General features: G+C 39.0%; 1 protein-coding gene across 4 annotated transcripts; it reads left to right on the plus strand.

Annotated features, from left to right (window-relative positions):
* The first annotated feature begins 79,847 nt into the window (after positions 1–79,847).
* On the plus strand, positions 79,848–230,033 carry EML4 (EMAP like 4). 4 transcript variants are annotated; one of them, XM_032682655.1, is made up of 24 exons: positions 79,963–80,135; positions 159,016–159,198; positions 170,055–170,184; positions 175,150–175,323; positions 177,383–177,511; positions 180,598–180,623; positions 181,070–181,102; positions 192,998–193,121; positions 197,777–197,926; positions 199,392–199,461; positions 200,780–200,890; positions 203,151–203,246; positions 204,868–205,002; positions 205,224–205,359; positions 207,111–207,262; positions 208,765–208,890; positions 209,009–209,140; positions 209,468–209,535; positions 215,303–215,391; positions 216,568–216,665; positions 220,902–220,989; positions 222,189–222,287; positions 226,583–226,713; positions 227,197–230,033. In XM_032682655.1, the coding sequence occupies exons 1-24, from the start codon at positions 80,111–80,113 to the stop codon at positions 227,659–227,661; spliced, it is 2,970 nt and encodes a 989-aa protein (XP_032538546.1). In that variant the 5' UTR covers positions 79,963–80,110; the 3' UTR covers positions 227,662–230,033. The 4 variants fall into 4 exon arrangements, with proteins under 4 accessions (XP_032538548.1, XP_032538546.1, XP_032538547.1 ...); XM_032682657.1 differs by lacking the exon at positions 175,150–175,323 and having other exon boundaries at positions 79,848–80,135; XM_032682656.1 differs by lacking the exon at positions 181,070–181,102.
* Positions 230,034–288,358: the final 58,325 nt, after the last annotated feature.

Genomic DNA, 288,358 nt, shown 5'->3' on the forward strand with positions numbered 1-288,358 from the left:
TCTAGCGGCAGCCAATGGAAACTCTGCAGGAATTGCTCACTGTGTGATCCTGTGCACCTCGAAGCAAATTTGAGTATTGCCTTTTGCTATGTGGAAGAACTGGAACATTCAACCTTATTAATCATTCTGTAAAATAAATTTCTAGTGCCAGAAGGTCTTATGGTGGATAGCAAGGAATTCGTACTGAATAAAATTTAGATGTTTCCAAGAAGAATGAAAACATAGTTTCAAACAGGACAAGAAGCGTTTGGAAGGATGAGAAGTAGTATGATATTTTTTTACTCCCCCCTAGAAAATAATTCAGTGAGAGAACTCTTTAAATGTACGTGAAACTTTTAGTCCCTTACAACTAATCACCATATCAGGAGACGCTGTTTCCTGTTGCAGGATGTCACTGTGCTAGAAAATAAACTCCGTTTTTCGCTACTAATGAATGTAGGATATGTTGTGCCATATTTCAATTATTCATTCTCTCTGAACATTATTATTATAGTTAATCTTTTTACCCAATTTCTCTTTGTAAAATAAGAGTTATCCACCAGACTTTGATATTGATTGTTTGTAGGATTGGATTAATGGTGGAAGAACAAGTTCTTCGCTTAAAATGCCAACATTTGAAGAAGGCTCCAGAGATAAATGAACTCTTGCTATTTCTCTGGAGCAATGTGGGACCTCTCCTTTCTCAATTCTTTTCTCACTGTTTTCAGAAAGGATGTAAATTTGGCATTGGTTTTCACCACCTTATTGCAGCAGACCCTTGAGGAAGAGGAGGGCTATTATGACATGTGGCTGCAAGGATGTGCTTGCTGGATCCTGAGGTTCAGACTCACAGAGGTTCAAACATCTGCAGGCTGGATGATGCTTTGGTCTCCAGCAAGCTGCTCTGATGTAACCTTGAACTGCAAAAGGAGAGATCTTGCCTTGCTCTCATCTGTCAGAGTGAGTTCATGCACAAACAGAGATGGGAATTGGACTGTAACATTTCAGAAATCCTTAATAGTGGTTGATCATTCATTTTCTCATCTAGTGCAATAAATATTCTTGAGCATATGGGCCAGTCCTATTGCAAATGTTAACTCTTAAAAATTGAAAGTTTTACTTAAGCAAATTCTTTGTATAGACAGCTTATGGTACTAATACTTGTGCTATTCTTTCAACATGACTGGCCACACACCCTGCACAAAACATTGTCGTACTGTTTTTATAAGCTTTCTTTTTCACAGCCAAAAACATTGGCCCTGGTTTGTACTCATAGATGCATAGGGCAGAGTGAAGAAAAACCCTGCCAGGAATCTGTCTGTATTAGTTCCAAATCATTTTCATGCCTTGAAAAGCTAAGGATCATTTGAAGACTATCTCCAGACTCTCAGGAGAGAGGAAAGTGCCTGGTGGCTTGTAAATATAGCCTTAGTAAAATGGATAGATTTTATTTTACACTCTGTAAACATGTGCATATTGTGCTCGGTTTGCAAACACACAGTTTCCTACACTCAGTTGGGTTTTTTTAAACAGTGGTATTGGTTTAAACTGAAATAAGTCTAAGCAATCAGAAAATTTTCTGGGCTAAATGTTCTCACAGACTCTGCTTTAAACCACACGATACAATTCCAGTGTCTGACAGAATGATGTGGCTGCAACACTGTGAGAATAGGAAAAACCTAATTCAAGACCATTGTGATGATAACAGGGATAAAACTTTATAACAATAACCATGAGAGCCACTGGATAAAGTGTAACTGGCTGTAACCTCAGCCCATGTCACATTACTATGGCCAGAAAATAAAGATAATTTTGTTCCCAGTACTTTTGTGTGTCATAACATTATTGAAGACAGATTGCCTTATTTTAAAAGCACAGGATCCCTAAAAATTGAGCAAAAGGCAAATCTTTTACAGCGGGGTATTTATTAGTCACATAAGGGCTGTTTCTGCTTCCAGTGGAAAGTTCTGGAGCAGAGGTGTCCTTGCCAGGCAATCACAAAATAGTTGCTTCAGAGTCTAAACACTTTTACTAAAAAATTTTCTTGTCTTACAGCAGCGTTGTTACTCATAAAACCCAGGTACTGCCAACAAACTAACACAAAAGTCACCTCTGTGTCTCAGGTGGGCTTTTTGGACAAAGTGCTCTACATGTCCTGTGCCAAATTGGTCAACTGAAAAATGAACAAGCCTCACGCCTTTCAAATCTCAATGCTAAAGAAGACTTTTTCTGTGGACAAACTCTATCTTTTCTATTAGATATTTACCATCCTGCCTTTCTATTACCACACCACCTCCTAGATCAGAGGCAGCAATGTAATCAGGGGCAACCTCTCCTGAGTAACAACTGGAGAGATTTGTTTCTTTATGACTCTCTGCAGGGTTATATCACATTAACTGCATCAGAAAACTTAGCATCTTAAAAAAACTGCACCAACCACATACACAATGGCCTTTCAAGGCTGCTTTATGTTTCTTCTTAAGGAGTATTGCTATATTCCTACAGAAGGAAGTCTCCACACGCTGCAACTCTGTTATTTTTCTATAAGTAAGACACACTGATAGCCTCAATTAAGACAACTTCATCTAACCTTAATGAGACAGCCCGGTTTTGTGAGTGCCAACATTCTTACTTCATTCATACTGTCTCATTAGTTCATGTCATTGTGCTTTGCTTGGCATGTTAGAAGATCTGAAGGGCAGACTCCAAGTTAACTCTTATTAATCTACTCTTGTACACCTTTTTCCTCTCTCTGAACTGCCAAAATGGAGATCTGGAAAGTGAATTGTTATTTCTATGCATTTGAAAACAAAGCACACACAGGAAACAATTTCCGGGGAATTAGTAGTAGGCAAAAAGTATCTGAAAGAATGCACTGGAGACCCTCCTGCTTTAACTTTTTCCAGACATTGGCCAGGTGTCCTTACCCATACATCACTGAGTGGATTAAAGCTCTATTCTTCATACTAGATATCAAATCACTTGCAGATATCCTTTATACAAGTGCAGTGCTTCGACATCCATCTGGAAATTCCTCCCAGGAATGGATTGGAGTGCTGTTCACTTCAAGTCCAGACCAGATTCTCACCCTCTTGTCTTTCATCACTTTGTTCTTTCTTTAAGAAAAACATAATGAAAATTGTGAAGCATTTTCCAAATGTGTGTTTTCATTTCTCTTTCTCTGCCCTTCTCCAGAAGTTATTCCTTTTGTCTTCAGACAAAATTCTTATTGGAAGAAATGGGAGGAAAAAAAACTTCTGCCAACATCTTCAGAAGGGTGATTGGCCTCACTAGTATTGAAAGTGGCATGAGGATAAAGCAGAGCAGAGCAATGCTGTACAGAAGTCAAAGCTTTCTTGCTTTTCTGCCCTTTTGCCATCATTGTCATCAGCTACAGTGGGAGCAGCTCCAAAAAGAGAATCGGGGCATTTGACGGGAGTGTTTCAACACCTCACGATTGTCTCTGCTTTCAGAGTTTGTTTCCTTACTTATTCTGATCTCTATAATAGCAAATGATTGCAAATAGGCATCTCACTAACTTCACCAAAGTTCACCCATCACCACCAGGTCATTGTTTATCCCTTGCCTTGAACTTGGCTGTTTGCTGCAGTCACTGCTCCACCTGGTTGAATCTAAGTGTTGATGAAACCTCCCTAAAGGTGTTTTGATTTCATACCTGTTACACATCACAGAGCACTCCCCAAATACCTTCAGTTTGCAAAAACTGTTGCCTTGCTTATTTTATCTCCAGGTTTGAATTAGCTGATGAACCATATGCTGTTCAGTGACTTCTGCAAGTGTCCTACAGCAGAATGCATGTAGCTTTAACAAAACTGAGGGACAAAAACCTTCAAAAATCTTTCAGGGTTGCAGTTTCAACTTTTGCCAAAACTTGAGTGGCAAGTTGTGAAAAGGGGCTTTTCTTTCTGAGGAGAGAGCACAGATTCAGAGAGGCTAGAAATGAACTGCCTTCAATGAATTCAGATTAGCTGGGGAAAAGTGGAATTTAGTTGCCAATGAACAGCTAAGGACAAAACCAGAAAAGAATTGATTCAAAGAGCATTTTTTTAAATGATCTCATCAAAAAGACAAAAGCATCATTAAAAACTTGGAACTTGTCATGTTTTTCACAGATAGACCACATCCCTATCAAACATGTATTTCTGGTTTGGCCATCATTGTGATGAAACTGCCAGACTTTTCAGATGGGTTCTGTCACCCATATAATAGTTTCCAGGTCATTACAGGGTAATGCGTGGGTACCCTATCATGTGGTCTTAGAAGTACATGACAATTGCTTTGGCTTCATTTGCAAGACAAAAAAAGGTGCAAAAATCTATGTGCATTGAAGCTAAAACTCAGGAAGTTACTGATTTCTTCATGCACAAAGAAACACCATGTGCTTTCACTCCAAATGACTTATTTTAGATAAAATGGAAGCATATGAGAAAGGACAAATGTCAAAGGCCCCCAAAGGGAGTCAATGTCACACATTTCTTTGGAACAGGTTATCTCAGCTCTGTCACACAGCATTCCAAACAAGCAGACTCCATATTTCATTAAAAGGCTCAATGTAGAAAAAGAAAAGATGACAAATGATGAACAAAGCCACACTGTGTAGGGTATATCTTGCACATTGAAAGAGATAAAAGACCTTGCCCCAGTGAGTTCACAGTCACAAAAGATGTACAGCTACAGAAGTCTCCATGTAGCATAAAACATCAAATGTTTTTCCAACAAAAATAAGCATTTTTTCTCAAAAACCATCTTGTCAATAACAAAATTTTCTACCCAGATTTTGTGCTAAAAAAAAAAAAAAAAGAAGAAGAAGATTGTAACCCAGATTTGGTAGAAGAAAATTCTGTAAGATGTTCATCAGGCAAAAAAGAAATCTCTTACAGTAGTGTTCTGGTATTTGTAAATCATCTCCGGTGTGTTATCCTCCTTGTTCTTTATGTAGTTATACTATATTCAGCAGTAATGCCCTTACTGTGCCATTTTGTGACATATGTTATTCCTTTCACAGCTTTGAACAATATATTCTCATATGAAATGTCCTTATAGCTGTACTGAATAGGTCATGTGATATCTTAACTGTCTCTTTTCAGATCAAGGGTTTGTGTACTTGATTTACCAATTGTGATAGATAGATAAACATGATCTTTATAGACATCACTAAAAAAGCAACGTTAGAACACTAACCTTGAAGTCGGGAAATGAAAAGCTAAGGCTTGAAGATCAACACTAATCCGTGTTTTTCATTATTATCTTATTTTATTCTCCTACTCTCTGGGATTGTATGACATGTTTCAACATACTCCTCACTACAGAAGCAGTAATTCAAAATGCTACCATAAGAGAATTCTGCAGAAGTCACAGACATTTTATTCTCTGGATTAGAATTCAAAGAGAATATGTTGTACATTCCATAAACATTGGTTAAGACTTGAGGTCTCTCAGGTAAAACAGCTTGCTTTAAAAAAAGTATTTGGCACTACTTTAGACTTTATAAAAAAGTCCATCAAGTATTTAATGCAAGAATTCTACATGAATTTGCCTTCAGATAGTGGAAAATTTTCTAATATGTGTGAGGTATCTGAAAATAAGTTTCATGTACAACATGGCCTCAGTAGTTCCTAAGTGGCCTATATTTCCTTCAGGTTTTACATCCTGGAAGAGTCCAGAATAATTTTAGAGATTATGAGATATTCTTGACTCTTTGTCCTGAGGACAGTGTTATCTAGCATTTAGTCTGGTTGCATGTCTAGAGGAACCCCATGTGAAGCCTGCCCAATTGTGTGGTGACACACATAGGAAAACTCCTCAAGATAATACAAGAATACCACTCTTGTTGAATAACTGAGAAGAACACAATACTCAAAATACAATGGCCCCTATGGAAATTTTGATAACACAATAAACAAACTAATGCTGACAATGGAATGTCTTCTATTAAATTAAATTAAACTGATCTAAATGGATAGAACCTGGAGACGTTGGCACTCCCTTTGCAGAGTGTAGAGTCTGGAAGACTGATCTGATAATGTAGAGGTGGCTCTTAGGTCTCTCTTCAATATTTCCAAGCCCTGGTAGACTAGTTTATTCAGGTCAACTGAAAAACAATACCCAAAGAAGCTGCAAATCAGCTCAAATAGTTCAAGTTGTGGTACAGCCAGCTGCCAATGCTGAGTGCAGAGATTCTGTACGAGATCATTAACCAAGAAGTTTACAACACTTTTATTAATCCAGAAAAAAAAATTTACTTTGAGCTTATTAAAATGTTTCTTGGAGAAGTTGCTGTTTTGAGCATAGTTTTGTGATGACTGGATCATGAAAATTACTTTGAATGACAGCAGTACTGCATCCATCAGTATCATGACAAAAAAGCCGTCAACAATTGCATTGGTCATGAGACAGTTCACTGCAAATAAACCAAAGCACAACCTGAACTTGATTAAATTTTTAAATGCAAAACATCAATTTGAAATTTTACACAACAGCAGAGGTGATCACTCTTGGATGACTATTGCCAACAGAATCTCATGGAAAGCCTGTTTTCCTGTACTCTCAAACATGAATACTTAAAAAGAAAGAAAAAAAAAGTCAAAGCATGTTCTCAGTTGGAAGGTTGGTTTTCTGACTTAAGACTTTTCCAAAGCAGTCTTCCCAAGGCTAGTGCCAGCCACCCTGAATCACAGCCTCAGCCTAAGGCTCTGTTAGGCTCCAGCTACAAAATGTCTTGGAAACTGCTTCTCTTTAACACCTCCTAGACAAAGTGCTGTGAAGGCCAGACCTCCTTCCCCCCACAACCCCCTTTTCTTTCTCTTTCTCGATCTTTTCACTAGAGAATATATATGTTTAACCACCTGATGAATCATAGTTTTTATCCCACTATCAGATCCAGAGGTTATTGGGATCCTGCCTGCAACTAATGACTAAAAGGGTATTTTCTAAAAATGAAGAGTGCCCCATGTGGCAGTCACAGTCTGGAGCAGAAGCAGGTACTGGAGCACAAGGGCTATCTTTCTCTGCTCAAAAGATTCTGACCCATGCATATAAACACCAGTACTTTACATATTATTTTGTTGCTTTTCCTTTGTTTATGAAACTTCTTTCACTTTACATTCATGCAAGCTGCAACAGAGCTCTGCTCACATAATAATCCAGCTGCATCCCACTATGACAGTAATCCAAAAACCTAAGACCTCAAAACTTCAACAGCCCTTGCCAGATTTTCCCTCGCCCTTCCTGGGTTAGTACTGCAGCCAGTTAAAACCACATTGAAATTACCTTTTAAACATGCCTTTAGGCAAAGAGCTAAAGCAAAGATTTGGCAAAGCTCATCCTGTTCTTAATGCTCTAATGCCATATTATTACTACTCACTGAAATGCTTAATGCATTTAAACTCAACCACCATGCCAAAATATACTGAGTGTATTTGAGAGTTTGAACATATAATTTGAACTGATTGCATATTTATTGTTGAAGCAGTCTCAGACCGTAAAGCCTTCTGGTTTCCTCAGAAGCACTTATACCTCTTATGCTTTGATAGTGTCTTCCTACACAATTGTTATTCACAGCAGGCTTCAGGGAAATCTTTATTTAATGTAGAATATTTATATTTCTTCTGCCTTCCATCACTAAAGTTTTAAATCTGGGGCTCAGCTGAAAAAAAACAACCACATACTGCAGCAAAAGATCTCAGATACTCCTGTGGCAACACATTTCACCCCCAACATGCCCTGAGGAGCAAAAGTGCCCGTACAACTGCATTTTGGTTGTGTCTATAGACAATAAGAGATGATCCCATTTCCTTGTGAAAGCTCTTAAAACCAATGTTAGCTGCAACAAATACATTCTGGAGATACTTCTTTAATTCCTGATGCCATTTTAAATTTGAAAGATAGATACTGAGAAACTGTTAATGGTCAGCCGTTCTTTAAAAAAGAAATCCACAACCTAGTTACCTGAAATAGAAAGGTACATGCTTACTCAAGATGAGAACATAAAAGTCTCAATGTCTGTGTGAATAATTTTTTTTTTACCATTTCACTTAAATTTCTCCTTGTCCTCATTCCAATGGCAAATTCAGAATTGGTAGCAGAGTGCATACACAGAAAAATATACTTCTTGCAGCAATTATAATACATTGAATACCAATAAATAGCAGCTACATCCTCAAATTACACTTGGGTGGTTTCCAGTAACAGTAGATCCCTGCACAGCATTCAGTAGCATCTTCCCAGTTGACTCCATCTCTCATCTCCCCTAGTTTTTCCCTTTACTTTCTAATATCCACACATATATTCCGAAACATCCAAGAATTGCTAACTACTGGATGTCTTTTCCCCATCTACACTCAGAAAATGTTTCCTCTCACTAAATTACTCTACTAGCTCATCTACTTGAAATACCCCAAAGTAACCTAATTTGAAATAAAGTAACCTAACTTGATATAACATCCAAACACAACAGTGCCTTGTATCAGGGACATGAAAATAACTCTACTACGGCAAAGAGAGCCATGTTCAATAATACATCTTCTTCACTCGCTCAGAAAAGCCTTCATTTGGCAGTGTGTTGAAGGAGAGAAATAGTCTGCAGTCAGAGAGAACAGATCGGGTCTCAAGTGCCCACTGTCAGTTCATGCAGAGGTGAATGGCAGAAGGGAGAAGTGTGCTTTGTTACACTAAAGCTCTCCAGCTGGCCTCCGTGAAGGAAGACCAAGAGAAGTATTTGACCCTCTGTGTATTTAACAGGATCTGTGCCAGGAAAAGAAGAAAAAAGCCCACACACAGCCAGCAAATTTATCAAATAAGTATCTTTCAAGAAGTTAGAAACAGTGAGTCTTTCTTGAGTCTTTCTTGGGTGACAACTGTGTCTGTGCTTCCTTTCATTTTTCCTTTCCTTCCAGACTTGTAGTTCTGTTTGTGACCTGCAAATGGCCAGTTCACAAGCAGCCACAAAGTCACCAAATCAGGCTTTGCTGAGTTTATTTTTCTCCGATACCATCCATTAAGCAGACTATACTATGCAAGTGAAGCTCTTTATGATGTGCCTTGTGCAGAAGTGAGATTATGAAAGGGCTAAACACCAAGGCCTTTAATTTCTCTCGATGTCCTACTAACGGTAGAGTAAAATACATCTGCAGGCTAAATGGGAGGTACTTTCAGATTTGAAGAGAATAGCACTACTGAGGATATGGGAGGCACGAAAAGAAACAAGACAGAAACCAAAACATACTGAATCATGCTGGTCAATTAGAGAGTACAGCACTGTCACCCAAATGGAGGGGAACAGGAATCCACAAAACTCTCAGCTTTCACCACATCCAAACAGGCATATTTCACAATGAATGCTTCTGTAGGGATCTGCAGTGAATCTGGAGCCACCCACATATCAAGTATTTTGTTTGTTTTAAACTGACATGCTCCTTTCCTGGACTGATAAATGAAAGGAAGATAGAAGTGAAAGGGAATAAATAAATCTCACATGTAGAAATAAATACATTTTCCCTCTTCATAACATCAGGAAGAGAGCCCTCGCCAAGCTCTGTGTCATTTTATCATCTCAAGCTGATGGAGATGACTTTCATTGGAAAAATAAATCAACTTTGTCAGAAAGTCTCTTTCAGCTTGACTTCTTGGCACTATACCAGCCAATGCAAATCAGCTTATGGAACAGTGCTTCAAAGTCAGAGGCCAAGAGGTACAAGAACAGCCAAGAGATGGTATTTCTTTAACATCTGGAAGCAAGGAACCACACATTTTCTTAAATGGTTTTTATCAAACAGAATTGTGAAAATAGACTTGTGTCCCTCTTCCCACCCAGATACCTAGCTCTGCTGAATGCCTCCACTATGACACAGCTTTCTAATCACCTTCTTCCTATTCACAAAGGATTCATAGCTTCCCACTCTCAAAAAGGCAAGAGGCAGCCTATACCCCTTAAAAGAGCCAGAGAACAGGCAGGGTTAAATCCAAACATTGGTATGCAGTCTAGGGGAGAAAAGACAGGGTATAGCTAGCTGGGAATCTCAGTGTCTCTCCTGCCTGGGAGGGATTTTCACTGACTCCTCAGTGAGGCAGCTCTGAGCATAGTGAAAAGATGTCATTCAAACAGCAACAGCACTTTGTGGATGAGTCCTTTTGCATGGGAACAGAGCCTATCTCCCTTACAGCAGAAGCTGCTGCTGCCTGAGCTGCCTAACTCAGTCTTGGTGAATCTTCTGCTGTGAGCTCAAGAAATTCTGTATTTTTCTCAACAGAGAGAGAAAATTACATTGGACAAGCATGTTAATACATTTGCTTTCTGAATGGTTCATCTAGGCAAGGACTGAAGAAAACACTGTGTAATGGGTCCATTTTCACGAGATACTGTGATCATGGCCTTATTATCAGACTGTTTACTAGTCTATTTTCTGCACTAAATGTGATTAATAAGTTCTTCCCTCAGTTATTATCAATCCATATCCTATTTTTAAAGTTTCTTTTCCTTTGACAGATTTTTCATGAAAAGTAAGGCATACCAACCTTTCCCTGAGGTGATTTTCATTCTTATTTCTTTACCTCTGGAATACTCTACACAGTGTTTTGAGTTTCAGCAAATAGTAAGAAAAGGAAGGATGGGATCTGCCATCTGGAAATTATTATGAAAACCTATTGTACTGCATAAATACGCTTCTTTTTCTCCTTGCTAATTCTAACACAAAGCAGTGATACTGAAACAGATGCCAGACTAAACAGCGGAGAAAACAATGCAAACACGAACTTTGCCACCAGAAACTTAAGTAAGTATTCAGCTTGATCATAAGAGAAAGCACGAGCTGGAGCTCATGAATATTCTGAAGTGGGTGAAATGGTCTGGTAGGGAAGTAAAGTGAGGTTTAGGTAGAGTTGGGGGTTTTTGTTAACATAAGCAAAATTTGATATCACTGAAAACGAGCTGGACTTAAGCTGCTGAAGTGCGAAATCACAGAAGAAAGATTTAGTTTCTCAAAAAACTCTAGGAAAACATGCACCTCTAGCACAGAGGAAGTCAGAAGGAAATCAGCTACAAAGAATGTCTGCTCTATTTCCTCTGAGACAAAGGTATTTCTATCTCCAGAAAAGGCGAAACAATTGCAGCTTGCCTTGGGCCCCAGCTCCTTCAGCTCTTCTTTGAGTTTTGTAATATTCCTTTTTCATGTTGTTCTTGGGTTTTGAGCAATCTGGCACTACTATCTGTCTTCTTTTAAAAGTACTTTTTTGGTTCAAAGCATCACTGATTCTACATTTAGCTGGGAATATGGTTTTTGATTGCTTGACTTTCTTGAAAAATTTTCTTGTGTCCTGAAAATTCAAGTAACATTTTGCATATATTTATCTGGCTCATTTATTCTTGATTTAATCAAAAGCAAGTTACCAAAAATATCAGCAACTTTCTAATGCCAAGGACATAGAGGTCTGAAGCACAGACCAGAATTCACAGTATTCCATATAAACAGGTGCTCATCCCAAAAACTTTATAGTCATTGTTTGCAGGTGAGAGTGAATTGAGAGGGTGGGGAGATAAAAGCTAATGATCTACTCTGGGTACAATCTATAAGCAGTTAAAAGCACAAGGCTTTTGAACACTCCTCCCATTTGACATCTGTTTTTTGATCACACTAAGTAAACCTTCATCTTACTCTTCCTCTTAAAGGTACAGAGGTGTAGGCATGGCTGGTAAGCAGAAGGCTGGATCCACAATTCTGATTTTCCCTTCAACCTCTTTCTTCTCAGCCTCCTTCTCCATCTCCAGACTCCACTGCCCAGTACTGCCCTCACCTGTAACCCAATGGGATTTGATGCTACCCTAAAACTGTGAAGAGCCCTAGTAGAATAAATTTGCTGTTAATTTTTAACTGGATTTGTGCTTCTAGATGTGGCACACCTCATTTGTAATGCTGGCATACTTCCATCACAATACCCATCTCCTTGGTGACAAAGCAGGGCAAAAGGAGGAAGACGAAGCAACAGGGTTCTGTCCTGATCAGTATCTGATCCCCAGCATCAGGATGCAGTCATTGTGTAACCAGCAAACACAAGACTCTCTCCTACCCATCTCTGTGTGACTGGTACACAGCAGCCCTCTAAAATCTCCTCTGCCTGTGCCCCACTGGAGAGCCCACATACATAAGATCTTTACATTTTTTCTAAAGCTTTTCACATAATGAGAAGCTGGACCTGAAATTCTACCCATTATCTTTACTTCTAAGCAGAGACTGAGGAGATAATAAAGGCTGGTAGGTGTAGAGTTCTTTAAGTCAGCTGGCATAAGAGCAACCTATGGATCATATGTATTAGGGTATAGGCTATCTGGATATTCAAAGTATTGACGTTAATCACATGCATGTTACAAATATCGGGTGGCTACTGACCTTATAGATCACCAACCAGTCGGAGAGGGCACACAGCCCAGGGCCCTGCTGCTAAGCCCGTATCTGGGGGCTGTGAGGGTCTGCAGCCGCTAGCCCACATCACCAAGGAGGCTCAGCTTGTTTATCATCCCAAATCCCCAGATTGTGATGTTATTCAATTTGACCTTATATGTTTCACTGAAATGTCAGAATGAGAAAATTCTCTGAAATGGTACAAAAACTAGCAGATTATGAAAGCATAAGATGACCACGGAAGTACAACTTTTCTCTCTTGCTCCACTGCATTTTTCCAGTGTAGAAGGGAGCAACTACTTTGGAAGGTCTTGTGGAAAGAGGTGACACTGGTAAATGAAAAGAAACAGCTTGGGAAATTGCACAAGCTATATCCCAGACTGTCTTCATTAGCCATGGCCAAGTGTGGTCTCAAATCAACAGCCCAAACTGCCTTGAGATCCTAGTGCTTGGCAGGGCATGGTTCAAGGTCAAGCTAGTCCCCATGTGGGGCTTGATTTTTCCTGCCTGAGAAAACACAGTTGATTTGCCTGCGGCCAAGCCGAAACACGAGCCAATAACAGGAAACAAGGATGGTGGGAGAGCTTGGACTCAAGCCACGAGCCAACATGTAATTAGACACAAATATAATCATGTCAGAAAGCACTGCTGAAACCAACAAGTCAGCTCTGGCTGAAACCACCAGCCAGTCAGGTGTTATCAGGTAGTTATCTAGGCAGGTATTTTAACTGGAATCACATTATCATCTGACTTTTATACTGCATAAGGGGGGGGTGATTGATTGCTTTTCTTTACGAATCTTTGGATATGACTGAATAAGACCCAGAAATTAGCAGATTCTCAGATGTTTCACCCTTAACATACAGACCCAAACCAGTAGAAACCACTTGGAGACAAATCGCTTAGTCTGGTTGGCCTGAGTGCTGCTTTCATTGATCTGATCATAGAGAGGAGTTCAAGTGAGAATTTTCAACAGTAGAGTGCTTGAAAAATATGTGTTGAAATTGCTACTCAGCCTCTTCAGATTTCCATCAAAGTCCTGCAACAAGTCAACTGCCAAAACTTTTGCATACATGCTTTTCTGTTCCTGATGGCTTGTGGGTATCAATTCTGCTATTGGCATCCAGGTGCTCAAATGGCTCCCTCTTTGGTTAATGTCTTGCAGCTAGGGATTATCTGGATCTTCTGCCTCAAAGGGATGAGTGAACTTTCAAGCAAGAGCAAGCTGAGTACATGACCCTGAAAGACGGATGAATTGGCTTGGACAGACACCTCAGGCTCAGCCCAAGAAGCGCCACAGCTGAATAGGAAATAGGTTGGTAAGGAGGGAGAAAGAACAACATAATCTGAACAACGTGTGAAACCTGAGGAACACACACGCGTGAGTAGAGAGAGCAAAAAACAGAAAGCATAAAATACAGAAGGAAATTAAATCGGGACAAGAGGTGGCAGATACATTCCCAGAACACCTCTGACAAGACAAAACCTAACCCCAGAAAGAGCAGGGAAAATCTGCAGGAAAATGTTGGTCGGCAGGAGTGGGGTAAAGCAAGCAAATAAAGTTTTTAACACTTATACAGTAAATTGTGGTCTTGTACTCCTATGAACTGTAAGACAAATCTTGTCCCTGAATGCCGCTAGCACTTGAAGCAAATTTTAAACACTATCCCACAGAGCAGCTCCCCTAGATCAGACAGCAATGGAGATCTCCTCCTGACTCTGAGACCGTGGTTGGCTGGTTCTGTTCAGTCCTGAAAAGCTCTTACTGAGCATATGAAACAGATCCTTTCAGCTATTTTAGGCACAAGTAGTAGGTCTGAAGTGTAGTCCAAAGTCTGTGGTCCCTTAGGAACAACTCTTTATCTGCAAGCCTCTTGATCAGACACCTGCAGTGCTCTCTGACATAGGCAGTCCAAGCCTGGGCAGGAAGCTTTTATCCTACATAAAGGCTTTTAAACATGCAAGCTTTATAATTCAATGCCAAAACAAATACTACCAGCCTAGTGTAGCTGATGCTACTACAAAATGCAGCATCTGGTAAACAAATTCCAGCCTCTTAAGGGTATTTCACAACAGTAGTGGCACCACATATTCCTGTCTATATATTCACTGTTTAGCAGAGGCAATTTCAAAAGCATGTTGATAAAATGGAGAGACTACAAATGTGATTTGAGTGCTGAGGAAAGCACAACACAGTGAGAGACAGAAAGTTCAATCTATGAAGGTTATAAAAAAAGTGAAAGACGAGTTGATTATCACACAAAAACCGTCAGAAAAGACAAAAACAGGGATTCAAGAGCTCTTCACTTTAAAAGACAGAATGAGACCTGTATACAGCCACAAGAGCCGGACAAAAAATCAAATTATATTGCAGTAGCATATTTTAATTGTGACAGTGATTAACTACTGTGGCAAAACTTCAAATAGCATGGTGAATTCCCCACCTCTTGCTATTTGTCATACCAAGAGTAGATGCTTTTCTTGGGAAGATGATTTTAGTAAGGAAATTAGATGCTCAATGCAGATCTGAGCAAAACTCTGCAGCCTGTGTCATAGAAAAGATGAGACTAGATGGTCTAACAATCCTTTTTGGTCTAACAATCCTTGAGTCTGTCTGTGGATCTATGAATCCCTTTGCTCAACTCCAGTCGCTCTGTGCACGGACAGGAGAGAAACTCCAGCTCCTGACGTCAACAGTCTCAATCTTGCACAGCGGTGGCAGCACCACTGACCCGTCGTTCACATCCTGCATCCAGGGCAGGTGTCAGCCGCTTCAGCTCTGCCTGCAGCCCCCTTTCCCACACCAACCAGTCGGAGAGGGCACACAGCACAGGGCCCTGCTGCTAAGCCCGTATCTGGGGGCTGTGAGGCTCTGCAGCCGCTAGCCCACGTCACCAAGGAAGCTCAGTGGATGCAGGCTGCGATAAACGCATAGGTAAATCCTCCAAACTGACCTGAAAGCAACGCAAGGCCGGGGGGACACGGGACACGGGGTGAAAAATGCGGAGAGGTGGTTCTGAGCTCACTGGCTCGGTGGTTCTCTTTCCCGGTTTGTAAAAAGCGACTCTTTACACCCCAAAATCCCGCCCGCCGTGGGGCCGGGCGCGGAGCGCGGCGGGAGGAGCGGGAGCCGCCAGGGGGCAGCGCCGCGCCGCGCGGGAAAGCGGGGCCTCGGGTCCGACGGAGGGGCCGGCATGCGGGATGGCTCGCTGAAACCGGGAGCAGGGGGCAGGATGGCTCGCTGAAACCGGGAGCAGGGGGCGGGATGGCTCGCTGAAACCGGGAGCAGGGGGCAGGATGGCTCGCTGAAACCGGGAGCAGGGGGCAGGATGGCTCGCTGAAACCGGGAGCAGGGGGCAGGAGTCAGCGAGGTGTCCCCGATTAAACCCCGCCCGTGGCCCTTTGAGCCGATACCAGGTGCGAGCGCGCTGAGCCCGCGGAGCGTTCGCTGTCGCTCCGTGTTCGCGCGGGCGAGGAAAGGCTCCCGCCGGCGGAGCAGCCGCCCGCGTTTGTGTTCGCGGGGAACATCCGCGGGGAAACAGAAGTTGTAAATGCCTAATGCCTCGGCTTAGTAACTGGTGTGTTCTAGGAATTTACTATCCTTGTAAACTGGGAGGATTTGGAGCTTTCGTAGAACAAACTGTGCGGTGAGCCAAACCTGCTGTCTGCGTCACGCCGAATTTACGTGCTAAGCGTCATTTCTGATCCCATAAATGCCCGTTTCAAAGTGCTTGCAAAACTCTGCAACATGACAGTGGTTTTGCTCCGCTTGCTCTGAACTCAGAAAATGTGCTTCTTTAGTGTAACATTAAATTTGGCCTTTATGTTTAGCACACGCTGATAATTATGGCAGACATACTGTGGCAATCAAAGTTTACAGCAGAAACATCCATCATCTTCCAAAGCATTCAGTTGATTTCCAGAATTTGTACTTGATATATGGCAACACTTCAAGACACAAGTGGCACGACACAGTAGGGATGGAAACATCTTAGTTGCTCAGAAGATGAGGTTTGGCCTATCTTTCTTTTCCTCATGCTATGACTTTTTTATTTGTTAAGAACAAACTACCAGAAATTAATTTCAAATTTAAAATTACTATGCACTCAATACCTATTGCAGCAAAACCTAATCATTAGGACTTCTCACTGTTCCAAGTCAGGGAAAGTGAGCTCTCTTTGCCATTGTCACTTTTCTGGTACAGTCATATCCACACCTTCCTCTCAAATCCTGCCTGGCTCTACTTCCTACAATGATAAAAAGCAGCAGAACTGACTCTATTCTTGTATTTTTGGGTGCCTTATTTTCTTCAGATGGGTATTTTTCTTCACCCCCACAAACAAACAAACAAACAAACAAGCTACCCCCCCCCCCAAACAAAACAAAATGAAACAAAAAACCCCCCACACAAGCCCACAAAATTTGGACCCAGATCTTGAGGGGATAAGGATCAAGAAGAGGTTTTGCTTCTTACTCCATTTTCTTGTATTAGAAATACTTGTTAGTAGATAGAGAGACTCGTTAGTATCTTTTCTGGCAGGATTATAGTCAACAAAATAATTCCTTTTAGTGAATAGTTTTTGATAGCTGACAAGTTACATTCCCTGTTGCTTGAAAGGGAAATGACAACAAATAATTATTTTTAGAAGATAAATCAATTCAACGGGAAAGAGCTATATTTCAACATCATATGTAATTTTTTCTTAGTTTTTTGGTTATTATTTCCTCTGACTACAGTTTTTGTTGAATAAAAGGTTACATACAATCTTCTCTAAATGAGGGTCTTTGGTTTTTCTAACGAACTAGCGCCCTTCAGATTGTTTCAAATTAGTGGGTTTTTGTTTTCCTAATGTTAGGAAGGAGCAAAACAAAAACCCACTCATTTGAAACAGTCTGAAGGGCGCTTCAGACTCCATCTATTGCTTCTACCTACTAACTGCCCCTTTGATACTGAAACAATTAAAAATGTCTGAAATAGCTTGACTGGGCCAAATTGCTCCCTGGTGCAATTCTATAGAGTATATCAGGGATGAATTTAGCACCATTTAGTCAGCATTATAAAAGCTACATTCAGTCATTAGCCAACTGATAAATTATTCAGGAGATTTTCTTCCATGTGGCTCATTAGGGACAAAGAAAATTCTTTTCCGATCAGTCATTGTCTCATCTTTATTTTTGGTTACTAATTTAAGAAAATACACCACATTAGCAAGTGATTAATAACACAGGCAGGCAGTCGATGGACCATTGCTCCTCTGTGTCCATGTGTAGGTGCAGCTGGAGCCCATCCCACATCCCACATGGAGCACCAGCAGCTTGGTGCTGGCAGTCAGATAGCTTAGTGTGTGCTCACTTACAAGCCTGCCTCCCAGGAAAGTTTTGCTCCACAAAAGCCATGGGATAGTCTCACATAAGCCACACAGGATAGCCCCCAACTTCTCATGCAGCACTGGTGTCCTCTTTGGAACTGCCAAAGTCCTAATTAATCCCGCTCCTGATGGGGAGCTCTGATGAACACAGAAATCTGCAGCAGCAAATCCACACAGGCCCAAAGCGATAACTTTCTGATACTGCTGAGAGGCCAGGGCTAAAGATGTGCAATGAAAGCAGAAATGAAGCTTACATCATTGTGCATCCACCCACTCAGCTACCCCCCAGGCTGTCATTATTTTTTTAATTGGCACTTGTGAGAAGCTTTTTCTATTGCAAAGTTTGAGAAGTGGTTGGGCACTGGACACTGAGCACAGCACACATGGTTTTGTTGATGATGAGGAGTGTGAAATTGCCACAGAATAGCTGCACTTGTCGCTATGGGCCCTATCTGTTAAAAGCATTCAGACAGGCACCTCTGAGTTCAGGTGCCAAAGTCCCACCTTGCTGATTCTCCTGCTTCCAGAATTCTACAAATATCCGTATTCTCTCAGCATCAGTTTCTGGCTGTAGTGTCCAACATAAGGTACACAAGACCTGAGTCCTTAACTAGTTTAAGCCCTGTTGCAGATGCTTTGCAGATTGCACTCCAGGACGACGATGATGCCTTTCCTTGCTATGCATGTTCTGAGAGTAGTCAGTGAAGAGGGGGAGAGAAGGACAGGGTGTTTTCCCCATTCCTCCCTCTCCAACCATAAGATCTTGAATGACTACAGCAATTAGGTAAATTGTGGGAGATCTCAGCTAAATTCTCTCTCCCAGGGAGCTCTTTAAGAACAGGACATTCAACTTCCGTATCTGTGGTTAGCCAGTGTTAGACTCTCTGCTGAATATTTCTGTTTGTAGACATTTTTGAGATACAAATCAGAAGGTGGGCAGGGATTGAAGTCTCCCAGCTGAATGTCCTGGACATGGGGCTATGGACTCATTGCCCTTCAAGGTAAATAGTTAACTGTCCTGAGGATCTACCATCAGTCACTACCACGAGCATCTGGGACACGCAAGCAGCTGAGAGGGACAGAATTTTTCATCATAACCCAAGAACAATGGAATTAAGGTGATTAAAGGTATTTCTAATATTGAATACTAAAAAATGGAAAATTACACTTAACTATAATCACAGAGTTTTATTTGGATCATTTAAAAGCAGGTCTGCCATGTAAATTAATATTGAATTGGTAAAATAAAAATTTATCTTTTTCTTAGTTTTATTTTTTCATGGTGTCTTTAAAAAGGAATGGAAAGTTTTCCATATGCCTAGCGGGAATGTTGCGAAATTGTTCTGCAGAAAATGGAAAAGAATTAAAACTATTCCCGAGTTCAGAAGTTCAGCAACCTGTAGGTGGAACATTCACATCCACCTGACATTTCAAGAGAATTCTTATAAAATGTGGGGAAGAATTACAGAAGTTTCTATCAGTCATAGAGGGAAGTATGAATTGTGCTAAAATTGTCTTCATAAAATGTCATTAGTTCTATCCCTGCTTGAATTGTGTAATTCTTTTCATATAGTCTCACCACAAGATAAATACCTGGCCCATTCTCTCCTGTGGGGAAGGAAGAAGCAAATCTGACAGTTAGGATATGTCTGTCATACCAGTTTGGGCTCACTGCACCAGGGCCCAAAAGATAACGCCCAGCTCTGCAGCACAATATTCACTGCTCTGTCACGCACGTGAAACTAATTCACATTAGGGGATAGAGTTACACTCTCATCAAGCCAATAACCGTGCCAAAGCTTCGATGCATTATATAAAAACTCAGTATGACTTTTCACTCCCTTTCAGTTCTGCCTCACTTAAAAAATTCCCCACTCGGATCTGTTATTTCCAATCCAATCCAACACAAATTCTTTGCAATATAAGCACAGAGCACAGTCCTCTCTGAAACCATATGATATTTAAATTAGCTTCATCTATTTGCTTATTTAAAGCAGCATGACAGCAGGGATAGCTGAACTCCACCTTGATGGTATAATAAACTTGAACTTAGTGATATGTGCAGGGGATTGATTTATGCTGTTGACAGATTCTAGGCTTCAACAATGAATGTGTTAGAGGGGATGTAAATGCAAATGGCCACATGGTTTCCTGAAGACATGAATGCTCCTCATGGTCTTATACTAATCACTTCCACATTTAGCTATCATTTTTCTCTGTTATAAGCTCCCTGTTTTTCACAGGAAGGTTACGACCATCCAAGCTGAATGCATTTTTTCACCAGATTGAAGTTTTTGGAATAATAAGCATTGATTCTAAAAAAGACCAAAGACACAAACAAAAATCCCCCAGACAAGCAAAAAAATAATTTCACTTTCAGAGGTGTTCCTTGAAGACACCTTCTAATATGTGTTAGATCACAACCCTGCCTAAATAAAAATCAACACAGGGTAAAAATCAGTATAAGAAGTGTCAACCTGCATTTCCTGTGTTGATGTAGATAAATTTATACTCTGTTTTCATCAGCTCCAAAAAACTTCAATCAGAAACACACACCTGTGATGACAACCTCACTTTTTGCCAGAAGGTAGTGTTGGTTTTCCCCGGTTTTAACAGCCTTTGTCTCTCTCCCATTCTTGAGAATGACAGAGGAGCACCCTTTAGTGCCTGCTGTCAGACTGACTTTCAGAGTGTGGGTGTTTTGCTGGTGGCTTGCAATTAGACAAAAATGTTCCTGAGGTGCTGTTACCTCTCCCCAAAATTTATACCTTGCTCAAACATAAATTTTGAGCTATAGAAAACCTATTAAAAGAAGTAGGAAAAGGAGAAATCCTGATGTCGTTGCCCATTGAGAAATGACTCAGTCCTTATCAAGATAACGCAGGTATGGCCATGGTGACCTCGTGGCTGGAAACACTCAGCACCTGGAGCTTCTGAGCAGAGCCTAACCCAGTCACGTCACAGAGCTGCCCGCTGCAGCACACAGCTCCTTCCAGAAGCCTGTCTGGGGCATGGAGGCATTGGTGTGGTTTGCCTTTTGAGGAAGGAAATGACCTTCCCTGGGAGGGGGCACAGTCACAGACAAACCAGCAGCTGCAGCTTTGCAGAGGAACTACCGAGTCCTCAACTGACTGTTATCTTTTGTCTTCTTGATTCCTGCACTAAAGGAAACAGAAGTCAGACAAATTTAGAGGAATAGCTTGACCAGCAATGAAGTAATTCTTAAGAGTTCAAGCCTCTGACGTAGTTCCAACAACCTAAATGAAATTATAAACCCAAAAAGCTTGACCCTGCATGTAACCCATATACAATATTGTGAGGAAAAAGAATTAATGGAAGGACAGATAGAGCTGACAGACGGAGATGTCCATCCAATTCCAGCTTGACAGGTAGCAAGTACACACACTTTGGCAGGCAGCAAGTACCTGATACCAGCCAGCAAGAGGTGCCCACAGTTTCCAACTTAAAATTATTTCCTTGGCTGTTTGTATACTGGCAACCTCACAGCTCAACCCACCCTCTTCCCTTGTACTCGCAAGGAAGCAAATGCAAATGCAAGACTTTTCCCAGTTTCTTTGTGGAATCAATAGTCAAATCAGCATTACAAATTTGTGGCTTGTCCAGGAGCGTTTTGTCAAAATATAAAATACATTCTGGGCTCTGTTTGCCCTTTATCTTGAAACTGTTGGTCTTATTTTCAGATTTAAAGAGATTTAATGCCAGGATTCCAGAAAATGGAGCCTTAAACTAAAAACAAAAAGGTCACAACTTTCACAATACTCTCAAGAGCCCTGGGAGCACAGCATATCGTGCAATAACTTCATAGTCTACTGAATTATCACGTAAAGACTCACAGAAGATTTGGTTTAGCAACACCCAGATTACAAAAAGCCAAACTTTCAAAGCAAAACAGGAACCCAGCTTTTTGTGCCAACTACCTGACTCATGGCAATGGAACCATTGGTAAAGTGCTGTTCAACACCCAGTTAGTGAAGGCCTTCTCACAAAAAGAAAGTATTGGTGACGCAAAAAGAACACTACTGCTTTTTTTAATTATTATTCTTTTTGCATTATATCTTGTTTTTATTATTTGGGACAGATTTACTAGCAAAGATTTTTACAGGCTATGGGGAAGTCCATTAAATTATTACACTGCTCTTCCTAGTTCTTACGTATATCCTTTTATAAACCTGAAACTTTATGGCATTCTCTAAGCAGGCTTTATCTCTACATTTTAGAGAGAGAGGTCACTACAGTCGAGGCCAAGGGTTGATGTCTGAGTCATGATTAGGACCCTGGACCCCTCAGCATGTCGTTCAGCCCAAGGCAAGGATGGTCGGAGTTGGGCAGGAGTTCATTGTGGCAGGGCAGCATTTTGAGCTTGAGCCCGAGGCTGCTGGGAAGGTCCAGTTCTCTATGCAATATGCAGAGGGGTTTTAGGTTACCAACAGTTAAACTGAAGTCAAAGTTATGGCCAAAACAGAGAGTAAAATTGCAATTTTATTATTCTCGGCTGTTCTTGAAAAAAACTACATCAACCTGATGCTGGTGTATAACACAAGTTTAATCACCTAAATAATGCCCAAGGAATTCATAGCTTGGCCAGCTTCAGGATTTAAGGGATTGTTGTTTGTGCAAAAACTCTGCTCAGAAGTCTTTTCCTGTCAAGAGTTGGAAAGCATCCTACAGATCGAAACCTCAGACACTGTGTTCATTTGCCCAGAGCGCAGTCTTGGATACTCTTTGTGTGACCCATCTTTTTGAAGCAGCATATGCATCATTCTGCCTGGAAAGCAAAGCAGAGTCACAGAGGGCTTGGAGCTGGACAGTATCAGAAGGGCAAGAAGTCAGTATCTGAACAACTGAATCACATGGACTGTGCTGCGGTAATTGAATTGAAGGAGCCAGTGGGGCTGCTGTCCTACTGGGAGCTCTTCATAACGGGCAAGAGAGATTAATAAAATGCTTAATTTTAGATTTCTTTTGACTCTAGCATTTCTTATTCTTACTCCAGCACTCAAAACTGGGCCTTCAGCTGTTGTCACTATTGCAAAGTATCTCAAAGTAGTGAATGCTTTGTATTAAGATATTTCATATAGTCTAATAATTCTTTGGCTAGGAAAAAAAAAAATCTGCATTTTTAGCATACAGTATTCAGCTTAAATGACATTCCTCTCAACTCTCTTTCTCTGTATCATGGCGTAATGGTGGAAAAGGCCGTCAAGCACCTCTTGCTATTTCAACTTCTCACCATCTCTGCTGTAAATTTTCATGTAGACAGCCTGGATGACAGCACACTGACTACGGTGCTTTTAAAAATACCATATATGCTCAAAGAAGAAGTTGCACATGCTCTTGAAGGAAGAAATGAGTGAATGTCCATGCCTACAGGGACACCACTTTCTAAAATTTTTTATTTATGGCAATATCATCCACCTTCAGCAATTAATTACCTTGCTCTTAGCAACTGTTTTGTGTTTTGGTCACAAGGTAGAAACCTGAAACAGGTACCCCGGAAAAGACCGAGATTCCTGACCTTAACTGTAGGTGGCATTCTTTATCTGTTCACATGAGTTAGTGCTGAAGAAACAGAAACAAATGAGTAATTTTCATGTACCCTTGATAACATTAGTTATCAGCCTTCTCCTGTGTTTAATTAAATTGTCCTTTTAGTTGGAAGGAATGCAGGTTCATAAAATCTGAAGTTGCATAACTATGTTACCTGGAAAGATTAAAACAACTTTCTGCTGTTCTTACCATAGAAGCTGAGGAAATGACATGTCTGTGAGTGATTTGGAGTGATTCCAGATAAATTCTTCCACCATGTGCTATGAAGAAGAAAAGGCTGTAATGCCTAAAGGTTTATCCATGGTCTAGAGACCATTTTTAATTACCTTGCAGCAATAGTGAGTAAATCCAACCACAGTTTAAATTTTCAGTGTTATCTCTAGAGAAATCTCAAATAATTTCCTTAGGTAGATGGATTTTGGCATGCCCAAAATTTCTTGTGTGTACTTGGTTATCCAAGACAACTCTGCAATCTTCCAGGAGCTTTAGAAAGGTTACAAGTAAAAAAGAGGGGAAATTTTCTTCTCAAACTTAGCAAAAAAATGCAGTGAGCTTGAGAAAGGGAACCAATCATGCTTGGTTAGAGCCAGACCAAACTACAAGCAAGGAAGTTATCTCTGAGTATCCCATGCAGCTCTGAGCACATTTTGCTCTCCGAGCTTTTCCATCCCTGATCCTTCTTCTGATGTAATGCCATCAGTGGTATCAGATTATGGACATCCTTCACGATGCAGGCAAACATCCACTAGGAGTAGACTTAAGGACATGAGGTTCATCTGCTCTTGTGACATGGGAGAGTAGACAGCTTCTAATCCTGGGAATAAATCTTCCAAATAGAAATGCAATTCAATTAAATTATTCTTTTCCCTTCTCATCTTAATCAAAGATTAAGCTATGAGAAATACTTACTTGTGCCAGATAACTGAAAACAGATGGCTAAGATTCATTTAGTTCGTCAGAGAAAATTGTAGGTCAATGAAATCAAGTCCCCTATATAGGCTTCCGTTTTTAAAAAAGAACTCAGTTTGGGGGTGACTCTATTTTAACATTTTTGTTTCTGTTGTGACAGTGAGGTGCAATCAAAATTGTTAAATGATCTATTTATCCTCAGAGGATTGCAGAAAATATTTCATGGGGATGTATTAATTTTTCCACATTTTTTTCTGTGTGAAATGTGTTATCAAAATATTAATTTCAGCCCTCTATATGACCAAGTCAAAACCAAATATTTTAGTCTTATCCAAGGGGAAACACTCAGATAAAGCCTAAATCACAGAATATGCCGAGTTGGAAGGGACCCACAAGGATCATTGAGTCCAACCCTTAGCCGTGCACAGACCATCTCCAAGAGTCCCACCATGTGCTCTAAAATATCGTCCAAACACTTCTTGAACTCTGTCAGGCTTGGTGCTGTGACTCTTTCCTGGGGAGCCCGTTCTAGTGCCCACCTACCCTCTGGGTGAAGAATCATTTCTAATATCCAGTGCCTCCCCTGATGCAACTTCAGGCCATCCCCTTGGCTCCTGTCACTGGTCACCACAGTGTCTGCCCCTCCTCTTCCCCACACAAGGAAGTAGTAACTGCAGTGAGGTCTCCCCTCAATCTCCTCCAGGCTGAACAGACCAAGTGACCTCAACCACTCCTCATACGGCATCCCCTCAAGGCCCTTCACCATCTTTGTTGCCCTCCTTTGGATGCTCTCTAAGAGCTTAATATCTTTCTTACATTATGGTGCCCAAAACTGCACACAATATTCAAGGTGAGGACGTCCCAGTGCAGAGCAGAGCAGGACAATCCCCTCCCTTGACTGGCTGGCGATGCTTTGCCTGATGCCCCCCCGGACACGGTTGCTCCTCCTGGCTGCCAGGGCACTAATGACTCATATTGAACTTGCCATCTACCAGGACCCCTAGGTCCCTTTCCGTGGCACTGCTTTCCAGCATCTCATTCCCCAATTTGCACCAGCGTTACTCTGTCCCAGGTTCAGAATCTGGCACTTTCCCTTGTTGAACTTCATATGGTTGGTGCTTGCCCTGAACTCTGATTTGTCATAGTCTCTTTACAGGGCCTCCCTGCCTTTGAGAGAGTCAACAGCTCCTTCCAGTTTTATGCCATAAAATATTCTGGAAAGTTTAATTTTTTTAATGGCAGTTTGGGGCCCAATGGAAACAAAATAAAATACTGAATTTGGCTGCTGAACTGATACTAGTTTTGATCAGTTCTATATATTATCACTTTCTATTTTTACAGTGCTTACCAGCAAAAAACATGAAAGTATATGAATTCTTTGGCTCTTTCAAAAGTTTAGCTGAATGGAAGCGATGTTGTGTTTCTTTTGTAGAAAAATTAGTGACTGAAAGATAACAATGGTTTAGCAAAGCCCTTTTCAGGAGTTATGCTTAGATTTTATTTTACCTTGTATGAATTTTCTGAAGATAGCGCAGGGAGACAAAGCGAACTGTACTTATCTCTTTCTCCCGTGTCCCATTTTCACAGCTTGGGTCAGTGTGCCTTCACTGATAAGTGACGCTGAAGAGAAGGTGTGATGAGTCTTGTCTCTCCCATTCACAGTGTTGCTGACTTCAGCCTTTAGCCAATAGGAACAGAAATAGAGATCAATCACCACTAGAAAACTATGAAAGCTGTGAAAATCCTGTATTATGTTGGATAATACACTTAAATACACATTTTTCTTCATGATAGAGAATAACTGACAAGGTAGCACTGTTCTTGTTTATGGTTTATTATTATGAGAAATGCACAGAATGGTCTCAGAATCACAGAACCACAGAATGTGCTGAGTTGGAAGGTGTATTAGAATTTAGGAAAAGGGCATTAATTTCTTGGTTTTCCTGTTTGTTCATCTGCTAAGTAATTATATAAAAACTTAAGACATCTGCCTATCAGGACCCAGCCTCAGTGGATGTTACAAAAGGAATCATGTCCCCTGGCACCAGGTGAAGAGCTGGGCTGCTGCCCATGGGAAATACTGTGGAAATGCAGTGTAAGTGTAATGACTAATGAAGCCAGTCTTAGATTCGCTGCTGATTACCATAAAATGGCAAAATATTTCACAGAGTTCACTAATATCAACAGGATTTTAGAACACTTAGTTGTAATAGGTGGATAGAAAATGCATTACTAAAGCTGGCTTTGTACACCTGTGAATATACTACAGTGCAAAATCCTGACCAGGTTCAAAACTCCAAATTACAACATGATTCCTAAAGAAGTAAAACATAAATTAGAATTGTGCAGCCCACTCTGCCTAAGCTTGTGGATGATTTAAATCTCAGTCTTTCTTACCTGGGTTTTGTAAAGGGTCGGTATGACAAGTTCTTGAATTAGGGGCTTTTCTTTTTCAAATTAGACCAATGTTAATGAGGTCTTTGGTAGCACAGTCGATAAAGATGAACAGCCATATTCTGTGAGGAAACAGACTGAGGTTATATAAAGTCATCCTCTAGTATGTTTTACAGTTCCCTTTATGTTCTCAGGTCTGGAAAATATGTTTCACAGTGACAGTTTGACTAGAGTACCATGAGCTGAATCATGCAGCAGGTTTCTAGGTTTCATTTCAGGCAGAGACAAAAAAATAAAACAGCTTTGGTTTTTCTAAATATGAGCCATTTGGGTATTAACTCAATCCTACAACTCAGTCTATTTCAGATAGCTGTGGCTTTGCACAGATCTCTGTCAAGCAGCATGTCAGTGACTCCCTCATCTGCACACTGCCATGCAGAGACAACAAATTTTAACATATGCATTCATAAAGTAGCATTCTATAGGGCAATATTTTTATCATTTCAGTGAGGATACACCTGATGCGATGTGTAATGTAGATGATGTCATCTACATTACAACTCTGCAGCAAAGCTGAGGTTAGCAGCATTGCAGCAATGTTGGCTGCCTGGGATCATAAGCACAAACATCTTTAATTAATGGGCAACTCTGCAGCGATTTAGATAGACAGATTTTAAACTGCCCCAGTGTCTTTCCTGTGAACTTCTACAGGGTCAAGCATGAACAAGACCAAGGCAAAATCCATCCCTACTAGGTATTGTTAAATCCCACTTCAGTCATATCCCTTGACTATGGTGATAGATTCCCCAGGCTCAAATGGTTGCAAAACCTCTCCATTCTGTACTCTGTAAAATGGAGATGAGATAGTCATGGATCCTCTACAGCAGCCCAGGGACTGAGCTAACACATCAGGGCAGCACAGAACTTCATGTTTTGTGCCATGGCATCTGATTCTGAGAGATGACTCTGGGAACTAGTTTTGCAAGTCCCTTTTCTCAAGTTTAATAAAGGGATTTGTTAAACTAAGGATCACCATATAATCTGGAGACAAACATTCAGCGAAGTAATAGACATCACTTTGTGGATTTAATAATGAGAAGTTTCAGGTGACCCACTTGGACCACTCTGCAAACCTTGCAGTGACTTTTTCCAAATCAAATTCATTCAGTGTTTTGAAAGAGTGCCTTGGAAAAGGAATTCCATGATTCTTCTTGTATCATGTGGACTCTTTGTAGGCATATTTTCCAACAAAATAAGAACAGATAGCACATTTTCCCACTCCCCTAGAAATTGAGTTAATGCAGGATGACTAATATATCTGTTTGGACTGTCAAAATACTTGTTGTAAACTTGATGCATCATTTAGCCTAAGTACATCACAGCAAAGGATATAGTCCAAGGAACACAGTTTCTTTTCCCTTGATTAATAAAGGCTTGGAAATCATGCTTAAGAGCATTCTGCTCTCCATCAAGGTCAAGAGAAAGATGCAATACTTAGAAGTGGTTCACTCTGAGGCATTAGGCAGTACTTTAGCTCACCCCACATTGCTCAATAATTTACTTTAAAAACTTCCATGTGTCTTCATCTACTCTTTCCCCCTCTCTCTACAATGTTTTGTTTCCCTATCAGAATGGATAGTACAAACCCTAGGGCTGCCCAGTTGTCTTCATGCCATGGTTAACGATAATTTGACAGAGCTGTTGGAGTGAAACACGCACTTCAGTCTTCTATAAAGTGTCTGCTTCACGGAAAATATTGTGCAGACTCTTGACAGACACTAGGGCAAACCCCCAAATTTATTTGCCTTTGTATGATTTTTGGAGTTTGAAATTTGACACCAGATAATGCAAGCTGACTTTACAAGGTTGCTATAAAACAGAGGGAAAGGTCAGGTTTTGCAGGAACTACAAGGTCAGGTTTTGTAGGAGCCATATGCAGCATCAGCAAACATTTTCCTTACAGCCTTCTTCCCAGCAATTTATTTCCAAAATATAGTGCAGTATTGTGTCAGTAATTAAACAATAATTCCCCAGTGCTAACAAACTTTCTGATACACAAGGAACTGGGTATGTTCAGGCAAAACCAGGTTTCTGTCATAACACTGATGAGTAACAGTAAAGGGAAAGGAAATACATGTGAAGAAACATTACCAAACCGATGAGCATCATTGGGACCAACCCAACTGATTTTGGAGACAAAAGCTGGAGCAAGATACAATACACACGGCTTGTGGGGACACAATACCAATACCCAACAGCCCTGCCTGGAAGGTGAACGCCCACTTGGAGCCCTTGAAAACTTACCCCTATGACATGGCTCAATGGTGAACTAGGACACTTCCAGAATTCAGAATTTTATACCTCCCTTATACTGTTCTAGGGTTTTAGCCATTTTACAGAAAGATAGTGATAGCATGGTTCAACAGCCTCTCCCTTATGTCTGTTTTCCACAGCATCTTATATACAACTTAGTAGTATAGTAAGTCTGAAGAACTTGGCTATAAATGCTTTTTCTCCAAACAACAGCACACTGGAAGGACCATTTTCTCTCTGGCATCAAAAAAACAAAAAAAAAAGAAGTCTTTGAATGTCTTATATAATATACAGCATGGAATATCTTGATTAATGAAACCCCAAAGGATATGGAATAGACCTTGTGTCACAGGAGCAATTCAAAGGCCCAGAAGCCTATTATTTTGTAATAATTACTATGGAATTACAAGCACTCATTGCAACATGTTCATTAGGAACATTTCTATTTTATCATTGCTGGAATACTCTAATTTTGGCTAGTCAACTCAGAGATGTGATATTGCTACAGGATGGAAATTGTACTTTGAAAGAATGGAAGATGGTCACTGATATATATCAGGAGTCAATCTGAACATATTGGGATAATATTGCTGTCTAGAAAGAAAACAATTTGAAGTAAAAAGGTGAATGTCAGGTTCAGGTTTGTCAACATGGCACCATAAAATCAAGTATTTCAAGTACTCTGAACGGACAAAAGGCCTGTGTATCTCAGTTGCCTTCTATTCATCAATAAAAGGTTAAAAAAAATAAAAATTGGGGAAGTGTTTTCATTGCAGTTATGAATTTGAAATACCAACTGATAACAGCTCCAGTATCTTTTTACTGTTCCTTCAGTAATTATCAATCGGCTTAAAAAGAAATTATAACCACAGCTCTGTGGTTAGAATAACAAATAGATGCAACTGAGAAATAGTAAAAACAGACATGTCAATAAATATATTAATTTCATGTTATAGCCGTTCACTTTTATTTAGAATATTCCTCTATTCAAGCCCACAGTTATCTAATTATATACAACTAAATAAAAAATAAACTAGAGGCAGATAGTTATTGTGTGAACAAAAGTTACAGCTAATTCTCTCAAAAAAATATTTAAGGATTGACAACAGCAAAATACCATGACCAAGGTAAGAATAACAAATTAAAATCCTTGAAAGTAAATGAAGCTTTAGTGAAAGTATGCAGTAGAAAAGCATATGAGAAAGAAAAATTCAGGAAAAATGCAGTAAAAGGATATGGCTAAAACAAACGGGAAAGAAAAAATAAACAAGGAAAATTCAGTTCAAAAAAACAGAGCATGAAATATCATATTCCACCTTCATTGAAAACAAATCTAGTGTCTACTTCTTTTATGCCCAGAAAGGTAAACACTGGCTGAAACACACTGGCTTCCAAAAGGCATTGCCAACATAAATACTGCCAGGAAGCGCAAGCTGTGCATTGCCTTTGCCCTGTAGTTAATTCTGTTGTTCAGACTTCTACAGGCACAAAACACCATGCATGCTGTTGGTTAACACTATACCTGAACAATGAGCATTAAACTAAATTCTGCTGGGTCAGTCTCGGTGTGTGTGCAGGGCTGCTCAGCAGAGAGAGGCACTCAAGCTGTGAGCTCCTCCGTGGTGCTTTGGGGGGCAGTGCCTGCAAACCCACCGGCTCCCTCATTGCCGCTCATTAAGCTATTCAAATAGTGTGTATTTCAAATCTGGCATTTCATCCTGAAATGCAGACAACCCATACTGCATCATATTTTACAACTTTGTCCCTCTACAGCTAAGAATAATCTCATAGCTGCACGCTCAACAGCCGGAATCTGTGCTCAGATCTGCACTAGCCTTGCTTCCCCAGCATCCATCCATCCACACATGGCTAAAACAAACTGTCTTTGATGAAGCTTCCCTACTGATTTTAATGGTAATGGGAAATGTGAGGAATTTCAGCGTATCTTTCTCAAGTCAGTTAAAAGTGACAGGGTTGCCAAAGGTGGTGGACTACATGGAAAACTGGGGCATAGCTACAAGCATCTGCTGGCAGCGAACATAGAATCACAGAATTCTTCAGATTCGAAAAGATCTTTAAGATCGAGCCCAACCGTTAATCCAGCACTGCCAGGTCCACCACTAAACCATGTCCCTAAGTACCCACCTACATGTCATTTAAATACCTCCAGAGATGGTTACTCAACCTCTTCCCTGGGCAGCCTGCTCCAATGCCTGATCATTTTGGTGAAGAAATTTTTCCCAATATCCAATCTATATCTCTCCTTGTGCAATTTGAGTCTGTTTCCTCCTGTCCTGTTGCTTGTCACTCGGGAAAAGAGACCACATCACCTTTCTGAGGGCTTTTCTGACTCAGTATCCTTTGTTTGGTGACTTCAGTGATTTGGTAAGGAGGCAGGGTGGTGAAAAAGTGTTTCTTATGGTTCATAGTTTCTGCATAGGGTCCACAACGTATGCCTGGCATACCACATACCTGTTCTTCCTAGGGCTGGATTTCTTTGTTGCTGACATCAGTTTATTTGCCCTCAACTTGTCCTATGAGTGAGATCATGTTTTTGTAGCCAAAGAAAACTCAGGTTGAGATGGTCCTCCAGCAAACCTTCTTTAGGTTGGGATGTGCTCGATGCCAATAGTCTGTCCAGCAGCACCCATGAACCAGTCCATGACTACCAGTACTGTTGGGACAAAATTAGGTAAATGCAGGGTTGTTTTAGGTTTAGAATATCGCTGAGCCTGGATAAAACTCACATTCCTTTTTCTTTCTAAAAAATTGCTGTGGCTCCTCCATACCCTTAAGAGATTCAGAATTATAATTATTTGGGGAGGAAAATATGAAATGCTTTTATATCATGTCTTCATTGACTTAAACTTTACATGACTTTACCTTGAATATTCTTTCTTTGATGTAGGAAAGAAAGATAACATCATACTTTTTTTTTTTTCATGGATGAATGTAATATATACTGAATTTGTGTCAGGAACAAACATTTCACCCCTTCTTTCTTGCCTCACCAATTAATTTTGCCTTATTAAAATTTCTGTGCTTGTGGCATAGGCTTTTTTATAACTAAACGTGTGAACTAAAATAAAGAAACCTTGATTTGATTGCTGTCTCCTATACATATTTCAAAAGGTAGTGTAAGAAGATACTGAACCAAATATATGCAGTATATCCATGGATCACTATCCATGGATCTCTCAGAATTATTTTTCCCATAGTCTGAAATTTGGAGATTAGTCCAAACTAGGAAACACTTAGATACAGCACATATATAGGTAGTAAGCACAACTCTGTAATGACCTGTTAAGGTTCATATATTGCTCAGTATTTTCTTGTTCAAGAACCCATATTCAGCCATCTCAGCTCTTGCAATGAGGTAGCAAATTTCTGTTGACAACTGTGAATGCACTTGCAAATCAGATTTCCCTAAAGTCCAACTTTTGACCACACAAGACTGATTTCCTATGTCACAAGTAAGTCAAGTTATTATTTGATATTAAATGTCTAAAGGCAGGTGTTAGAATTTTTTTTTTAAATGCAATTAGGTAACATAAAAGTATCAATAAAAACAGAAAACCTATCTCAAGTATCTCAGGTTACTAAGTAAAAATACTGACAAAGTGTTTCCCAGCATGGTAGAATTACTTTATTGTTTTTCCTATAGCCTATCTTCAGAATGAACAACAGGCAACAAGAATGACATTTGAAAAATTATCCAGTGCTAATATTTTGAACATACCAAACTTCTGATTGTTCCAATTAAAATGCATGCCTGCATACATACATAAATGTTCTTAAGTGTAAAAATAGAGAGCAAAATTAATGCATGACACGCTGTGCAGCCTGTAAGCAATTTTAGAAGGGACATCAACATCTCTTGCCTTTTTTCCATTTATTCTAAAGTATTTGAACAACATTTCATGAATTTTTGCTCTGCTTAGTTGGCTATCGATGATTTCTTTTATTACTTCTGTTTTCTTTGACTACATTCTCATTTATTTTGTTGATAGGTAAGCATTCTACATTTCTTTCCTTTTTTTTAAGGCTAGGCAAGATCATAATAAAAATAAGACTTATTGGAAAAGAAATACAGGCTGTTTTAAGTCGGAAACTCAAGAAAGTTAAAATTATGGTCTCCATATAAAAAATTCCAAATCTTTCTGCCCACCTTCCCTGAAAAGTTAGTTGTTGCTTCTTTCTCCTTTCCAAGCAGTTTGACAAAAGGAACTTACAATAGTGAAAATGCAGAGTAAATACTCCTGGGATTGCTTGACAGAAAAACAAGATATGTCTTGAATGGAAAGCTTAAAAACATATTTTTTAATGGCAGAGATTTTGCAAAAAAATTTGTTCCTATACGCCAGTGATTCAGTAGCATTTTCAAAATCAGGAAATCCTTTCTCTACAATGGATACTTTGTCATGCCAACAGACAGATCCAAAATTGCGTTGTGACTCATTCATAAGGCATTCAAACATTTTTATTTTCTTCAAATGTCTGGAGTTTGAATCATCCAAATCTCCATCAAAAAAAAAAAAAAAAAAGGCAGCAAGAAAGCAAGCACTTTCTCCTTTTGAGAAGAGGTCACACCTTTTACTGGCCTGCATGGCCATGTGTGGCACCCAAAGGTTGTTTGCAATATCCCAGGGGCTAAGGGGATGCTCACCAACTTGTCTCTACACATTTTTACCTCTAATAGAGCCTTTCAAAGAACAAAAGTACTTTGGCTGTGGTAAGGTATGTGTACACCATAATGACTTTGTACAAGCTATGTACTGTTGAAATTAATCTGTTTAGACAAGTTCCTCATCTGATTCACATCTTAAGTAATATACCCTGAAAAGATTTTCACGGGGTTTTATTAATTTCCTGTTTTGCTTCTATTCAAGTAGTGCTGATGTAAAATTTTTTAGATGAACACAGGAACAGCAAAGATATTCATTGCCGACATTCATAAAACTCCACAAATTGCTCTCAAAAGAGATTTTGTTCTCTGGTGCCCTGTGTACCCATGAAAGCACCAATAATGAGTTCACTGGTGGTTGAAAGAATAAGTGCACAGGTATTTTAAGCCAATGTACACTTGTGAAATCTGACTAGTAGTCTGTGAGGATTTTTTTTTAATTCCTGAGAAAAATCTATCACGATAGTTTTGTTTCTCATTTTGGTTGTCTGCTGCACTGTTCACTACTCAACACTTTCTGCCTGCGAGTGGTGGAAAATGAAGCCACACGTGGAGAAAGTTAGTTTTGGTATCTTATGCTTTTTTCTGCTCTCTGAGAGTGATCAGGTTTTGATCACAAATTTAAGAATTACTGCATATAGCTAATTTAACATGTACATGAGAAGTACTACAGGGTAAAGGATCAAAAACCTTCCCTTTTCAATCAAGTGCAAACCGTACTATGCCATTTGCTGATCAGGAGCAAGTGCATCACATCATCTGGAACAACTAGTCAGCTCACACAGTTTAAACCAAATGAATATAGAAGTGGTTGGTAGAGTTATTAATGGTGTGTAGTTAACTGGTGATTACTAAACTGTAGATTCAGAATCAGTATTATTAATGCAACAGATACATCACAGTATCAGGAATTTATGAAATATTAATAAACACCTGAATATTTCTAAACACTTTGCTGGCATGGTTGTGGTTACTGCTGTTTCCAAACCAATGCCTCACCACCAGATCTTCATGCTTGTTTTTAGACCATTTATCTCCCCCAAAACTTACAGTAACTATTAGTAATAAATAACTGTGAAATATCTAGGTTCTTTCTTACAAGTCAAGAAAATTAACTAAGTTTTTACACTTTATTCACTTACCTGTCACTTAAACAAAAGAAAACACCTCAAATCTAAGACACTGATCCTACAGGCTCCTACAAGGCCCTGTAGGACTGTCTAACTTTACCACAAGGAGAAGTTCCATTTGGTCACTGACATATAGAGAATAATAAGAATAAAGCAGACTTATATATGTATGCTAAATTGGTACTTCATGTCTGAAAAGTTGGTACATTGAAACAAACGTATTCAATTGTTTATTTACATGTGTGGATTACCTCGACTTTATTTTAATGGCAATTTAATTTTTAGTCTCTTCATTGCAATAGTGATTCAGCAGCTACTTACCACAAGATTTGCAAACTCTTTAAAAGTATCTAGAATCACACCATGGGGTTTTATTTTTATTGAAAAAAAATACAGTGAATATTTGATTAGTCAGTTCACAAAGTTTCATGCACACACAAAGTTTAATTTGTAATTAGGAAATTTAAAAAAAATCCCAACTGCTTGCACAGCCTGGGAGCTCATAGTTTCACATTCACCAGTGGCACAAAAAGACATACCTGAGATTCCAAGCCTTGTCTTTTCAAGATTTCCAAGCACTCAACCTAAAAAAGCCTTATGAATAGAAAATACAAGCTCTCTGCATCCTCAGTACCTGCTCCTGACTTTTGCAAAGCAGATGGTCAAATGATGTGAAGATTGGCTTACACAATTGTCAGTTAATTGAACACATATACCATGGCCTATATGCCATGCACCAACCTGGGCACTTCCACAGATGTATCTGTCTGGAGCACAATTTTGGAGATGCCAAATAGGTAACTCCATATTTTGCAATCTAAAATTAGAAACAATTTTTTTTCAATTTTTGTCAATTATAATAGGCCTTAAAAAAATTCAATTTTCACAGAGCAGTTCTACCACATTTGCCATCAGCTAGAATATTACAGAAAAAACACCATACCTTTTTTACATCAGGCTATTAACGCAGCAGAATTACCTTTTCAGATTTAGAGATGTACGTGCAATATACTATTTTCAATCTTAGTTCACCTCTGTTCAGAGCTGGAACAAATCTAGTTAAGAACAGCCAACTGGAAAAATACTGGTAGGGCAACAGATTTGCCAAGGGCTAGATTACACCATGCTACCATAAAACCCCCAGGAGCATGTTTTTATCACTCTTTCTGGAATAATTTGTCCATTTCTGTTGTAGCAAGTCTTGTTAAATATAGAGATAGTTCAATGACAGCCTTTACTGACACTCATCAGGAACAGCAAGTGACATTTCCAGGTAGATCATGACAAAACCCCAATCTCAGTCGCTCTCTCTGGAATTCCATTGACTTCAGCGGACAGAGGTCAGAAGACAATTTGAATTTATTTGCTTTTTAAGGGGAGAATAATTACATTTTAGAATAATAAATGGCAGCTTAGATTGGCACTTTTGACAGGCAGCATTTTAACTTTCAAAGGAAAGTTACAGTCAGTGAAAGTCACTACTACCTGCCACTAACTTGCAGAGAGAACCGGCCATTTCCACAATATTGTCTATTCAGCTGCCATTAGATTAGGTAGATGTTTTCCTTGTGTGCATTTGCAGTCTGTACTGTTATGAAAACTCATGCAATAGTGGATTGAAGCTTGACTCATTGAATTGAACTGTAAAGCACAAACTTCCCTGGAACAGGTTATCCATTAACATACCAATCCATCTTAGACAGCTTATGAATGGCTGTCACGGCACAATAAAATTACTTAGAATAAAACCCGATTAACCTCCAAACGGCTACTCCAGTGGAAACAAACCATGAAGTCTACATAATAGTAAAGCAAACAGAGAACCTACTGGGAAGGAGCTTAGGCTATCACAGTAAGCCATGTCACATATTTTCCTCTCTATCAGCCTTGTGGACCCGTGAAAAAGAAGCAAAACATGATTAATTTCTCTCTGCAGTCCACCAAGTCTCTAGGTACTGGATTGTTCTTCTGTGCCTGTAGCTTGCTAGCACAGATCGAAACGGAAGTCTGGATTATCTCAGCTGTAGCAAAAGAAAAGGACTATCCCTCTGGAGGAAGGAAAACTACAGTCTGCACTATCTCTGCTCACTCTCCCCTGGTCCTGCCAGCTTAGTCAAGGAAAGTTCAATACAAACAGAATATGCAATGCAGAACAATAATTTTGTATTTGAAGCAAAATGTGTGATGAATATACCCGCAAATAATTCAAGATTAACAAAGAGCCTGAGAATATTACTGCTAAAATGCTCCTCCAAGATGGCCATGGGATTCTGCTGTTCTAAAATGATTTATACATAGTATGAAGAACCCCACGGTGATGACCAGGAAGCTAAGTAAGAAACTAACTTTGCCATGTCTTTGCACTACAACACATTTACGTTTATTGTTTTGCTGCCAATAAGAGTGAGTTCTCTCCTGGGAGAGGGCATTGTTTGTTTCTTTGGCAGAAATTTCCTTCAAATATTGCAGATGGTAGAGTGGCCCCCACCGACCTACCATTCCTCCCAGGTAAAGTGTTACACAAAGCAGACTTCTCTAGGGATGACAGGGAGTGAGTGTCCATGTGGATCCAGCACAAAGCATGTTTTCTGAGTTCTGATACCAGTAGACGCAACTGGCAAGAGGATTCCTGGTTTAGAGAGAGTAAGAAGTTAACCAGAGGACAAAGAAAAATTACAAGCAATTACTCATAAATCTGTATTTAGTCATTTATGGAATGAGATGATCATGGAAAAAAGTTACCTTTTGCTATGCTTCGATCATGCATTTTGACCAAACTCTTATTTTAGAAGTCCTGTCAGACTATTTCAGAAGTAGACATGACATGAAGAGCAGCTCTGGTTCCCACCAGCTCCATGCACTCTGCATGGTAATTCAGTGGTGTCAGAAACATCCCAAGGTTGCTGACACCTTTGTACCTGTGCACACATCCATGTCCGTTACAACGACCAGGAGTCTTTCCCTTTAAGGACAGCAAAAATACTTAGGTGAACATGCTCAAGCCAGGAGAGAGAAAGTAGAACATTTCAAACCTCAGTAACTTTCCAGGTGACAACTGCTAGTTCCTGGGGACTTCAGGTCATCCCAAACCAACATGTAGTTTCAAATGGAGTCATCTCATTCTCAGATGCAAGGCAACAGGTTAACAAGGAACATATGAAGAGCATTGATGGCAGTTCAGAAAGATCTACTTAGACAAAAATGTGCTTTTTCACGCATTCTTTCTTTGCACCTTATTATGAGTGCTAAAACTCTTCGTACCTTGAGTATCAGTAATTGCAAAGCAAACATGTCATGCAATCTTATTCTATGACCTCTGTTTCCTCCATGAATCTTAAAGTTCTTTAGAAAGGAAGGGAAATATTGCTATTCCTATTTAAAGTGGATGGTTCCTATTTCACAGATGAAGTTACTATACCACAGGTTTCCCTGAGACAGCAGTAATGCTTCCTCAGTGCAGCTCAGGCTATAAAGACAATCAGTCCAGTGATGCATTTGGACCAACACGCACAAGGGAGATGAACACGTGGCTTGAAGTATTTTATTTCACAGTCTGTATCTCTAGAGGACATATGACGATTAGAGAAGATCTTTCTCACAGACACACAAGTGCAAACACCTGTATGTTCTTTGGGGTTTATTGCATATAATGACTTTTTTTTTCCGTTCTGTTTAACCAGCACATCTTCCCTACAACTGGAAATTGTTAGAAAACAGCAGGAAAGTGAAGTTGGGAGGGAAGCAGGGGAAAAAGAGAGTATTTACATACTGCTCTAAATATTTTCCAGATTTGAGGTTTCAGGGTGGGGGGAGGAAAAAGAGGGGCCTGTTTTACTAAAAAGCATGGGAATTCAAAAGTTGAAATCTTTAAATTTCTAAATTCAAATTTAGAAAAAAATTCAGTGACATTAAGTCAAAACAGATGTTTCATTTCAGTTTTGCATTTTTTAAATAGATGTAAGTTTGAATGGACTTCATAACAAGAATTTCTGTTTAAAAAGTGGTATAAGGAATTTAATTTTCCTATTCCTCGAGTTTTTTGAAAGAGTTGTACCCAGAGATGTTTCAGCAGGAAAAAGAAGGGGCGTTCCTACCTCCTCTACCTCCAAGCTTGACTTTAATCTTCAATGAAAACAGCTCATCTCAGGGTCTTTATTGTGCTGTGCTCAGAAAAAGACGAACAAAGAAGGTGTTAGAATATTCCCTACTGGACAGTATGTGATGACATAATGAATTATGGGCATTGCAGACAGTACCTTTTACCACTTATAATTTATGGAGGAACAGTAGGATATAAAACTGAAGAACAGGAGATTAAATTTTTCTTTTTGCCATGAAGAAATGGTATATTTCTTACAAATTTATAGGTCTGGGTTTTATTTACGTCTTTATTTTTATTGATATGGTTGTTATAATTTTTAATAAACTTTTTATGATAAATACTTGACATTTTGCATTTTAGTTGAAATTTTTTGAAAGATGGTGTTATACTCACTTAAAAGAACCTTAGAGCAGCTGATGTAAACATATATGCAAATGTACATGCCTCTGTATTTTAATTTTTAATTGATTTTAATACAGCATGCCTGCAACACAAAGGGTAGAAAATAAGTCTAAAAACTGATTTTCTTTGGCTTAACTGTTTGCTATATTGAAAATGCTGCTTTGTGAATGATATAGTTGCCGTATTTGCAAGGAAATGCGAAATCTCTTATAAATTTTGAAACTAATCACCTGGCATCTGCAGTCCAATTCCCTTGAAAGAATTCCTGCACCACCAGAGTGACATTTATGCAAATATGCCCACTGAGAGGAGCCTGAAAGACTGGAGAGCAGTTTAAGGGATTTTTTTGTACAATGGATAAGAATAATCTGAGAGGAAGAAAATGCAGTTACAAACCACAGAGTTAATGGTGTGGATCCTGTGCAGAGGCAGGCAACAGGGAAGGAGAGAAGGGAACACATCTGAAGATTCAAGCTAAGAAATACCAGAATTGCTTTGTGAAAGACAGAAATAGCTCTTGTGTGTTATTTTTGTATTTTGCAAAGTAAGTCTAAGTAAATAGCACACTAGAGGCCAGGGTCAGATTTTTTAAGATGCAAAGGATGTAGTTAAGATACTTTGGGTGCAGAAAGGAAAAGCATGTTATCTGTCCTCTAATTCCACAGTACAGCAGGACGTCACTTTTTTCACTATTAAATCTCCACCCTTGGCTGCGCTTTTACAATTCAGTGCAAGAAAATACATCCATTATGTTGGGTGCCTTCATATGGGCTGAACCTGTGATTTCATGGACAAGAAAGAAGCCCGCAGTTTTCTGAAAGAGTGATTTTTGCTCCCTGGATTTTTGCATCTGGACCTCAGTCCCGCACTGTCTGCAGAGCTGGGGCAACTGCATGTTCTTCCATGAATTACCAAGAATCAGACTTCAAAGTCTAGTGGGGTTCATTTACCCAGAACAGCATTTCCTGGGGGTGATGAGGTGGCTCTGGGAACAGCTGAGCTGTAAAACCCATCTCCTCCAAGTAGCCGATGCTCACTTCTTTGTTCTGGAGAAGCAGAGATAGGTCGCCCATGGCAGGGAGGGGGACACAGCATGTGTGGGAGCTCCCTGTGCTCTGGGTTGGCTCCAACCCAGGCTCTCATCATCAAGGCCTGCTGCAGAATGATGTTGTGTCTACAATTAAATGTATTAGCACCACTGTCCCTGTGGTGACTCTTGACTCAGCTTGCTGTCTATGGGACAAATAAATCCCATTTTGTATTGGGAGCATTGCAGTTAATGTGTGCAAGGTGGCTTTTGGTCTGAGACAAGGTAAAACACTTCTGTGCTTGGAAAAGGGTCGAAGCAGAACAGCAGCTCTGGCCCAAAAAGCTCTCTCCTTTTGTTTCCATTGGGATATTTTCTGTTATTATATAATTTTAAGAGTAATCAAAACCAAATTATTCCAAGCAGCAGCTAAATGAAGTTAAGGAAGAGGTTAATATAAACTACATGGAAAGATACACACAGAAGAGTTTTCAGTGTAAACAAACGAGGGTGAGACTGTGAAACAAAGGAGAGCACATATCTCATTCAGCAGGGAGCTGGTGGGAGTGGTACAGCTTTCTGAAGTCAAACTTCAATGTCACTCCATTTCCCTCTTTATAAAACCATATGTCACAGTCTCCTGTGCTACTCTTCAGTGGCTCAGGAGTGAGTCTTCAGTTCACAAATTGCAGTTTTTCAACTTAGTTTTTTCTGTTTGAGTCAAACTTTGCCCTCCTTAAATGTATGGTAAGATAGGTATTTTTGATTCTCTAAACACAATATGTTTATATGATTGTGTTCTTAATCACTGGAGCCTTATTTCATTTTACTAATATATACAGAATACTATTTACACTTTTCTTAACAATCACAAAATTGTTGTTACTCAGAATGGTTGCCTTTTCCCTCAGAGCCAGCATTCTAAGTTCTTTTGTTCCTTTCTTCTTGGCTTGCTTGCATTCCCTTTACTTTCCAAACCCACCCTATTTTCTCTCAGGTGATTTACAAAGAAAGTCAGTGACCTTTCACAGTTCAACTCTCATAGAAACTGGATTGGCAGTTTTGTGGGATATAAGGAAGGGGGTAGGTAGAGGGATCTGCCTGCTTGGCTGAAGGTGCAGCTTTCCCGGAGCTCTGGCTTGTCCCATGCATTGTTTGCAGGGCTAAATGACATTGTTACACATCACTAACTACCCAAAAATTAAGCTGAGTGATTGAAATATTTCTTGTAGTATTTCATCATTACTCAGAGCTGAACAAGTGCAGCCTATGACTAATAGCACATTCACTGTGGGTCTTGGATACCTGGTGATCTGCATTGTGGTGCTTATTTCCCAACATCCACTATGCTCAGAAAACACTGTGAATAATGGGGCCTTTGTAATGTTGCTCTGAGGTTTTTAAGCATGTTTGTTTGCAGTGTGTTTACCGTAATCATGTCTATTATTCCTATGCTTCTGAAATTTGTAAGCCTTGAGCTATGTCTTGGCACCTGCAAGCAGACATTGTATAAATTATCTATCTATCTATCTATCAGATTTTTAGGCTGCTTAGGACTGGACTAAATGTTGCTTCCTGGAAATATCTGAACAAGCAAATTTATTGGCATAAATAGTCATTAATTAAAACAGTCTGAAGTGGCTCTTTTAGAAGTCTATTTTAAATTGGTATAGTGCAAAATCTCAGTAGAAGCCCAGTTCCCTGAGGTATAGACATCTGATCAAGGAATGGGCTGGAACACTGGCATCCAATAAACACACACTCAGCTTCACGTTTGTATGAAATGCTGAATACTTGCAGAGAATTGATATTTTGTACTGCCACTCCCCTCCTGAAATTCCTTGTACTCCCGCTATAACACTCTACCTAGTGGGCTTTCCATCAGCCAACAGAAGGAACAATCTCCCCCAAAATATCTCACAAGGAGAATGGATGCTGGTGTCTCTGTTGTTGGGAATGTCCAGAAAGGAACTGATGGATTGTAGCCCCAATAAACAGCTTCTCTCCATTCCTGCTGGGTGAGCAGGCAGGCTCAGCCACAGTCTGCTCCACATCTGTTTGTCTGCTCCAGCTTTTGGCACTGGGTCTGCATGGATATTTGCAGTCCGTTGAGAGGTTTGATGAACATGTCAATACGATGGTCAAGCATGTCAGTTTTCATTTCATGTACCATTGCCAAAGTATGGTTTTATTTAAAGTAAGGCTATTTTGAAACTCCCTTTCATTCTTCCGTGATGTCTCACAGATTATTGAAACTCATTTTTGGAAGGATGAAGTGGCCTTTAGAACTTAACCTCCATTTTGCACAGGCTGCTCAGGGAGTTTGCCACTCCCCCCCCGTGCTGAACTCTAACACAAGCAGGTAGAATGGCTTTCAGTGTTAATCTTTGCACGCAAAAAGAGAAATTCCAGCAATGTTCACATTTACACTGTTTATATGTAACTGCAGAACAGGCTTTCTCCCTGTTGGAAGGGGCTGGATCCAAACAGCATAAGAGCTGTCCCACCACAGGAGAGTATTCTTCAAGCAAAGACAGTAAACAACAAGGAAGAAAAAAATAAATCCGTTTCAATGAGCCTTTCTTGATACAAGTCTTAAAATCTGCTCCCTTTCTTCCTTGCTCCTGTCAAATTCGCCCCCGAAGTATACTTCTGCAAAAAATTCCCCAGGAATGAGCTCTGCTGCTTTTCTACTCCTGAACCCTTACAATTGGCCTTATTTCCCCCTTATCAGTAGTTAGAACAAGGCTTATTTGAAGAGATAAGCAAAGTAAGTATAACAGGTCACGAAGCCTTCAAAAGGGAGGGGCTTTAAGGGGTGATGACAGCTGAGCCGTGGTAGGGGGGAAAGGTTCTTCAGAAAAATGTAGAAGAGCTGTTCACAGGACCATGTCCCCCACCACTTCCTTGCCTACTCCACCCTTCTCCTTAGAGGCAGCTGGTGAGGGTGCCTGTACAGTCACTGCCCCGACAAGCATCACCGACTGCTATACCATGCACCCCAATCAAACCTGATTTGAATCTGCCCCTTCCTCCCTCTATTTGAAGGGGGGAGGGGAAATCTCACTTAGAGAGAAGCAGAGAATCAGCCCAAATAAACCCAGCAGTTGCTACAAGAGAAATGTCCCAACATTGATTAAGTTCAGGCTAACCTCTGTGAGGGATACGTTCTCGTAGAAATGAGGACACTCAGGAAAGTTAATTCTTATGTTTCTTTAAAGTGGATTGGTTAAACTAAATTAAAGTGCCACACAGATGCTTTTACTTTTCCAAATGGATTAAGCACTGGCAGCCACAGAGGTGTGTTTAATAGTATCCACAAGACAGTTTAATTCAATTTAATTAATTCATTTAGGAATTCAGTACTTTAATTAAATTCAAGCTCACTTTCTAAATGTATGATTTGTTGACAAGTCCTAAACGAACAATCCTTCTAACAAGGTTGTCTTTTTTGCCTACTTGAAAATGGGAGAAATAATTCTCAAACACTAGTATTGCTTATGGGGAAGGAGTTGCAAGAGGAACTGTTACAAGAGAGTACATGGCTTTCTTTTAAATTATAGGACTTTCTATGACTTTTCATATAATTTTTCTATTGCTGCTCCAGGTTTCTAAGGAAGAGTTCAAGATGCAATTAAGTGATAAGAATGGTTTGGTAAGGACTCATTCAGTTTCTGTAGATCTATAATGACTTGAAACTTATCAAAAGCAAGAACAAGCACATTCTCTCAGAGAAATGTGTTTCAAATGGAGCCTGCTTGTCCCAAGGCTCCATCCCAGGGATCAAAAATGTACAGAAAATGTTAGATTCATTTTTACATGGAGAAACTCCAGTGTTTTTGATTCAGTGAGCTGAAAACTCAGGGTTTTGATCCAGTGTCTGTTGGCTGACTGGATGACTACAGCTTTTAGGGAAAAAATAAACAGATAAAACAGAGTGAATAATGACTAGTGCATTTATTGGTACAGTTGCTTATGGTCTGAACCCCCAACCTGTGGTATTTGCAGGAAGCATGAATACATTGGTGCATAGCAACCTTCCAAAGTCTTGTTAAAAGGCAGATGTTGAGTGGAAATCTTCACATTCTTGAATTGCTGTTTATTATCTGAGAAACTTTGGGCAGCTAAGATATGATTCTCCAAGGGGTTATTAGACATTATCTTAATCCAATGATACACTTTAGCACTGAACTTCAGAGTTCTGCTGGATCTTTAAGCCAGAGGGTTCTGCAGCACCTTGGTTATGAAATTCCATGTGAAAGCTGCTGGGTGAGGAACAGGAAAATAAAGTGCTTCCAGTCCACTAACAGTTAAAAGCACAGCTGCAGCATTCCAGTAACAACATCCCGGAAACATCAACTCCCCTAAGAACACATTGACCACAAAATCTCTCAAGCTTAAATGCTCAGCAAATTGATTACTGTTACTTTTTAAAAAAACCCTGTGTGGTGACAACACATTTATGAAGCAGATTTGTAGCTACAGTTATGACCAGGATCAAGTGGATTTCCTCTCTGCCCAGGGAGAAGGATAGCAGCAGACACTGTTCTCCAAAGGTCTTGTTCAAAGACTTTTCTTTCAAGTCCTCAGGAAGAGGGAAGGTGGGCATCAGCAGTCATCATCTTCCACAGTTATCCAAGCTTCAGTTCACAAAAATCCCCACAACATTAAGCCAGTTTTCAGAATGGTTTACCAACCCAGCAGCACTGCAACTGTGTCTCATTCAACATCCAAGCACTTAATTCAGTCAGACAGACGGTTCATCAGTTTGCTTAGTAATGACAGGATATAGATGTGTATGTGTACTGGAAGTGTTAAGTACAGATTGGTTGCTGTCCCATATGGATGGAACGCATTAATCAGCTCTGTGTGTATTTTGGAAGTTATCTGTATAGAGGCTGATGAGTTTTGGTGTATACACCCACAGTGGCATGGGTTTGATTGACCTTTGCTGAACGTCTGGGTGCTGCCTCAGCTTTCCCTCTCTGAAAATATATTCCATGGGGTTGATTTGCCCTGAATTCTCCTGTATTGGGTCTGGCTTTCAAAGAAAGGAAGAGTCTGAGAACACAGTTTAGGTCAAACATCTTGCCTTACACACAAATTTTCTGTGGGTTGCCCTACTGGTCTTCAGGGACTCAACCAAGGGCCTTCCAGCCTGGAGGGCAATGAAGTGCTGACTCTTGCCAGAGTTTTACCTCATTGATCAGGGTCTCTCCCTGATCACACCACAATTTTCTTATGGCCCTGTATGGTCAGCTCTTTTCCACTTCTATGGAAACAGCTTATGAGCCAACACCACCTCCTTCTCCTCCAGTTTCTACTTCAAAGGAGCACATTGATCAGAAGGCTGTATGTTTGACCCCATTCTGCCCAGCTCTTAGATACACCACTTCATCTTTTCTGCAGGCCTTTGTATCAGCCATCTTACACTTTCCTTAGCTTTTCCTTTTATTAAAAAGTAGAGGATGTGTTCCTTGCTGCCTTTCTGACACCACTATCCCTCTGCGATCCTATCCAAGGCACTAGAGAGCTATTTGCCCAGCTGCTGACCTCCCCCCATGTGGCAGGACATTCTGAGTTCCCATCACAACCCTTTTCCCTGGGGATTTCCCTTCCCAGTGAAGCCCAGTATACATGAGCCTTGTCCCACTGCAGCGCTCTTCATCCAGCCTACAAACCTGCCTTTGCTGCAGGCAAGATCACGGAGGAAAAACACACTGACACTAAGTCTGTCCAAGCCTTGATTTCTGTCCTAGGCTAGTGCTTTCCCCCTCAGGCAGGCAGAGAGAAACCTTGGGTGAGTGCTGACCAAGCTGACAGCCCCACTGCAGTAAGGGGGGAGCTGAACTGCCAGATGAGAACCAGGCTCATCCAGGAGACTGAACAAGGTGGAATGGCTCCTGCAGCCAAAGTTTACACGACACCTGATCCAGGCTAATAATGGAACATAAATCGGTAGATCAGAGCCCAGTTATAAGCATCAGAGCACCAAAACCCACAATCTTAGACAATTCTGTAGCACTTGTAGACTAACCAGAAATTCCTTTTTCTTTTCCAGGATTTTTATTTGGGTTGATTGTCCTCAGCAGGAGGTGACTTGTGTACCAATGCAGAGATATGCAGGGTGGAGAACTCGACGTGCCTTGGTAGGTATCTGTGAGGTGGAAACTGTCTCTTCCTGGGTGGTATTGGTTTTCAGCCTTACCAATTCTTTCATGGCATCTTGACAAAATTCAGAGTTATCCAGATTCTGTCTGACATTAAGTACTTCAAAAACACATACATATGCCAAGACCTGAGAAAAACTGTGTGTGATCTGAAGACTACAGGTATTTCTCCTACTTTTGAGAATAGCTTAGCTCCATTTTTAATGATTACAGACTCCAATGGCCATGACACTAACAGAGCACAGAACATGATATTTAGAGAGCAGCAATAATTCGGCAGTTGAAGTAAGGTCTGTAAGCAGAAGCAACAAATTTTATTAGTCTTGCTGCTGTTACAGGAAGAAATATAAACTCTGGTCTTGTGTGCACTGAATATCTTCTAAATATCTTTTGTTTATTTTTTCCTTCTCTACAAACCACGCCTTTCTAACATCTTATGTAATAGAGGTAGGTTAAGCAAACATAGATAAAAATGAGAAGACAAAGTTAGTTCCATCAAAAATTATATATATATATATGTCTATATCCACATATATATATAATTTTTCAAATGTTAGGATGTTAAATAAAAAGCTACATTAAAGCATGGTCTGTTTACTCCACCTTAGCTCTTAACATTTGAAATATGGCCCAGCTCATATTTCTGATTTATTGCTTTAATTTTTATCAAGACTAAGTAGCCTAGAAGCTGCTCGCCAGCCCACCTGTTTGTGCCAGACATGGAGAAAGCACATCCTTTTTTGCTAGTTCTATTTTATCCAAACACATCTTCTGCTACTGTTTAAATCTTGGTAAAGATCTATTCTCCAGAGCATTATAACTGTAGAAAATCATAATTGCAATCACAAATGTGAAATATTTAGATTCTTGGTTTGGATCAATCAGTATTTTTGAATTTCTGAAACATATGCCAGCACAGACGTAAAAGGAAAGGAATTATTTAAAGGTACCAAAACTCAGTGGTAACTGAATCTCACATCACTTCTTTCAGCTTTGGCCAAAATCTCTCCTTCGGCTAATACCAAGGAAACCTGAAGGATGCAGCAAAATAATAGATGGAAATTCTTGCCTGGCAATTGTTTATTTAAAAGCCAGTTCAACCATAACGTGTGGTCAGTAGAGACAAATAAAATGATCACTGAACTGTAATTTTCAACTTGATCCGAAACTTTCCACAAACAAAACCACAGCGGGTGAATCAGAGCTTTTGCCAGAATACCAGCATTAGCACCACTATTCATACAGGGAAATGTCTTAACCTGGCTGCGAGCCAGAGCCTCGCACCCTTACTGGCACCAGAGACCCAGACACAGAAAATGGTGTCCACCAGCATTGTTGGTGACCCAGATCCTGGTCACTCTGCTGAGAGGAGGCCAAGTTTTGAGTCAGCACTGAGTGAAAGACAGGGCTGTCTGCAATGCCTCCAGATTTTCTGGAGGTATGATCGAGGGCTGACTCAGGGGGAAACATGCCCGGGATTTTCCCTGAAAACTTCTATTCAGAAATTCAGATAGAGCCTTACCAATTTACGGGTAAGGGATCAAGAAAGAAAAGTGTCACCACACAGAATGAGCAATGGGATGCTTACTGGACTTTCTCTCTTTGCTTTAGACTTCAGATTTTACTCAGCTAAGCTACTGCAGTTGTCAGAGAAAATTTTGACTGCAAGTAGTCTGGCACTGGTCTGCAGTACTGTGCAAAACAAACTGCGATTTTCCAGTGAAATAATATTCATTTCAGGTTTATGGGATCATTCTGCTAATGGCCATTCCCACAAATAGAGCTTCTGTGATATGCATACATTAGCTTCAGTGGACTTCTTCCCAAGATTTGTAGTTGCCTAGAGTTAGCTTCCTTCCATACATACTGTAGAAGCTTTACCTCACTAAATAGCCATTAGTGATGAATAGTGAAAGAGTTCTAGAAACCTTTATTTTTTATGGTGCCGTTCTCTTACCTCTTTGTCTGTGGGGGAAACTACTATATTACTTTTTTTGGTGCATGATTCTGCTCTTGTTTACATTAGCATTAATTTTTATCAACTCTATTTATTTTGTTTATCTGTATTACTACTTGTGGTGCTTGCAACAGAAATTGGAAGCCTTTTTTTGACAGCTCATGGGACAAATTGTACTTTCTTACATGACCATGCACTTAAAATCAACCCTTGCAAAATTCATTGCATTTATCAGAGGGAGTATTCTCTCTCATAATTTTCATTAGTGATTCCAAAGTCTTATTTCCCTTTTCATGAGATAACAAATTTCATTTAGATCAACTTGAAAGAGTCTTTCCTTGAGTGTCAGAGCCCTTGTACACATTTACAAGCTAATCAAGCTGCACAGTGGTCCGACTCTTGCTCTTTCTGCAGGTGTGTGAAAAAGGGGTTTTTTTTTGCTGAGTGTGGTCCCAGATATTTCCAGGATGCTTTTGTGTGTGTTTTATTACAAATAGATAGGGGGGTAAAAGGCTGTGCATATGTTGCCTGGCCTGGCTTTCTGACAAGATACCAACTATTTTTTCCATAAAAGACAGAAATACTCAGAATACATCTCTGTGCAAGCCCATGCTGTGGAGAAAGTGAGTGCACTAGATTGAGATTTAATCACATTCTGGTGCATGCTCACTCATGTAGCAATTTGTCTTTTTGCATTAAGAATAAAATATACAAGCTGTCAGTTTAAAACATTGATTTTCCCATCTGCTTCTGTTATTCTTTCACTGGCAGGCCCCAAAGTCCATACTCTGAAATGAATTTTCAGAGTTAGGGTATGTTTTCTTTCAGCAGATCAGATTTCAAAGCTTTTCTCCTACACATGTGACATCTGAGGTTAGCTAAGCCTCCTTCCCTTAAAAAGGGGACTACGAAGGGGGCATAAGAGAAACTGAAGTAGTCTGCCAGAAGAAAGGAGTCAAGTACCCAGAAAGAGCATGGTATCTATTTAAAAGAGTTTTCATGGTATCACATATTCAGACTCTATTTTTAGTTACAAAAATGATCGGCAGTGCAATTTTTTTTGTTGTCGCGAGCAAAATGTCTTTCAACTTCCTTTCACTTTCAGGTGTCTCTGACTGTCTTCTGCCAAAACCATTAAAAGTCAAATGATCAGAAAGACAGCTTGCTATTGTTGTAGGGTTTAGCGGTACCAAGATCCTTGGTATTGGCTGCAGGGTTCATGGCTATCCAACTTCTAGAAGAGTTGAGAAGACCAAGGGACAGGACAGACAGAGGAACCGGTGCAGCTTATCTTTCCCCAGTTTCTGGGCAACTGTGCTCCTTCCTCAGCCTGTCCCTTCATTGGGTATGAAAAGGTTGACAGATTACGAAGTTGATTTTAGAGAAACATCAAAGACACACAGAGGAGATGAGGTGGAGGAGAAGACCACCCTCTGAGTAATTGTCTCAGTCTCCTGATAACACCCAGCATCTCCCTTATGCAATGCAATCTCTCCTCACCCTGTAATTCTTCACTCCTGCTCTTTTGTGCTAATGTGCTATGTGCTCCTGCTCCAGCAATTTGGAGTCATCTCCCCTCACAGCCTGTTGAACAACTAAACTTCCCTTAAAGGAACTAACACCACTTCTAGCTGCACTGAAAGCTACTAAATTAATTCTTCAAACATCTGCCTGTACATGGGGTTACTTCCCATTTTTGTCAGCATTCTCGGCTGCTCAGTCTCTATCCTTCTCCCCTGCAGCCTGCTTTTCATTTCCTGCCACTCAAATCCAGTCTCCCCAGCCCCCTTCCCGAGAAGGAAAAAGAAATAATAAAACTGTTATAATATGCATTCACAAATTTACAAAGAATAAACTTATCTACCCAATGTCAGGCACCAAAACTACCACATCTAAGATGTATTTTTATTTGTACACTGAGCAGCAATGTATACTATCTCAGAGAAATTCAGAAAGAAGAGAGCGTTTTGAAACATCTGCATTTCCAGCTATATATTTATTCTTTCTTTTTTTTTGTCCTGCAGGGAAATTTGTATATAAAAATTATTTTATATATTTGTATTGAAGTAATTTCTAAAAATATATTTCATATATATATAAATTTATATATATATAAAATAATACCATTCTTCTTTCATCTATAACTATATCCATACTTTAGTAGAAAAAAAAAAGACGAAAATTTCCTAATAGTCACAGGAAAATTAAAGAAAAAAAAAAAGATTGCCTATTAAACAGCACCAGTGTTGGTGAAAACAAATTCCCAGTAGTTGACGTTTGTATTGTCTGTTGCTCATTACAGCAGTGCCACATTATTCATTGCAATAGTATCTCTCAATAGCAGATGTTTATCACCATGGCTGTATACAAGGCAAGGCTTCTAGGGGTAGACAAATTATTTTATTAGACTAGTTGGCATACTTGGAAGACATGAACAAGCTTTGAGCAAAACAAACTTTTCTTCTGAAAACCCTTGCAGATCCATCTTTCCCCAGCTACTCCATCTTTCCCCAGCTACTCCTCAATCCTCAAAGAGGATTTTTTGTTGTTTAAGGAAGTTGAGAAGGTCATTAAAAAAGTCACCCTCTCACTGGATTATGTTCTGGCAGACTGAGTTTTCACCATAAATGTTATTTGTGTCATGTAGCCATGATCTCTGCTGGTTCAGGAACCACAGGATCTGTGTAAAAGGGCATAAGTCCTGAGGAAACCACTGGTGAAAGTTTTGATACAAAAAGACATCAACTTGTTGGCTTTAGAGGTGTTTTAAAGATTATTATTGTGTTAGCTGTTCACATTAGGATGCACGCTGTAGGTTAAAAGGTCAGTGGCTGTGAGGGAGGCCTGCAGCACAGCGTGTTGCTCAGGGCAGGATCCCAACCGAGCTATTGCCACACAAATATCCCCAGCTATGGCTGCTGGGACTGTGGCCTTGCCATAGCAGTGAGGCACTCAGAGACTGCAGCAGGAAGGGAGCATCCATGGGGACAGGATATGGGCGATGCTGGTATGATAAAGGAGTCCCCTGGCTCAGGAGCTCACAGGAGTTCCTGTGGCTTTCCCTTGCTGTTACCTTCAGGTTTTCCTCTAGGTCTCTGGGGGGACAATGGTCCAGCACAGGTAAAAACTGGGGACTTTCCTGTGTGCCTCCCACTTGCAGCCTCTCAAACCAGAGACAGAGAGAGCACCATCCTCCTCCTGCTCCCAGGGAAACCCACCTGTCAACCTGCCCTAGCCCTACGGGACCGTTCTGTCCTGGCCATGCCATAACTATCCCAAGGTGCAACTCCTTCAGGGCCCTGCAGGTAGTAGCACTTCAAGTCTCCATCACACACCTGAAGAGGGGAATTTTTCTGTACAGCTGCAGGGGGACAATGCATCTCAGGAAATCTAGGTGGGCTGTGCTGGCTTACTGCTGCTAGAGCCATGGTGGGGAAAAGTGCTTCCTCAAGGATAAAATCTCAACTGCTTATAGCAGTGGAAGAGCTCCCATCATTGCAGCAATGCACACAGCTTGATTTTGAGGAGAGGAGTAGAGGATGTGTGCATGAGGATGGCCTTGGGTGACAGCCTGGGGCAGGTGCTACAGTGGCAGAAGGACCCAGCCTCACTCCCAGCCTGGCTCCCAGGGAGGGATGCAGTTCACAGTGAACAAAGCTGCTGCTTGCCCAGCATGGTGGGGAAGAGGCCGCTCTGGTGTGTGAGCTCTCACACCACCGTCTGCAGGAGGTTTTCTCGTTGGGGAGCTGGCAGCTGCCTCCAGCAGCCCATGCACTGCTCTGCCTATGTCTTTGACAATCATCACCTTCTCTTAAATACCTCCTTGGCTGAAATGCAAAGCTCGTGTTGCAACCACCTCCCAAAGCCTTTCAGGTGCTCTTTTCCTGCATGCTGAATCTCCTCAAATGAAGCTTGTCCCAGCTTGCATGCATCCTTCTCAATGTGCTTTCCATCCTGAGCTCTAACTTTACAGACAGGTTACATAATGCATAATGTTATCAGAAGCTTGTAAGTTTGTAATTTTCCCAAGATCCCAGCTCTTGGCACTCAGCAAGGTTTTGGCTTTCTGTTTTATTAAGTACAATTCTAGCTCTTATGGAAGTGGAAGGAAAATGAAATGCTGTCAGTTCAGAAAATAAAGGGCAACCAAAGTCAGAATCCATAGTTATTATTTTAAAAAATACATGATGTCAGACGGTCTCGAGATTTTTGAAGGCTTGGGGTTGGCAATAAAAAAAACCAACCTGCTTCTAATTCCTTGAGTCTGGAGAGAGATGTATGTGCATTGCCAAAGCACAGCAATAGAGATTTCATTCTCATCCTGTTATCATCCATCATCACTCTGCCAGGCACAGACACACACACACAATTTCAAGCAGTCTGGGCCACATCCTTATTTAGAAAATAGTCTCAGTTTCCTTGTACTTTTGCTCGATGCCCGTTCTTGCCATGCAGCACATTAACATAACAGCTGACAGAATTAATCAGCAGTAATAAAAGCACTTGCATGACTTGACCCGTATAATCTATTTGAGGACATCTCTCTCTTGCCTGTTCTTTCACTCACTCTCTGCATTTATGTCTAGCTCACTTATTTTTACCCATCATCTGCAGAGCAATTTAAAAGCACTGCAGCACTTGTGTGATTACTGAGCCGCACAGCAGAAGTTACTTTTGGCAGTGGCTATTGTACAAAGCAGGTCAAAGATAGCTGCAAAGCTCTTCTTTTTTCCCCCCTTTCTCTTAATGAAGACCTGTATTGGAAAAATGTCCCCAAAAAATGTCCCCACAAAATGTCTCCTCCCAAAAAAACCAATTAAGTTTTGAAAAAATATCAAAGGCAAGGCAGAAAACAAGCAAACAAACAAACAAACAAACAAAAACAAAAAGAAAGAAAGGAAAGAAAAAACTGCTACTTGGAAATGATCACAAGAGTTATTATGCATGACAGTAGACATCACTCTTACGTCCTGGTGTATTATTGTTGTTAATGAAGTATATTTAATCTCATCAAAGGACACAAAAGGGAAATGTTCAGACTAGGGCAATGAAATTCTTTACAGACCTATGGGCCTTCCTTATGAGAAGAGGTGAAAATACCTGATTTTATTCCATGTGCAATGAAGTAAATGATGAGGACATGAGTAATTCAACAAAGCCAGTGTAAAGGATCACTCAGGAAGAAATAAGGGCAGATCAGCTACAATCCAGGTAGAGAGATGGCTCTCCGCCTGGACTGCTGGTAGAGACAAGGCAAGTCAAGCAACAGAAAATTCCTTCTCATGAAGCTACACATATGCATGTTTTTCCCTGAGAATACTGATTTGTGTTACTATTTCCTGAGGGCTTACCACAGGAGGCTTGTTTTGGTGGGATCATCTGAGGAGAGATACTGCATGGCATCTCAGTTGACAAGCTGTGCAAACAAGTCTCCAGCACCGGGCTGGCTCTTCCTGCTCCACTGGATCAGGTGTCATTCAGGATGTGCTAGGAGAATCTGATAGTGTGACTGAGGTGGAAAAGGATTGCTTTCTGCCCCTAACTTCTCTTACACGGTGTGACCGTCTAACCTTTATGAAGAAAGTAAAAGTACAGGCAATTCCTGCTATTTCCTGTGCTACTTTTAAATTTGAAAGCATGCAAATACACATGGAAGCAAGGCATGGCCCAGGAGACCTGGTCTGCTGCCAGGGTACAGATGCATATTTGAGGGGGTTCCTTGATTAGGCAATTACATGACTGGTCTCCTTAAATAAGCTAATGATTATAAGATACATTCTCCATCTGAGTCAGAAATGTATTTGCCTTCCTTCTCTCCATGCTGTTGTGATAGACCCCACTTGCACGATTTTTGTCTATAAAGGTATTCCAGGTGAAGATGAATAAATTAAACCCTACCTTATTAAATGCCCTTTCTACTTGTTTTGCCTATATACTATCAATTTCCAGATGCCAGTTTTTCCATCTGTATTTTATTAATACATTTGTTCAGTATACCTCTTATTTCGTACCTGATGCATTGCCTCTGGAGCTGCCCAGATAGAGTTGTGTGAGGCAGTGCAGAAGGCATCATTTCTGTTTTACTGGTTCTAGGAGATGGTTAAGCTTCCAAAGAAGATGAGCATGATAAGGTCAGGTTCTAGAAACAAGCTAGTCCTTTGAAAAGTGTATATCTTAACACTGGTAAATCTTCACTGCTAGTGTGTTGCAAAAAGGAAATCTGAAAACAGAATTTCTTGGTTTTTTTCTGGTCTCAGCCAAAATAAAGTGAAAGGATTTTTGGTGCAGGTAAACAAATTTTGAATGGATGAGAAAGGGTGGGGTTTACTTTTGATTTTTCCCGTGTATACCCTCCTGACAATCCTTAATGACAACTCTCCCCTGAGACTTACAGTTGTTGATCCTAATTACATTTGTTAGAAATACCAGCTTTTTGGATAGGCACTCTGGTGTCTCGTTTAATGTTTGAACCATTCACCAGTTGAAGAGTTTCTGCAGGTATTTTAATTTGCTTTACATTTCCCAAGTGGCTTCTACAGGCAGTCACACAGGGGTCAGTAACAGTGCTTTTGGCCTATTGTATTTTCTTCCCTGAAGCCAGTTCTGTTGGTTCAGCTGAGTTTGCTGGGCCTGGATCCGTTGAAAAGCTCCAATACTACCTGAGGCCAAGGGAGAAACTGAGGGAGTCTTGAGCAAACATATTCAGAAAGCAACACTTGTTTCAGCTCGATGTGAAAAGAACTGGCCAACAAGAAATTGGCTGGGAGGCTCAATCATTTACAGCTAGTACCTGGAAGAGGACAAGACTACTCCTCATAGGGTGGAAGGCAGAAAATGGTCAGGAAACCATGATCATGAAAGGGAAAAGAACTGTGTACTGTGTAAAATTCAGCATAGCTGGAACACTCTAGTAGTGTCAGTATTAACAGAGTACATAGAAAGAAGCCTTGAAATTTTAAAAATAGCAAGGGTAAGAAAAAAAGGAAGTTTATTATAAAAACATGCATCAGAAATGTATCTTATGAAGCATTGTAAAAACTTGAAAAGGCGAACACAAAAAATTAAGACCAGCACAGTTAAGAACGTTGAGAAGAGATCCTTTAATAGACTAGGAGTAAAAGGACTAAGGCAGTGCATATGTTGGAACAAATGGTCAACTTTGAGAAAATGGCCACATTTTCAACAGTAATAAACAAGAGAGAATGTACAATATTACTGGGAAACTTTGGACAATTTCTGTTTCAAAAATTTTACAAGAAAAGGTTGAGAACTTTTCTGAACTCCCTTCTTAAGTCACTTTGGTTGTGGTTTTTTGTTTTTCTTCAGCAGCCGTTGGAATGTAGGGGAAAACCTGGGAGGAAAGATGAAAATCATTTAGGATTGTGCCAATATTTAACACAGGTAGGTAAGGTGAAAGCTATTACATGGGTGCTTGTCTCTGTATCTTGAAGAACATGTCCATGTATCTCTCACCAGCCTTAAAAGAGTGTATCTGTATTGCACAGTGCAGGTCTTTGACAAGATAATATCTTGGTTTCAGGAACAACATAGCTGTATCAGTGCAGCCTCTGCCCTATTTTAATTAGTCTGGGCATACCACTGTGCTGATGCAGCTAAACTGTTCCCAGTTCTGGAGCTGGTTCAGTTGGAGTTAGGTCAGGTATTGTAGCATATTTTGGTATTGCACCACAAAGACAGAAAGGCTGGACTGTATATGTCTGGCCATGTAGTATATTGTTCAGGGAAGGGGTCATACTTGCACCAGTAAAGAAAACTTCCAGTTGGAAGAACAGGCAACAATACAACATAAATCTCACCAGCCATCCTTCCAGCAGGGTAATTTGTACTTGTCTTCAGCAATCATGAGCTTGCAGTGTTACAAACAATGATATATGAGCATTCACATGAAATATGGTTCAGATGTTGCCACTATATCATGAACTACTTTGCACGAGATTTCTTAGTGCAGATGAGGTCAATAAGACAGTGCCAGCCTTGATGATTTATGCACACGGGACTAAAAAGGGGAAAAAAAAAAGTGGAGAGAAAAGTCTTGATTAGAAGGAGAAAGAAAAATACTGAAGACATAAAAAATCATCACATATTCTAGAGCATAGTCTGTTGAACAATACAGAATGGGATCTCTCATCTGTGTATCATTTTGTTTTTCTTTTCTGTAGTTGAGTCTCTGTTGAGTCTCTTGGAGTCTTATGGTATTTCTTCTACAGTAACTACCCTGGAAGCTATTATCCTAATTGCCCACATAATTCATGCAACCCACAGGCTAGTACTTGGATTTGGCTTTTCCCACTGCCAAATTTTCTATTTCCCCCATCAGATTTTCTTCCTTGTTTAGTGCCACACTCCTGATCTCTCTCTTTTCCTCCCTGCTGCGAAAGTATGTTTCTTTGCTGCTCTCTCTAAAGTTCCTCTTGCTTGAGAAGGACTTCTGGGATCCTGTGGAGCCATCCCCCTGCTGCTTGTAAACAGGAAAACAGTAACTGCAGTGGCCTGTTGCAGGTTTTGCTGGCTGCCTGAGGCAGTATTTCCCCAAGTTACCTCCAGCAAAGCCCTGCTAGCTGAGAAGAATCACTGGTTATTCTTGGAGGAGTGAATATATGGCTACCCACTCCTCAGAGCCAGCATTTCCTGCTCCTGCATACTCTTATGATGCCTGGTGAGTAATGCTTGGTAGATCAGCTCGCTGTGTCGTGGCTCTGGCATCACTGGTGCAGGTATGTGTGCTGTGCTGAAGTGTCTGCTGGCACAGGGGAACCCCCCAGCTCTGTATGTGTATGGTCCTTTTGTTTCAAAGTACATCAGAGCCCTCACTTGAATGTATTTAATTGCTTTTGTTATTAAAAGGACAAGTAGATAAGATTCCCACCAGCATCTCTCCTGATGTTGCTTGGCCTCTGTCCTCAACATTCAACAGCCTTCACCCCTAGTTACAAAACATACCTTCACCATCCCTGAATGTGCATGTAAAATCTGAAGAACAAAGCCATTGAAGAAAGAATGAGAAAGAAAAAAATATTTTCTGTATCTCTGGCTGCTTCAGTGAAAGGGGAAGAGTGAGGTAAAGTACTAAGGGAAGCCCAAGACTATTTCATGGTGGCAGTAAGGCTTTCCTTCCCAAGCTGACACCCAATCTGCTTCACCATGAGATTAAGGAAGAAAGAAATACAGTCCCCATGATTAGTTCCAGAATTTGCAGAGAGATGCTTAGCTCTGCTCTCATAGAAGGGCTTTTGTGTGTTTGCGTACGCTTTTTAAAGTCTTTGGCAACCTCCCATCACTACAATATATTCACTGCAAACATATGTGTCATATTAGTAAGTTATATTGTCCTTTACCTTCCCTCGTCATGTCAGCGGTATCAAGTTCTGGAATTAATTTGATGTCCTCTTTCTTCATTCTAATTGTAATAAAGCAATCCTTCTCAGCTACTCTTGTAATATTTTGAGTGCAATATTTCTAACTCTTGCCATTTGACGGCTTGGTGTTTTGGTTTTAGCTTTTTTGTGTTTGTTTTATTTTGTTGGTTTTGTTTTGTTTGTTTGTTTGTTTTTAAATTCTGGTTTCTAGAGTACTGTAGGCTTCATTTGAAAATTAATTTGCCCTCAGGATAGCAGAGAAAAGTTGAAATGAAATTGAAAACTTCTTACAATCCAAAGCAAACAAAGAATTGCACAGCTGGTATTTTTCAATCTCATGATTTTTAGACCAGTCTAATGAATTTTCTGATCTGCCTTTGGACTTTTGAATGCATAGGGCTGGTGCATCAGCTTCAGTACCTGTTGTGCTGAGGGGACAGGCTCTTCACATGCTGAAGTTCTGGCACTTCCTAGGGAAAAAACTTTTTCTCCAGAGGTAACTCTGCTGAGTAGTTCAGGGTGCTGCTTGTGCAAAGAAAGGAACAAATGCTGAAGGAAGAGAGGTGTTCTCTTTTCCATCAGTAATTATAGGCGGATTTTTGTTTATCAATTTTCTGTCTGTGCTTTTCATGCTGACTTAAGCATTACCTCCCTGCCTTGTTCTGCAGAAAGTTTGCACAGAGCAGATATGACTTTTCAATTATCAGACAAAGATAGCCCATTTCTTCAGTTTAGATCTTAATTTCACTGGATCAAAAAAAACCTTAGTCCCAACTTAAATCTTTATGAAGTAGGAACAAATTGGGTGTATGACATCCTATGTTTCTCCAGAGTTTTTTTTGACAAGTGAGGTCTTGTTACAGCTCTGTAGCAGAGATCAGGGTCTGTCAACGTAAACTGCTGTTTTATCTGTCCTGTGGACACCCGCGTACTGCCAAGTCTCAGCTCTAAGCCAGTTCCCAATACACAGGCTGTACTATGCAGCCCAGTATATATGCATAGTTGAAGCAAAATAAGTATTTTCCTGCATTCTCTGCACGTATTATGTATCTTTGTTTCGTACAGCTATGGTAGAAGTTATTCCAAAAATGAAGGCGCTAAAAATACCAAGGCTTCAGAGCTGAAATAGCATCCACACGCTTCAGCTTTTTTTCCCTTTAGGGATATGTCCCTCTTATCAAGAAATGTTAATAAGACTCTGTGCACAACCACATTAGAAACAAAACAGTTGTCTTTTTTATAATATATATATATTTTTTTAACAGCATATACACAGACATTTGGCTAATAAGTATTGGAAGACATGGCAAAATATTACCCCATTTCTTGCATTTATAAAAAATGCTGAACCAAAAAGAATCTACTAAGACTCTTCCTCTCTTCTTTACTTTCATAAATTAAATACACACTGTGTCTCTTCTGGAAAATGCACACCACATTTCCAACATTTAGTCATAATGAAAACCAGAAGGCCATAGTCTGGCTGCTCTGGAGCATGTGTGCACTGCGAAAAGGAGGAATAAGGAACATTTCCTCTCTTTGTGTGTCTCTTGTGAAGGAGATGATGTCTCTGCAAGATGGTGGGGTCAAGAGGCTGCAGCTTCCATGTCCTGAAATCCAGCCCTGTGAGCCCAGCAACTGTTCAGGGTCTCTGCTTGTGCTTCAGCTTTGATGGATATCAGGGTCAGGGGGGAAGAAAAAACAGTGAAAAAACCCCTCAGCTTTCAGATGACTAAAATCAGATGCTAAAAGCTCTGGGTTGGACAAGTAGAAAGTGTCTCATCTCAGCTTTATGTTGATGTCAGGATCCTCAGGGGCACGTTTTGGCCCCAGAGTCAAGGGCTCCAGAGGCAATGGGCCTGATGGAGACACTGCTGGCAGAGACTTGGGGTGGCCTCACCGCAGCTAAGCAGTGCGGGGCCCTCCAGCAGAGGGGCTCCCCACCAACCTCCCATCTCCCCAGGTGTCTGAGGACTACCTGCTGCCAGCATCACCTCCAGGGGTAGCAATGGGAATGTGGACCTTCTGCCTGCAGCACAACTCACCCATGAAATGGCAAGTAGGTGGCAGTTAGGGGCGACAGAAGTCTTTTATAATATTTTTTAGAAATTGGATAAGAATATAGCATACTCTCAGGTAATATACCTAAGAGTCAGCTGAAGGCACTGGAGACAGCCAAATCCTTTCCTCCCTCTGCAAAAACATACGATTTCCCTCTGTCTCTGCACGGCACTGCTGGATAAGAACAGCTATGAACTGTACCAAAATGTACTTTCCAAACAGGAATCAAATTTGCTTAATTCATAATCACTTCCTTTTTGGATTGTCTTGCTGAAAAAAATCCCTCCAAAAAGTCTCTTTTTGAGACTGCTCATCTTGAAAGAGAAAATGTAGAAAGTCATAAAGGGATTATGTGGGGGGTTGCAATCAAAGATTCACAGAGACTAAGGGGTAGGCTGAGAAAAAATGGAGCCAGATGCCAGGCTGGCACTGCTAAAAAGATACCACCAGGACCTGGTGCTCAGATGTCCCTCTTTGACTGGGGGTCTGCCTATGCAGAAGTCCACCTCCTGCACCTGCAGCAAACTGAGGGGGATGACTGTGTGGAAAAGGAAGAGTGGCTGAGCCAAACGTAAACTCTGTTGCCTCTCAGGGAGACCAATAGCCTTTTTAGACACCATTAAAGTAACACCATTAAAGACCATGACTGACAAGAGAAGAATTTCGTGGTGAAGGAAGATTTGCTACCTCCTCCACAGAACGAATGGAAAACTCTAAAGAAGGGAGAGCACTATATTACTTGAGGAATCTGCTAGAGGAACAGTTTGGAGACATGGAAAGTCCAAGGTAATGTACAGTTGACAAGCACAGCACAGGAAAAAGAAAACACTCTATTGTGCTAAACACATTATGTCTCTTTCCAAGGGCTTGCAGGAGAGAACAGCGAAAACTCCAAAGGATGCCAGCAGGGAAGTGAGCAGGACTGAAGTTTGTTTTTTAGGAAGCTCCTCAAATCTAAACATTAGAATTTAAAAAACAGTAAAGGGACAAATTAAAAGACCACAGAAATAAAAAATAATTCCAAGAATTTTATCCAATGAATCATGAAACAGAAATTAATGGTGTGACTGGTGCATCCAGATCAAAACTCCAGATAGCATTGTTTAAACAATAACTGTGGTTACTTTGCTAGCATATAAATAGTTCTTGCAAAATAAGTTCTTTATAAATAAATAGAACAATCCATACATTCACAGTCTATGAGGAAAATGAGAATTACATTGGAAGTACAAATAAACACATAGCTTTGGTTTGGCACTATGTGCAGTTGAAATACACTTAGGTTTGTGTGCACCAGAGGTGGATCCAGATTCCCGTAATTTTTAATGCTACTTAAAGCTAACTGGTGAGGCAGATCTGATGGTGGTGTTCCCATCTATTTGCCCATTTGGAGCAAGCACAAGGGATCTATTGTTCAGCCACACTTCCTGCAGTGGGTTAGGAATAAAGCTCAGGTTGCTGTCAGGGTGGCTGTTGCAGGGAATCCATTGACATGATTAAGGCATTACAATAGCTAAAGAGGAAGAGAGATTTTTATCTAATAATTATCTCCCTAGCTTTTTCTGCCAGGTAGCATTTTTGTATGATATGGCCAAGCAAATAGCTGTTATTACATCTAGAGAGAAGACTTTGTAATGAAAAATGTTTATGGAGATTTCATACTTATTACTTCACTACAAAGGGAAGACATGGTGCAGTAATGGAGTGTGTGAATTTACAGAGCACCAATTATCCAGTACGAGCTTTCTGCCCAGACATCCCTAACGCATAATAGATATGAGGTACCTTATTCCACTTTTTAAAGATAAAGCAGTAGCTTTCCTATGAGTACATAAATCCTGGACTTTGTCTTCCATGACAGAATGATGGGGGGGAGGGAAGATACAGTTTGCAGAGAAATGCCTGTTCTAAACTGTTATCTCACACTGTGTCCTAGGTCACATCAAGTCCTGAGGAGGGTTCAGTACAATGCCGTGTAACTGTGCTTGACCTCTCTTCCGTTGTTCAGCAGCAGATGCACAGTGCTTTATCTGTGTTTTATCATCAAAATGAGACAACTGATATGCAATAAAAAGAAGCCAATGCTTCATTCTTATGTTAGAAATGCAACATGCTTCTACCGTGTGCTTCATTTTCCTTGCATAACCTTTGTGAGCAAAAAGCACTGAAGATATACTGGAGAGGTTAAAGAGGTAAGGTTAGCCATCAGTAGATATTGTGCTGGCCTGCTTCTGTCTTAAAAAAAGAAAAAAGACAGCAAAAGCAGTTAGTGCCTTTTCTTCACTGGTATTTTACTGTATTATAACAATCCCTTTAGCACAGGTTGCCCTGTTGTAGAAACCATCCTTGGTGCAGTGAAGAGAAAGGGCCTGGTAATGTGAACTAGTAGGAACACCAAACTCTATGATATGAAAGGGCCAATGTTTCCAGAGAGTAGTAAAACTTCAAAACTCTTTAATTCAATGTAGGATTAGCGCAGCAGCATCTTTCAGCAGTCATACATGTGTCTTCTTTATGCAACTCCTGTTCTAATCCAACACTATTACAAATAAAAAATTGTCCCACTAAAACAAACTCTATGTGATTTAAAAATATATCTAAGATTTTTGGTAAAGAATAAATTCCTCTTTTGAAAGAATATAGGAAATACTGATTTGACAGCCAGCACAGAAAGAGGTGCATTCTTCGTCCCAGAATAATATCACTAAAAGGACTTTAAGGATTACTGTGAATATTAATATAAACAAACAGGCACTGGATATTTATACCTGATATTTATTTGTGAATTCAATCATGGCTGCTTAAAAGGAAGGAAGAACAAGAAACTTTGAGGTTCCATGGTATCATTTTAATCCCATATTACACATCCCCCCAACTATGGGTAGAACTGTAATTAGATAAAAGAGTTTGGAAGTTCGGAAACAGCAAAGGAGTATCTTCTACCGAGTCATTTATTCAAACAGTGAAAGGACATAGGCTGAGTCACAGTGGTTTTCTAGCAGGTAAACACCTAGAGAAATAAATTAAGAAAACACAGATTAGGAAGTAGATATTAAAATCTTTCCCTGGCATTTTTTTTCATGTTCACAACACTCAGTGTTCAAAATGTGAAACTTCAACTGTGTTTACCAGACTCCGACTCAAACCATCTTGCCAACTGATGGCCATCTCAGCATTGTGTTGGCAGACTGAAGAAAAAAAAATAATATCTTTTAAACAATAATGGAGAAACATTATGTACACAAAGATATAATTATATAAATTGAATTAAATTCAATTCCTGGTGGAAGGTTTTCTTTGCAATCACTGGCATTAACACTTAAATAAAATTGAAGCTTTGTCATTGACTTCAAAGAAATCAGGATTTCATCCTTAATTATATTTTTCAAGTGCAATTACAGGGCCTAATGCAGAGCCTTCTGAAGCTTCTGAAGCTAATCAGTGGATTTAGTGGGAGGTAGCTGGTAATTTAACAATGTAGAAAGGAGCTGCTGAAATCATGTAAGAATATTTCCCAAATCTTCTAGAATGCCTGTTTCAAATTCTGCACCTTATACTGGTTATTCAGACATATGTCACTAAGTTGGGGTTAAATGAAAGGAGTGATCTAAAATTTGAGCCTTCTGCTTCTGGAGTAAGTAAAGTTTTGCCTCCCACTTTTATTAGAAGTAGTCCTAGTCTTTTTCAGATCAGCAAAGCAGAGAACTTCATGAAATAACTGGTGGCACAGCAGTGCTACATCAAGTTTTTTCATGAAAATTATTCTCGTGTCCTTACTTCTTTTTTATGTAGTTTATTGCAGAGTCTGCTTATCTCTGAAACAATTCTTGTAAAAATATATTAAGCTACATTTCATTAAATTCTCACCTGATTATTTTGATTGGTTCAAGAAAGGTTTGAAAAGCACGTTCATGGGTCGACGGTGTGGTACCAGATTTGGTGTTTTTGGTTTCCTTCCTCTTACTATGCAAATTTTATCATCCTTTTCAAAGAGGTGATGAAGAGCCACATGTATTTATTTCAAATAAGATCCAAACCCAAGGGCTACACTCCGTAGCCAGCCTGTAGTCCTTTCTTACACCAGATGTCCCTGACTTCCTTAGGAGTCCCTCAGGCAAGGCCATGAGCTGGGGATAGTGTCCATATCAATCACAGCCAATTCTTCCTCATAAGGCAATGTTGGTGTGGTGCAACTGATAAATAACAGGTGGTCAGCACAGAGGAATGTAGGCACATAACAAAGGCTGTATAGGGTTAAAACATTGGGATTTTGCCTGCAGCTGTCCACAATAAATATGCATAAGTTCATTTTTTGCTTAGTTATGGATTCATCCACCTGTTTTCCTAAGAGTGCCAGACATTTTGTACTCTAATTATTACCAGGTCCTACCCGAAGCCCATTTCAGTTAACACAAAAGAAGTTGTCAGTGATCTCAGGGAACTGGGATCAAGCCATATGGAGCAGTTTCACTGCCATATTTATATTACAGGTTCTTGTTTTTGACCTTACATTTGTTCTTTCTTCAAGGGACTTATGAATTCCGTGCTGTTCTTACTTCTAGGTAGTTTTAAAATAAACCCTGTGCTCCTGTTAAATTATTCCAATAGATATTGTTGTAGGACCACAAAGTCAGCGGAGCGTTCAGAGCTGTGGCCCCACTCAGCTGAGATGGATGTTGCTCTGCTGACGGCTCCCACCTCAATTCAGACTCCAGACCTTCCCAGGTCACCTTTCACTCTCTCCAGAGCTGCCTCAGCTGCAGCACAACATTGGCCATAAAGCAGATGAAGTGTTGCTGCCACAGAAGTGAACACATTTTCTTCTCCAGACCACCACTTTGCTTCCCATTGACACTCCTGATGCTTCTTGTTTCCTACCTGTTCTCTTTGACTATGATCTTACCAGTTTATGCCTGATAATTTTATCTGTATTGCCTTTGTACCCAAATAAGGTCATAGGGTATCCTACAGGCATAGTTCAGCAGTGAATCCAATAATAGCCCTCAGAAATATAACCTTATCAGCGAAATACCTATAATCTACAAATGCTCCAGAGAACTTCACAACAGGCATCAAGACTTAACAAATAAAAAAAACAAACCAAAAACCAGCAACAGCAAAGGAATACCTAGAGGCAAATTCCCATAGGCATAATTGAACATCTCTGTGAATAACCAGATGTACAAGTTATCGACATTTACCAGTTTCCAGTGAGTTTCAGGATCCAGAACTGTATCACATAATATGCTATATAATATAACTGTATCACATAATATGCTATATAATATAACTGCATCACATAATATGCTATATATATTTAATTATGTAAGTCACTATATCGTGCAACCTGGCCTTCCCTGTACTCCATTTTGCCTCTTAGTGAAACAATCAGTGAAGAAATTTCTGAACATGGCTACTCAGAATCATTAAAACCTCTAGTTAATCAACATCAGACTTATCTCTTTTTATTACTGTCTGGAATTTACGTTGAAGTTTGCTAGTCTTGAAACTGAGGCAGTAGAAACATGGTTTGCATTTAAAAAATGCACCCATGTTCACTGACACCTCTCTGCACAATTATGTTCTGGTGTGAGTCACTTGGGAGGGAGATGCTTGTCAGCCAGGTGATACAGATATGATTAGGTGATGGTGTCCCAAGAGGCTAATGCTCACAAAACAAACAAACAAAAAAAATCAGTCTTTCAGTCTTGGCAAGTACATAGAGGAAGAGTTGGCCTGGACTTTTTTCTTTAATATGTTTTTTAGTTATTTAAATTTCTTCATTCCTACTTTATACTTGTGTTAGCAGACTAAGTTAAAATTTCATGGGTAGTTTTCCTCTCTGCAATATTTTATTTTACATTAGCTGTTACTTAGACCTAATTATGTGACCTGTCAGTAACAGTCAATGGTTTGGAGATGGAAAAAACCCAATCAGCTTTCTAAAGGCTGGAACACAAATTTTGAAATATCTGCTCTTTAATAATACACTGGTGAGTCAAGATGTATTTTCTTGCTGCTGGCCACTTTTCATGCAGTCCCATCGTGGCTATTTGGATCAGAAGAGATGGAATCCCTCCATCAGATCTGAATGCAGAGTAGGGCTGCTTGCTGAGGGTACCACAAGGAGAGGAGAGTTGAGCTCTCTGTGGTCCAGTTTAGTGTCTAGTCAACTTATCCATGCTCCCGCTTTCTAAATGCTGTGCAATCAAATATTAGATCAGATCTATTGTCTTGATAGATGCATTTTTCAAAAATATAAATTGCTATAATTCCAGCATAAAAACACTTAGAGGCAATTTCAGCTTCTGAGAGTTGCTGCAGTTCTGTGAGTGTCTAATTATTTACTCACCCTTTTTTTTTGAGACAGACATCAGCATTTTAGAAAAGACTATAAACCCTAATTATAAATTTTATTGCAATATATTTTATTAAAATACAATGTATGTAATAGAATATTAAATATTAAATAAAAAAATGCAAGGCTCAATGCATTTTATGTACATCTCATATAAATATTCTTGTAATAACCTATTAACATTGTAGAATTGATTACAAAATTATAAGTATTTTCCGAAGTCCTGAAAATATGAAATCTGATTACAAGAGAATTTCATGTGTCAGTTAAAGCAATTTTCATATTCCCTTGTGTAAAGAAAGCTCAAAAACCTAAGCTGAATTCAAACTGAACAGACAAAAGGAGAAGAAAAATACATGTATTTGTTAAAGCTTTCCGTAAGCTGATTTCATTCTATGAACAGAAGCCTGGTAAAAGTTGATGGGACACTTGATTAAAAATAATAAAAATTGCTAGTAAACGAAAATTGAAATAATTCTTTACACAAGTATGGAGGCTGTTACTGTACTCTGGGCCTGAATGCCTTTAGCTTTCTCTGGTATGGCTGAGAAATTTAAAGAGCCATATTTTCCACTTAAACTAATACTCAAAAATAAAAATACAATAGGACTTCCAGAAAAGAATCTCCTGGGACTTGAACAATGCTTTTTACTGGCGTTTGCTGCCGCAAGTCAGACTGTACTCACTACCACTGGGAATTAAAAAGGTAATTAGCAAAAAAGCAAGGAGAGATGCTTAACCGGGTGAACCGGATTGCACCAGTACAGCTCCAATGCAATCCACAAAGACTGCCAAGATGCAGACAGAGTTAAAACTTTGCTTTGTGTTTTCCTTTGATATACAAATACATGCACACAGGATTAATGCTACATTTTTTGTAAAATCAGAAAACTATAATACCTGACGCAAAATTACAGTCGACTTTAGAAGCCTGGCCCCCATCATAAACCTTATGGATGAGAAGTTAGTGATTGATTTGGCTCTGTATTCAAGACAAAGCCTTATTTCTCAGAAGCATCAGCATAAGCTGTAAAGGGAATTGAAGTTTATGGGAAAAACATGCATTGTAGAAGCATGCTGATTTTACCGTAAGTGATCTACTTTAGGAAAAAAGTTCTGCAAAGAAATTTCCCCTGAACTTAATAAAAATATAAAGCAGTTATTCCTATTAAGCCTGAACTTTTTTGTTGGGATTATTCCATATAAGAAATTTGAAAAGATTCACCCCTTAAAAATTACCTGGTCTAACTAAGCATTACTAATAATATATTTTAAAATCTAAGACATATATGCAAAGAGAATTTAACTTAGCAGAAGATTTCTGAATCTTGCAGCAAATAATTTTCTGTGCAGACAAGCATCCAGAATAATGGGATAAGTGGATATCAACAACAGAAGACTACAAAGGTACTAAGCCAGAATTTACCATTGTTTTTCAGAATTTCAAAAGTAATGAACTTTAGAAGCTGGAATAGAATAAACTATATAGTACTAATGCTAGAAAAACTAGCATTGTTCTATCTGGTTAATGGTGGTAACTTGGCTGCAAATGTGAATGTTAGTATTTTAATGATACATATCTTTGGAATACTTTTATAATTTAACTATTCTTTTAATAGTATCTTCAAAGAGCTTTAAATAAATTGAATGGGGTAAATCTAGTTTAACAATGACAATCTTGACAGACTCTTTTAGCATTTTGTTTGATATTTCTGTGTGTCCTGAGACATTATGAAATTATTTTGATATTAAGAATATGAAGAAGTAAATAATTAAACATAATTTTGCTAGCAGATGAATTCAATGTTCACTGGTGCTTATTCTTCATTGATTTGCATCTAGTGTAGTCTTTTAGAGATGTGCAGAGTCAGTGCAAAACATTACAAAATTAGAATCAGATTGTTCCAAATCCCTTTATGAAGGTGCACAAAATGTAAGGCAGGAAACTGGAAAGTCACTCCCAGTGTCCTGTGGATTTCCTACGGATACTGGGCTGGATTCTAGTTTTATTCAAGTAAATGCTTCAAATCTGATCCTTTTTATGGTTAATTCACAGTCCAAGATGAGATTTATGGACCTGAACACGAGTTCAGCCACGTACACGTTTTCTTTGAAGGAAAGGTAACCAGCGGTAAACAGGGGCAAACCTTCAATTGTTCTTCATGGGTTTTTTTCTTAGGCATTTGCTAGAATTCTTCAGCAAGAGCCTGCTCTGTGTGTTTGGCTGGACAGAATACACACAAAAATATTTTCAAACCAAATGCAGCTGGTTCTAATCCTCTGATAATTCAATCTACATGCATCCCTAGCTTTAACATGAACCAAACCATCTGTAAAATGTTAGTTACATTAGAAGACACAAATCTAGTTTTTGACCAGATCTGAGCCAATCAATACATCTTTCTTTCTTTGATCTTTGTATTTTCTGGAATAATGGCAAGAAACCAAACAAAAATCACCACAAAATCAGTCCAAGCCATAATGCAGACTTAAAACTACTAGGAGCTCTTTTTGATGAGGGGCTTCACTGCTGGTAGAGTTTCTCTGCTTATGCATTCCAGTGGTGATTCAAATTCTTCTGCTGCAATGAACTTAGAGGATAAACTGTACTTGCAATCATATAGCAAGCAGCAGGAATACTAAAAAGGTAATTCTATCTTAAAAGGCATATATGGTCCTCATTGTTTTTTTCAGATGAAAACCACATCAAATTTATTTAAATAAGCAGTATAGACAATACAGGAACTGCACACAGGAAGAATGCTGAGAAAAAAATAAAACACAGGCAACTCTAAGTACACTAAAAGCATTTAATTCATCCATATGCTCACATTACATTCAAACTGTGCTTATTCCATAATCTCACATTCCCGCTATAATGTGGTTCTAATAAACTTTACAGATAACAGTTTGTATTTAAAAAACCCCATGGTTGTTTTATTAAATGGGAATGAGTTTGCATGAGAAATGGCAATTTGTTGGTGAAAGTCCTTTTGTGCATCATGCAGTTTTCCTCCAGTTGTGAGACACATACTATTGAGTCAGGATTTTCTCTATCCTACATTTATATAGTTGAGTAGGAATGGGCATAAAGCACTGCTGCTGGAGTAGGACAGTGTTTTGATTTTGCTAGATGCAGTTGTCCATGCAATGGACAGACGAGAAGAGTGAGAAACTGGTATCTGCCCATCAACTCCCCTCTGGACTTTGAGGAAAGATAGTAGCACTTGAAATGCTTGCAAGTAATTTTTTTGGCTACACACAGATGATTCAAATGCAGCTTTTCACTTGTCCTCAGAATTACACAGCATGTTTTCAGCAGTATTCCTCCTGTGAACATAAACTCATAAGGCACAGAAAACAAAAAAAAATATGACTAACTTGACTCCATGTCTGTTAAAGAAAGGTTGCTGTACTCCAGTTGTCAGGCATAATTAATACATTTTCCTCCATGTTTTCCTTCTCCCAGTTGCTGCAGTCCTGTATTTTTCTTGCTGGTTTATTAACTTTTATACATTTTTTGCAGTCCTCAAAATCAATCCCTTTTTTACTGAGGTAGAACCAGCTAGAACAGTTTAAAACTCCTTCCAAACACCTGTCATCACAACCAAGCTTCCACTGCTTCATTTATCTACCTTCATTTACATATAGCCTATGTAGTGATATTTTCATTGAACTACTAACTAAGGTCTACTAGTGCCTGATGCTTTTTGCCTTTTCCACTCTTCTGTTATCTTTACAATCTCCTCTTAAACCAGAGGACTGGATGCTCATCTGCTTCTTCCATGTTGGTAAAAGACTTGGGCAGACTCCATCCTTTCATCCACTCCACTGGTGTGGTGTGCCATGGTAGAATGAGTGGAGTTTATGCACTGTACCAGTTTTATGGTCAGTACAGGTAACTGGCAGTCCCCACTCTAAAGGATGCTGGAAGGCTGACATAGGTAGGGAGGGACATGACTAAAAGAGCATTCAGTTCAGACCTCCTGGGCTTCAGAACAGTACCTGAAGTACAAAATATAATTGCAATCATATTGAAACAAGAAAAATAGAGAATTCTCCCTTTCCTATGCTGTCATCCATCCTCTCCCAGCCAGATTCGGGCTTGACAGACTGTGTAGAAAGTACACTTAAAGTAGATTTTGATCTTCATAAATTGTAACGGTTGGAACAGCTCACAAGGTTTTCCACATGAAAAAATGCTGGAGACATCTCTAAATCCTTTGATTTGGCAGACAAAGATAGTATTTATAGTCAATGTAATCTGTCTGATGCATCTTTTATTCAGAAAGAAAATGTCATTCGTTGTCATGCATACCTCAACCAAAGCATGCAGAGATACAGAACAAGAGAGGAAAACTTACACAGAAACTTATGCAGGACTGGAACTTCAAAGTCACTATGAGGACATTAGAAATTTTCTTTTTTAAATTTGAAACAAATAACCTTCAGAAAATCACCACCAGTTGTGACTGGAACAGGAAGTCAAGCTGGCAGGGCTGTCTGAGCTAAACAACCTCTTAAATCTCATAGTAGAAAAGAACATAGTGAAAGAATTAGCAGAGTACAGAGAAAAATCCCCCAACATTTAGAAATGTCCTCTGAAGAGGACTGGGTTGCTTGATCTGAAATGTGGTAAAGGAATGTACAGAGCATGACACACCATTCCATAATGTTACAGGAGTTATTAACTTGAGATATTTTTGCTAAATTTGACTCTACTGTCACAATGCACTTGCTTTCCTTGACTACGAAGTCCTAAAGGAAACTTGCCATTCACAGTTCAAGTTTTACATCCTTGAAACACATTATACCTCTGAAAACATGGAGCTACAGAACCTAATGTCAATGCCCTGAACAACCTGTGGAAATCTACCCTTCACTGGTTGCTACTTAAAGGATGAATTTATGAGCACCTGGATATTAAATGAAACTTTTATTTTCAATGCCTGTCTCACAACTTTGGCAATATTAGTTTTCGAATGGCATTTTTCTTCATCTTTTGAGAAGGACTGCCTTTGCCTGTGACTCCATTTATTCATCACATGATGCTCATGCAGCAATGTTCTTGTATCTTGTCTCCAGCCTAATGCATTCCCTGTATCCAGCAGAAAACTCTGGCAGTTGTGGCCCTGTCACACAAAGGATTTTGTCTGAGAAGCATGTTTTTGAGGAAGAAATGTCCTTATTCACCAATATTACATTTAAAACAAAATAAAAAGACCAAGTTGCTCTGGGCGTTGGCTTTAAGCACAATTTCTCAAGCATTATAAAGCACAAAAGATAAAGGACAAAGGATACTTCAGTGCCAGTCCAGAGAGACTTAAGCCAAGAAATACCTTTCCACGGTGAAGATCACAGACATTGAGATCATATGCCTAAAATAAAATTTTTTATTTTTGTACATTTTCAGGACCAACTAGAAGAAATGTTAGCCAAAAAATGATTCAAAGCCTACCCACTGAAGTGAGGAAGACAAACACTGGGTTTTGATGCACACTGTCTCTATTGCTGCCATCTGCTGTTTTCATGTGGCAGCATGGAAAATTTCAAATTACTTTCTCTTTCTACCACATTTTTTCAATTTTTAAATGCAGTCATATAAGCAAAATGAAAAGGAAAGCTTTCCTTTCCCCAATTCTTTTTTTAAGAATGCTAATTCACTAATTTGACCTGAGAAGTTTTCCTTTAATTTACTTTTGCTGCCTATTTCAGGGTTGGGTTTGGTTTTTTCACCTTTTTTTTTTTTTCCCATGAATTTCCATTTGGGGTAAAGGGAAAGGTTGTTCACTTCTGCTGAAAAGCAAAGAAAGCAGATGAATAGGGGAAATAATGTATTCATTTGGGTGTATTATATACTTTCTATGAGTACATTTTAATTGGGTGACTTGCATAAATGGAATGTAAATGTGTCTACAGCACAGCATGGGTTTGGTGCTTTAAAAGCCAAAGTTCAACTCTTGATGTCATTAATTAGGAACTATAATTACTAAATGTAGGATAGGTAAAGGAAATTAAAAAAATGTGCTTCATTAACTATTCTTCAGGCACAGGTAATCTATTTGAAAATGAGTTCATTCACCCCAACTACACACTGCATGCCCGAGACAGCCTTATTATGAAGTAATAATCAACAGCCTTTGACTACAGAAAATCTAACTCCCCTGGCTACATTTGTTAGGGACCCATGTCTAGGAATCATGGTGCAAGACTCATCTTTGAGTCTTTAGAATTTTGGTCCAAAGAAAGGTCAATTATCACTGCCCCAGTTCTACTACCAGTGCCTAATTGACCTTGAAGGTCTTCTCAAAGCAGGAGATACTAAGGTGAGATATACGCTTTGATGACTATTAAGAAACCAAGATTAGAATTTTTATTTTCTTGATTGTGATGGTTCTGATATTAATTCACAAACACACCTCCTTAGACTTTACATGTGATACACTGTTTCTGTATGACCCATCCTGCAAATGCAGTAATGGTGTGTGCCCAAGAGCCTGGCAGAATCATAGAATCAACCGCGTTGGAAAAGACCTCTGAGATCATGAAGTCCAACCCTTGATCCAACACTGCTGTGATTACTAGACCACGGCAGAAGCTCCTTCCTAGATCTACGTTTTCTCATGGAGCAGTAAACTAAATGTCTGATATGGCAGATACAGAAGATACCAATGCCTAAAAGCTCAGTTGTGCACTGCTGGTATTCAGAGAGCAGCCTTACTCTTAAACCAAGCTATCTATACATAGATATTATTGCAAGATTAATATTTTTTAATGGCAATAGAGTTTCTTTCCACTTTATTTCAGTTGCTGACCTGGTTTTGGTCTTCATTCTCCAGCCTCTTATCTTACACTAACATCTTTGTTGATGTTTGCAGTTTGTAGAACAGAGAATTATCACTGTGCTGCTCACTGAATTAGGGTGCTAGCATTACCCTTTCTAAAAGAAAACATTGCACACCTGCTCTGCTAGCTAATAACTAGGCAATAGGATCGCTGTCACAGCTTAAAAACGTAGAAATGGAAACGGGAAAGAATCCTGAGCTCTCAGAGGGGAAAAAGCCAAACATAAGGGATGAATCCATTGCTGAGTATGGTGTAGTTGAAAGACAATAAAAGATTCCATAAACCAGGCATAACAACAAGACAAAAGAAAACCAAAACCTCCTAAACCACGTCTGTTCATTTTTTACTAGGGAGTCAGCTGCAAACTGCCAGCTCGTTTTAAAATCAACACTTCACAGCAAGAAACTATAGAGTAATGTATCACTTCTCTACAGGCACTTCCTTCCATTGACAAATGGTTCCAGAGGAGTAATAGCTTAAACAGAACTGCACAGAGGGGTGACCGGCACTGATGAAGAAGGATCTATACGAGTGTATTTATTTACAGATACATACACATGCACATGGCTTCTTGTGTAGACCAGCTTCTTATTGTGGATAATGATCTGTATAAAATGCAAAGCTACAGGAGATGTTTTAACAGTCAGGGGAAAAAATATAAATCCCACATGTAATGCTAATTTATTCTGTCCCTAAGGGGGATCTCCATTAACTTCTCAGTCTAAAAATCAGCTTGTCTTCCACCAGTTTTAACACTTACTAGTTAGCACTCTTTGTTAACACTGCTGACCTGCTAGCTTTACCTTTTCCTAATTTTTCTAAGGAGAACAGAAAAGGGATTGTTCCAGAGCTCATCATAGTGCTCCTGCGTACAAGCTGAAGCACATTTTTTCCTGAGGCAGAGAATAAAATGCGCCCTAATGTAAATGGCTGATACAAAGCCAATACACCAATTTATGCCTCAGCTAAATCCTTAACTTAGCACTTAAGTAAGACATTAAACTTTTACAGTGCTTGGACCAAGGTATAAATTCATGAGGAGCTCACTAATTTGAGAAAACAACTGAGTGTGCTTTTCAGTATGACAAACCAGACCACTTATCCAATTAGGGAGAGATGAAGGAAGATAAGATTTTAGTTTTCCAGCTTTCTGAAATGTTTTTCAGATCTTCTCACTTAATAAGATCAATACAAAGTTGCAGTATGAAATTTTTAACCTGCTCTCTAATTAAAATGCTAAGCCTTTTCCCTCATGAGAAAAAGAAACACTGTGCACACAGGGTTTCAACTATCTCTGCTCAAATTCTGCCAATTTTTAAATGCTTAGGAATCACACTGAATATGCTCATTTCAGACCAGGGCTGGGGAATGAATTAGCACTAGAGCTCTGCTATTTTTCTCTTACTCAGTAGTCATATTTGTAGGAGACTGCCATTTTTAAACACATTAATGTAACAATGCCATATTTAGCTTAAGCTAACAGATATTTGTAGGTTCTACATCTGAAGCAAAACGTGCTTTTAATGAGGACTCCAGGAAATGATGCAGTTCTTGACAAAGTTTAACTAATGGTTTGGAATTGCAATTTTGGGATAATCAATACAAAGCTGCAACCTGTAAGATGGATTTTTCAGGAAGTGGATGCTCAACACATCCTCAAAAGCTGTCTCTATTGAGTCTCAATTACAAAGACCCTCACAAATCATTAGTATCTTTTAAAAATTTTTTGTTTTTTTGCCTGTCAGTAAATTGTATTTGTACTATTAAATGAAGACATTTCTCAACATTTGAGAACAACTTTGCATACGGTGATCAAAATCCGTTTGCAATAAGCTGAAAAACCAAAATGTGCAGAAGGAAACAAAGATCAGCTATATATAGCTGCAAATTCAACCTCCTCACAAGTTTTTATGTTAATCAGCAATTAAGTAGTAGCACTACAGAAATAAGACTATGATCTATCCTACTACTACAAAAAAGTTCATCTAAACAGAATTTAGCTCCTTGAAATCTTTTGGCAAACTTTATGCTTTTGTTTTGAAAGAAAACTTCTGTTTCTACTTTATAAGGCAATGGGGGAAGTCCAGGACATACTTAGGCACACCATAACCTCTAGGAATAGGTTATAAAAACTGCATGAAGCAGGTACAGAGCAATATCCAGAAGTCTGGCTTCTAACATCTATAATACAGTAGCAGCTAGGTGTCTTTATCAAAATTAATGAAGATAGCGGTTAATTTGTCCCCATTTTAAAAACCCTATGCCATATTTTAGTTAAACACATAATTAAAACCCTTAACAGAAGCTCTCTTAGATCTCCTCAAGTCCCTGGCAAGACTTAATGCCTTCCAGCCCATTCAGCATTACAGGTGCTGATTCATTCCCCTGGGTAATTTAGAGGAACTGAACCTTAGGCTGCTTCTTGGGGGAGGCAAAATCCCAGCCCAGAAAAAAAAAATCCAGAGACTCTGTGTTGGAGGTAAGAGAAGTACCCTCTATAAATCAGGGAGGAGTAATTTAATTTTCCTCTAGGTCAGGCAGCAAATTTTTCCCCTTACATCAGTAACGCCTGGGAACTTCTTATAAACCTGAGACTCGCTTAGGAGATTTAACAATATCCCGTGCAACAAAGTTGCTCTTCTTCAAAATAACGTGCCAGAAAGACCACCACATATCTGTAAAGGAACATCTCAAACGAGCATGGGGAGAGATCCTACATTGATTACACCACCAGCTGTGGGGCACAGCTCATTACAAATAGCATCACCTCTTTCCCCCTTCCCAGGTCTGCAGGTGAGAGCAGGAGAGAGGCAGGATCAGACACGTGGGGCTGGGGCTTTCTGGCTGCTCCTTGCCATGCACTTGGGCTCTTGCTACTGGCCCTAAGGAGGTGCACCAGAAAAACTGCAGGAGTGAGAAGAGAATTACTGCGGGAAGCACATTTGTCTAACTGCTAAGACAAAGTGGCTCAGGTTCAGGCTCCCAACTTCACGTACAAGAATCTCAGCAATTTCATTGTCAGTTGTTAATATTTTTTATGTGTCCTCAGTGGAAAAATGCTTAAATGTAATTTATATTGAAGCCAGAAAAAAGTTACAAACAATTCCCAGGCTGAAGGTTGCCAAGCTATGTCAATTGAAAAAACCACCAAGACAAACACAGGTATTCTTGCAAGAAGTACTGTTCAAAAACCTGCAGTTCAAGGAAAATGTGCCAAAGAAATGAAACAATGGGGGAAAAACAGACTATTTCCTTCAAGGGCTGGGTAAATATTTCTGGAACGTGTATAGCCTCCACTGCGCATTTCAGGGTGACCTCTTTCTGGGGTTTGTATTTTCCATAACTTCCTTCTAGTAAGAGGGACATTGTGTGTATGTCCAGGTTCTCAACTAGGGTATGTCAGCCCTGTCCGGTGAAGTCAGCAACACCAAACTGACTTACTGCAGTTGAAGCACCAGCTCATTGCTCACCAGCTATTCTGAGAAGCAGAGCTCAGGCTTTGCCTGCCTCAGCATCAGTCCAGATGCCTCCTGAATCAGTGGGAGTCACAAAGGGTCGGGGTGCAATGCAGAGAGAGGGAAGGATGCAGACAAGAATTTAGATTTCCTAAACTGTGAATCTGTCAAACTGATGTAAAATTCCTGCCCTGTGGTATCACATTTGTCTTTCTCTGGCCTCCAACCAGGAGGTCTGGAGACACAGTATCTATAACACTGCTGCTTCTTTTGAGAACGCCCGCAGGATCACTCTTGAGGAGAAAAGACAACGCAGAAAGAACCGTGTCTTGTCGATACCATCCAAGGAGTCTTTCTGCTGTGCCTTTTGCAACCAGACTTGTCAATCTCGCATTGGCCTCTTCAGCCACCAGCGTGCTTGTAGCAAATGTGGGATAGAGTCCTTCCCAAATCTTCGTCTGTGAAGCCTAGCCATGATTTACTATCTATATGTGCAAAGCACTGGATGTTTAGCTGATTTGGAAGCTGAGGTGGGATCACTCCAATCTTGAATAGCTTAATCTTTCCTTAGCATCAAAATATAAACTAGAAGGATACAATTGCTGAGATTGTTAAAACTTTGTAACAACTCTCTGCTTGGTGTTTTTGAATCACTGTCAACAAAGAAACAGAAGTTAAATCCCTTAAAGCACTAAACAGCTCCTCCCTCCTCCAAGTTAAGCACTAGGTACTATACTGGAGGTAAGAAATCACCCTTTCTGTAGGGTTTGCACCTGGAACAGTCAAATTTTTATCAGTTTACAGGCTATGTTAAGTAATTTGCCAGTATCTGTCTGAAACCTACACAAAGAAGACTATTTTTTCTTTAATCTTAAATTCTTCTCCTCATCAGCCAAGTAATATTGTTAAAGATTACACCTGGCCATATATGTATTCACTGCAGGTTTCTTTTGTTAAAGCTCCTGTCTGTAGCACAATTACATCTGTTGTGTACACAATAAACACAGCCAATAAATAAATTAATGCTCCAGTCAAAGCCCCATGAAATTTATGTAGCATGCAGAAGTTGTCTTAGACTGAAGAAATAAACATAAGAACTTAAAAGCTGGAGTTTGCCATACTTTGTAAAGTTCTGCACAGTGTTTGCTCTTCAGAAATTCCTAATTAACAAGTCACACAAAGGTAAACTTCCTTGCTTTTAAAATTCTTTAGTTCTGTTCAGTTCCTTAACTCTGCAGTGATACAGCTTTACTCTAAAAATATTGGAACCGAAGTTTCAGATTTCAACAGTACTCCAGTACTCATGTTTAATATAACACTATAAATAAATAGTTTTCTCTGCAGCTCTTTAACCTTTTTATATACTTCCATGCAAGGTCTGCATGACACAGATAATCAAAGGTATTTGTTCATGCTTCTAACCAAATTCAGTAAGAATGAAACATCTAGATAAGGATCCATGATGCCATCTTCACTTCTGAGCCTCAGTTTTCAGTCTATAAATAGAGGCAAAACTTCTTCACTTACAAACCTAAGGATGTTTGCAATATCTCACTCACGGGTAGGTCTTGAAGGATGGTTCTACTGAAAGCTGAAGAAAGTAGCTGGGCTTGCTTTTTGTTTGGTTGGGTTTTTTTGTTTAACAAAACAGCACACCTGATGCACACAAGTCCCACCTGAAGAATTTATACAAGGCTCTGCTTCAGAGGAAGGGGCCCTTTTCTGAAGGTAACTGTGCATAGGTTCTGAATTCCCAGAGCACTTTTCCTTTCTTAGCTTGAGGAGGTTTCTTTCTCTGTACTCCTAATGCTTTGAATATCTTGCAAACCTGCCCTTAGGCAAGAAAGAGCTGGGGGCTGGCTGGGGAGTTAGGACTGGAGCTGTAGTGCCCTGTTCTTCTTGCTTTTGTTTGTAAAATGAAGCATTTTAAAGGGAATTTTGGCTGGACCAGACTGACTGCAGCACCCATTCGTCATAGCTAAAAGATCATGGAAGGAGTCTATATACAGCTGTTCTACAGCATGCATAAGTAGGAAGTATAATACCTGTTAATAATTAAGACCAGACCTTAGTGGCTAATGATGGCTCATTTATAGCAGACCGGTTGCAAGCCATCTTTTTTGACAGGACTACAGGATGTACAATCATGGATTATTAATGTAGTTTGCAAGCAGCTGCACTCAAATTCATTGCTGTGGCAGCTGTTCAGTAAAATTTGCTGGAAAATCCAGTGGAGATTAGGTTTTGATGAAAAATTTCAAGGCGCTTTTCTCTAATGTGAGCAAGCATAAACCTCTTGGATTTATTTTATATTGCAGATAAGTGAGATAACGATGCTTTTGCCTAAGCGGATGGAATGTACTGGGGAAGTGTGGGCTGTTACCAGCAGGTCTGTGCTGTTCTCCAGCACCGCGTTCTCCCCAGTCCTGTTCAACAACATCCATAGCCTGTCATTAGAGGGCACGGCTGCAAATGCCACGGACGTGCTCATGAGGCAATGATCCCCGTCTCTGTATGACTGCGGCGCTAGCGCTTGAATACATTACAGGAAAATACTTATAGCAAAACAGGATATTGCAATGGGTACGTAGCTTTTCCTGACCAAGGAGAAAATGCGTCACGCAATTTGATGATGTTGCTTAACATACGAAACGCTCTCGGCTGGGCGATTAGATGGTACGCAGCATGGCTGACTTGAATTTCTGGTCCTATTTTCTATTTTCCCTCGACATCTAGCACATGGCTGGAAGTCACAGGAGACGGTCAGGAACTCTGCCAGCTGAAGTGGAAGGAGTGATTCCTTAAGCACAGTTATAAGAAATATAAGGGTAGAGAAGTGACAGTTCCTCTGGCTTAATATCGAGGAAAAACTTCCCCGAAGTAGCGTGAACAAACATTTCGAGACTCACGTATGAAAAAATCTCTGGTTTGATTGCTAGGATCATTACATTAAGTCGCCCAATTAACTCACACAAACCGCTTATGAGTACAAGCTTATGAAGGCAAACTCAGCTGTTGCTCCTCGCCGGCCCATCCCGGAGAAGGCGTGCTGATCCCAGCACCGCCGCTGCCCCCGGCCGAGAGCTGCGACCCGCAGCCCGTCCTCTCCCCCGTTCCCGGGAGTCCCTGAGCCGCGGGAGCTCTCGCGGGAGCCGCAGCCGGAGGCGGCCCCGAGCCGCCTGCCCGCCGGCGGGGGCTGCGGCGGGGCCGGCCCGCCCGCAGGGGAAGCGGCGGCTGCCAGGGCGGGCGGAGTCGGAAGCACGACAGCACGGGGCGCTGGGGCGGCGCTGGCGGCGGCGGGAGGAGCTCGGCACTCGCTGCCGTGCTGGGGTCGCGGCGCAGGGAGGGAGCCGGGCAGCTCTGGCCCCGCAGCAGCAGCAGAGCAGCAGCAGAAGGAGGAGGAGGAGGAGCCGGAACCGCCTCCCGCCGCCGAGCGCGGGGAGCCGCCGGAGCCGCTGTCCCGGGCGGCTTATGAGCCCTGGGCTGCGGCGCCGCCGCTGCCTGCCGCCGCTCCGCGGGTGAATGAACCTGCCCCGGCCGACGACGACGGCGGCGGCTTCGCCTCGGGCTACGGCACCACTGTCTCCCCGCACAAAATGGACGGTTTCGCCGGGAGTTTGGGTGAGCGGCGGCGGGACGGGACGAGCGTGCCGACAGCCGCCCGGCAGCCCTGCGGCGGGGCCGGGGGCGCGCACCTGCGGGCGGCGGCGATGCGGGACCCGCGGGCTGGGGCTGCTCGGGGCTGGGCGGGCGACGGGAGTCGTGGTGCGGGGGCGATGCGGTGCCGGCCGGGCCGGTGCGTGCGAACACTGCCCGCCGCGGGAGGGTGGGGAGGGGATGCCAGCGCGAAATCTGGTCAGCTTCAAACCATCTGTTGCGAGAGCTCCGGCTGCACTTGCCTCCTTTGTTCTTCCCTCCTGCGCTTCCCCAGAGTTAGTTGCTTGGCTTTGGGCTGTTGGTTTATTTAATTGGGTTTTTTTGTTTGGTTTTTTTTTTCTTTTTTTTTTTTTTTTTACGTTACTTTGTTTTTCGTATCTCCCTGTTGCTCCGGGGCGGGAGAGACCCCGGCCGGGCGGGCGCCGCGGCCTCGGGTGTCGCAGGAGGAGCCCCAGGAGCGCGGACAGCTCTGCCCTGGCCCCGGCTCCACGGGGCTCCCTCGCACCCCTGGAAAGCTGGGGGCGCTGGCGGCGTCCGCGGAGATGTTAGTGGGGAAATGGGCGCCTTCCCGCAGTCCGAGCATCCGTCCGTGCGCCCGAGGAGCCCTCCTGGCTCCCTGGGTGTCAGGTTCCTCTGCCTGGAGCCGTGGCGTGATCGAAAATATTTGCTGCTTGCTCATATAAATATTGCAGAAAACTGACAGGCTGCGTTCCCTTCAGTTTTATTAAGGCTGTGGCAAATGGTCAGCAGTTTCTTGCAGAAAAAAAACCAACTCCATCAGCCTACTTTCTGACTGGTTTGAAGGACACGGCATGGGGTACCAAGTTGTCCTGGCTACAAGTGCGAGCTGAAAACTTATCCAGGTGTAAGAGTTGTAAACTGTGTGAGTTCTTATTTCTGCAAATTGCAATACCATTGTCTTTGCAGTGCTGCTTACCTGCCGCTCTCATCGTATGCCTTCTATTTGTTTTCAGCACTCCTGCATCTGTTGCAGGCACTTCGTGATCAAACTCACTCCAACTTTTGTAGAAGAATAAATCTGTGCCTCTTAAAAATCAGATTAATTTATTTTTATGTCACTCCTGTGAAATCTGTAGCAATAGTGAATAGTTCTCAATTCTCTGGAAAAATTGACTCATTTAAATACTTCTGAGTGTGATCCTAACCTTTCAGGTTTTTGAAATGTCAACTCCAGCATTTTGGGCACCTGTCCAAACCAAACTGGTGCACCATAATTAACAGTATGCTTTGGTAGTTTGGCGCTTTGCCTGATATACTGTCCTTGCTCAAGTAACTACCATGGCCATTTTATATCTGGCGATCAAAAAGCGACACGCGGAGGAATTGTACGAGTTCTATTCCCGGTTTTCTGAGGGAAGATTGTGCTTGTGGGTGACATATGCAAATGTGCCATGTTTAATATTTATGAACCTCTTTACCCAGCAGAGGAGCTGATCACCATATCAAAGCACACCGATATTGCTTTTAACTCATAGAGTATTGGCCCCGTGAGGTTGATATTTAGAAATAATTGTTTTCTGCTGAAAGTGGAAAAAAACAATTATTATGAAATAATAAAGCGTCATTTGATTGCACAGAGGTTTCTCACCGAGCGGTGGCACGGGATTGTCAGATTGCCCAGCGCCGTGTGTTGGGGTGGCGATGGGCTCTTTGGGGTATCCCATGTGCCTTATTAAGGGCCACTCCATCTGGACCTTTAATTTGTTTCACTGTTTGGTCAGGAAGGTACTGTGATTTTGTTAGAATTTAATGAGGATTAAGCTCAGCTCAACCTTTTAAACTGTGTATTATGATATTCACTGCTAGTTGGCCTTTTGATTTTGCTTTTGTGGCAAGCAGTGATGCACAGTGGTTTTCTGGGCTTGGGCTGTGGAGAGGGCATTCCCAGAATCTTTAGCTTTGAAGTATGAAAGTTTGTGTGACTTTCTTGTTTTCATGTTTGAATCATGCTGCTTAGTCCTCCTCTGTGTTTATAATCACTTGTTGGCTGTTCTAGCTGCTAACGAGCACATAATGTTCATAAAGACGTGTGAATTGTTCTGAGACCTTTTTTTTTTTAAGCATCTCTAATTAAAATCTAATGGCTTGGATTTAATTAGATGTCTGCTGAATGTCTTTTAGGAAGGCCATAAATTAATGTACTTTAGAATGAAATGTAAAAATTAATTAAAATTATTGTTGGCAAAACTGTGCTATCTCTGTATGTGCATGCTCAACCAGTCAAGCGAGCTTATTAGAGAGCAAGTTGTCCTTCTAATGCCTCTTGTCATTATCTGGAAGGCAGAATGTTATTACAGATTGTGCCCTCCAGCACAGGCAGAAATACCTTCTTACATGTCTCTTTGTAGTTGAAAATACTTTATGCAGCTGTTTTCTTTTGGCTTCACATTGAAATTTTTATGAGAATAAACAGATGAAAGAAACCATTTTATATGTAATTTAGAAAATTGTTTTGATTATTAGTTTAGTAAATGCTTATGTAGCACTCAACATGAGTGTACCATTACTGTATACAGTAAAAAAAGCCTACGTGTTATGAGTTAATTTGCACAGTTTAAATACGCATTGATTGACTCTTTGTAAAGCACTGAGTTATTTCATGTTTTCTGGGACTTCGATACCTTTTGAATATTGCCAGTAGCAAAGTAGTTATTGAATCCCATTTATTGTCTCAAGTAGGACAGTCATACCTTACATTTGAGCATTTCCAACATGATGGTTGTCAGAAAGCTCAATGGATTTTGGTCATCTGGTTTTTCAAATGCATCCCTCAAAGTAAAAGAGTATGCTGCTGAATGGGAACAAGAAGCGTGGAGACTTGGACCGAGTGCTTGGGCTCTTGCCTTGTGTGCTCACTGAGACAGGAGCACAGCATGGGTGTCTGGCTCTCAGTCTGCCAAGTTCCCTCGCATCTTAGGGTCCTCATCAAAGCAGCCTGAAGACATACATCTTCAGGGGAAAGAAAACTCTGTTAATTCCACCAAAAGAATCAAGCAGAGAGTTCTATCAAAAGCAAAAAAAAAAAAAAAAAGGCAAATAAACAAAAAGCCCATGAGGGAAATAGTACAGCCAAGGCTTTCTATAAGTGTTGTTGTGCTTCATCTCTCTTTCCTGTTTGGTCTGTACTACTGCCCTGTATCTCTTCCAGTCTTATTACTGGTGCCTGTGAGCCCATGGTGAACTGGTTCAGATATGCCCATCAGAGGTCTGCAGGATTGTAGAAGGCTGACAGTTTTGCCAGTGGTAATTTTGATTTTTAGGTACCGTCACGGATTATGTTAGTTTACAGCCTTCCTGCCTGCCTCTGTGTTTTGGTGGGTTTCTGCCTAAATTGGCCTGTTATGGGAGTAGGAGAAGCATGACAGATGGTGGGAGGGAAGCAATAGGAGCCTTCAGCTGAGGGTAGGTGGGACCTGGTGGCACTGTGCCACCTAGTTGTCAGCTCTTAGGTTGGCTCTGCCGTGTTGTGAACCTGCTGCAGTGAGGAGGGCAATGCCTTTCTTAGGCTTAAAATGTAACTTTCTGATGCAACTAAAGTCCACTTTCAGCTGAAAGGTATCTCAGAGTTCTGTCTTAATATGAAGCATTTGTCACTCTGTCACTTCCCCGTGGCATTCTTAAGCTGTTCATTTATCTTACTTTCTGTAAGGTTAATTGTCAAAGGTATGAGATTTACTAGATTTGGAGTTATGAAGAGTCAACCGTGACAGGCTGCCTGGGGCTGGTGAGGAGTGCTCTTTGGTGGACAGTTTTCCATTGCTTTTAGCTATCGCATTGTTTTCTCATCTGAGAAAGCTTCTGTTAATTGAACTGTGTAACAATAACTCATTGTAAACAAAGATATGGAAGCATTCATCAGATTATGTTAAAAAAATGACTACAGCCTTTTCCAAGTTTGTCACCAGTGTATGATAACAATGTGGAAGAAAGCATTTCAACAAGACTCTCTCCAGTGATGAGATCTATGGCAGAATAGTAACTCATAAAAAAAAGAAGTGAAAAAGTCTCAACTTCTGAATACTGACCATGGTTTTTGTGCAGCTGTGCCGAATGCCTTGAAGCTTAGAAGCAGTCTTTACTGAAGGATTCTCTATGGTTGAAAACATTTTCACAGAGAAATTAAAATCACTCTTGAAGTCTCAGGCAGGCAGAAAAATGTAGGAATTTTTTTTAAAGATTATTTGAGTTTATGCGCTTTTTTCAGAGAAATAGAAAGTAAGGGAGAGCTGAAATGACTTAAGTGCAGACCAGTGTTTGCTCTGCTGTTAGTGTTAGTGGAGGGAGAACTGGAGACATAAGAAAGACTATTTTTTTTGTCATTTTATGTAATATCTACATATTGTTCCGTCACTGTATACATACCACAACTAACTACAGTTTATATGCTAACTACTTACTGGAGGGGTGAAATGTAGGTAAGTAAGTTCATATTCCCCCCCCCCCCATTTCTTTTACTGGGTATTGTATAGAAGCTTTTGAAAAAGATTCCTGTTTCATAGGTATTTCAGATCAGTGTTGGGGTAGGTACTGAGGCAATGTTGTGAGTATGTGCTGCTCCTCTGCACTGGAAGAGCCAGTCTTTTGAACCCATGGCTTTGTGAAAACCCAATAAGCCTTCTCCAAAGGCCCCAGAATGTGTGGGCAGGTCTGCCAGAGGGCTCAGGGGAGCTCAAGCGGAGAGGATCTTGTGGTCACTAGTGCTGTGAGCCTGGGAAGTGTGTGTGGATCATGATTCATCTCTGGCTGGGCTTACTACCGAGAAAAATGAGTGTGTGGGGTATTTGTCATTTATTTGGGCTAGAATATTAGGTTTTATTGTTGCCCGTCTAGACTGCAGAAGTGGCCGTGGTGCTGCAATGCAATTGCTCATAGCAACGGCGAGTTCAGCCTAACTGTTCGTGGGATTGCTGTGTGCTATTGTCAGTGTGCTAGTCTTCTTAAAAATAAAAGCTTTGGCAGGACGTCAGTCTACTCTGCCTGAGAAGGATGGCCTTGGTTGGTGCCAAGGGTGATTAAACTACAGCAGCAAGGAGGACAGGCTGTTGAGTTCAGAAACTCGGGGGTGGCCCACCTTTTGCTAAAGGGGTCTTTAGTTTATGGGCAGTGAGAAGGAACCCTTTGCTCTCTAGCCAGCAGAGAAGCAAAGGATTATGTATTTAAAAAACAATCCTATTTTTGCACAAAGCAATTGGCAATATTTGCCCTAGTTGTGAGTAATACTCTCACTTTTACAAACAAACAAACAAAAAGAAGCAGTATCCCAAACATAGGAGTCTCTAAGAGAAAGACTCTTTTCTCTCCTTTAGGAAGGCTTTTAATGCCTGGGATGCTGAGAGTAATTTTTGACCTTACAGTATATTTTTCATACTCTAACTGAATATTTTTGATATGGGAGTAGAGTTATCTGACAAGATTGTCTCTTGCCTGAAAAACCTACTGTGAAAGGATTTTTTTCCTTCTGTGCTTTATATCATGAAATGTATAAGAGGGAAAAAGTTAGTCAAGAACAGTGCTATTAGAAATTCTCTGAAGCATCATTTTGTTTTTTAAGCAGCATTATGTTGCTAACTGTGTTGCTAGTAAGTACAGGATGATTTGTATGTTACTGCTTGCTCTTCAAAGGAACTGCTTCTCTTCTTCGTGTGGTTAGTATCAATTACTGAGGTTTATTTTTCTTTCTCTCTTTAGGTCCTTGCTAAATCTAATCTTTAATGAATGCGATCTTAAGGCCAAGAACGTTGTTCTTGTTTTACCCACACATATTGTAATAGGAAGGGTGTTAGAGGACAATTAATTTTATAGCACATGGCATGTATGATGATCTCTGCTCTTGCTGGTACTGAGCATTTCTAGTACGGACAGTCTTCTGTTTAGGACATGAAAATCACCTGATAAACAACTTTCACAAGCCTCACTAACTTCCTTTTCAAGAAGTCTGTCTACAGTTACTTACGGTCTCAGGTGGAACCACTGCTCGCCTTGCTTTTCCTTTCTGTAAACAAGTGAGCACAAGAACCAGCAGTTTAAAGAGAAATTGCTTGCCTTGTTTTCATCATCTGCTTGTTTAAATTGATGCAGAATTCTAGTTTTCTGGGCATTTCTTTCATGGAATGCTGAAGGATGGGTACCTGGGCTTTCTGCCCTAAGACTTCTTACAGGGTTGGATTAACTAGGGGCTTTTTTTTAATTAGCTTTTTGATTGTTTTACCTCTCAGTGGGTTGCCTCTTTTGCTCATCCTCAATAGTTTCAGCCTAACTTGTTTACTAAATATAGCTGTGTCTTGTTCTTTAACTGCTGGTTTCTCAGACTCCTTTCCTGACTCATTGATGGCTGCACTGCTGCACTTTGTGTGACAGTGCTGGTCATTGTGAAGGACAACTGTTTTAGCAAGGGTTTGGAGAATCCGGTTTCTTTCTTTGGTTGGTGGTGTACACTGCCTTTCTGCCCCATCTAGTGATGTGTGTTGCATGCTCTTTCAGCTTTTAAGCAAGATATTTTTGAGTGCAAATATGTCTTATTGTAGTGAAGCCTAAAATCAGCTCTTAAAAGAAACCTCTGAGACTCAATTTGTGAGTATTAACAGACAGCAGTAGAAGTAGGCTTACTTTTTATATTTAAATACGTTTTCTTAACTTTCTGGAGCTGCTTGCACTTGTGAATGACTCTTATGCATAATAGAAGTGCAGTGTAAGGGGCAAGAGAGGGAACAACATAGCTATGCACTATAAATGGATATATTTTGGAGAGGTACAGTTTCATTGAATTTCAGATGTTGTATTAAATTAAACAAAAATACTTTCTGTTGCCTCTTGCCTGATTCTCTTGTTTCATTGGAACTCCACTCATAGCTGTGAATGCAGTGCTCCAGCCTGGAGTTGGTTCCCATTTCTTCTACCAGTTTCTCTGGACTTGAAAAATAGGCAGGGGGTGGGGGGAGTTGGAGGGGAGGCTGAAACCAACCTGTTTTATGTTTGAATATATTTTGGATTTGTGTAAGCAGTTTTAATGCATCAAGCTAAATTGGCAGGCTTTCATAATCCTCTGGGAAAACTGGGAGTTTGAAACCCAGTGGATAAATTAAAGTAAAAAAATCGGTTCTAAGCCCCAGATTTGGCTCCCTAAAGGGATGCTGTAAATTAGTTACATCTAGAAATGTGGGTTTAGTTAAAGTAAATGAGAATGTGTTTCTATGAGAACTTTATAATTTTAAAGACAAAAGAGCTGGATTTCTTTATTCTGAGTGGAGGACTCAAAAGCAAGTAAATGGCTATTGACAAGAGAAATTTATATTTGCTGTCCAAACACAGAGGTAATGATTTCACCACTCTTTATGGTCTTTAATGAAATTATGACATAAGGGTACTAGAAATTGTTTTAAAATGCTTAAATTCAGTCAGCGGCTGAGGTAAGCAAGCCTGCCCATACATAACTAATTTAGCAATCCCAAATATACATAAGATGGTAGAACTATTAGTTTCCTTATAGTTTACTATATGTTACTTTTTACTCTTTTGAGAACAAAAGAAAAATGTTGCTTTTGTGTCAGAGTTCTGATGAGTTTTGTGCCCATCACTGTATGAAACAACAGCAGTAGGGTGGGCTCCAGTTTCCTTCCCCCTTACTCGTGGTCACAAGCAGACCATGCCATTTTCTTAAGACATTTCCTGTTGTGTGCATTATATGGATCTTTTCTTAATTAGAACTCTGGATTTCATTGGCAAGCTCTGTTTAAAAATGGCAGAGTAGAGACCAGTCTTACAGGTTTAGTTTTTGAGGAAAGACATCACCTCCCCAAACTAACTTTTTTTTAGTCTTTATTATGCATCTCACAGTACCTTTGGCTTCTATAACTAACAGGCAAACTTTGGAGTGGCTTTGAATTGTAGACGTAATCTTTTAGGTAGGGTATGACAGACTGAATTCTTTTCCAGGAGCAGAAGATATTGGAAACCTGACCACGTGGAATGGAAGGAAAAGGGTTGTTGTTAAAGATTTTCTCACACATCTCTGTTTTGATGTAACTGTGGTGAAGTCGTGCTTTGCGTTGGAGCAGTTCTGACATGATTGCTGTATGTGTATGTCTGGGCTCCTCTGGGAGCAAAGTCCACTTCAGATATGTTAACATGCATTGCAACTGTTAAGATTTCGGGATTTTCAGAAGCAGCTTGATTGAAAGGAATTTCAGAAGAAATGTGCTTTTCGGTATTTCCAAAGAGAGGTGTGGAAAGGAGGAACCTTCAGCAGTAGGAACGACAAATTAAACTCTTTCAGCTGCAAGATTCAGAGACGTGGAAATACTCATGTCTGCCTGCGTAGTATCACTTAGCTTTTTTAAACAAGAACTCTAACAAGGAGATAATTACAACTTTGTTTAGCTATGACATTCTGCATCGAACTGCTATCTCCTCGTCTCCCAGCATGTACTGTGCAAATGCCATCAGAGAGACCTAGCAGGAAATCACTGGTTTGTGTGGCTGTGTTGCTTGTTTTCTGAACTCTAAACATGTCCATTACAGTGATGAGGCAAGGGGGACAACAACAGACAGTCCAAACTCTTTTTGCCTTTTTTTTTCTTTTCTTTCATAGGATAAGCATGAAACAGCACCCAGTCCCTATGGAGAGGTTTGTGGTAGCTGTAATAAGCACTGCTTTGAGATCGTTTTGGACTCACTTGCATTGAGGTTGGTGATGGGGAAGATGTCCTCATGTCTATTTCCTAAGCATTTAACATAGGAGATGGCTTTTTTCCATGAAAATTATATGACGTATTTAAGAAAGACGACATGTTGGCAGTGCTGTTCTCCGGATTTGGTTTTTTTTCATATTTTCTGTAATTTTTGACTGTAATATTTTCTGAAGGATGCTTGGAGGGGTGAAGGGTTGGTTATAAAGAAAGAGGTGAGTGATTGGAGATATTTTCAAAGTAGGTTTAAAAATGGAAATTGCTTGTCTTCCTCTTAAACATAGAGGAGTGTGGGTATTAGACATAGTTGTAGAAAGCAGTAAGCAATTCAGAGTCTTGGAAAACACAGGTTTTTTTCTGAACACTCAATCTGACTTACTAGTGTTTCATTAGAAGTGATGCTTCAGTGTGGCACTGTTCCCATGCTGTTTGCTTGAATAGCTAACCTGAATGGTTAGGTACAAGCCTAAGTTGGTGTGAATACATATCCATTGCTCCTTATGTGCCTTTTCAGTTCTGGACATGAACATGCTCAGTAATTGGGACTTGTACAGCTGTGTGACTGGGATGTTCTATGGATCATAAGCTAAGGGATGTCAGTGATATGCCTTTTCCAGGGGACTTCAGTACCATGGAGTAATACAAATACAGAAATGAATCATCTCAGATGTCCTGGTTCTGTGTGAGAGACTTGGGAGCTGCAGTGTCAGGAGCTCTGTCCTCATCCTGTGATTGAGTTTGGGAAGAAATGAGTGCTGGCCCCTGAGTGCCATAGAGCCTTGGGTGGTGCATCTCCAAAGTCTACCCAGCATATAAGTATGTAATGGCATTACAAACTGATATACATTTTTATGATTTGATTGGAAAATTGTTGAAGTGCGGAGAATACAAATAATTTCTGTGTGAGATTAACATCATGCCTCAAGTTTTTCCAGGCTAGCTGGTTTAGCTGCAAAGAAAATAGGTAGAAGCTATCAATCTGTGAATTTGTAAACTCTGAAGTTTAGAACCACTGCAGGATTGGAAAACAATCCCACTTTATTCATGATGTGGACAAATACAGACTAGAAGTTATTGTTTAATCACAGAATGGTTTGGTTTGGAAGGGACCTTAAAGATCTAGTTCCTACCTCCCTGTTGTGGGCAGGGACATCTTCCACTAGACCAGGTTGCTCAAAGCCTCATCTGATGAAAAATCTAATTCTAAAACAGACTTCCATGTTTCATTTTTAAATGCCAAACCTGTTAATAGTTATTAGTTATTTAAATATTAGTTAAATATTCCAGGTCATATGCATCAATTACTTACTTAGAACTGTTAGGTATATAGAGTGTATGGCACAGGAGGGAGAAGAACCCTCCTGTCCCAATCTTTTGAGTGTGACAATTTCATACATTTACATTTAAAATTTGCAAGAATCTGTTCGGGGCTTGTAGGCCTAACAGCTTTATCACTGTGGGTCTTGCATTTATTTGGGGTGTGTTTTGGAGAATTTTTTTGATGATAACTTGGCATATCATTCTATTTTCCACTTTGCTGTTTAAGTAGACAAATGTGCTTTGGTTCGTTAGTAAATATCCTACTAGAAGTTCCATTTTAAAAAAATATTTCCAACTACCTGGCTTTTTGTTTCTTTTTCTGTGCCAGCAATGTTTTTTATGATCTCAAGATGCCAGTTTCTGCTTACCCAGTTTTGTGAGCCCTTTCAGACTAAGACTGCTGACCCTTTGTCAAGTGAGAGCTCAGGGCTATGGTCCAGGTGGCTGTGTTGCTTTGTGCTTCAGTGGGAACCTGAATTCCAGCCCAAAGAGAGGCAGGACAGAGCCTGACTCAGATTTTTAGAGGATGCTGTGATCCTTCTGCAGTGGAACCCACAGAAAGCGTTTGTGAACCTTTAAGAAGTGCTTAGAACTCTAGTAGGGGAAATTACATGTACATGCAGGATCTGTTCTGTGTAAATGCAGTGATAAGGTGACTTTGGAGGGATTCAAACTGTGGGCATCCAGATTGGTGGTTGTTACCAATCTCTGATCTTCGTGTACTGTGGAATGGTTTCTTATGAGTTAAATATTGTGGTGTGTATTAGCAAATGCAGGAAACGTGATTAGTTTGGAGGAACCTTACATTGCTTTTTCACTGGGATAATTTGTCAGTGAGTTGGTGTAGTATTGTGTGGGACTCTAATCTCACATCCTGTTTACTGAACTGGGATGGGAGACAGTTTTCTTTATATCAAGTCATCTGAATTTTGAACAGATTTTTGATCATTCATTTCATATGTGTGTGCTGAGCTCGTGGTTCTGCTACAAGAGTGTTTGTATGTGTGTAGTATTCTGCTTGTAGAGGAATATGGAATCATGAGAATATTTAATTTGAATTTTATTAGTCAAATGCCAAAGTGGTCATCCATCTCAAAAATGAAGAGTGTAAGCTGTTTACTACTGTGTTAAGGTATTTCAAAACACATGGATGTGAAGATTGCAAGCTTTACAAGGAGTGTCAGTCACTTTGTCTGTGCCTGCAGAAAGCCTTAAAGCTTAATGTGAGACCTATCTCTTAAGATGGTTGGACCTGTGGGAGGGAGAGTGGGTATTCTGAGCTGCTGGGTGAGCACTGCTTTACCTGTGTGTTCTGAACCTGGGGTGCTTGCCTGGGACCAGCAGGGAGTTGTTTTGTGAGAGGGAGGAAGTTACTTGGTGTGTTGAGTAAGAGCATCTCGAAGTGAGAATGTGCAGCTTCCACTCCCACAGGGATCACACACAAAGCATTTTTTGCTGTTGCTTTTACAGAGGGCTTGGGTCTCTGATGCCTCTGTATTCAGTCTCTTTACTCCCATTTATTTGTCAGGTGTTCCTACTTTAAGTGGTACTGAAAGTGTGGACCACCAAAGAGTTAAATGTCTGTCCTCTAACTCAGATGTTTTTGGGTTGCCTTTATTCTGGATATACTGAAGTCAATGATAAAAGAAAATAGTCCTGTTAGTGTTGACAGAGCAGAGAGTTTACCTTTTGTTTCTCTCTCAGCCTATCAGTTCAGTTATTGACTCTTCCACTTTCCTGGGCAGTCGATTCCTGTGCCTGACCACCCTTTCAGTGAAGAAACTTTTCTTAATATCTAATCTGAACCTGTCCTGGTGCAACTCGAGGCTATTTCCTTTTGTCCTACCACTTGTTTCCTGGGAGAAGAAACTGACTCCCACCATATATATAACATATCTGTTGTGTAATATAGCCCTATTTGGACATACTTTTTTATATGTGTGATTAAAGCATATTTTAATTTCCCGTCAATATTATTGGGTCTTCATTGTCTTATGCATTGCAGTGAGTATTTTGGTTTGCAAAACTTTAAGCTCACTTTGAAGTAGCTTTTTTCATATTGCTATTTACATAGTCTTTTGCATACAGTATATGGATTAAAACTCAAGATACCTTCTTCTAATCTGTGCCATCCTCAGACGCTGACTTTTAGTGGTTTCAGCATTATAGAAACAATTTTCTGCCTCCTGGAAGCAGCTGTTAGAATGGGTTTTAGCCATTGACCTTTTGTGCTATGTTAACCATTAGTATTCTCAAAATGGAAAACTGAATCACATTGATGCTCTGAGAACTTGATGTGTTGCTGGACCACTTCCAGGGGTCTTAGAGCATGAGGCTGCTGCTGCTGCACTATACTGGCTGTTCAGTCCAGCAAAGTTCTTCTCTTCAGTTCTCTTCCAACAAGAAGCATCCTTCTTATTTAATAAGATGATGGGTGCCATATGGCTTTCTTCATTACCCTCTTCTCTTCTTTTAATTTTTCCTGTGTACTTATGTACTAAAAGCATCAGGAGGACCATCTTCCGTACTAGTAAGACACTGAAAGTAGGTAAGTTTCTACTTTTTTTTTTTAGGGACAGTTTACTTACAGTTTTATGAATTAAGTAAATGTTTTGTTGACATTAGTAAAATAGACTCCTAGAATTCATGAAGACTCTTACATTTGTGGGGTTGTTTTGATGTTTGGATTTTTTTATTGTTTTTCTTTTGCTTGCAGAATGGTTAATGCATTGAACTATGGAAATGGGAAACAACTTTGTTTTTACAAAATAGAGCTACACTTTTTTAATGTATAACAAATAATTTTATTTTAAAGGCCTTTTTATTAGAGTTTTTTATACTCTGAGGTACATTCCACTTCTTTGTTAATCATTATGGTTTGATTATTTTATTTGATGTAACTCGTTTTTCAAAGGACTTTTATTGCCGCAATTACACACACAACACAAAACATAGAAGGAAGTGCAACATCAGATCACTGGAGATTCTCTGCTGCTTTTACAGCAATTTTTATGTTTTGTGGTGTTAATGATTTCTTGCTGTGCACATTGTGTTCCGCATATGTGGTGTCTATTGTATCTGCTTCATTACTGAGAATATTTTTTGAACCCACATACGTCAATGTAATTAGTAGGAAACCTATCTTTTAGTTTTTAATTGAACACACAGTTGTATTTAAGTGCTTGCCAGTGCTGCTTCTTTTATTGATCTAGCAAATGACTTATAACAGTCATATAAAATAGTTATCATTACCAAGAGGTAGTGCAGCTCTTCTGTTACATATTGTGGTCTTTTTATTGCCATATGTGGTGTTCTGCCATCATTTTGCATTTTCTTTCTACTTCCTTTTGAGTAAGCTGCATATTGAGCAGTTCAGCTACTTTCTACCTACCAAAGAACACTGTTTTAGTTTTGAGGCAGTAATTTATAGTCCTTTGGTAGGTCAGCGTTCCTGTTTGTATGAAAACATCTCTAGAAGTGTCAGCAAGAGCAAATTAGATGGATTCACGTTCTGGTTGTGTTTTCACTACATTCTCTCCTTGGATGATGGACAAGACACTGCTGCCTTTGGGACCGTGCTTTGCTCTGTGTGTGTAAGCTCAGCTGTGTGGTACTGTGCTGTCCTGGACTCAGGAGGAGCTGAACCCAGTCTGGAGGTGTTCCCTGAAACTCATGACTCAAACCATGTGGTGCATGAAGCTGTGTTGGAGGACCACAGAGGGCTGGTGAGAGACAGCTCTGGAACTAGAGGACAGCGAGCTACCCTGGGGGATTCCAGGAGAGAGCTCCTGAGCATGGCTCTTCTGCCTTGGGGAAGATAAGGAATTTTTTTTTTCCTAATCCACTTTTATAACCTCTCTTTAGGTGAATACTGAGTACTGACTGTATTTAACAGCAGGAGGGTGAGAGTAATGAAAGGTGAGCACTTGAAGCCCAAATAAGATTTTGTACAAAATGTTTAGGATTAGCACTGTGTCCATCAGCATGATAATGGGTATGTTTCTGCAGAAAATTAGCTAGTTCCTGATTTGAGTTGCCAGGCTAGGTGGTTTATCTCATAGTAACTACTTCCTTGTGCATGACAAGCAGTAACTCTTCTATTGTCTCTTGTTGGAGAAGCCTTTCAGTCTTTCTAAGGAGTTTTAAGGCACTGAATGTTGTAGGCTCAGCTTTACCCTCCCCAAGAAGCCGAGGTGCGGGAGGCCGCATAGTGTTACCTTTGCCTTTGACTTTGGTGGATCACTGTTGGTGTCTATGTAGGAGGTACTGAGAGGATCAATTTGTCATTGTATCTCTGGGGGACAGAAGATGTGGGTCTTGGAAGTGAGCAGGCAGACAGTGGTCTGAAACCGTAGTGGTAACACTGTACCTCTACTCTTTTGAAGAGCTCTTGAATTGAGGGGGAAGAAATTAAAGAAGGTGCCTAGCTGTTCTGTGCTGCCTGGTATGGCCAGCCTGTAGTCCGGTTTCCCTTTGCAAAGACCCGTCTGTCTCTGTTGTGGAGCTCCTGTCTGCCAGCATGGTGGAGTCTGTGCACTTCCCACCCCACAGATGAAGGTATCTCCTTGAGGCATGGCTGCAGAGCTGATGCTGTGAGGGGGGGAAAAATGACTTGATATGGTAGTAGAGCACTTGGGGAGCCATTTGGATACTGTTGAACTTCCCTGTTCTTTCCAAAACTCAACAGTTTTCTTTTCCCTCTGTTCTTTTTCCTCTACTTCTTCCTTTCCTTCTGCCATCCTCAAAAAGGGTGTGTGAGTAGACAAAATGTATTTTCCTTTCCAAAACCATCTGAAAAAGGTGGATGTGTAGCATTAGGCTATGTCATTGTGTAATCTCAAAAATCATATTTAAACAAACATAATACCTTTTTTTGAACCAAACCAACCCCAGCCTTGAAATTTGCTAATGATATAATTATCCCGTTTTACTATCATTATTTGTCTAGATGGCCTTGTTAAGGCAGTTACGCATTCATTCCAGATGAGAAAATGTGTTTTAATTGGTTTTACTGTAGCTGTATGGTGAAAGAAAAAAGAAGCCAACCTAATTCTGTCTCTTAGAAGGTATGCATTTTATGGAAATAGCCTGATATTAATGAATTAATAACTTTAACGTAATATTTCGTTTACAAGACCAGGTTTTGAGCTTCATATTCTAGAGCTGGTATGTTGTGGAGCAGCTAATCATAGGAAAGGCAAATAAGTATCAGATTGCAGAATTTTTCTACGTTAAAAATGTGACCATATGTGCCTCTGAATAATTCCAGATGGAAGGCTACTGCTTTATAATTTGCTTTCTATTTAATTTCTTTGGAGTTCTTTACTTCTCTCTCTCTCTTTTTTTTTTTTTTTTTTTTTTTGTGTGTGAACAGGTCAATCCATAGATATATTACAAGCAGAAAGAAATAAAGGAATGCAAAATGATAGTTTATATCAGCAGAGGTTCAGGTTGGAGATTAGGAAAAATTTATTCACAGAAAGAGTTGTAAGGCATTGCCTAGGGAAGTGGTGGAGTCACCATCCCTGAAGTGTTAAAAAAACTTGTGAATATGGCACTTGAGGACATAGTTTGGTGGTGGACATGGTGGTGTGATGGGTTGACGCTTAGACTTGATGATCTGAAATGTCTTTTCCAACCCTAACGATTCTATGATTCTTTTTAGTTTGCTAGGTGTGTAAATCCCACTCCCCAACATTTTGGTTGCATACCTGAGCTAACAGGAATGTGTCAGGTTTAGATTGGTCATATAGGCCTTTACATATATCATTATTATGTAGTCCCTAAGTGATCACAGTTTACAGCACAATTCTTTTTTAATATGTATTTTTAAGAAGAATGTATCAAGAGAGTTCCCAGAGTGAATGTGAAACCTTTCAAATAAAAAGGGCAATATTTGAGAAAGTTATAAACCTCTGAAAACAGTATTATAATGGAAATTGTTTTGCAGCCTTGGCTCTGGCTGCCCACAGTAGTGCACCCTGCAACTGCTTTTGAAAGAAACATACTCTTGAGAGCTTGTCAGTTTATTCTGAATCCCCTCTAAAAAAAAGAAAGAATAGAGTACTTTGTGTTTATCAGGTAATTTTATGGACTCTTGTGTTACAAAAAGAACCTTAGAGATAGATATAAGCTAGGTCCATGTTATCAAAGGCAGTGGTTAAATATTTCATCTCAGTAATTGCAGCTGCATTCTCATGGTAAGGTGAGAAAAATGTAATGTTATATGTTATAATGTAATAATATACATATGTTATATGTAAATGTTATATGTAAAAATGTTATGTTATAGTTAAAGAAGTCTTAATTGTTCCTGTGTCTGAGGTCACTTGGGACTCCCTTGCTTCAGGAGTGGGTTGTAGTAATGCTCTTACCCTCCTACCCTGGATAGCTTGATCATTCTTGATCCCCACATGGAATGCCTGAATCGCATTTCTGGCCCTTCTTAGTCCTACTTTCTTTATTCTTTATGATAGGGCAGTACAATATCCCAAGCTAGTTCAGGATTTTGTAAGTCAGTATGTAGGAAATAACAACTGTACCTGTGTCATTAGATTCTTTATTTTTAATTTCATTCAACACATCACATGGGGTCTGTGTGAAACTTATTAATAACACAGATCAAAAGTGCCTCTTCCAAGTTGGTTTTTCGTCTCCACAGTCAAATTTCAGGGGTTTAAGAAAGGCTATGTACTAGTGTACTAATGAAGTAAAATGTAACTATTTACTTCATGGCAGAGGAAAGATTTGGTTCTGACCATGACAATTACTAAGTCAAAATATCTAGAAAACTCATTTCCATATCTGAGAACTTCATCCTTCTTTTACTACTTCTTGGGATTAAATATTGATTAAATTATTGCTTATTTGGGAGCTGTGTGAAATATAAAATACTTTAGAGCCTTTTTGCTTTTAAGCCTTTAGAAGCTTGCCACACTGACTTTCAGCGGGTCGTTTAAGTAAAGAGGTTCTTCATGTGCTTTGGTGAGGTATTAACTCTTTGTGTCTGCAAAATACAGTTCTTCTTTATGTAATATAAGAAAACAGAGTTCTGTGATATACCCTCTTTACAGTAAGTGTAAACGTGAGTAAATTTTTTTAAAATCCCATCAGTTTCAACCGATGTTACAAATATGTGCAATTTAAGAGAAATCGTCTTGATTTTTCAAGAAGCAGCATCTTTGTGGAAAAGTGCAACTTGAGTAAAATAGTTTCTGGAGTACAGAACCTACTGTACAGTGCTATTTCTGAAATACTGCTAGGAAAGAGGCCAGGATTAGAAGGGGAGCAAAATTTAGCAGTAGGGGGACTGGGGTTGCTAACGGTAAGCTTTTTCTCATGCTTGTGACTGTACCACTTTTATGCAGGAGTCTTTTAAAGAAGGATATCATGATATTTCTCTTTGTGCTCAAGTACTTCTGTGGCCATTTTTATCTCTGGTTTATACTTTTTTTTGTTCGAATTCTGTATTTTAAAGCATTTAGTCACTTTTCTGTGAAACCTTTGCCCTGGCCCTTCAACATATTAGATAAAAACAGTCCTTTGCAGCTAGATATTCCTGTTGACTGGCTTGTCTCTTATACAGTGTGTAAGTTTAAATATATTCACAAGCCCTTGTGTATAAGGAGGAAAGTATTTCCTTGCAGTTGTTTTGAGAAACCAAGGAATGAATAAGCTTTTGCAATATTACACTTATTTGCTCCATCGCTTTATAAGAACCCCCTCAGAAATGCTGCTTTGTAAATGAAATCCTGTCTACAGTTCATTTTAGAATTAAAAATAATTTGTCTGGTGAGCAGTTAACCTGGAAAACTTGCCTTGACAAGTAAGGCTGGTTAGCATGCATGATTGAGGTGTTCTTTGCCTGCATTTTTTTATTTTTAATAGCTGATGTAGCAGCAGTGAGGCACCATCTGGCATTTTTTAAGGTTTGTGATCATTCCTCTGCATCAGGGTTTCAGGAAGACACTGTCACCACACCCACCAGCAGCTCCTTCTTCTCTGGGGACTCCTTTTCCTGGTATTTCTTACGGTGCCTGTGGGATTCAGCTGTTCAGAAGCATTTTGTTTGACTTGTTCCAGGTAACTGGATTTTGCTCGAGAGTCAGAAGCCCACGAGAAAAACCACTGCAAACTGGCAAAACCTGCCCACATGTGCCCTTGCAAGGGATGGGAGGCTGGTGGGGGGTGTACACGCGTCTAAGATCTTGTAGTTTCTTATGACAGAAACTGTGTTTTGCAGCAGAAGTGTGTAGGTCACTCAGTTATGCCAACACCAATTTTCTGTGCAGAGCACAAGGAAAATGGTGTGGGGTGGATGCATAATCAGCTTAACGAATGGCTGAATAGGTTACGTTCAATCTTTCTGCTGGAATTACCTTTGGGTAGAAATCAGGCATGAAGAGCACGGGCCCATATGGAAGTAATTTGCTGCAAATGTGAAGAATTAAGATTTGAAAAAAGGAAAGGGATGCTATAATGGGAGGTATGGTTGCCTCCCCCAGCATATCCTTCCACACAAGCTAATGGTATTTCCTGAGGTGAAATGTGGGCTACCAGGAGACAAGAGACAGTATTAAATCTTGAAGTAAACACTTGAATGTTTAATTAATGTACTACATTAGACTACAGAAACCTGAATATGTGGGGAGGAGAGGGTGCTTTAGGAGCACAGATGATTGCAATAACCAAAATGTATTGAAAGATAAGGTGATGCATTGCATAAAAATCTGGAGTATTGTTGAGTGTCATAACTTAGCGATACAATTAATTTCTAAATAGAGAAATTAATCTGTGTTAGTCAAAAATCTCTCATGCTATGGCTTTTGGCATGGATATGTTTATAAATGGATGATATTTGGTTTGAAAGGTACCTTTTGATTACTTTGCTCTTTCTATGTGGGTATGTTTGAGGTTTTTATTGTGAGATATCTGAAGAAGAAAACAGTAGGCGTGTTCTTGATTCTGCAAAACATTGATGCACCTCCTGAGTAAAACTGCTAAAGAGGAATTGTAGCTGTTCAAAAACTACTTGTAGCAGGTGTTCTCTGGTTAAAATGCTTAAATATAAATGCTTCAGGTTTGTGTATCCCTAACTGCACAGACAGTGATTTCTCCAGCTCTTTTTGGTGGTCTAATATGATTACCGTAATTATCCAAATAAGCAAATCTGAAGTGACGTGGACGTCAAAAAAGTGCAATTATACAATGAAGTTTTCTGGATATTTTTAGTAGACACGTCTAAACCTCCAATTTGTATAACCTTCCGTGGTACCAATATTAGCTGCACTACATACTTTCGTCAAATGTCTAAGTGGTTATTCAGCTTTTCTCTATTTTATAAATGGATTTACCAGATGTGTCTATTTAAATCATGTATTTCTGATGCTGCACTATCTTGAGTCATGAAGTCTCATTTGCTCAGACTGCATTTTTGTAAATGACACTTTTGTAAATGACAAGCCAGCAGACAGGAATTCAGAAACTGGTAAGAGTTGGCATCTTTAGTCACTGATCACATTCTGCCACACGTGCTCTCTCTCAAAGATGTTCTGAGGTATGTTTTGGGGTTTTTTTTCCCTCCCCTTGCATCTGTTCATGTAGGGCTTATTCTTTGCTTGTTAGCTAATTTGCAGATGCTTTAGTTGGGCTATTTTTGTGTTTTATTTCTTTGCAATCAGGGAGCTAACAAAAACTGTTGAATTTATTTCATGTGTATTTGTATGTACCTTATAGTACTGGTGTAGGTGGTTTTGCTTTGCAACAATGTAATGCATGCTCAAAGTGTTAATTTGCATCTTGGCAAGAATGGTAGGATTTAGCATTTAACATCTTTCCTGTGTTTTTGACAGCATTCCTGCAATACCTATTCAACATGTTTGGATGTACTCCTTTCATCAGAAGTCTCAGAAGACTTAATGTTTTGGCCAGCAAAACAGTGAATCTTCTACTGAAATAATTTCTTCCCTGTTTTCCATTCTCTTTGTGATAATTTTTTTCTTTTCCTTTTTTTCACATGTATGCTTGTATAAATTGGCAGTTCAATAACTATTTGTACAGCTCATGCAGAAACTCTTACAATAGAGGCTATGTTTTCTAAATGTCAGAATTGCGTTCTCAGTAAGGGGTGAATGCTTGCAACGTCTCAACCTTTATTTTTAATTACATATTAGTGCATAAATTCTCCAGTATTTTAACTTCTGCAGTTACTTTCACCCAAGTCTGGTCACCTTGGTCTTCCTGATTTGCTTGTGGGCTTGTTTGTAAATGCCCACAACTTTAAGCAACATGGAGTGAGTGAATTTTTTTTTTTTTGTTAGTGTAGTGCTGGATGAGCCTGTTCTCTTTTGTCTCCCTTCATTCTTCCCCACAGGCCATCAGTGTAAACAAAATCCTTCAAATTAGGAGTTTGCAAACGAAAATAGAATTTTCAGTACAGTAGATGAGATATGTCCTTGTAATTACAGGAAGGGGGAAGGTCAGTGTGTGTCTAAGAGACAGCTTATCTCGTCTTTTGGTTCTGCTGGCACCTATGTTTTTCATCAGTTTATGTTCCTCTTGTTTCACCTTGCCAGGAAATATAAATTATGGCTGGATTCCAGTCTTTGCAGTAAATTTCAGTTAAGACTTCTGAAGCTAACTTGGACTTCAGACACACAATGTCTTAGTTATATTTATTAGCAAAAAATAATAATTACTTCTGTATTCCATAGGTAGAATAGACTGGTTTCACATTCTCCAAAGAGGTGGAATACTTCTGTCCACTCTGGGCTTAAACTATCAGATATCAAACAACCAATCCCTTACTCTCTTCTCTTTAACAGGCTTTCTGTCGTGAGGACTATCCACCAACATAAATCAAAGTTACCACAACAGACTTTCCTGAAGTTTTTCAACACATGCAACAAAAGCACAGACCCACTCTCCTTGATGGGGTTATGTTGATTAACATAAGCTGAATTTCTGGCCCAGCATGTCCAGTGCTCTCAATTCCCAAACATAGCCATACTGGCTCTCTGAGACACCAATGCAACATTTATATTGGAGGAAAGTTTGTTGTATCAGCTGTGTTACAGAAAATCTGTTTTCCCTAGGCTGTTTGTTACAGACTTTTCATTGTGACTTTGGCTGCCTATCAGATGCTTCTATTTAAACAAACAAGTTTTCTTCCCCAAGTTTTCCTGAAGATGTCCTGCAGTGAAGTATCTCTGACTGAGACAAAATCAGTGACACATATGTATTTTATAAGTGACATCAGGATGTGTTCAAACACATCAATAAATCAGTCACTGAGTTGTGTTTTCAGAGGAGGTTCTAGTGGGAGTAAACCAGCAAGCGGAATTGTAAAAATTTCCATTTCGAGAAACGTAACCTTTTGTCCCAGATGCTTGATCCCCTTCAACCCAAATCTATGCTACCAGCATCTGTGCTGCCTGTGTTTTTGCTCAGAGGTGAGCCACAGAAAAGTATGATCTGCCATATTTAAGGTAGAAGTCCTTATGTACAGATATGTCAGAACAACTGTGTGTTTGCATTTCTGGTTTGTTTTTTTTTTCTTCCCCTTTCCCATGAGTTCTGACCCAGCATTTTGGAGCATCTGCTGACAAGGGTATGTCAAAAGCCTGTAGAGTAGTATCTTCTATTCTTGCATTTTGGCTGGCAGTGCCTTTTGGCTTGCTGGTACATTACATTTGTAATCCTATACCATGCATACTCTCCTAGAATAGATCATAGAATCACTGAAAAATGTAGGTTGGAACTGCTGGAGGTCATCTGGTCCAACACCCTCCAGCTCCAGCATGATGGCCTCAAAGACGGATAGTGTTACTCAGGTCTTGCTCCAGTTGAGTTTTGAATATCTACAAGGGAAAGGCTACAACTCTGGGTACAAAGGGAAAAAAAACCAGATTGAGGGTGTTTAAGAGCTAAAACAGATTGCTGAGCTGGAGTTTCCCTTGTTGACTCTTCTTTTTGCTCCTCTGAAGAGAGTTTGGTGCATTTTTTTCCTGTTGTCCCTGCCCTCCAATATAGTGAAGAGTTGAATTGGATCCTGCTTTTAGGCTGAACGAATGTAGTTCTCACAGCCTCTGGTCTTACATGGTGTGCTGTAGCCTTCTTACCATTGGCTCTCTCCAATTAAGTCAATCTCCTCTGTACTGGGAGTTACTAACCTGGACGTGTGTCTGGGTACCACCCAGAGGGGAATAATAATTTCTGCCAGAGTGTTGGCTGTGATTCTGCTCAGACAGCCCAGTGCATGGTCAGCTTTGGTTGCTGCAGGAATACCCTGCCTGACCCCTTTCAGTTCATCCACCTGGATCTTCAGCTTCTTTGTGCTGATCACCCCAGCCTGCACTGCTGCGGGGGATTTTCCTGCACTGCTGCAATACTCTGTGTTTGGTTTGACAGCAGTCTCACAATATTCAGCAAAGACAGTCTTCCAGTCTGTCCTGATGCTGGGGAGTAGCTGTTCTATACCCCACCACTTCAGTCCTCTCCAAGCTTGATATCATAGATTAATAGAATTGTTTAGGTTGGAAAAGACCTTTAAGATGATCAAGTCCACCCATTAACACAGCACTACCAGGTCCACCACTAAACTACGTCCCTAGGCCGCATCTCCATGGCTTTTAAATACCTCCAGGGGTGGTGATGCAACACAAAAGTTATTTATTTAATGTGACCTGAATTTTTCCCTTAAACTACATTAGGAGTGGGGTATTGATTACTATTAAATAGTATGAGGGTGTGTCCATCCCATTGACCAGATGAAGTACTATTGACCTGGGTAACGACCCATGAGGGTCACCACTTGAAATCAACTGCCAGTAGGACCATTAGACCACAACCATTGCTTAAAGCCTGGTGACCCAGCTAGTTTTTCATCCCATTTCTAAAACTAATCATGTATCTTCTTCTCTCACCCAATCCTTACATTTCAGCAATGCAGATTTAGTAAACAGATTAGTGGAAAGCTTAACAGTGGAACAGAAATTGTTCATATTGCAGACTTCTAAAAATGCATCATCACGTTTAAGGAGGAATTGGGAATTGTTTATGAAAAAAACCAGAATGCAGCAGAGGAATTTTTTTTGTTCATTTGTTTTTAACCAGTCTATATTTGTGAAAGTGGCAAATTCAAAGTGATTTGAACTGAAAAGAAATTAAAGGGAGAATTGCAATTGGCTTGAGTTAATTTTTTTTTGGTACTAATTTACATTGTTTAAGCTTAATTGCACTGGTTGTGTGTAGAAGCCTTTATAGGAAAAGCAGTTGAGGAAGAGGGGTTTTAAAGGAAATGCATGACAGTAAAACCACAACGTATCATGAGGGTTCAGCATATTGGAACTATTTTTAGATAATTTTTGCTTTAAAGTCACTGAAGTTTTAAAGCTGTTAAATATATGACTTTTTTCTTTTTTCTTCTTTAAGATTTGTGAGAGTCTTTTCTGGATGTGATGGCAAATTATTGTTTACTAGTCAGAATTTGTTTTGTAAATTATTCTTTGTCTGAAAATGAATTTGTGTTTGGTTTGGATAACCCCAAGGTCTATAGGCATAATTGTCCTGAAACACTTGGGCTCATCCCAGCTGTGAGATGTGGTTCTGGACAGGGTTTGACTGAGGCAGGGTGCAGGGGTCCTGTTTCACTGGATAGTGAGACAATTTGAGTGTTGGGAAGTCACAGCTGAACACTATGGAACTTGGTAAGGAGAAAATGGGGATGGGAGAGCATGTTTCCAGCATGTGTGTTTTGTGGAGCATTTTTCCACCATGTAAATGTGAAGAATGGAGTTTCAAATAGAGGAAAACATTTTTTGGGAGGAGGCAGGGTTTCCAGTGTTGCACAGCGCCTTAATGCTGGAATACTTCAGTCCAGCAGTCTTGTCTTAAGGGAGGATTAGTGGAATACTTCAGTCCAGCAGTCTTGTCTTAAGGCAGGATTAGTATGATAGTCCTGTGTTGCATTGGTTGCAGGGATTTTATACCTCTTTTCCTGCTCTTCCTACCTCACACATCCCTCTCCATCCCCTTCTCTTTCCTCCTCAGCAAAGTCGCCAGTGCCCACCATGATCTGCTGCATTGGCAGGCATGTGTGTGCAAACGGGTATATTGTACCTCAAATATATACATGTAGCTGTGCATTATGCAGGTGAATCTTGCATCATACCTTAGTACATTCATTTTGCCAACCATTATTACTTATGTGTTCTTTTCTTTTATTGTTTGGTTTGGAGTTGAAAAAGTTTGCCCAACCAAAGGTATATTTGCCAACCACCCTTGATTGTAAAAAGATACACAAGTATGTTGGCTTTGCAAGTGGACAAGTGTTTGGTAGATGAACTAAATGGATCTATGGAAAGAAAAATCTCATCTCCATTGCACCTTAATGAATGAACATATACTTTCAGTATACCATAACTGACTTGTATTAGCAAATGTAATGGTCAGAGTATCACCCGCAAAAGAAAAACCGTTGGCAGAGATCAGAACTAGTGTTCTGGAAATGAGCAAAAAATTGTTCTTGAAAATCTGCATATGATTGTTTTTGTCCTAATTGTTAATACAATTTGTTTGAAGGTTATGTAAAACTGTGCAATGCTTTCTCTCCAAATAGATTTTTTTTTTTTTTTTTTTTTACAAACCAAAATAAAAGCCTAAGAACTCTTGGAATATATTTGGAAAAAATTCCAGGTGTGAATTTATACAGCTGTGCATGGTACTAGAGATATTGATTTGTCAAATATAAAGGAATACAAATATAAATGGAGATGCATTGACCTTTTATTAACTCTAGAGTTTGCTGGAAGCAGAGAATAAAATAATGATCTATTGCTTAAGGTGCTGGATGTATAGATTGATGCCAGCAGCAATAAAGAGAACACCTTCAGTTTTCAGTAGAAGCCTGTTCACTGTACCCTGAGGAGTAGTCACTCTTCTGAAAATAATTTGCTGTCAAATACAGGGAAAAAGTGACAGCTGTCAACTCGCAGCCTAGTAAGTGGGTGGCTTTTTTTTTTTTGTGCTTTTTTTTGCTCTCTACATGTTGTCTGAAACTTGTTTTGCTGTGGTTGAATATGGAATTGGGCAGCGATGTGTATCAGTGACAGAAGACTTTGGTGTTGGGGAAGATTGGGGCAGGGTTTTGAGAGGGAAAAGCTCATGTGCAGTTGGAAATTTCACTTATAGTGCCACAGGGAGAAATCATGTATTCTGGTTTTTATTTTATTGACAGAATCAGTCTTTAATGACAACTCAATTTATATGTGAAAATATACCTGTAGCTTGTGGATATGATACTCTGTAGAGCACATTATCAGGTAAAGATGTTAAAAGTTGTGCCCTTTCACTAATCTTTTTGATATTTTTTCCCTTGATGCGATAAACAACATGGTATAAATATTGTACTCTTTTTTCCATTTCCATATGTTTAAATCTTATTAGCAATTCTGAGAAAGGTAATTAACAGAACCTTTTATTGTGATCCTCCAGAAACACCCTAGTATCTCACAGGACACTGAATCTTAAATGCATGGTTCTGATTACATATGACTTTCTTTTCTTTTGAGGCTGTGATGTAACTTTCTCTTTCGTGTTTTTTTTTTCGTAGCTGGTATTGTTCTTGTAGATAAGACTTTTTTTTTTTTTTAAGTCAAAACTTTTTCAGTGGATTATGTAGTTTCAACTGTAATGAGGCAGTGGACTCTGAGCTCTGAAAACATGAGATTTTAATAGTGTATCAGGAAGAAAGCTGGTGATAAATTTAATACAAATTTTGAATTTGTCTTTGTTATGAGTTGCTGAAATAGAAAGCTAGTGTATTGTTTTGATACACAGATTTGCTATGTTTCTGTATGTAGAGATCTTGCCTGAGATTACCTAAAGCCAGTTCTGTCATGCAGGAGCTCTTAGGCTTTTCTGTTGTATCGATTGAGCAGGTCCGGAGCTGGTGTTCAGTCCATAACAGCATCACATTTTGCATTCAGTGAACACTGGAGTAGAACATGAAGAAGAAACTTCATTTCTGCAAGAGGCAGAAAGTCTGCAGTGGACAAATATTGTTTTCTTTGTTTCTGTGGTTTACATCAAGGGATATCCAGAAACTGTCAGAAGAAATGGGAGTATAGCTAGAGTTAAAATGAAAGAATAAATAGAATTAAAACCAAGGTTGGAGCTGAAATTAAAAGACAGTTTAAGAAATCTGCCCACTGACTTCTGTATGATCAGTCCCCAAGATTCATCCAATTGACAGTTCAATAACTTTTACCACAAAACAAAGGAGAAATGCAGAATTTCCCACTACTTTCCTCAATGTTTTTTTCCCCCTTGCAGATTTAAAGTTCTAACTGAAGTTTTAGCTGTTCTCTGTGAGTGCATATGCGTTCTACATAGGAATAAGGTTCAAACTGCAACTAATACTTAGTAGCATCAGACCTGAAGAACTGGAAATCTCCCTTGGTGATGTGCTGGCCTTTTATCCACCACCATCTCTTGCTCTACTCCATCCCTCTGCTCCTCTGGCTTGGCTGCTGCATTTTTTTGTTTCCCTAGGTGCAGGCAGGTGCTTAAAACAAGTTCTTGTCAGGGATTAGCAGTTTTTTCCTCTTTGTTGGTGGAATTTGGCGAGATCCTGAGGGCGCTTGCTCTGGGAGCTGGAAAATTGTGTTGCAGTGTGTTCCAGTTCGGCTTTTGTGAGTAATCACAAGCTTCCCTTATCTGTATTGTCTTAAGGGTTTCTATTGTTAATTTGGCTGCCTGAAGCTGTGACAGCTGTGATAAGCCTTACCATTTTTACTTCCAGTTAAATATTTATAAAACATGAATTTCACTGTATGTGGCTTGAAAGTCAGATGGAGAGCCTCTGAATGTATTTGTTTAATCATCTGTAGCCATGTACAATGTCCTGTAAGGGCAGTGGTAATTGTCCTGCCTAGTAAACGTGCAGAATTCTTCCTTACTGGAAGATTATTTTATTATTCCCTTGGTGTAGTGTAGGGCAGCAGTTGGATCCCCATGCTTAAAATAAGAAAGGAAGATGTGCATTTTTTGTGTTGCATCAGCTTTCAGCAAGCTTAAAATAATGTATTGTGCAAGAACTTGTCTCCTTCAACTGATTCTCTAGAGTATATTGACAAGTTTAACTTCTTTGAACAACACACACACACACAGCCATGTATGGGCACAGAAGTAGCTCATATGGGGAAAACTGTGTTCACCATTCCAGTTATAAAATAACTCATCCATTTTTATGCAGTGGTCTAAATTCAGGAGGAAGTTCGGTTTTTTATGTGGAAGAGAAGAGGTAACTTTAGTTTTAACTAAAATATAGTACTTTGAATGTGATTGATTTGGCATGAGCGCTGGTCTAATTAAATTAGTGCTTTCTGAAAGGTTGTATAGGTGTCCATGTACTTTCTTGGGTTTCTTTGTTTTCCAGGAAAGACTTGGAGAATGGGTGTGTAATGTGAAACATTTTTTTGAATGGATGTGGGGACCGTGAAGAGTAGAAATGATACCATACCTAACTGGGTGTTGATATTCTGATGCACTTTACTAGTCTACAGGTAATCAAATGTTGATTCATATTTATTTAAATTTTTTGTAGTTTGAGTTTTACATCAAGTTATATTACAAAAGGCTTAATCACAAGTCCATTGCTCTTTACCTCTTTTTTTAATGTATGGTGGAGGGTCTTTCAAAAATAAATAAATAACCTCTTTTTATGCAATGAATGTTCCCAGCCTTAACTAATTACTGATACAGATAGTATCAGAGGTATAGTTAGAGTTGTGTACCTTTAAGTTTGTGTGGGGTTTTATATTTTTTTTGCTTATGGTAAATAGAACATTTCCTCATACTTAATTCTGGATAGCCATAGGATTTTAAAACTCTTAATTTGGTATTTTTGTGTTCTGCTGTTCTGTGTTTCTTAGCGTGCTGAGTATGAAGGAGGAGTATTTTTTTGTCTGTGTAAGAACTGTCTTACACAATTCTGTATTTAAAAGTATTTACTGAATTTCAGCAATACATACTGATCTGGAAAGATGAGTTAAGCAGTTCCTGCAGTTTTGAATACCTGTCTTTCTTATGCATAAAATACAGAGGCAGCTGATTGGGGTTGACCAAGTTATGCTACATCAGTTGTAATTATTTCAACTTACACATGCCAGCTGTGATTTAAAAAAAAAACAAAAAACTCCAAAACTAAGCAAACCCATTTTTGGAAAGGTCTTCCTCTTCTATCTTCTATCCCTTTACTTACTTAAACTAAAAGAAGATTAGCTCTGAGTCGAAAATCTTTTAAAGTCTTTGTCATAGAGGAACCTTAGCCGTGATATTTGTCTGTTTTTCATCTGAAAGGTTATTCTAGATATTTTCCTAAATATAAGATAAAAGAGTACAGCTGAAGTGATAACCCTGAACTGATAACTAATGCCCTGCCCAAACAAGACCAGTGAATTTGTGGAGGAAGGGACTTAATTCCTGTCTTCCTACCCCTTTAGACAGAAGTGTGCCATCAATAATTTGACTCGGGAAGCAAAGAATCTTGAATAATTAAATTTAGGTCATAACAGTTTAAGTAACATCCGGTCTCAGAAAGGATACATATATCTGGAGCAGGGGGAGAACACAAAAGGGAAGCAGGAAGACAGAACAGTACACCAAGGCTGAGTCAACAGAGGCCCTTCAGAAAAGATGATTTTATCCTAGTGAAACCAATGCAGAAAGCCATAAAAACACATCAGGCAAATGTATGGGAAGGAAATCAGAAGAGTGATAAGTCTGTGAAGCAGGTGGTTTACTTTGTAATGTGTCCCCTTACAAAAATAGAAAGTGAAATGGTTCTTTCTCCAGTAGATAGTCAAAGGAAAAAATTAGATGGGACTGTGGTGATAAGTACTCTAAATCTGTGGGGTTGGTGTTTTTTTGGTTTGTTGTTTTGTGTTTTGTTTTGGGTATTTTTGGTCTTGTTAATAAGAAGGAATTACTGTCAGACTTTAAGATGTTGAATAAAATGATACTCAAGGTGGTGCATTGAAAAACAGCAAAGTGTTGTGACCAGTTGGATATGCTGAAGAATTCTAGTAGAATTTAGGGATGACAAGGTTGCTTTGTTCCAAATGTGCATTTTACTGTCAGTGTGAGCAACATGGTGAAATGACAAAAAGAATAAGAAAAGTTAGTTATTTGGCTAAGACTAGACAAGTTTATGAGAAAAAAAAGAGTAATCTGGTGAACAGCATGAGTGAGCAGCAAGGAGACAAGGACAGCACATTGAACTAAGAGGATTTACAGAGGCTTAATTACTGTCTTAATTTGTGAAGGAAGGGGGCAGAACAAACATGAGTTTACAGATAAAAGAGGACCTTGATGTAGATTCTAAAGCCAGAATTGGGCAACCACATTTCAATTACATGGAAGAAAATAGAATACTTTATCTAAATGCTTGTCTCCAAGGGATCAAAAAAAATGGGTGGGGGAAATGTATGAGACAATGGAAAGGTAGAACATCTCCTGTGAACAATGAACACTCAGCGAAACTAAATCCAAGGAAAAGGAAATACTCCCACCCACTCTTTTTTCCTTATCCTTGTTCTCACAGAATTAGTGTTTACATTAAAAAACACATCTCTTTCAGAGGCCACTGAAGCTGAGAGCTCTTCTGAGAATTGAGAAGATTTAGACATTTGTATGAATAACAAGTAGGAGGTGTTACAGTAAACATTATCTATTTTCAGACAGGTGTAGAATTATCATTGTTTTGGCCATTGGCCAGTTTCAGAGGTGTGTTTTTTTAATTTTCGTGGTCCCTCCCCTTCTCTTCCTCCCCCCCCCCCCCCCCCAAAAAGAAGTATGTCTGAATGTATTATTAACATTAATTGGAAGCAAATGCATTCCCTTTTTCTAATACTTGGTGCAGGTTAGATTCAGCAGTAGTCTCACCAGATTGAATGTTTTTGCTGAAGTACAGCCCCACCATATGGGCAACTTGTGACCTCAGTGTGTGTCAGGGGTGATGGGAGGAACATTCTTTTAAAGAAGCAACCAACTCCCCTCCCCTCCCACCCCAAACAATCAAACAAGACCCCAAAATCAAATGCTTTGATTTGTATATTGTTTGGCTTTTGCTTGGGAAAATCATTAGGAACAATTTATCTTATGAACATACAAGTATCTGCTCTCCAGTATTTAAGAAGCTCATATGAGGCTACAGCATCAGTGGAGATGTTGTGGGCTCTTATCTCTGTGAATATAAACAGAATTAAAGAGGAATTGCTCTGGCTGAAAACTGAACTGCCTTAGCAGTTCAAGTGTTTCCAAGCACCTAGTGACTGTTGGAGCCATGTTGCCTTCATCCACCCAATTCCACATACTTTGCAGCCACTGCTCTCACCAGGGAAAAGACTTGTGAGGAGTTGAGATGTGTCCCGTAGCACATGAATTTCCATCTCAAATATGCAAATAAAAATCTGGTGTAATAGAGTCAGTTCTGGAGTTGTCAAATACAACTGTTGACTTATTTCTTCTCTTACTGAAGAAATATAAGTTAGTTGAAATCAGGTTGGGCATGTTGGATCTCCGTCACTCCTTGAGATTTCCATCTAATTTAGTGCAGACAGTGGCTGGTGGTCGTGTCTCCCTCCAGTGACAAAGGGAGCTATGTAGTTGGTGATTATGAAATAAACTTTTTTTTTTTTTTGATGGTCAGGCTAAATCCTACCAGTTACTGCTAGTAAGCATCAAATGCAATGAAATACTTTTCAGAGTGGCTTTAAACTTTATAATGCACTTAACAAGTATTCTTCTCTCATTCACTATGTGGTACAAAACATCTGCAGAGCAGTTTACATGCCGGTTGCATTTATGCTGGATTAGGTACATTTTTTTTTACCTATGGGGGTGTGTGTAAATCCTTGATTGTGCAGATGTGTTCCAGTAGAAACCCCTCACTTTAAAGTCTGCAAGTTAAGGATTAAAGTACTTTCTTGGGCAAGAGGATGTCTCATGTCAAAGTGTTATCTCAATACATATTTCTGAGGCTTGCGAAAGGAAGGTAATTTAACTTGGACTTTTCTGCTTGGCTGAAGAAACCCATCTTTTATTACTGTTTGCATTGAACTATGGGAGTTAATCATTGTTCATGTGTGTGTGTGCAGTGAGAGAGAATGTGTTCACTGAAGGCAGTAAATCTAACAGTCAAGATGTTTTTCTTCTGTTCTGTGCACTCACTGAGATATTCAATAATGATTTTCCTGTGTTAGGAGCTTTCAAAGCATTTTTGAATACAGTAACCACTGGTGAACAGTGTCTCACAAAAAGTGCTCTTGTAATGTTTGGGTAGTGATGTATAGTCTGAAGCACAGTAAAGCTGATGTGTAGTTGTACATCCTGAAATATAGTTAGATCTATCAAAGCATTAGACATGACAACTCACACATTTGTCAAAGGCAAAAAAACCCCCAACAGTCACATAATTTTCTTCATTACCACTTATTATTCAGTTGACAATATTCAGTTTATCATAACTGAAGGATGAAAACGCAGGTGAATTAAAAGAAACCGCTGTTTTTAACAATTATGTTGGAAAGGCTATAGTAATAGCTTTCACAGACCTAGTGACCTTCAGAATGAGAGAACATTCTGTTGTTTGTCTAGTCCAATGTCTTGTATTTAACTTCAGGCATCATCAGCCTATTTCAAGAGGGGTGTAAAACCTCCCTGCCAGATAAATGTGGGATGATCTCCCTCCTCATTCTTAATAAAAGTTGTTTTACCATCTTTAAGAAGGGTGCTTTGTATCTCTTCTAAAGCACTTGTACTTATTTATTTGTACTCTTGCCTTGTCTGTTTCTTAAACCGACTTTTCTTTGTGTTTGTTTATTTTTATTTTTATTTTTATTTATTTATTTTTATACCTGTTTTGGTAATCTGAATGCACTTATTGCCCTCCTGAAAAGAATAAGTGGCGTTTTTAGGAATGGTTGATAATTTTGACTTTACATTTTGCAAAAATAAATGTTTTTATTTACATAAATACAACAATACTTGTAATTACAGTACTGTTCTGTTTTTAAGGAGAATATTGATTTAGCTTATCTAGCCTTACATTAACAAATACAGAAATACTTCTTTTTCAAATATACATTTGCATTAGAGTTCTGAAGTAAATGAACTAAGACCCCATTTAATATTTTTCTCTTCATTAAATGGTTTTGAAGGCAACATTTTCTTCTACTAAAGTCAGTAAAACAAGACACTTAATTCTGTTTTATTTTGCCAAAGTAATAAAAAATAATGTTGATTCTAAAAAATGTTAAAAATTAGGTGTAATAGAAGAGAATATGACTCTGAAATATTAATTGCTTTTTTTATGGGTTTCTTTGTTCATGTTTATTTGTGGTCAGTTGGAAGGAAGTAAGCACTTTGTATCCTGCTAAGCGTGGAAGGCTTTAAATATGTATGGCTTGGTGTTAACTTTTTTAAAGCATTACTTATGACTGACACATCCTGGTCTAGTTTACTCTTCCCGCTACTGACCTTGAAAGCATGTCTGTGCAATAATTGCTTATTGCTGGAACAAAAGATAGTTCTGTCTATGATTTGTTTGAATGCAGGAAGCCGTGTTTGCCAAAGTAAAATCTTGGTGACGCAACTATGTCAGGTTTCAGCAGCCACACCTCTGCTAAGCAGTTTCAAGTTTTCAGGTTTAACCTTTGTTCATAGCCATATTCCTTTTCCAGCAAAACATTTGAGGTGGTTTGCTTTCTTCCTTTAGCAATGAAGCTGTGCTAAAGAAATGCCAAGTTTTAGAAGAAAAAGCAGCAGCAAGTACTGTTGAGGTTTCCAGTTCTTTTGTATTAGGGCAAGTGGATGGTCGAAGAATAAATGGATTCTCTTCCCAATCACTGTGGTAAGGTTGACGCTTAATATTAAGTGTTGAATGGTATAGATGGTGTGGGTTTTATAGAATAGGATTTCATAATGAGCTATGCTTGATATCTGTAAAACAATGCAGAATGCCATCACTGGGCTCCAGTTGTCTTCCATTTTGCAGGGATACTGCAAATTAAGTAGGACCAAATTAAGTAGGTACTGGACCAAATTAAGTAGGTACATCTTTGCTGCTGTAACACAGTTTTCAGTTCGGCTCCGAGGTGTTGCATTAACATTTGTCTTTGATATTGGTGTTTAATGCAAGAATACCTTTCTAATGAGCTGTGCTGCTGAAAGTGCTCCTTCTAGGACTGCACGGATATGGTTTTCACTGCTTTATGATGAGGATTTGCCTTTCTGTAATTACGGATTTGTAAGAATCCCTTCAAAATTAATAGGTTTTGGACAGCAATTACAGTTCTGCAGTGTATATCACTATTAATGTGCTGCGTTGCCGAGTTAGTCCCTGTGCTGTACCTCCTGTGTATATCGACCTCTTTTCAGGACTGAGTCCCTGGTGAGTGTAGCTTCTCACCATTATCAAATTGACAGTGAGCACGTAATTACAAATTAGCTGTTTTAACTGCTTTGGGAAAAAACTCCCAGAGTTTGGCAATCGAGCCCTGATGGATCAGCATTTCAAAAGTAGATCCATCCATTTCTGCCTGGAGCCATCCATATTTATGCATGTGCATACACATGTGGCTTTTAATTATCAAATACCAAAGTTTTGTACTGAGACTTCTGAAATTTGCCCCTCGGATGCAAATGCTAATTTTTGTCAAGCTCCAAAATGCTTCAACCATCCTTTTTGAATGTTTTCTGAATATAGAGGGCTGAAATCAAGAGCCATGGTCTTGGAGAGCATTCAGTGCTTTGTTAATACTCCTCTCCAGCCAGATGCTATGCCAGGGGTCAAACCTTTGTTTACACTAGAAGTAAATAAAGCAGTCTTTTTACAAATTACTTGTGAAGAAGTGATAGTAGTAGCCTGTGGAGTCTCTGTAGTTCATTTGTTGCTGCGTTCAACTATGCCTCATCTTTGTACTGCCCAATTTATTGCCAAATTATGGGACAATTGCCAAAGACCTTCAATGAAAGCAGTTTGTAATCTTCTACCATGTTGAGTTAAAATGGACGTGCAAAATTCGTCATTTACAAAAGCAGGCATTTTTTTCCCCCTCTAAGTTGTTAATAACTCTCTGTTTCTTGCTCTTATGTTCCTGCTTTCTGACTTCTTCCAGGCCTAATCAGCACCACTCCTTACATAAGTCCCTTGGAGAGGCTGGTGAAGGATTTAGGCGTATTCTGTACCGTGAGGGACTAAACTGTAATTTCTGCTAGGCACAGACTAGGAAAATGAACTTACGAACCAATTTTGTTTTAATGGGCAGCACTGTCCAACCAACTTAATGATCACCAGATTCGGGAACTTTTTTTTTTTTAATTAAAAATTTTAATATGGTTACCAAAGTATTTAGTGTGGTTTATCATTAGAAAAAGAAATTAAAAATTCCATTTCCTCATTGAGTACATCCTCAGTCGTTGATATATGCTGACTTGTCTGCTGCAATGCAAATAGGCATCTACTGTGTTCAGTGCGCTCAGAGCTTGCATCTGGCTGGGAATCAGTGAGTATCTGTGGAGAGAATAGCTTCAGCTTTACTTGAAGTAAAGTTGTTACATGATAGAGATGCAAAATACCCAAGAGATCCAGATGCTCAAGAGTGGTGTCTCCTAAATGGTAAACAAAAGAAAACTGTATGTGCCTGAGAAGACCTTTGAGGAATGTAATTCCACCAAGAATCAGGATAGTCGCTCGAGTTTTGAACATTTATTGAAAGTTTCCTAGAACAAATGAAAGGGGTTTTTTTCTTGTCTTTGTAATAATCAGAAATTGCAGGCCTCAAATTAAAATGAATTAAAAAAAAAAAACTTGCTGGAAAAGGAAGTGAAAAAGAGGAGATATACAACATCTGTTATAGATGAAAAAGGTATTTTAGCTTCCAGAAGGTTGATTAACTATTGCCTTCCCCTTGGGCCACAAAGTAAGTGGTGAATGCTAAAGTAATGTGCAAATAGGATGGTAAAAGACTTGGAAAAAACATGAAATAATCTAATTTAAGAATGCTTTAATTGAGCCATGGTTTTCTGGCTGCTTTTAGATATAAATGGTACCCATTCACTTGGTGTGTGACAACTGCTGAGGAAGGGCTGGAGTATGTAATGGGATTTTTTTGCTTTATTAGGAAATATGTAAAATTAAGAGTGGTGATAATTGAATACTTAAAGTTATTCTATGCAGAGGTGATCCTTTTACTTGAAGACAGATTTACATGATATTCACAGCTCGTAAATCATTCTTGCATTGCCTCCCTGCAAGACTATTGGCAGAGAATACGTTACTCAAAATATGCCTGTTTTCAATTAGCTCAAGGAAAATTCTCTAGTTACGGAAAGAACATCCATCTCTGTTACCTACCTTGAGAATTAACACCCAAATACATTTGCATGGAGATTACCAAAGCTTACTCTGTGTAAGCAGTGATTAGGGCTGATTTTTAAATAGGAGAGGATAGGAAGATTTAACACAACTGCCTTTGAAATGTTTCTAATCCTGAGATTCAGAGTTGTGATCATTGTGGAATAGCCCCTCAGAAATGGAGAAGTGCAGCATAAAGCATTTTGGGCTTGGAAAGCAGGGAGGATTTCAGAGAGCCAGTGTGATGTCAGCTGGAGCTGGTTGGGCTCTGCTGCAGGGCGCTAGGGCATGTCAGGGGGAATGGCAAGGCAAGGGACTACCTCACTCAGCCTGACTCGCTCTTCTCTTCTGCATGGGAAAGCAATACAGCTCTTGCTTGGTTTGCTTCTCTAACAGCACTTTTCTGCACACTCTGTATACAACCTTCCTCCTTTTTCTTTCTGAGGTGGGACAACTGAGAGCTTTTCAGTTCTGTTTTGTCATATCTTCTCCGTGCTAAACTGAGATACCCTTGCTTTTTATTTGTGGCTTTGCCCACTTCATTGTGCTTTGGTTAAAAGGGGTTGTTTTGTCCCTGTTATTACAGATCCTTGCAAAACACAGTTTGTTCTGTGCTCTCATGGTGTTTCTTGTATAGCGAGTTCCACCTCTCCCACATCGACTTTGTTCTCTTAATTGAAGAAAAGGCAAGGGACGCTGCCAACTTTCACAAAAACCTTCTTTTCTTCCAAGGGGAGTTGAAATAGTTTTAGTCTGTGACTTTTTCTATTGAAAACCAGATTTGTGTGAATTGGCATACTTGGAAATTAACAATGTCCCGTGGTCAATCCAAAATCCCTTTTTGAAGGCAGAATGGATGATCTTGATTTGTGTGAGGTTGCCAAAGTAAATGTCGCTTGAAGTCTTGTGGCTTGCACTTAGCTGGAACAATATACCTGGCCTTTAAATAAAGCTTTTTCTCAGTGCCTGATCATGGGTGAAGAGCTTATTTTATTCTGTTTTGCTGCTGGTGAACAGATTTCTAAGGTACTGAGTTCATAAGAACTGTTTCCTGTTTTTCCAATGAAAGAAACATTTACTTCAGCATGTACATTTCAATGTGTAAAGTGGGAAAGATACAACATTTTTAGGAGTGTCTTGTCAACCTGTTCTGGTGGGCAGCACAGATTGCTTGGGAGCTCCTCTGTGTGTATAAATTTGGAGGAGCCTGTTGCGTGAACATACGTCTACTGCTTCTAGAAAGTGAACGTTTCCATAGAGTAGTATTGTTATGTGTGTTTAAATTAAAATTACTGTGGTGTGTGTTTGGTCTGCTAGGGAAATGCTAAGCATCTAATAATTTAGGCAATCACCTTTTCATTGTGGTCAGAAGAGGTGCACAATATGCATACGAGGAGAAAAACATACTCTGTGGCAGGGTACTTTGAGGCTTGGTGCTCAGGCACAAAAGACAGTGCTAAAGAAATACTTTATATATACTCTATACTGGGAATTACTGACATTTTTGTGGATAGCATATAAGTCTGTGTTTGTGAGGCTTTAAAAATACTTTCGAGATCTTCACACAGTTTATGACTGTACAAGAAGCTCTCTGTGTAGCTGTATCAGTAGAGGTGTCAGTACAAAAGTGGGCTTTTATTAAAGACTTAGTGGACAGTTCTGGAGTGGCTGTAGTTTATCATGTCCTGTAGTGCCCAACAGAAGGATCTGTTCTGATCAAGATACTTGTTGAGGGGCCTTTGTCTGCTGGCATTATGTGTGTCAAGATGCAAAGTGTTGGTTTCTAAAATTAAAAACCTGACTGTGGGTTGAATTTAGTATTTGGAGGCACAACATCTTTTTATCATAATTTTAGCTGGAAGGTGAGGATGGGAGAATGGGAGGAAAGCCTTGGCCATGATAAGGTGGCTTGTGAGGGTCATGAGTCAATGGTTAGCAAGTGCAATTTTTAATTTTTTTTTTTAGTTGAATGTATCTGTGGTCTCAGGCTTTTGAAAGCTCAAATAGACTAATGCCCAGTTTTTATGGATTCATGTACTAGATCTGTAACTCTTTACTGTATGGGTTCTGGAAAATGTCATTTGTCCTTTACTAGCACAGTAAATAAAAAAAAATCGGGAACATATTATTTATTACTTAACCATAAGTTCTATGCTTTAATGAGAATAATATGCTTCCCTTTTGCAAATGCTTTTAGCCTCTTGACTTTTGCATCCCGTGTAAACACCTTCCACTGAAAGAAAATCTTGAACTTCTGAAAACCCACAAGTTGGGACAAGAATAGGAAGAGAATATTTTAAAATGAGACCTTTTTGATATGTAATACACATATAAAATATTATATATTTTTAGGTAAATATGTGTGTATATGTATGTATATTTTTATATATTTATATATGTGTATATATGAATATATATACATATATATAATGTATATATGTGATTATTTTGCCAGCATATTTCAATAACTGTTATTAAGATGGCTGGTTACTGGTATTAAACTATTTTTGTAAAACTTGAAGAGGAGGAGCATTAGGGTTGTCTCTGCATTTGAAGAAGCCATCATAGGGAGCACAGGTGCTCCATTTGAGCAGTGCACAGGGAAGAAAGAAGAACCACCATCAAACACAAACACATGGTGCCATTTTGTGCACCAGGTTGTTGTGGTGCCAGTGGTCAAGTCTCCTTAAATTTACTAATAATAGTATTAGAGTTGAGGCTAAAAACCAAGACGTCCTGCTCTTTTTGGCATTTTACTTTTGATTTCTTGGGAGAAGAATCGGGGAACTCCCAGAGTAATTGAGTGTCTTAATATTTTGTCCCTGTCAGAAATATTTTCTGGGTTTTTTCTGAGAGATTGCTGGGTTATTACCACAGCCCTAAACTAAAGTTGCTCTGATGGGTGCTATCCTGAAATGCTACACTGAGCCATGAAAGGCTGGTAAAGCTAGCACAATGCTTTGTATTGCTTTTCAGAAACAGAAAATGCTCTTTAAAAAACTCCTTTTTTTTTTTTAATGCCTTTCAGGGAGTGATTTTTGAATTTAAACATCCTGTCTCTTCAGGTTGTTTGGTTAGAGCTCACAGGAACACAAGGAGAGAATGTGTATGAGGAAGCACTCTGTTTAGCACAGTCAAAGACTAGTATGTGCCAAATACATAAAAGCAAGAAAACTGCTCTCAATTATTGAGGGGTTATGTATTTTAAAAGGGATTTTGTTCCTACCCCCTCGTGTCAGGCTCCCTGGCAGGTCTCTAGTTTGGAAGTAGGTGATGCCACCAGCTGATATGAATTTGTGCACAGGAAATGTTTGGGCTAGCAACATAGCAGGGTGACAGAGGGTCCTGGAGCCAATATTGCTGTTAATCACAACATTGTGTAGAAGAACTGTTGGTGATAGCTAAATGTTTCATATGCATTTTAAAAGCATGTTGTGCACGAATTCGACATGAGCAGCGCAAGTGCCAACCAGTGCCAGTTTGAAACCTCCTCTGAACTGTGTGTCAGTCGGTTCTCCCAGCCCCAGGAAGATCTGACAGCTGAGGGGGAATTCCCGTGGGGATAATGGTGCATGAGGCTGTTATGGACACATGGTGCCAGTGCTGCCTCTCACTTCTTCCTGCAACCCCTATAGGTTGTCCTTCAGCCACTTTCCAAAAGGCAAACCGAGACTCATCTTAAGCATGGCAATGAAATTCAAGCTTGCCATCTCTGGGAACAGTGGTTTCCTGTACTATTGAAAGGCTAAGGTTATAAATGGTTTCTTGCACATGAGATGTCTGCCATTCATAGGGATGTCAAGTCCGTCAGTTGAAGGATGCTTCTATTATGTTGGTGGAAGAAATGGTGGAAATGCTGGCTTAGAGTGAGTTTCAGATGGCACTGATACTTAAGCAGTAGTGGTGATAAACCCTTTGTTTAGTCCCTTGCATTTAAACGAAACAATTTATATATTGTTTTTCTAGGAAAAATTTCAGGGTATCAAGGTAATTTTTCTTCTCTCTGCACTGCTGTGTGAAACTAACAGCTTTGTTCAGGATAAGTTTTTTGCATTTTGAGGGGGAGGGAGAGGGAAAATGTGTGGTTGTCACATTTGCTTTTGCCTGCATATAATCCTCAAACAAAACTAACTTATTGTAGTATATTTTTAAAACCGATTTATAGCAGACAGAATGTGTTAACATGCTGTCCAAAATAACAACATATTCCTTTGAAGGAGGGAAGAAAAGTAAAGGATAAAGTTCTTATAAGCAGGACCAACTGCATTCTTGTAAGTCAGAGGAAGCAGGTTAGAGAAAAATATTAAATACTCTGAAGAGTTTTGAATAGGTTGTATACTGTCTTTATGCTTTTCTTTAATAAAAATCAGTAAAGTAAAATTTTGTGAAACATTTCTAGGGCTTCTACTAAAAAGCAAGGAAAAAAGAAAAACTAATTCCTCTGCAGTCAGGAAGTCTTGACTTTTTTTTAAAAGCTGTTCTACACAACTGCTTTTTTTTTTTTGTGTCCTTGTTTACTTTATTAGGTTTGGAACTGTAGAAACGTGGCATACAGGTAGATGACCTGCAAACAGCAACACTTGAACGTAAACTGAAATATAAGAGGATGTTAACTCTACGACTGTAGTTTCAGGTTCTTATATGCACATGCTATCTTCTCTTACCTACCAGTCTTGCCTGAGCTTTTCAGTGAGGTTTAGACCTCATCATTCATACATAGGAAAGAATAAGAACACAAAAAAAATGCTGAAGTGGACTTAATATAGTTTTTGCCATTTTAGTTACTTTTTTTTAAATTGACTCACTGTCAAGGAGGGATAAAAATTATAATCAGTTGTTGAAATCATGTGCACTTTCCTCCTTCATAATTCATCTTACTGCTTTAGATTTGAGAGTAGGCTGTTGCTTTTTGAATAGGACATGTTTGCAAGTTAGAGAGGGCAACTTTTTTCAAAGGTAACTACTCCAAAACGTTATAGGGTATGGCAAGCTGAACTTGTATTTAAGAAAAAAAAAAAAAAAAGGCAAAGAAAAGGTAGCAGAAAAGGGGGTGGAGGAAAGATGTCTAGTTTGCCAGAATACTGTCATGCTTTCAAGTAGAGGGTAAGACAAGAGGTATAATACATGCAAAGTAATATGGAAATTTGCTGAAAACAAATTATTTTGGGGCATGCATATGATTTCTGTTGGAAGTGTCATACTGATATCCTTTTTAGGTTTTAATGCCTGCCTTACCCAGAATGTTAAAACAAGTAACAGCATGTGTGCATATCCTAACAATTTAGTGATTAAAAAGGTGTTTTAAATGCTATTGTAGTTTGCATATTATACCCAGTGCAGGTAATCCTGTTTGCTGGATGCCGTACAAGCTTGGGAAGAGAACAAAAGTTATCATGAAGCATTTCTACTCGAATGAATCAGAAAGAAGTGTACATTTTGTTGGTAGTGTAGGACAGTTAAACCTAAGGTGTTGCCCATAAAACAGGATTCAAATTCACTTTCCAACGTTAGAATTTGTGTCTGTGAGCTCCTAGATTGTGTGAGCCTGTTTTGCAGGTGGGTTAAACTGGAGGGAATTTCAGTTCAATTTTGAAAACTTATTTTAGTTTGAAACCAAAACCTAAATAAACACTTCCGTTTTCCTTTAGCACTGAGATTTTTAGCAGTGGGGAACTTCTTGTCAAAGTGCTTAGTGCATACCTTGTAATGGAAATTGTGGGAGAATGTGAATAGAACAGAAATAGACCCAGCGTTTATCTGATAGTTCAACAAAAAGTAAATATTGAGATTTGTTTCTCTTCTTGTAATGGACTATTAAAGTGCAGCTGACTTGGGAATGGAAGGCTGAAGGGGACAATTTCCCCAAACAGTTGTGTAAAAAAGAAGAGTTTAGATGGGCCTGTTGCTCCCTTTCTCCTGTGTTCTAACAAATTTAAAGCCTTAATAAAATGACTGAAAGAGTGAATAAACCAAAGTGTGCCCTAGGGAGACAGCAGGAAAGATCAGAGACCTTTTTTTTCTACATCTCTCTTGTAGAAGGGAATGTACTACATGTAAGTGTCTAGCTGAGTGGGGGAACAGACCATACTTAAGCTACAGAATTCTCACCCAGGAAAGATTCACTCAAACAGTAGTAAAAATATAAAGAAGGTGCTGTGCAGGCCCTGCTGAAGTTTGTTTTCTTGTTGAAGTACAGGTTGCCCATCATCTTTCCAGAGGGAGTAATATCTTGGGCTTTGGGGCAGTGGGAGCCCTTCCACCAGCCTCTGCTTTTCCCCCCACAAAACAAGCCTTCCTTTTCTTGTGAGATTTACTCTGCCTTGCACAACACATACCTACAGAGCTCTGTTGCTTAATTGCTAGGCTAGAGTGTCCCAAGTGCTTTAGCTTCCCTTATAAAACAGATTTTTTTTTCTGTCCTCTATCTTCTGAGTTATCTTCTCTGCACCTGTTTCAGTTAAATTGGTTTTGGGAAAGGCATATGGTTTTGTTTTGCTTTTGGCTTTGGTAGCCACAACTATGTATATAAAACTACACATAATGGCTTGCAAACACTTTATATAATTGATCGATCTGGTTGTCTGCTAAAAATACCTTTTTATTGTGTGTATGTGTGGAACTGCTGCAAAGGATCAGTATCAAACAGCAGTTAAAGGGACTGGTAGGATCCTGTGATCTTTTGATGCTCTGGCAGCTCCCCTTCATCTCCTGTCGTTGGGTCCTGGGTCATAGCAGAAATTGTTATTCATAATTGCTTTTCACTTTATATGTTTAAATTTCATTGCATTTGTGTTACTCCAGCTAGCCCAAAAGACTGTCCAGCTTCTGAGAGATATTTTTTCAGGAACAGCAAATTCTCCAAACTTTGGTCTCCTGAAAGTTTTTATTGTTCTACCTGCTTTTTTTCTATGGTCACTATGTAACTTACTATGTATAGCCCCAGTGTCACAAAACCTAAGGAACCCAGGACCTTCTCTTAGTCTGGATATCTTATCTTTCTGTTGTTTGTCTTTAAGCCACTGCTTTGTTCATCTTTAAAATGTTATGTGTCTATAGCTTAAATATTATTCCATGACATATCACATAGTTCTTGCTTTAATTCAGGATTAAGTTCACCGTATTATCCTTTTTATAGGAATAAATTACACAGGTAAAATCACTTCTGCTTTGTCTTCATTTCACTGTTCAATTACATTTCTTTGATTTCTTTTGTCTTAGTCAAGATCATGCTTTTGCACTTTTAGTGCCAAGGTTGCTTTTCCTTCTCTCCCAAACTACTTCCTTTCCCCCTCCCTCTTGCACTGATTTTTGGCATGTCATTGTTGTGTCAGTTATTCCAGTTTTGTGAAATAGAGATTATCCAGATCCCCGTTTCTTTATTTTCACACTGTATGTGGGAATAACCATTATCCTATTCTCATTTTCAGTGTGACATTTTTTTATCTTTATTTAAGCAGAAGGCAAAAAAATTGTCTTGATGTTTGTTCTTGCTTATTTTTTCCTAAACATTCTCTTAAACCTCAGTGTGTAGGTAGTTATATTTCTCTCCCTCTTTTGAAGCTGCAGTACATAGTAACAGTGATACCCTAGTATTTTTTTACGTGGTTCAGCTCAAGCAGGCTCCCAGTTGGTTTTACTCTTCTATTGGTGCCCTGTAACCTCTGAAACATGCTTTTCTTTCCACTTGTGGAAAAAAGGTGCTTATTTTTAGCATTATAGGTCAGGGTTTTATTCATCCAGGTAGTCTAGATTCCTGAACGAATTTGTTCTTTAGCTTGGAAAAGAAACCAAATACCCTTTGACCTTCCCAGATTCCAAACTACTTGACTATTTCCCTGGAAAATGATCAGAAATGGTCAGGATTGGCTTGTGATTGCTTGAGCTACTGGTCATCTCTCCTATCCAACAGCATGAACTGTCTCTTAGACAGCATCCCTGTTGACCTGTGACTGATTATGACCATTAACCAAAGGAATCCTTCAGCTGTTATGTATATGCCATTGCTAACATTCATGTTTGTTTGTTTGTTTTTTTTAAGTAAAATGTTAGTTTCTCAGGAGTTCACACTTTCCATTGACATTTTATGAGAGTCATCTGTGAACCGCAGTCTGTGTTCAGGTGTAAATCTCGGTAGGATCCCAGTTGCTCTCCAAAGTGATAATTGGCAGAAGTCTGTTATGTTTCAGCTGTTCCATTTCTTAACCAGTTAATTGGTGTGTTTCCTCATTCCTTTGTTGTTATTTTTTGTTGTCCAGCTTGAATGTCTTGCAACCTTTGGTGCCTATGTGGAAGTTGGTGTGCAGAGCACAGACATGGCCAGTGTGCTGCAGAGCAGCCTGTGTTCTGCAAGTCAACCTGATCCTCCTTGGCAGTAAAACACGGCAAACTCACTGATATGGTCAATTGCTCAGTCTTTCTGCACTGCTCTGGTTTGATGGATGGATGAATCCAGTGATGAAGACTGTGTGTTTAGGATTTCTCTTCCTTTTTTTTTCCTCCTCCCATGTTTACTATCCTACCTGGAAATTTTGGCCTTGATGTAGGTATTGGCCACATCTCAAAGACTGTTTCTTGTAATCTACTTCTTGTATTTCATAATGTAGCCAAGACTCATCTTTTGCAAGACTCATGCTTTTTCTTTTGAATCTCTTAATTGTCAACTGTGGTAGGACGCTCCAGTGCTAGCATGTGGAAAACAATGTATCATGCAAGAGAAATGTGTGGCCAATTTATTTGTGTGTGCATGTTTGTAAAAAACAACCTTTTCTGCAGGAGACTGTTACTTTAGGACCAAACACTGCATCGGAGAGCTGAAATTGCTGGAAACATGTTTATAGGGGAAATTCTGGCAGGTTTTTAACTGCCATATGAGAAATGTGGCTGTCTAAAAGCAAGAAGTTGTACAATTCTTTTTCCAGATGTGATCCCTTTACTTTTAATTGCAATTTTAGTGTTTGAGAAGGTTTAGGAACAGAAAGACTTGTAGAAAAGGTCTGATCACACCCGTAATTGACTCAGGTTGTTTTCTAATTCCATGTGCACAGTAATGGTATCTGCTTAAAGGTGCATGTATTGTATATGCAAGAGTTAGTGGTGACTCTCTTCCAAAGTGGAATGATAGGTGTTAATCGTGATATGAAACTGTGTAAGTTTTGAAAGATTAAAATTTATTTGTATGTCTGGGTCTGCTGTATTTATTGTACTGTTCAGAGTACTCCCTTCATTTAATTGCCCAGACCCTCTTCTCTGCTTGCTGGGATTTTGTGACTTTTTTCCCTGGCTCTTTTTTTTTTTTTTTCTTTTATGGTTGTTTATTTCCCTTAATTTTTTGTTTTGTTTGTTTGCTTTTTTGTTTAGCTTTACTTAAGCTCCAGAAGGGGAAGAGATCATCTGGTCTGCTGGTTGTGAGTCTGTAGGCTAGGGTGTACAAAGGGTGAGGTGTTTTTTTCTATTTCTTCTGAGTTAATATTGAGGAGATGTGGGCAGAGGGAAAGCATTAGCAAGTAGTGATGCCTGACAGGATTTGATTACATTTGAAATAACAAATTATGATTGATGTTGTTTAGTTTTCAATGAGAAGGAAGTGGGACACATCCTACCTAACAACTTCTTTTAATGCTCTACAATTTATCTTTGCAGCATGTGCAATAACACTGTTCAGATTATTTTCTATGTGGAAAATTGTCAACTGTTGAGACTTCTTCCTAATATTGCCTGTAGACAGTCGTATTCAAGTAGCCCCAGACATATTGTTACTACTGCTCTCAACAGGAGAGCATGTTTTAATGTTAATGACATTGGATACAGGTAAGGATACTGAGTGATTTCAGAAGCGGCATGGTGAGACTCTGTTACTCTTTCTAGGGATCTACAGAGATGTTAGTGTAGTCTCTCTTTGTCTGGTGACTCAGGCCAGAAAAAGGATCTCAAAACTTTTGAACCCCAAACCAACTCATTAGTAGATGTCATTTTGTCTTCTCACTTAAAGCAGTACTTCCTTTCCTTTTCTTTATGGTCATTGAACAGGAGACTGAACAGCATCTATTGTAGCTCAGTTGCATTCTATTGTAAGCACTCTCTACCTTGGTGCTAGATTTGTCCTTTATGCACCCTAAATGAGCTGCTCTGAGAGGCCAGGTTGGTACCTGGCTTTATAGGTCATAGATGCATGCTTGCTTACATACATACAAATCTCGAAGGCCACTTTTTTGTCCTCTATACAGGTGGGATCTTGTTTGCTCCTATCACTAAGGAATCTGCTTACCCCTGTAAGCGGGTTATTTTTGAGTTGACTTCATATTGGGATCTGGAGAGCATTGCAAGCAGGTCGCGTTTTGTCAAGAAAGGGAGCCTTCGGTCTTTATTTGGGGAAGTGCAGATCTTGTTGAGTGTATTATTTGCTACTTGACAAAAGAAGGGCTGGTTGTCAGATCTGTCAACTCTCTGTTTTTAGACTAAGGAGAAGAGAGAAAAACAAGAAATAAGGATTTGAAATATGTTTTTTTAAATCTTTGGTATTCGGGGGTAGGTTCTTATCAAGGTCCTTTTGGAGAGTGGAGTAAAGTGTAAATTTTAAATCTGTTTTTTTTTCTGTCCTTCTGATGTGCAGATGGAACTGGAATTGTGTACATTGTGAAGAATCCTGGACTAAGGTTATTGGCTTCTAGGCAAAAATACTAAGAAAAACTTAATAGATTGAAAAATAAAAAATATCCTTTCATAATACATCTAAGCATCTCTTTTAGCATAATGAGAGCCTCAAAACAGTTCCTGTCATCAACAATCCATGCTTTAAATAGGCAAGAAAAGCAAAAACAGGATAAAAGGAAATATTTAAAGTAAATAAAGGTATTTTGTTGGCCATCTGTTCTCCCATCTTTGCCAGTATCCTCTAAACTTTATTTCCTGCTTGGTCCTTAGTGTCAAATATGCCAATTTTACACCTTCTCTGTTCCCACACTTGTGGAGTTAGCACTTTAGTGCATGTTGACAAAGAAAAACAAACAGTTTTAGTGTCATTATTTAGAGGCAGTCCCTGGAGGAATTTGGAAACAGACCCTTTGTGCAAGTGCTGCTGGGAGTGTGGCTTCTCCATTCGTGGTGCTCCCAGGAGATCATTGTTGATTTGGAGAGACTGTTGGGCCGGTATGTGTCATGTCACACAGCTGGACATATACCAGCTCTGTGGTATGTGTCACAGAGCTGGAAGTGGCCCTTCTCTTGTTTTGGCTGGAAAAGCATTGCAGCCAAGGGTTCGCCTTAAGAAGGGCCTGGTTCAGTGCAAGATTTGGGAAACAAAGTATTGGCTGAAGTAAAGAAATCCATCCTATCAACTAGGAGGGTTTGCAAGGTGAAATGTGTTCATGTGTCTTGTGTTTTGGTTTTGACTTTGTGTGTCTGGAATACTGTTGTGTCCCTTTGAATTGTTAGACATGGCTAATAAATCACTACTTTGCTAAATTTTCCAGTGGATTGAAAATTTGACTCTTAATATGGAAAAACTGTGAGTTTGTTTTCATTGATATGCCTTACTGGCTTGTTTTTGTGACCTACAAAGGAATTATAAAACTGTAACGGCACAAAATTTTGGCTTACATCTAGAAGAATGAATAGCAGCAAAAAATACAGTCTTGTCTGGCTTGAACTGGAACTTTAGGAATTTTGCATTGACAATTCAGATGTGTGGATTTGCTATTACTGTGCAGTCCCTCCTAACCGTGCTGGGAATAATCCAGCAATGTCAGCAACGCCTCAAGCAGGGCATGTGGTTACTTTTTTTATGAACCTGAAATTGTGTTTATCTCTGAGAAGGTTAGAAAGGCAAACTCACAGTTCTTCCTTATCAATTCTGTGTTTTGAAATTACTTGGAAACACACCTGCCCATATATACGATTGCAGGTTATTTTTCAGAATGGTACATGCTTCAGTCCTTTCTGATACAGACAGTTGCAATTCAGACAGGTTAAATAGAAAAGAGTTTTAAAGGCTTTCTGCTTAATGCTCCAATGCAATTAAATCCTGGCTCTGTTTGTAGAAGATACGATCAGCATGCATTGGAACAATTGGTATGGCCCATAAAAATAAGGGGCTTTGTTCGTTTTTGTTGTGAGCGCTCAAGTAAGCCAAAGTGAAGTGAGCATTACCAAGAGCTGCATATCCAGGGACTGAACTCTGCAATCCTCCTGGTAGAGGAGGTCTTGTACAGCTCCAGATGTGGGGTTTTTTACATTATCAGCTCTATTGCTAATGGGTATGACTTCACTGGGAATATTTCAAGAGTCTGGTTTTCTTTAAAGCCACTCTTGAGGAAGCTGTGAAGTATAAGAAAGAGAATTTCTGAGTTTGTTTAATAAAATTGGAAATTTAACAGCCTCAAAGTTGCAAAAGGAAAAAGCGTGAAAATCAGACACAGCTGAGGTGCAGTGTTTAGGGGGGTAAAAAATAATCCTGAATTAACTGATACAAGAACAAAAACACATTACCCTCCTCCCTACAAGTCAGGTTCTGAGATTGGCCTTCTATTTAAGATCTGCTTCACAAATTACAAAAACTTGGATGTGGCAGATACTTTTCATGTAACATAGTTTAAACAAAGATAGTTAATTTAAACTGACACTGTGTCTAGCTGTCCTGTTCAAACTGTATCTCCCTGAACAGATCCTGCTTTCTAGCGGCTGTGCCCAGCAGACAACCTCACTCACCTATGGGAGGCTTCACTCTCCTCTGGTTACCCCATACATTGAAAAATATTTTTGCAGTTATAGAATAACTTTCACCACCACCTCTCAATAGAGGGTTGATACTCCTCCTCTACCCATTCTCTTGTTAACATCAGATAATTTTGAAAGCTAATCCAGAGTACCAGATGCATCAGTGTTTTATGTTGGCTGTGTTCAGTTCAGGTGACCTTGAAACACTGATTCTTCTGTATCGCTTCCATATTTTCTGAATCCAGGAGAAGGCTTTGAATCAGTTCATGCTCTTTGTAGGATGCTGCACCAGCTTGCCTGTACTTAGGTTAGATCATAAAGAAAGCAAAGGCAATGGAACATTTTAAAAAAAATTTAAAAGTGGAATGCCTTGCTTAGGGAGTTAGTTTATATTGTTCCATAACATGAGGGATAGTATCTACAACAGTACTAGGGCAGCAACCCATAGGGGGAAAAGATGACTATCTGTTATTACCTACAAAGATTTTTTTTTTTCAGGCTACAATTATACAATCTTACTTTTTCTGTTTAAGGTAGAACTTATACATAAATGACAAATCAGTGCAATTTTCTGTCTAAGGAAAATGTCTGGTAGTAACTAGTGTTTCAGATTTTAATAATGGACTAGTTTTCAATTTTACAGTCTGTTGTACTGCACTTCTAAAGCAGTTTTTTTTTCTTTGTAATTCTATTAAGTCAGCATATTATTGTTTTTCTCATCTTTAAGATGAGAAAACTGTTTTTTTCCTAGCAAAACAAGTATGGGAAATCAAAGTACTTGAATAATTTGCAAAAGCAATTTTTTAACTGATAGCATAGCAATATTAGTAGCCATTATTTTTACAAAAGTGGCTCTGATAGTAATTGGGAACATAATACTATATAAGAAACAATGACAGTATCATATAATATTTAACATAGCCCAAGTTGTCCAAATGCTATTAGGGTGTAGTTTTATTAAAATGTTTTTCAAAAGACTTTTGTATCCATGCAGTTACATTGTGTTAATAACTTGTTGGAATTGCCATGTTATGTTAAATTGTATCAGAGTGTAAGGTGTAATAGTCTGGAGGTTAATCCTGGTTCCCTTTTCAGTCAGTGAAGTTTCCCCCTGTTTTTTAGCCTGTCCATCACTTAGGAGGTGGTCTGTGTTCAGAGCTGTGTCCCCTTTCTGCCTGGTGCTGCAGCTTCCAGGCAGGCTCTTCCCTGCTAAATTGTGCCGCAGGATCTAAAGCTTCCTTACTAAATCAAATCTTCCAACAGTGAATCTAGTTTAAACTGCTAATTTGCTAATGATCTAAACCAAACTCCTGACTCAAGAGGTTTGTGCCAAGTATGCGCTGTTTCCACTCTAATCCTTTTACTAAAGAGTGGTACCTTGAAAGCAGTTATCTGCAAGCGTTTTCTGGCATGTTTTCAGGAATGGTCAGCTTCATTTCCACAGCTGCTGCCTGTCTCTGTCCTGTCTGTAGGAAAGTAGACCTATGCTGAAAAGCCACTGTGCTCTCCCCACCTGCATCGAGATGCTCTGCACCACATATGTGTGTGTGTGGTACAGACAGCCCGAGGTATTGCTTTGGGTAATGTGTTTTTGCAGACTGGAGGACTTCACTGAAATAAATAACTATTAAATATTTAAAAATTATTGCCACTGTAAATTAATGCAATTTTTATTAAAAAAAAAAGCTTTTTTTTATGTAGCACAAGTGCTTATCCTGTGTTGGTGTTTACACGTGATGCCCTTGCTGGATGGTCAGATGCAGCCTGCCTCCAGACCATTTTGTATGGCTCTTGGGATGGGTGATTAAGTTTGGATTACAAATTCAGTTTACTGTGTTCCTTCTAATGTATATCCTGCCTAAGAATAGCAACTGATTTATAAATGAGAAAAGGAAGGAGACAATGCAAATAAGCTGCGTTCTCTCATGTCCGTTTTAATGCCACAGACCTGATTTCATCAGGGAAAACAGCAAGATGCTTCCTCCAAATTGTGGTTTAATTTAATCCTCTTCTTTCCACTTCTCCTCACGTCCCTCCAATGCCCATATGCTCCATGTGTTTTGAGGATGCTGCAAGAACAAACTGATTTCCTCTGATTGTGGGTATGCTTGAAAACCTGTAATTTGCCTTAATGGAAGGTAGTGCTGACCTCTTTACTGCGATGAAGCAGAGAAAATCAGTTGCCTGATTATGCATCAAATGAGTTGCTCATTAAATTAGATAATTCTCCTGTGGTGAAACAAAATGAGTGATTTGAATTCTTGAATTCTGTCAAGAGACTAGCAAAGAAAAATAGTAAGATATAAATTCTCTTTTATGAAATCTTGAAAGATATGAAGTATAGTCATCTGCAGTCCACAACTGCTCTCTCTTGACTTCATTTTAAAGGAGCTGGGGGGAACTACCTCCTTGTGAGCCACCTTATAGGGTGATAGATGCTTCAATAAGGTGGTTTTGAGGGTTACTTTTGCAATACAAACGTGTCTGTGTTAAAACCCTGGCAATTTTAGTGTAGGAAAGCTGCACAAGTGCCTTGCAACAACTACAGTAATATAATTTTCCACTTTATTTTCATATGGAGTGGCAGAATATTGAGCAATTTGACAGAATAGTGGAAAATTGTATACTTGATGGGGATGAAGACTCTTAAGGTTGCTTCAAATCTCTTACATTGCAAGTGGGATGCATCCTCAAATGATGCCTAAAGAAGCACACAACATTTAGCGAAAACTTCAGAAACAGGGACTAGGATTTTCTTGGTATTTAAGCTGGTCTTCTCCTTGCTACTTAATACCATTCCTTTTGTTCTGATGTCCTGCAGTATAATTTGGTAGTGCATGCTTTCCTGTAGAAGCCTTCATATATATTGAAAATAAAAACAAACAAGCAAACCATGTATTCATGCTGTAAATACAGCCCATGGAGAAATAAAATAGAATATCCAGCATTGCAGGTTTGTAACTTTCAAGTAGATTTTTGCTGTGGACTTTGTTAAGATAGTAAGTCACTAGCACTTGGTTGAAGGAAATAGCTGAGTCTTCCTGTTTATAGAGATAGCAGGCGAAACACTTCTTCTAAATAAAACTTACACTGAAATTGTAGCATTGCCTGTTGCTCACTGTCCTGTGAGCTCCTGTGCTGATTACAGACTTACAAATAAATAAATTACTTTACTGTTTGTCTTCTGAAGCTTTGTTTTGACTAAAACTTCTTAAACATGCAATAATTTCTTTTGGCTTGAGAATAGAAAAAGAAGGAATGTGGATTTTTTTAGGGAACTTGTGTACCGGACTGAATATTTCAGTGGTTAGATGTAACTTATGATATGTGTGGTTAAAAAAAAAAATCTGTTAACTAATTTTGATCACTTTACTGAGATTTGGACATCTTCTGTGTCTCAAGACTGTCCTGAGATCAATCAAGTGTCACTTCCTTTAAAAATTTGGAATACTTAGGAACATCATAGACTGTAAATGTAACAATATTTTATTATGTCCATACTTTAAAATCTGTGTAGCCATGTGCTTTTAACAGTTTTATAATTCTCCATTTGGCTTTGTGGAGTGCTTTAAAAATGGTACAAGGTGATATGAGAAAGTGTTTACAGTCCATTTCATAGGTAACATGTATTTCAAATGGGAGTTATACGTTCAGGTTGTCTGCAGGTTAGAAGTTAGTGTTAAAAAAGAAACACACACACACAAAAATCCTCAAAAGTTCCTATGTGTAAAGATGTTTGTCAAGTGTCTACCCAGAAATCCTGTGGTGGAATTGTGCTCATTGCTCCTCTATGAGGAAAGGCTAAGTGATTTGGGTTTGTTCAGCCTGGAGAAGAGAAGGCTTCGGGGTGACCTTATTGCTGCCTTCCAGTACCTGAAGGGAGCCTACAAGAAAGGTGGAGAGGGACTTCTTACAAGAGTATGTAGTGACAGGACAAGGAGGAATGGATTCAATCTGAGAGTAGTTTTAGATTAGATATTAGGAAAAAATTCTGTGAGGATGGTGAGTCACTGGAACAGGTTACCCAGAGAATTTATGGATGCCCCATCCCTGGAAGTGTTCAAGGCATGGTTAGATGGAGCTCTGAGCAACCTGGTCTAGTGGAAGGTTCTCTGTCCCTGGCAGGGGGGTTAAAACTAGATGAACTTAATGGTTTCTTCTAATCCAGGCCATTCTGTGATTTGTTGTGTAAACTTGCCATGTAAGCAGCTAGTTACATGAAGCCTGCTAACTTCTCACCCACACATATTGCGAAAAATACAGATGCTGCCATAGTCTGTATTTCAAACAAAAAAAAAGGTAGGGGAGCCACACGAAAATATTTTTTATTATTTTAGTTTACTTTGTATGCAAATATATAGAGATTATTCCTTATCCTAAGCCATTGGGAGCTTAGAGCAGTCGTACTGTTGTCCTGTTTGCTAGTGAAGAAGTTACTTTTAGTTACAGTCCCATCACTCCTGTTATTTTACTCACTTAGCTCATGAACTTCATCCTTCTCGAAGAATAGATAGGTAAACTCTTAATTTGAGTCTTGATTAAATTCCTTTAAAAGTTGTGACTTCAGTATGTTTTGAATTATTCTCTTGTTTTCCAGCTGTTATTACTTGAAGGTAACTAGGTAGATCTGGAGTACAGAAGCTTCTTGCGGTGAAGTGAGGACATAATGAGCTTGATCACATGCTGCCATAACCACCTCCACCTCTTAGGGCTGGTGGTTCCACAGTGTGTGGAGGAGTGTCTTGGGTAATATGATACCATCAAATTCCTCCTGCTTTTGACCTTTAGTCAGTCTCTGAATCTTTGTTAAGTTGGATTTTTGGAAAATACAACTGCATTTCTTAAAGCCGCCAAGGACCTTCTCCATTTTTCTTTTGTGGTGTTTTCCCCCTGTAGCATGATGTGTCTTTGTCTTCACCACAGCTGTTTAGTCTGTCTGTTCAATTAGACTCTACTGCTGCACACCACAGTTTCCTCTCTCTCTTTCTCCCTTTTTCAATTTAGCCTTTTTATTCTTTGCTTTGACCTTTAGCTGTCATAACAGGATTTATGATCCAGGGGAAGAAATTATTTTTCCTCACCTACAGAATGTTTTTTTCTGGCAATATCAACAGACATTTCTGTAGTAAAAAGTTGACCTTGGTCTCGACTCTTGTGAAAGGGATACTAGTTAAAATGGTAGGTTGCTTGTGTCTTACTGTCCTTTGGTTATTCTCTAGAGAGGCTGGCAAAGGTGTTTTTTTGTAATATTACTATTCCTGCAGGTAGAATAAATGGGAAATCAATACCTAATTTTATGTCAATAATGTTACTCAGGCTTTCAAGTAAGCATGACTTCTAGTCTGGCAGATTTAATTTGTTGACTTAATTGAAAGATCTCCTTCGACATCTCTGTCTGAACCAAGCTGAATCTTTCTAATGACAATTTTTTTCAAACAATTCATGCAAATAATGTGGCTTGTTTTTTCTATTTTATATTCACCAATTTTTATAATACTGAGAATATTACTGAAAAACAAGGGAAGTAAACAGCATTTCCACATTTGTCTTTTTTAAAAAAAAACAAATGTGTATCTTGTATGTTTTTCCAACAGCATAGGTCCTAAGCCCTACATTAGGATTTCACAATAGTTCAATCCTATATTTGTAAGTAATTACTGTGACCCATTTTCCTGAGAGTACAAAAATCTGTTCTCAGCTAAATTTAAAGGAATGACGTGGATATAAAACAGTCTCTACAGATTCTTTAAACCACTTTGTTTAGTAGTCTGTGCCATCAGAAGGGTAATTAATTTACGGACTGTACAGCTGTTATATATAATATGTCAAAACTGTGTGGCTGAAAATGATCTTTTGATAAGGTCAAACTCTGAAGTGGTGTAATAGTCTAAGGTCTGACACCTACATCACATTTGCGTGTATTAGGTAATATTTAAATCAGAGGTAGTGAGTTTATGCTGGGTGGTCACAAATGGAGATGATCACCCCACCCCTCAGGTGAAAGATTTGTTATGCTGGCGTATGCAGAAGTCAAAAGGTGTTCCTAGGCGTTTAGACTAAGCCAAACTAGCATCTGCGGATTTTATTCCTCATTTACATGTTTTGCTCTACATCTGAGCCACCCTTTGAGATGGGGTGGGGTGATCACAGTGCGATCCCACATCATCCCAGTGCATCGCTGAGCTAGTCACCCACTGTGCAAGCTCTCTGTGCATCCAGAAGTCCTGTGCTGGACATCCTCAATAAGAATTAGTTTTGTGTGAATGACTGCACTTTTGGGTGGTGGTGTTTTCATCAAGGCTTTTCTAATTCCTCAGTATCTCAAAGTGGATAGTAAATGAGACTCGTGTTGGTCTCTGTCTTAAATAGTGCACTCTTTCAAATTCTGTTCGGTTTTTTACTCTTCTTTTTTTTTACTTTTAAAAGTAGTAAAAATAGTCACCATTGCAGCAATACGTTAATGGAAACAGCCAACATTTAGAGATTTGTTGACATGTAAGAATGACACTTAATAATTTTTTGAAAGAATACGCAACTCTTAAGTGGTGTCATATTTCTAGAAGTAGATACTTTATTTTGAAAGTACTTTGTTAGAAAACAGTTTTGTAGTTGGCCTCTCTGCCTGTGTTTCCCTTCTGCATGGCAAAAGCAATATTTTTCTTTCTGTTGGCATGAACTAAATGATTAGACAGCAGTCACTTCACCATAGCTAGTCCATAACCAAGTTTTGGTATGACTAAGATTACCAGTTAGTTGTCGTTATTAATAATCAATCTTTTGCTGAGCACTTTCAGAAGATGGAAATGCTTCATATTTAACAATTTTGTACGATATACCTGTAGTTTTAAAAATATCAGTTATGCAAAACTTGTGCATTTGAAGCTGTGTAGGTTCTTGACCAGAGACAAAACTGATTATCTCCATAAAAATACAGACTGTGTCTGACAAGGATGCCACTGTTCAGACTCTTCCCTTTCTTATGGACAGGATTGCATGTTTTCATAGCCCACCACCTGGGTTATGTGGTCTGGACTGCGGTCTGGAACACGTGCCCAACATAAAATTTGCAGGAGAAACCCTTTTGTGGCTGTGTTTTAGATTTAATGCATTTTTCATCTTGTTTGCTGGATAGGCAGGAAGGCAGCTGCAAGGCAGTCTGCTGTGCAAGTGCTCCAGGGCAGGCAGCGGAAAGCATGCTACAGCTGTGGTTTGATGTTATGCTCAGTGAAATACCAGCCTTACACATTGCCACCCTTCCTACTCTCCACATCAGCCTGCTGCCTGCTGCCACCTCCGTTGTGTTGGTGCAGCTGCTTCAGCAGAAAACCCACCTGACAAAAATAGACATTCATGTGGTATTCTTAAAAATATGCATGTACATTTGGAGGACTTTGTATTGTTTGTAGGGTTTTTTTTTCAAGTTAGGCAGTATGTGTTTAGAAAACAAATTAAAACAAATTTCCCCATTTAGATCCCTTTCCTAGGACTGGCTGAGCTAGGTTTTAGTATGGTTTAGTTGTGGAGGACAGCCTCGGGACAATTTTAAGATCCAATATTCACTTGTGTTTATCATGTTTTCTGCATGCTATCTCCTTTTGAGAAAAATGCCATAGGATGAAGGAGCTCAGTTTAGCCTCGGAGCAGGATGTTAAGAGAAGGGCCTCTGGCACCATTTGTGCTCTCTGCTGCATCCTGCCCTGGCACTGCCTCGCTTGGGGACTTCACTGTCTTCTGTATCAGTTCTTATTTTGCTCAGTTTCTGGCAAAGAAATGTGACTTTACAAGTGTAGCTGTTTCAAAATCACAATTAAGTCATCCACGGACAGACTGCTGTTGGACAGGCTCGATTCCCACCACTCTTTCCAGAGGGTACTGGAAAGAGTGTCTCCTCCCTGCTGCTTCAGGGTTCATTGTGCCATACACAATATGCCTGGGCTGTTTCGTTTTCCTGTTTTTGATGTGAAGAGTTAGGTTTCAGGTTGTTCAGTCTCCAGTGTGCTTCCTGTGCAGCCCCATGAGCTGTGTTGGCAGGAAGCAGAATGAGAATGGGACGGATGCAGGAGAAGGGCAGGGATGCTTATTTTAGCAGTAGTGCTGCCATATGGCAGTTGTGACCTTAATTGTAGGCAAGGTCCTGCCTTCTGTCACTATCGGTATTAATGCTTGAGAGAATGGGACTTTCCTAGGGTTTATTACAGTGCCAGCACCTGGAGTGAAGAGGATCGTGAGCAGCGACTGCCACGTCCCGCAGGTGTTAATGGGAACACTGAATCCTGCGAGGACTGTCCTTGTCCTCCATAGCTCACTAACCTCTGTACACCTTGCAAGTCCTGCTGGAAACAGGCTCAAAGCAATGAGCATCCTTAACAGAAGCATGTCTTTTTAAAACTGTTTAATTACTTTGTCTCATCTGATTAAATGGTTTTTGGTCTGTTGTGCTAGCTTGGTGATAACACAATAAAACATCATTTTAAAACCAAACTGAAAGAATTTCCCCCCGCCCTACAGAAAATGTAATAAAAGGCTTCAGGTCTTCAAGAATTGGGTAGTTTAAATTAAAGAAATCCTTGTTATTCTCTCTTTTCCATGGGGCAAAGCTAATGGATATAGCTGCTGAAAGGTGATACTGTTTGGTGGTGAGGTTAATTGCCAATTCAAAAAGAAACATTGCTACAGTTTCTTTTCAGAAAGAAGAAAGCAAAATAATTGAAGGATTGTTTGCCAGTGGAAACATGATTGATTTTATACATATGAGGAACAAAATAACTGATGCTGCCCTCTTGCAGTTGAACAAGAAGATGGTCATTAAACTAGTCTCAGTGTAGTTACACTTTGTAATATTTAGGTACAGCTACAGGTGTTCTGAAGAAAAGGTGTATAGTTAGTGTCTCCAGTAATCTTTTGGATGGAAGATAACTGTGATTGCCTTGTGCAGCAGTTCTTGAATCTGAAATCTCTTAAATCTGAAGGAAATTGAGAAACCCTAGTTCTGTGGAAACCAATTCCCAAATTTCATGTAATGGCAGGTATTTTCTTAGGAGCAGTATTACTTGCCAAGGAAGCTCAATAAATAATCTTTTTCTTTGTTTTTTTAAGTACTAAAGATGTCCTGGGAACAAGGTGTCTGTTCTGCAGTCTGTACAGCTGGAGACATGATGGCTTTGGTGGGGGGCACCCCTAGTTTCCTTAACTAGCTCTGGGTTGGGACCGGAAAGCAGTTTTGGGGGTATGGGGCGGAGGACCTGCTCTTTCTCCTCTTCACATGGAAGTGATGACTCCCAAAACTTTCATGCCTTCCTGTGGCCCTCTTCAAAAGCTGGAGGAGCCATTTGCTCCCGCCTTGAGAAAAAGGTGCATTGGAGTGTGTTTTTGGCTCATGAAAAACTGAAGTGTTTCTAAATTATTCTTTTTTGTAGATTCAGAATCTGGCTGGTGCTGCTGCAGTCTTTGAGACATCCACTGTATTTACCACATGTGTAGTGTTCCTAAATATCATATATTGGGGGGTAAACAAACAATGAATGAATCTGTATTTATATGCAGTGTGTGGAGCTCTGTTCCTGATCTTTAACATGCTTGCTTGTGTTAAATTAAAATGTTAGGTTTTTGCGTGGTGTAACCACTTACTTTGCACTGCTATAATCTGAGAAGTTTTTTTACTATTGTGTATGTGTTTTATTTTGGTCTGTGCCATATTTTAAGTATTTTTTTCATCATTTTTGCCTGTCTGAAATTCTTAAGAAGAGCACCTCCTCATCCTCCACCACCCATGTTAAGTAACAGCAGGGAACAGGGCCTGAGATGGTGTTTAAGCTTGCAAAGTTTAGAGGTAGATGGATGTTGAAGACTGTCAGATTGCTTAGAAGGACAGGTATGGTGCAGAGATAGAGGAGTGTAAAATCCTAATGAGGAGTTATGTTTTTAATGAGGAATTTAAAGGCAAGCAAGGAATTTTGATCAAAGTCCTCAGCCCAGCAGGGAACAGGTGATGGGTGGGTTGACACAGCTTCTGCTATTTTCAGGGAGAAACTGTGCCTTCTGAAATCTTATTTCAAAGTTAGAGTTCAGAGGATTATTATGGTAGTGCTCTAACATTTGCTTTGGTTTCTTCTACCTCACTCTGTATGCTCTTGATTCAGTAGGAATTAATCTCTGTTTAAATACCACTGTAATGAAACTTCTTTTCTGCTGCTGAGGAAATCCTTTAGTTTTAAAACTAAAAATTAGGGTCATAGATACCCAGAAATAACACTGTTTCATACCTACTTTACAATAGAAGATCCTGACTTTTTAAATACAGAGTGTTTAACTTACTTAAAATTGATATGTTCAAGAAAAATGTTTTGGTGTGAACTACATTGGATGTTTCTTGCCAGTTGTACGTAATGTGTCATTGTTTCAGAGCAGTAATGGCCACTTAAGATTGCAAATCGAGCCTCTTTCTGCTCAGTGCTGGTTTTACCAGCACATAAAATATCTGTTTGGCCTCATGGAGCATTTTTGCCTACAATTTTTTCCGAGGCTTCATAGTTGTATTGGGAAGGATGTTGAGTTTGAAAGGATACCGAAGTGTGCGTTAAATTGTTCTGTCTGCCCAACCCACCCAAGATAAGGCTCAGTGTTTCATCCTTGCAATTAAAATTGTTTAATGACGTGGTTGCAACATAGTGGTTGGGACAAGTTGGAAAGATGAGGTTCTTGGTCAATCCCAGTGCCACAGCTGTGTGTTGAGGCCCATGTCTTCATTAGGGCCCTTCCTTAATTGTGTGCCCTTGCCTTTTACCGTTTATCATTTTCCACTATTCAGTTTCCCAGTCCTTTCCTGATATTAATCACAGTAGTTGTCTGGCTGGCTTCATGCTGCAGAGCTGTGTTCAGCTGACTGCCTTCTCTTTTTTTAGATCACTGCAGAGGTCGATTTCCTCCAGTCTGTCAGGAGCTGCCTGAAAAGAAGTTACTACTATAGTTATGTAGATTGATAATTTTGGGGAAAACACACAACCCCCACTGTGTGCTGTCTAAATTATATGTTGTTATGAACCTATGAACCATTCTCAACAACTGTTTTGTAATGGTGGAAAAAAACTGCTGCCCTCATTTTTTGAATGGAGACATGGACTTCCCCTGTGGTTTTTTTTTTTTTTTTTTTTTTACTATCCCACTGTTGTCTGGAAATTAAAACTTTAATCCAGACTTACTTAATAGGCTTGCAAAGCTTGAAAATAATAAACTATTTCAAGTATGATAGAAGAGGCAAATACATGCAGTACATATTCACAAATAGTTTTGTTTTGACATTTATCTTGGTGTAGTCGTTTCTGCAATTGGCTTCCAGGCACGGCTACCAAAAGAATGAACACATGTTGCATTCATTAGTTCTCATCTGGCTGTGCTTCGTCTTGCAAGACAGACAAAATCATGATCACATTAAATAGATTGTAATGCGTTTGTAATACGAGTTCCCTTCTGCTGAACAGAACGATAACTTTGCAAAGCTGCTGCTTTTAAGCCATGATATTTTGCTTAGTTTTCATATAATGGATTTGAGTATATTGCCAGTGATGTCATTGCTCTTTCGTCTCCGAAAGATGTCATGTGAAAAATATTCCAATATAATCGAGAGCAAACAACACCACCCCCTTCCTCTCTCCCCCCTCCCCGTGTGAACCTCTCGTGTCACGTTGCTCTGTGACTGACGATAGATGTGGGGTGTTTCTGAGAGATAGACAGACATGCTTTGGAACTATAATGGTTTATCTGAAGAGACCCAGTATAAAAATCGTATTCATTAGTCATTTGTGGTAGTTCTTTATGCCCAGACCGAGGGCAGACTGATCGCTGTTGGCTTTTTATGGTTAATGTCACGGGTTTGCCACCGGCCGTGAGCACCGTGCGGCGCGGTGGGACCGGGCAGCAGGGGGGGGTCTGTTGCCGATTGCTGTGGTTTCCTACGGCAAGGGTGCAGGAGCCTGCCTGTGTGCGAGCAGTCGCCAGTTTCCTGCTCGGGAGCAGCTCGGCGAGCGCCGCTTCCCTTCCGGAGGAAGGCACCGGGGCCCGCGGCTCCCGGCCGGTGCCGCAGCGAGCGCGTGGTCGCCGCCTGCGGGCCGGCCCCTCCCCGGGGCCTCGGCCCCGGCCCGCCCCCGCCGGCCTCCCGCGCTCGCTGCCGGGGCAGCGGGGAGAGGCGGCGGGGACCGGCAGCCGCCAGCGGGGCTCGGGGGCCGGCACCGTCCGCTCGGCATCCGCCGGCGGGGCCGGGGCGCGGCGTGCTCGGGCTGAGCCTCGGCCGGAGGGCGGCGGGGCCGGCTCGGCGTCGGCGAGAGGGATGGAGGAAGCCTTGCTCTGCCTGGGCGCAGGGTGCGACCCCTCGGCGCTCGCCGCCATTCTGCACGGGTAAAGTACCGCGCTGCCCCCGCGCCGGGGGGGGGCCCGCCCCCGCAACGCCTGCGAGGGCTCTTTCGGAGCGATCTCCAGCGCTTTCCCATCCCGGGAGGGGGAGGAAGGGAAACCTGTCCGTACCGGGTAGATACTTCCCTGTGTGGTGGCGAGGGCAGCTCCCGCGTTCCCCGGCCAGCAAGCCGGCAAGGTTGGCCTGCTGAGCGGCTTGCTGCCGGGCGGCATCCGAACCTCGAGAAAATAAAAAATAAATAAAAAAAAATAATAATAAAAAAAAAAAAAAAGGTAGCCAAAAAAAAAATTATGATGTGTGTGGATAACGGAGGAAACGAGAGGAAGATAATGACGAAGTTAGTGCTCCCTGGACAGAAGGCTGCTGGCGCGGAGCAGCGTGGGGCCCGGCGGCCCCGGGGCTGTCAGAGGGGGAAGGACCCTTTCGTGCGAAGGACCCTTCGCAGCCTTTGGGAAAGGGCGGCTCTTGCGCGTCCAGCCCTTCGTTTGGACCTCTCTGTTTGACGCTCTCCAAAGGAAAAGTCATGGGAAGCCCCGCTGGGACGCGTGGGCTGCGCGGGCCTCAGGCAGGCGGCAGTAAAGGCTCGCTCAGCGTAGGTAGATCAGACCCGCGCCTGCTGCGGGCTCCAGCCGTGCGCCTCCTGTGCGGGGCTTTCTGGCTCTGAAGCATGCATTTCCCCTTCAGAACTAAGGGTTTCTCACTCATTTTACTGTATCATAGTAAAATGAAATATTTCAATGCCTATTTCATTTCTTTATAAACAGCTACTGTCAAACCCAGCCTCTTCAGTGTGTAGTGGGGTCATTAATTGCAGCCTTCTGACTGTAGCAACCAAAAATATATGGTCTTAAAAGAACCAAATGATCATCACCGACAAATCGCATCAGAGATAAAACGTGTTTCTCTTGTATGTTGTGGAGAAGTGTATTTTTCCGAATAGAGCGGACATCACGAGCAGCCCTTCTTTGTTTGCTGATTCGTGCCGTGCAGTTTTGGTGCGAATGCAGCATCTCACATGTAAAACCTTTCACTTCTGGCCTAAAATATGATGGTCAACAGGAAAGTGTGTCTTAAAAAATAAGGGCAAATATTTAATGCACAGATTTCGATGGGTATGTTGGGGAAGAAAGGAATGACCTTGCTCTGGTGTACTTTCTTGCAGTGAGCAATGCGCTGTACTTATCTGCTTCAGAATTCAAACTATTCGGTTTAGAATTCAAGATATTGCAACTCTTAAGAAAGAGAGGAGAGTAAATTGGTAATGTTAACATTACAAGTGCTTCGTATGATTTGTTTTTACAGTCTTGCAAGGATTTTTACAGTAGAAAAGAAAGGTTAATGTTTAGCTGTTTGTCTTCAGAGCAAAATTCAAAAGAACAGCAATTTTTACGGCTACAATTTTAAGCTTTGTTACTGATGTAGAGGTTTATGTTACCAACATTTCCATGACTTTAATGGCTCTTTAGCAAGAATTTCTGTGATCATCTGTAAAAAACGTAGCAGTGTTCTCAAACTTCAGCTTGAGACGTATCTTGAAATTCTGAAGTGAGTGTAACATGATGGACCTTACCTTTTGAGATTTGTATAGAAATGCAGCAAAATAAGGTGCAAGAAATACATTTTTTTCAATGCATATGTTCTACTTCAGTTTTTTTCTACGTCTTAAAAAATTATTTTACCTAAAATCTTGGTGAAAGATTGTGCTGAGTAAGAGCTAAGATGGCATTTATGATTAACAGAAACCGTGGCTTTGGGTATTATTAGCAGGGCGATGTGCTTTGTTGGTTTAAAACTTGATTCCTACTTATACAGTTAGACCTAATGTATCTTTATATAAAGTTTTTTGAGGACTGTGTGTTGGTTTGCACATAAACTTAGAGTGCTAAGGAACTGGTGTGTGGGGAGAATTACACAGTGCTTTGTTTGTACGAAATTTCTAACTCATCCTTGAGAGCTCCTGGCCTTGAGGGCTTTAGCAACTTTGCAGAGGTAACAAGTATGAAAAAGCCTGACGATTCAGCTGTAGAAGGAATTTTTTTTTTTTTCTTGTTGGGCCATACGTGCTTATTCTTGCTTTATTTAAAGGAGCTTAAGGCTTTGTACTAACCGTAGGTTATTTCAGGTGAGGTTTTTGGGGGACACTTTTTTTTTATAAGTATATATCCTATAATGATGTGCTTTTCTATAGGAAACTGTCTACCTTGACCTTTAATTTGATTGTTTTGTCACAGGTGTCTATTATACATACCTTCAGTTTCTCATTTCTTACCATAGCTAAAAATTAATCGTAATTCAGGAGTAAGACTAGCACTCCCTTTTAACCTCTGGGATACCGGCACTGATAAGCAGCTTAATCAAACTTTAAAAAAGCTTTTCTGATGTTCAGTAGGGGTGAATTCTTTTTTTTCTAATTTTTCTAATTATCCTATTATAGCTAAAGCTAAGACAAGGCAATGTTCCTTCAGGAAGAGCATAGCTATCAAATTAGATATGGGTTAGAATTTATCTTAGATGATACAGATCAAGTTAGAATTTGAGTTTGACAAGTGGAAATATTTACCTACAAAAAACTTCAGTTGTCATACTTCTTGATTTAAATATTTGCCTCCAGTGGACACTTGGCATTGAAAATGGTATTTATAAACAGGAAAAAAAATGAAACAAACTCCAGTATCCCCATATTTGTAAACTGATTACTTTCAGGCTTTTGGTTTCGATTCATTTATATTTAATGTTAATACTAGTAGAGTTTGCTTAGGGTTTTTCGCAGTGTGGATTCACCAGTTGCTGGAGACAGGGTTGATAAGGTGAGGTTATGGTGGTGGCTCTGCAGGGTTTCTCCAGGGGTGACACTGAGTCCTTCTTGGGCTTGGTGCCTCTCACCCAGGGGCTGTCACTGTGCTGTGGAGGGCACCTCAGCCAGCAGCGGCTTTGCCACCCACTCTTACCCAGGGTCTGTCACTGTTCTCTAGAGGGCACCTCAGCTGGCTGTGGCTTTGCCACCTACCTCATTGGCAGGGAGTGACAGTGGCCTGCATGTGCTGCTGTCCTGGTGCTGTGCTTCCCTGTCTGGATGCTCACGCACAGGTACTTTATTTGGATTAGTATCTGACATAAGGAACTTTGCTGTGATGATTTGGGTATTACAAGGGCTTTTTCTTACAAGTGCCTGTTATGTAGGCAAAAATAGACAAATGTGACATAGAAGTCCTACTTCAGCTTGATATTTTACCTAAAATGGATAGGTACTGGATGGGGACCAGTTAAATAAACCAAGTATCAGGCCTATTTCAGGGGATTACATTCTCCCTAAGCACTGTTTTTTCTGATAGTCTAGAGTTGAAATCCCATCTCATTGTAGTTCTGAAAGTACCATTGTTGCCTCTTATCTACTGGAATTTGCAGAATAGTGTATATTGGTTTTAAGTTCTACTTCCTTATCAGGTTAGTATAGTTTTACTTACCACCTTCTAGTAATTTAAACTGAGTTAAAAGAATCTTTTTGCTGAAGGGTTATAAGCACAGTTGGACTAAGCAGAATTTACTTGCTTTGTAAGTTAGCTGAGCCTATGCTAATGAAGCGAGCTGTAAACTAGATGGGCTGTGTAAAAAGGCTTCATCGCATTAAACTTATTGTCGAAGTGCTGTTTCCTCATCATTACCACCCCCTTTCCAGTGAACTTGGAGAAGGGACATGGCTGTTGTGACCAGCCGTGCACAGTACAGGCTGGTGCAGTGGCATGGGAGGCTCTCTGTGAGGTCAAACAGTGTTTGACTCTGCACGTTGCGACTGTAAACTTACGTAAATGTTTTGTAAATGTACACGTTTCATTACAAGTCTTTCAGTATATTTGTATTGCCTTGGTAAATAACAGTGTATTGCTCGGTAGCGTCTAACTAAATATTGCAGTATTACACTGTAACAGCAGTGCTGTGTGTATACAACATAAAATTGCATATAGTGTAAAGATCCATAGGAGTTTTCATTATCACACTGTTTAGAAGGTTAATTCTTGTCTTGATGGAAGTCTCATTTCTTTAACTTGATAGTTACCTTTTGAAACTATAATTACATTTTTGGTTAATGTTTCTTCTACTTTGCCTTTTCAGGTCTCTGGTCTCACTCCCTAACGGTTCTAGCATATGTATTAGTCATCAAAAGGGGGTTGAGGAGATGATAGTGACTTGTGCAGGTTAAGGGTTGTGTTTTTCTTTGCAATTGCAGAACATAATTGCAAGCCACACTTTAAGTTTGCTGAAGTATCGAAATTGGTTGAAATGTCAAAGGTGGAGCTGACGCAGCAAACATGTCATAAAGGTCAGATAGAAAGTTCAGACTGCACACACTTTCTCAGCCCGAGTCTTTGCTCTCAAATTTTGAGTAATGTCCTGATTAAGAAAGTATCTTTATGAACCCTGTATCACACCCCTGCATCACACCCCTGCTTCACACAGATAAGTAAATTCATCAGGAAAGTGGTGTCATTGGAAACTTCCTCCTTGCAGCATATTCAGCTTCTTCAACCTGCTCTTTCTGCATTGAGCCAGAGCAGCATGGAGAGCAGAACTTGCGAGAAGAAATACAGAAAAACTGCCTGGATGTGCAGATCTGCTCTGTGAGCAGGGGTGGAGAAGGAATAACCAGATGTTACAGTCATTAATCACAGTTTTTTACTGCGTGGTGAGAATTTAGGTGACGTCTGCTTTTGCTCTTCTCTCCCCAGCACCTTTTTTGTTCTTTGTATGTTCTAAAAATGCATTAATTTGTTGAGATTTGCCCTTGAAGCTCTTCAGGAGCATTTAAAACCATGAGGAATACCCCTAGTCAGATGTCTCATATCTGGTGAAATGCATCAAAGGAAACATTCCCTCCAGCTGATGGAGTTTGGTCCTTCAGGTTCTGCATGATTTTACCTATTTGGTAAATAAATGTCATGGTGTCTTGAGCAATGAGGTATTTTTTGAGGTACATCTCGGAGATGTACAGGCTACATGTTGTGTAGCGCTCTCGTGCGAGGACTTCCTCGTATGCAACTTTCCAAGTTGCAAAGAATGGCCACACCTAGTAGAGTGTGGGCTTGCACATGAGCTGCAGAGGGCTAAGTGGAGGTGGAACCAAAAGCATGTTGGACACAGTAGGTTACTAAATGTGGATTAGTAGGTTAAACAACCTGGCATTTAGTCTTGAGTAAGAGTGTGTGCTTGAATAGTTACTACATGGAAGATGTGATGTTGTTCACTCTCTCGGGCTCACTCCCTGGTAGTTTGTGGGGCCCTACCCCCAGCTGCAGCCCAAAGAACATGGTCATGCTGGCTCAATTTTAATTCTTTTTCCTAATGCTAAAAATACAAATAGTAAAATAAGATTGTGAGGAAGGGTAGAAAATGCTGAAAATGTATAAAATAATGTTCTTACTGATGTATTCTGCTGTGGTGGGAGGATTTTTTTCATGCATGAAAGATTCTGTTATTTTGACTGGCAGTATTATACAGAAATAGTATGCTCCTGGATGGTTCTTTTATATGTATAAAGAGCTGAATTAGCATAGCTAATGCTTAGTAAGTGTATGTGGAATTAATCAATTCTAAAACATAAGCATTAGAGGAATAAACTGGATAATTCAGTGATTTAAGATAATAGCTGCTTTCAAAGTAACTATTATTTTTTTGGCTTTAGATTGTTCCCCCCACAGTTATCAAACAAATAGAAATCTCCTGGACATAAAAAAGAGAATAGAACTGAATTGCAAACACTGGAGACCTACAATATATAGCTTTTTCCAGTATATTTTTCACTTTGAGTTTGAAGTGTATTAATAAAAAACTATAAACTTTATTTCTGTGGGTTGCAGGCAGGCTTTACCTAGCATTGCTGTTCCTGATCTCTTATAAAAAGCTGAAAGTGGTACCCATGATAGCCAGAGAAGAGCTCTGAGATAGGTCTTCAAGGAAGTGACCGCTGATGTGGCAGTGGCAGGTTGAGTGACAGTGTAGAGCCTGTCTGGTTGCATTGGTGCTCGTGTACTTCTGCAGCAAAACATTTCTGCTTTTTTTGAACTTACGTACTTTAGCACATAAAGATTTCTCTTTCTGAGGAGGCTTGGACTGTTATCAGTTCTTGATTAATTAATGCCTTAGTTTCGGGGAAGAAGGAAAGAGTGGGAAAAAAAATGCAACTTATAGTTTGCAGCACTGCTGTTACTTAGTCCTAATCAGATTCAGTTCTTGTTTCCCTATCAAGTATTTGTAGTACTTGTAGTATTTCTAATACTAGACATATCCACGATCAGTCATGCCTCTCTTACTGTTTGTAGGGGTATCTCCTTTATCTAAAAACTGTTGCTCTGTAACAAATAGTGGGAAGAAAAACCTGAGGCTCTTTAACACTTCAGAGACTCCCATCTGTAGAAAGATCAGAGAAGTAATCTGTTTATGGTACCAAATGTGATGTTTTTAAGCAACTTTGATAGACAAAACTTTGATAGACTCCCTTTTGAGTTTACAAAATTTGGCAAACTTTGCACACAGAAGTGTGTTTTCCTACAGGATCCCTTGTGAAGAATGGGAAAAAATATCCCTGCAAAAAGGTATGTTTTGCATGTAAGCAAATTCCATACATATATTCATGATGGTTTCGTATGATTTATCAACGTAGAATATTTGTCGAAAATTATTGTTGATAGTTCCCTTGCTAAGAAAAGTGCGGCAACACTTATGATAGATCTATAGTCTGAATGTTTAAAAGGCTACCTGTGTTTATAAAATAAGGAATAATAATATTAAACATTTTGACAGCTATTCAGAAGCAGTGTGTTACAGGACAGCTGGATGAACGTCTAGATGGTCTCCTGTCAGGCAGCAGCAGTCACAGCAGCAGGAAAGGTGTGAACAATGCTTTCCACCCACACCTTGTTTACAGCTGTTACTTCACCAAGGCTGTTTAATTGCTAACATAATAAAAAAAGGGAGCTTAACTAAAGAACCAGTCAGTTGTTTAATTGTATTTATGCTCAGTTCCCCTTTTTGAGGGTGGCTCTTGACTTATACCAGCATAGATACTTCTGCTCGCTCTCTGGCCTGTGTTTTCTATGACACACAGTGCGCAAATATTCCCTTTATTTCTCAATAGTTGCTCTTCTGTAGTAATTGAAATGGAGATTGTGACTAATGTGAGATGAGTAGCTGCAGATACCACCTTACAGGTTGGCTGTGTGGGAGTCATGCAGCTTGTGCTTTATCCTTGAAACTAAGTGGAGAGCTTAGCTGCATCTGTAGTATGACTAGTCTTTACGGAGATAGTTTAGTTCTTTTCTACACAAAAAAAGCCAAAACTGCTGTGGATTTGGTTCCCCCTGGAGTAACCATTAGCTGTTGTAGAGGTGTTCTTCTAGTACCAAAGCCGCAAGCAGTTACAGAATTTGGGGAGACATTTTGGTGGAGGTAAACAAAAGCGAGATTGTGATTGCTACTGTTGGAAGTGTTGAGTTGGATCAAGCTTGTGATTAGAGAGCTTTAGTCTCACACTCCCAAGAAACAATGGACTTTTTTAAAAATATCAAAACCAAACCTTATGTCTGTTCTTGCCTACAAGACACAGGAGAGGTTGAACAACTGCAAGACGGTATCCCCTGCAGCAGCACGGATAATATTTTTGTCACAGACCTAGGATAAGGGGTGTCTTCTGCAGGAGATGGCTGCCCACTGGAACAGACCGAGCATGCCAGGCATGCAAGCACAACCAGCCATCCTGGCCCCACTGCAGCAGCACCACAGCATCCGCTGTGGATGGTCACAAGAGAAAACTTATCATTGGAATGCATACTCCCAGCAGAAGGCTTGTCTCTTAATAGAGGTTATTTTTTACAAGAGTGTATTGTAATCTTTAGCTTTTGGATAAGAAAGTGCAAAGAAGGACAATAACTTTTCAAGGTCACTTTAGCTTGTCAGAGAGGAAGCTGAAAGTTGGCATTTTACAAAATGGGCTCTGGTATTGAAAGGAAATAAAGCAGTGGCCACATAGGACCCTGAATAAGTGGAAGGAATTCCTATACCTGAAATACCAGAAAACTAAGATAAAGCAATGAGTTAAGTCTATTTCGAAACAGATTTTACTTTGATCTGAAATCACTGTGTCCTGTGACTTGGTGGATAAGAGCCATCAAATTAACCTGCCCTGGTGCCTCCCTCTTGCTGTGATTTAAGCTGAGCACAGAAACCCACAAGAATCTGCTTTTTCCAGCAGAGCTGAAAGGGAAGGCTTCCCCTGCAGGGTAGATGAGTGTTTTGTGAGAGGGAGTTGCATATTTCTTTGGGAAAGGAAATGAGTACTATGGGCCAGGATTCTGTTTTTCTTGACTTGGTGGAGTTTTGCATGGTGGCATTTATGATAGATTGGCTTAGAATAGCACAGAATAAGATCAAATAAACTTAGTTTGTAAAGTGGTATTTTTGATGTTACAAATTAGATATTTATGAGTCCTGGGGGAAGGAAATGAGCAGCACAATGAAGCAACCAGTACAAAAAATTTCAGAAATATTCCAACACTTTTATTTTCAGAGATAATGTCTAACTTTATTGCTAGATAACAGAAACTAGAGATTACTTGTTTGCATGTCAGGATATGAGATCAGTAAAATTTTGCAATTAAACATTGCATGGTACAAAATAAAATGTATCTATAAAAGAAGAGGGTATGTTGTTTTTCCTGATGTTATCTCACTTAATGATTTCAGTGCTTTTCTATTTTGTTGTGATGTTATACTCTAGAACTGATGAGAATATAGCAATCTTAAAGAGTAGAAACATCTTTCCTCCGGGGCAAAAATGTACTTGTTAAAAGCATACCATAAACAAAAACTCAGATAAGTTTGATGCCCAAATAAGCAATAAATATTTAAGATGTTGGAAGTTTTCCATAAGTTTCAGATTAAAAGTATGTTGGTACTACTGAACTCAAATATTTTGCAGCAGAGGAGATGCACTGCAGTGATGGGGAATGTTGGACTTTTCCTGTGTTGTTGCAGTCTAAAGACTGAATGTTTCAAAAACTTGGATTTTATTTGCATGTTACTGGAAAAAAATATCTTTTGGAAATATGCTTTGGAAATAGAATTTGAAAAATCAGAGGTAACCTGTATGAATTTGGGCTTAAATTCTGAAAAAAGAAAAAAAATTCTCTAAATATACGGACACTTCTCTGAACAGGAGTTAGCACCATCACTATTACTAGAGCAATTAAAAAATAAGTGGCCCCAGGGGGAGGGAGAGGTGCAGAGAGAGATGAAGAATCTGAGTGCTCTTTTTTTTTTTCTTTTTTTTTTTTTTTTTCTTTTCCTCCCCTTCTTCCCTCTACCCCCTGCTCCTCAATTTACAAACCTTCACACCTTCCTTGCCTGCCACGTAACTGGTGGTACCTGTCTGTGTAAATAAGTTTGCTGAATACTCCAGGAAAATCAGTGTTTCAGATGATCCCACGCTTCTCGGTGAACTCTATGCTTTTTCTGGACTTTGTGATGTTTTGCATAGCAGTACTTTTATCTGAGCCTGAATACGGTTACTATCATTCATTGTTGGGTTGAGCAGATCAGCGACAATTAATGCTGCCGTCTTTTTGTAGATTTATGCACTATTGACATATGATTAAGAAGAGTGTTCTGAGTGGGAAGTCATAGTGAGCATAGAAGTCAGAATTGAAGTTTTTCTTCAAGACTGTATTTAATCTTCTCGATCATATAGATATTAAGATGCAACCTTTAATTACTTGCTCATAGTCTTTCCGCAATTCAGAACTCTGAAAAGCTGATTCTGCCTAAAAAGCAGCTTCTCGGTGCTTTGAGTTGCCTTCATTTTCTTTGCATGTCTTTCTGTTATTTTTATGGCAAGACTTTTAGTCGTGCTTTTCAAAGAAATGCATGAATTTAAGCATTGATTTTGCTGCAGCACTTAGGGATAGTGTGTTGGTAGCCCACAAGTGTTAATTAACCTTTATGTGGTGTGGGACAATGTTTGCATTTAACAGATGAAGAGTGAAGTTAAAGAGATTAAGGTCAAAAGCATCTGTTAATTACCTAATTTTCTAATTAAGTAATTGCCTGATTTGAAACTTGGAAGGCTTGACTGTCAAAGTGTATAGGTAGGACAGCACTGTCCATGTCAAAGGCCTGATTGCTTCTGGTGGGAGTACCTGTGAGAGCTTAGCACTTTTCCCCACTGATGTCTGGTGTTTGGGCACAACACGCAGGTTCTTCCTCAGGTGGGAGAGATGTTTTCCTACTCTTGCTGTCCTGCAGTGGTTACCCTGGAGCCCCAGACAGTGGCTGGCTTTGCCTCTGTCCTGCAAAGCTGGAACCTGCTGAGCTTCTTAATGGGGTGGCTTGGGTGCTGTCCGCTCGTGGCGTAGGGAGGCAAGTAGTGGCTGAGCCCTTGGTGAAGAGGAAGACCTCAGAGATCTGGTCCTACTTCAGCATAGGAAAAGTTGTTTTCTTAGAAAATTTTAGTTAGATCAGTTTGGGCATTAGGGAGGATGGGGGAAAAAACTGCAGGCACTGAAATTTTTAACTTGCATTGTTTCGTGCTTTTTTAGTTTTTAACTTTTAAATCAGCATTTTATCATGGAAATGTTCTAACACTTCTAGCACAATATGAAATATTTTGGTGAAGAAATACTGACATATGTGGGCTAAATTGTTTTTGTTAATGTGCGTGTAACTTATAGTAGAACAGTTCATTGCAGCTCTTTGGTTGCTACGTGAATTTCAAAGTTTTTGTGTTTGAAAAGGTGCTCCCTACCCCTCTCTCTTACTGTGACGTGAAAATAGGATGGCATAAGATACTGAAAAGAGCTTGGGTGAGTTGGAGTGCTGCTGAATGAGTAATATGGGGGGGATCCCAAGCAGGTACCCATAGCCACCACAAATTCTCTCTATGGAGTGTAGAGGTCACTCATCTGTAGCAGAAACACTATTTTGGAAGGAAAAGGGCTTGTCCTGCTGATTGAAGGCCAAGTGTTGAAGAGTCATAAGCTTTAAAACAATATCAGGAACACTGAGAGCTAAGCAATGTAAGGGGAAGAAAAGTACTTGAAAACCACGAGGCTGAAGTAATGGGTGGAGAAAAACCTGTGAATGGTCTTACTCTTGAGATGCACCTCAATGGAGGTGGAGCTGATATGAAGTATGCAGTTGGGGAAGGATACATGAGAGAGCCTGCATAATTACCTGCCTGTTCAAGTAATTATATGGATACCAATGTCAAATATGAGAAGTGTCTGTGTTTGTTTTGTTTTCCCAGTCTGCCTATCAAAACTAGTATCAGCAAGTATAAAAGTATAAAACTTTTATGCTCAGTAGGTAATACAGTTACTGGAAACTTAGGGAAGCAGAACACTCATGTTGGTCAAATAGAGCATGGCTGGAGTTGTACCCTGTGAATCTCACGCTTATATATTTCTGGATTATCCGTGTTAAAACTTAGTGTTTACAGCAGCAGATACAAAAGCTTGTTAGAAAAAATATTTTTTTTATCTGCTGTAACTTGTGGTTTTTACAAAGGTTTTTTTTTCCAGGATATTTTTGTATCATCTCTTAATCTTTTTCCTTCCTTTGCTTTTTCATGTCAGGACAAAAAAAGATATGAAGGCCTAAGTGCACAAATCTGTTTAGCATACACAAATAGAGTACTAATTATTAGGCATAATCATCTTACATGTCCAAACAGCCCTTTCAAATGAGATTGCTTGAAACATGGGTCATGTTCTTTATAATGTAATGGTGCAGCAGTAGGTTCACAGACCTGAACTTGCTTTGAATTACCATAAAGCAATCCACAAATATCAAAGCTCAGTAGCAACTATTGCATTGCAGAACATTCATGGGTTTCAGCAAAATCATCCCATGGATCATCTACAGACAAATCACTACAGTTGTAAAATGAATATATATCATGCTGAATTGAGAAGTCCTAAGAAGGTTTGTCCAATGTAGTTATATCTTTTGTTGTTCTTTTGAAATTTAATGCATTGCTATAATGATTTAAATTTTTAGTTTATGGTCCCTTTTTTTTTTTAAGTGAGATTTCGAGTGTATGATTATACAGATATATACGGATGTGTATGATCTTTTACAGGTGGGCCAGTTTACATTTATTCAAGGAATGGATAAATTCTTAACAGCATAAATTACATTCCTTTCAGAGCTTTGACTGAGATTTTTAGACGTTTCAGACTTGAGTGAAGGTTGGTGGGGTTTTCTATGGTTAGGTTCTATTTTTTGGGTAGGGGATGTTGTTTGGGTTTGTTCATGGCCAAGTTCTGTATCCATCACAACATGGTGGATTGCCCAGCTATATTTTAAAGTGAATAATAAGCGGTCTTTTACACAGTTTCTGTTTAAAAATGCAGATGAGCAATTGAAGTGATGACTTTTGATGTTTAAGGCACTATCCACTAGACATTGCACTCCCGTTTTATGATCTGATTCTGCAGTAGGATCTGTGTAAATAAACTTACTGCTTGCTCCTTGACTTTTTATCAAAATGGTTCGTGAAAGGCTAGTGTAGAGTAATATATTGTTTTTATATTAACTATTTGTAGGGGACTAAAATAAGATGGATCTATGAATTGTTAAAAAAATCTCATGAGATATACAAGAAAGACAGTTTGGTCTAAATGATGGTCCTCATTCAGCATCAACCCTGAGCAAATGTGTGGTGTGTGACAACACACGTCCTTCCCAAAAACCTGCAGAAATGTCTTTGGAAGAGAGAAATTTAAGGTTGAGCAGCATATTAGTTTTAATTCAGTATAGAAAAATTGGGAAATTAAAGAAAAAGAATGAAAAACTAGCAAAGGAAGCAAAAAATGTATGGGATAACTGAGAGAGTTAAAGACCAGAGTCTTGCATTTGCAGGAAGTAAGAACTTGGGGAGAACTTCCCACTCCATTGCCATGCCACGTAGTCTTGTTTTAGGGGCAAATTAGAACTTAATACAGTACTGTTTGGGTCAGAGGGAGCTCTTTTAATCTTCCATGTTTGTGTTATGTGTTCTAATTCCCATTTTTGTGTTCTTTTCATGACTCACATCCTTTACAAAACTGAGATAATTTGTGTGCTGGCACTTGGAGGAGGTGAAGAAGATACTGTGGGCAAAAGCATGGAGTCTAATTCTGTTGGTTTGGGGATTTTTTGAGAATTATGAATTACAGATATGGAACACAATTCTTGATCTTTCCACCCTTTATAATCTAGTCCTAACACAAGTGAATTGCAAAAAACTGCAGAGAGTTTTTTTTCTGGTAGCATGGTAGAAAAAACAAGTTTGTCAGTTATTTCTCTGGAAATATAAGCCTCATCTGCAGTAAAATTATTCACTGCTCTTCAGAACAGAAATTGCAAGTTGTACAAATACAGTGTTTCCTGCGGATGTGAACTGATCATAGTACTGGTGAGAAAGCATTCTTTCGGGCCAGTTATTCCCTGAAATTGTCAGCCGGATCTTTATGCTGGTCCAAGTAATTTCTGTTGCTATTCTCTAATAAAAGACTCTTGCCACTCTCAGAAAACTTTGTGGGTGCCTTAACAGACAGGGGTTTAAAATTACTTGTGGTTTCTGTGGCTTTATTGGATGAAACGTAGAATTTTCCACCCTGTGGTTTAAATTTCCATGTGCTGGAGTTTGTAGAATTTGTTTTTCTGAAATGCTGCTTCTGTTTAAAATGAAGCCCTTACTTATGTTTGGTGGAGGCTGGGAGGAATTGACTCAGAGAAGTGATAGTGGATGCTCTGGAATCGTTGAGGAGGCCTAGAATAGATGGTTCAGTAGTAAGATAATTTTTTTCCAAATGTAGCCATTTCAACTCGTGATTTTTCTCAGCTGTGTTCACGTGACTGGGACATGTGGGAAGAGGAGTGATACATGGCTTGGGAGGTTGGTAAAGTACCATCACTATGTACTGGATACCCCTCTTGAAGTTCCTGGCCAAAGGCTAAGGGGCTGTTTGAGCTGCTGCCTTGTTCAATCTACTGGGATTGGTTTGGTGCCTGTGACTGTGGGGAGTCCCACACAGAGTAACGTGTCTTTTTAAGGCTGTTCCATTGACTGAAAAATGAGCCCTAATTTTTAGATTCATCCTCATGTCTCACGAGTACTGGAGACAGCATATTTATCCCTTCATATTCCAAAAGCAGGGGAAGAATTGATGTTTTCCTGGCAAAAATTAAAAATCAAACTGATGAACTATGAAAAATAGTGAAACATCTTATTTTGAAATTTACAGTACTGTATGGTGAGACCTAGCATGTTTTTGCTGTCGTTTGACTACCACTACTCTTACATTTGACCACTTTTTAAGACAAATACCTTAAATTCACATCTGCATGGACATCTCCTCACTACTACTATCAGCGAACACTGTAGATGGATCTTTGCAATGGATCTTGTTCCCAGTGGCTCTCTTGAAGGCATAGGTCATCAACAGCTTGGGAAATGTGACCCACATCAAAAATGATGCTCTTTGGTCTTTTTAGAATGAATCAGTAGTTAACTGCACTTAAAATGTTTTTGCTATATTTGCTTAACAGGTTTCCCTTTTTAAATAAATAAATCTCCCTCTGATTTAGTAAAAAAAAGTGGCCCATGGAAGACTTGGATAGATGTCTTTGTCAGCACGAGGGAAAGGGCAGACGTTTAGGAGTGGGAGAAGAGGAAGGGAGTAAATGGACTTTTGCTTCACAAGTGACTGACTTTGTTCTTGCATAAGAGCTGTTTCCTCTCTGCTCTGAAAGGGGAAGGGCATGCCCTTGAAGGAAGTTTTTTGTTTAAACTTCTTTTGAAGTAGTTCTTTAGATTATAAAATGTATTTTTAATGAAAGAAGAAATCCGTAAGAGATTTTGAAAACTTATGAGAAGAAAAGGTATAACTGTGTATTGTGCAGAACTGTCAGAATGATCTCACAGCTTGCAGTTGTATTTACTTTCAAGGCATCTTCTTTTAAGCTAATCCCTGTTGAATTACTTTTCAAGACACTGCCAAGAAGGGCATGTTGGAGTTCAGTTGAATATTTGCTGTAATGAGTGAGGTTTTTGGGTTGGGAATCATTCATTTTAATTGTCTAATAGTTGCCAGGGTAATACATGATTGTCATCACTTGAAACAGATGCCGCATCTGTAGAATGATAAAGAACAATAAAATGTCTTCCCAGTGTGCTACTGTATTCTTTGATCAACCAAAATATTCTTGATTTCCCAGTGATAATCTTGCTCTCCAGCTTCTTTCAGTTGCTGTTCCTCATGTGCCCTCTCTGCAATGCAGAGCAGCTGCTGGTGGTTTGAAACCCCTTTTTTTCTGCGGTACACACGTGGCCCATTACCTTGCCTGGCTTTGAATCAGCTAAATGGCTTAACCTACTTTGTTTTCTACTCATGCCCCATATACGTAGCTATGACCTTTGACAAGCTGTTGGTTTGTAGTTGAGTTTGAGAGTCCTTCTGCCTCTCAGTGTTGTGTCAAGGCTTAAACCTCCACAGCTCAGCTCACAGAGGGGAGCACCGGTCAACTCTGCTGCCATCTCATTTGATATGTTGAGGAGGTCAGAGCATTTGCAGCTCACCCTTATAGGGCAGAAAGATTTGCACTCCTGTTCTTTGAAGTTTCTAATTAGTGATATAACTATGGCATTGGGAGCTGCAGCAGCCAGGTAATGTATCCCATTTTTGGGGTATTGGGGTTCAACAGAAACAGTCTAGTCAATGTTAGTGCTTGGTGGGGAAAAAAAGATATACAGAGATGTGCAGAGCACTTGCATCTGTGCACATCAGAAAGACCACTCAACAGTGGAACCTTTCCTGGTTTGGTAATTACTATTATTTGGACTCCACACAGGGAACACAGTAATATTTGGCTTCTAAAATGATGATTTGACATAGCTACTTATTCCTTTTACAAATGTTTTATGGTGATCTGCTGTATGTTTGCAGCCTGGGAATTTATCCATAATTTATCCATTTTAAGACTTTTTAATAGTTTATTAATTGAAGGCTTTGGCAGACAAAAAAGAAAAAAACAAAACAAAAGTGTGGGGTTTTTTTCCTCCCCCTTTTTTAAGGAAATATCAAACTTCTCTCTTCTGTTTGGACTGCTACCCAGTCTAAGATGAATTATAAACTTTATAATATTTTGAAAATAATTGTTTTCTGCGGTGTTCATTCTGACTGGTCCACTGCATGTATTTAAAGACGAACACTTTAAGGATAGTAGAAGTATGAATTATATGGTACTTTTTGAAGTCCATTTACTTTGCTAAAGTAAAGGCTTTTCTTCATGGATTAACGTACATTTATCTTGGTTCCTTATGTGCTGCATAGGTATGTGTGCTTGTAGGAACTTCTGCTAGCTTCTTAAAACAGATGGGGTTTTATGTTTTGAAAATGAGGTTTAGTACAAGAATTTTACAGAATCTTTCCTAACCTGGGGTAGCTGTCACAGGTCTGGATTTGTAAAGTACTACTGAGAGAGCATTGGATATGCTGGGATGGAGAGCCATTAAAATAAATTTTCTGAACATAGGAGGTACAGGTAGGATGGTGGTATTAAAGGCATTTTGTTCAGAGCTGTTCTGATCTGTTGTCTCTGGATCTCTGTCTGATTATACCCCTTATTAATTCCCCTGCAGTTCTTTTTATCAGCCTGAATGAATATAGTATTAACCATGAAGTGATTTTTGCATTTGGTGTAACCAAATAGTGAATTAAATCAATATGCAGAACTGTTCATCTTGTAGGAGCTGTTTAACAACTGTAACCTTGACTGTTCCTTTCAGTTTAATAATAGTTGTGAATACGTTTCACTCCTAACATTAGGGTTTTTTTACTAACTCTTAAAAAATTGTGTTGTGAAAGTATTATTGTGGTTCTTTATTTTGGTTGGTTTGATTCTTGGTCTGTCAGTAGTGAGTATCATGTTTTAACTGAATGGAAGTTGGCATTGAACTCCATAATCTCTTTCATATTTAATCCATTGGAGGAATTTGGCTCAGTGTTTCTTTAGCGTTCAGGTATTTTAAAAGTGCCCTTATGCAAGTATTTCTAAGATTAAGATGTTTTTTAGGGAAAAAGAGTTTTAGGATTGTGGTTTATATTAAGTTTTTTTCCTTCATATGTCTTCATAAGATAAGTGAACTACAGTTTAGATTCTATATAATCACTGTAATGATACCTTTTCGCTGTTTACCCTCACGTGTAAATTTGCTGTTTGTATTTACTTCATAGAATATGAACTTAAACTGTCTATTTGTATAATACAGGTAAATTTGGTAAAACTATTAGAATTTCCTTAGTGACTTTTTAGTAAGCCTTAAACAGCATGGATAAGGAATTCGGTACCTTGTGATTGAGCAACATATTCTTTTGTGGATTTTTTTTTAGTGGTTGTTGATTTATTAAACAGCCAAATACAAAAATCTGTTACGTGTTATTTTGTCTTGGCAGAAATAATGCAAAGAACTGTCGAAGGCAAAGAGTAATCAGAAGCTGTAATTTCCTTTTTACCACTGAAGAATAGATTTTGCTGGATTAGACCTTCAGTGCTAATCTATCTCTGTGTGGCCAAACAGTTTTTTGGAATGTTTTTGTAGTGTATTTATTTTCTGTTTGCTTCAAGCCAAATGTTATAAGGTTGTATGTTTTTCGACACATACAGGGTGGTGATGTGAAAAAGTTAAAGAAGGAATTGATATTAGGAACTCTGATCTAGACCATTTAAATTGGGGTTGCCACTTGATGCAGTTAGCTCATGGCTAGCAATACTTGTATGTTCAACTGTGGAGCTGTTTTTTTTTTTTTTTAACTTTACAACTGGCTTTAATATTAAGAATCATAGTTAAAATTCGTAAACAGTTCCAAGGAATATATTGCAAAACTTTTACCAGAGTTTTATACTTTTTTAGTTTATTCAGTTGGCTGTTTAAAAAAGCTTGACTTCAGTCTTCCTTCCACTGGTAAGCGTGTTTTCCTTTCTACGCTATTTTAACAGAAAGCACTTTGCCTCTTGTGATTGTAATAGGGCCACACTCCTTAAGCCTTCTGTCTTAGATAAAGATTAGTAACATTTCTGTCTTGAAGCATTAATTTGATGTTTGACATAATATCCATTCCTCATTTGCCTGAACATGTTTGTTTGAGTGTCTTCAGTATTTCAAAAGATGGGACAGACGTACTCGTGCTGTTGATGCTCCTTTCTGTGGCTTTTAGTTCAGAACAAACCAGTTAAATGCCTCTTTCTGCTCTGCAGATGACAGCATCTCGGCTGCGAGCACGTCCGATGTCCAGGACCGTCTTTCAGCCCTGGAGCTGAGAGTGCAGCAACAAGAAGATGAAATCACTGTGCTAAAAGCAGCGCTGGCTGATGTGCTAAGGCGTCTTGCTATCTCTGAAGACCATGTAGCTTCTGTGAGAAAATCAGCACCAAGTAAAGGTAAGCCCATATTTGGTAAACTCTTTCTGAAGTCGGAGTGTTAATCATGTTAGAATGTTCTCCATTGGTCGCTTCTTTTTTCCCAATTCTGTCTCATTTGGAAAAGCAGATATATTTTGAGCTGGAGGGTTAGATTTTTTTTAGTGGCTTAAATGTATATGGCTAATAGATATCTGAAATATGCTTGCTAATTTTACTCTTTGCTAAGATTTTTATGTTCTTGATGCCCCTGAAAATTTTCCTAATTTCTTGCTAAAAAGTTCCTGTTTCAATGTAAATGGTGCAATGCTTTACAGCTGCAGTCTTCAGCCTGCCATTGTGGGTTCTGGGGCTTCTGGACAGTTTTTAGTCTCAGCTTTGACTTCACCTAGAAGTTACTCAACTGAAAGGGCATATTAGAGGCTGCATTTCCCCCTGCCCCTAAATTAAAAAGAAAACAAAAATCAAAACACATTGCCACCAAATAAGAAGGCTTTCTGAATATAGCTATTTAGCCACCAGTAGGTCTCGTGTAAGAAATGGCCACGTAGCCACTCAGCAATCTCTCTTTTGGTTAGTCACTAGTAACTTTTACGTTGCAACTTTGAAATATGTAGGATTGTTAAAGAGTAGAGAAACTGGGTGCCATTTGCACTAATTGTTACTTTTTTTTTTCTTCCTTTGGACATTTAATTTTCTTTTCTGAGAACTATTTATTTGAATCAAGTTTTGGACTCAGTCTAACTTAAAGTTGTGTATTCAAAGAAAATTACAGCTATGTATATTTGTGATATATATCAGGTCTCTAATTAAAGAAAAGGTTAGGTCATATTTCAAATAATTCACACCTAGAAGTGGTTTCTTCTGTGGTGTCTTTATCCCATCTATATAGAGCTGATTTCATGATTAACAGTGAAGTTAATGTGTTTTCTGGTGATACTAGGTAACTGAACACGATGGGGACACATCCACCACAAATTAAATATGTAATTTCATGTAGTGCCATCAAACCATGCAGCACAGACATCTCTGGGATCCATCCATGTGTTTCAGCCTTGAAATACACCTTTTACACCAGTGCCAGTATAATAACACTGAACTGATACAACATAACCTGTGTTTGGGCGACTGCATTATACAGACTGAAAATGCAAAAGCTGAAAATGCTGAAAGTTTGAATTTTTTAGATGTGGCAGAGATATCAAATTCCTTAATTAAGTGTTTTACAGTCTCTCTGCAGATGGAAGGAAGTTCATGAGGCTTAATTGACTTGAGCTCTGAATTCTGCCATTCTCTCTTGCTTGCTAAATGGTAGATTGTTGTCATCCCCTGCTTATAAATGCAGCTTTTATCTATCTGATTTACATATCTGGTCCATCAGATTGAGGCTTCCTTTTTTAATTCTTTGTAAATAGAGCTCTGGCAAGTATTGTGACCTAAATCACTCTGCTGTCCACTGTCCATTATGACGAAAAGAAAATATTCAAGTGAAAAACTGTGGTCAAAATGCACCATTGTACCTTATTCTTCCTGTTTAAATGCAGAGGATCTGGGATGTGCACAAACATGCTAAAAACCTTTGACCTTGGAGCTGTCTAATACCCAGCAAACTTTGTGTACAGGCAGGACCAACATGCTGTGTTCTGCAAAATGCCTTGGGACCATCTCCTTTCGGGGGATCTTGGGACCATACCAAGTTGTCTAGGTCAATTTGTGCAGTGAAAAATAAACTAATTATTTGAAAAGAAGCAGTGCAGACAGAGGGTGGAATATCTAAATGTCTTCACGTGGGTCGTATAAATCTCTACAAATGAGCAACAACAGCTTGTAACTGTGAAGAAAGAGATGGGGACCAGGACAGATATGTACATGTATGATTAATACATTGAACTTATGAGTTATGACTAATTGGCACTGTATTTAATTTGTGGTGGATGTGTCCCCATTGTGTTCAGTTACCTAATACCACCAGAAAACACATTAACTTCACTGTTAATCATGAAATCAGCTGTATATAGATGTTATAAAGACACCACAAAAAAATGCTCACATACAGTCACTGGAATTTTTTAAGAGTCTAAAATTAGTCTTGAAGAATAAGCTTGAGATTAAAACAAGTTCATACATAGCTTTTTGCAATACCTTAGGTTCTACATTTGATTTTTGTATTTTAAGTTCGTTCGATAGCTAAAAAAACTCTGAAGTGTTTTAACATGGATCACTGTATTATTTTCTTGAATGAGTAGGATTAGTAGAAGATCTGAATTGGCCATACAAAAATAATACTCAAGGAAGTAATTGTTAAGCTTCCTTTGAAGTATTATACACGTATATAACAGGCTCTACTAGTCAAGTCATGATTGCTGCAAAGGCAACTGTATTCCTCCAAAATTCGTTTTGGTGTTCGTGATCCTATCAAGAGTCTGGATTTCTGCAATACAGTAACTGCGGTTTTGTGTTAAATATTATAGGTAGGTTTTCTTGGTTTTCTTTAAAAAAAATACTGAGGCTTTCAGTCACAGAAGTGTTTTTCTCTACAACAGCTCTTAAATACATACGGACATAAATAGTTACTAAAGAGCATAGATATGTATATAGATTTATGATTTCATTGAGAGAGATGTGTTTAATTTCAAGTATGGCAACACAGTGAGATAAATACTTTCAAAACAAACTGAACTTATCATAGTACCGTAAAAAGCCATCTTGAATCTTTCCATCAAACAAAGGAGTTTTAGTCTGAGTGTCAGGCAATAACTAACCCAGTTTGAGGGAGTCTTTCCTACTTTTTGCTGAAATGAGTTTTCTAAAACCTTTCAGGTTTTTTTTGTTGCCACCTCACCAGTGTCTTTGAAGAGAGATTTTTCATAGGCTAAAAATAGGGTGTTGTGAACAGTCTGTGAATCAGGCTAAAAGGGACAAATCCTTGTAACTTTTCTCTGTTTTTCTTATTCTGAAGTTGATGGCTCAACTTAGTACAAAAAGCGATCTCGTCATGCTTTGTCTAGTTAGTCTGCATTGCACATCTGGTGATCTAATTCTGTTCTTAATTTTCTTGCTTCTTTATTTTAGTTTGATAGATTGAAACAGTAGCTGAAGATAAAGTTTTGGATTATCCTTTAAATCTTAGTTTTTCTTTTTTTTCCTACATTTGTGCCTCGAGCTTATTTTGAACTTAGTCCAGTCTTCAGTGAAAAATTCATCTGGGCACGGGTAGATTTTTATTTCTAACTCATGGGCTGTCAGTCAGGAGGTTGCTACCTATGATTTTATGTGTCTAACCCTCTCTCAGAAGCAAGCTACTCTTCATACAGGGATTTGTGAACTGTAGAAAATAAGATAAAGGGTAAGATTTTTTAACCACTGCAGTGCCTCCTAGTAAAGCACGAAGTGGAGATACTGAATAAGGAAAATACTTCTAGTAGGAATTGCCACAGGATTAGCACTTGTCTGTATTTCATAGAGAAAAGCAGACTGGGAGTGGTCGTGTGTGACTTCTCAATGCAAGTTATTCTAAATAGAGAGAGTCTCTTAAAAAAAAAAAAAAGGCTATGATAGTACTTCTCCAGCTCTGCACACAGCTAAGAATAACTACACAAAGGAGAAATTACCCAGGTCTGAAGGCAAGTGTTGAGGATTAGAAATGTGTAATGGCTTGGTTAGAGATCAGATCCCCAGCAGCTATGGGGTTTGTGGGGATCAGAGTGTGGGAGTGTGTTTGTGGGATTTTTTTTCCTCTCTCTCTTTCTTTTCTTTTTTAATAGATGGCTTTGTAAGAAGAATTTCTTTGGTGGGAATTCTTTGCTTTTGGCAAGCTCTGTGCTCTTGTTGCCACATGCCTCTGCTGTTGATGCATGATTGATGCTGTTAACATTCACAAAAAGTTCCCAAACCAAGATTACCTGGACAGTGAAGAAAAGGAAAGCATAAAGCAGTCTGATACTCATGGCTGCCAGCAGGATAGATTGGCTCACAGCTGGTGCCTGTAAACCTATAAAATCTTCCAGGGTATCAAAATGTGTGTAACGGGAGAATCATCCCTCAGGCTCTGGGTGTGGTGGACAAGTTGTGCCACACAATAGCACCAGTAAAATATCTCAGGCTAATCATTTCACTGAAGTATGAGCTTGTGCCTGAAAAAAGTGGCCGTCTACCAGAAAGTACATCTGATGTCTGTCTGTAGAGAGACAGAGTTCATGTCCTTTTTCTAGACTCAGAAATAATGAGGAGGCTTGTCAAAGGTTAAACCTTTAGAGGAACATTCCTATTGCTTGGACAGGAATTGATAGCAATAACTCATATGCAAATTGAACTCATAAAGTGAAATTGCAATAGTGGATGGCAATATGCAGAAAGGGTTTCTCATGACAATGCGGGCTGGCAGATTGGAGAGACATTTCAGTTTGCTTTAAAGCAATGTTTTTGGGGACCTGCAAAAGCAGCTATGTACTGGAAATACGGTTGGTGGGGTATTTTTATTTTTATTTTTCATTTTTCCTTTGTGCAGTGGGCTTTTAAAATAGAAAGCCATTAAGTTTTCCTTCTTTTCCTGATTCCTTCTCTTATATGAAATAGTATATCTCATCAAATTCTGTGTCATTGCACTAATGTAGCAAAGCGCTTCAGATGTAATTTTTTCCTTATCTCAAAAATGGTTTCCTTTCAATAACATTGTCATTTTGTTTTATGTTAACAAAAATTGACTTCAGGTGTTCAGCAAACTTCATTAATGAAAGCATGAGATAGACTTGCATTTTTTAGTTTTTAGTCCTAAAATGAGCAGAGTTGTTCTATAACTGAGTACGTTTATCTTGTCTAATCAGTAAATGTTAATGGAAGAGAAGATAGGAACATAATAGGAAAATGTTTATGGTAGTGGTCAGACCTAAGTTCTTATCTACAATATTAAACTAACCTGGCAAGCTTGTACATGTGTCATTTACTCATGGGAAAAGTCCAGTTGAAGTCTGCAGACTGTATGCTCACATAACAAATAATGATACTCTTGAGGTCTTAATGCATTTTCCAGGTATTGGTTTAGTGCCGTCTGTTCTTTCTGCATTAAAATGATATTTTCTGCATTTCTTCTTGCATTTTTCCTATCTTCTGTTCTGACTTATTGAGTATTTTCTTTTTCTCTTCTTTTATACTTACTAATTTTTATGTTCTTCGTATATTTGCTTTATTCAAAGAATTTGGACTAGAGGACATTAATGAACTAAAGGTCAGTAACCACCTAAACCAAGTTTAGGAAGAGAAGTAAAGAAAAAAGTTCAGGAGTTTTTGTTGTTGTTGTTGTTGTTGTTTGGTGGTTTTTTTTTTTTAAATTTCTTAAATTTTCTTAATCTTGTTCATTGGAGAAGATATTCAAAGCATTGTAGAGCATTTTTCAGTTGTAGGGATGAGTATCCTTATTCTTTTGCCATATGTTTCTTACAGTTTTGGGTATGTTTTTTGCATCTGTGTGCTTTTATTAGAACAGTAGGCAAATTTTCCTGAGTGGTATTCTGCTGTTCTCCGTGAAGCTTCTCAAACTAAGAATTGCAGTGTTGGAAGAGTTCAGTGTTGCCATTAACTTTTTCAAAGAAGAACTGCTTATTGTTTATAACACTACAATAGCTTTTTCATCACTGTTTGCCAGACTATATCAAATTGTTTCAAATTATCATAGTTAAAATTTTATTTCCTCTTCTTGGATTTAGCGCGTTTGACAAATTGGTTGAGCAAGTAGATGGTGCCTCTAGGAAAGTACAGCAAAATAATAAGATAGGAGTGAGAAGGAAAAAGGGTGTGTGGTTTTAACATGCAATTGGACAAAGAAGTCTGCAGTTTCCATGTTTTAAATGCATGCCCGAAGAGCAGAGCCATGGCTCCCCAAACACCTGAAAAACTAGTTTTATATCTATAGGAGGACCGTTTAAGTTAGAAATATATGGGTTAAGTCCCTAGCTATAAGAGTTTTGTAGGAAATCTCAAAATATGTATTTAATTAATCTTAACATTTTAGTTAGTTTATCTACCTGTTAGGAGAGATTCACTTGCATCTCAAGATTTGTGCATTAGCTATACATTCTCAAACTGTTGCATATAAACATACCTCTATTCAGATAGTTCTTTTCTTTTTAATAGGAAATGACAAATAATGTATGTTTAATTGCTAACTTGTCAGTTAAAATTTTGTGAAATTTGGCCTCAATTTTAAAAAAAATATAAGAAGCATGCATCTTTTCAGCTGGATATAATTATTGTAAGAATAATGAAGTTTGTCAGAACTTAGTTCTGTCTTAAATTTGATTATTAAACAAAAGCAGCATAAGCCATAGGTAGCTGACTGAATTATTTTTCTTTATGTGTTTCGTCATTATTTGAGACCTGGTGTCTTACCCTGACCTGTATGTTTGTTCATGTGATAGAAGAGAACATTTTTTTCTAACTAAGAAGTCTTAATCAAAATTTGACTCTCACTATGTAAGTGAAATAGTTGAATAAAACAAAATGCTGAAGAAAATATTTCTCTACCCTTCAGAATACGGTACTCTCTTTGAAAGATTTTCAGTGCTTCTGATCTGTTTCTTTGCCAGCATCTTCTGTGAACTGAAGGACTTGAGGTCCTTCGAAAGTTTGGAAACAGAGCAGTGGCTACAATTAGCTGCTTTCATACAATTCTTTATAAAATCTTGAAATAAGTTTAGGATTTGTCATAATTTCTAGTTTGTTTTTGATGTTGTTATATTAGGAAGGAAGTGCAGATAAAATCTTATGTTCTGTTACACTTAGAGCTGTTTCTGTCTGTTTTTCTGCAGCTCACCTCTGTGGGCTCTCTGGTGAGTTAACGTTGTAGGCTTCTTTAGTAAGAGCACTAAATTGGTTTCCTGCCTTCCAGGCATCATTTTTATTTGCACGAAACCTCATAACATGTAATATATTTGAAATATAGAAATCTTTGTAAAGTTTTGCTGAAAGTGAAGTATTTTAAGGTTTTTGAAGGACTTGGGTATTGTATGCCTTAATGAAGAGGGAAAAAAAATAAATAAACTATAGAGCCCCACTTTTTAATTTTTGTAACATGTAATTTGTTGAGCTTTTTCTTTTAAATCCACTTGAATTAAGTGTCCAGAGGAGTTATAATATAGCTGCAGCTACTTATTTTAAATTGGAACTACCTGAGAAGAGAAAGAAGGGTTTGGTTTTACTTGGTAAGGCAGTTTATTCTGTCTGGATATTGGAAAATATGAAGATATTAAGCAAATTGATGTTTCAGTAAACATGATTAATAACACAATAAACTACATTTTAACCTAAAATACTGTAACTTTTCAGTTTTGGGAAAAAAAAAATGAATTACTAACCGATCCTCAACTCTAGCACTGTTTAAGTATGTTTGGAGAGAAAAATGTTGCATTATCACAGGACACACACATTTTCAAAACTTAACACTACCTCTTACAGCTTGACTTCATATTTTTCCCCCGTTAGCTAATCAAGGCTGATAAAGAGTTGGAAAAAGATTTTTGGTTTATTGTGGTCCTGTTTTTTTCTATCCTACTTATCTTAATTCACACATTTGTATACTTGACAGATGTTAATGAAATGCTTCTTTGAACTCACAGATACTATTCTATGAAAATTATCAGAACAGAGATGAATCCATTATCCATAAAAGACATTTTTTACCACTTTGATCTCTGACAATTTGGCTTTAATCTTGGTCACCATACACTGGCTTTCATTTTAATGTTCAGTTTTATGTCTGGCTTTGTTCCAAGCTAGCAGATAATGCTGAGTGCTGTCAGCCTGAAAAATTTCAGACTTTTATGCCTAGCAGGTGACGTATGACATGGTATTGGCAGAGATGTGCAGCCAGAGTGCTGGGAGAACTCACTGTTATAGTGTATTGATCTGGAATTTGTGTTCTCCTGTCCTGCCTCATTATTTCCCAGGTGTCTGAAGCAAAGTCACTTGACTGCTATGGCTATGAAGTTCTGTCTCTGCAATGAAGAAGGTTATAGTGGTGTTAATTTTTGACATCTTTTGACTGTAGAGATGACCTGGTTAGAGTCACGAAGAGAACTGAGATTTATGACCCAGCTGGGAAGATCCCTGTTGTGTGTCTCTGTCTCTATGGGCAGCCAGGCCTTACTGCTTCGCTACCTGGGATGTGCACAGGGCTTAAACTTGCACTTCCTTCTCGTGGATTAAAATATAAATGCTTTTCTTTACATATAATTGCAGATGATAAATTGAATTTTTTCCCTGTTAAAAGTAGGTATTCTAAAAGTCACTTTTGAATATCTAGTTAAAATGCATATATAGAATTTGGAAGGAGTCTTCTTTCTGAGGGGTATTGGGTCTGGGGTTCGGGGGTTTTTATGTGTTGGGGTTTTTTTCATTGCTTTTCTTGCGTTTTACTTTTTATTGCATATCAAGTGTGGCACATTACTGTAACTGATCAAGATTTTTTTCTGGAGTGTAAGAAAGGCATTTTGACACTTTAAAACAAAATGGTCACTGCAGTTTTTTATCCGGGCTATGTTTCATTGTTAGTCATTTTGCAAAATTTGTTTTTACTTTGATTCAAAATCTTAATCTCAAACGTTATTTTGCATGCCACTTGCTGACATTAGGAAGCACTTTGCAGATCTATTATCAATATCCACTTTACTGAAAAACAAATAATCCCAAAACTGCTGTTTGGTTCCCTTTTTTTAATTATTATTGTATTCATCCCTGCATGGAGTAGTGCACATTTCTGTAATGAGTACATGACACTACACTGATACAGAGTTTTACACTGACGTAGATTTTTATTTCTAATCAGTTTTGTGGCTAGACATAAACAGGAACTAACACTTTCCATACCTAGTAGCGGTAATTATTCTAGGTGTCATCAGTAAACAAAATGGCTATGTGCTCCTTGCTTGATAAAGCTGGCATTGTGTTCTCCATCTTATTAAGCTCCCGTGCCTTGTCTGTAGCACTGTTGTTCTTTACACTTTCCACTGAATGCTTTCCCCGCTGTACTGGCAATTACCACTGTTATGTCTCCTGATTCACGTTTCTGGAAAGCCATGCTAGTGCTGGTTGGAGAGGCATTAATCTATTACAATGAGCAGACAGAGATGTTAAGGTCATATGCAGTTCAAGAGTGAATCATAGGCCTCGATATTGTGCATCTCCACAAAGAAGATGATTTACTTTGTCACTGAAAATAAAAGAAGCTAATTTATAGGCTTCTAATAGTAAAAGTGCTTTTTAAACTCATGCACTTTTGGTTTTACATCTCTTGAGCTTTAGAGGTTTTGTACACTATACTAACTTCTAAAATAAATCTGTGTTCCAAATGTTTATGGTCCAAATAAACAGTCTCTAAAGAGTACCGGTTGGAAGGAATCACACAGCGAATTGATTTATGCAGAATTTAGGAAGAAAATATAATCTTTGAAGTGTTTCTGATTTTAAGTGTACTTTTACTTTCTTCAGATTTCCTTTTTTTCTCATTTCTGCCTGGGATATTCTGCATGCTCCTTTTTACTTTCCTGATCTGAATTTCAGGTGTAATCATATGATGCATGGTGCATTTTGAAGAAGTATATGGTTAGTGCAAGTCAGCCCATTTCTACCTTCATACAAATAGTTCTGAAATCTAATATTCTGTTGATGAGTACCTCTCATATATAAAGTGCATGTTTAAAATAAGAATTAATTTGCCTCTCAACCTGCCTGATAGAGCTGTGATGTGACAAATGGACCAAATGCTGGTATTGTTCAAATAAGGCATCTGCATCAGTTTGTCCTCTGTGCACAGAGTTGTCGATTCTCCTGAGTTGCTTTTTTACTCCTCACTTTTATCTTCAATGTGTGACCTTATCTATCTCACACTATTCCAAGCGTGCCATGAACACAGACCTGTTTTTTTTCTGTTCATTGTGTCCTTTGTGCTTATTGCTGAAGTCAGAGTGACTGGTTATCACGACCCCATGAGATGCAGTAATAACTTGCTGTTTGTGAAATGGGGATGTGACACAGAGATGGCCTCAAAAGTGACCACTGATTTTTGGATGTTTAGTGTGAGATTAGTCCAGGGATCTTTTTACTGGGCATGTAGTGCTTCAGAGAGGAAAAGTGCAAGTTTAGTGCTTAGGAGGAGGACCTTGGAAATAAGACAGGCACACAAAAAGAGAGAGACACACAGTTAGTGGGAAAGGATGAAACATCAGGTTCGATTAAAATGCCTTGTATTTCACTGGCATTCTGTGGCAGAGGCAGGTCTGGAAGCTAATTGCCAGGCTAGTGTTCAGCTCTGAAAATAGAAGAGCCTTTGCTCTCCCTTGTCTTCCTTGCAATCCCCTCCCACATTCACTGCATAGTTTTAAACTTCTGCAATGAGTGAAGTGGGCATCTGACAGACAACAGCCTTCTTCACATATACACTCTTGATTCATCCCTGGAGAGAGTCTGTAACGTTCACTGGATGTGGCAGATGTTCTACAGAGTGAGCAATATCAGAAACTTAATAGCTATACCACAGTGCATATACCAAAAGGTATTTTAAGGTGCAAAGGGCAGCTGAAAAGAAACTGAAAATCTTGATTATCCCCCCCCCACCCCCAATCCTTAGAATCCCAACCCTTAAATAACTTAGTAATTATTTCATGGCAGCATGGCAGTAGAGAAGCAGACCCCTGTCAGGTGTCTTCTGGGTCCAGCTGCCTAGATAAAAGTTTTCATGAGTGTATGTCACTGGATGGTTGTCCCAAATGCTCAGGCTGCTGCTGTGTGACACCAAGTCCACAAATGAGAGTTTTTTGGTTTTTTTTCAGATGGACTTTTGGATACAGATCTAAACTCTTGCGTTTTTCAATATTACTTTTTTCTAGGTCAGCCAAGCCTGCGAGAAGCTATCTCGATGTCATGTATAACTAATGGAAGTACAGGAAGCAGGAAAACAGGCCACAGTTCATCTGTTTCTGTTGCCAAAAAAGAAACTCTTTCATCTGCTGCAAAAAGGTACGAAATTCTTATTAAAATTGAAGTGTTTATATATTAAAAAACCCCAAAAGCAAACAGAAGAAGAGTTGGATTTTTGTCTCTGCACAACACTCAGCAGAGCTGCCTGAGGTCTAGTAAGGCACAAATGAATTTTGGAGACGTACCATGTTGTTGGGCTGCTCTCTCATAAATGGAGAGTATTTCTATACCATATAGTGTCCAAAATGAATTCTCACTAAGGAAATACACAAATGTACAAATGGGAATTTTTTTCCTCCTGGTATTTATAGGTTGGGTTTTTTTCCTTCCCAAGGAAATTAAAGGACAAAACTGACCTCATTGTCTGGAGTGTGGAAATAACATTGCTTGAGTAATTTGTAAGTTAAATGAGCCAAGAACCAAACAATAGTAGTTTTCCTCCATATAATACTTTCAGCTTCATATGGTAAACAAAGTGTTTGCTTAACTGTGTTTTTCTGTGGATCTGTTAGACAGTGATTGCATGCCTTCTTGAACAGTAGGTTTTGTACCTATTTGTTGTGAAGAACAGGCTGCCAGATATAGCCACGGGGCAGAGAATACTCTGATGTGTAACTGTGGTAAGTTACGTGAACAAATTCTTGGCCTCTGTAGAGTACTCTGGTAACTGCAGGGGCTGGTTTATCTTCTAGTGTGGATGTAAATACTGTGCTGTACAACAAGACAAAGAAATACTTCAGGGGATAAAAATGCTGCATGCAAATATAAACTGTATGAGAACAAACCTGAAAAAGCTTTAGTGCCCTTTGGAACTTGCAAAGCACGGGTAATGCCCCACTCTTTGTTCTTCTCCATTGTTTAGCACTGCATATCTTTCTTTTTATTGTATTCTTATGTTTACTTTTCAACAGTAAATCAGACAGTGATCAGTGTATGTGTCTATCTGCTAATGTGACAGGCACAGGGACAAAAGACATTCCTGCAGGAAGGTATTTCTTAGTTAGCACTTTTCCATTAATCTTACCCCTGTGGCTCTTGGCACTTTGATGAGAGCCAGTCCGGTTCACGTGGTGTTCAGCTTGCATTTGTGCTGAATCATCTTCTTGATTCATTGGCTGCTCAACACTTGACTACATAAGAAGAGCAGAGTGGAGTGGCCGGCATCCCTTTCATCTGAGTTAAGGTCTTTAAAAGGAGACCTGGATAGGCCAAAAGAGGAAAACTGTAGTATGCAGAGGGCAGCTCTCCCTGGGCCCCCGAATAAGTGTCCAGGGGAGCCCACTGCTTCCAGAGCAGCTGAAGAGATGTGACTCCTTTCCTCAAGACATGTTTTAGAAAGGCCTAGGAAGGCTCTTTAGTTGTCTTTCCAGCAGTTCCTTTCACTCTCATGTCTTTATTACTTAAATTTGTTTGGTACTTGGAAGAAACCCTTTTGTAAAATTACCAACTCAAGAAGGGTAAAAGGAAATGTAAGTGAATGTTAATAGTAGTCCCATCTCCTTACAAAGTTAGGATAACTGTGTTTATTTCTAACACTTACTGTGGTGAAAAGGAGGGAGACCAGAGGAGACTATCAGCTGGTCGTGGGATGCTTCACCCCAACTTGTCCAGGTCTTTCTTCAGGCTGAAGCTTAGAGTGGTGTGGCAAGTGGACATGGTCATCTGTGGGTATAGAATTAACTTTAGATTCTAAACAGACCCCACAGCCTGCCTAGGGCTTTTCATGTTCTAACTATACATAGCCATACATCTTCTCAAAATAACAGAAGGCCTACTTGTGTCCAAATTGTTACTGTTGCTGAAGTTCAGAGTCTGTGTTTGGTGCACTCCTAATATCGTCCGTTTCTGGATCTCTGGCCCCTGTAGAGCTGCCGTCTCTGAGAATTTCTTCTATGAATGAGCAGTTTCATTTCGTGGACTATTTAATCTTGTTCTACCAACCTGAACACTGGAGATGATGGGATGGCTCAGTAGCTGCACAGCAACGGCATGTCTCATGTCAACAATGCTGGTATGCTAAAATACCAGCTGTCACTAAAATCAGAGCCCAGGAATATTCTGTGAACGCCAGGTAGATATGTCCCATTGACAGAGATAAAGTCATATATGTGTTGAGAAAATCTCAGTCCTATAGTCTGGAATGGAAACAGGTTTGTATTTTGTACAAGCAAACAAGACCCAACTAAACATTGACTGTCAGAGACCTGTTTGATCCTTTTCCTTAGGACTAAACATTCTTCTGAAAACAGCTTCTGGTAAGAATAGTCTTCATGTTTCACAGTGACTGCCATCTACAGTAGCTGCCAGTGTGTTGTGGCCCAAAGGATGAAACATTGTACTAAGTGAAATTAAAGAAGCTGCAAAATTAGGACAGATAGTAATAGCTCTCAACTACTCAGATGCAGGCTGAAGAAATGCCTCATCAGATTGGGTTTTGGAAATAATTTTTGGCTGCATTAAATGACTGCTTCCCGGAACAACTAGTTTTTAGAAACCCACAAGAAAAGGTGCTGATTTTGATTTGGTTTCAGTTGTTACGCAAGGCCTAGTTGAAGAGGTATTAGTTGTGAGAGCCACTCTGTAATAGCCAGTCATAATACAATTAAGCTTAAAAATTTAGCAGAAGTGAGCAAACCAAATAAATGCAGAAGGTATTCAGTACTCAGACTGCCACATATCTACATGATTTCCCTCCAAATTAAAATGGCAGTCAGAAAAAGAATCCCACTTACAACCTGGTGGTAGATAAAAGCACTTCATTGAAATCCAAGGTATAAGGCATTACAGATAATGGTCTCACCATGACCTAATGACCTGGAGAATTCTTTTATACTACCGTCAGAGAGATATGATGTCGGGTGAGCCATTGTTCTGACCAAGTAGGATCATTCTTTGTAGCAATGCAAGGTGGACTTACGGAAGTCATACTGTTGATGTGTTCTCTCTCTTCCTGCTTCCCTTCCATCTTTCACCATTATTTGACTGTGTTTTGAAATCCTTAAATAGAAGGAAAAGGAAAATTGGAAACATGACTTCTTGAAATAAATTTTTTTTAAAAAAAATATAACAACAAGCCATAAAAAAACCCCTGTCCTAACAGATTGACTTTGTTGTGAGAAATCCCATTCTTATGAGATAGAGAGTGCAGGGGTCCATGACTGTCATAGGAATAGAAAGACTCATTTTCTTTAATGAAAAGAGATTCCAAAAATTTATTTCACTATTCTGCATTTCTTGCAACAGACTGCAATAATATTAAGTGTAGTGTACTTTGCATCCATAAGTGCAAACTAAGTCTTCTGATTAAAAAATAATAAAATTTTTTATGCTACTAGTTAATTAAGGACTTTTGGCTATAAATTATTAAACAAAACCTCACAGTTCTTCAAGCTTTGTTCTCTATAATCACATATATACTCTCAAGAAATGTGAAAGCTCTTTGTTTTGTTTTTGTCTGTTTTTTTGAAAAGAAAATGTAACTCTGATGGATTATATTGACATCCTAAACTTGTTATTATGGTTTACAGTAAAAATCCTGAGTGATCCTTACAAATGTATTTGGGGTTTATATTATTATTCATGGTTCTACCTGGTTTTCAATGCTTTGCTTCTCTGAAAGCAGTTGGAAAAGTTGAACTTATGTAAGTGTTGGGGGCTTTGTCTCAGTGGTAGATGACACACTTTAATTGAAATAACTGAAGAAGCAAAAAGAGAGTCTTATGGATGATTGGGGGCCTATTTTTATGAGTTTATTTTGAATGTTGTCTTACTGTTGTTGATTTTTGGGAAAAGGTAAGTGGAAACACAAATAATTAAGATCATGCAAGGATTTGAGGCAGGGGAAATTGGTGTCTAAGAACAGAAATCAGGCTTCTCCTGTTCAGAAAGATACTGTTTTTTTTTTTTACTTTGCAGGCTACTTTGACCCTAAGAGAAAAATCTTTCTTTTTCCTTGTTAGCTGGTGTTTGTATCTTGCTGGTTTTGTTCACTGAGAAATCTGTCTTGGAGGATTTAATTCTTTTATCTTAGGAAATAAATAGACTATGTAGTACATAGTACTCTTCTCTTTCAGGTCCTGGTATTGTTTGAATGATTCAGTATCTTAAAAAGCATGTTACCTTATAGAAGAGCCTTTTAATTAATCTTTCTGTTTACTTAGCAAACCTTTGGTTTGGTTCTTAATAGATTTAAGATTCTTAATGACATGTATTTAAATCTGTTTCAAATATTAACCTAATAAATACAGCACTATGAAAATAAAGATATATTCTTAGCGGTCATTGACTGAAGGCACTAAAGAAGTGGCAGGACAGTCTGATGTAAGTCAACTACAAATCAAAACAGTCATGAGTTTTCAGGGATGATTTCCTTTGAACTCTGGTGCAGGCAGGGAGAGCCCAGGGACAAGCAACAGCGTTTCAGAATTTTGGTGGCAGCTCAAAGATAAGCAGTACCACTCATGTCCAGAAATACAGAGTGAGAGATTACAGTTTCATGGTGGGCTTAAGCTAACTGGAGATAGCACAAGTCACAGTCCTGCCTTTCATTTGCACTGAGCCTTGTCTGACAGCACGGTAAGGTAATCAGTGAGCTGAACCACACGATGGTTTTTTCCGAGGGACGGCAGACTTGTGGTGCATCAACTTGCGTCAGCTTTGAATGCTGTGGGAGCACCCGTGAACAGAGGCCATGCTCAAATCAAAGTTATGTTCATTTTAAAATCAGAGTAAATGTAGTAAAACTGCGCGTTAAAAATAAGTAAACAATCTTCCATGCCTCCTTCACTGTATTTTATTTTTGGAGCTTGTGAATAAATCTTTTTTCAGCAAAATGCTAACCTGAAGAGAGTGAGTAACTAATCAAAGTTTTTTTTCTGTGATTATTTATAGCAAGTTGTTAAATGCTTCTCCCATCTTTTCACAGAGGACATTTTCTGCCACCTTTTTAATTTATTTGCTTGTTCTCCTTTTTTTTCCCCCCTTATGTTACACTTTATTTTACAGCGGTACAGAAAAAAAGAAGGAAAAACCTCCAGGACAGAAAGAAAAAAAGGAGGACTCTCATTCTAATGATCAAAGTCCACAAACTCAAGCATCACCTTCTCCCCAGCCCTCCTCACAGACTCTCCAAACACACAGGCAAACTCAAGAAAGCAAGAGTTCTGCTCCAGCTAAAAGGTTTTCACAGTACCACAGTACAGAACTAGAAAATTATTGTAATGATACTGAGTTCATATTTGACAACAAGTCATGTGAAATAGCTCTTCTCATGATCAAGTTAATGTTTGATATTTTTTCTGCTAGAGAAGATGCATTCAATATGCATTGCAGCAGAGCAAATACGTGAAAATGCATTTTTTCTTAACATACATTTTTAAGATTATGAAAATTTGTTGTTCTCTGGTTGAAATCCTAATATGGTAGATTACCTCTAATCAGCCATCATTCTAAAATATTTAATCATGACTCTTACTTGATCCTTCTCAAAATACACTTCACATATTTTGTCTGACATAGCTGAATTGTGGGAGTGTATTTTGTACATGGCCATTTACTACATCTCATAATAGTATTTTTAAAATACTAGTATCATTGCAGCCTTTCCTTCAGAAATTATAATTATTCTACAAAGTGACTGCAGTTTGTATTTTCAGGGGGTTTTTTTGTAGCCCTTCCCAAATTCCTGCTATGTTGCAGGATGGTTCACATTTATTCTCATTCTTTACAGGAGTGAAGTTCTGGTTTTACACCCAGATCATAGAACTGCTTGACTTGAGTAAATGCAGAAGTTTATGTAGAATTGCCTCTAAATTCCCATCATTTTAGTGGGAATTAGGTACAGAAAAAAAAAAAAGGTACTTTGGGGATTTTAGATGGTTTTTTAAAGTCAAGAATATGGATTTTAAGATTTGAGTGGTATCTTCTGAGTTTCAAAACTATGCAGATCACTTGGTGTGGTTTCTTTTTTCTTCATTCATTGTCACCTTACTGTTTTGGAAGGTGTGAAATTTTTTTTCACTTTTTGGCATTTAGGAGACCGAGACAAAATGAAAATGAAATTTATTCTTCTGAAATTTACTTTAATTCACAAGATTGTTGTCTTGCATTGCTTGAATTCACAGCTCTAATAAATATTTAAACTTTCACTTGACTGATGCATGTTATAACACTCCATAAAGGCTCTGTCTCCATGTCTTGCACAAACCCGTAAATTGTCTGAAGCTGAACTTGTGGCCTGTTATTCTCTTGCCTGGTATCTCACTGTAAAGTTGTCTGAAGTCTTGCTTACTAATCTTTTGCAGTGTGGGGAAACAATAAATGCTTTTTTAGTCTCATAATGGTTTAACTTGATTGGATTAACTTGTTTGTCACAGGACCTTTGAGGTGCTGTGGAAGGAGCTTGCCATTTCTAAGGTTGCATTCCAGGACTTAATCCTGCAAAAAGCATTTCTGACGGGATGAAGTATGATACTATTAGCAGGACATGTGCAAACTAAATCAGGTGGTTGAAGAGTAATTTGGGCTAGATCAGTTTTTGAACATGTATTCCATGTGTGAAATTAATGAACTAGTAACTTCATTACTTGCAGGTTCCCATTAGTGTAAATTGACTACAATAAGATTGCTGAAAATTTCATCACAATTCATGAATTTAATTGTCTGTAGTATTGGGCCAAACCTAGTTTGTCTTACCCAAGAAGTTTGCAGACATTTGTTTCAAAAAGATTAAAGCCATTAATGTTGTTAAGTATGTGCTGACTGCAAAGCAGCCATATAAAACTGTAATTTGATAGAACTGTTCTGCCTCAGATATCGGTGTGCTAGAGCTAGTGAACAGTTAATCAGGGGAAAAAAAGATTAATTTTCTTTGTTATCTACTTAATTGATTTTTTAATATAGTTTATTCTTTAAGGCTAATGTACTTAGCCTAATTTTTTCTGCTTTTGTAATTTGTTAGCAATGTAGTAATGAAGAGAGTTATTTTGTTCAAGTCTTTATGTAAAAGCGTTTGGAAATGCAAAGGAATAGTTAAAACATGTGGCAACTGTCTTGCTCAATTGTTTTCATTCATCCAGTTAGAACTTTTTGACTAATCTTTTTTTCCTGTTTCATGCTTCAGCTTGAAGGAAGACCTAGTTCTGCTTTTGTTTCCTGCTGCTTGATCTGTCCGTTGCATATGAGTTCCAGTTAGTTATATTATCACCTTGTCATTTAAAATATTTTTTGTTTCTTCTAGCATAAAGAAATCCTTTGCTGCTGAAAAGCCTCATAGTGCTTGGGAGAGTCCAGATGATGGTCGTAACAAGCTGATGAGAATACCATCAACATCTAAATTAATATCAAAAGTGGCAAAGAATGCAGACAAGTATGTATTGATTTGGTACATAAGAGCAAGTGAACTTTAGAGTCAAAATATTATGGAATCATTTAATTCTAGTGAACTTTTTTCTATATATGCTAGGACCATTTGCATCTTTGTTTTTGCCATGAGTAACTACTTACATAACTTGCCGATGTGATGCTCCAGGTGCCTGTGGAATCTTAAATTTATTATAAAATGTAAACACAGGATTTTTGCGTACATGTATTTTAATGTTGCCCATTTGGATTAGAAGAATTATGTACTATGATTTAAGATGTATGGCTTAATGCCACTGTTGTGAAGCTTCCAACCTTTTTTTCCCAATTCAAGCTGATTTGAAAATGCAAATGTATTTCCTTGAAGTCAGTTTACTGGATTTCACATAGTATGTGTGTTTCTAAAGTAGACTGTAATAGTAGGAATATACTTTTATGTTTTGAGGTAGATCTCTCCATTTGAATGTTTAGCAAATTCCTGTTTTACAGGTTCTAAGTAATTTGCAGGTGCCTTCTTTTCAGTGTCATTTCCAGTAGGTGATGTGCGGTAGCCTATCAGTCCTCTCGTCCACTTCCTCAGCAGCAGGTTTTCTCAGTTTGTGTTCTCCAGTGAAGGCCTCGCTGGAGATTAATAGCACAGAGTAGTTACTCCTCCTGCTTCTGTCAGCACAGGGTCAAGAGTTTGCTTTTTGCTGTAACTTCACATTGTTGACCCCTATTGTGACCCACAGTACTTGTCCTCAGTACTCTCTGCCAGTTGGGCTTCCCCCTTTGTCTTCACGCAGCTTCTCTTTTTGACTTGTTGAAATTTTGCGGAATTTGTTGAATTGGTGTTGATTTTTTGATTGACCCCTCTCCTGTTTGCCAGTATCTCCCCAGCATGCTGGCAGCTTCTTTTTTGTTGTCTGCAGATTCATAGATCTGCTCATGAATCTTCATTCAAATAGCCATTAACTGGTTCAAGGCAGAACTACCTGAAAACCCCTCCCACTACGACAAATAAAACTCTTCAGACCTTTCAGAGTAATCTCCAGTCTTTTTATGATTCTTTCTGTAGTGTTCTCCTTAGGTTGCCTGTAAGACTGTCAAATACATACTTAGAATCAAGAGTGGTGCAAGTGCATTCCTTCTTTCCTAGGAATGGGAAGAGCAAAAACAAATTAATCTTGGGTGTGGATATCGGCACATTTACTAAAAGCTTTGTACTTAGCCTGAAGAGTTCTGCAGAGCACTCAAGTGCTGTGTATGAGGGGATTATGCATTACATATTTTGCAAGTGTTTCTTTTTCTTTTGTAATTGGTTTTCACTGTTGGAGTTTAAAAACCCTTTGGCAATTTAGATTATAGCAGGGTACTGTTAGATAATATTTTGGAATGAAAAAACCCGTTGTCTTGATTTTTTTGCTGGGTTTTTGCTATGCTGCTGAAATCTTTCACAATGGCGTATGTACTTCAAATTTGCTGAAAATAAGAAATAAATTTTACTTTTATTGACATTTTGCATATTGGTTCAGGCGTGGTTAAAATAGAGGTATTTTATTTCATTTTTCTGTGATTCTGCTTATTTTCTAAGAGACTTTAAATGTTGCCCTTCTACAATCTGTAATGTAGAAAAAAATCAGGTATCTAACAGAGGAGTGCACAAGGAAAGATTAGTTTTAATTATTGTCTGTTAATTATTGTCAACATTTGAAGCTGTTGTATCTTAAGTATATTTGGCAGAAAACAAAGCTTCAAACATTATCAGTTGTAGACCATCATCTTACTGAAGACTGGGTGTTGTACTGGTTGTGTACCTTGTTCTTTTGCTCACATTTATAATAAAGGCACTATTTGCATACAAGAACACGTATTAATACTCATTTCTTACATTCTGTTGCCATATTTCGATAAGAACTGGTTGATTTTGTGCAAAGGCATATTGTTATCTTCCATTTATTTTTCTCAATTAAGAAATGTTGACCTCATCTGCTTGAAGTTACGTGAGTCTTGTGCAAGGGAATAGAATTCAGCCCCTGCTGTGGGCCTCAGGACAGAAATGTTTTACATATGCTTTGCACTATCAGACCAGGATATGAACTTTGTTTACTAAGCTCAGTCTTTAAACCAGCACTGAGCTGTAAATCAGTTTGATAAAGCCACAAGAAGTAAGAGGGTTCCCACAGCAGTGTTTTTCAGGCAAGACTGGGAATCTACTTTTAATTTTCCATTTGGCAGTGTGGTGAAGGCTGATTCTACCAATAGCCAGAGATGACTTTCCTCATGCATATGCTTGACCCTTTGTCACTGTTACAAAAATTTGACTGCCATCCAGCTAAAAATACTGGATGCCACTCATACCTTTCTGCTGAATTTCAAATGAATTCAAGAGGGTGTTTTATGCAATACATTCTCCCACCAAGGAGTGTTACTCTGTTAAGAAGTAGCTCTGGTGCTGGAAATTAGTATTTCTTCCCTCTTCGGAAAAAAATTATTATGGTTTTTTGTGAGTAATTAATCTCTGGCTCTGATAAGGAGAGTCTCAACTGTACTCTGTTGAAGATATTGTGTTGCACATCCAGTAATGCTGCACAGATCTGTTTTAAATGAAACTGCAACTTGCTTACATTTAATCCATGTGTCCAGTAGAGTTAATTCCTAGAAAAATTTGTGGTGTTTTATGCTGATGGCTTATTTTGACAGGTGTTAAATGCTTTGCATGCAGGCCTGAGGATGTTTGGCAGCTTAAAACATTTGATTATTACAAGTTCGTGCTCTCAAAGTGGAATTTTCTGTGCACAAGAAACATGCCCTCCATAATTTATTTTAAAAGCTTTTTGCATTTTGTTATTATCAGACTAATTCTTAGAAACCCTTGCTATAGAGCCAAAGACTTTAAGTTACTTGAAAGATACAGTGAACTGCATAAAATAATATATGGGTAAAAATGCTAAATAACTAAAATGATCAGTTATTTAGTATCCTGTGCTACAGTTACACTGTACACAGAATCTGATGACATTGCTAAATGCAATAATGTGTAAAAACTAGATGGTGTTGCCTTGATAAGTATTGTGCATATTACTAACAGTATTATTTTGAATTTTTCCCCAGGCACAAAGATGTCATTGTCAGCCAAGGTAAATAAAAACATTTATTTTTAAATACTGGATGAAGTTGAAAATACTTGCTTTTGACTGAATAGTATTTCCTACAGATGAATACATTGGGACATATGCTTATGAAACAGGGAATTAGAGGTAAAAAAACATTAATAAACTCCAAGATTTTATTTGGTCAAGCGTTACTCCAGACATGTTTATGAGTCTTTGAAATTATGGGGAAATGCCTCATCAGATTGGATCTTTAGGACATACAGAAAGTTTTGATGGGTGGGTTGTGGGATTGATTTACTTCTGTAAAACAAAACTTTTTTTTTAGTATTTTCTCTGTGTGTATGTGCATAGAGAGAGATTATAAAAACAAAAATCTAAAGTTTTGACCTATGTGCCAGTCTTCATGCAAGCAGGTGTGAGCGAGACTTTAGAAATAGTTTTAAGATATTTTATTTCTGTCCCATAACCAGCAAAAATGTCAACTCGTGAAAAAAACAGCCAAGGTAAGAATAAAGCTATGCCCTTTGGTTGCTTTCTTCTAATTTAGCACTCTCACAAATCTTTTATTTGGCTTTTCACCATCAGAGAGCATCAGTGCATGATCTCTTAAAAACTTTTTGGGCATTTACATAAATATTTCAGCTTTCTTCTTTTGCAAATTTATATGCATATGCACATTGCAATCTATTTTGGGATTATTTGGGGATAGTCTAAAATAAATTATGACACACATAATTTCCTCAGAGAGGAATATGTGTTAGAATAGAAGTCTTGCATTGTTGCCTAAGATATCAGAGTATTAAGAACTGCCAACTAAAAGATTTGTTTTACCTCAGCTTTCTGTCTTGCCAGTATTACAACATATACACACTGATTAGACAAGAACAGAGACTGAAGGTTTCATAGCCTCCTAAAATGAAAAATGAGTCTCTTCTAAAGTGTATATCTTTGCACCAGTGAATCTTGCATTCTGTGGCTACCCGCTGCTGCTGGCTTGTTTAGTCAGGAAAAGGAGCTGTCTATCTGAACATGGTGGGATGTGAAAACAAAAGAAATCCACTTCTGGTGTCGCAAAACTACTCTGCTTTGATGTCCTGCAAACTGTGCTGAAGCATGCGGTTTCAAAATTAAAGCATGTAACCCAAGTGCATGCTGTACACAACATATCTATGTACAGAGATTCTGTCTCATGCTTTTTTGCTGCTAATTAACAAATCTGTAGTCTTCAAATTCTGTGCTGTCAGCAAGTTCACATTATTCATAGCTTGATTGCTTTTGGTCTCCTTCAAAAAGGAAAAGAACCCCTCAGATTTTTCAAAAGTTACTATACAAATTCTTGGAATGAAAGCAAAATGAATTTGAATCAAAGTGCTTTATCTTTTCCTAATTCAGAGAGAAATTACAGGTATAAAAATATTCTAAACTGATGCTTACCAAGAGCACCCTTCAAAGACAAGATGTGTGAAAGAGAATGCATAAACATCAAGAACAAAGAAGAAATGTTTTTTTATACTAGGTTGCTTAACGCCAGCCGTGGACCGGTATATATGTGCAGCAGTGGTTACTGTAAAAGGAAAAGTAATGACTAGTGGCCAGACCAGCTGCAATTTAGCTTTGCAAGGATTGAATAAAACTATTATATTAAAAATACCCTTTCTACTAAAAACAGCTTTTCAGAAAACCAAGTTGCATGTAGCTAAAATCTAAAATGCCTTTAGTAGTACTTCTTTCCTTACAGTGTGATTCTAGAATTCTACATGTTCTGCCAAGAATGGGCCATTCATAAGTTCTCTCATCCCAGTAGCTATAACTTAAGTGGCCTCAATGTGTACCCTGCTATCTATTGTGTTACTGTGCAGAGGATATGATGAACAAGCATCTTCCAAGTCTGATATGCCATAGTCTGTTCTCAGCCTAACTGGAGTGAAAGAGAAACATGATGCAGATAACAGGGCCCTACATATATGGAAGTTGGAGAGAGTCTTATCACAGAAAATGTATTTACTGCATTTTTAACACATATAGTCGCAAAACATAATTCTGCCTCTAACATGGATGGACTTGCAATTAGCAGGATTCAGAGGTTTATTTTTTCTAAAATATGGACCAGTGAGTGTATTTTTGACAGCTTTTAGAGTCTGTGTATGTGAGATTGTGTTGTGTTGTGTTTACTGCCACAGAAGTAAACATGTGTAAGTTACTTTTGCAGAGGGTTCACCCATCCTTTCCAGTATGAGCTTAGCAATACCCAGTCAATTCTCTGTAGTGCAACATCCTGTTCCGGGCAGATGACTTTAGCTTGTTTTGTAGTTAATAGTTGCCACATAAATTAATTTCTAGTTGACACCTTGACCCAGCTGGTCAGGAAGTTGAAGAGTTGCACAGGCAGTTAACATAAGATTTCTGGAGGTAAATCCTGTGGAGCTGGGACAGTGTTGTCTTTGACAGGGTGGGATGAAGGGTTGACTTTGCTCGTGGTGTTTGTACAGGACCTTCCTGTTCTGCAACCCGATGGCATGAGAAGTTATAGTTGTTTAACACTCCTTTGTGGCTTGCCAGCCTTTGCCCCTAGAGGTGAGCAGTCTGTAGCATGGTGTTAATTAAGTTAGAGCAGCTCCCCAGAGCTGCTCGTTTCATTAGGCTGTATGTAAAACACTGTATATGCCCCCGGCTCATGCCACCTGCAGTAACAACTGTATCAATGTGCTTCCTAGACCTAGAAATTCTGTGAAAGAGGCTCTTGGGAAGGCTGCTGGTGTGCAAACTGTCAAGCTTCAAAGCAAATCTGCAGTAACAACTGTATCAATGTGCTTCCTAGACCTAGAAATTCTGTGAAAGAGGCTCTTGGGAAGGCTGCTGGTGTGCAAACTGTCAAGCTTCAAAGCAAATCTACATTAAAAAATCCTTCAGTGTCTTTATACACACATAAAATAAGTTTGGAATCACTGTGAAATTGCAAATTATCATAACAGAAGGTGTTTGCATGGGATAATGGGATGGAAGATGACATTTTTGTGTAGCTTTGAACATCTTGGAATCACTTTGTTTCCTTTTTCTGATTCAGCTATTAAAGAAACTGCTTTGAAAATGTCAGTATAGTACCACAAAATATAGATAAATATATTTTTTGCATGTTTAGTTCTTGGAACCCAATTTTTCTAGCAGCAGAAGTTATTGCAGTAATATCTGTGTTGCAACAGTCTGTGCAGATTCATTCTGATTTCTGTTGATAGTGTGTATTAGCTATTATAATGAAAGACTTCAGGAATAAGTGAGAATCTGAGGTGAGCTTCAGTAGTGAAAGGCTTTAGCTTTGGTGTCTGGATTGACTGGTTTGATATGGAGTCCCCAGAGAGTGTTGCATATCGACAAGACCTAGGCAATTCTCTTCTCCTGCCAGGAGCAGCAGCAGCACAGGAAGCCACAGCCTGCAGCTGCCTTGGGGGCAACCAGTTGATTTTTCCTCTGTTTAGCCCCATGCCGAGGCCACACGTGTTACAATGTTCATCACATTCCCTCGGTGCCTTTATCTCTCCCACTTGGGTTGAATTGCATCTACTTCACGTTAAGGTTAGTCCTGAGCTTTATGCATCTGGATAGGTGCTGAAGCAGAGGTCATACCGTCAGTTTGTTTGTTTGTCTTTGTAAATCAGGCCAATCTTTTTACAATAAAATCCAATACTAAGAAGGTATTAAAATTCTGTGAAAATCCAATGACGATATGAGTGAAATGAACAGGTGCTTACTACAGCCCTAAAAGAACCCTAACTAAAGTTATTCTTTTAAATTCTTTACCAGCAGGTGTTTATAATTGCCTATAAAATCCATCTTGCTTTTCACTTCAGCAGAAACATTTTTAAAGTATTAATCATAAGGCATTCATATTTTTATACCCAGAAGTTAAAGGCCTGGCTTATTTTAAGATAAAAGGTAATTTATTTCACTGAGATTCTGTGTTTGAGTTTGATTTTCAGTGATAGCAGCTCCATATATGAATCACTTGTTCACTTATTATAAAGTTATGAGACACTTGAACTTTTTGGGTGGCAATAAAAACCATATGTGAAAGAATTAATGGGAAACATTCACTACATTCCTACGTTTGGTTTTTTTTGTTGTTGTTGTTGGTTTTTGTCTTGTGCTTTATTAGTTTCCAGTACTATTTATTCTGTTAGTTTAACTATGCTGTAGTTCTAGCTTCACAGCACAGAGCAGTCATGAAGCACAGAATGGAAAAAATTTACCCTGCTGACAATGTGTCCTGTCCTCTGAGAGTACAAAATTCAGTAACTACCTTGGAACAGTTTTTTCATCAGGCACAGATTTTCTGTCAGATCATTATTGAAGGCGCTCTTGCCCTGAGGGCAAATGGAGACCCAGTCTATCTCATTATTGGGCTGCTTGATCTCATTCAGGCACAGTGCATATTATTAAAAACCATCAGTACTGTCAAAAAAACAAATTTGTATTTGGAAGTTTTTACCATTGGTTCTTGTTGAAGTTAGAATTTTATTATTTAAAAAGGAAGCATTTAAGATACAGTTTTATTGAGCTTGTTTGTGCCCAGTATTCCTTTTTGAGTCCTTTTTTTTTCTTTTTTATTCATAAAAAACTAGAGTTTAGTTCATTGCAAATGGTAACTGTTGTTAATACCTAGATTCTTAATGTCACCTGATACGTTAAAAAGCAAGGTTGTAACTGTGGTTTACTTATCAAATTATATAAAATTTAATAACCAAAGATCTGATAAGAAGTTTCCAGGCGAAGTTGTAAAATCATTCCAAATCAAGGCAAGTCTGTTGTCTCATCTGCTTTTTCCAGCTATTTGGTTGGCATTGCACCAATAGCAACAGTGGCTGTCCTCTTGTCAGGTTCAGCAAACTTGGGGTGAGAGATGGCAGACCTGCAGCCACATTTTAATTCCTCTGTAACTTAAAATGTAGTAGTCTGGGCATGGTGGCTGAATTCGGTTATTTGTCTCTGTGCTATTAGCGCTGGTTTAAATTAGAAACAGGCTTCTAAGCCTTTGTCCCTCAGGTTAGTGGTCCTGCAGAGTTCTTGGACACCGGCCTGAAAGCAGAAAGCTTGTGGGAAAGAAGCTATTTGTAGTATTAAAAAGCATAACTTCACTGGTCAAGCAACTAGAAGGTGAAGACAGATTAATAAATGTACTCTGGATATGGTAGTTTATTGTAGAGCATTCTGCTTGGCCAAGCTAGTTGGAGTCTTCAGGGGTTTTTCATTTGCTTGTAATTCACTTTAAGGATAAGATTCGCTACACACAAATAGAACTGAGCTGAGGGTTTTAATGCATCGACCCATGTTGATCTTTCAAACTAGATGGGGTGGGACCTACTGAAAAAGTCACTAATAATTTGCAAAATTCCTGTAGTGATTCTTTTAGAATTAAACTTAGAACCATGTAGAAAAGCAGTTAATTTTGCTGTTTGTTCACTATTACCTACTCTGTGTGTGTGTTTATATATATAATCTGCTGTATGCTCATTAGACTTCCCTTTATGCATACACTTGCTAGCTTAAGAGCAGTTAAATACAGCACAGACTTAGAGGGCTACTTCAGTGTCTTGTCTAAATAACGAGGAACAGTGGGATATAAAATACATTTTTCTAATATTTTGTCCGGTTTTGTTGAAGAAATTAGTAATTGAGGATGAAAACTTCTCACATCCTTCTACAAAACCACTGTATATTCCTTGACAATTTCTTTTTGAGGAATGCCTTTTGGAAAACAGGATTTTGGTTTTATAATGTCTTCAGATTTCTGAAGTATCTAAAAAGTAGCTTTCATGTCTCCTGAATTGCTTTTCGCTGTAGATATTTCTGAGTTAGTCTACAGAGACTTCTTTGATGCTTTTTTCTCCTCCTTTCAGTTCCTATTATTTTTATTATTTTCCTTTGCAAACCTTCTGTATTCCCCTAAGAATATGATTCACAGAAAGTAATAAATTCCTTATTTGCCATTGCATAAGTTTTTGTGTGCTTTCATGGAAGCACTGTCCATGAAGTGCTTCGATAGCACTTAGTTTCAGCCTTTCAGATGGTCTGTCTTGCCATATCTTTGCTATCTGTTATCACCTGCAGTGTTTTTCATTGGCCTTACCTTCCAGCTTGCTTCCCCTGAATTGCTGGATTTTAAACTTTCTTCCAAAGGTGAATTAATAGACATTGTTGGGAGTTGAATTTTACTGCTACCTTTGTGCTGCTTTTTTCTTCTTTCTTATCTCCTTTTTTTTTATATAAGATTAATAGCTTATTTATATTAACAGTAATCTGCTTTTGATATAAGAAGGCTTTGCAGAAAATTTTCAGCCAGTCTACTTTATGTCTACAATTTTCTATTTGCCCCTAGCTTTAGTCCTGGATTCTTGGTGTTACATGCTTTACCAACAGTTTCTTTGCATGCAAGGTCAGTATACTGGCTTATGGTGACTGTGAGTGAAGATCCACTTGTTTCCTTGCAGATGAGCCAGGCTTCTGGAGTTTCCTCTCACTAGCAGCACCTTGTTTCACTGACATATTTATTTCTCTTTTTTATCAGCCTATAAACTTTCAAAGAACCTGCAGTAGATTCTCTGGTTGCTAACATCTGCTTTCAGCCTGTTGGGACCTATTTGGCTTAGTGTTTACACTAATGAACTTAACATAGGAAAGTAGTAGCACTGAAATTTCACTAATGGCATGAAGCTGAGAGTCCAAATTGATAGAGTTGAAAGCTGAGATTTTAATACAGTAAGACCTAGATGTTCCTGAGGCTTGGAGTAGCATAAGACAAAATTAAATTATTCAAAGTGAAAGATCACACATACAGGAGTTGCTAGCAAAGTTCTAGTTATAAACAGAATTCAATGATGGGCTATAACATGCTACTTAATCATATGAAAATTGAACCACTAACTTACGGAAACACAAATGGAATCCTAGGATGTATCAGAAGTAATTCTAATGGAGATCCATAGCCTTTTGGAAACTGTTAATGCATCAAAACCCTGGTAGGTTCTCTTCTGTAATACTGCATGCACCAACAATCATGAAAGATAAATTTTGTGATGGTGTGGGGACAGACTGAAACCTTATTGTTCAAAAGATAGTTAAATAGCTGATGTTTTTATTTTTTCAAAATTAAGGCTGGGAGGATTGCTGTTCACCTGATGTACTTTCAGACAGGGCAAACCTGTGCTGAAGTGAGCAATCGTGCTATCAACACACACAAAAAGAAAACAACCTGGACATGTAATGTTGTCACCTGGAAGTTGAGAGGTTCCCAACTACTAGGAGAGATGGAGGTTTTTGGATGCTATTCTGAAATCAGTAGAGTGTGTTTGTGTCACCCAGTGGCAGACAAGACTCTGCTCTAGAAAGTGAGTGCTGCAGTACCCTGCAGAGTGAAAAACAGTGATGCAAGCAGAGAAAGGGCTCTGAGGGGCATGCTCTGGGTCCATCAGGCTGGACTAGGCTGAGCTCAGCCAGGATGTTCCTCGCAAAGCCACAAGCCCAATCAGCGCTCTAACCCACCTTTACATGGGCCCTCACCATGTCCTGGCTTCTCTCTTTGTGTCTCTCCTGAGCAGTGTTTTGTGTCCCTTCATGTGACTGTGGTCACATTTCAGTCGGATGAAGTGTTTCTGTATCTGTAGGGCTGAGTTAATAATTTCCCCAAACCTCTGGGGAAGCCATGGAGAGCCAAGACCTGCAAGGAGTTTGCTTAGGTCCAGCACACCCAGAGGACTGCTACATGAGGCTAATAAGCCTGAGCCGATCCTGGGAGCAAAACTTGAGAGTGCTGATCCTGTATTCCCTGGCACTTGTGCAAAGAGCTTGTCAAGGCTCCAGAGGTGAATTATTGTGGAGCCAAGCAGAGTTTGGCAAGGGCTGTGAATTTGAGCTCAAAGCTGCACAAAAGTAGCTACAGCTGTTCCTGGTGAAGAGCTGGCCCCGGAAACCAGGAAGCTCCATCCACTTGATGCTACCTTTTGTAACAACTCTGAGCCTGAGCTGTTACTTTTTGTGTGGCGTGGATAATCCGTGGCACCTGGGTGTGCTATCTGCACGGCTTCAACTCTTACTTTTTGACTGGTTTGATCCATATTTGAAAGGATTTATAGGATGTCTGCAGTTACAGATTAATTAACTTAGCAAGTGCCAAGGGTTCTTAAAGGTATGCCCTCCTATCCCTTTCCACCCTGCCTTCCCCAAATGCTTCTCCAGAGAGGGTAGTGGGGCCTGAACATGTCTTTGTATGGAGTAGAGGTTTTTAGTTTCATACCTATTGTTTTCAGGCTGGTAGATACCAGAATTGTCAAGGATTTTTTGTTGGTTGGAGTTCGGTGGGGTTTTTACCTGCTCTCTTTACAACTTTTTACTTTTTCTTCCCCGTACTCCCTTTCATACATAATCTGTCATAACATGACCAAGGCTCTTTTTTTCCAAAAGAAGGAAAAAGAAGTTTAGACATTCTTCTATGTACTGGAAAGTAGTGAGAATGCAGGAAAGAAACGTAGTCTAATGCTCTTGAGCATTAATTTGAGCAACTGTAGTATGAAAGAGTTAAATCACGGATTTTCTTAACTTGCAAATACAAGAATTTGGCCTAAGGCAATTAGTTCCTGTTTGGGAATGGTGGTGTTGATATGCTGCCATCCTCTCTAGTGTTTCAAAAGGTTTTTACATTAATATTATATCTGCCCTGCAGGTTATTCTGACAAAAGGAAATTTACAGTCTTAGACAAAAATCTTTCTGTGGGTTGTCTCTTTTTTTCTCATCCTTCCTCTTCTGTAGGGAGAGGCTTAATCAAGTTATACTTAACCTGTGTCTTTCTAACAAGTGTGTTAAATATGTATCTTCAAAGGTAATCTTGAGTAAGTGCAGCTAGCTAATAAAGGTAAAAAGTGTTCTTTCTTTAATGGAAAGTTCAGAGAGCTAATTTGTATCTGAATATCCTGCAGATATTCTTTTCCCTGAGCTCCAGGAGAGCCCCTTCTGGCCAGAGACTTGACTGAATTGCTCTTGGACTCTTCATCTCTTTCATCTTCAAAGTCCGACAGGTGCAACTGCTTCCATCCTTAAGAATTTCAGCTGCAGGTTGTCTCCACTGTTCTAAGCAACAATGAGGAATTTGATCCTAAATTTGTGGTGTCATTTTACACTGATCTGGTGGAACCAGTCGTGTCAAGCTCAGTGTTAAATCAAGAATTTGACTTGCACAAATGAGCGGTCTTTTGTAAATACCCTCAGGCTTTAATTTATAAGAGTGCGGGTGCCAGATTTTAATAGAAAGGTCATTGTTAATACATTACTCTTGGTTTTGGCCTATGTTATTTTATGTCTGAAAATACATACTATAAAAAATATATTGGTGGAAAAATGAGACATGTTACTAGTTTGGACTAATTGTGTAAACATTTGTGTCAAACTAATGACAGCTCCAATCTTTAGCTCTTCTGAGCAGTACAATTAAGCGATGCACATTTGGTAAACTAACTATTGTTTCTAATTTAGCTGCCAGGAAGTGATTTTCTTTGTTCTTTTTTATTTTATCTGAGACAAGCTTTCTACTGCTGTCAGTGGATGGACTCTCAAGGTTCTTTTTCAAAGGATCTGTGTTTGTTCTTAGAAAGAAGCAAGACAACTGTTTGTCATCTTTTCAGTATTTATTCCTTTCATACTGGACTTATACGGCTCAACTTTCCCTGTATTAATATGCTAAATAAGAACAACCTTTTTTTATGTGTTAGTTTTACGTTGCTCAGTTATTGCAATTTCTACTCAGGAATAATTTCTTGAACCTGTGGGGTTTTTTTGCACTAGATTTCACTTGTATTTGCCTCCAGAACAGGGTAAACTTACTGAGGATAAAAGTGACATGGTATTCAAGTAAAGTGAATTCTTGGGTCTCAGAAGGTTGACTTGAACAGACTAATCATATTTTTAGATCTGGTAACTTGGGAAATATGATAAATGGTGGTCTGTTTCATCAAACAAAAATTGATAAAACTCTTAAGCATTAAGAACTCCAACTACCATGTGTTAAGATGAAAATCAAAAGTTTTTGACAAATTAAGCCATATGTGTTGTGAAATCTTCACAGTGAATATTATGCACGTAGTAGACTACTTTTAACTAGCTTATGTTCAGTTACATGGATTCATTGATCTGGTTGAGTTTGATCAGTACAGTGACAAGTGAAGTTAAAATCACACAGGCTTATGGGTAGTTCTTTCTCGGGTTAGGGGTTACTGAATATATTATATGGTTTGATCACCACAGATTTTTTTCTGTATGTGTCAGTGCTGTCCAAATCACTGCTGTGTTTTAAGATCATCACTGCTGTATTCAAAGCTAGTGCTTTCTGGTGTTTTCAGAGCTGAAGAGGTATTCAACAGAATTTCACACTATTTCAATGCTATAAAATAAATAAAATAATAAAATCCCTTATGATCAGAAATATTTCTTTTAAATAACCTAGAATATTCACCACATTTTTTCAGTAGTCTGACGATTGCTGTTCTTCTGTCTTGTCTATTGTGAACATCAAGAATTAATTTCCAAACTTTGTACAAGATAGCTTTATAACTTTAGTGGATGAAAGTAGTTACAGGTTTTGCTTCTCTCAAGGTAGAGACCCTGGCTTAGGGTTATTCTTGTTCACAACTTTGATTATTTCTTGATCTTTGCATCTTCTAAAAATGTTTTATAAGCAAGAGATTATTTTTGACACTATGTTGCTTCTGCTGTCACCAGAATTTTCTGGTTTCTGGTGTCCTTTTAGATCTTCAAGTTTGATTTGAGTTGTTAAGCTATGATTTTGTGTGAATGAGCCTGAATCTCTCATAATTTCAATTTTAAGTGCTTTAGAGAATGCAAAACATAGATTGCACAATCATGCAGTCTGAGTAATAATCCTATGCTTAATTAGGGAAGTATTTCTGAGCATTCCCTGGGCATTTATGAGGAAGTCTGTCTCAAGTTTGTCTTCTGAAAGAAATACAAAAGTAATTGTTTAAAAATCTTTATTTTAGAGCCTAATGTTGGTGCATCAAATGTGATTAGAGATTTCTTAATATTGTATTGCTAATTTACAGCTATTCTACTCAAATATTCAGATTTTGATTTGAGCTCTGAGTTCCCTATGTCTGCTATGATTTTCAAATCCCCACTTACAAAAAAAAAAATGTCGGAACTCCAAACTCACAGCAAAGTATTTTATTACTTTGGTAAATAGTTGCATTAACTATGGATATTAATTACTAAAGAAGTTAAAGAGTGACAAAAAGTTAGTATTTCATTGATGCAAAATTAGTGAAATACATGTATTTGGTCACGGCTATAGGCAGTATTATAGCTGGAGTCATTAGGAGCTGTTGCTTCTGTCCATTTGTCAGGATACAATGCCACATACAATACTAGGTACTGGTAATGTTTTCCATAACTTAATAACTCAGGTTAGTGTATTAGTTTGTGATGATAAATAATTCTAGATTATATTCTCCAGCAAAGCTTTTGACACTTTTCCCTCCAGTATCCTTGTGTCTTAGCTTGGCCATTAGGATTTGGATAGGTGGACAGCTGGCTGGGTGAAAGACTCAACTGGATAGTGGCCTCAGAGAGTGGTGGTTACTGGGTCATACTCTACCTGGTGGCCAGTAGGTGACAAGTGGAGTCTGCAGGATTCTGGCCGGGACCTCTCCTGTTTAGCATCTTTAAAATACTCAAGTTCGCAGGTGACAGCAGACCAGGGGGCCCAGTTGATGTGCTGGATGTGTGGCCTGCAGGAACCTCATAAAATTAAGCAGGGACAAATGCCAGATCCAGCACCTGTGGGAAGGAGATGTCCTTGGCAGGGATACGGTCTGGGGACAGAGAGGCTGCGGGGGGCAGCCTTGAGGGTGCTGGCAAGTGCCAGGTGCAAAAAGAGGCTGTGCCATCTACATCCTTGGGGGTTTTCAAGTCTGGATTACGCAAAAGCCTGAGCAACCTAGTCTGGCCTCATGACCAGGCAGAAATTGGACTTAAAGACTTCCTCAGATCCTTTTCAACCTGTCATACCTTATATTGTGATACTGTGACTACTTATTTATTCCATTTCAGATTTGAAATGGAATTTGAAATTTGCCTTTATAATTTAACTTGCGTGTCTAAAATGTTACATGCTTAGTCTGTTCTATCACAAATTCAATTAACACTTACTCTGTGTGTATGTGTGTGTTAGTGTTCCATTTAAAAAAAAAAATAAAATCTAGGCCTTTACCAAGCTCACATTTCAAAAATAATTGTTATATCGCAGGTGTTATTTGCATCGCTGTGCTTATTCCTCATATCTTTTGTGCTTGTTACTTGTGTAAACTTGCCACATGATTAACATGCTCTTTTGTTTCAACAGAGGGAGAATATATCAAGATGTTCATGCGAGGTCGACCAATCACAATGTACATTCCTTCTGATGTAGAAAACTATGATGATATTAGGACAGAGCTGCCTCCTGAAAAGTTAAAACTGGAGTGGGTGTATCCTTAATATCAATAACTACTCACTGTTCCCTGTTTGTCTTGTCTTGCATTTTTCCCCCTTAGAATCCAGTGTTTTGTCTTCTCTGTTAAGGGGTAAAAATTATTTAAAAGTGAGGGGAAAAAAGTTCAAATTAGTATAACAATAGAAATGGTTTGTAGCTCCTGTATAGTATGATTTTAAGTGGCAGACTGTGTAGGCACAGATACAATGTTCCTTTGTTTGTTTTCCTGTTGAAATTAATTCAGTTTATTTTCAGTGTGAAAGAAAGTGTCTTTGGAGAGTTACAGAGTTTCAAAAATGTCTCCCTCTGTCTCCCTCTGTCTCCCTCTATATTAAAGTAGGCTTTCAATTCAGGAACATGATTAGTTTTCAATCTCTGATCATTTTTAGGAGGTTTTAGAACTATGGAAGATCTTGGGTTTGTTGTCCTTATGTATGCAGTGAGGATTGCAGAAGCAGCCATCCTTTGCACTGCTTCTGTATTCCAGCACCAAAGTGAAGTGGTTAATTTCTTGGAAATTAGTTTGCATTAAATGCACTAAATATAAATGTATCATTTGAAGAACTGAGTAGGTGTGTGGCTGACAACAATTCTCCAAGTTTACTAGATCGACATTAAATTCATTTTAAGAGATGTGCTTTTGCACATGGTTGGGTCTTCCTGTCACTCACACATCTCTGCAGGTTCTTCCAGTAAGCCATGATTGTGTAAGTTTCTTAGTACTTCAGTAAAATAACATGTCTAGGCAGCATTTGAGTTGGCGTAATAATCTGAAGTTAGATCCTTCCAGTGTTGCTGAAATCAGGAAGATTTTTAGGAATGTTGATGATACACTGTCATAAGTCAGGAGGAAAGTTTTGGATTAAAAGTCTGACTGGAAGGAAAACAGAGGTCTTACTCATGCTTTGTAAAGCTGTGGTACCCAACTTTCCGACAGCTCCTCGTTGCTGATACTGGCAGTTGTGACTTTGGAGTCACTGGTCTGGCTGAAATGTAGTTTTCTTGGCAAAGTTAACTTTCAAGCAGGACCAGTACATTACTTTGATTTGCCCCACAAGAATGCAAGGGCTGGAACTGGCATGCTGAAGGAATATCAGCTTTACTTTTCCAGTGTCAGTGACCAGTTTGCTCTGATGAAAACTGATCATGAAATCACACCCTCAGTTAAGTAGGTGCAAATCCCAATGTGGACACACTTATTTAGTGTCCAAGGACCTTAAGTTCAGGTTAAACCAGTTTCCTACTGAGGGCTAATTAAAGTGAAATAAGTCTACTCTAAACAAACCGTCCGTATGTTTTGGAATCTGTTTGAGGAAATGTCATCTTAAATCAGACAACTAAAATTATGAGTGTAGGGAATCTTTTGGATGCAATGGTGAGGAAAATGAGGAGAAGGCAGTGAAATTTATGACAGTGTAATATTGGTCTCTACGAATTTGCACAAAATTGTTCTTCAGTTTTGGAGACAGGAAGGTACAGCAGCAGCAGATCTTGTACTTTATGCACAGGTTTAGCAAGGGGAGCAAATTTGCAAGCCAGCTGTAACTTCCAAATATCATGGCAAATTGAACCCTTGTGCACCTTATTAAGAAGGCATAAGGACAATAATTCAGGGAGTATTTTAGTTATGTCATTGTTTTGCAACTGAAAGATCAACTGAGTGTTGAATTGTTCAATATATAAGTTTTGTTTTGAATGCCTTTAATTCTCCTGCCTTCTGGATGGTTGTTTATATTCGGGTTTTCCTTTGTTATTACTGTTTTGGAAGATGCTGCTCAACTGTGAACAACTTCAAGAAAAGAACAGACAGATTTTTTGGGGGGGAGGTGTTTAGTTGATTGATTGGTTGGTTTGGGTGGTGGTGGGGGTCTCCTTTTTATATATGCCTACAGAACTGTGTCCTGTAGGTATATTCGACTACTGATACCCTGTACTGTAGATTAAAGTAGAGTAACGTAGCTTTTGTCTGTCATGCAGATTACTGTCATTTGATGAAATACCTAAGCTGCTTGGCAAGATAAAGCAGTTCATGGGGAAGTCTAAGCTCTTCACTGTGTCTGGTTCCTGAGTGATTTCATTTAAATTTAATAATTTAATTTGAGTATCTCTGCTTTGTAGTGCAATCTTTCCTACTGCACTTCAGAACTGGTTAAAGCGTATCTGACATTTCTAGAAATAGCGAAATTGGCTTATTTAGTGGCTACAGAGGTCACAGTCAGGGCTACTTTTGTCAGGCAGTGACTTTATAGATTCTTTCTCCCAGTGTATAGTAGCTCAGTTTCTGGAGGGTATTTCAGACTCCGTTTTATGAGATTATTTTTAGCACTGCTGCTCTTCTTTCTAAGAATAATTGAAGACAGCGGTAAATATACTGTTGAATTCTGGTGTACAGTGGATCATTTTTCATGAGGGCTGTGGCTATTTTTAGCCAAGTAAAAACAAACAAACAAACAACCTCCAAAATTTAAAAGTTGTTTAAGCATATTGAATGCTGTGACAAAACAGTACTTGTCATTTGTGAGAAACATTCTTGATATGAAGGCAGCTGTCTCTCAATTTCCCTGTCGCACAAAACAGGTTGTTCCTTTACATGCTTGTAAAAAACATGCTTCTAGAAAATGCAGCCACTCTTTGGTATTTTATTATGTAGGAGGGGTAAAGGAAAGGAATGGATTAAGAAAACGTAACCATTTTTTTTGCAGCCTCATAAATGCCAGAGCTCAGTGGTGGGTGCCAAAATATTTAGCTTTAGCTTGGCTAAGCATCGTAGGCTTCTGCTGTTGAAAGACGTGTTTGTGTAAATCGTTAATACTTTTCTAGGATGGATGTTCAAAGATGTCAGTCTTACTAAATCCTTATCAATACACTCCGTATTGTATACAGCAGATTAACAAAATCTGCCTTTCTCCTCTGAGAAGGTACTTAGAATAGCGTTCTTCATGCTTCAGAATAGAAAAATATTTTCATTGGCTTGTAGCCCATTGGTTTTGAAAGTTCAGTGGTTTTGTTTGTTGTTTGTTTTTTTTATAAAAGGCCTTTCTGGAGTTTCTTTTTGGTCCGTCAGTGTTTAAAAAAAGAATAAAGGGGAAAAATTAGTGGTAAAGTTAATAGTAATGGAGGAGAAACAGAGGCATCCTTTTATTCTGCTCTCAGCATTGTGTTGTATCAGCATTTCTCTCGATATCATTTGCTTAGCAAGCCAGTGAATAATCTCTGCTTCAGAGAAGCCATTGTGTTCTTCTGTAATAAACGGAAGACAGCAAGATATAAATCTGTTTTGTTTCCATATTCCAAAGAGATTTAGTTGACAACTGAATGTAGTGTCCCTCTTTGAACCATTGTTTAGTTACAGCATGTGTTTAATTTTGCAAGTGTTTCTCTGATCCCATGGTCTGGAGGGACTGCAAAAGAGGAACAGTAGTGTACTGGGGGATTTTTGGGGATGGGAGGGTGGCACTGGAAGGGGTGCAGTGCTATTTTTGATAAAAGGTAGCCCTTTTCCGTGAAGAACAGAGGCTAGGCTATCAGATAGGAGATTCCTGTTTAGATACTCCCAAACTTGAACCTACTGCACCTGCCTTTATTTGTGAGAAAGGGCCAGCTTCTTCCATCCAGCTTTCTCCATGCGAGCCTTTGAACTTCTTTTGAAGTTCTCTTGAACCTGATTAGGTTCTCTTGAACCTGATTAGCCAGAACCTAAAGCTGGAATCCTTTAGCTGAAATTGCTTAGTGTATTTCCCATATTTTCATTGCTGTTGCAGGTGTATTAGTTGGCAGTGAAGCGGAAGGCTCTCTAAAGTGCAGGACATAACAGGAAAATTATATTTTTGGGGCTGTAGAGCTACTGTTAAAGTCTGATTTATGATGTTAATTGTACCTAGTGACCCAGGGAACTGAAATATAGGCAGACAGCCACATTAATAATCTGGATGAAGAAAATGGCACCTGTTCCAAAGAAATAATAACGTTTGATCAGTGCTAATCAAGGCTGGTTCACTGTGTTTAAGACTTCTCAATGTCATTAGGAGCCATACATATTCCTACAGAAAACATGCCTTTTATATATTTTGGGTAGATTGGGATAGAATATTTTTCCCTGTGTAAGTTCTTTTTGAGTTTGGTTTGTTTTAAAAATACTCTAAGGCAGTCTAAAGAAATATTTGCTGAACTTGGCAGCTGCTGCGCAGAAGGCTTGGCTTTTTCTGTAGGGCATTAGGAATTGTTTTAAAAGGCCAAATGAAAGTAATACTCTGGTGCCCAGTGTGCAGATACACAGCTCTGTTGCTGTAAATTATAACAGTGAGTCCTGCTGTTACCTAATGAAATTTCACATGGAAATTTTTACAAAACTGCAAAGCTGTATTTGCTTTACTTCTAGCACGTCTTATTTTTAACATCAATGAACATTATTCCTTGAGGGGTTTGGTTTCCTGAAGTCCATTTGCATGGGGTTTGTTTTGTTTTATTTTTAAAATTTATTAGTGAAATTGTGCTTTTGTTCCAGAGGGAAAAACTTAAAGGGCATTTGCTCCTCAGGAATCCTTTAAGAATAAAAAAAAAAAAAAAAAAAAGTTGAGTTTTTTGTTGTTGGTTTGTGGTTTTTTTTTGGTATTCAGTGATTATGAAAACCTTGACTTAAAATATGTATAGATATGGGTATCGTGGAAGAGACTGTCGAGCCAATGTTTACCTCCTTCCTACCGGAGAAATTGTATATTTCATAGCATCGGTGGTGGTACTATTTAACTATGAGGAGAGAACTCAGCGGCATTACTTGGGTCATACAGACTGCGTTAAATGGTTAGTATATAACATTTGCATGTAAGTATGTGTGTATTAACGCAGAAATATATTATTTTTTTGTTCTCTCCTGCTGTATGTATAAACTAATCAATGTCATCATAATTGTAGTTGTTTCCTGTTTGATTTCACTTTAGTAAACACTGCACAAATGAATTGTGCTAGAGCAGTCCATGCTAGCTTAAATGTAAAACAAGGGGATATGCAGACAATCGAAGAGTGCCAGGTTGAAGAAAGGATCTTTACATAAATTATTCCAGATAGTTATCCCAGAAATTACAAATTGTTGTTAGCCTAACTCTAAATCAGTTGTTTACAGAAAGTATGGCAAAGGTATAACCTTAAAGGAGAACTAGAAAACCAAGTGGAAAACTGAGCAATCATTTTCTCATTTTTGTAAAAGATGCCCCATCCAAGTATTAAGAGAGTCTGGGAAATCAGAAAGATGTTTGCAAAAAGAATTAGAGAGGCAGGGAAATTGAAGCCAGTGTCACTGTGGGTGCAAAGGCGGGTACTGAAGTTGCTGTGTTAGTCTGAAGAATAGTGCACAAAATGTAATGGTGAACGTAAGCTCCCTACTGTACTGTACCTGACTGGAGAAAATTTGATATCTGAAGCTCTTTTCTTCTGTTTTGATAAATGTAATTGCTTCCTGTGGGAGAAATGCTGCCAGTCTTGTGTTCTTCACTTTCATTCAGAAAACAGGACTGAATTGTAAAATTTTTTTGTGTCCATCATTCTGACCTCTTCAGGCTCGCCCCTGCTTCCTCTTTCTTGTTTCAAAGGCTTTCTTCATCTTTGTGATTTTACAGAGAAAGCAAATAAGAAGGTAGGTCAAAAAATCCCTAGGACTGAGAGGATGTATATTCTGAAATCTGTTTTTTCACTCAACTCCGAAGCAAAATGTGATAAGCAAGAGCAGACTTTTGCTTACACTAGTAGTGCACCATACTTCATTAGTGCAGTTAAATCAGTAACTCATTTCACATGGCAGTAATCCCTGACTCCTGGGTGCACAGGCAAACCCTCAGCCAACTTTTCTGCCTTTTTTCCCCCCAGATTCATGATACCTCTAAGTTGAGGCATAAAATACACTGTAGTGTTTATAAATATGGCACATAACGATGTGCAGGAGGTCCATTAAGAGATAATGTAGATTTTGTTACAGTGGACTCCCGATGTAGTGCAAACCTTAGATTGATCAGAGCACATGTGGAGGTGGCTCTTCTGGCACTCCTAGTTGTGTGCCAGCAAACATTGCAAGAGCCTGATCAACCCATCAATACAGTGTGTAATGACATAGTCTGACAAAAAACATTCAGGCTGTCTTGTTAAAAGTGGGATTTAGGATCATAAGTGTCTTCATGGGCTTCTGTTGAGAAACAAAGAAACAAAAATTTACAAAAACCTCTCAGTTTTGAAGACCTATGACAGCAAAAGCAAGTCATATTTCTGTCTGTCTTAGTCTTGCAGTTCATCCAGACAAAATTAGAATTGCAACAGGACAGTTAGCTGGAGTGGATAAAGATGGAAGGGTAAGTAATAGAGCTGTTGAGCAGTAGTATCTTGTTTTGAAAATCAGGAAAAAGTGGTTTGAGTTTTTTTTAATCATTACCTTCTGTTTGCAGTTTATTTTGTGTACTATATTTACTGAGATACTTTGACATTTCTCAGGTAACAGCCTGTACCTCTAGCAAAAGACAGTAACAATGAAGCACTCAACCATATAGCAAAAAGAGCAGAAGCTCATAAAGTCCATTATCTATGACATAGGAAATGCAATTTTAATTCTGCAAGAAAATGTGAAGCTTGTAATTGATTCGTAAGGCCACATCATTTCTGTCACATTACTTTCAATAAGTCTTCTCGAGAGGAGAACAAGTCCCGAGTTCTGTGGGTCAGTATACTCCTAAGCCTTCATGAAAGAGGAAACCAGCTTTGAGAATTCATGGAAGGTGTGCCAAGCTATCCTGTAAACTCACTCATTTGAGATAAGGTGCATTTAAGTGCTCTTATCTCTGGCTCTTGGCATAGTCTGTCAGAATTTAATTGGATTATTTTCATCAAGTTATAAACAGGGGAAAAAAAAGACAGATGCTATAACATATAGAAGTATACTAAATATAACCTTTTTTCAGATGTTCAACTTAATTTCTTAGATTTTGTAAGAAATTCATGTGAGGCTTTTTGTATATGTGATGTTATGATTTCCACTGAGCATTTTTTGACTCATTCTAGAGCTGATTGCTTTTCCATCAGCACAGTGATTTATTGTCACTTTCTATGGTGAATGCTGTCCTTCAGACAACTTTATTCCCACTTTATTTGTGATTGTTTCACATTTCTGAGGCTAAGCTGGTTTGGGATAGTAGTTCTATGAAATATAACCATGGACATTTTCATTGAGTGGTTGGTGATGGTTAGGGAACTCGGTGCACTAGGATTTGTTTCTTTTATTTTCTTTTTTTCCTATTTTCTATATAAAAGCAAAGGTTTGATCATTATTTTCAGTTGTTGTGTAATATTGCTAGGTCTGGGGTCTGAAATGCAAGATGACTCTTCTGTTATTTGTTCAATTAACTTAAATTGGTTGAAGTATGTTCACAACTACCAAATGCCACGATAGTTACGGCAGCGCTGCCTTGTTTATAGCCCAGACACAGGGAGCAACATTGTCTTGACTCTCCCCTTTTGACTTCAGAGTTAGCATCCAGCAGCATCATTAGCACAGGTCATCCTGCATTTTGGTCTGCAGTTTGTAATTCAGGTGGCATTTGATTAACAAAACCTGACACTGGCATATGATGCTTTCACTGTTGATGACGCTGTTTGTCCCCTTGCTTTTTCACGCAGCCTCTGCAGCCCCATGTTAGAGTATGGGACTCGGTGAGCCTGGTGACGCTGCAGGTTATCGGCCTTGGGACTTTCGAGCGTGGAGTGGGCTGTTTGGATTTTTCAAAAGCGGTAAGATGGGTGCAGTGACTCGGTTTGTTAAATAATTCATGCGGTCCTTGTGAACGGGAAGGAAATCTCTGGAGATTTTGCATGTGGTTGTCTGGCTGAACTCTTTTGGTATTTGAAAGTGTGTCAGTAAAGTTTATGTATACTTGATAAAACCAGCTGACAGCAAACGAGCTGGAAAAACAGGAAATGGCATAAGTAAAATTGTGGTAACAAACTAGCATGGTAAATAAATAGCAGGCAAGAAACACCTGAACCAGAAATTGAATTCTGTACTGAGTTTAGTGGTTTGGTTCTTTTTCTGAGAGGCTTGGTTCTTTTTTGTTTTGATGTTAAAAACAAGTTTAGTAATGAGGTTTATGAGGACAAATTTTAGTGAATTCTGATAGGAGGGTTAACTCTTCTGCTTGCACAGCTGGAGTAGGTTTTTGTCCACCAACAGAGAATTTAGAAAAGAACCCTTATGTTATCTCGTACTGTTTTTTCTCCAAGGAATAGCTTGTTCACTTTTTGCCTCTACTTTTACATAGAAAAAAAATTAGAGGTCTTTCTTACTGGGCCCACAGAATTTATCAGAAAAATCAGTAGCACATGGAGATGCACTACTTGGCATTGAAAAAGTTCTCATTTAAAAATTACCAATGAGTTGGTTTTTTTTGTAGAATATGTGTATATTTTAATCTTTAAGCTGCCATTGTATTTTCACTAAAACACTGAGACGTATCAGACCTCCTGAAAACCTGGGCTGGATTCTTTCGTTCCAGCAAGAAGAATTAATGTATGTAAAAAATAAAAAATGCAGAAGTGTCTACAGTATTTTGCTAATAGAGGAAGAGACTGACAGGACAGCTGAGGTGGGAAGGGTTGTCTGCAGATCACCTCATCCACTGTCCTGCTCACAGCAGGTTCAGTCAGAGCAGGCTGCTCAGGGCTGTGGTCCAGCTGAGTTCTGGGTATCTCCAAGAATGGACACTCAACAGTGTCTCTGGGTGACCTGTTGAAAAGAAATTCTCATGCTCTCTTGCTGCAGTTTCACTTCACATTGAAGTGTTGCTAGGTTAGTTATAGTAAGTTTTGTGTTTCCATGAATAAGACTTTTATTTTTGTAGATAGAGGGTAGCATAAATAAAATAGAATAATATGAAAGGAGTACTGTCATTCCTGTCACACTAACAAACCAGTAAAACTTATGAACTTAGATAAGGGATTTTCTCAAGGTGGATGAGAATGTATTCCATCACTTCAAAAACAAAACAAAAAAAAAAACCTCAAGGAATTGTTGAGGATTAGGTTCTAGTTTTTTATTAGTTCTCTTTTGCAGCTGAAACTAATTTTGATACCTCGTTACAGTCTCACATGATTCCTCACTGTATTGACACAGTTCACGTGCAGTATCTAGAACTGTGTTTTTACCACATAATTCATTAACCCCCACAGCAGCTGTGTATATCTCCATTGCTGTCTTCAGGGTTCTTTCCAGTTGATAATTCACATATATATTTGCATGCTAATACTCATAATAGTGTTTGGGAATAATAGTTTCAGCCACCTCTATTTTCATGATTTGTTAGAGAACACAGTTGAACTGCAAGAATCAAGTTTAAAATAATTAAATTCTCCAAATCTTTCTACAAATGTCTTGTGCAAGTATGTGTTGCTGGGAATAAGTATATTTTGTTCTTAGGTTCTCTGTCTGTTCTTTTAATTGTATGTAGCCATATTTACCATTTTGTTGTAATATTTAATACTATAGGTACTGCTCTTCCTGCTTTGTAAGCATTGTATTCAGAAAGTGTTACCTTTGCTGCAGTTTTACCAGCTGCATGATGAAACTGCTGGTACTTTACACACCATGAGAAAAAAACAAGATGTGCTTACAAAATTTGATAATGTAAAGTTGTGTGTATATGCTGGTGGCATTTAAGAAGAAAACACAAGTGGAGCTTGTGTGTCTGTCCTCTAAGACCCGAGAAAAACCAAAATATTTACAGATTAGATAAAGGAAGAAACCTTTGTGTTGCTAGCATGAAATTGCAAACAAGAACACAAAAAAAATCAACTAAACAGTGATATTAAAAAAAAAAAAGAAAGACTTGATAAGACACCTTAAAGTCTTTCCTAGAATATTATTTGAGCTTGTAATTACTTTAAAAGGACTTGGCTAATTTACATTTGTGATTTTTAAAATACTTCTACCCTGCCCTGTTACTAAATGGAGTATGATAGTACTTTGTCAGCACTTTTTTTTTTCTTTTTCCTTTAGGATTCTGGTACTCATTTGTGTGTAATTGATGACTCTAATGAGCATATGCTTACTGTGTGGGATTGGCAGAGGAAATCAAAAATAGCAGAAATAAAGGTAATTTTTTAACAAATTAATATTCTGAAATACAAGTGGTTTTATTCCCATAAATACAACAGTTTGTGAGACTCTTATGATGTTAGTCAGAAACTGCAACTGTATAATAACGCTGGCTTGTGTAAGGATACCAGCAAAATGGATTTTTAACTTGTATAATGGAAGGGGTTTGCATATTGAAGGGTTTGTAATTTCATTTTGTTCATCCTTAAGAGCTAATTCAAATAAAACAATTATCTGATATTTTCTCAATTTAAAAAAAGTAGTTCCTGGGAACTTTAGGAAAGGGAAGTAATGATTCAGCCTGTAGTTGTTAAAAAAAATAAGATACTTTTAGACATTCCTTATTTCATTTTTGTCTGAATAAATTCTGTTCCTTGATTCTCAGCACATATGTGTCTTCTCATTTGAAGTCCAAAGTAGATTGCGATCTTGTCTGCTTTCCTGTTTCTTTTTTAACCTTTCTAAATTTCAGACCAATCAGGTGGGTCCCGAGGTGTTGTGCTCAGTGTTCACGTAAAGTTGATTTCACTGGGAACACTCAATCCTTCGTGTTATGCAGTATCAAGCAAGGAAGTATGACATACATGTGAACCTGAACATTTTTAAATTTTTTTAAATCATGCTCTACAAGCATATATGTATATATCATTACAAACTTGCCATTTCAGATAACAAAATCAGGTTGGTTTGACGCATTTTCTTTAGATTATGTTGACCAATTGTATTCCATTCTGTAAGTTTTAATTCTACGTCAGTGTTTTCATGTCTTTGCTGATATTTTAGGTGAAACTATTTCACATGTGCCTTGTATTTCCCATTTACTAGTGTTCTGTTTTGACTAATTTTACTCTCCAGGGAGTGCCTTGGTGTTTCAAAATTAATTAAAACAGATTCACCTAGAGCAGGTTCCACAGGATTCTGTCCAGGTGGGTTTTCAATATCTCCAGAGAAGGAGACTCAACAACCTCTCTGGGCAGCCTGTTTCAAAATCCAGTAGAAACAAATGCACTGATGCATTTAGTTTAGTGTTTTGTAATCATCACCTCCAGGAGATTTGTCTTCAAAGACAGTTAAGTTGAATATCCATTAGAAGTTAAGTAAATGACCAGTCAGTTTGTTATGTGTGTAAAATCTATTGGTAAAGGATGAAATACTCTATTATATTAGTAATTCAGTAACAGTGTATGCAGCCAGTAAAAATACAAAGGTGGGACCCTATGTTTCAGAGTTTTGAATTATACAGGTTTCTCTTCTTCTTCTTCATGAGGAAGAAAGGAGAAAAAGAAAGAACCTGAGCGAGTTTTTATAGCATTTCAAAAAGAGAACGATGGATATATTCTTACTACGTTATCTGTTGTCTTACTTACTCTGTTGCAACTTTGTTATCCAGAATAGCAAACCAGTCTGTGTGAAAATTAGGTAGGGTTTTCAATCCAAAAATCTTGCCTTTTATATATTATTCATTTTCCTTGGTGAGCAGAAGAAAGCAGAAGCTTCTGTGATTTGAAAGGGAATGTAAAAACCTACCTTGTATACCGAAGTTTAATAAAGGTGTTTACATGTGTTTCTAGTAGTTAATGTCCAATCTGAATAAATATTTTTTCTGTTATTATTTCAGACTACAAATGAAGTTGTTCTTGCTATAGAATTCCATCCAACTGATGCAAATACCATAATAACATGTGGAAAGTCTCATATATTTTTCTGGACCTGGAGTGGCAATTCGTTATCAAGGAAGCAAGGGATATTTGGGGTAATAATGTCTTGATACCACGACAGTTTTGAATCAATGGAAGTCATATTTTCTATATGTTTGCTTTGTTGTTACCATGTACTGTTTGAGCAGAGAGGTAAACAAACACAAAAGACTAAATTCTGCTCACATGTATACAGCGTGTAAGCGTGTGGATACAATATACTAATTATGTAACAACTACAAGAAATTATCCCTCTGTCTTGCTTATTTTGTTTCAGAAATATGAAAAACCCAAATTTGTTCAGTGTTTGGCTTTCTTGGGAAATGGTGATGTGCTCACTGGAGACTCAGGTGGCATAATACTTATATGGGGCAAAACTACTGTAGAAGCTACTCCAGGAAAAGGACCTAAAGGTAGGATACGTGTGTTAATCACAGATTTTAGGTGGTCTGTAGAAGACAAACATGAAGGGTTGCATTAGAAAAGAAATAGGGAAACAGGCCTGACTAAGAGCATTCACTTCCTGTAAATAACAGGTGGTATTAATTCTGCAAGTCTTATGAATTTGCTGACTTAAGAGCAGTCTAGAGTTTCTCAATAACTAATGAGACTGTGCTTCAAATGAATGAAAACTATTTTATCTAAATGTTTTGCATTAAAAAATGTGGTTAATCAACTTTCCTTTCATCCTGTGATTTGAAAAAGGCTGTGGGATCAGTTTGAGGATTCTGCAGGCTACCTTTGCCTCTAAAGGCTTATGTTGTACCATGCTTAGTCTCAGAGGAATACCGTTAAGTGGTGAAGCTGACATTAATAGGACTTGGAAGCGAAGAAAAATTACAGTGCTTAGTTGTACCAGTTACATGAATAACAGTTTCTGGTTTAGCAGACACTCAAGTCTTGCCTGTAAAATATGCTTTAAAAAAAAAAAATCCAACATTTTATTTGAAATTTTAGGGCAAAGCTTTTGTGAAAAAGAAAGGGAAATGATTTGTTACCAAACATATGCAGACCTGGCACAGTTGAGCCTTAAGGTAACTCATAAATTCAGTGATAATTTATTTTGCTTGGCACCGATTTCAAACACTCTGGTTTAAATTGGTGTGCCAGGAAAACATTCAAGTAAAAAGTAAATTTTTAATGGTAAGTCTGTTTTTGTAGGTAAATCTTTTTTGTCTTTTAAGCTAACTGCAGTGGAAAAGTAATTTAAAAAGTTATCTGATGTTTAATTTTTAATTTCTTGTGCAAAAATAATTTTTTTCCAGTATAATCTTAAAAGTTGTCAAATAGAACATTTATTTACAAAGGCTAACTAACTGTTGGATTTTTTTGTTGCTTTATCACATTAGATTGGTCACAAGGACTTATACTCTTTTTTCACGTTGTGAGGGCACACTGATATGAGCCACAGGCAGAGTCAGCAAAGTTAAGCTCATATTTAGTTGGGTAATGTTTTAGACTTTTCTGTGATTGCTATTTAAAAATATGCAGCACCAGAGTCTTGTTTGGTTTGTTTTTTTAAATACACTTTCCGATGAGGATGCAAAGGGCTTGTTTTGCTACCCTTGTTGTTTAATTTTCTCATCTCTCCTTCTTCCATGTGTTTTCCTTTGCGTAGACTGCTGTCTTGCTAGTTGCCAAATACTGCTTGTACTATTTTTAAGTGTGGCAACATCCAGCAGTAGATACTAGGTTCGTGTATCCCAGAAACTTTGCTATAAGTAATTTACTTTTTATTCCCAAGAGACTGTAGACAACAAGTCTTTGAGTTTCTTTATTAAAATAATTTTACTTCTTTTCTAATAATGACTTGCTAGAGATTTTTTGATTCTAAAACACAGTTTCTCATGCATCTGAAAAAACGATGTTCCCTTGGATAGCAGAGAAATGAAAGCATTTTGCAAATTGCTGTTCTTGCCTGCACAGTTTGTAGGGCAATCAATCTCAAAAAAGTTTCTCTTCAGAACTGCAGGCCCTTTGTTTTATCTTTTTATCCCGTAAGAAAACACTACCACCTTGTGTTTGCAATACTAATGCAATACTAAGAGCCTGACAATCCAAACGTAATTATTTACTTGCAGACTTATTTTATTCTTCTGCCAAAAGGCAAAGCTTCTTGTAAACCCCAAGTGAAAAAGTTATTATTTTCTTTTTGTGCATGTAGGAGTATATCAGATAAGCAGACAAATCAAAGCGCACGATGGCAGTGTGTTCACACTTTGTCAAATGAGGAATGGGATGCTGCTAACTGGAGGTGGGAAAGACCGAAAGATCATCCTGTGGGATCATGATTTGAATCCTGAAAGGGAAATCGAGGTAAGAAAGCGAGAGTGACAAGGAATTTGCCTTGGCTAGCAAGACAGCCTTCCCCACGCTCTGGAGGGTGACAGAATACCTTCTGGTTGCTGTTTTTTAAGTGGATGACAATGTTTTATTATATAAGGGCTTAAATTTATAGGGGCTTCAGTTCTTCTGTGCCTAAGTTGAACAGAAACTTTAAGGGTTTTCTTTCCTCTGAAACCTTTCTTAGGTTTTTTTATTCATCCTGTTTGAGGGGATGTTTGAGGATATTCCTTAGTATCACCCGTGTTTTTGTTACGTTACCTGTCTGAAGAAAGACAATATTACCAGCATTTGAGGGTCTTAATAGAACATGTGACATAAGGTAAATAGATGGTAGGATGCATATAGGTATTCTGTGATAATTAATGATTAATAAGCTATGATGAGGAACTTACTTTGAATTTAACCTAAAATAGGTGTTTAGTGAATACATATTTTCTTTGTGATTTACCTATATGGCAGCACTAGGTCAAAGGGGTTGAACTGGAAAAAATTGCATATTTTGGATTTTAAAGTACTTTTTGTTTTTCCCTGATTTTGAAATAATGTATTCTTCTTAAACAGTTCTTCAGCCAGTGGTTTACTCCTCTTACCTAATGTCCATTTATAGCAGCATTTTTTTCTTAACACTTATGTAAGTTTGATCTAGAGTTTGTTACTGCCTTGAATCTAATATTGACTAATCTAATATTGAATCTAATATTTAGAAAACATGGATGAGAGAAAGCATTGACTATCATATACAATTCTTAGGCTTAAGTAACATACTCTATTCATATCAATGTCTTTGTTTTCTTTTTGTTAATAATGTTACGTTAAAGCTACTTTTTATTTTACCAGAATCCTGACAGATTGATTTTTCTATCTTGTGTGGCTAATATTAGTGTATTTTCTAAGATAAATCATTTAGAAAAACAAACAATTGCACATTGTAAAATAAAAAAATGTATTAGAATTCAAGCCTGCAATAAACAAAGTCATTAAAATTCAAAGTCATTGCTGACATAAGGCACATGAACATTTACTTAAGGCTAATCAGGAAACATTAAGAAAACCAGGAAGCATTTACTGTGTGCTACAAGATTTTTCTTGTTTTTCAAAATGTGTTTTGGAAAGTAAGTAGTAACTATGTATTATTCCTTTCCTTATGAGTTGTGAGGTCGTGGAGTGCATTTGTTTAGTGTATTTGACACTTTAAAGCTGTGTAATTTAGTTTGTAATTTTTTCTACTGAGACTTATTAAAATGGCATAACTGTGATTGTCTTGGAACCTGATCATCTTATATGCCTGTACTGAACAGATAGATGAGGTAGGTTTCAGGTCAAGTCCTGATCTGGGTTTTACATGATTAGATTGTTCCTTTTTACTGGGAGAACTCCAGTTGTGGTACTGTCATTGTGCACTATTTGTGGCCTTCAAAAATGAGTGCCTGTCAAGATGTGTGATGTGGTTTTACAGATGTTTCTTTTCCTAGGTTCCTGATCAGTATGGAACAATCAGAGCAGTAGCAGAAGGAAAAGCAGATCAATTTTTAGTGGGTACTTCACGAAACTTTGTTTTGCGGGGAACATTTAACGATGGTTTCGTAGTAGAGGTGCAGGTGAGCACAACTGTATTTTTAAACTATAACCCCAAAATGTAAAAGTTTTCCCTGATGGTGTGTTGTTTTAAGAATCTTCATTTTATTAATAGTTAAATCATATTTGATTTCTTTCTAGGGACATACAGATGAACTCTGGGGACTGGCATCTCATCCTTTCAAAGACTTATTTTTAACATGTGCCCAAGATAGGCAAGTTTGTATGTGGAACTCTGTGGACCACACACTGGAATGGACCAGGCTGCTAGATGTATGTTAACCCTTTAATGTTAAATATAAAGCTGGAAAATAGGAAAAAGCAGTGTTCATTTCATATTTTGGCTAGTTCTGTCCTAATATCCAAGCAGAAATATTTTTTTACACAGAAATTTAGGTTTTTTTACTTTCAAGGTTGTCTTGTAGTGCATGTCACTGATACATTAAAAGAAAAGCTGTCTGAGGATTAGCATGCTGCTAACTGATTAGTTTTTCCTGTGTCAGTTCACCTCAGATTTTTAGGATAGCTTTGGTATAAGGAGAGGTGTTTGACCCTCAGGAAGCGGATGGGTGAATATCGTGTCTGTCCCTCTCTGTTCAGGAGCCGGGGCACTGTGCTGATTTCCATCCCAGTGGAGCAGTGGTCGCGATAGGAACACACTCGGGCAGGTAAACGCCTTTCAACTGAGTTGTGATGATTGAAAGTTTAAAGGACGTGGTTTAATATGATGCATATTATAATTGGAAGTAATTTCCTTTTTATTCTTTACTGCTTGAGGTTATGGAGCCTAAAAAGCTTGGCGGAAGGGGACAGATCATCTTATATATGTGTGAGATGCAGACAGAAGAATTATTTGTTTGTTGTTTTTTTAATAACTCCTTCACAAAAGCCCGTGTCTTGATTTTTTTATTTCTTTAACTATTTTCTTTTTTGCAGGGGTTTCCATGAACACTCCTTATTGTCTTTACCAAGTATCATATATTTTAATAATATGTGCATGTTACATTTGTTTGTAAGACAGGTACAGTAGAGATCTTTCTCTTTCCCAGATCAAACACACTTGCAACATTTTAAATTGAGGTGGAGAGGCAAGTAAACAGGCTAACATTTTGACTTTTGTGTAAGACAGTTCAAAATGGCACATTGCTGCAGTGAAGTGATGCTGAACTGTTTCTGTTCTTCCTGAAATACACAAATTGTTGTGTATTTGAAATCTGTAAAAGCACAAGCTGAATCTTTTTAACTCAGGCTTCTTTCAGTGGTGAAAAGCGTGTATTTTATTTCATAGTCAAACTCTGGCTTGGTATTATCTCCCAAGAAAGGAGTACCAATGTACCACTTAAAAGAAAAAAACAGGATATTCATAGCATCAAAAAGGTGAGAGGAGCAGATTTTAAATCTTACTAGTATTTTATTCTGTTTTTCAGTTATACCTCATGGTTGAGGTATAACTTGATGATAAAATAATGCCTAGTGCATGTAAGAAAATTGGGATTTTTTTTTTTTTGTGAATTTTTTTGTTTGTTTGTTTAATTCACCCACTAGAAAGTTTTTTTTATACCTAACCTCATGCCTAAAAACCATTTGAAGATTGGTTTTTTAGAAACTGCTGAGCATATGCAACACCCTTAAACTTTCCAGGAAAAATGAAATGTTAAATATTTTTAGAAAGTTTTCTTCTCCAAGGTGAAGATGCAGTCTGCACTAAATTCATTAGGTTATAGCATCAGGCTAGAAAACCAAGCTTACCTTCCTAAGAAAAACCTTGCTGAGCTCTTGTGTATTTGATTACCACATTTCCAATTATTCATTTCTCATAATCATAAAAATTAAATTGAATAAATGTTTCTGTCTTCATTAAACAAAGCAGGACATTCAGGCCTAATAGTACTTGAAACAGGGAAGAGGTGAAAGAAGGTCAGTTTACGTTTCTTCAGAGTTATTAGGCATTTTTGAACTTATATCAAGCACAATTGAGGCATTGCATGGCCAAAGCATTCAGTCTGTTGTTTACTTTTGGTTGACTTTTTTTTCCCTCTCCCAGAGCATTTAATGTCACTTTATAAGCACATTTCAGTTGAAATTCTTATTTTTAATTTACTTGAGGCAACCAGTTTATACTGGGTTCAAGAAGTTTATGATGATGGCCTTGGGGTTTTTTGACATTTTTTACCCTGTTCTTCTTGGAACTAAACAGTTATATTTTCACCATTATTGTTTTAGTGTGTTCTGAAATTGCATGATTCAATGATAGGTTTGAGATACACAAATGAAACTGAATTGAAATGAGACCTGGTAAGTGTATAAGTGGATGAGAAATAAGTGGAGTTGTGAGTCAAGATAAACAAAACAGTTTTAAAATTACTGCCTAACCAGCAGGATCATGTAGTGCTTTATGTGCCAGATAATCTGGTCCAAGGGAGTTATTTCCCAAGGAATGAGAGCAGCCTGATATATCTCGATTAACGTTGGGGAAAATAACCTCAAACCCATAACAAATAGTTTAATAATTTGATACACAGCCCAAAAATCTTAAAGCAAATATTAAATTAGTCTAATGTGTTTAGAACTCAATAAACCCAAACCTTGGATGTGTCTATTACCTTCTAGTGCTGCTCAGCTTCCAGAACAGAGGTCAGTAAGACAGGGGCAGGGAATGGAGCACTAAGAAAGTTGGATTTGGTGGCTGAAATTGTAACATCTAAAGAAAACTGGATTTGCTACGTCTCTTCCTGTTCTTGTCTGTTGTTTCAGTGCTGTGTTTTTTATTAGGCCAAGCGTCATGCTTTTGGTGTGTTTTTCATGTATCACTTCCCATAATGAGTGTTTTGGTATCACTTCCCTTTTTTGGGCTGTCTGCAAATGGTCTACTGCAGGTTTTGTTACCACTTTTTTGAATACCTGCTGTGTGCCTGATCATCAGTAGTTTGGAAGTAAGCTTGGTTTGGAGAGAACTAATACTTTTTGTGAATCCTGCTGTTTGCTGAAAAGGCACAGCTGGAAAACTAAAACCAGCTATCCTGCTAGAAATCCTACCACAGAAATGGGTTTTTCAAGGCACTATGCAGATCCTTTTGCCATGCTGCTATTTGACTAATCATTTAGCATATCTTGAGTGCTAAGCATTTGAGTATTCAAAGGCACTGCAGAAAAAAAGACTAACAAGAGTCTTACAAAACTGCTAACATTATTAAGAAAAGTGAAGGCTGAAGGGTGTTGTAAGCCAGAGCCACAGGGAAGTGAATCAGGCAATAGAGCTACGGAGATTTATATAGTTCAGCATCTGTTGTTGTATTAAGGTGAAGAAGCCTAAATATCCGAGGGAACCTTGGAAGATGGGTTGGTTTGTGCACTCTGATTAATGCCTGGCAAGTTCAGCATTCAGTATTAACTAATCATGGGAATTGCAGGTGTAAGTGCAAAAATATATTGCTACTTAGGAATTCTGTTTCCCTGGTGATTTAATCAGAAAAATTCTACATTTACAGATGTGAGTTATCGGTAATGCACGTCTATCATGGGTAGAATTTGTTTTCCAAAAGAGAGTGCTTTAAGGCATTTCTGTTCCTAAAAGCACAGACTTTTTTTTTATATAGGTTATTAGTATTTTTTTTAAAGCAAAGGAATGGGAAAACAAGAAACAAATGAAAATTGCTCAAGTTTTTCTTTTTCATGTAAACTCACAAACAGTAACAATTGGGAGAAGAATCAATTAAAATCAGAAAAAGTGAGACACTATCTTAGGGCACTGGAATACCATTCATCCATTTATTTCATCCAATCTGTGGATCAGAACTTCACTTGGAAGCCAAGCTTTGCATTTCCCAGCCCTTAAGAGTTTTCCTGGGTTAGCTGCCATTTGCATGTTGCATACCTTCTCGTGGGAAGGAAGATCTTCTCCTGAAACAGTCTCAAGGTGGACCCCAGCTGTTTGCAAGAAGGGCATATGTGTGGCATGCCAATGAACTGCTGTAGCTGCTAGACTGGAGACACATTTCATGGAGATGGACTTTGATGCTGGCAGTTGCAGTGTTTGCCACGGCATTGGAAGGGCTTGGAAGATTTAAGGGAGCATTTCTGATTATAGATTATAGCTGTGGAAGCATCAAGAAATGACTGTACTATATGTGACCAGTGTTTCCTTTCTTAAATTATTATCAAAATTGTCACAGTGCACTGACTGTTTCCTTGGACAGCTAGCATTGCTGCCAGTATCTCCTATTCAGAAGAATTTTTAGAGAGGGACTGATGTTACAAAATGCTTTCTCCAAATGCCAAATGCAGCTTAGTGTGCACTCTTAAGAGCAGCAGATGTTTTGCATTGTGTTTGATACCTCTGTGCTTTAAGTAAAATAGGGATGGTCTGCATATTTTTTCTGGCTGCATTTTAGGCTTTGGTTATTTTTCATTTTACATAATGCTAATGGGAGGATTATCTGATTCAGGTGATGGCCTCAAAGAACAAACCTAAACAGCCAGTCTCAGGGTCAGCATCAAGAGGCATGTCCCTGCTGCAGCAGCCTCCCTGCTCTGCCCTGGTTATGTATTTTGGGACAAAGGTGGCTGAGCCCTTCCCTCGGCTGTCTGGCAAAACTGCTGTGCAACACAATCACCTGTGGGAGGGTGTGGGAACGGGGGTACCCATCTCCTTTGTGGAAGAAGGCTGCTTTTGGTTGTTACTATGCTGATCATCAGTTTTTACATACAGGCACTCCAGCTATGCTGCTCAGGATAAGCAAACAGGCATCATGCTATGTCATCTTGCTAGATAAATAGATTTTTGCCGTTTTGGGGATTTTTTTTTGTTTTGTTTTGTTTTTTAAATTTATTTAATTTGTCCTTTAATATCCACACCCCTCTCAGGGTTGTCAGCCAGGTTACATTTTAGTGAAGCATTTGTCAGGGCCAAAGGGTGACATAGTTTGAACAAAATAGCAGAATAGCAACTTGTAACTCCTAATGTGTTCAGAGAACCTGCAAAGCTTCAGTAGATTTCAGTGTAGATTGGATATCAAAATCCTAGAGGATTACATCAAAGAGACTCTCAGCATGTTTTCTACTGCTTTCCAGTGCAAACATGTTAGTTGTTTTCCACTAGTTCTCTCTCTCTTGCACACAGATTATTCAGCAGTCCATGGCGTATGGAGTTGGGGTTTCTTTATGCGTATGTTGTTTAATTCCTTTCGTGTGGTTCTCCAAACACAAGCTGATTCTAAGCCATTGGGACCAGGCTGCTTTCCAGATGCCTAGCTGTCAGACACTGGATGAGCACAAGCTGAAAACTCATCTCCATCCATAGAAAACAGCAGTGTGTGTTGTTGTTCCTGGAGTTTATTTTACAGCTTTGTTACGATCCTAGGTTTAGCAATGTTCCACTGAATTCACTATGATACAAAGGGTGGAATTGCCTTGCTCGTTTCCACAGTGTATAAACTCACCATTTACCATTAGGGATAGAAACCTGTCTGTGAAATCAAAAGTTGGGAGCAAAGACATTAAATTCTCAGTACAGCTTCCTGGTATTTAGCCATTTTGACACCTGTTTTCATGATCTACATGTATGAATATATATTTTTATTAAATTGTCATTGTCTCTCTGTTGCTAATGTTCACTCTATTTAGCTGTTAGGTGGGGATGAGAACCATTGCAAAATGCTCAGGTTCTGCTGATCTTGCACATCTTGCTGTCAGTGGCCATTTCAGTGTATGTGCCAGTGAGTTTTTGTAAGCATCTATGGGCTTTTTGCATGTGCCTCATAAATAATACTGCAGGTTAAAAGTTACTGCTAAATAATAAAAAATGCAATTAATTACCGTAGTTATAAATCATCCAACCAATTAAGAAATTAAAAAATAAAATGGTAGGTTATGAACCATCAAATTTTAATGAATTCCTTCTTATGTTAATAAAATTATTCATTGAAGTGGAAAGGACTGAGAGGAAAATACCAAATTAGAATATAATTTGTGTTTAAAATGAGTTTGAAAATGTTTTCCACTTTCACTTACTACTTCTATTTTTATTTTTTTAACTTTGCTTCATAAAAATTGAAAGATCAGTTTTTGTATCAAAGTTGCTCTTCAAAATAGTGAAGAACTAAAATAAAATTCAGCTGTAGCCTTGAGCCTTCATGATGATAAGATGCAGTCATGTTATCTATTTGGCATGTTTATCATCCAGTAGAAATTTTGGTGATTGCTACAGTGGTCAGGGGAGGGGGAAAAAACTGAACTGTGTTTAGAATCTTTTATCTATTCTTCGCTGAAACTTGTATCGCTTTGTGAACCAGAAAAGTGTTCTATTAAAAACAGATGTTCGCTGTGCTACCCTTGAGGGGATAGCTTGAGAAGATGAAGGCAGGCAGTGATTATTGCTCTTTTCCCTGTTTTTTTGTTTAGTGGAAGTTATCCTCATTGGAATTCTCCTCTCTCTAGGTGGTTTGTTTTGGACGCAGAAACGAGGGATCTGGTTTCAATACACACTGATGGCAATGAACAACTTTCAGTGATGCGCTACTCAGTAGGTAGGCAGACTTGTACATGGAGAATAATTCTGATAAATAATACATATATGTTCTGTTAAATGATGTTAAACCAATCCCCAGTCACTAGAAAAGACACAGCTTTGAAAAAATTGTTTCAGATACTTAATATATAACTGTGTATTTTGCTTACAAGTTTGTTTGCGTGTGCTACATCTTGTAGTTTTGTAACTACAAAAGTTACCATTGCCTTTCCTTCATGTTACACTGTGCTGTCGTAATAAATGTTAGCTTTGCTCCAAGAAAAAATAATGGTTCTTAACTACATAGTTGACAGGTTAACTGAAAAGTCTGTAAAAAGCTTAATATTTCAGTGATATTTTAATATACTTCTTAGTTGGTTTTCAGGTTTATTAATGCAAAACGATAAAACTAAGCTCATGTCTGTCTGACAGTCAGAGCTATTTGTCAAGTATTTGCTAAGGGATTATGTGGAGTCCAAGCCAGTATTGAGTCTCCTCTTCAGGCATGACATGAAAAATCATCAGAGGCTGACTCCTCTCTCTGTTAAAACAGGATGGAAGAACACCCTTGTAAATCTTTTTCTTGTTTGCTTTTGGCTAACATGGAATGTCAGTGAGCAAAATGTTCCTCTGCTGCTGCTGCATATGCCAAGCACAGCAATTTATTTTAAATCACTGATATTCATTGACACTAGAGGTGTTTGATCATAATTCATGGCAGCTTTTGTCCACATACTTTTTTTTAAATGGAGACAATGTAGATTAGAAAACTGCTTATAATGTTTGAATGTCCCACATCTTTAGACATTATTTAGTGATGATTTATATGCAGTCCACACCTCCAAAGTTAAGGTGTCCATAGAGTAAATACTGTTCTGCATTTTTATGATGCAGAAAACTCCAATCTGCCTCCTGTCAACAGCTTTCAGAAATCCAGTGCAATCTGAGGATTTATATCCTGGCCATTGGACACTGACTCTAAAAAAAGCAGAAATGAATGAACTTGCCCAAAAACCATACTCAGAAAATAAACAGATACTGACTCAAAAACAGCATAATGTAAACAGTTATGAATCCTTCAATACAATTCATAAGCAGTAGGTTAACTGAGACTGTTGTCTTAGCGATGTCTGAAATAATTAAATTTCAGAAAACAAACATTCTATTAATTTATATCAAATATTCTGTGTTGTAGATGGCACCTTACTTGCAGTTGGATCCCATGACAACTTCATTTACCTCTACGTAGTAACAGAAAATGGAAGAAAGTATAGCAGATATGGAAAATGCAATGTAAGTTTTGGAGCACATATAATCATCAGTTCTTGCATTTTGATGTTATACATACATTATGATGGTTAAGTAATGAAACCCTTTCCAGACTGATGCTTTTCCCTTTTGGTTAAATGTTTGACAGGGATTTTTTCAGCAATTGATTGATTTGGAACTTCAGTCTAATGGGTACCATAACTCTTGGTTTTCAGTGATCACTTTTGCATCAAATATGACTGATTTATCAGACTGTTACCTGTTTCTCTGAAAAAGGAAATTAGCAGTAAGATGGAGAAATACCTTGCACCTGTATGGTGAAACTCTTTCAAGGAAAATATTACATTTGTTTGGGGGTATTTTCCCTCTATTGGTAAAGTACTCCCTGAACCAACATATGGTGGTGGAATTCCATTAGAACATGTACTTTTGGAGACTGCGAATGTACACTATTTTCAGCTGTAATTGTTACTGCCAAACTTGAAATTGAAGGATATGGCCCAGGGTAAATAGATCTAAGTGTAGCACAAGTAGTGGCATTTATATTAGTCGTTACACTTAGATGAGGTTGTCCCAGTGCTAAAGAGATACACTGTTTTTTCCTTAAGTGTTTGGTTATCTAACATTCTGGCCTTAACTTCAGCTATCTCTTTAGGTTAGTGGAAATATTTACAAAAAGAACACGTGAAACTTAATGGGATTTGCAAATTACATCATAAGAACAGGTTCACGTTTGAAGTGTGACACATGCTGCTAGAGCATGTGGGTCCAGAGCAGCCTGTGTGCAGCTGCCGTGGGGGGCACAGGGCTGCCAGGGCAATCAGCAGCAGTGGGTTTGCCCCATCCCTGCAGTGTGCAGACTGGCAGGGCGAGCTCAGCGCTGCCATGGGATGCAGCTGGGCAGGAAGGCTGGTGGGTGTGCTGGGGACTCCTCAATGTCAACATTGTGGTGTGGGGTGAGCCAGGGTATGCTGCAGCCCCCGAGCAGGGTGATGATGAGGTTACACCATACCACAATGGTTGTGAGATGAGAAGTTGGATCTGCAGCCTTCCGCAGGAGCTCAGGCAATGGGGAAAGGGCTGAGCCTGCAGGGAGCTTAGACCAGGGCCCCAGTGGAGCTAGTGGGGATGGCAATGGATGACTGCACCTTAGTACAACATTTCATCTCATCGCTTATTTTTTTAACCATAGAATAGAAAATATCTCAGAGATGGCTAATCCTAACATACATAATATCTAGCTTACTATGTACTTCAAGGTCTCTGTGAGCTCTTTGAAGATGCATGAGCATTTATTTCTGTATATCATATGTATTACGTGTCAAGAGGGAGCATATTGTAACTTAAACCATCATCTGTATGTCCCTCTGTCCCTCTACCTTGGCAGGAAAAAATTAGGGTGGGAGAATTGAACATTGTTATACTCAGGCAGAAGTGTTAAGGCTTCAAAGGAGATTTCTTTTATCCCATTTTTTTTAGTCTGAGTGACTGCACGTAGAAGACAAAATTGGCAAGCTGGTTTCTGTCGGGGCTGAGCTCCCCCGACCCCTCCAGCCTGTGCAGAAGGCAGTGACATGTAGCTGTGAGGCTGCTGATCCGATTTCATGCACCCTGTGCCTCCCCTCTGCTCCCTGCCAGCATGCTGGCAGGTCCATACCAGTTTGATGCTAAGCAGGGAGACACCCAGGCATGCTCGGGACCCGGAGCGCTCTCCTGGCACCACATCCTTCTGGCATTCTGTCATTCAGTAGCCTTGCGGGTGACCTCCAAGTAGTATGACTCAGTCCTCCTGGTAGTCAACTTCTGGTTGTTTCTTCCAGCTTGAATGCATTACTTGAATACTTTCAGAAGGATTTTATCTCCTGAAGCAGCATTAGCTTGTGCGTGAGGGCTGTATGCCCACTGTTATGTTTAAATCCCCTCTCAGTCATAACCAGGCATTCTGCTGCTGCTAGAGAGGCAAGTCTGTGACCTGTGAGGCTGTTTCCACAGTGAGGGATAGTGCTGGCTGGGATCAGAATTTCAGATGAGCCTAAACAACCGTTTTGACTAGTACAGCTGTTTTTTGAGGGCTCCAGCTATGCAGTCAGCAGTTTGAAGGTATGGGCTGGAGTATGAACTTCTAGCATGTCAGCAGTTCCTGGGTGGCTAGTGCTGTCTCTGTTTGCCTTACATCAGAGCGAACTTAGCAAAAGAGGAGCAAATGCTGTGCATTTACGGAGAGGGCTGTGGGATGAAAGCCATGCAGGCAACCATACCAAAGTATTTAATGCACTAGACTTGACCTGAAATGATTTGTGTGACTCTCCTATAGGCTATGGACATTTTGAACCTTGCACCACTCAAATCTGTAACAGATAAACATTGCCAATGAAGGAGAGGGTTTCTGTTTAGTCAGATAGTTTTATTATCCAGTGATAATATGAATCATTACATTCACTGTATATAAAGGTACAGAAAAGGAGAGAGTAAAATGTCGCCTTATCAGTGGGCAGCTACCAAAGAAAGATTTTAATAGAAAACAGGATCCTCCTATTGAAAATATGATAACAATGTTATTTTCCAGTTCATCATTTGGTGATCGCCTGCCTGAAGGGATTTTGCAGCCTAGAGCCCCCTGGCCAATTGCTTTGTTGCTTGCCCTGCAGCCCCCAGGAATTTTAACAGCTGCCAAATGTCTGGCAGGATTTAGTAAATGACTGACCAATTCTTTTCCATGTTGGAATTCAATTGCAAATTCGAAGACTTGAAAAATAAGGGGAGGGGGGAGAAAAAATCCTAGCCAATTGTGCACTTTTTATTTGTTTAATACCAAGTTTGCAAGTCAGTATCATATATCTCACCCATGACTGCAAAGCAGTTATGTCAATACACTTGAGGGAGAGACTAGTTCATAAGTAAATAAATCATAAAGGCTAGCTTTTCTCCTAAATGTTTTTGCAGTTTCTCACAGAGGCCTGAGAACAGGGAGACAGGACATGGGTGTATTTCTACATATAATTCTGGAAGCAATCGACATCTCTTAGAGTTCTCTCTGGAAGCAGTTGGTGTGGTGGGTGACGTGGCAGTCAGTGCAGTGCTTCTGCATGGCCCTGGCATGGCCAGTGTAGACTGGACCATGAGACCCTGGGCCATTCAGGCTGAGGGACACCATCATCATAATGCCCACTGAGAGAGGGAGATAAATTGACTTGAATCAGTCAAGAAAATGCCATTTTGTTCCCTGGCAGAATGACTAGGAAGGGGAGGAAATAGATGGACTTAAAAAAGGAAGAGGAGCAGTGAGAAGAAATAGAAGGGTGGAGGAAGAAAAGAGGGACATGGATGTCACTTTTATTAATTTCTTACCCTTTTCTCTACAGGAAATAAATTATTCCTACCTTATACAAATTTTTGGCTTTTCTGGATCCTTTCATAGCTTTATTATTATTATTTTTGTTGTTGTTGTTATTTTTATTATTACTACCATCAAAAAAGTCTGTGCACAGGAAAAATATTCTGACCAGCTGCATTTATCTTCTCCCTCAAAACCCCAGACGGGTGTTTAGCCCTCAGTGTGCTCTTGATGGTAATAACTAAGCAACTAGACCAGAGGGTTTTGATTCTTAATATAGATGACCCCATGCCTATAGGCAGGACAGCTTTCAAAGCTGGCACTAACATGTGTGCAGTGCAAGAAGCACAGCAGAAACTTTCAAAGAGCTTAGAAGAGTATTCTTGTAACACCAGGTCATGATCTTGTACTTTTTACATTGTGGTTGTTAACCAAGGTATACTAGGTTTTTAGGGTAAGCAAAGGTTATTTACATGTGTGTGCATTTAATGGAAGTTATTTTAAATGGATAGAGAAATAAGAGTTCTGTCACTTTTTTATTGGGCTCTAAAAATGATCCCGTGCAAGTTACTTGCTTTTCTCAATTAGTAGCAATGTGTATGTTCCTAAGTCACATAAATTTTGAGTTCATCCATATTTTAACATAATGCCTTCTAGCGGTAAATCATTCTGGAGTCCAAGAGGGACATGATTTACAAGGGAAGAGTGAGAGAGGCCTGCATTTGTTTAGCTGTTAGTGAGTGTGGCACTGTGAGTAAGGAAGGAACCTTTAAAAGAACACAAGTGAATTGGAGCAGACCTGGGGTGGGTGGGGAGGTGATTTTTTTTTTTTTTTGCTGTTAGCTGTCCCATCTGTGGGTGCAACTTCTGCTTTGCTTTCCACTAAAGTAGGTGTTTCACACTGCTGTTACTGCATTCTTCTCCAGGGACATTCCAGCTATATTACACACCTTGACTGGTCCCCGGACAACAAGTATATAATGTCAAATTCAGGAGACTATGAAATATTATACTGTAAGTATGAAATTAAATAGACTGGAAACAGAAATATGTATAAACTGTCAGAATATTTAGAAAAATATGTTTGATCAGGGCTGTACAAAATGCTTACTGACAAAGGGACCAATTTGAACTTGTGTAACCTGATATCTTGATGTTATTCAGAGCTGTGTATTACCTAATGGCAATGCCAAATATAGCTTACTTCTTTACAAGGTCATAAACGTTTTGATGTTGGCCCAAAGTTCTGTGGATTGAAAATAATATATACACTTGTCTAATTGATGTCAACAATACCAGTTATTTTGGGGGAATAAAATTAGTGGGTCTGTGCCACATTTCTGGGGTTTCTTGTTTGGAACTTATCTTGGCTGGTGGTGTTGAAAACTAAGTAAAGCAATATTGCTACTTTAATAAGTTAGTGGAAATAATGTTTTTGGGTTTGTCTTTTTTTTAATATGTGAGAATATGAATTTAATATATAATGGCTATGTCAGAAATGCAACTTGAGTAGTGCATATCAGTCTGTTTTTAAATTGTGTTTTGTATTCTCGTCTTCTTACAACTTTTAACTAGATCCAAGAGGACTGCAGTTTTTTTCCTGTACAGGCAAGAATAGCCAGCAATTTAAATATCTCTCACTTTAACATGCTTTTTCTGCCTGTCACACTTAAGTTTCAAATCTAGCTAGTGCAATCTATCAAAAGGACATGTTGGTGCTTTAATTTCATGTATAGGGAAGAAAAGAGCTGTGATCCATTAGTAGTGGCCTAGTGTATTACAAGCTGGACAATCTTTCCTAGTTAAAAGTTGAAAAGCACTCTGAGGTTTCTCTGTCAGTAGTTGCTCACTGTTTTAAAAGCAGAACGTCCTGAATGACTGAATTTTAGCACATCAGTGGAGCTTGTAGGAGGAAGAAATTATTATATTGCAGACTTTTATTAAAGCATTTTATTGAGTTGGTAGCAGGGTACTCAAGCTGCAGGGAGGTTATGCTATCAGAAGAGGGAAATGAGAAGTAAATATGACTCATAAAACCCAAGTAAAGCTTCAAGTGTCTGGAATTTCATAAACGTACTGGTCTGTCTTTGCCTCTACAATGTAATTCCAGATTGGTTTTAAGACGCATTTATTTACTGTATTAGCATCTTCAGAGAGCACGTAGGTAAATAAAATTTTGCGTTGCTTAATTCATCATTCACTTTTTTTTACAGGGGACATTCCAAGTGGCTGTAAGCTAATCAGGAATCGTTCTGACTGTAAGGATATAGATTGGACAACATATACTTGTGTGCTAGGCTTCCAGGTGTTTGGTAAGCACTGTTTAACTTGCTTTTAAGCTATCCATGCTGTGCTTGTGTTTTTGTTTGCTTCAGTTTGTCATTAGAGGTACACTGTTAATGGTTATTAGGGATGGTGCTGAGATCACAGACCAAAGAGACTGACCACAATATTTGTCTGAAATAAAGAGCACCGGATGTTCTACAGACAACATGCAATTGGTTTCTGTTTAGTTCTTGAAGTTTGAGATTTGACTTTTCTGCTGTCATTTTAGGCTACCATTTTTAGACACAGAAAGCTTATATTTTAAAGTGTTCATATAGCACATGTGCATTCTCCTTTGCTTACCTTGTTTTTGGATAGGAACAAGAAAGTGTGAGTGTAGGTTATAGTCCATAAATTAAAATCATGACAGTACTTTGTTACCTGTAGTCAAAGGTGAGTAATATACAGTTTGTAAAGAATAAAAATGCTTTACAGATTAAACAGATACTTTGCCTAGTAGTTTATTTTTAAAATGCACAAAACCACTTTACAAAGCTGACAGATCTGCTTTTAATAGTACAGTTCAAACTGCTTTTGCTTATGACAGCTCTTTTGGCCATAAATAAGGAGCCTCTCTGTGACAGGTTTAAAAGTACAGTTCAACCTCTCAGTGAAGTTGTATGAGCAGGGTGTTGAATGTCTCTCTTCCACCACTGAGATCAAATACTTGCCTCTGTCCTTCGTGTTGGTGGAAATACCAAAAGCAGGTAAATCAGCAAATTCTTTAGAGGTGAGGGTTAGGTCTGCAAATCTTTTCACAGCTACTAGGAGTTCAACTTTGAATACCAGTTTATATGCAGGATAGAAGAAAATCAAGTGAGTTTGAATGCTTTCTGTAGCTTCTAACACCTGTCATGCATATTTAAGGGCTGCCACATCCTTAATGAGCAAGTAGCCTTAAAGGATTGAAGTCGGTGTGTGGGCTAACACTGGCACTCTTGTGTAGCATATTGGTTGGGTGGAGGGCATTTGGTGCTTAATAACCAGACATGATTTCCTTTTTTGGTAACAAAGATCTGAGACAGAATAGGGAAAATAGAGGGATCAGAGAAGGAAGATGATGAGTTGCTAGATTGCATAAATATTTCTGAGTTCTTTGGAGCTTGAAGTAGGTAACAGAAATAAACAGAAGCATGCTCTTTCTGGAGCTGAATACTGTTACTTATTGCTAGTTTGATGAAACTATTGGTTTCCATAATCCTGAGAGCTGTGAACCAGGTTGTGTACGTGTTTGTTTTTATTCAGTCTGTCTGGGTGAAGTTGGAAATGGATGGCTGTATCCTTCTGATGCTCTGTGCATTTGGACTTAGGCTAACAAGGAATTGGAGCACAGTAGTCATTTCCTGTCTTTGCTACTGTGACTGAAATAATAGTGCAACACAAAAGCTTTTTTTAAAATGGAGTATTAGAAGATTCGGGAGATGATACAGAAAGTGAAAACCAAAACTCTCATGCTAATATGATGTCTTTCTCCAGGAGCAAGGAAAACACTTTGTAAGGACTGCATATTCCTTCTGGAATAGACTTGGAGCTGAAGCATTTTACATTTTATGCAGAGTACTTAAATCTACCAGAAACATGGAGATAGCAGGCTCTGTTGCTACTGAACTTCTACCACTACGTTTGGTGGTAGAGCAGACAGAATAAGGGGAACAGCTCTCTGAATCCCAGGGCTTTCCCAGAAGTGTCCTTTACTCCTGACCTAAGGAGGTGAGATGTGGGAGCACAGAAGGAGTTTGGTTTCACATCTGGACCATTCGCTTTGTCTCTTTAACAGCTGTTAGATAGAAGCTACTAGCGACTGGGGCCAGGCTGTGGACATAAGCAGCTCCCATAATCCCTGTTTTGAGAAATCATTTTAATTTTTAGTTTTTAAAAAGTGGAAAAGTCTTTTGATCTTGTCTGCATGCCCTTTTGGATTAATACAAACTTTAACCACTCTGGATTAAGTAGTCTCAACTGCTCTCAAAATCTTCAGTGTGCCAGAGGACCTGGGAATGAAGTAGATAAAGCAGATAATGTGATGTTATTCTGGGGCAGAACAGAATATATTTAAACTTCCTAGCCAAGATTCATCATGCCCTAATTTTATACTGTCTGCTAGTCTGACACCCTTTACAGAATCTTGAAATTACGGCTCCGTCTCAGACAAAGGCAAGTATTTTCCCATTAAATCAGACAGTACAGCTAAGCCAACCTAGCATATATTTGCTAGACTGGCTTTGACCCGAGGGGTCAGCTGGCTCAGGGATCCAAGCAAGCTAGGGACTGCTCACTGACACTCAGGAGAGAGGGTTAAGTTTATGGGATTTGGGTTTATGGGGTATGTGTTTTATAGTTCAGCGCTGTGGATAGTGTGCCATAGGCCCAGGCATTGCACTGTTGTCAGCAGAAGAAAAAGAATGGAAATGCATGGTTTGGATGAAAACAGCATTGCTCCTTTTTGGCAGTTGATATTACTATTGGCTCAACAGTATCATCACTCTACAGCCCAAGCAATTGAAGTCACTCTCAGGGTTACTGCACATTTCCCACACTTTTTTCTGAGCAGATTCTTTTGAGAGGCTTAATGCTGTTTAGCAGAATTTATGGAAATTGAAGTGCTGTTGTCATGCCTCATAATAATATTTTGGGAGTTTTGTTATTTTTACAGTTATATTGAGAACTAAAACCTCAGTCATATTAATGTCTTGTTTTTTTCCATGTTTGCATGATGCGTTGAAAGCGAATTCTGCTGTCTTAAGAAAAAAGGTGGCCTTATATTTAGAGCTGCTAAAGGGCTTCGCAAACACAAAAGATGTTTAATAAGAAATGCAATCTCGGGTATTTGTAATTTTAATCTTAAATTAAAAAGAAGAAGAAATTAAAGAGTCGAGTCGGTACAATAGCTGTTTGTCTCAGTCTGCCTAAGGTGGTAGCTGAAGCTTCAGGAAGTTGAAGTTCATTTATTATTCCCACCTGTTGACAGTATCTTATATACAGAAAGCCAGAGGAAATGTAAAATTCATTCATGTGGAGCTACTTGAAAATTCTTAAATAGTATATATTTTCCAGTTTGATTTCACTGATATGAGAACACTGAAATGTTTCTGAATACTTCCCTTAGCACTTCATATCTTTATTTAGTAAATTACCTACAGTGTATCTTATTGACATTGTAACAAGTTTAACAAGCTGCCTTTGTATTCTTCAGAGAAAATTAAGTTCTTACTCCACCTGCTGAAGAATGGAAAAAAACCAACTTTTTTTTAACTATTTGTCTTTTTAGATAAAAACAAGAATATATAGTGTGGGAGTTTGAAAAAGATAAGGCAATTCTGATTTGGCTTTTTGTGCTGTATAAAACAGTAGACAGCACTTGTTTTTTATTTTACTGAAGTCAGTGACTGTAATGGAGGAAGAAGATATTTTCATATCTGATAATCAGACACACAGTTTTTTGGAGTGGGTGTGAAATTCGAGGAGGGGAAAATTCCTCCTAACTCCTGAACCTAATTAGAAACCTAAGTCTGAGCTTAAGAATATGGTACTTTGGTATCTTATAACCCCTTGCTTACCTTTTGTTCAGCTTTCCTTGCAGATGTGAATCGTCTGTTTTGTTATGGGAATCTCTAAGGTCTTTATTTTTTGTTAAAACTAGAACCTCCCCCATCCCCAATTTGCTCAGTGCTTTTCATCCAGGAAATGTTTTTATTCTTTTGTCTAGACATATCTGTGTCACTCTTTTTACTTAAAAGCATATTGAATTGTACTTAAGCACTTGACAGAACTTATATCTATGAAACCCATGCAGGCTGGATTTCTGTGCAGAGTATCATCAATCAGTTGTCTCCTTTGAATCACACAAATACTAAGATTTAAAATAAAAGAAGCCAAACCAATTGAAACATAGAAGAAACCAACAAAACCATAATGTACAATACATGTATTTGTCCCATGTGTCAGCATCACTGTTGCTTTTAAAATGTCTGTGCATGAAAGAAAGTGTTAAGAGTTACCAGTTTTAGCAGCAAACTTAAGCTTTAAACAAGGCTGAGGTTTTGAAGAGGACACGAATGTTAAGCCTGAGATATTATCCTGGCTGAGACTGAGGGTTTGGGAGAACAGGGGGTGGGGGAGCAGCATTAGACTAGCAAAATATTTATGATATTTAATGCCATGCAGATTCCATTTTCCAGTTGAATTTCTATCTCACCTTTTGTTAAGCTCGTCTTTTCTCACAGCTTTGTAGATTTTATTTTTGTTTATGAATTGTCTGTTAATTTGCTGTACTCTTTCCTAGGAGTTTGGCCTGAAGGATCAGATGGAACAGACATAAATGCCCTTGTCAGATCCCATAACCGAAAAGTGATAGCAGTTGCTGATGATTTCTGTAAGGTCCATCTCTTTCAGTATCCCTGTTCCAAGCCAAAGGTAAGTAGTCTAGACCAGTCTAGTCCATATGCTTGTTTACATTGTGTGAAGCTTTCCTTGCCAGACACCTGCTTCCAGCATAGTTGTTTTGGAACCTGGCAGCCAAATACCTCATTTATATCCAAGAACCCCCATTATATAGAAAATAGGAAGTATAAAATAATATAAATGCAAAACAATATACCTAAAAGTGAAATGGCAGTAGTTATCCTTAAATTCTGGAGCAGAGCTTGACGCTTTGTATTTGCTGGCCTTAGTATTAGGTTCATTACTTTTTGCATAAAGATCTACATCTGTCCCAAGTTACAGACCTTAAGAGTTGATGTATTGCAGCAAAAACATAATATAAATATAATTCTTTACTCTTTTGAGAATTAAGATCTCTCTTGAAAGGGCTAAGCAAAAATACTAGTAGTTTTAAATTTCCATATCATGTGCTTTTCTAGTCAACATGTGATTTATCTTTCTGCTTGTTTTTGATAGGCTCCAAGTCACAAATACAGTGCTCACAGTAGTCATGTGACAAATGTCAGCTTCACTCATAGCGATGGTCACTTGATTTCAACTGGAGGGAAAGACATGAGTATTATTCAATGGAAACTTGTGGAGAAGGTAACTCTACCGCAAAATGACATTGTCATAGATATCGGTGCAACCAAAGTGCCCATCCCTGCCAGTGAAAATGCTGTGCAGTCTCCTGCACATCTCCCACAGCCTTTTAATGAAATGAACCAAAATGAAAGTGTAACTGGCAGCTCTCCGGTTTCTTTGGAGAGCAACTTGGAGCAGTCTGCGGAGGCCAGCGAAGAGCAGAGTGAGGAGCAAAGCGAGGGGAGCAGCCTGGACCCCGCCGAGCCGAGCTACGAAGAGCCCTCCAATGAGCTGAGCGAGGAGCACAGCGAGTCCACAGTCACTGAAGAGCAGCAAGATAACTCACCGGTGTCTTAATGCTCCCAGCTCAGGCGGTTATTTTCCCTTGGTGTGTGTGCTTTCATTACAGGGTGAGGGTTCAAATAGGGAAGACTAGCTGAGATTCATGACCACTCCAGATTTTGAGTTTCAGTGAGATTTTTAGTCTGAGCTTCAGTTCAATGTGTGGAACCATCCCAAGGGCCTGGCTTGATGGTCTGTGTCAAGATCTGGTCACAGTTAGTAGTGGACATTACCATAGATCCATTTCAGTTCTGAAATCGCTGTCAGGAAGTAGCATGAAATACATACTGGAAAAAAGGTTAGCTCTGAGAATTAGCTGGAGTAGACCACCTTAACTATGTGAAAGTGCTTTCTAAAAGAACTAAGCTGATGGGAAGTGCTGAGCTGTTCCAGCTGGGGAGTCCTGTGCTGCTTTTTCCAGGTGCAAAGACAAACAGAATGAAACAAACAACCAAAAAGCTCTTTGTGGGGCTGTTTTCCTTTGTTTTTTCTTAATGAAAAAAATAGAGGAAAAATAATGTAACAATGCCACGTGTATGGCGATGCCTTCTTGATCTAACACATATGCAATTTTCTAACACTACTAATTCCTTGTGGAGTCTGAATGTGTTTGTAGTTGGTCTGCCCTGGGTGCTGCTAGTTCTAAGGCAAATCCTGTCAAGGAACGGTGTCAGCTGTTCCATTTTCACAGACTATTTAATAGCAGACTAACCAAATACTGGCATGTTTCACTTTTCGTGACCTGAAAGTTGATTTAAACTATAGGATGTAATTGTCTCTTCAAAGAATTGCTTGCCTAGAGAGTTGGAAACTTGAGAGAATCTTTACAGTGACTTTGATGTGAGCAGTAGAGGAAGCGTGACAAGAACACAAAAGTCAGATGGGCTCCAGAGTTAAACTTCAAGCCTTCAAGCAAAACTTGCTCCATCCCTAGTAGGAGAAATATAAATACAGTTAACTTAAATTATTAAATTGGTGCTTAGGATTAGTATATTAAGCTGATAATTTTTCTTCTGAGTTTTTAGAGGTAACTCTAAGAATCATTGAACTGCAGTCTGTACTTTTTATTTTTTCCCCTGGCTCCCTTAGCAGTTGTGATATAAGCATACAGTAATTTAGATGATGATGATGTGATTTCTTTTTTTTTTCCCTAGACTTGCTGATCTATTATTTTTGTGATTTTTATTTCCACTCCACCCCTCCCCAGGTTGCTCTAAGCCATGCAGCTCTCATGTGGCTATACCTGGCCAGTTACGGGATATCTTGGCATTTGTTATGCATTTGGAAAGTACTTTTTTTTTTTTACAAAGTTTGTCAGATAACTACATTTTTTTTCTTAAGTGCATACATTTCCTACTTTAAAAAAAGGTATAGATTTACTGGCAGATATCCATTTCCTATGTACTTGTTTATATTTTGATTACATAGAATTTTCTTTTCTAACTTGCTGCATTGTGCTGGTATTTTAGTTCTTAGTTAGAATATCATGTTTAGAAACTTTGGATGAGTTCATAAGTCTTAATTGTGCAAGCGTTTACGTGATTGTGCCATTCCAAAGTGCATCAAAACTGTCATTCCCTTACTAGTATCTTCTCAGGAGAAATGCTACAGATCAGGTATTTAGTCATCATTTGGAAAGATAAAAACAAATGGACTCCCAAAGGACATTTAGAACATTTATATATAAAATATATAAATATATATATACACACATATATATATATATAAAAAAAATATCCTCTTGTTTACAACAGTTCCAGAGAACCTCAAAGTAGTTCCCTTCAGATGGAGGGAGATATGGATTCCAAGCAACCCATCTGTTTAAACTGTGCTCTGTACATAGAGTTTTACTGGAGAGCTCTAGTATGCCTGACTTGCAAATTTGCCAAATAGCAGTGGAAGATAAAGGTCAGCTCATCAAAATTCTTGGTTACAAATGAGGAATATGCTGTAGGTTTAGAAAATAATCTTAGTAAAGGAGAAAGGATTGTAGAGCTAATGAGGCACAGAGAGCTCTCTGTCACTTTTATGAACTCCACATAAGCAACACATTTCTATTTGGAACATCTGTCACCTGGGGTTGCCATGTAAAGTGAGAGTTATAGTTGTGATATTCTTGTGTTTGTAGTTCAGAAGACTCTACTAATATGCAAAAAGCCTTACAGCTTTCAATTGCTGGCAACTACTGTTTAACAATTAAATCTGTGATAATGGATGGAAATGGGTGGGATTATGTAACTGTAGATGTTTTAGAAAAATAATTGTGAATGAATTATGATTAAGAGTGTTTCATGTGAAGATGTTTGAGCCATTTCTATCTATCATGCATTCCTGTCTCAAGGCAGAAAACTTTGAAGATTAAAAAAAATAAAATAATCAAAATGAAATATTGCAGTGTCTTTCTCTGTATCTGTTCTGGTTGTTTCTGTTATAAAGTGGATGCTGCCATCACAATTGCAATGTCTGGGTCTGTGATTTTGGAAGAACCTTTTAACATGTGCTTTTTTGATAACCTCCCAGGCCACCTAAAAATAAGTTAGTTCAGCATCATGAATCTTATTTGCTTCTCAAAAGTTTTATGACATTTCCCTTTTCCGTTTTTCGTTAATCTCCTACTAGCATTATCCTTCTGTAGCTAATTCATAAGTGCCAGAGTGTTATGAATAGGTTTTTGTCCTGATGCAAAGTGCAGTCTACCTTCCAGGGTTGTGCCCAGAAGCTTTCTTCTGGAAGTCATGAGAAAAGTACAAGCTTATTTTACCTATAATGTATTAAATACCACAATGTTTCCACATTACTGATAGTCTCTGTCCACTTGCAGATGCAGAAGGTCACAATATGCTGAATATATTCCTTGTGAGAGATTCTGTCTTTTTAAAGGCTTTGGGTCATTTGCATTTCTTGCATCTGGTTTCTGTCCTTCACAAAAGGGCAGGGTGGGGTAGAGAGAAGAGAAACCTGCAGAATAGACAAATACCTCATGTTTATTCTCACTTAAAGGAAAAACAAACAAAAACCATCATTGGAAACCTCAATGACTCTTCTTTGCACCAAATTGTCAGGAGAATGCTGCTGTTCCAACGTGAGCAGAAAGTAGATGTCCTAAGGTCATGCTGTGCTGTTCCCAGCACACCTGCAACTGTGCAGTGCTGTCCTTTTCTAGGCTCTTTCTCTCCAAATCCAGATCAAGGCTTTTGCTACCTCTTGTAAGGCCTTTTTGAGGAGTGGGTAAGCTGGTCTTCTGTGAGTCCTCATTTGTGATGTGGGTGGGGTAGGGCTTCCAAGTGCCCACTTTCTTATCTGGGGGCAGCAGCATCTGCTGTCAGTTCATGAAGCTGCAGTGATGGTATTTGTTACGTGGAGCTGAAGTTCAGGGTGGAAGCTCCACTGAAGGCGTAAAATTATAACAGCCTCCCGTTTTACACAATCGAAAACTTAAATTCATAGTCTGTATTAAAATGTTTGTATAGTTGTGTAGTAAAATACTGGAAAGTTATGAAATGCTATGCTTGTGGATTCTTGGAGTATGTGTCCATATAGGGTGCATATCATGCAAAGTGATAGTGGGTTTTACATATAAAGGGCACTTTTAAGGATATGACCACATACCCTGGGGATTTTTTCCCATCAGAGTTGCAGAATAGGTGAGGAACAGGCTGGGGATGTGGATGGGTAGTGACGAATCAAGCGTTTCTTAGGTTTGATCTTGTTGTAATTCTCATTATAAATAACAAGAACTAGTTTTTGCATATGATGCATGTCAAGTTCCAGCCTCTCAGTTTTTTTAATCATCCCTAAAAAAACATAGATTCAGAATGTCTCTGAAAATAAAGCAAAAATTAAATTTTGTTATATTGATCGCAGTCTACACAGAACAATATGATGTATTTACTACTTTGTACTTCAGCCCGTAAGATGTGTTACACCCCCTTATACTTCCTTCAGTTAAGTGCAGTACTTCAGTTGAATTGGAATAAAATAAGTAGAATGTCCTTGTGAAATTTAAGCATGGCCAAGCCAAACAAACATAAAATTCTCCTTTCTGCAGCCTCATGCCAATATAATGTTGGCTCCTGGCAGTGAAGGGGTTAATATTACATGAGGTGGATTTTACTTGAGCAATATTTGTGCTGCATGTTTGCCTCCTCCTGAACAAGTTCATTGCTTAATCTTTATTTCTGACAGATGTTTTATGTACTAATACTTTAATCAACTGAGAATGAAAAACTGCTTACAGTAGGATTATACCATTTAGAAGACCAGCCAATGTACACATTTTAATATATTTAGCGTGCATGGTGTGGCTTTGTGTGCATATACATATATGCAAGCATCAAATGGATATGGCTGCTCTAGGCTTGTTTGTTTGAAAGAGAGAAGTGGATGACTTCACAGTGAATTAATCAGGTTTAGGAGCGCAGAATAAAACGTGTTCCCAGCAGGATGGCAAGGCAAGAGGACTGGGAGAGGAGGTGCAATGGTGGAATAGTGTTTTTACCAGGGCGGTGTTTCCTGCGTTGGTTCCTCACCACACACCCCAGATTTCCCTTTACTAGGTTTTGACTGTAAGTTAAAGCCTGTAAAAGCTTCTACTTCTGTTGGATGTACTGGGTGGTTAAAAGGTAGTTTTGAGAAAGCAAGTTTATGGAGATTTTGGCTGGTTTTTATTATTAACAAACAATTATAGAAAACAGCTTTCTTCCAAAAGGTTCTACTAAGACACTTGAATCTATAAACAGTTTAAATCTTTAAGGAATATGTATGTCCTTGTGATTTAAATGGTGGGTTTTATAGCCCAGTATACTTTTCAGAAGTGGACCTCTGGATGCTTCCCAGCTCTCACCAGCCAAGTGATCTCTGTCAAGGTCCTCTGCTGTGTACCTCTGCGTGTGTCGCATTATTTTTGCTCTCAGGTAACCACTGCACTTTGTTGGTTCTTTGTACAAAACCCCACTTTCTCTAAGTTCTTAAAGGCTGTCTGAATTATTATCAGTTACGTTGTCCCAGCTTTCTTTTTCGATAAATGCCTTTAAGCTTCTGTTTCTAGGACATGCTTTTGTACGGTGAGCCAAACAAGTGCTCCAGAGAACTCTTGACCTACTCTCTTCCCCACTGCAGGATGTTTCAGCAATGTGATGTTTCCATTGTGCATTGCTTGTTTTGCCAGTTGACCTTGCTCTGAATCCTCTTTGTTGCACAGCACAAGGCTCTTCATCCTGCATAAGTTGCTGCCCTCCCAGGCTACAAGCGGGAGGTGACATTTTCTTTTAGTGCTGCTTTAGAATTAATCTTGGCTTCCTTTAAGTATGCTGTCTTGTCATTCCAGTTAGTGTCCATGTGTGCATGTCCCCCCTTTTTTCCCCCTCCCACAGCTCTATCAGAGATGAGTCCTTGCACTGTCAATAATTTATTCCTTTTAGTCTCTCTTAAGTCCATTCACATTTTCTATAGACCTGTAACTGCATACAAGAAAAATCATAGAAAAGGAAAGTCATAAGCTGTCTGCATCAGACAAGGGATATGACTTCCAATGGTATCTAGTATGTAAGTATAAAAGTCCCTAGCATTTTGTACTGTATCAGTGAGTGTCTCTGGTGTTGGGGAGACACTGACAACAGAACAGGGAACTTATAAAGCTATGTATTCCTAGGTAAAAGGAATTTGGAACAAACTTGGTGGTAACTGCTACCTCAGGGAGGCCTGGAGGCTCACCTCATAGCTCAGGAAAAACAAAAGAAACCCACAAGCAAACAAAAATACAGTAAAGCTTTTGGCTTTAGCAAAGCAGGCAAAAAGTTTTCCATCTGACAGCGAAAGAAGAGGGAGCAAACAGAGCTATGCAGTGCATGCACAGAGGAGCTCACTGTGTGCCAAACTTGCTGTTACTACAGTTCTTCTGGTCCAGAGGTGGGTGTGAGGAGCACCCCTGCTATGGGTGGGCGCTCTTCTTTCCGAGTGATGCTGCAGGTTCTACCCTGGGCAGACTTTCTGTGGAAAATCTTGTTTGCAGCATTGTGTTGATTAGAATTTTAACTTGAAGAACTGGACAACAGAGAATTAAGAGGAGAGGGAGCAGTCAACATCTTGTCTGGGCACACATGTCCTCCATTGCTAGTGCTAAACAGGGATTTTCCATGACTGTTTAATGTGAAATGGCTATTGTATAGACAGGGCTCTTGAAAGGATCCCATTTGCCCCAAGTTTGGCAAACAGAAAATTAAATGTCAATTGAGCATGTGAAGCTGGGTTTCTTATGTCAAAAGTTGTAATGCATTTTTTAGATTGATTCACAAATCGGGAGATCTGCAGTTCTGTGGATTTTCTACCAGCTGTGAGGGAAACAGATGTGAAGCATTTTAAGCTTTCAAAACATACCTAGGAGGGATTTTTCAGGACAGATGTCCATTCCACCCTTTGCCAGGACCATATGGATCTGCTTACATTGTATTTTGTATGTGTGTTCATAAAATTTCTTCTTATATTGGAGTATTTTGCGTTAGTCTCAATAATTCTCTAGGGGGAGAAAAAACAACCAACCAAAACCACAAAACAACAAAACCAAACCAAACTCCTTGAATAATTATTTTCCAAGTTGCTGTTCTAGGCCTTCCTAGGGTTGTGCTTCTGAAACACCTTTTCCTGAGTAGACTTCTTGCTCTGATACGTTTCATTAAATTATACATAATGTTTCAAAATGGTTTTCCCCCTCTTAAGAATAGGATGACATTCCAGGTTATTTCCAGCACTGTCAAGGTCACCCTTCTTTGGTGAGCCTTGCTGAATGGCACATCATCATTGCCAACCCATGTGGTGTTCCTGCAGCAGTTTCATTTTCCTTGGATTACTTTCTCCTGGAGTATTTGCAGTTTAGCAGCAACACATAGGCAATTGCAATCCATAAATTTCTCTGAAAGACGGGAAGAGGATTTTGTATGCAGTGTTCTCATTTACTATTTTGATTTTACTTTTTTTCCTTCATTCTTCCACCAGATTTAAATTTGTTTGACTAGAAATGAGCAAAGGGACACATTGGCACAAAGGCTGACACAGGTTTGAGTGGAAAGTTTATTCCTAAGTTCCTTCCATCTCTTTGGAGCCTGTCACAGATAGCATGATAGAAATTCTGGTTTAGCTGTGCTGCAAGAAAAGGATGAGGGGAACTATGGCCTGTATCCCAGTTTTGGGTTCTGAATTCTTGCCAACTATAATAACTCCCACTGCAAGCACTATCTCCCCAGAATCACCCTTTGGGAACAAATCATAAATCTACAGCAAATAGCAGAAAGGGATTTTTTGTGTAGGGGGGAGGGGCTGCAGATGGGGAAAGCTGCCATAAATGGCTTACTTGACAGTCCGGCTTTTTGCTGAATTGAAAACTTGTCTCACTGAAAATCATGGGAATTGGTTCACAAGCTTCAGGTTGGATGCATCTGCATGAAGCTGTGTGTGCAGAGAGCTTGGCCTGGGGTTGCTGTGCTCTGTGCACATGGTCTTGCTGCACATCTGATGTGCCACATCATTGTAAAATATGTATTTAATGGAAAGTACGTGAAACAGAGGCAATGAGTATCATGTGTGCAAAGGAATAAGCAAGTTTTTAATCAGCCCAGCATGCAACACTTTTGTGACCTTAGCCTGATTTGTTTGTTTTCCCTTGGCCTTTCAAATATTTCAAAGGCCCTTCACGAGGTTTGTTCCAGGTAGTTCTCAAGGGGTTTCAGTTCAGAGTCATTTTCAGGACAGAGGTGCATTTAAACAGCAGTAAACCCCACCATTGGGTGATCCAAAATCAATGTCCAGTGATCCAAAATCAATCCAGCTACAGCTGATAGTTTGGTGAAATGTTACAGCAGGGAGGCTCCATAGTTACTGATTATGGTTCTGAGAAAAAGCCAATCAAAACAGTAGTGCCAACTAAAACCCAAGTGCAGTACAGGCACACCATTTCTACTGCTGATATGTAAGCATGATGATTAAGACTAGTTTGCCTTTAGTTGCTTTGGCTGAGTAATGTTCATACTTCTTTCTCCCTGACTCGTGTGCATCAAACACTGCCCATATATATATATATAAAAATTAATATAATGACTATTCTTGCCTCCTGACCTGTAAGTGCAAGTGAACTTCTGGCTTTTTGTTGACCTTTGTTGGAAAAAGATCCTCACCTTCTTATCATGAATATGGAAATTTCAGCAAATTTTAATCTGGCTCTAACAAATAGTCACGGTTACAAACTTAAGTTTGAAGTGGAAAAGTGACTCTGAGAGTTGATTATGGGAGAGCAATACGTGCTCTCATATGACTGACATAAAAAAAGAGGGGTTTGCACCACTGGATTTTCTTAATTATAACAGAGAAGTGGTTTACAAACACTGGCAGGGGGAGTTGGGTTAGTTCAGCAGTGGATGTGTTCTAGGAAATAATCATGTTTCCTGAGTAATTTGAAAGAAGGGGGAAAGCTGTAAAATGGGATTTGCATGGATGGATCATCTTGCTTTTCTCTAGCAAAGAGTGTCCTCACCAGTACAGTGCATTACAGGCCAGATGGCGGGTTTGAGATTGTCGTTCTCTAAACTACAAGAATTTGATCTTTTAATAAGGTCTTTTATATTCTAGTAGAGAAAAGACAATAGGAAGTATGTTGTGCAATGTTTTGTCAAAACCTGTTGTAAAGCAGACTTTACTAAAGGATTTTCCTCACATTAATCCGGGGATATTATTCTATTAAGAACTTGTGGGGTCAGTATGTAGATACAAGCCCTCTATTCCTCGGAAATCATACCCTTGCCCTTTCCTGTACTCTATGGGACACTTGGATTTCATTATTTTTCTTCTTTATTCAAGCAGGTTTTGAATATCTTTCCTCCCTCAGGTATTCTGTGGCTTTACATTAGCGTTTTCCTTAACATGCAGAAACTAATAGTGGTTAATTTGACCACTGCCCTTAAAGGAAGCACATCGCTATTGAGGAATCACACAGTCAAGCTTAAGCTTTTGAACTTATTCTTCCACTTTTCCCCTGAATATCCCAGCTGTGATACAGGCTATACAGGTTACCTTTACTTATCTGATCCTGGATATTGTGTTTTGTAGCAATGGTCAGGCCTGTTTTTCCAGTTGTGCTATAGTGCCCCTAATTCATCTCTGACCACAAGATCAGTACGGATTGGAGCTGGATGGGTAACTGGCTGTTTTACCAGAAGGTGAAAATCTGCCTGAGTGGAAAGACATTTGCACCTCCCAACTTAAGAGAGCTACTGTAGAGAATGATCAGGTCCCCACTGAGCTTTCTCTTCTCCGGGCTAAACAACTCCAGTTGCCTCTTCCTTGCAGGCAGTGAAAACCCGTGACACTGAGGAGATGCAGGTGTTGGATCCTTGGGTTGCACTTGTTGCTGCCAAAGTTGGCTTCTGCGTGTGCAGTGTGTGTGTGAGCCCTTCCACAGTGAGCAGCTGCACCCAGCCACCATCAGGGAGGCTGAACTCTGCCTCAGAAGCTAAATTTAAACTGATCATCCACAATAGGGAACCAAATGTGTGTATTGGTTTGAAATTTTCTTTATGCAATATGCTTCTAATGAACAAGTTACTTCCATTCAGCTTTTCCGCTGGAGGAGGAAGAGTAGACCTTCTAAATTAAGTGAGATGTCCACAAGTCCATGCACAAGCTCCAGCCAGGCTGGAGTGTGATGGTCGTGCTGCTGGTTGTGCAGGGGAACCCCAGGAGAGAGGACCATGCTGGTGCAAGGCTACAGGGCACAGGAAAAGGTATGTATGAGCTCTGGTTGCTGACATCCCATTTTCTATCAAATGCAAAATCCAGGCACAGACCATCCAAAGGCATGCTTGCCATGGCAGGCTGTAGACATCTGCTGAACATTAGTTTTGTTTTCTTCTTAATATGATGCACCTTTAAAATTTCTAGCCAAGGCCATTGAAGGGAGGCATTTATTATTAATCCTTTGCTGAACTCTTTTGTTGGGGAGAAAAGCCATTTTAACAGGCAACTCTCATTATGCTTCTTCTCAGCTGGGAAAAACTGATAAGTTGGTGAATTATTTGGTTTATTTTTCTGTAGGGATCATGATTATGCAAGATAGTGATGACCAAGTACTAATAAGCTTTTTGTCAGAGAAAAAACACTGAAAAATGTAGTTTTATGGAGAGTATACATGTGAAATCAGACCCAGCATCCTAAAACTGCTCTGAGCTGGCTGAGGAGTCCTGCACAAAGTAGGGCCAGGACCATCCTACCCCTGCTTTGACACTGGGCAGCTCCAGCTGCCATCTGGGCTGGCAGGGCTTTTCCTTCCCTTGCTCTTGGAGGTGGTCCTCCTGTGGTGCTGGGTTTTACAGTGATAGCCACATGGACTTACCCTGAGCTCCACAATACTGCAGTGAATGTTGAAACATTTAGACACCAGGGATATGACTCAGATGCCCTGTGCTAGACAGTGGAAAGAAAATAAGAACAAAAAGTAAACCCTCCAGAAGCAGGGGAGGGCCAGCATGCATGCTTAATTGAACAAGAATCAGGCATTTTAAAGTCTTTCTGAGAAAAACAAGTCTAAACCCTAAACTAGAATGCTCTACAGCCATTCCCTCAGCCATTTTGAAAGCCGTTCACTCCCCTACAGCTGATATAACAAATCTAACCAGTTTTCCTTTTCTCCCCTCTTTTATCTGTTTCCCTTCAGTAAAGTCTGAAGAAAGTATTTCCGCTCCCTCACCCTCCTTAAACCAGAAGGCTGCCTGATATCCCCTTGATCCATGGGAAATGGGATGAAAACTGCAGTGGGATGGTTTGTTCCATTACAGATGTGCACAGCTCCTTTATCCCCTAGACACAGGGTGCCAGAAGGTAACAGCTTTGTATGTGCCTGCAACTGCCTCAAAAAAAGGGGCTGAGATATATATATGTTGTGGGAGAGAAGCATGAGGCTTTTAAGCACACATTTATGAAAATATGAGAGCTTAAGAAGAATTGGGTCACATCTGACTGCTACCATCTGGCCCACTTCACTCCAAGATTACCCAGGAATGTATTTCACATGTGCCTCTGGAACAAGATTGTGAGCTGCCAAAAAGAAAATATTTTACAGCTGAGCATTGCATTTCACTTGGAGCAGTTCAAATGCAATATCCCAAAGAGGATTCCACCAGCGGGTATCAAGCTGGGAATTTGGGCTCAGTCTCTTTGTTTTGTCTGCACAGTTCTGTAACAGGGGACTCCTTGTTGGTTGCTGGATTGAGTTCAAAGGTCCGTGGTTGGGACATCAGCTTCTCAATGGAGAGGGGTCTCTTAAACCAGAGCCCTGGGTTGGCAGCTGACCTTGTGTTAAACTAGTCACAGCTTAAACAGGGCAGCTGACCTTGTGCAAATGGCACCTCAGGAGCACCAGTGGGGAGCTCTGTAGCTGGAGGGAGGCACTTTGGATAGAGTTTTTTTGGCAAAAGCTTCCCCGTCGAGATGGGAGACATCAGAGTGCTGTTCCTAACTCGACTGGGAAGCCTTTACCAAAGGGCTTTACCCACGTGTCTCAGTTTCCCTGTGTGTAACATGAGGGGGTCTCACTTCTGTAAAACTGAGGTGTGCTGCCTTGCCATATAGATAGATAGATAGATATAGATATCTATAGATATGTATATAAAAAGATAAATATTTTTTACTATGTTTAAAAGCATATAAAAATAGGTGTTGTGGTGATGATGACACATACTTACCTACAAAGATGCACAAGTTTCTCCACGGCACATCAGCATGTGGGACAGAATCTTAGATGGTGAAAAAGCATGTTGCACCTGCTGTACTTGGGCTGATGTAAGTTTATTCTCAGTAAAACAGGAAATGTAGGCAACAGCATCACTTCACTTTGCCTCTATCTGGGCATCCTGTAAGAGGAAAAGGAGCTTTTTGCAAATTACTCTAACCAGGATGGAGTTAATTCTCTCTCTGCCTCAAGCGAGAAGGTTTGCAGGACCAGAGAGCTGAGCCAGCTATGGAGGTTTCATTTCTTGCAGCATGCTGGGGACTGTGGGCTGCTGAGGTTGAGTGAAAGATACAGACTCTCTGAGGGATGCTGGGATAATTCTGAAAAGGTGGGGGGAGTGCACCCTTACCTTTTTTTTTTTTTTTAATAACTGGAATCAGACACCATTCAATTTTGTCTTAATTACTGTTGAAGGTTTTGAGTGAAGGGAGTTCTGCTTTTTAAGACTTAACAAAAGGGACACTTTCATTTACCCAAAGGGTATGAACTCTGTCACACAGAGGGCAGTATGAAACTGTGTGCAGATACACAACACTTTCGTTAGCTGGAGCCACCCGTCCCAAGCTTTGTGTGGTGGGAAAGTGTGTAGTGGGACCAGCTTGATGCTTCAAAAGTTGCATCAGCAACTCTTCTCAAGCCCACTAGCCTAGAGGCACCCCTACACCCTGCCTGCTAATGTGCTGCTGGGCTTGCACCAAGTTCTTCTACCAGTGTAAAAATGGCAACAAATGGGCACCATCTCAGCAGAGTGGCACCTCTCTTGACTTTCAGGACTTTTGGGTTACAGCAAGATGTAACCAAAAGATGGCTTTTGGTTGCTACACGAGGAAAGTAGCTCAGGTTGATTTTGTTCGTACAGTAGCTGCATAGCAGATAAAGGGTTCAAATTGCTATACTATCATGTTTCATCCCTCTCAAAGTCAACTGGTTTTAACCAAAAAAGAAAAGAAAAAAGCAACTCACAGAATTATGTTCTGCAAAGGTGTACTTTTCATATTTAGAAACATTTACTAAGCAACTATGAAGTCTTTTTGTCCTGTAAAACAGAAGGATTTGGTAACTTTTATGCCACGGTCCATATTTTTAAATTATAACAGGCTGCAAACACCAACAATGACCATGGTGTTTTGTGGCTTTGCTGCAGTCAAAAAGCACTGAAGAGGATGACACAAGAATTGCAATAGTAATTTAGAAAAATTAATTTAATTATTTCTTGCTCAATTCTGCCCATCTCTATTAGCCTCAATATAGGCTGTATTTTTGGTAATAAATGTCAGATAATTTCAGCTTTTTCTCAAACATACTCAAGGAAGAAGATAGAACAGAGCAGCAAACAGACTTTACCTCAGACTGTGTTTTCCTGGGAGTATCTGTGCTCCACCCCAGCAGTCTGTCTGAGCCAGTTTTCATTACCACGTGTAGAGCTCACCAAGAGAAGGGACTGAGATTCCTGTAATCTGGGTATCATTTTCTGGGAAATCTCATTTTACAAAACACCTGGTTTTGGATGTGCTGAAGGTTTAAGAAATTAAAAAAAAAAAAAAAAAAGACACTTCTCAATTTTTCCTTTGTTGGTCTCAGAGAAGAATGGAATGCATGGAAGAATGGCAGCCTGGGAATATCATCCTAGCCAGGGAAATGCTTTCTCTAGCTTGACAGTCAGAAATACTTAATCTTTGTTGGAGCTATCAGTGAAGTTCTTCCTGCCCCCACACTCTGCCAGCCTAATATTTCCCTTGGAACATCAGTAAGAGCATTTAAGGAGTGAAAACTTTTGACACTCTCATCTCTGTTCATGTCCTTGGCCATTTTCAGAGCCCACAAGCAGAGTTTTTACCTCGTGTCTCTTCAGGGAGTTGTGGGACATGAAAAGATTTTGGCTGATGTTTGCTGGGATCAGTAGATGCCTTGCATCTGTAATGCAGATGATGTTCCTGGCACTGTGTGATGTGCACACTTCAGCCAGGGGATTTAGATTTTCTCCTGGTGGAACAAAAAGTAAATGCATCTAGAGCACGTGTAACAGTGTAAATGTACTTACCTAGAATTGCAGACCATCATTAGCATCAGAGCCTTGTCAACTTTACGAAGAGCGTAATTAGTACAGACTCTTTTATAATTTCCCCCACCGTTATTTCATCTGCCTTCTTTGCACCCTCTGAGGAAGGTTGTCTTATACTGCCAATACAACTGAAGAATGAATTTTTTTCGTCAATATTTTCTTGTAGATAAGAGCACGCCTTTTGAATTCAAACCTGCTTAGCACTAGGTGGCACTCTGCTATTATCTAAATTAGTTTGCCTTACTTTTGAAGTTTGGTAAACATTTTAGCAATGGGAACAACAAAAAGAGATTAGACTCATCAACGATTTGCCAGGATAGTCACCCATGTTGTGATATGAGGGGAATTTTAACTAGATTGTAAAGCTGTCTGAGCCTCTCTAATGTCCTTGGATGAGAGGGCAGGGAGGAAATGAGATCCGTGTACTTATTCTAATAGTGCCAGTCATTGGACTTGCTATTGAGAAACCAATATGGTGTTTTGCGGGGTTAATAATGTGGTGCCCTCTTGGGAAGTGGAACAATCTAAAATTATTCAAGGTCAGTAGAGAATAGGGTGGGGATTGTGGGACGCTTACTGAAGAGTGGCTGTTCCGCCCCATTTGTTCTTAGTACATTTTGTATTATGGAGGCCAGGAGAGGGAAAGCTGCACTATTTATAATTTTCAGGAGTTTGTATTGCTAAGTTTTTTTATATATTTTAATGGAGTGAATTTATGGGGTGTGTGAGGAATTTATAGAGAGGTGGGTTTCTGGGTCAAATACTGCCTGGATGGGCACAGGACCAACTATCAGTCCAAGGGGAGGATAGATTCCTGGTGGTGGGTATTCATGTGGGCACGTTTGCAGAGCAAATCAATAGAAGAGGAAATGGAATTGATGGATATAGGACTGGAGTGCTGGAACTCAGTTTCTAACGATAAAGAATAACCCAGAAATCTTGGAGTTGTATTGCAATTCATCCAAACTCCAGAAAGTGATGTTCAAGGAAGGCTGCTCAAGTTCCACTCCAGTGACATCAGCAGCATGACAAGTAGGAGAGGAGAGCCTTTTGCACCACATCACCTGAGAGTGAACTCTGAAATTGTGTCTCACAGAGCTAAATATGGGCAATAACACATTTTCTTGGAATATATTAGAGTGAAAATTCTCTGCAACCAAACATTTTAGGTACTGAATCAGGTGCCATAATTTCAGTTAGCAGAAGTTGTATCTCTTTTAAAAAGTAATGTGGTCCAGCAAGAGCAAATCCACAATCCAGACATTTGTTGCTGAATTCCTAGCACCCATGCTTTACACATTTAGGTGCATACCTATGCTTTGGGCTGGCTCTTGACTGGGCCCACTGAGTGCCCATACCAAATGGAGAGTGTTGAGCTCCAGACCACCTTATCTTCTAAGCAGATTTCACAAGAAGGAAACCTGTTTTGCAACCTGTGAGACTGCTTGGGGATGTGAATCTCAAGAGAGAGATTGGGATTTTATTTTAAAAGATTTCTTCTGATCCAAGTTAATAAATTTTTTTTTAAAAAGCCTAAAGGTAGTGAGACTGTGCCCTAGGACAACCAGTATGTAGAAATAGAGTCTTCCTGCCTCCTTGGAGATGATCAAAGCACTAGAAAGTGTTACTGTTCCCTGCAGCTCCTACACCATCCCTCCTCATGCAGCTGAGTTGTGTGTTATAGACCATCAGCCAGTATCAGTGACCAGCCCTGGGCAGGGTAGCACAAATGTTGCATGTGCTCTCAGCATAAGTTCAAACTCTTTTTGTTCATGAATGGGATGAATTTGTGTGTGTGCTGCTCATCGTGAAGAAACAAAAACTCAGGTCATGAATGCTTTTAAGAAAAATACGTGATTTGGAAAATGACTGTCAGCCATTGATCTTATGTCAGTGCTATTTCTGGGTGGCTTCAGAGGAAGGGAAACCTATTGCTCGGGTCACAAACCCATTCCTGGGAGTACTGCTTTGGTGATTGAAGTCTGATGATAGAGACTTCCTCTGTGACTGTGAACATAAAGGCTGGATACAGCCAAAGGCTCATCTGCTATAGCCTAATTCATCCTCTAACTCACAGAGTTGGGGACCTGAGACTGCAGCTGGTACATGATGAGAGTTAAGTATCTCTACTTCTGACCAGAGAAGAGAGAGAGTTGTTGGTTAAGCTGAAACATGTGGGCAAATTTCTTGTGCTCAGCAGAGCTTAAAAGCATGTCTGAGGCTGCTGAAGGCAGCTGTCCCCTTGGGAGACAGAAACTGTGGACATCCCAGCAGGGAGGCAGCTGAAGGCATTTCCTGAGAAAGCTGGTCAGAACTCGCTGTTGTCTTTGAAAATGGAACTGGCAGGGGAGGAGAAGGGCACTGGTTTTTTATTTCCTAGTTTAGGTATTAGATATCATCATCAGGTATCTCGGGGACTCGAGGCTGACTTTCTTCCTTGGCATGTGGAGGTGCATATCTGGGTTCACTGTTTGCCAGGAGAGAGCTCCAGGACACCTGCATCACCTGACTGGAGGAGCTGCAGGGCTTCCACCTCCTGCATGAATTCAGGAGGCAGGAGGATGGACTGCAAAGGGAGAGAGCCTGGCCCAGCTCCATGCTTCAGGCATTTGCTTGGGAGGGAGAACTGGGCTTCAGATGCCTCTTAAGTGCCAGACCTTGTCAAAACAGAGAAAATGTGTTTCATATAAAGTGTGTGTGTATGTGTCTGTATGTTTCTTGGTGGTGAAGGCTGACTTTTTAATACTAGTCTATGACCTTTGTGGTTTGGGTTCTGTCCCTAACATTAAAGGCTCCCTCCCAAAATACTTTTTCTCTGTGTAGACCAGTACTAATTGCCCCAAGTGACTGGTGCCATTTTCCTTGGCTATCTGGGCATATCATCTGTACAACAGTTTTCTTCCAACAGTCAGTTCACTGAACTGTTTTGTTTTCCCCTGAATTTTAGTCCAGCCCTTTTTTTTGTGCTGTAAGGCAGCTCTGATATTTTGGAATGCCTTTATTACTTGCTCCCCTTCAAATATTTGCAAATAATTAACTTAGGGGTTCTTTTCCATAGCAGATCTTTACTTGTTGTAATGGCAAAAATGGACATATTTTATAGATTTCTTCTTCCTAAGGGATAAGAGAGCTCAAAACTTCTCCATTTCTGTCTGGAGGCATGTGTGCAAAGAAAGACAAAGCCCGTTGAGAGCAAGTGGCTGTACACACTTGTGTAAAGGCTAGGGTTTTTTCTCTTGTCTTTCTGGGACCTATTGCTTCCCTCCTTGTAAAGATTGCATTAAAAAAATTTCCATATAAATGCAAATCCTTCTGAGGTGGTTCATGGTGAGATGTACCCTCTTTAACTGTTTTTTGTGGAGCAATACAACTGCAATGGGTGGTTTCAAATCAGTCCAATATGTGGTGGAGCACTAGTAAAACACACTAGGCAGCCTGTCTTCCAGTGTATATTTCTGCTGGCAGAGACCCTAGATCTCCTTGGCCAAGCATTTAGTGCTGGGATATAATCTAGATTCCCAGCAAATTCTCAATTAAGTGCAAGATGTTTCTTGAGCGCAGAGCCAAAGATCAAACTGAAATAAGGCTCACTCTGAGAAATATTTTGAAAACTGTTTGAATAACCTAGCGTATACAAATATTTTAGGTCAACTATCATATTCTCTCAAGACTTGTAGGCGTTTCTGTATGGGTGCCAGCAGCACTGCGTCTCTAAAGAATGGAACCAATGCTGATTTCGTACTTCCACTACTGTGTCAGTGAATCCACCCACAGCTTGATAATGTCAGTGCAATGCAATGGAAAGTTTAAATTGTAGTTTGGCTCATGGGTTGCTTTAGTGATTTTTTTGCGTCAGCATCACAAGGAAAAGGAGAGGGTAGTATCCAGGGACATGAAAGTAAACCATCCAATTCTTTGAAGAAAAACTCACCTGGTCTCTGTTGGCAAAGTGGTGCTGGGAGCAGCCTTTCATTTTTTTACCTTTAAAAACCTGGCCTTAAATCAGAGGATAAACAACCCTAGATAATTTCTTCTTTTGTGTTCCTGAAGCTGAATAACACACACCCACTCCCATGTCTTCCTAGAGCCACAGACACATTTGGATACTCTCTCAATGGAAACAAACATGACTGAACTTGTATTGCGAGATAAGCCCAGATTAACAGACTGTACTGCTAACCAGCTACCAGCTTGGTTAAATTTGTGGTGTAGACAGAGCTTAAGCTGGTGTCTCACTTCATCACAGAAACCACTGTGCAGTCTGCTGACCAGCTATATTTAAGTATTTTGGCAGAATCCTGTTAAAAATTGGAAGGAATGCTTTTAATAGTCTGCACTTCTCTTGGAGGCCTGTATTAGGGATACAGTTGCATCCCACGCATACATAAGTCTGATTGAAAAGCACAATATGGCATGAATGTGCTTTGAGACTACAGGATGTCAGCAAGATAGATTTAAAGTACTGTTGGCTGCATGACATAAGAAATATGCAGACCTTTTAAGGTTAGAGGCCAGATTCAGATATTTCACATACGAAAGCAGCAGCAGCTCTGCTGAAGACAGTGGTGTTACGGTGTTCTAATGCACGTGAAAAGATTCTGTGTTATTAATTATTTGAACTAAAGTGCATCTGTGCTTTTATGGCACTTTGATATTTTGTACGTGGAGCAGTGGAACTCTCCTAAGAAGGCGCTACACTTGCCAGCTGCTGTTAGTTTTCACACAGGAAAATTCAGCTTGTCCATAATTCATGCAGCAGTTGATGAGAAAAGTGTTGTTGAGTCTGTAGCGTTGAAAAAGGGACAAGGTTTCCATATACCTCCAGTCAGGTTTTGGGGATTGTTGAAGAGACACCTGGTCAGCTTCAGAGTTATGTGCAATTAGAGAGAGTTCTGTGGTTTGCATGTACAAAGTACAGGTCTCACATGCCTCAAATGTTTGCAAATACTGTAATGAGGCTGGATGAAAGAGTTGTCAGCCGCAAGTATTCAGTGTGGTTAAGTCTTAAGCATTAGTCTCTTCTCTCACTGCCTCCCTTCCCCAGTTAAACAACAATAAGAGGAATTTATTTTCATATTAAATATTTTGGCTTTTTTTTAAATTTTATTTTTCTGGCTCACAAAATGAAATTATGCTCTTGGATTACACAATAAACTTTCCTTTATGGGTGCCTGGACTAGAAACGTATTTTAAAAAACAAGTGAAAATGTAACTAGGAGATGAAAGAGAGGATCTTCCAAAAGCTGCTGATTCCTAAAGAGGCTTGAGGGAAAACACCAACAAAGAGAACACCAATATCCAGAGCCTATGTGTAAGACTCCAAGAAGAGGTAACAAATAAAGGATCTCCTTTTTTTTCTTCTTTTTTTTTTTTAATTATTGCATAGAAGTTAATAATGAGAAAAATCAACAGTGTCAATTTTGCTTTGAGCAGAAATAGAAATGTCCTGGAAAACACTAATAAGGCAAAAGCACCTGGGAAAGGGAATTGTGTAAACTGTCATCCTGGGCATCAGAATTTTGCTGAGCAGAGGAAGACATATTCTATCTGGTGTGTAAGTAGTGCATCACTTCATGATAACCCCTTTCTCTCTGAAGGATTAGAGAATGTTCTTCAGCACGAGTCTGCCTGAGTTAGGTGATGTGGACCCAAGTGTACTCTTCAGATGGGAACTTTGATAGAAATATTTTGTGATACTTAAATATTTTTCTAACACTTCCATGCAGAATTAAGGAATCAGACATTGGTCTGTGCTGTGAATGTGGCTTCTCTTTTTTATATACCATTTGTCTCTTAGTTGCTGTGAGAAACTTGAGTTTTGGTCACCTTGACAAACCTGAGTGTTTTCAAAGACTGCTGACAAGCCTTTGAGTTATCTGTATTGGATATATGGAGATTGCTCTTTGGCAAAACAGTTTCTGAGCATAAAAAGATGTGTGAATCTGTGGATAGGTGATTTCACCCTTAGAAGCCTTGGTAGTGAATTCTGCAGCAAACCCTTGCCTTTGACAGCACAAGGACATGTGTTAGAAAGGATTTCCTGAGATTAAGTCTGTACACCTACGGAGACAGACAGACTCTTCTAGTAACAGTCACGGGACTTGCTGTGACAATGACAAATATTGAGAGGTGCAAAGGAGGTTTATTTGAGAGAGATATATTTGTAGGTGGGATGCTGTGTGTGGAAAACCAGTCAAAATAAGGTGAGTTAGGAATAGGTGTCTATGAATAGACAACACAGGGTGGAATAAATATTTTCAGGTCTCATTTGATTCCATTTCAGTTTGGTTTGGATTAGCTAATCATTCCTCTAATATGATGATGTTAGCAAAAAACGCACTGCAGAAGGAGACAAGGTAAAGGTAAAACAGTTAGTGCTGGGGAGTCTCAAGTCTGCAGGACATGCCTAGGGGGAATTTTTACTTGAATAGCTGTAATCTGATCCTGTGGACTTTCTGCCCATTAGCACATTATGTGCATTTTTAGAGAGCATCATCCTGTTGATTTTAACACATAAGGAATTAATTTTGCACTCTGGGTCAGGAGCATAATTCTGAAGCAGATCTGGTTGATTCCACTCCCTGCATTTTGGTTCGTATCCCAAAGACATCTCAGATGAACACAGGGCTGCTTCAGGTCACTCATCTTTCCCCCTTTTGGGAGAACTGTACCTCCTCATGTCTGTGCATCCGTCTGTCCTGCTGGAGACTTTGAGAAGCATGGCCAAGCACCTCTGCTCTCTGCAGCTTGATTGTATAGAAATGAGGGATTTCACCAAGTAATATTCCATCCCAATGGAATCCAAACCAGGACCTTCTGGGTTTTAAGCATCAAATCAACATAGAAGAAGTTAGAAAGGGAGATCAAAACAAATCTGCCTGATGTTTCCTATTTACTGCTCAAGCATTTCTCTCAAAGCCTAGAAGCTAGGGAGAGAAGACTCACCTGCTGGCAGCATCTTAGTCCCTATATTTTAATGCTGCATACTCACATGCTGGATTTTAAAAACCTACTCTTTTCGTATAAGTAAAAAAGCCTCATGTTCACTTCATCACAGCACATTTCCTTGCATTAATAAATCCTAAACCTCCCTTCCCTATTGTCTGAATTTTCATTTTTAGCTTACATTTTTCTATTCCTATGGGAGGTTCCCCACTTTTATTTCCATGCAGTCTTGAGACTGGGAATTCCATTACTGTTGTTCATATGACCTACGGAATGTGAGTAAACGTTTCATAGCAGTGTATCTTCTTGACTGCTCTCCAGGCCCTGTAGTTAACTCCACATATATTCCTCTATCTATAATGGGGCTTTAGATCTTGCCTGATAGAAGCAGTGGAGGCTGGTATAGGAAATAAAGCTTTATGGAAAAAAATCAAAGAAAGCGTTTTGCTTGCTGATAAGTCTTCAAGTGTTTGCAGTGCACGTTCTTTCCTTTTAACAGGATTTCACTCCTAGGAAAGCACTGCAAGTATAAAGCAGACTTCAAAATAATCATGTCTACTTGCAGTGTGCAATGAGTGGTTGGGCATCTTTTATTTTTTAAGCATGATGGTGAACATGTACCACTTGTGAGTAGGTTGAACAAATCTTTACTTAGGTAACAAAACTTTTTCATTTAATAAGTCATTTAACAATCTTGTCATCCTGACTAACTAGCACGTTTTTCAAAAGTAGCTGCTTTTCAAGTAATATACTTATGCCCTTTTTCCTTCTGCTTTCTATGGTATATGCTTCTGAAAAATATTCCTTGATTCTGTATTTAGTTCCCTCACTATTTTCATTAACTGTTTGGCAGGACTGTAGTAATTCTAGATCTGATGGGGAAAAACATGATAGGATTCATAAAACTAAGATATAGGTACAACACACATTCTTTGCTGGAATATTATGTAATTCTTGGCCTATACTGAGGTTCAGGTCTTTGCTATGCTGCTGTAAATCTGGAATAATACCACTGAAACCAGTGCACCAGCAGAGCTGGAAGTTGAACTTGGCTTTTGTTTTGTTAAGTGCAGTATTAGAATTTCTGATCTTTAATCCTTTTGTTTTTGTTAGTTCAGTCTATTTTCTGTATCTGATTATGTATATTTAACCCTGATTAGCATAACTATTCAGAAACAAAGGCTTTCTTATGGTATTTAGGCTTAGGCTATCGAGATGCATAAAACACTACTCGTAGAGAAATGTTAATGGCTCAGCCATCCTTTGCATCATATTCCAGTTGATGGCTTTTGTGTATGTCATTTACCTGAAACAGATGTTTTCCCTCTCGTTTTAACCGTTCACCAAAAATATCTGAAAGGAAAATGAAAATACAATTAATATGCATGTCTATCCAATTAATTTAAATAAATTAGCATTAAAATGGATGCTGGATTTGTTTAGACACTTTCTGCCGAAGCCAAAAATAATCTTGATGCAGGATTGAATTTAGTCAGATGCCTCAGTAAACAGCAGAGACCCTTTTTTTTCAAAAGAGGAATCTTTATTACAAGATGGTAATACAGTCCTAGAACTGGTCTCTGCTTTCTGTGACCAGTATGAATCATTTTATTTTGGTCTGCTGGGAAGATGGTAGAAGAGAACACTACCTCGTAATAGAGAGGATGACAGTCAGCTGAATCTACTGAGGTTTTGGAAGAGCAACAATGCAGACCAACTCTTGTTTGACAGTATGGACTACTTTAAAATTCTGCACTGAGCACTAGTTAGTCCAGCAATTCCTAGAGTAGAAGTATTTCTAAAACACTGGAAAAATGTATTACAGGGTGTTGAAGACTCAGGTAAGGAGAATTGTCTGTCCATGCTCAAAGGATTTAATATCCAGGATGTCAGATTGTTGAATGGAGTGAGGAAAGGCATTTCAGGAGGACGCGTTTTTCACTAAGGGACTCTTTCTCCTGGTAGGAATTTTAGTGTGGTGAAGACATCCTTTCCTAGTTTCCCTATCCTTTGCTTTCCTTTGGTGCATGCAGTGAAGGAATTAAATACAATACATGTTCTATAAGGTGCCTTTCAACAGATACAGCTTCCCCCTCCCAGCAAGTTTGTCAGCTCTTCTAGAGACTACAGACTGACTGTGATGACAGTGCAGTGGCATGTTTAGAGAGCCTCTCCTGTGAAGTATGTTTGATGCCAGCTCATATCATTTTGCAGCCCAGGCTACACAAATATGTTTTTAAGATTTATCATGATCCCATAACAAAACAGCTAGCTGTTTTGGACTTTCCTGCCCATAGTCTTAACTGAGATAGAACATAAGTCTTCGCTGGCTCTTACGACTGACAGAGTTGCAAATGTCATGTCATGTCATGGAAACCAAGTAAAATACAAATAGAAGGGTTTTTGTCAGGGACATTTCAGACAGTCACAAGAGGATAATAGAGTGTAACCACTAACATATGGCCTACTCATAGTGTGAAAAAATTAGGAAAAACTGAAGGGGCTGCAATTATTACTTTCTTGCATGGTGTCTTCATCCTCTCCAGATTGCTTTCTATGGCTGAAGATCCAGCCTCCAGATCATGGTATTTCAGTCTTAGGAGTGGGCTGGCAAGGCTAGGTTTGTGATGTGCCTTTGGCTCCTAGAGTTACCAGCATCTCAGAGAAGCAACTGCTCCCAACCATGCAAGCAGGTATGTTGGGAGCTTTGTCACTAAGGAAGGTGACTCCAAGGTCTCTGCCAGGACACCTGTCTTTCTTCCTCTATTGAATTTGCTCTTGTGCATAAAACCACTAAATCATCAAGCAAAAGTAGATGGAAATTCTCTCATATGTTCTAATGAAGCCTATAAAAATAGCAAATAATAACAAGACATTTTAAAAGAAGGTACAAAATTAATTATGATCATTTTCCCTTTCCTCCCCCAGAATATCAACTGTTAATCTTGTTCCTCCCACGGGCTAGTGATATAAGATTCTTTAAACAACAGGTGAAAGCTAGAGTTGAACCAGAATATTAAAGAAAACATATTCTGAGATTTTCATAAAGTTTTACTAAGTAAGGTTGAGTCAGCTGTATTTTTTCTTTTAATTTTACTGAAAATTGATAACATGGAATTTGTACCTTGCTGCAACAAAGTCAGCATAAATATATAAAGTACTTGTAAATTTTTTTTAAATTAAATTATGAAGTGAAAAATTCGTTTTGCTGCCTTAATAAAGGTACTGTCAGTGAAAAATATGATTTATATTGTGTGTTGAGTATACCTTCTGTGGGTAGTTTAGTATACTCTCATATGCAGCAAACTGTTGGTCGGCTTTTGGGAGTCTGCAAAAATAAACACATAAATGAGCATGAATCATGATGTGCTTGTTGCTTTTCTTTCTTTCATGAATGATTTAGTGCTAAATTTTTTACGTGATTTGGTTTTTTATTTATAAATTAAAGTTTATTGCTTTAAGACCTCTTGAGCTGAGTATGTGTGAGGGCAGGTGTGGGATGAGCACTTGGGCTGTCAGCGCTGCTCCTTCCGCCACCCGGGGAGATGCTCTGGTCAGGGTATGATGTGGCAGTGTGTCCTCATTCTGGCAAGGAATCAATATTAGTGTAACTGATCATGAACTTACTGCAGCGATCTTGCAAAAACAGAGACTGATTGCATGATAAAGGTAGCCAAAAATTTCCTCTTCATTCAGGCAAAATCTCTCCCTTTTGAGGCTAAAATATTGGTTGGGAAAGGCAGCCCTTTTTCATTGTCCAATAAATGTTGATGAGATGCCTGTGTTCTGTTTGTAAATGTAAAAATAATAAAAAAAATAATATTTTTGCCTTCAGGAAAACATTTTAAAATTAATATTTGAATAGCTCAGTTGAGAACTGACATTTGGCAAGGATTATAGCTTTCATTGGGAAGGACTTTGGAGAGTTTCAGTGGAAATTGGTTTTGATTTGGCCAACATTCTGAGCCTTTGAAAAATATAAAATGGATGATGCCCAGTGTGTTTTTTCCACTAAGTTTGTATAGATGTATTCATCATGCATTCCAGTGTGGATAACTAAAGGTATTATGAAATAGGAAATGAAAGTCCACAGAAACCCACGGATCTCAGTTTCTGGTAAATCAACTGTTCTGTGAGATGTGCACAACAGATTGCTGTGGTGAGGTACTTGAGAGCTGTGCTGCTGGTGGACAGACCTTCCTGGGCTCTGGAGATGTGCAGGATCACAGGGAAGGGAAGGTTTTGTGGTGGAGCTTTAAGGGGGGAGCAGAAGCCTGAACTTTTAATACATATGCTGCATTCAGTTGCTTCACGATACCTGTTTATGAAAAAAACAAGATGTGGTAGCATGTGATCCTTACAGCTACTCTTGCTTTTTCTGCACTGTGCTCGGCTGTGCTGTGCCTCATGTCCCAGTACAAATGGCCAAATATGTTTACATATCCAGGCGAGAGCCAGCCATGCAAGGGAGAGGAGTGTCCCAGGGAAAGCGTTCTAGTGTTTACAGACCATCACTGCTCAGAGGCCACCTGCATTTCCAGTTCATAAACTTTCTTTAGTCCTGTCTTTGTCTGAGTTATGCCCTGATATTAAAATCCCCCCGACTAGGAATTTAGAAACACCATTTTGGTAACCTGTATCTCTGTTTCTCCACCTGTATTATTAGAATTATTCCCTAATATTCAATTTACTACCTCTCTCAGAATTTTTTTTTTTACAGAGAACAAAGCATTTACTCCCCTTTTCATAACAGTCTTCTAAATGTGACAACTGTCATTGTTGCCTCCTTGCCTTGACTTTTATCAGCTGCTCAAGTTGCTCATATGTTTTCTTGTGTTTTACCACAATTCTTTGCTGTCTGTGATCAGCTCAGATCATCAGTTCAGGAGGAAAAATATGTCTGAAGAAGTTTGGCAAATAATAGCCACATGAGTGGTGTTCTCACAAACCGAGAATTAAAGCTGGAGTGAATTCACAGACCTATTCTTTTCTTCAGTTTTAGAAAGTCCTACTGGCCAGGTTTTGGTAGGTGGAAGACACATTCTCTGTGTCTCCTTTCCCAGCATAGCAGTAATTGGTGAAGACCTCAAGACTGTAACAGTAAAGGTGAATATTTTTTTCCATTCTTTCTTCAATTTTAATAAAATCCTACTGGTCAGAGTAAGGTGGATGGGAGACTTGTCCTCTGTGTCTCCTTTTCAAACATAGCAGCAGATGGTGAAGAGCTCAAGACTGTAACAGTAAGTGTAAACCTGGCTCAGCCATTCAGTGGCTTTTGCTCAGGAGCAGAAAAACATGGATTCCCAGCCACTTGTACTGCATCTGTGTCTCTTTATGTAAAACACAGATAAGCTTCAGGAGTGGAAATCAAAGCCTCACACCCCTCCATGGGTAACCTCATTAGCTGGCAAGGGGGTGGATACTTTTCTGCAAACACAGACCCAGCCTCCACAAGCTTACTGCTGAAATAATCTGCTGGTACACCCAGCTGACACAATCCTGGGGCTACAAGTGAGCAACTGGAAGGTAAGTAAAGTGGAGAGAGTAATACCTTACCAGTTTCACATCCAGTGTGAACATTTCTTGAGTGCTTGCAAGGTCAAAATCTGACAAGAAGCAGGAGGACCCAAAGGGAAGGAGATTATGTGGAAGAACCCAGGCTAAAGATGTGCTTGCAATGATTTGCAGTCTTTATTGGGAACAGCATTAATATCCCCTGGGAGTCAACATGCTCTTTCAATAAATTCCTCTCCCTTCTTTATGCAGAGATAGAACTTCAAAAAATCTATTTTTATTTAAGACCATCCAGTAAATTTTGAATATAAAAGTATTTATTCATATTTTCGAGTGTATCTAGAGAAGAATGTTCTCTGAAACACTTGGCAGACCTTCCAAACTTCTTTCCATGAAAAAAACTGTTGTTCTCCATTAACCATTCCCAAAGACTCCAGTTGCTCGCACATGACAGCACAGAGCTTTTCACATGTCAGGAGATAATTTATTTTTTGAATTAATGTATGTAATTTCATTGAGTTTAATATTTTAGCCAGGATTTATTATAGTGCAGTCTCTAATTTACGTTCGGCTCAGGTGAACAGTGTTACATTTGTTATCATAATAATGATTGATTAGAGGTCTCATTACAAAACAGTGGTGTGATTGTGATTCCAATTTTATTCTGAAAAGGAATGACTACAAAAAAACCACTGCTGTATGTGACACAAGCATCATTTTTTTTCTGCAATCTCAGCTCTGGCCAACTGAATTGGAAGGAATCATTTTCTTTATTTCTGGGGTTGTCATGAGACCCAGTTTGGGGGAAGTGCATCAAATCTGGGACACCTCCCAACCAAACCTTGCATTTCTGGTGTCTGCTATGTACCTGTGATCTTTGGCTTTTAAACTTTTGATTTTCTTGAGCTTAAAACTCACTCCTAGCTAGAATTCTAACCTCAGCAAATTTTGATATTTTGTGAATTTGACTAAGTCATTGCTCACCTCTGCTCTAAAAATTGTCAAGGAAATAAAATATGTCTTATGTGTATCATTGTCTTTATATCTGTAACATGACAGCAATTATCCTTATCTAACTAACTTTTCAAAAAAAGCACTTAGTACTTAGAATATTCCCCAGTTATATTTTCTGTCTTTGTTTAGAGATATTGATTTTGGTTTTTTAAAGTATTTGTTCAGTATTATTTATGTCAACTGTAGGAGTTAAAATAACTACAAGTGAGATATTTGGTGTTTCCAGTGTGGAAAGAAATAACAATTTACTGAGGAAAGCTGCTTTGTTGATAGCCTGTGTATACAGAGTAAAAGGAGTGTTCAGGTCTGAAGAGACAATTAGCAGACATCAGAGACACACATGAGGATTAAAAATTGTCCCACTGATGAGCAAAATGACTTTGAACTCTGTTTAAGTGCTCAAGGCACTCTGGGTATGCACACCAAAGACTGATTAAACTTCATAACTGTGCAGACCATAAAAGTTAAAACCGAGTATCTTTTCTAGACCAAACCTGGAACAATATCAAATCAACCATGGCTTCTACAGGGATCTAAAGGTTTCTGCTGAGGTATTCTAAGATCGTTGTGTGCCTTTAGACCAAACTGAATCTGAAAATCAAAACTCTTGAGATTCTTGTTGTTCTCTTGCAATTTATCTTGGATTAATGCACTGTTGTATAATCAAGGATTAAAGGCATAAAACCATGCTAAAGAAACATAAGGATGTAATTTTGTATGAGTTTCCTGGTAATAGATCTGAAAGCATTTTTTGATTGTTTAATTAGGACATATTCTTTGTTTGGTTTGGACCGACTAACCAAGACATTTAAAGATAAATTATTAAAATCTGAGGGCTTCTCTTCCTCCTTTGGGGATTTGGCATTTGAGAATAGGTCACAGGCTGACCATCTTTCTGATCTACTTAAGGTTCAATCAGATTTAAGTGTAGGCAGCTCACTAAACTGCAGTGATGTGTACGCCTCACTTGATCATGTGAGAATTGTAGCTAGGGCTTAGTCCAGCCACTTATAATCCTATTGACTAAATTTAAAAGGCAAACTTAAAGAGTAACTTGTACTATATCAGTAAGCTGACAGTAATTATTTGAATAATTCTAAACTCTCTTAGAGTTCAAAAATAATAATTTGAAATATCTAAATCTAATATTTTTCATACCTTTAAAATTACACTCTACATTAAATTTGCATTTTAAAATTATTAATATTTGTATTAAAATAAAATAAAAATTATGACTCCATAGGTTCACAAAACAGACCTACTTTTTTTTTTTTTAAAATAGCCTACATAATATTCTGTAAATGTCAGACTGAAATACAGGATTCATTTGGCAGGAGAGATTTCATAGCATGCACTAAGAAAGATTAGGTTATCTAAAGTACAAATTTGTCAGAAGGTGTCTTATAGGAGCTAAAGTAGCTAATCATGGTTTGAGAGAGAGGCATGCAGGGTACACTGAGACGGAGAAGACCTGCTCCTGCTTTCCACAGCGGGAATGAAATCATCCCAGATCATAAAACAAGCTGTCAGAAATAATGCATGCTCTAAGGCGGTGCGTGGCACTGACAGGGAACACAAATCTCTGGTTGTATTCAGCGAAATGTGAAAAAGGACATTCAAATATTAAATCCAGGGTCAAATGCTTCGCTTAGCCTTCTGCAGGCATATGCTAGAAAACATAGGCCATGTGTTTTATATCGTAATTTCTGATCTGATTCAAGGCTGGAAGAGTTCCTAGACCAATTTAAGCAGCTAGTGGAATTCTAGAGTTCAGAACCTCTCCAGGTTCGCCATTGGCCTTCGCTTTCACATTGGGCTCACTTCTGCCTTCTCCTCTGTGCTTTGTGACTTGTAAGAGCAGGGTGCAGCAGGTACCCATGGGCTCACCAGCCTTGGACAAGGACTACCAGGGCATGCTGAAGACTTTGTCTGAGCCGACAGCTGTTGTTTCCAAGTAGTGTTCAAGAATGGATTAAAAATTCCATCACTTCTGAAGCGTAATATAAGTGACTGTAGACAGGCAACTTCTCCCTAGCTCTCCCAGTAATTGCATTTTGTGGCTGTAATTTCCAGGCTTCCCAATAACAGGAAATGCATTCTTGTGTTAGTGCTCTGAAAAACAAGTTTGATGACAACAACCTTGCTTGTTGATTCCTACACCCGCAGAGAGGAGATACTGTCCCTGATGCACAAAGCTAAGGATCAAAAGAGTCAACATAAAATTTGTTACTCTCACTGAAAACTGTGATGTGCTCTTGTGCAAACCAAATTGCTAGGTCTTTATTTCCATGCATTTTCTGGTCTTTGCTCTTGGAGCGGTGCACTTAAACTAAGACCTATCTCCCTGAGACATGACTTATTTCACTGGGAGCCCTGAAGGAATGTAGTTATTTTTCTACTGATGCTCTACAAACATTGGTTTGTAGAGCAAACAGGTAGAGAAGATTTAATTTATCAAGAAATAACTGTTATACTGTTATACTTGCCTTCTAAGCATATGACTCAAATTACTTTGACTGAACAAATCAAATTTTCTAGGCAACTGCAGATAAAGCAGCTGAGTATTGAACTGGTAACAACATCCCACCCTGTAGCTTGACCATGCCACTACTTTCCTGTTCCTCTTGTCCTGTCTCCATAAAGACCTTAGGTTTCCTAACTTCCTGTTCCTCACCAGTTTTTCTGTCAGCTATCATCATCATGGCTGGGCTTCGCGAACGAAGATTTGGGAAGGGCTCTACCCACGTTTGTTACAAGCACGCTGTTGGCTAAAAAGGCCAATACGAGATAGGCATGTCCGATTGCAAAAGGCACAACAGAAAGACTCCTTAGGTGAGGCATGATTCTTTCTACATTGTCTTTTCTCCTCAAGGGTGATCCTGCGTGCTTTCTCAAAGGCATCAGCAGCGTTATAGATGGTGTATCTCCAGGCCTCCCAATTTGAGGCCAGAGTAAACCAGTTATGTTGATCAATATGGCCAAGGCTGAGATGTTGTTTCAGGGAGTCCTTGTATCTTCTCTTCGGGGCTTCTCTCTTGTGGCAGCCAGTGGCAAGTTCACCATAGAGCAGGATCTTAGGGAGGCGGTGGTCCTTCATCCTGGAGACGTCCCCTGCCCAACGCAGCTGTGTTCTCAGCAACAGGGCCTCAATACCTGTGACTGCTGCTTGTTCTAGAACAGATGTATTGGTCACATAATCTGACCAGTGGATGTTTAGGATTGTACGGAGACAGTGTTGATGGAAGTGTTCTAGGAGTCGCAGGTGGTGGCGGTAGATGACCCATGATTCACATCCATATAAGAGAGTAGACAGCACTATAGCTCTGTAAACATTGATCTTTGTACTTTTCTTCAAGTGTTTATTTTGCCAAACTTTTATGAAGCTTTCCAAAAGCACTATATGCCTTTGCTGACCTGTTGTCTATCTCTCCGTCAATCTTACCATCCAAGGAGATGATGCTACCTAAGTAGCCATCATACACTGGCGTTTATTGATCTACTCTTCTCTTAGACAACTTTATCTTCTCTCATGTCTTCTCTGATGTGTGGATTTGGTCCAACTTGCTCTTCCTTCACGGCTGTTCTTAGTGAACAACCCTTTCTCTTTCCTTGCCAACTGCAGAATAAATGTTTCATCAAAAGGTATCTATCATATAAATGCTTATTGCATAATTTGGATGGTGAACAATCCTGGTATTTTATATTTTTCCCTAGTTTGTCATCTGGTCCTTGAAGCCATGGTGCTATAGTCCTTTACTGAAGACGCCTTACAAACTTGACCCTGCAAGTTGAATTCCTCTTGTCTGATTTTGGCAGAAAGCTTTATGTTCAGGAATAAGTGTTCTGATTTAGAATCCCAGGATAGATATTCAGTGTGGGAGTGTTTTCTAACTTGACTTTCGTCAGCAGCCCTGGCAATAATCCCACAGGACAAGAGGTTACTCTACCATCAGCCCAGCTGTCATCCTTTGCTCTCAAGCTTACTGGTAAAATGCCATTTTCGTAATGAAAAATGCTAAACAAATATTCAAATTAACTTATCTTACATAGTCAAATACACTGTGATTTATCAAGAGATAATTATGGTTTTTTAGAAATAAAAAGCCACAGAAAATAGCTTGTATTTGTTAACTATTTCAGTGAATAGCAAGTGCAAGAGAGTGAGCTGGATTAGTCCTGTGCATTGACAGAGAAAGGGAGAGGAAAACACAGTGACTGATATCATTGTTCAAGCCTCTACTTTAAGTAATGTCACATTTGTGGTAAAGAGATAAGAAGTGACTACTCTGAGGTACCCTCGGGGAGCCGATAAGTGAACTACTGGAACAAATGGAAGGAGGATTATGAGACTGGGAGGGAATAAAATTAAGACTGATAACATATGGAGTCTCGCAGCTATTTCTCCTGTCTCCCAAAGATTAATTTTAGCTGGTGATATTTTTTAGAATGATTTAATAATGAACAGAAGGTTGTGGCTTAAAATGCCGGCAAAGGGCTGAATTTAGCAAATGACTGCAACATGGAGGTCACAAGAACAGAGGATGTATTGGCAAATTATTACTAAAACAATTTTCTTGCAAACTGAGGAGTGGCAAATGTATTTCTGGCTCAAAATATAAACAATCAGCAAACAAGAGAAGGTACACATCATGATATATTTGATTATGGTCAAGCACTGATATTTATTTTAAAATTGTGGATTCAGGTCCTTGTACTTTGTTCTGTGAGATGCTTACAAGAAGGCCTATGAAGTGTGCGACTTCTGTGTAGCAGGAGATGCTGAACAAAGGAGGCTCTGAAAGGCAACAAAGTTGCTCAGAAGACAGAAACTGTATAATTTAGCCATATAATATTGAACCGAACTGAGCTCAAACAGGCTTCAGACTTATTCCTAACTCATACTAACCTCTAAAAAGAAGTAAGATGGTCGCTCTTTTGATTTAGTTGTAATAGACACTGCAGTGAGAAATGCCTCTCCTGCACCAGAGATTCAGCAGAACTCAGAGTGAAAATAAAAACACAGTAGTGGGGTGTATAAGCCAAATAAACAGGATTTAGGTGGGAGTTGATTGAGATGAGATCAGATTCCCCTGTTCCTACTGCAGAACACAAATATCTGGGCAGAGGAAAGGAGGGAAAAGGCTGTTCTCTGTGGTCTTTATCATATCTCCTGTACTTTGCCCCCATTTTCTTTCTTTAACAATTTATAGTCTTGTCCATTGTAATTTTTTCTACAGAAATGCTGAACAACATTTTCTATCTCTGCAATAGTTCTCCTTGCTCCTTCCATTTTATTTAATTCTCTGCTTATCTACATAGGCTCTGACAAGGAATTCTGCCTCACATCTTCCCCCTCCTCAAACAACTTGTTTCCACTCTCTGATTCAGAAAAATCCACCCATGCGTTGATGATCAGTCTGAAGTCCTTACTCAAGATTTCTTAATGCAGCCATTCACCTTCCAGGAGTCACAGGTTTTATCTTTGGAATAGCTCCTAACTCCCATCCCTGCTTTTAGTGAAACCAAGTCTTTCTCGCCCATCCAGAAACTATCTGCTGTGGCTCATTACATGCTATCAAGTCTGCAGAAGCTAAAGAAAAGAGAAGGCCTGAGAATATTCTGAGTTCATGAGGCTCTTCTGAATTTTCTACTGATTTACCTATTTTCCTGGAGCACACCAGTGAGACAGGTACAGCTTAGAGCACTGCTACCATGAGCACAGGGAAGTATTTGCAGGGTATGTCACAGAGGGTATTATGCTGTTCCCCTGGAAGCTTTTTTTTAACTTAAGTAATGGTTTTCTGGATAGCATCCTGAGACCAAAATGAATGCAAAATCAAATTGTATGAAAAAAACTACTCAATTTACATACAGAGGGGGAAATTTAGAGGTGACAGTTCCGCAAACAACATCTCATCTACTACTCACTTGCCCATCGAATCCTACTTGCACAAGTGTAATGACCCAAATATGTGTCTTCCTCACCTTCTGGCCTTCTTACGGGGTGTGGTGTTTAGGAAAGGTACTCCTCAGGTCAGTGCCCCCACTGAGACTCTCCAAATCACAGGCTGCTCTCTCACACCCTCATTTTTCCCACCCTTTCCCTGCTATAGGATGGAGAGGAGAATTGGAGGAACAGAAGGCAAAGATCACAGGTTGAGATAAGAACACGTTACTGGAAATAGCAATGAGATAAGGAAAAGAACAGTAACAGCAAAAATGCTAATGGCAGACCCTATAAGAAAAGAAATAATTCACATGGAAACTGCCTCCCCCCTTCTTCCCCTTGATAATAATAGGACATGAAATCCTACTATTTCAATAGACACTTGCTTCTTAGATCTTAGTTGTCTGATAGATCTCTCTCTCTTTTTCATAGAATCATAGAATGGTTTGGACTGGAAAGGGACCTTGAAGATCATCTAGTTTCAACACCCTTGCTGTGGGCTAGACCAGGTTACTCAGAGCTCCATCTAACCTGGTCTTGAACACCTGACTGGTGATGTTATTGAAAACAGCACATTTCAAACATTTTTCCTAAAGTTTTCAAGTGGATCTTTGGACTCCATGCCAATGTTGTAGTCTTATGGACAAGGAACTTGGTTAAGTTTCATAGCCTTTTTAGATGCATTTCAGAGATCCCCATCAGACTCTCTACCACAGGCCGAAAAATAACCACTTGGGTCAACTTCATTTGTCTACGTATTATTCATGTGACTCTTGTTATTCTTAAGGGTGAAATACACATACAGTATTTATTATGTTTTGAATTCTTTGTGCATATGGGAACAATGGAAGATAGATGTTCTCTGCTTTCAAAGACAGATACTCCTGGTGTTCCTGGTAGCTTAAGACAGCCCTTGCATTGATGGGAGTGACCAAATCTTGTGCCATCCTGTGACAGCAAGCATTCTACAGTCTCTTTGCTGTTCTTTCACTGAAAAATCTTTCTCTCTGAACACAGTTTGTGCATCAGTCAGAGGAGAGAGTAGTTTAAAGTGTCAGGGGATGGAAAGAGGTGTTGGAACATCTAGTTAATAGCTCGTTTGAACATTTTCATGTACAGTATGGACTGAACCCACTCCTTCCATAATTTAAACTCCCACTGCAGAATGGAGCTTCTGTGCCAATGTCAGCTGAATGAAAGGGCAGAAAAATTAAGGCACATGTACTGAATTTCTTGCTTTTGCTGGACTGCTGCTGCCAGAATCTGTTACTTTAAGAAATTTACAGTAATCCTATTCCTCTGTTTTTTTAAAGTGTATTTATATAAAGCCCCACTCACAGCAGTTACTCAATCAAATGACTTTGTGGACAGATAAATAAAGAAGAAGCAACGGGAATATGTTAAAAGCAGTCATTAGTACGTACTTCATGTCAAATAAAAAAAATACTCCAATTAATCATAAGGACATAATTTTTCTTAACCCCATTTTAGATTGCTGTTTCAAGTGGCAATTTTGCCACACACCCACCTATGTCTATTTTAATCAAACATTTTGTACTGATAGGTAAACTGAAGCTGTGTAACAACAGAGAGCTGAAATATGCGATAGAACAAATACAAGGCTGTTAGACTCCTCGTTCCAGGCTACAAGGTATCAGATAAAAGAGAAAAAGAAAAAAAGGGTAACTTTTTAATCAAATAAAAAGACCCATGGATGTTCCAAATCAGCCTGACAAAAGGTCAAAGTAACACAACGTCTTTTCCGTTAACCATTGGGTGTCACCAGAACATCTACAAAACACTGAAGAAATTTCACGATTCCCATGCAGACACAAAGTGCTCTGATCACTGCTCATCTTTTGTAAACATCACAGGTAAGGAAGAAGTAACTTCATTTAAATACAAATAGTTTTGTTTAGCTGATAGAGTCTTCCTGTATAACCATGTGACAGGGTCATTTGTCTCCCAGCAGTCACTGAAAAACAGCATTGATCTATTGATGTTCCTGTTGCACATCTATTGTCTGTTACCTGAATTTGGCTGTGTCTTGGCATCAAAAACTAAAAAAAAACATTGCTGCTAGATGTCTCAGTGTGTCACTAGCCCTCCTACTGTTTCTTGTGCTTGAATTTCCTCTCCCTGAATATACCATCCACCTGCATGTACCTGCTGAAACTGCTCCCCAAACTGCATCAGCTGAACTTCTGTTAACGGCCAAATACAAATGTTAATTTTTCTTGCTTTTGCCAACAGTCTAAAACCTCTCTGTCTAAATCAAACATTCCTACATTAGTTCTGCCTACGACATTTCCTCCTGTAATGGACCATACAGGGATATTGTTGCCAATACTGATATTGTTGGCACCACAATATGTTACTGTAGCTCAGTTCATCCTTCCCGCCGCCCCCCTCTTTTTTTTTTTTTTTTGAAAATATATTTATTGCATCCTCTATGATGTTCTTTTCTGGCCTGTTTCATTCCATCTTGGACATAAAACTATTAGATGAACCAAAACTGGTAGTTTGCAGAATTTGGATCAATTTGTTTATGAGAAACAGCATTTCCAGCATTACCAAAAGAAAACAGCAAAGAGTTGGCATTTCTTTTCCAAACAACTTTGATGTTCAGATGCAATCAAGACTTGCCTTTATAGATGGTAGAAAAAAGCACTGCAGCCCCTACAAGGTAATGTCAATTATTATTAATATGAACTGAATCTACCTTGAAACCAAATTCTTTTTAAATCAAAAGACCTGAGACACTGATCCAAATTTACTAAATGTAGAACATTTTCTATAGGCATGCCTGATTAAGGGTATTAAAAATGTTGTTTGATTGGTCTCTTGCTGCTTCTGCATCTATTTGTTCCCTTGCATTGTTTCATTGATTAGAAGCATTCTGAAGAGTCAGGAATTACTACAGTGCAGCTGTTATCTGTTCAGTCTTGAGACAAATGGCCACAGTGAACGATTCTACTTTTTAAGCCCTAGGATGCACTGTGGATATTTACACTGGCATGTCCATGCTATGGATTTTTTCAGTCATAAAATATCCTGTCTTACTGGACTCGAGGCTTCCAGTGGCACTTGGATGTGTGACTGTAGCCTTCCTTGAGCTATCTGTGATGGGTTGCTATTCTTATTAATCAGTGGTTGTGTGTGGAGAGAGGATCTGATGAGGTGATCCGGCTTGAGCTGCCTATGCTGTGTAGTTCGCTGTAGGCTCTAGCGATGTAGGTAATTCACTTTGCCTGCCAGTCAACTACACTTGGGCTTGGCTAGAGAGCAGATGGCTGCCGCTTAATCCTGGCAGATTATATCATGCTACTGGCTGCAGAAAATGGTACATAATTACCAGAGAAAAGATTCGTCCTCTTAACTGCATTTGAAGAAATCCACACTTCCTTGAAACTTTGTTCAGCTCTGGAGAAAGCAGAACCTCTACTACCTATACATAAATATATGTACATCTGTATTGTGCCATTACAATCCCTCTGGCAAAGTTTCTGCCTTTAAACCCTGCTAATCAAGTCTTGCTTCTTCAAAAGATATATTCTAGTTCCTAAATCTTCTCCATTTATAAACCATTTCCATGATGCATCTGTGTACACCAACAGGTCTTTTTTCCCCCTTGCAGCTTGTGTGTTGCCAGGGTATCTTGAGGGGCTAGGAGCCAAGGTGACCCTCATCCATGGAGTGTAGTTCCACAGCATCCAGTCACCACAGGTAGGGAGCTCTAGTAAGGTACATCAGCAGCCCTTGGCACTGTGAGAGGGGCCAAGGGCCCGACAGCAGCAAAAGGAGACAGGGATGGGGACACAGCCACAGGGTGCATCCAAAGACTTCATCTGGAAGGCAGGCTATTCACAGTATAGGGTCGAGGCAGGGCCAGAGGTAGGGCTGGAGACTGGCACAGCTGCAGTGTCACTAGAATAGGGTCTGATAGCCCCAAGTTAAGCTGAAATGGGGCTTCTGGGCAAAAGACAGGGTAGGGGGAGATCCAGAGGAGGCTGGGAAAGGATAATGATGTCTGTTAGTGCACTCAGCGTCCTGACATATTAGCATTTGGTATATGTGTATTTGTTTTAAAATGGTCTTAAAATGTTAGTTATAAAAAATCATTGTCAAAACCCAAGGAGGATATCTGATGTTGCAGAGCCTCGAGGTGTACTGCAATTTTGAGCTGCTGACCAAAACTCCTGAGCAGGAGTCAATGACCTCAGAAAGTGACTCTGAAACACAACTAGGGTGATGACATGGCCCTGCAGGAAAGAGCACTGACACTGTGTGAGAGAGCAAAGCTCACCAGTAAGAGCTGGCGAGCAGGGGCTGTGGAGGACAGGTCTCATCTCCTCACTGCGCTGCAGAAAGCACTTGGGACAGTGAAAAGAGTGATGGAATAGACAAAAATGGAACTGTAATCAATAGCCATTGACCAACAGTTTACTGCCTCAAAAGAATTAGGAAAACTTGGAATAAGAAAATTAATAAGAGAAACTGAAATAAAAAACACGTAACCTTTCAACCATCAGAAAATTTCCTTTGTAAGCTATGACTTGTAAGAAAGCAAAAGGAATGGAGAGATCTAAAAGCAGTGCTGCTGGTAGCTCTGCTATTTCCTTTTTTTAAAATTTTTTTAGAAAAAGACAGAACTCTTCTTGGGGCTACAGGAGATTTGTGCTCACTCCTCAGCCTGTTCCGGAGGACGTGAACCCAGACAAACATGCACACAGAGAGGGCATACCTGATGGCCACCCTGTTTTTTAGAGAATTTTCTGTTCTTCAATGTAGCAAGCTGGAGTTGCAGAGGTATTAGATATGCTTTTACAAAACTCCATTGGCGCCCCTATATGACAGATGTAAGAAGGAATAGAAATGAAAACTTATACCAAATGCACCGAGACATCTTGATTAGCAGAACATTTTTCCACAAACAGGCTTATATGTTACAACATTTGAAACTCATCTAATTATAGCAGAATAGCAGAATGAGTTCAGGATGTTGGGAAGATCTGGAAGGCTGTTATTTTACAGTAAATGGCTTTAATCATCCTGATAACAGAGTTGTGCTTTGTGCATAAAAAGTCTTGTTTCTCTTTTTTATCCTCCACCAACAGGTTCCCTAACAGCTTTCTCTCTGAGTTCAAGCCACAGAGGATGTGGACCGTCATGTTATATCCTGTTTGCTCTGTCTATTCATTAAACAAGAAAGATTTGTGTTACCCTTTCAAAAATCATTGCTTTTACAAGTAAGTGTTTTGTATTTTAAAGACATTCACCCTTTGAAAGAAAGCGGTTACAAGAGCATAAAACCAATGTAAAGATTGGTTAGAATTATGCATAGTCCACATTTTTATCTTTAAATCAAAAATCAAAAATGTCTTCATATTGTATTGTATCTTGAATTCCCCCACAGCCATAGCTGGATGCTTTGGAACAGATCATCTTTCGTTGTCTCAGACGTGGATTTGGCAAGGAACTTCTGTGGTGAGGTTGAATTCTGGGAAGTCTGAACTCTGCTGTGGTTTACTTCTGTCAGAAGGAAGAAGTTCACAGAGAAACTTAGTAGTGATAAACAATTTTCAATAGCTATTGAAAGTCAGTTGGATAGACTCTGAATATTTTTTGCTTACTTGACAGTAATGGTTCACAAAAGTTGCTCACAAAAATGATATAAATTTCATAACCATTCATTTCATTGGAATGTTGTTGCTAGCCTGCATTTATGCAAAACCAACAAATACTTTCTTGACAAAGTTATGCCTTACTGTGGAAAATACATCTCCCCTGGGCTTTCAAACTCCTTCACGCTGACTGTGTCACACATCCCAGTTGGTGGGCAGCTGGGAACCCCGGGCTCTCTGCAGGGAGCCAAGACTCTGCTTTGTCTCAGGACCTGCTGCTCGAGGGGTGCTGAGTTCGAGGGAGGCTGAAAGTAATGTGAGAGGAAGAACTCTTGCACAAGAGGCTCATGTGCCAGGTGCTAGGTAAACTATTACTTCATTTATGTACCTCCTTCATAAAGAATGTTCTTGTGGCACCAATTTCTGTCATTGTTTAGTTGCTATTTTCATTATCACAGTTGGCAGCGTTTTGAAACGCACACAGGTAAATCTGAAGGCAAATCCCAACAGAAAATCAGAAAGCAAAGCCCAACAGATTGCTTTGCCTTCATAATCTACTCTTGCAAATAAATGTGCATGCTGGAATTGATTAATTGCTTCCTTTCCAGTGTAAACACAATTATCCATTGATTCGCTTTTGTCAGGCAAATTTCAGGTTGCTTTACATTTCACAGCTTCTCCTAATGGAAAAGGGAGATTTACCAGTCATATGAATCACTTCAATAGGTATATAAGAGCAAACAAACTGTTGGAGGACAGAGGGTGTCAGGAGCATCCAGAAGCAACCACACTGCAGTTGGGAACACCTTTCAGCACAGATCCCAAAGGAGATGATGCCGGGCAGGCAAAGAGAGAAGGGACTGCTTCCTCTGCCTTTGCATTGGCTTTCCAGAGCTAGTTAACAAAGAAGTAGAGAAAAAGTGTTAATACAGTGAATGTCTGGTTAACCTTTTTATTTTCAGGTGTTCTTTTACTCTGGAGATCAAGATTAAAATGTATCAGTGGAGCTGCTTGGAGAGTACAGAGCTATTCCCCAGGCCCTCAGTATATTTTTTCTCAGTTATTTCCATAGAAGCAAAACTGGCAAGAAATTTGATGTGGTAGGAATCTAGCTGGTTGGCCAGTCATAATTGATATCAAATACCCTCCATATTTTGTTTTCTAATAATGTTTATATGACAAAAAACTGCCTTTTGCAGAGGTTTAATTTGTTGGGTTTTTTTAACCATTGTTACAAGTGATACAATAATTACATCTTTGGATGTTAAGGTCGAATTTCCAATTTAGCCATCAAGTATGTTCCTATGGCCTAAAATCTCTCTTGAGGAAGAACACTTTTAGTTGCTTGTAAAAGATGTCCAAAACCTCAAACTGATTGTTTCCAGCAATTAAGTTACAACTATTAGGGAACTATACCCACTGCGAACAAATGCTAAATAATCTTTGTGGTAATTCACTATTGTGTGAACCTCAGTAGAACTGGATAGGACTTGATAAAGTACCATGACTCATATCTTGAAATTGTTCTCTTGGAATTGACTCTATAAATTAATTGATTTATAAAGAGGTACAGAATGCTACACAGTTTTTGCCATAGGGGTCTCCCAGATCATGTATAGAACATCCTCCAGTGTTATGGTACTGATCACATGCAGTCTTCAAAAATTACCAAGTACAGAGATTCAGTAGTAAACTAGGTTACTGTTAGACTTTCTACAGTTCTGTTGTTATTTTTATTTTCCCCAAATATTTATAAGGATCTCTGGGGCCCCAAAAAACCCAGGGTCATGGGGACACAAGGAAACTGCTGTTGCAGATTATGCTGCAAGATACAGCCTGAGCATGGGAGCTGGAAGCTGTCAGATGGGGACATGCTTGGTATTGCTGCCATGTTGAGGACTAAAGATGCTTTAACTAGAGCACCTTTCATGTGTCCTATATAAATCTAGGGAAAATTAATGAAATAAAAAGGAGAAAGGGAGGATTTCCTGTGATGATAAATGTCTCTGCACAGCCTCCCACCCACATCGCAGCCACAGGCAGCTACATCCAGCCCTGTTTTTAGCAGTCCTAAAATGTGTGTCCAAACACAGCTGTGAATAATATTTTTGGATGTGCACAGGAAGACCAACTATTCTGCATTGTGTGACTGGAAGACTATGAAAGGTTCTGGGATGCCTCAGTAAATCCAGAAGGGATACTTTCAACACTGTGAAACATTATAAGTTCCCAATATTTTAAAAGTTTTATAGTGCAGTGACAAAAAATATCACTCAAACTAGGCAATCTTGATGGAAATACTTAGTTTTCCATCATGTGGGAAACAGACTGCAGCTCTTAAATTCTGCCCTGCAAATTCAGAATCAAAAGGTAATGATTCTCCATGTGGGATAAAATTGATTTATTATGCACAGTTGCTGAGGGTAAATATTAGGAATTAGAAGTCCTTGAGTTCAGTTCCTTCTGAACTCTAATTTTTTACTATATCAGTGATATTGCTTTAACAGAGATAGTTTAGTAAGTAAAACCTTACTGTCCCTAAAATGGACATTCTTCATTTTTTCCAATGCTTCAGACTTTGTCTTGCATTAGATGTATTAGCCTAAATTCATCCTTGCCATAAATTCACTGGTGGGAGTGGAGCAGCGTTAGGGATGTACATATATGCCAGTTTGCAGCCATAGCACAGTACAAAATTCTTGGTAATAACCAGGACTCTCTGGACTGCGCAATCTCTGGTGGTTTTCTGTAATCACATCCTGTTTAAACTGCCTGTAGACAGGGATGGGCAAGAAATCTCCTGTTTGGATGATTGTGCTGTTTGGATGTTCATTGCAACACCAGAATTTGTTAATTACTTTGTGATGCTCAGATTTTATCATGATTATGTGCTCTAATGGATTTACGCAAAGATACTCTATTTCAAGAACGCTCATGATTTACTTTTGCAACCACAGCTTAATTAAGCTATATTAATTTAAAAAAACCCCAACAACCCACAACACAATCTTGAACAATATTCTTATGTATTTTTGCTTTGCATTAAATATATTCTTATTTTGTAGCAGTATCCCACATTTTAGCAGTTTAAAGAGCTTTGGAACAACAATTAGTAATATATGTTTGCATATACACTCACTAAGATGGCACTGTGTGTGTAACATCTGGTAATCATGATTAACACCAATTATCCCTCTGCTGTTTCCGTGCCAGGGTATATATGTATATATATATATATATATATATATATATAGAGAGAGAGAGAGAGAGAGAGAGAGAGGTAATGATGTGATTTCCACCTTTATTGTACTATGGTCTATGTCTTTTTGTCCCTCACTCCATTTCTTGCCTTAAGTTCACTAGACGAAAAACCACCCCACATCTATTAGTTTGAATTAGATATACTTAAAATATTCTTCAAGTAATCTTATTTCAGGATACTAGTGTTAATAACAGGTATACAAATACTTCCATGTTAAATATAAACTGAAAAGGTGCTGCTACATGTAAATCTTTTCTTTTTCCTACTGCCAATAACCTGTCCCTGCTGTTCTGTATCTCAGGTCTTTGAAAGGTGGGTTGTTTTCCCTGCTTGGGAGAAGAGCAGCCTAATTTTAGTCATAAATCTGGCCTGTATGTAGCAGGAATGCTTCTCTTCAAAACGTGAGAAACAAGACCTTGGGGAGGAAGGAATGACTAAATGACCCAGAAAATCTGCACTTTACCTGAGGTAATGGGGAAAAACACGCTCCATGTCTGTTAGAAGGAGCTATAGGAGAGGATTGTGTGCAAATGAGTTTGGGGATGTCAGACCTCCAGGTGGTGACCGTGAGAAGTGAGAGGAGCTAATTCAGCAGCCCTACCTGGCAGTGAGCCCTGGTTCTTTATTACTCTGCTGATTCACACAGAATAATTCATTACCCACTGCTGTCTTTGACTGTCATAAACAAGCCAAGGGCTGGTATTTTTTGCATCCTTCTTTCCACCTATGAGACTGTATTTTGAGCAAAAATGAAATTTTTGCGTGACAACTTTTTTTTTTTTTTAGGGCAACAGGTCAAAAATAAGATTTTAATATGAATTTGTTTATTCACATAATGTCTAGTGCATCCACATATCATATTCACTTGAGGTAAAATCCGTACTTTGTTACATAGAAGAATTTTTCATCCAAGGTCCCTGATTTGGTCCCTGAAATTTTTTAAAGCTAATTTTAATTTTCTGTTGCTGCACTTATTTGTCTTATCAGAACAAGGGTGTGTCAAGACAGTGCAAGAGATGATGTTCTGCCTCTTTAAAAAAAAATGAAAAAAATTCATAAGAAACTACCTAAAAAGATGCCTTTTATTGTTCATTAAAGGCATAGATGAGCATGTGGATATGATGATTATTATTCAAACACAAAAAGAGCATCTACCCTTGCCCAATGGCATTTGAAGACATGCACTGCATTTTGTGCAATGATAGAGATATCTGGGTCACGTATTTTTTTAGTGACAGAATTGTGGACCTAAGTCTCTTATAATTTGAGGACCAGTTTTTCCCAGATAAAGCAGGGAGATATAATCTGGATATAATTCCAGATTCATCACTGGGTCAGTGATGAATAGTGATGAATAGCGTTGGGAACTGTCCTGTTGCAGTGCCACTGTGGTGTCCATATGGAGATAATTCCAAGTTTGTAAGCTATGAGCACATGGGGAGACACTTTAAATATATGGTGGCATTTAGGGCATCAGAGACTGTGGATTTTTTACTTCTTTCACTGTCTCCTGCAGTGCTGAGAGATGAGTATTGGAAAGTATGGAAAACTAAGACGAAGACATTTGGATTTAACTGTGTGATGAATTCTCATTCCAACATACCACAATGATTACAGTGAGAGAGACAGAAGTTATCCCACCTGCAGACAGCCCAGGCAAGACCTCAGAAGATAAGCACTGCAGAGGCAACGTAGGTAAAACGTAGGGTCTTTTTTTATTTTTCCTTACACACTTCCCAGGAACTTGGCTGACATTTTGAAAGTGGAGAAGAGCAATATTCTTTGTGATGTGCCAAGGGCAAACTATAGTGTTTCCAAGGGACTAAGCTACAGTCCTGAGTGTTGTTCACTAGAAAGAGGAATTTTTTCTCTACCAAATAACTGCAGAGTCCTCAGCCTCAAAATTTTCTTAAATCACACAGAATAGGAGAAGATATTTAATACAAAAATTTTCATCCTGAAAATCAATTTCAGTTTTGGGGGGAAGAGGAGTTGATTTTTCAAAGGGATCTCAGTTTGGCTCTCAAAATTTTATTCCTGCTCTTTCATCTGCATACAATTACGTCTAGAAATGCGTATAATTTCTTTCACTGGTTGAAGGCATTTTTTGGCACAACCAGGTAATTATCTCTCCAAGTAATATAAAACAATTGTAAAGATATTTGCAGCCCACTTCACTCTATTCACAACTACCATAAAACTAAGGGAATGTGAGGAATGAGGTTTGGATTAATCTCTGTACAAAGTAGAGACTTCTAGAAAATATACTTTAATTACATTCCTTCTCTTGTTGGAAAGGTTGTACATCAGGAAAAGTCTTCTGTGTCTTTTATGTGGTAGAAACATAGCCACCATATGAAATCTGTAAAAAGAATTGTCAAATATAACAATTTTATGATGTCTCTCCATCATCTGGGTAGCGAAGATTTCCTTAATGAATGTATTGATCTGACAGACAAGGGTCAAGGAAGAAGCAGCACAAAAGCAATACCACAGCTTCACAGAAGTACACAGAGATGAATATTTGAAAGACAGAGGCACGAAGAGGTTTTACAGTTTTGCAGTTTTTTTGTCATTGGTGGTGGTGAGAGGTTGAAGGTGGATGATGAGAGTGAATTCAGCCAGGAGGACTGGGCAGGGCTGAGAGCCTGGAGCATATTGCCCAGAGATACCAAGGAAGAAGGGGTCTGAAGGGCAGGTTACCATATACTTTCGTGGGTGTGTAAATCAAGAGGCATGCTGTTGAAGTTTGGATCCTTGGATTTGTTCTAAAAACAAAGAGGGATTACAACAGGCTCCTGTAGATTATCTATTTATAGTAGGCTGAATAAAATGGTAAGAATTTTGGAAAATCATGTAATTTTCTCTCTCTGCATGCTGAAATGTAGCTTTAGCCTCTGTGTGGGTGGCTAAGAATGTCACAGTGTCAATAAATGATAGACAGCTTGCTTTTTATTTTGCCTTTTTTTTTTTTTTGCTTTTTGCTTTTTTTTTTTAAGCAAACTTTTCAGGGGCTTAGAGACATTATTATTAAAACAGTCAGAACCTGACTGCTGCATGCTCCCACTGACATCAGCACAAACCTGCCAAAGTGGTTACGCTCCAGTAGAATCAGATCCTTCTGGCTGTGTCTCCAGTTGTTTACACAGGTGTAAATTAAGTGTGAATTTACTGTGGCCAGTACAGGAATTAATCATCATGTCAGCCTTAGAGAGAGTTGCCTTCAACCTTTCATTGAACTCTCTGAGGTTCCTACCCCGTGGTAAATGTACCATACCAGAAGTGGTGTGGTAATACTCATCACGCACCGTGATGGCCCTTCCCAGGCACACAGGTGTCTGGGAGCTACTGCCTCCATCAGTGGTGGTGCTTTAGGAGACCGCTCCATGGTTCGTGCTTTGTGACTGTGAGGTGCAGGATTCTGGTTGTCACTCGTGTGGTCGAGCTCAAATATGTCTGCCAAGGCTCTTTGCTAGTACATGAGACCCTTCTTTCTCTCCCACAAACTTATTATTTCACATTTGGTAATGCCAGCTCACGAGGTGCTGTGGTTCAGCTCAGAGCATGAAGCAACATCTCCAGAGGACAAATTAATTCAGCAACAGCTCTGAGGCAGTACTGGCCCTGGAAGGCAATGATGCATTCACTCCCTGGCAAGAAACCTTAATGCCTCTTGTAAGTCAAGATTTAAATGGTAAAATGGACTACTAGCTACTACAGTAAAGTATGTGTATGAAGATATTATGCATCTACAGGAAGATAGTAGGGTTTATAAGAAGAAATTATTGTGGCTGTCTGTTTTTTCTTTTTCACTGAATTGTAAAACATTCAGTTGTTTTAGTTGTTATTAGCTATTTTTCATTGACTTTAGTAATACGGATTATAAAATATGAGTGGAACATTTAGTTCATCTTTAAAATACTGTAGACAAAACTGGAAGTTCATACTGAGAAGTTAACTCTCAGTAAACAGACATGCAAACACAGAGTGAATTTACTTGCACTTAAATGGGTCCTGAGAGAATAACTGCTTTCTGTGTCTGTTTTCTTTTTATAATAAGTTCTGCAAGACTGGCTAAAACAAAGTAAAAAATACCTTTTTTTTAGAAAAAAGAGGTTTCACTCATCATAACAGATGACTTGATCATTTTGGAATGTTCAAGATGAGTGGGGTTTTATTATTATTTTCACCGTTATTAAGAAAGTAAACAAGGGCAAGGACACAAGCCGTAGGCTTCACCTGGAGCAGACCACTGCTTGTTCTCTGTGTGTTGGAGCAGTTTGCAGCTGTGCTGTGTCTGTGCAACCCAACCAGTATGCAGGAATCCTCTCGGGGTGCTGTGAGTGAGCCTGAGGCACTGACCCTCATCATGGGCTGCCCAGGTCAGGTCTGAAGCCTCCCAGCAGGTCACAGGAGTGGGTCATGTCTATTCCTGTGTCCCATTTTCATGCAAATATTGAAGAAGTAACACTGAATAAACAAAGGTATGTATTTTGTCCTGTGATCTCAATAAACACGATATTTCATAGATTTAGTCACGGAATACGCTGTTCCGGAGAGATTTTGTTTTGTGCTAACAGAACTTCCTCAACTCAAAAGTTCTGAATTAAAGAAAGTGGGAACAGAAACTGAATCTCGCCAGTGGTGTTATGAAGAAGTTTTTTACATTCATATTTTAAGGCTCTTCACAAGTTTTCTTTGAAAAGCTCAAGTTTCTATTTTGAGGGTTGAATTTGTATTTTAATGAATCACAAAGTGTGAAAGCAATATGAAAAGAAGTTGATAAGTCTTGGGAGGAATCGTAATTCAGAACCAGCTATCAATAGAAAATTGCTTTCAATAGGCTACAGCTTTGCAAAAGTTGAAGGGAAAAAGGCCAGCTAGATTATAATCCACATAAACATAGCTATTCTAAGACTGTACGGTGCATACTTTTGTCCTCAGAAAAGTGATATTAATGAAGGCTTAGTACTTTCTGTGTTAGATAAGTTTCTATCAACTTATTTCACAATTAACATAAAAATATATAACGTATATTACTAACTAATATAACATTCTTGGTGAAAATGAGAAAAAAAGTAATTTGAGTGACCACAAGCCATCTTAAGTAAGTTGGAATGAAAACCTAACCTTGATTTCTAACGGCCAAGGCAGTGGTCCTGTGGCTACCCTGGAGATGCCTGAAATACATCCATTCTGAAACTTGGGATGCTACAAATTGCTTAGATGATGCAGTGCTAAAAACACTTTTGATTTGGGAAGTTGTGGTGTTTTTTTACACTCTGAACTTGAATTACTGAAGTGATCTCTTCCTTGTTTTCCTTTTTTCATCATGAATTTGCTAAAGGAGGGTTACCCAAATGGTTTTGCCTAAAATATAATGAGACTGAGAGATGAAGAAGGTGGGCATAGAAAAAAACATAAGCACAACTCATAAATGCAATTGTTATGAGAGACGGTAGCAATGTTGCAGCATTAATGTCATTTTTACGGCAAATAACGGATTTTTTGACTGACTTATACAATAATATTGTTTTAGGCCACAGAATACAGTATGAAATACAAGACTTGGTCATTTGGTTACCCACTCGCATCTGAGCAATACCGGGTTTACAAGAAGTCTGTGGTTTTAAATCAGGTTTTCCAAAAGTTGCATAAAACAATCAGATATGCACAAATTAAAGCTGTTGAAAGGCATTTGTTTGCTGGATTATAGGGAGATAGAACTCAACAAACATTACTGCCAACAAATAATGTGACCTGTTTCTGCAATCAGTGTGGAGTTCTTGAGATAACTGGTGGCACATTTTAGGTAATGGTGTTGACTTAAAATAAAAAATTGCCCTATGCTTCCTGTGACTTGCAATCAGGAAAGACCACTATGTCACCTGCAATTTTTTAAAGGTAGAGAAAGGCTGTTTCATGCCAACAATTTTATATTTATTCATAGCTCTGAGGTATAACAGCACCTTGGCTGTTACCAGACTTGAAACAAAATCGGAAATATTTTTAAAAATATTTGCGAAACTTATAAGTTCTACCAATTACAGTCCTCTTAGAGTGCAAAAAGAACTAGGAATTCATCATGCTGAAAATCCTGGTGCATTTTTTAAAGGTCTGCTTTGAATTACCAACATGATTTTCTTTTGAGACCTTATGCTTGCCTAGGTAGCAAAATGCGATGTTAATTCAATTGCCTCACATGCAAAGTAAGCCAACATCACTGGGCTTCCCAGCACAGTTAATATTTTAGATCAAGCAGCACTCTTGTGGCTTTTATATATGAAGTAAATTTGCAGAAATCAGAAGAAAATTGGAGCCTAATTTATGGTCAAATGTTATGCCTTGAGATGGTAGTTCTTTGTTTTCTTCAGGACTGTGAGAGTCTAAGACTAACCTGTGTGTTGGTTTAGACCAGCTTAAAACTGATGAATTCCACTGGAGGAGAAAATGGCATATGTGATAGGAGAATGCATTCTGTATTGACTGCAAAGAACTGTTTTCATCCTTAAAAAAATTACAGTTTTGCTAAATTGCCAAAGTGAACGTTATACTACACCACATTGTAAAATATTTTAAATATATTTTAAATGAACACCTAATATAGGTTGCATTTTCATTCCCTAGATATGCTTAAGTATTTGCAGACTACACTGGGTTTCATCCACGTGTCCTCTCCTACCATCTAGTGCGTCAGTTTGCATTCAGACATTGGTTTTGATGGCTAGAGTTGTTGGTTCTCATCTCTTGTAAGTGATGTTGTCTTCCACACTGCTGTTTTAGGGGTGAATATTGTTGGTAATTTTTATTCCTGATCACAGTGACATTTGGTATGTGGTCAGTGAAAATATACGCCCCCAAGTACACGGTGGCTGCAGATACTCTTTCCACATGGTGCTCCTTGTGGATCATCTATTAACAGCTCTTACATTGCTATCTTTATATGAAACCTTGGTCCTTAGGGCCATAGGGGAAGTCCGCCTACATCCTGAAGAATGTAAATAATTTTAGGAATGTTATATATAATGAGACATTATTATTTTGTGTGTATGAGGTACCATTATAGCAGCTGAGAACCTCTGCAATGGACTGAAGATCTGTTGCATTGGGTATTGGGAAAAACACTACAAGATTACTTATAACTTGAATGAAAACTTTTCTAATACCTTGAATGAAAACTTTTCTAATACTCTTATTCTCTGATTAGTTTTTCTAAAGCATTAACTACTGAAAGAAATTAGAAAAAAATCCATGTGGCCAAAGATTCCTTGGTGATAAAACAGTTGTGGTTTTTGTGCATGATTTGACCAGGTTTAATTAATGTAAGAAAGTTCATACCAATCTCTTGGAACTGATATGAGATCACTGGATCTCAGTCTTGAACAAACCAGGTGTGATGAGCATAAAATATTTGATATCTATACAAATTAATAATTCTTTGTACCCTTCAGTACAAGTAAGTAATATTTACAAAGAAGAAAGAGTCAGAAGAACTTGACACACCAAAAGACAAGAATTTCTCTTTCCTTTCAGACATAGATATTTGAAGAAGTCGTTTCAGAGTTTGGATCTTCAGATATAGTTTTCAAGTGATCAATTTTAAACCGCACATGCCTATAGTAGGGCTGAGCTCAGAGCGTGACAGTGATATTTACGTCCTATTAGAGATGATGAATTATAAATCACCACAAAGTATCACTGGGATAAAAGTAACCAAGCTTAACTTCAGTCTTATAGTGCTGCAGCAAACAAGTGAGAAAGCATTAAGATCAGTTTTGCTTCTTTTTAAGTAAAATCTTGGTTTTGCTAGAGCAAAAGGTGACTTTTTAGTGAAGAATTCTGAAGTTCATGGTGGTTTAAAAAGACGTTACTGAAATGTAAATACACAAGGACTTCATACTTAGCAAATGAAAGGTATTTTTACTTGCAGGAACTACAAGAGTAAACATAATTTATGTCAGTAACAAAGCTAATCTTCTTATACCATCTAGAGTCTTTAAACAAATTCAAATCTCTTAGCATAAAACAGCATCTCTGTCTCCCTGTCTCTCAGATTTCAGGCCAGATATTTTGATTTCACAGAGTCAATGTAATTCAATGGAAGCTAAATTCATCACAAAGTGTTACCCAACTGCGTAGTACAGAGGTTGGTCACTAGTGACTCCCCAGCTGGATTTCTGCCTAAATGGATTCATATCCCCAGTCCAGACTGAAATAACTACTAAGTTATTTGTATTTTTGAGATGATGTTCATTAAGCTCCACTTACATGGTTCCCCTTCCATGGACTGACTTCCTACAGGGAGTCATTACAGATTGGTAACTGCAGGGCCTGTGGAATGGAAGGGTTGGAGTTCAGTTCCTTTTCCAATGTATGCTTAAAAAAAGACAAAAACAGGCGCTGGAGCAGTGACAGGGAGACAGGTTCCTACTGAAGGAAAATTTCCTCACTTTTTAATCATGTTCAAGATCATGCTCTGTCAGAAGGCATATTTAAATAGTCTGTTGAAGTTGAACTGTTTCCAAAGAGACTAATAAATGTAGTAAAGCGATTACAGGTGTGGCTCAGCACAGGCATGCTGGGACTGATATCTGAGGTGATAAATCAAGAGGGAGAAAAAGGAGATGTCAAGGATGAAGGGACAGAAATGGAGAGGCAGGTAGACTAAGGAAAAGTTGGCAGTGAAACCAGCCCGTAAAAGCAGACTACTCTGCTTCTTTTCCTTGCGGGGCCCAACCTAGATGATGTGCTTTGAGAATTCCCATCAGATCAGGCTTCATATAAGAGCCAGAGAAGTAACAAGTTCATAGTTCCCAGTGGGGTTTAAGATCAAGCTGGAGATTGCATTTCTCTGCCTTCTTACATTATGGGAGCTAGTGGATGCCCGGAAGCAGATCCTTTCCTCTCCAGAGCTTTGCTCTTCAAGTGCCACAGGAAGAAGAACATGGGGCTTGAGGAACTGTTTGATGCTTGGCTCAGCAGTAAGCCTAATAATTCTGGTAGATGTGGCAGGCAGGTTGTCTCTCTGATGTGTTCCTGCTCTTTTGAACTATCCATAGATTGTAAAATTTTTTCCTATACTGCTTTAGGACGCCAGAGTTCAGCTTTGAAATGAAAAAGCCCAGAATCCAGAAAGACCTTTCTCTGCTGTCAAGCATAACCTCACCTCTTAAGCACTTGAAAGCCTGAGGGACTTGGAGAGAAAACGAAGAAGAGTGTCTAACTTGTATGGAAAATATATCTCCTCCTTGATATCTTCATTTATTTTGGTAAGAACTATACAGAAAGAGGACAAATATGTTTAAATTAATCATGTGGAACTGATTTCTGCAGGAGAGGACATGAGTTGACTGCAGGAACCCAAGAAAAGCCCAGGTCCTGCTACCGTGATGTGCTGATGGACAGGAACCTTCCTGACAAGCAATGCCATGCACTGTGACACACACAGTTGAGCTGCTGTCAAGGCTACAGTCTGCTTACACTGGGCAGATCAAGCATCAACTGGAAGACAAAATCAAGGCCTCATGGAGTGAATAACACAAGTAGAGAGAAGATGAGGTGCAGCAATAAAGTGGTGTTCCAGCACCAGTGTCACCAAGAAATGTGTGAGCGGTACACACCAACTTGAGCCCCTTGCAGGAAAGCAAATGGCAGCTTCTGGGAGAGGAGACTGCTGATATTTAAACATTTCTACTGTATTTTTGTGCTGTGGCCATGACCAGAGAGAGACATTCTAAGAGAATTAGATTTTGGTAGGTATAGGGTAGGTAGGATATATACAATGGGTACAGAAAAAGTATGGGTGCCATGCACTCAGCAAGCCAAGCACTCCTGAAGCTTCGGGAAGATTTGTTCCCAGATTTAAGATGCTCTTTTGGAAAGCACGTAGCAGTATAGTCCGTAATGTATGAGACTGAACTTCGAGAGTGAGCTCCTCCAAAATAAACTGTTAGCAGCAAGGTCTGTGCAACCCTGGAACATTTAGCTATTGTCCTTTTTTTCCTCCATAGTAGTATAATTTGCATTTTGATTGAACTAGCCAAATATTTTTTTGAACAAAAGAGTTTCTTAGTAAACATAATTATGCTTTTAGTCTAGAGGACCTTTTCTCCAATAAAAAAATCCTGATTACCTTTTCTATTAATAAAAAGTTGATTAATGTAGTTGGATGAATTAATAAAGAAGAGATAAGTGAATTAATCATACTTAATGTAATACCAGATTGCTAGAAGCTTATAGATTAGATTCAGAATTTCCCCTCATGTTATATCCTAATATAAATAGACTTAATTCAAATAGACTATGTCCATTTTTTTTCTGGCCTTACCACAAATTAACACTGCACTTGTAAAAACTCCTGGCATACAACAGACACAGGGTAACACTTGGGATCGAACAACCACAGTGTTCCAAGTTTTTTACTACTTATTTTTAACAGAAGATGGAAATCTGTTCTGTTTGACAATATATGTCTTAATTGTCACACATTAAAGAGAAGCCTGGTATTTATTCAAGGTGGATTTGGAAATTTAGACCTTACAGATGATAAATCAGTTTTGAGCTGCTCTTCAGCTACTCAGTTGTTTTGTTAATTACTGTCCTGTTGGTGTGTTTCCTGAGATCTGAGGTAGACCATGCAGCAGTTGACTGACGCACCTTCTTGTGTTGGTACTTTGAAAGAAAAGAAAGTCAATTCTATTTTTCCTTTTCATTTGCAGGCCTTGCTATCACACAACCGGTAGTTATATCAAAACCTGGGACACACACAGAGGATGACAAAGAGAGCAGGAGCCGGGTGATTATGTTTTTCCTCTCTCTGGGAGTGTGTGATTCTTCTTGAGAAAGACACTGTCTGAAGCCATCGGATTCCTGTATAGCTCAATCTATGATAGACCCAAAGTATAATCACAGCCCTTGAAATGTAATGAGTCCCTCATGTACAGTGAAACAATTCCAGATATATCCATGTGACACGGGAAGAATCAGGTGCCAGAGATGTCTCTTTTGCCATAAAGGGCAAAAATATTCTCTCTAAAAGGTAAAATCCAATGAGCTCTCTAATATAAAACTTTGTGTATGTATATTTTTTTTTCTGCCATACTTCCCTTCAATATTTTTTAAGTGCCTTGAGAAGAAGCTTTTTTCTAAAAAAGGACTTGAATCCTCCTTCTCTATTCAAAAGGCTGTTGAAAAAAAAATCTAAATAGTTTTTATGCATGTGATAGTATGTAAAACCAGAGTTGTACTGGACCTTTAATATCACCCAGCTCAGCCGATGGTGACCAGCAGAAAAGATCTAGCCAGCTTGTCTGTGCCACATTGATGGCTCCTGTGCTCCTCAGGAGCTTGTGGATGAGATGAGGATAAAGGATGATAAGAAAGAATAAGGCACCACCTACCAAGCAGAGACTGAGGGGTGATGATACTGTACAGAGATGACAACAGCACAAAAAACCAGGGGATGATCAAAAGAAATTGCTCAATAAGCAGTTCAGGAGGTTAACAGCTGGTTCATTTTAACAGGGCTGTATCACACCCAAGAGGCTGTATGCATATTAGAGGCAGATGGGACCTTCTATCTGTCTTCTGGTGTCTTCTTGTCTCCTGAGAACACCTAAGGTAGTGGAATATCTCTCACTTAGGTGATAAAATAGCTGAGCGGCTGGAGGCAATGTGTAGGTTTGCAGGGGAAAAACCTTTAAGAGGGATGGTCAGATCGGCTCAGGCCAGGAATTTGGCTGGTTTAACATCTTACTTGTCATCAGAGCCAGCTCTGAGCATGTGAAGAAGGTGCAACAAACACAGCAGAAAATTGAAGAAGGGCAATCTAGCCAGCAGTCCTTAGTAGTTGTAATGGGCTCCATCACACCAGACAGCCTCTGTTTAGTCCCTCATTATCATTTATTATGTCTTTTATATTACATTAAATAGACACAGTATTTATTATAATTTATGTCATTTATATTTATCATTATAACCCCTGATATTTTTCATATCAGTTTAATGTTCTAATCTCTTTGAACTTGGAAATTCTGAGACAATGAGGTCCATAATTTAATCATGTGCAAAATGTGCATGCTTTTGTGGGTAAGGATGGGATGTGCCTCTTTTATTGGTTTTGAAGTTTGTAAATTCTCATTTTCTTGGAATTTAGAGTTTTTGTTAGATCTGAAACTGTACTTGGTACTCTCCCTGCTTTACTTTCCATCTAATGGTTATAAATACAAAGAGCAAATACAGAGTAACAAACAAAGAAACACTCTATTTCTGCACAGTATTTATGATATGACTATTTTAAACACTCCTGAGGTAAGGGCTTAGTTATCAAAGACATATCATAAACCATATTTGAAAGGTTAAAAAAAAGTCCTTTTTTTTTCTCCCCAAAATTTCTTTATATTTAGCTCCAGCATAATCTGATAGTTACTGTCTGTAGAAAATAATAGAGTTCACATTTCCAAAACTGAATGGTTCTAAAAAGACCATTACACATTTTCATTTTTTTCAAAACGTAGTTAATCTCAAACTTAAAATTGCTTACAATCTGTCTAACAAGATTCTTATATATAAGCAGAAGAAAGGATGGTCTGTAGGGAGCTAGTCTTGCAGCTAGTAATGCTTTGGGGTTTCAGCCAAATAGGATTGGAGACCAGGTTTTCTATCAAGAATGATTAAACTGTCTATATAAAGCCAAGATTAGGAATTTAAAAAAAATGTGTACGAGAAAAGGCTTTACTGGAAAACCAAAATCTCACAAATCTCCTGCTTCATTAATGCAGTACTACTCATTTCAATGGAAGAATTTTTGGTTCATTTTCTTTTCTTTTCATGATGTGCTATTTCTGTGGTTGTACTTCAAACTGCAGGGAACTGGGGTCATGCAGGAGAAACTCTGCATGTGATGTATTCAGTATACCCAGTCCAGTATATCAGCACAGCCTGGTACTGGGCTGCATCTTCTTATTTCCACTACACTTATTTCCCAAACACTAAAGTGAAACAAAGATGTCCATATCTTCTTTAGCAATGCCATGAAAGTGTAAAATTTGTTATAAAGCAGTGAAGCAGAATAAAAATATATTTTTAAATCTTGAGTGAACCCGCACTGGGACACTAATGACCCAGTGGAAAATTCTGAGAATATCCCACTTAAGTCCATAGCAGCCTAAGGTAGTCAGCAGCTTGAAATCTGACTCCTTGTGATATAGAAAATGGAAAAACTATTACAAGAACAGGGCAAAAAGGGCAAAAAAGTTGAGATAAAAACCTGTTGCAAGTCTAATTTTGCGAAAGTTCTGAATCAGAACTAAGAAGGTACAGGAAAGTGCCTAAATTAATATTCATTCTCATAGTCTTTATATAATTTGTGAATAACAAATGGTATGAAATTACATTGTATAAAACATAATCCTCTACTGCGGATTAAAGAAGTACTTTCCTTCCTCTCACTGAATTGTTAAAATCTTTACTAAAAATGGGGGAGTGTGTTGTGTTCTAGTCTTTACAGTTTCACCCTATTGCTAATGGAAAGAGTAGGCAATATTAACAAATGTTGAAACCATCAGAATTTGATCGTAGCTCCAGGAATGGTATAAAATGTCTTTAATAAACTCAACAAAACAAAACCAGTTTATTTTTCTTACATCATCATATATCAACCAAAACAACTTTGTGGACTCCACTTGCAAAATAAATGTAATCAAAAAGGTCGTAAAAAATACATAAAGGAGATAGACTAAGGAATATAGTGTGTCTCATCCAACTTTAGTGTAGAAGCTGTCTTTATTTTCTACCCCTAATGAATGTATTTGTAAAGCCTACTAAAATATCAATCAGTATTTTTGTTCAGTGTGAATTTGTTATTTCTTTTGCATTAAGCAAGGAAACGTTTAACTGTGTAAATATATCAGTAGGAGCTGGGGGACAGAAGTGGGAATGCAAGTAATGATGTCACGATGGTGAAGCTGATTTGGAGTAATGGGAATCAGACAGGGTCTCTCTGGTAAGCAAAAGTGGTAGTAGTAGGAGTGACCCTGACCCAGTTCAGGATGGGGGATGCTTGAGGGAGGTATGAGGATAAGGATGGGGAATAGTTCAGAAAGGTAAGCTCAAAGAAAGAAATACAACTGAACTGAAAGTTATTACGTATTCTAGGACGTTGAGTAACAATACTGGAGGACTCCATGTATATGAAGCCAAAGTACCTCCTTTTTTTAAGTCAAATGCTTACATACTACAGATTAGTCCTATTATTCCTAACTGCTTCCAGTACATGGGCTTCCTGGTTTTTCTCCAAGTGCATCACACACCAACTCAAGATTGCTTCTCCAAGCTTCTAAAAGGTGGCAAATAATGAAACAAGTCTGGCTGAGCTGAACAGATAGCAAGCCCAGAATTTTCAGATGTTGCTGCCTTAGAAATTACCCATTAATATTTTCCCTAACAGAGAGTTTTGACTGAAGAGGCGTCTTTACAAGAAAGAGTTTGGCTTATTTTATATTTAATATATTTTTTAATCAAAGCCCTCCAGATGCTACTGTGTTCTCCTTATTCAAAATCATCAACAACCATATGCTACAGAACCAAAGGTTTAATTGCAAAGATGAATCTGGAATCCAACGGAGCCAGGGGAGAAGAAGAGGAATTTTGTTAGTAATCAGGCAAACAAACACAGACATGATGAATAAGTAAGAAGAAATATTCTCAGCATTCTCTCTATTGACCAAGTTTTCAAATACTTCCAGGTGCTATAAATAGGGGAATGAAACTGATGTCTCATGTACATGTATTTATTCACTCCTTATTTCTTAAAGTACTAACCAGTAATAGTTACAGAAGAGGTGAAATTAGGGAAAAAAATAAAATGTGAAGAAAACACATGACACTACACTTTGGTGATGCTTCAACACTGATCTTGTGAGGAACCAACATCTGTCCAAGAATGGAGATGAAATGGAGACAAGGTGGCATCTGTAGATAGATGAAACTGCTGCGTAACAATGAAAATGTGTGAGGTGGTTGTGAGAATTTTTGGTTATTTAAAATGATCAAGTGGTTTCGACCAAAACAGAGAAAGCAGTGGGGTCTGTACCCTGTTGAAGAACAGTTTTCCTTAGTGTGTGTTATTGGTGTATTTCATACCCTGCAATTTTAGAGTTACCTCGTTTAAATAAAACTAAAGGCCTGCTTTCTGAATGTGCAGCACAATAGTCAGAGTAACTAATCACTATTGTTGTTCTGGGGTCTGGTTTCATCCTGCCATTCTAGTAATGTATTTGAATATATTTTGAGAGAAGAAGTCACACGTATCCAGGTTCGTTTTGCATTTTACGTAGTCAATCATATAATGAAAATTGAATACATTTTTAGCACCCCAAAATCCCATAAACCTCATAATATCCAATACCAATTAAAAAAATACTCCAAAATGTACCTTATTTCCACTAGAGGTCAGTCAACAGACGGTAAACTTTCATGTTGTAGAAATGTGTATTAATAGCTTCTTTACCTGCATAACTTCTGCAAATATGCAGAACAAGAAAATTATTGTAAATGAAAAAATTATGCAAGAAAAATGCTTTTATATATATACCAAATTTTTAGAAGCTTATCCATCACTATTGCAATGTGAAGTGTCACAAAATGGTATTCCCCAGGGCTCAATACTGGGGCCACTCCTGTTTAATATTTTTATCAACAATCTATATGAGGGGATTGAGTGCACCTGCAACCAGTTTGCAGAGGACATTGAGTTAGGCAGGAGTGTCAATCTGCTGGAGGGTAGGAAGGGTCTGCAGAGGGATCTGGACAGGCTGAATTGATGGGCCAAGGCCAATTGTATGAGTCAGTAAACTGAAGTCAATAACATGGGTCCTGCATTTCAGTCACAACAAATCCAGGTAGCACTACAGGCTTGGGGAACAGTGTCTGGAGAGCAGCCCAGTGGAAAAGGACCTGGGAATGCTGGTCGGTAGCCTGCTGAACATGAGTCAGCAGCGTGGCCAGATGGCCAAAAAAGCCAATGGCATCCTGGCCGGTATCAGCAACAGTGTGGACAGCAGGACTAGGGAAATGATTGTCACCCTGTGCTTGGTGCTGTTGAGGCCACATCTTAAATCCTGTGTTCAGTTCTGGGCCCCTCACTACAAGAAAGTAATTGAGGTGCTGGAGCGTGTCCAGAAAGGGGCAACAAAGGGAAAGATCTGGAGCACAAGTCTCACGAGGAGCAGCTGAGGGAGCTGGGATTGTTCAGCCTGGAGAAAAGGTGGTTCAGGGGAGACCTTATTGCTCTCTACAACAACCTGAAAGGAAGTTGTAACCAGGTGGGGATCAGTCTCTTCTCTCCAGGTAACAAGCGATAGGTCAAGTTGTGTCAGGGAAGGTTTAGATTGGATGTTAGGAAATATTTATTCACTGAAAGGGTAGTCAAGCACTGGAACAAGCTACCCAGGGAATATGGGGAGGTTGGTCATGATCCCTGGAGGAATGTAAATGACATGTAGATGTGGCACTTAGGGACACAGTTTAGTGATGGACTTGGCAGTGCTGGGTTAACAGTTGGACTTGATGATGTTAAATGTCTTTTCGAATCCGAACAATCCTATGACTCTATAAATGCTAACTATCAAACAGAGAATGTGCATGAAGAATTGCTTTTCCACAGATGCAGCACAATTTGGATAAAAAGACTCTGTTATTGTGGAGCATTTTGTAAATTACAGAAACTGATTGGAAATCTACGTAAGCCTTTTACTAAGCTGAAAATGCAGAAAAACGGCTCGGTTTTTTAAAGGCAATCTGTCTTAACATAAAACCTGAAAGTACCTTTAGTATGGCTCTCTGGAGTCAAAACTACTTGTCAGGGGAATGGGGATTCAAAAAAGTTTTCCTCAGCCACATTTACCACTGCCCTTATTTACTGCCTCCAAATGTGGGGTATTCTCCAGGTTAAATGCTAAAGAGATGTGGCTGTTGAGTTGCTTTATTGATCATGGTTTTATATATTACCTTTTCTCAAGTAGCATGTTCACTCCTTGTCATTGTTTCTGGATATCGAATTTAGGTTTTTTTAAATGTAATTATATTGTTTATTGATTTCCTTCATCTCAGATGAAGCCCTGCTCAATAATGAGATCCTTGGCCTTGGATGTTCTTCATTGGCTTCAGCATAAAGGTACCAAGTTTTCAATCTAGAAAGCAATTTTTTTGTGCAAGATGGTCTCTTAGTAACTATTTAACTGTTTAATACCCTGTTTAATACTTACGCTGACTGAAATGTTTTGTTTTCATTGGGTATTTACCTAATATTTCAATTTAAATGCTTCCAGCATACTTCCGAAGATCTCTCATTTTCCATCAAGTGTCACCAATAATCATGATTTTAATCACACTCAAATGTGCTTTTTTGCTACACCTCTGCTGAAACTGCATCAAGGCTGAGAAAAGTAATTTCTCCTACGGATTCACCACAACATTGTTCATGTGTTGACCAAGAATGTAATAAATATGAGAACCACTGCTCAATCTATTAAGGTATCGCATAGGTACAAAGCCTATGATATCTCTGCTTGTTACTCAGATACAGATATAAGCCCTACATGGCATTACTCAAGTATTACACTAAGATATTTAACCCCCCAACTTCAGGAAAACTGAAGTGCTATGATTATAATCCAGAAATCGTTGTGTATCCTCTGCTTCAAATTATGTGATGCATGACTACAAAAAATGTTTAGGTTCTTACAGTATTTTAAAATAGTTTTATAAAATACAAATTATACGCAGATCCTGATAGCCCCAAATTGCAAGTCACTGACTTCTTAACCAAGATTCACGGAGTAGGAGTACCACTAGTACTGAAATTGGTTCATTGTTATTGGACTTGACAGCTAACTACAAGACAAAAAACCCTCATCTCTGTGAAGCCCCTGGAGGAGCAGAACTAGCATTTTCAAAACTTCCTATTTTTCCAAACACAATCTGGTGGAACATCTCAGTATTAAGCTGAAGTGTCACACACAGTTTTGAATACAGGTCAGAGGATATTTGAATTCAGCAGCAGCATTTTCAAAAGGAGTTATATCTTTTGCCCTGTTAACCATGCTTTTTCTGACACATGACATTTGAAAATTTATTTCTGGTTGTTTCAGCAAGAGAAGGATGATCTTGTAGAGCTCTTGAATCCTTTTAAAATACATTCCTTTTACTGTTTCACAGCCAGGACGTTATAAAAGAAATGTGCTTTGAGAGAAACTTGTTTGGGTTTATTTGTTCTTTGACTTTCAGTCCTTAAAATTTCCTGTTTCAGTCTGAATCAACTCAAGATTCATCTTGTGGCATTTCTGTGAAAAAGACCAAGTAAATATATCCATACTCTCGTTCATTTACAGTACCAAGGATTTGGCAGTTATATTGCTTTGTTCCTTTCAATGTGTCCTGCAGCAGAAGACCACTTTAACAAACCTGGGAAATTGTGACTTTGCCACATCCGTTTCGTGCTTTTACTGTGACGGATAGGTTTCCCCAAGAGAGAGCAGGAAGGGTGGTGGGAGGACAGCAGAACCACATAAAGTGA

This window comes from Chiroxiphia lanceolata, chromosome 3 (assembly GCF_009829145.1).
Source record: "Chiroxiphia lanceolata isolate bChiLan1 chromosome 3, bChiLan1.pri, whole genome shotgun sequence".
In the NCBI taxonomy this organism is placed as follows: domain Eukaryota; kingdom Metazoa; phylum Chordata; class Aves; order Passeriformes; family Pipridae; genus Chiroxiphia; species Chiroxiphia lanceolata.

What these genes read in the sequence shown, in the direction of transcription:
- EML4 (XM_032682655.1), top strand. Translation starts at nt 80,111, where the DNA reads ATGGACGGTTTCGCCGGGAGTTTGG. An exon ending in AAAATCAGCACCAAGTAAAG is followed by an intron (nt 159,199 to 170,054) that starts GTAAGCCCATAT and finishes ACTTTTTTCTAG; the next exon opens with GTCAGCCAAGCCTGCGAGAA. An exon ending in AATGGACCAGGCTGCTAGAT is followed by an intron (nt 209,141 to 209,467) that starts GTATGTTAACCC and finishes CTCTCTGTTCAG; the next exon opens with GAGCCGGGGCACTGTGCTGA.